The 217500-nt window shown below is 44.7% G+C and overlaps 8 protein-coding genes and 7 non-coding genes across 24 annotated transcripts in view; 13 read left to right on the forward strand and 2 right to left on the reverse strand.

Annotated features, from left to right (window-relative positions):
• Nucleotides 1-1019, reverse strand: part of LOC135914051 (beta-mannosidase-like) — a 48073-nt gene extending 47054 nt beyond the window's left edge. The window contains exon 1 of one of the 2 annotated variants that reach the window (XM_065446791.2): nt 821-1019. In XM_065446791.2, coding sequence (XP_065302863.1) covers nt 821-929 — 109 coding nt within the window. In that variant the 5' untranslated portion in view covers nt 930-1019. The remainder of the gene's footprint in view (nt 1-820) is intronic. The other variant, XM_065446790.2, reaches the window with a different exon arrangement.
• A 5744-nt stretch (nt 1020-6763) lies between these two features.
• Nucleotides 6764-42774, forward strand: LOC135914050 (signal peptide peptidase-like 2B). Of its 2 annotated transcripts, XM_065446788.1 has the most exons (15): nt 6764-7185; nt 7284-7513; nt 7711-7824; nt 7946-8128; nt 8232-8318; nt 10248-10396; nt 12135-12328; nt 17790-17886; nt 20046-20241; nt 27522-27596; nt 29016-29072; nt 30681-30834; nt 31991-32068; nt 34488-34642; nt 39689-42774. In XM_065446788.1, exons 2-15 carry the CDS (start codon nt 7424-7426, stop codon nt 40130-40132), a joined length of 2073 nt encoding a protein of 690 aa, XP_065302860.1. In that variant the 5' UTR covers nt 6764-7185; nt 7284-7423; the 3' UTR covers nt 40133-42774. The 2 variants fall into 2 exon arrangements, with proteins under 2 accessions (XP_065302860.1, XP_065302861.1); XM_065446789.2 differs by lacking the exon at nt 29016-29072 and having other exon boundaries at nt 6765-7185.
• Nucleotides 42775-50487: 7713 nt separating this feature from the next.
• On the forward strand, nt 50488-58891 carry LOC135914049 (prenylated Rab acceptor protein 1-like). 2 transcript variants are annotated; one of them, XM_065446785.1, is made up of 7 exons: nt 50488-50627; nt 51010-51155; nt 52731-52943; nt 54268-54365; nt 55260-55361; nt 57518-57628; nt 58643-58891. In XM_065446785.1, the coding sequence occupies exons 2-6, from the start codon at nt 51070-51072 to the stop codon at nt 57613-57615; spliced, it is 597 nt and encodes a 198-aa protein (XP_065302857.1). In that variant the 5' UTR covers nt 50488-50627; nt 51010-51069; the 3' UTR covers nt 57616-57628; nt 58643-58891. The 2 variants fall into 2 exon arrangements, with proteins under 2 accessions (XP_065302857.1, XP_065302859.1); XM_065446787.2 differs by lacking the exon at nt 50488-50627 and adding an exon at nt 50714-50738.
• A 6912-nt stretch (nt 58892-65803) lies between these two features.
• On the reverse strand, nt 65804-98581 carry LOC135914048 (solute carrier family 22 member 15-like). Of its 2 annotated transcripts, none has more exons than XM_065446783.2 (8): nt 98215-98581; nt 97683-97930; nt 95725-96152; nt 88694-88912; nt 86827-87041; nt 84054-84168; nt 76809-76881; nt 65804-66536 (listed from the first exon to the last, which is right to left on the reverse strand). In XM_065446783.2, exons 1-8 carry the CDS (start codon nt 98219-98221, stop codon nt 66261-66263), a joined length of 1581 nt encoding a protein of 526 aa, XP_065302855.1. In that variant the 5' UTR covers nt 98222-98581; the 3' UTR covers nt 65804-66260. The 2 variants fall into 2 exon arrangements, with proteins under 2 accessions (XP_065302855.1, XP_065302856.1); XM_065446784.2 differs by having other exon boundaries at nt 66259-66531.
• A 3964-nt stretch (nt 98582-102545) lies between these two features.
• On the forward strand, nt 102546-133897 carry LOC135914027 (Na(+)/citrate cotransporter-like). Of its 2 annotated transcripts, none has more exons than XM_065446734.1 (13): nt 102546-102598; nt 105902-106186; nt 107540-107689; nt 108994-109291; nt 112427-112478; nt 113173-113292; nt 114284-114403; nt 120038-120109; nt 122059-122163; nt 124091-124265; nt 127483-127644; nt 132006-132143; nt 133530-133897. In XM_065446734.1, exons 2-13 carry the CDS (start codon nt 105974-105976, stop codon nt 133683-133685), a joined length of 1761 nt encoding a protein of 586 aa, XP_065302806.1. In that variant the 5' UTR covers nt 102546-102598; nt 105902-105973; the 3' UTR covers nt 133686-133897. The 2 variants fall into 2 exon arrangements, with proteins under 2 accessions (XP_065302806.1, XP_065302807.1); XM_065446735.1 differs by having other exon boundaries at nt 132006-132186; nt 133530-133667.
• Nucleotides 124853-124925, forward strand: TRNAA-AGC (transfer RNA alanine (anticodon AGC)). Its single transcript has one exon. It is a non-coding gene; the product is annotated as a tRNA-Ala (tRNA).
• Nucleotides 125111-125183, forward strand: TRNAA-AGC (transfer RNA alanine (anticodon AGC)). The gene has a single exon. It is a non-coding gene; the product is annotated as a tRNA-Ala (tRNA).
• Nucleotides 125368-125440, forward strand: TRNAA-AGC (transfer RNA alanine (anticodon AGC)). The gene has a single exon. It is a non-coding gene; the product is annotated as a tRNA-Ala (tRNA).
• Nucleotides 125625-125697, forward strand: TRNAA-AGC (transfer RNA alanine (anticodon AGC)). The gene has a single exon. It is a non-coding gene; the product is annotated as a tRNA-Ala (tRNA).
• Nucleotides 125882-125954, forward strand: TRNAA-AGC (transfer RNA alanine (anticodon AGC)). Its single transcript has one exon. It is a non-coding gene; the product is annotated as a tRNA-Ala (tRNA).
• TRNAA-AGC (transfer RNA alanine (anticodon AGC)) lies at nt 126139-126211 on the forward strand. The gene has a single exon. It is a non-coding gene; the product is annotated as a tRNA-Ala (tRNA).
• On the forward strand, nt 126652-126724 carry TRNAA-AGC (transfer RNA alanine (anticodon AGC)). The gene has a single exon. It is a non-coding gene; the product is annotated as a tRNA-Ala (tRNA).
• Nucleotides 133898-154685: 20788 nt separating the features above from the next.
• On the forward strand, nt 154686-168603 carry LOC135914026 (uncharacterized). Of its 2 annotated transcripts, XM_065446733.1 has the most exons (6): nt 154788-154915; nt 156824-156915; nt 157738-157910; nt 164909-164967; nt 166088-166153; nt 168457-168603. In XM_065446733.1, exons 2-6 carry the CDS (start codon nt 156826-156828, stop codon nt 168579-168581), a joined length of 513 nt encoding a protein of 170 aa, XP_065302805.1. In that variant the 5' UTR covers nt 154788-154915; nt 156824-156825; the 3' UTR covers nt 168582-168603. The 2 variants fall into 2 exon arrangements, with proteins under 2 accessions (XP_065302804.1, XP_065302805.1); XM_065446732.2 differs by lacking the exon at nt 156824-156915 and having other exon boundaries at nt 154686-154915.
• Nucleotides 168604-176292: 7689 nt separating this feature from the next.
• Nucleotides 176293-207892, forward strand: LOC135914025 (calphotin-like). Its single transcript, XM_070537978.1, has 5 exons — nt 176293-176309; nt 176880-177888; nt 198140-199114; nt 205588-205679; nt 207647-207892. The coding sequence occupies exons 1-5, from the start codon at nt 176307-176309 to the stop codon at nt 207890-207892; spliced, it is 2325 nt and encodes a 774-aa protein (XP_070394079.1). The 5' UTR covers nt 176293-176306.
• Nucleotides 207893-209212: 1320 nt separating this feature from the next.
• Nucleotides 209213-217500, forward strand: part of LOC135914024 (uncharacterized) — a 19082-nt gene continuing 10794 nt past the window's right edge. For 2 of the 4 annotated variants that reach the window (XM_065446728.1, XM_065446729.1), the window contains exon 1: nt 214966-215156. The gene's annotated coding sequence lies outside the window, so the exon portion shown is untranslated. Of the gene's footprint in view, nt 209243-210352; nt 210408-214965; nt 215157-217500 lie in introns of those variants that run through there. The other 2 variants (XM_065446730.1, XM_070538119.1) reach the window with 2 other exon arrangements.

Genomic DNA, 217500 nt, shown 5'->3' on the forward strand with positions numbered 1-217500 from the left:
ATGTTAAACAGCGCCACTAAGAGCCATGGTGGGCGGATGTTGCGCTTCCGTCCACAAAACTCAGTTAAACTCAGTTACACGGGACTGGTGTAACGCTCTTACACTGGAAAGAAGCAAGTGGACAGAGACACCAGCGTCTTTCTGTCCACTTGCTTCCTTTTCCAGTGTTCCTTTTTTATTTTCGCTGGAAATTCTTCTAATATAATTTGTTTCTTTGTTTATGTGAACGATTTTTGCCCTTCCTGTAATTTTAAGTTCCTTTTTATGCCTTCATTGTTGCTATCTTTCTAACCTCCCCCTTACCCAATGCTTGTTTGGGACCTGTATGGCAAAATGAATGGATGAATGAATGAATGAATGGCGATTACCAGTTCTACCACAGAGCGCTATTTTTGCCTCAAACAGTAAAGCTGTTGTCCTTTCTTCTCGAGGATGTCTCCACAAGCAACTAAGAAAGGCAACTCCACCCACCATGGTGGTTCAGTGACCTTGGCGATGCGATGCTAAATCCGAGGGCGTGGGATTGAACCTCTGCCACGGCGGCCGCATTTCGAGCAGGAAGAAGTGCAGAAACGCCCGTGCGCCGTTCTATGGGTGCACGTTAAGGAAACCCAGGTGGTCGAAATTAATCCAGGGTCCCCCACTATATACGGCGGCTTTAGCACGGAAATCCCAGAATTTAATAAGAACGGCAACTCTGCCTTCTTTACATGGGCAATTGAGGTTCGGCAACAGGAACGACGGACCGGTAGGGTGGTCTGTCACATTCACACGCAAGTGTAGCTAGATTCGAACACATAAAAAAGATTGACACACTTACATCCATTGCTGCTGCTGACGGTCCACCGCCCATTCAGCGAAAAGCGTTCGAATCCCAGCGCGTTATTAGCAGTGATAAGGAGGCAGGCAATTTTAACAAGGCACGCCATTCTTCTTCTTTGTCGTCTTCGCTCGTGTTCTAATTAACTGCTTTCATTGTTCTCTTTTAATCAGGTTTACGCTTGTTTTATACTTTGCTGATCAGAAAAATTTGCGCAAGAAAAAGAAGAAAAAAGGAAAAGCCACCGCACATTGTAAGAAAAAAACAAAGACAAGCGCTACTCACAACTTTCTAATAGCTGGAAAGGGTCCGCATACATATGACCTTGTCGCGCATGCGCGCACTAAAAATACAGAAATATCGCAGGAAGAACAGCCGTAGATCAAAGGTGGTTGCGCAAGAAGTCAAACTCGGAGTTAACAAGTGCGATGGACGGCTCACTCAAACAACGATCTCCATTCTTTTCGATAAAGAAGGCTTCCAATGCAAGTCTAGAAGAAGCGTTGCCGTTCCTGTCCAGAATGGTAGCCTCTGAGAAACAAGCCTCACAACCATACGCAATTACGTGCAACACCATATGAACGCCCTTGTTCTCTCCCTTGCTTACTTTTTGGGCATGCATGTGCAATTCTGGGCAGGTGGTAACGCCTGCAAATTGCAAGCTTTTTTTTTTTATGCGAAGCATATTGCAATCACTCAGTTCAGCCCTTGGGCGCGGCCGCGCAGCCACCATTGAGGGTATGAGCCATTGTTCATTGCTGCGCGTCTCATATGTGGGTCTATTCTCTTTTAAGCTTGCTATGTTTGTTATTAAGTTGCTTCTATTTTGTTGTTTCTTCGTATATATATATACTAAACAGTGGTTCAACAACTAAAATAAAGGCTAGTATGCTTCGCATCCTGGGCTTAACCTTAGCTAAGCCACAGCCATTTTTTTTACTTCTTTTACCTTCTTTTACCTACACGTGTTCTTCCTGCGACGATTCTGTATTTTTATTTGTGCGCATGCGTGACAAAGGTGATATATATGTGAAACCATTCCCGCTATTGTTGTTCTTTCCTATCTAGTATATGCGACTCCTGCCCCGCTATTAAACAGTTGTTAAGCAGTCTTTTCGTCATCTGTGCGTTGTCGTTTTGTTACGCTAATTTCCTCATTAGCAATGCAAGACCAACTAGCCCTAGAATTAATTGTTTTAGAGGGTTTTATACTTCTCCTACGAAACCCTCTGATGCACTATAGACATCATGCAGATGTCACGCACTGTGGAAACCGATGTTATGCGAACCATTTTGCAGGTATCTCGATGTCCGCCATCGTCTGTGGTCTTAAAGAGCGCGTTACCGGACGGTTTATTATGTGTCTGTGGGGTAAGCTATTATGTGTCTGAGGCCAGCGTATGCATGTCAAGAGCAAAACGACAACAGTGACGGTGGCTAACAAAATTTAGAAGAAATTAGAAGTGCGAAAACACTCGTGTACTTAGATTAAGTGCACGTTAAAGAACTCCAGGTGGTCGAAATTTTTTGAGTCCCCTACTACGGCGTGCCTCATAATCAGAAAGTGATTTTGAACTTGAAATTTATTTGTATCTATACAACGTACAGATAGCAGGAGCACAGACAAAAAGCCATAAAATCGGCTTGACTAAGCACGTAAAACCCCCTAATTTAATTTAATTTAATTAAAAAAAGCTTCGCATAACTTCCATTACCACAGCACGTGGCGTCTGCATAATCTTTCCCTTCGCTTCCTTTCTTCTTGCTACGCAGCGCATTTTCGGTGACAGCGTTGCGCTTTCCGCATCTATACAGACAACGAGTACACATTGTATGGGAATGTCGAATATGTAACAAAGTGGTGGAAATTCACCAAGGATTGAAGTAAGGATGTTCTCTGTCTCCATTGTTGTTCACGCTTTATGTTAAGGGTGTAGAAAGACTTTTGGAAAACAATTAATAAGGGTTTTATTTATCCTGCATGCATAATGGACAAATGGTGCAACAGAAGGTCGATGGACTGTTGTATGCGGACGCCACAGTGCTGCTAGCGGATAACGCAAAAGATTGACAGGCACTTGGGTATATCTGGGGCAACGTACCGACAAAGCTATGCCTTAAATTTAGCACACAGAGATCGGGAATTATTATTTGTAACGTTATTACGTGGCGTCACTTGAGCAATAAGACACATCCATAGCCAAGCAATACAAATACTTCGATGTGTACATAAATGAAGAAAGACTTACTCAAGCACCCACCAAGATAATTTGAAAATAAAGGGGAAGCGGAATGCAGCAATAATGAAATATAGAGTACTTTGAGGCCGCAATAAGTATGAGGTGGTGCATGGAATCTGGGAAGGAGTAATATATGGTGCCAGCGCGAACGTTCACAAATGCCGCGCTGCGCTTCAAATCGGGTATCTTGTCGGGGTTGGAAGTTGAACAAAGATCGGTAAGCCAGTTGGCTTTGAGAGTCCACAGTAAAACCGCAAATGAAGCAGTGTAGGGTGACATATGGGTTGGGCCTCTTTTGAAGAAGCCTCTTTTGAGAGAAGCGCAGAGCAAAATTAGTTTTGAAGAAAGACTCAGGAACATGGATCAAAATATTGGGCGGCTAAAGTGCACAAGTATCTAAGAGAGAGAGAAATTTATTTACAGAAAGGCAGAGAGGTCGGCCTGAGCTATTGCTCTGGCCTGCTACTCTACAATGGGAAAAGGGGATGGGGAGGCAAAGGGTGATGACAAGTATCTGTATACCTGAAAAGCGTGGCCACAGAATGGAGGAAGAGGTCAAGAAAGTTGGCGACCAAGTACATGGTAATTGAAAGTGCAAATACCCAGCCAAGAGTCATCATAAAAAGAGAGAAACACAAACAGTGGATTGTATGCAAAGAATGGAAACAAAAACGATTATGAAGATTTACAAGAATAGGAAGAAAGATATTAGAAGGAAAAATAAGTACTACGATAACACTATTTGAGGCTCCAGCTGGTTGCCTAAGGACAAAAACATACTGAGGCAAATATTCGCAACAATATGAGGCATCTGTATGGTGTAGCAAAAATCCGGAGATTGCTCGGCATATCATAATGGAATGCGAATGGATTCACCCAGTGAGACCCGTAGGTAACGTACACTTTCCACAACCGCTTATATTTAAAGTGGACAGAAACATTAACCGGTCAGCAGTCGAGTTAAAGAAGAGACGTTTAGAGTATTGACCGAAAAAAATATAAGGAAATAGATGAGTACCACCAGATATGTTGCAGATATAGGCAGCGTGGTACAAGGTTGTTTTTGTTGTTGAGTCAAAACATGGCGAGCTAGATAGAGAAGTTTTGAGGAAGAAAAAAAAAAGATTAAGGAGATGTTTACAAAAATGCGATAGGTGCAATAGGTGCGATGGGTGCAAGTAAAACGCATGATCTCCGAACGGTGTTGCAATTAATGACGCTGCAGTAGCTGCGCGAAGTTTTCCGTGCTGTAGTTCCGTTTGTGGAACGTTCGGGCGGCGTGAGTGCTTGAGTAATAGAGGTGAATCATGCTGTTTCCGATATTTTTTGTTTCGGTCTCGGCCTGGCCCCTTGAATCGTCATTTGTGCCTGCCGAACGGATTCGACACGCATCTGGCTGTGCAGCAGTTGAAACCGTAACGTTCCGTCGATATTTCTTAGCCCACGGCTACCATTACGTTAACGTCACGTGCCAGCTTTGCACGTGGTATCTAAGCCGTCACGTAGCGCTACGCAAGCGTGGCACGGCATCGCATGCACGCGCAGAGCTGTCAAGGAGCCAAAGCAGTAGTTGCTGAAATGCTGAAATGCTGAAATGCTGAAATTCGCGCTGTCCCTGATGCATTGTGCCACGCTTCCCTGCAGGGCTCCTTCCTTATACTGTTCGCGTTTACGAACTGTGCAGCCTGCTGATACGTAGCGCGTAGCATATTTCTTTTTTTTTTCCTGAATTGCGCCCAACTGACTGATACATACCTCATTTTATGTATCTCTCAACTTGTCAGTTTGCACTAAAGTACCGATATGTAGTCATTGATCTATGCGTAACAACACACGTGTAGTTTTGCGGTAGGTCGGCGGAAAAACTGCAGGAGCTTACGAGGGAGAAGCTGGATTACAATCAAAGTATGGGGTTTTACGTGCCAAAACCACTTTCTGATTATGAGGCACGCCGTAGTGGAGGCCTCCGGAAATTTCGATCACCTGGGGATCTTTAGCATGCACCTAAATCTAAGTAATCTCCTTCTCTCTCTGGTGTTTTCGCATTTCGCCTCCATCGAAATGCGGCCCCGCGACCCGGATTCGATCTCGCGACCTCGTGCTCAGTAGCCCAACACCAAAGCCACTGAGCAACCACGGCGGGTGGGAAGCTGGATCTGTCGATAGTTTTGTTTTCCGCCTACGAAATGTACACTCTAAAACAAAATTACACCATTTGAGTCGTATCTTGCCACACAACAATAATCATCATCTGTCTTGTCCGCATTTACTTTCTTTAACGATGCGAGCCGGGTACTTCCCAGTAGCGAACGGCATGCGCCTTATCAGCATGACATAGCATTTCCGACAGAAAAGTAGCGGGTGCGGGGTTTTCAAGAAAGGAAACGCAAGCAAGGCAGATAACGATTATTGTTGCGTGGCAAATATACACCCCAAAGGGTGTACCTTCGTCTACACTCCTACACTCTTAAAAGGTTTGCACCCTTTGGGGTGTATATTTGTCCCACAGCAATAATCATCTGCACTCTTAAAACGGTTGCACCCTTTGGGGTGTATATTTGTCCCACAACAGTAATCGTCATCTGCCTTGCTTGCGTTTCCTTTCTTGAAAACTCGGCGCTCCCTACTTTCCTGTCGCGAATGCTGCGTCACACTGATAACGCGCATGCCGTTCGTGACTGGGAAGTACCGCGCTCGCAGCGTTAAAGAAAGGAAACGCGGGCAGCATGGATGACGATTATTGTTGTGGGACAAGATACGCCCCAAAGGGTGCAAATTTTTCTAAGGGTGCACTCTAAAAATGGTTGCACCCTTTGGGGTGTTTATTTGTCCCACAACAATAATCGTCATCTGCCTTGCTTGCGTTTCCTTTCCTGAAAACTCGGCGCCCGCTACTTTCCTGTCGAGAATGCTGCGTCACACTGATAAGGCGCATGCCGTTCGTGACTGGAAAGTACCGGGCTCGCCGAGTTAAAGAAAGGAAACGCGGGCAGCACGGATGACGATTATTTTTGTGGGACAAGATACACCCCAAAGGGTGTAAATAGTTCTAAGAGTGTGTATACTCTCAAAAATGTGTACACCCTTTGGGGTGTACATATGCCACACAACGATAATCGTCATCTGCCTTGCTTGCGTTTCCTTTCTTGAAAACGCCGCGCCCGCTGCTTTCCTGTCGGCAATGCTATGCCATGCTGATAACGCGCATGCCGTTCGTTACTGCGAAGTACCGGGCAAGGAAATGGGACAAGACAGACGACGTATATTGTTGTGTGGCAAGAGACGACTCAAAGGGTGCAAACTCAAAGAGTGTGTGCCTCGCCGCGCATAATGCCCGTGTGGCCTGAGCCCGGGCTGGCAACCTCGCAGGTCCTTTTCTCCTTAAAGATTCTTTTTTTCCGTCCGTCCGTCCGTCCTGTCTGCTTAGAGTATTGCTCAAAAGAACCGCCATGGAGTCACGTGACTGGCAACAGCAGTGGTATTGCTGGCCTCCGAGATTGCAAGCACATGTAATCTCGGAAGCTATGCACAAACCAAATTAATTTTGGTATTAGCCGCGTGAAATAACCATGCGGGCTTTCAGTTTCACACAAAAATTTATGCCCTCTCTTTCTCTCGCGTTAATCTCGTGCGTATGCAGTGAGCTAGTTTAACGCAAGCTGGCGGCGGACTTTGGAATAAATAACAAGACAGAGCTCATGCTTCCGCATAGACAGTGCGCACTTTGTTTTCTCGAGTTTCCACGATGAAAATCTACCTATATTAATGTAACGTATAGAGTGATCTCTAACTCGATTTTTAATTAAATGGAGATAAGACAACGCGCCTAGTAACGCCATGTTTCCCAGCTGACTAGACGGAGCGACGATCGCCAGCTGAGCTACAGTGTAGCTGAGCCACTGAGGCTCTGTTTGGCTGAACTATGGTGATCTGACGTTTGTTGCTCACCTCACAATCTCATTTCCCCTTCGTTTATGTGATGATTCGGAGCGCATTTAGTAAAATTGCTGTTCGAGCAACGGTGCAAGAAGAGCTACAAGCGTATGTGCCAGCGGCGGTCCTACCACAGACCCACAGGACAGGTCCGATGAGATCAGAGTCCACCGATTCGTCTTGAAACCAACGGTGTGCAAATCGTGTGTTTTTTTGTTCCGACTCTCTAGCTATCGTGGAAATCTGACGTGCCGCCCTCATCGGCTTCTTGCCCCTGCGTCTCCTTACAGAGTTGTATGAGCGAAGCCGGACCTTTCAGAAGGTCCCACCGATAGGAGTTCGCCGCAGTATGTTCTCCCGGAACCACTGTCATCGCCGTCCTCCAGTCTTTGAATACTCCTAGCAGTTGTTCGAGTGGGCTTACACGACCATGACGTTGCTTTGTGTGCGCCGTTTGCGTGGAACTTCATTTGTCTCTGTGATGAGGCTGATCGTAGTCCTGGCACTGACCATTTCACAGGTAGCGTGACCATACACGCGCAGTCATTCTACATTTCTGTATTTGTTGCCTTATAGGCACGCTGGCGAAGGCATGCGTATTTCTTTGAACTGAATAATGACTCGTGGTCGGACGCAATCGTAAATCTTGCATGTGTATTTTCCATCAATAACGAGTGTGGTTATCCTGGTCGTTGAAAGATGTTTTGCCATTCACAGGTCTCAGCCGGGGAGTACTCGGTGATAATGGCAGAAGCAGACAATGCCGTGCATCAGTTTTGTATGGTATATTTCTCAGAATTCAAAGAATTACCTGAGAGTCCAGAACGAATGGTGAGTTTTTCATGCATATGCCATATTGTGGTCCCTTCGTTTTGCACAGAGTTCAGATACCAATGTTTTGAAAGAGCAGTAAAGTACCGCCCTTTGTATTGTCTCACTTTTCACAATACAGCCATTCATCCAGATGGTCAACTTAACATCTCAGGACGGCTGCAAGAAGCTGCAGTCTATTAACCTGCATGGCAAAGTTGCTCTCATAAAAGACAGCGGGAACTGCACACTGGACAAGGTTGTTCTTCACTACAAAGCTGCGCAGGCATACGGCATTGTTATTTCGACGCAGAAGAGCAGAGTGGTAAGTGGATGCACAAAGGGATGGGCACCTGGCAATCACAGAACTACAAGCCTTGTTGTACCAAAGTAATGATTAACTGCCTTCTGATTTGCCTGCATTCTAGGACAACATCATCATCAACAGAAATGACACCCGTCACTTGGATCTTGTTGTTGGATTTGTCACAGACGTCACTGGCAACAGCTTGCTGGTGGGTTTCTCTCTTCTTTTGTAGGGGTTTGCTTCATTCACTTATTGTGTTCGAAATAGGACAGTTTGTGTCTGCCCAGGCCACTGAGAGCCTGAAAGGTGTATCTGAATGGCAGGAATTCAAACAAGTTGTATCTAGTCACCCCGCAGCATCCTCTCATAGCTGGTGTGCTAAAGAACTGTGCTGTTAAGCAACTGTATTTTAATTGGGCTGCAGCACTATTTATGAATAGAAAAAAATGGACTATTGACAAAAATGGAGTCTACACTTAAGCTTTGGAAAATATTTCAAATAGAGGAACAAAACAACATTGCATCAAGTGACTTGGTAAACAGACATCTATTTATAAATTTTCATAATGTAAATCATGGTTCCAAGGAAAAGAAGGAGACCTGATGCATATCTGCATACTAATTCTTTGAGCAACCACCCATGCCTATATGTTCCAGCCTTCTTTACTAATACATTTCGAGCATATTAGTAATCATTTCTTCCAGCCTGGATAACAGTGGGAATGACCTAAGACATATGCAACATGTTTTAGGCATGATATTATCCGCTTCAAGTTTTGGTACATGTCTTTTAGCACTTATGTCTGCTTGAACATTTTATTTGTCTTATGCGAAAAATCAAGGGCTTCTTAGTGTATTTACCTTGTTGCCACATGGCGAAGATGATTACCATATATTTTCATACATGTCCATAGTTGTATAATTGTATGCGTAGTAACATACTTTTACATAGTTCTACCCCTTTTGCACACTGTCGAACATGCTGAATATGTACCGGCCATTCTCAGCCATAAATTTATCGGCTTTCTTCAAGTCACTTGCAACATTTGTGCCACTTACATAGTTCTACCCCTTTTGCACACTGTCGAACATGCTGAATATGTACCGGCCATTCTCAGCCATAAATTTATCGGCTTTCTTCAAGTCACTTGCAACATTTGTGCCACTCATTCGGTTGGCTTGACAAGGCAGATCAGTGGCCTGTGCCTCGGGTTTGTCATAACTTAAACTTTGTAGGTTGTTTATCGTTGTCTCAAAGTGTCATGGGCTCGGGCTCGGCACGAGACACACCATAAATAGAAGTTCAGCAGCCAGACCCAAAATAAACGCCCCATCAGAAGAGTGGCATGGATCACCTAAAGTTTGCGGCAAACTTCAGGCAGACATTGCTTTGCTTACACAGCTTTTCAAATTTTGTCAGCTTTTAAATGTGCAAAAAATAAAATTGTAAGAAATAATGCATCACATATGAGTGAACCTTGTGTTCACAAATAAGCTCTGAAACTTAGCATTCATATATTTGTTATAAATCTAACAATTAAAAAGAGATTTAATGAATTGCTACAGGCTGCATATTCGGGGATAACTCAAAATCTTATGGATTTTTCTTCAGGTGGCTGCCAATAGCATGTTTGTGTCATCCACATATCTTTATAAAACTTGGTGCATGATAACTGGGATACCCTGCATAGTTGCATATGCATCATGATGTCACAGCTCTAACGGTGTTGTCAGTTTGGGTGGGCAGGAAATGCAGTTAAAGGCTTACTGGGAGTGAAATTATATTTTATTGCTTCTTCCACGTACAACAATTTTGCATTAATAAGAACATCAACTAGGTCAAAACATATTGACATTGGAAATATGGCACCGATTACCAGACAGTACGTTAAAGTTGTGTGTTGATATAAATGTAATTTTTCGTGCAACTGAAGTTCATCTCAAAAAGTACGGATGGGAAACTGTAAATCAAAGCTACGAAAAAAAAAAATGTTATGATTTCAATGGCAAATTAAAAAGGTGCATAATATATATATATATATATATATATATATATATATATATATATATATATATATATATATATATATATATATATATGGGTGCAGCCAATGAAATGTCTGGCTGCTGTTTGCAGAGCCTGATGAAGCCGAAGGAACCCTTGCTGACTAAGCTGTTCACGAAGAGAAGCTTGGCATTCGACTACAGCTTGATCATCATCTGGCTGGTGGCTGTGTTCACTCTTGGCGTAGGCTCCTACTGGTCAGGCCTGGTCAAACACGAGATGTGAGCACCTTGTTCTACTTTTATCATCCATCATAGCAGTCATTGCATTCATAATATGTGTAATCATTCCCTGAGGTTCCACAAGGTAGAGATCCTGGAGAACTTGAAGCTTGTTTTGTATTGATGCAATATCGAGTTCATTTTTCAGTCATTTTTTATTTGACACAAAACCTATTAGGGGTCATCTAAAGCAGCGTTTGTTACTAAGTGAAAGCAGGGGGTGGGACACATCTCCAGACTGCCGGCACTATAATCCTCTTGTAAAAGGCTGCATACTCTGTTCCATAGATAGCAGGCAATGCACAAGAACGAGAGACTTTTCTCACACCTTAAATTCGCAATGAAAAAACAGCGCATCACATATAAAAGAAAGATATTAGTATGTGTCATGTAATTCAATGTAACATTGCCTGGTACATTTATGTCTCAAAATATGACATGTTATTACATTGCAAGCTTGACAGATCGGAACCATTTACCACAGATGAGTGAAGTGCGACATTTCTCCAACAAGTGGCCACAGACCACCGCTTGCACTTGCAGCCAGGACATAGTGGTTCACACGCTGGAAGCACAATCGTGCACAAATAATACATCATTTGATATAACCACAACTTTTTGTTGTAGTGCTATATGGCATGGTTATACCATAGAAAGCACTGCACTTTTGAAACAAGCACACTGCGAAACAAGTAAAGTGAGACTTCTATGACTGCACTATTTGTCTAGTTTCCACAATGTTGCCTGCTATGTATGTTACAGAGTATTGTAGCCTGTTACATGGATATAGCCTGTGGAAGCTATACAGAGTATTGTAGCCTGATACATAGGTATAGCATGTGGAAGCTATCAAGACTTGGCATTCTTGGTGGTCTCCCTTTCAAGGACTGGCCAAGGCCAATGCTCTTTAGCTTCAGCTGCCTGATCAGAACTGGCACACTTTGCATGGTATTACTGATTGCCCTGACTCGTCTTTTTGACATGGGCGATTAATATTGAAGAGCAGCAGTGAGACCTTCCACGGTAATTTTCTACATAAGAAAGTGACATATTGGCACACAGAACATGATGACAGTCTTGCAGAAAAGATTTATCAATCTAACTCAACTTAATATTTTCCATTAGTGGTCTTTTTAAGTGTGCACACTATTCTAAGGCAGTATAGAGTAGCTGACAGATTACACCGACTTGGCAGGGATTGCCCGAAGTACTGAATAATCTGAAGCCTCCGGAATAATTGGTACGGGTTATATGCGAATTTCGCCTTGAGGTGCGACTTCACAGCAGCTCGAGTTTAGTCAACAGGGGGTGACTTCGAGACTAACAATATTCGAATAAATATCCGAATATTGAATAAATATGGTGGTAGCACATAATGGGCAAGTTCTCCGGTCTTCTCTGGAACAGCTGGCTCTCATTGCTGATTGGCTGACAGGAGTCCAAGCCTTCACTGCACTGAGTGAAGTTTGCGAGCCGGTGTATAGATTTAGATGCATGTTAAAAAACCCTAGGCGGTTCAAATTAATCCAGAGGCCTCTACTGTGGTGACATTCATCTTCATAGACTGTGCATTGCTTCGGGATGCTAAGCCCTATAACTTGGTTTGGTTTGGTTTCATTTGGAGGTTGTTAAATGTGGGGTGTTTTATAGCGTAGCCCGTGCATTGATGTATAGCTGCGGCAAGAGCTAGAAAAAAAACTTGTAACAGCTACAATCTTAAAGAACACTGCCTTTTCAGCTACCAGCACGAAATTGGGAAGTGCTCACATGCCAGCCACGCTGGGGCGGAAGGGGAGGAGAGTTCATTACCGAAGTCCGAGAATGTCCTCGAGGAAGAGAGCTCACTGGATGTCTCACCCGTGCTGGTCACCCTGTTTGTCATTTGCATGGGTGTCATGCTCCTTCTGCTTTACTTCTTCTTCCAGTACCTGGGTGAGCATGCCTCTTCTTGGCAGTATATTGTTACACTGTGCTTGTGTGTTGAACGGGAGAATGGTGCCCCAGTGCAAAGAAGACGAGGTGGTAGATAAACGCTGCATGAATTGATGGTCAGCTTGGCTGCTTTATACAATTGTATATATTGTACAAATACACTCCTACTTTTCTTTTATGTATACGTAATCCGCGTATCATTATGTTGGCTCCATTGACTTGCCCATTATAATGAGCAAAAGACACTAGATGTTTTAAGGTGTTTTAGTGGTGACTCTAAAAACACGCCAAGGGAGCAATATTAAGCTATATGTCTATTGCAGAAGCAGAATCTACCAATATGTAAATTATGATCTTGCAATAGCAAAATGGCTGCTCTTACCATATGAGGATGTTTGGTGTATTAAGAAAGGCAGAAAAATTAAAGAATGGTTGCGATGCCATTCTGAAGTTCTCCACTAGTTCTTCATGACATCATGGATGTTCACAGTTTCTTCTCAGGTCCTCATTGCTACAGTCAAATTACACTACTACAAAAGTCAAACATTGTTACAAAAAAGTTGCACCCAATACGAAAATACCTTTGCTATATCCAATATTTGTTATACGCATAGTGTTAGGGTGTCTGTGGATATGGGCGTACAATATTTCCGACTTACTTTGCTATACCCAATAATTTGTTATATCGAGATTCAACTATTGAACTAAGGATAGGCGTCGACAAAGCGCTCTAGCCTACAATGACTTCATTGAATTTGGTGAATTTGATAGTGTTCACAAGGTCATTGAACTTAGTGGTATTGGCCTGAGTGCTTTCTTTTGGGACTCATTGGCTATGGCATTGTGGTGAGAACAAGGCTGCAGGCTTATACCATAGTAAGTGTAATGTAGGCGTTAATTCTATGTAATGTATGTAAGCGTAATTTTTGCTATATATACTCATTGCAACTATACCGTGTTCAGAATTTGTTCAATATATAGAATAATTCGATGTAAATTGGTACGGTATAGTCGGGTTTGACTGTACCTCCATTTCTGCTGAATGCTTTGAAGTACTTTTTGCAGCAAACTATTAATGAAATAGTTTTTTTCACATCAAATTCTTTTCTCCTCTTCTATAGAGAGTACTTCAGGGCTCCTTTAAAAGGGCCTAGGCTTATGTGAATACAGTAAAACCTCGTTAAACCATACCCGCTTAGCAAGCAGTAGTTTCGTTTTAGAAGTGGTAAAGTCAAATCCCCGACTCAGCAGCCATTGAACATAATGCGTTTTGTATCCCCATAAAGCGTAGCAGGTTATTGCGTACGTATCGGTTAACACATTGTGTTTCCACTTTTCGTCACACAATCATGGAGGTGTGTCGTACCCATTGGGCAGCCCGTCAGAACAACAAGCTCAGAGACCAGAACAACGGTCTCCAAGCGCCCTGTGAGATTGCGCATGAAGCCACATCTACGTCAACATCATTTTGGCGTTGTGCAAGCAACGCCCATGAGGTTGTGGCAAGGACTCGTGTCACGCTGGAGCTCGGATAAAAAAACACCGGGTGCTCAGCATAGAAGAAAAATTGGACATCGTCCGTGCTATCGAACATGGCACAAAAAAACTTGATGCTGGCATACGACAGGGATGTACCTTTGACTACGTTGTGTGGCATTTAGAATGCGAAGAAGTTGCTCGGTAGCACTGCTGCGATCGCAAAAAAATGTCAGCTACGAAGTTCGACTTTTCACCATTGTTGCCGAACTGTCGCCTAACGACAGTGATGAGGACGACACGGAACACGAAAACATGGGCGATTCAGGCCCAACAGTGGCAGAAGCTGCGAGTTACGTCAGCCTCATAAATGCAATTGTCGCAATGAGAACGGCACCCCGTAATGAAAAAGGCGCCCCACGACTTCTGCAGTGTTACTGCACCCGTGCACGGAGAATACGCAACACCAACGAGGAATCTGCCATGCGAGTGTTTACTGAGAAGAGGGGGCTGGCTGAAAAGCTGGCTCGCAGCTTCAGTAAGTTTGAGGCCGCTTTCGTCGCTGCTAGGCCGCCACAGCATCAAGTGAAAATAACAGACTTTTGTCGCATGAAGTGAATAAATACTGAATGTTTTTACCCTTTCATCGCACTCTCTCTAAGTTTTGTTTTTGACAGGTAAGTGGACAATCTCGTGCTATTTCGGTTAAGCAGTATGTACTACAATTACTTCATACTTTTTCCAAGCTCCGGCCAACTACAGTTTGACGAGGTTTCACTGTATTTAGTATCTTTAAACATATGATCGAATATTACGCTATTCAGTATTCGCTGTGGCTTGAATTTCAGAAGTCTTCAAATTTTTTGAAACAAGCATATATATATTTTAAGACTTGTATAATTGATGGTTTTGATTAGCAAATTTCACTGTAGTAACATGATTCATAGCCAAGACAAGCTTAAGACGGGAATGCATTTACACACTCCAACTGACTTTTGCATCTGCTCGATTATTTGAATATCACTCTCCAGCGCCACTACACTCTCCCATTAACCAATGTATGATGGTAACCAAACTTCTGAATGATGAAAGGTGCCTTGGCTAGGTTTCTCGGACATGACTTTCGTGCACGATGTCATTAAAACTGGCTGCCGTAAAGAAAGTTTGCTTCATGCAGTTCGTCCTCTTCACTTTCGCTGGCGAGACGGTTCCTCAGCTTCCTGAGAGCTGTACAGCCATTGTGAATAGATTTGATAGACTCTGCTTGAAACCATAACCTTGGTCACGTACAAGGCTGACACCTGGCGAAACAGCGCTGATTAGGCCTAACAGCCTGGACAAGCCTGGCAGTCGGTTGCAAAGCATTGCCAAATCCCCTGAATTTGTTTGGGGGGTGGGTGGGGGAGGGGCTGCAACAGTCAAAGGAAGTGTAGCAATCTTCAGCGCAGCTCCAGGCCCGATCTTCAGGAGGCCATCCTGGAGTGGGCTGAGAGGATAAAGGAGGCCTACTTCAAGTAGTTCCTCCCCCCATCCTCTATTCCATTGCCCCCTTCCCTTTAAAGAGGGATAAATAAAGTTTTTCATCATCATCATCATCAGCGATCGGGCCTGAAATCGAGTGCACGGGCTAGGCTGAGAAGCAGTGAGCATGCCTGGCAAGTTCGTCTGGGCACTTGATGGAGTGAAGGGTTATAATCTCGCATGTAGATGGAAAGCACTGAGCTCGAAGTGTTTTGAACATGTGTGGTGCCAAGTCACGCAACATCTCCGGATAGCAATGGTATCTCCAAAAGTGTTTGCTTGAAAATACTGCCTCTCAGTTTGCACAATGCAGACCAAATCAACGTTTTTTCATTACTGTGAGTTTCAGGTCTATGGCTTGTGGAATGTTTCCTTCCCATTTCCTGCCGTGCGGTGGGGCTCATCACACTGTTAACCTGAGGAGACAATCGCTGCACTACGAGCCACGTGGGCTCACTCTGAATGCTTATGCTCCGCCAAGCCATGAACGTCAACTTCAGTACTATGACCTTCAAACTGATATTTTACAATCAAACAAACTCGCAGTAAGAATGTGTCATTTATCACTGGTCTGCGGGCCGCTAAAGTGGCATCTGTATGCATCTACGGCATCTATGCTGCGCATCTAAAGTCCGCTCCTCTTGGCCAGAACCCTCCACGTCGGGCATGGTCATAGAGCATAGGAAAAAAAGGACTTGTACTGCTGAAGTCAAAGGGAAAAAATTAGATATAGGTTTAAGCAGAAGCACATCATCATAGCTAGGTAATGCCTAGCTAGGTGGAGCAGCCCATGTGGCAAATACTACAATACCAATACAATTATCTAAATAACTATACACATTCTGCTTGCCTGACCAACATGGCTCATCACATGCATCATTGCTGCCTGGTCAAAGCAGTGAGAGTGGTTTTGCATGTGTGTTTGTTTGTGTGCTCGTACAAGAGCGTCAAGCAAAAAGACGTTGAATTTTACAAATATTGTTAATCAAAGCAATTTCAGTTTTTTTGAAAGGAGGTTAATGCTTTCAGGGATATTCCTTAGGAGGTGAATTGAAAAACGTAGCTTAGCTTGGATGTGCAGAGCACATGGCCAGTTTAGGTGCCAACTTCTGAATTTTGTCATAGTTACATGCATGCACTTCGCGGGAGGCGTGAACCACCAGCTAAAAAGAGAAAAAGTTGTCATCGCAAGTAAGAAAGCACGTCTTCTGTAGCCATTTCTTCTTTGTTCCCGACCAAGTGTGACTGCATTAAATTTTTGATTGAGTGAACCAAAATAAGCATTCTCGAAGTGAACATGCAAAGTGATCTCATCTGTGCCATCTTCCATGCATCGATAACCAAGCGGGAAATTTTATGACTTTGGTCTCAAAACATAGCACACTGTTCTTTCTAACCTTTCTTTAATGTTCCATGCATTCTTCACAAGCAGTATCAATGAGGCGGTGCCAGAAAACACAACAATATTCACAATAAACTTTGTAGATGCGACGCATTAAATAAAGCACGAAGCAAATAATACATAACAGTTTTTCGTGATCTTGCTTCACCGTGCTCTTTGTCTCACCCATACTATTGATGCCAAACTTTTCTTTAACCCTGAGACTGGAGTTCATATCTGACAGCTCAAGAAAAGTTAGCAGATTTTAATTCTGCATGTTCATTCCCAGTGCAATAGCGGATGATATCAGGCAGAAGTGGCTACCGAGTGCGTGCCCTCTGGGCTGAGAGCGATGCCATCACCACATCGTGAGTTGAAGTGGATAGGGGGCCGCCTTCTCGTGCACAGCTCACGGGGAGCCTGCAAACTGAGATCTAAAATTGGTCGGCCAAACTGCCAGGATTGCGCAGTCAAAGTTGCTCTTCACGTCATCGCTTGCACCACTACAGATGAATGCGAAATGCTCCCACAGCCTCGACTATCGCAAAACTTCAAATAGACTGAATGACAACAGTAAGCAAAAGCCTGTAGATGACTTTTTGTGCTGTTGGGTTGTAAAAAAGTGCTGAACTTGCATTTTGCATGAAAGTATCGGAATACCAGTACTTTGAAACTACACTGATTCCAGAGATTAAACTGTTTGATTCTTTGCGAGAACCACTTTTTCTTTTTTAGATCAGTCAACATGGGGCTGTTTCAAGGTTTCATACAAATCGCACCATTCATACTATTTGCTTCGAAATTATTTCACAGTTATTACTATTTTGTCAACATGTAGCTGTTTCAGGGGTTTGTGCAAATCGCACTGTTTGCTTTGAAATAAAGTCATAGTTATTACTACATTCACACAAGCTTATAATAAGGACATTTATGTCCTTGCTGGTTTGTAGCTGTTGCTTGAAATGTTGCTGGGCCTCTGTCACTGAGTTACTGTGAAATCCTGAGCAATTAGCTAAGAAACATTTTGTACTTTTTGTTGCACCTTGCGTAATGTTTACATTTCTTTTTTCCCCTCTCCACCAGTGTTTTTCATCATCGGCATGTTTGCCTTGGCATCTGTGGTGTCTGTCATCGGTGTGCTTGAGCCTCTAATCTACAAAATCCCAATAGGGACAACACGGTGGGTACACAAGCTTGCCTTGGTGAAGTCTTTTTAGCTACAACATTGTTGTATTAATTGGTGCCGCTGTTGGGCTATATGTCCCACCATGCTACTGCCAGCACTGCACAGCTAAGGTTGCATGTGGCGTTTGCATTTTGTAACACATGATGCACTTGAGTCTGCACAAAGGGTAAATGCAAAGCACCCTCATAAGCTCAACTATCATGAAATTTCACGTATAGATGTATAATACTATAACTGAAGCAGTGATACTGACCAAACCAAAAGTCTGTACGTGAGCGTACCATAGTGCTGGTTGTAGAAAGAGCAGTATGAACGTTTCTTGTTCAAGCTTTTTCTTTTTCTTTTTCTTGGGCCACATTTTTGGGCTGCTCGATAATTCAGATCATAGTTCCTTCTATGTTTAAAAAATGTGTCGGTTATGGTTATGATTGCTGTAGCACCTGCTCTGCTGTTTCCTGATGTGTGCCACATGTTGTAGGTGCAAGTCCTCTATTTTTTTTAAATGCCACAGTTAAGACTTTAGGAATTTCTATACCATATTTACCCAATTCTAAAGCACCCCTAAATCTAACGCACAACTAATTTTTGCGGGTTTAAAGTACTAAAATAAAAGTGCACCTAGATCACAGAGCAAGAAACCTTCAGGAGAGGAAACTCCGCTCTTTGCGGCAACCAGAAAAGGTCACAAGCCTGCAGAGCCACTATCATGCTGGCGGCCAAAAAAGAAATTACCACCATTTCGGTTGCCAAGGCAACCGGTCGCGCATGTTGCTCACGTTTGGCTGTGTGCCTGGCACAAGTTCTACTGGGGGCACTCGTGCACGCTTCTTTAACATTAGTAGCCTGGACAGTGATCGGTGCTACGCTTCAACCATTTGAGCAGAGTAAAAGAATAAAAAGCATTCCTTTCGATGATCGCTGTAATAAGGCGATCTGTAACTTCCTGTTGTACGCGGCCCTATTGTTTGACGCCCACGCAATGAGTGATTGTATAGGTGTAAGCGCTGCTGGCATTCGACGAAGGCAAACATGCCTTCAATTTCTTCGAATACATGACCAAGCTGATTTTCCTCAAGCTCATGGGCCTTACACACTGTGTGAACATTGCTTTCGTTCACTGTTGTTCTTTATCTTTTAACGGTAGCATGACTTATATTTGATGATGCTTCCCGGGGACTGCGCTTCTTTTTTTTGGAGATGTCAAAGATGCTATAGATGGAAGAGAGATGCAGGGAACATCCTCTGGATGCAGTCCAGGTTTTATCGGGTGGTCCAGGATTACCTCGCCTCTTAGCTCACCACAGTATTTATCCCGTCTAAACATGTTGCTCGTGAAGTGCTTCTCGCAGACGTAATCTCTCAATGTGAGCTGCGGGGCATTCCCAGGAATTGCCACAGCCCATGCTTGCAGACGTTCAAGATAATTCGGAGCCTTGAACATGCTCACCTTTTTCCTGCAATGCTTGAACCTGCTTTTGTAGTATTTCAACGAAACACCTGTGTCCCATCTTAGGCTAGCAAATTTCAAACAAGAACTGTTGCTGTTTGACTTAAGGGTGCACAAATACAATGTTGAGGCGTGCCCGCTGAAGGAAACGTTGGTGTCATCTGCTTGTCATCTGCTTTGAGCAGAAGACATGGGTGCCGGCGAAGAGAGTGCGCCCGAGCTTGCCCGCCTGGGCACCAGCACTTTTTTTTTTTTTTTTGCTGAGTTTTGCATGACACGCTGCAGGGCGCCACCACTGCATGCATCTCCGTCGGTACATATTTTTGTGGCATTATTTGGTCGCCTGCACTGACAGGAGTTTCAGCTTTTAAGTATTCTTCCTCTGTGACCTGGATGTAGCATGCCGCTGATTTCTGAAATTTGAAAAATGGTAGGCGACCCTAATCTTTGACTTGGGTGTCTCTTAGTGGCATAAGGGCTTACTGTTGCTTTAAAAACATAATGCCTTTCCGTGAAAAAAGGTGTTGCAGCAGGACTAACGAGAGACAAACAAACACAGGTGCTGAGAAGCAACATTCTGAGGAAAACAGTGTAGCCACCAGACCAACAAAAGACATTTGTCCTCTTGAGCACTGTTTTTCTCGAAATGTTGCTCGACCAACAAACCCAACTTCACACTCTTGTACTGTGCCTCTGGCTTGCACAGGATCCCACGCAATGTGTGCCCGTGCTTCCACGGCCCCTTGGAGGTGCGTCAGCTGGCGCTGATTGTGTTTGCCATCTCGGTGTCGGTGACCTGGGTTGTACTGCGCCACCACCCACAGTCGTGGATCCTGCAGGACCTGCTGGGTGTCGCCTTCAGCATCAACATGCTCAAGACTCTGCGCCTGCCCAACCTCATGGTGCGCTGTCGTCACATGGGGACATGGCAATTAGAATTATTTTCGTTATTTATGGAACTAATTTGATTAAATTTGATGTGTCGGTCTAACTTATTATGCTGATATTAGATCTGAAATCAGTTCCAAGCTATCTGTTATAGCTTTTGATTTACAATATTTGGCTTCCTCAAGTTGTCATCCCCCAACCAATTAAAGTAAAATCAGAAATTGCTCTTGATTTTCCTGTCGTAATGGTCACTAAGTCCTATTATGTGTTATATAAAGCTATTGGTTCATATTTTACGGCAGAGTAAGCATAAGAAATTTAAATTTTATTGTGTATATTGCTTTACAAATGACATTTACAAAAAATCAGTTATACAAATATTTATGGCTTGCCAACAAAAATAGACAGCTTTGTAGCACTAACATATAGGCTTTGTAGCACTTACATATAGGCTTCAGGCCCTATATGTAAGAGCAGGATGATTCTAACGTCATTATTTTCTAAATAGCGAAGGGGTGATAAGTGACAGCAACTGCCTAGAAACTAGAAGCTGAGAAAATGTTGCCCAAAGTTTTGTTTGTCAGAATCATTGCAAGAATGCCTTAAAGTACCAACCTAAAGCCTGTCAGGGCAGCAGTCTTTTACCAGTGAGGTTATGTTTTCTTTACATTTCAATGCAATCCTCGGCATTCTTTTAGCAATATCATGCAGCTTGTCAGCCATTTTTCAACTCCTTGCAATCTTATCAGCAGCCAGCAATCACATGCAAGCGTGGCCCTCTAACAGGAACTTATCTATGCTTGTGCCCATCAGATTGCACAAGGATACAAAACTGCTTCGTCGCTGCAAAGAAAACAGATCTTCTTGTGCAAATTATCTCCCGATCATCATAGGGCAGCAGCTAAGATTAAGCAACTAAAAAAACATGCGATGCCAGGCAGAGCTTGAAATTTCAGTCTTAGAAACACTCGAAATGCATGCAAAACAAGCGTGCCACTGATTCAAATCTGGGTCAGCCAATAGGAGCGCTCCGTGTGCACCACATGACTGCATGAACAAATTGCAATGCAACGAATGACAGAACGAAATGAGCCGGCATGTAGTGAAATGCTGTGCAGGCTTCTATTATAGCTTTTTAATGTCATGCATGCTGTTGGTCACACATGCGTTTTTGAATGCTTAAACAATGATTTTAACCCTACACTGAAGGCGATTTTTTTTTTGTTTCTTAACAAAAGTGCCTCCGTGGCAAGCTTGACCAGTGGATACACAGTGTGTGCCGCATGAGGTGCACTGTTGTTGACATCGCAGCACTTTAGTGCGCGCACTGCTGATATTACATGATCAGAACTTGCCCTAATATGCAAAAATCTGCATCTCATTTATTCACATTTCTCTAACTGTGCTTCCGCATCTGGGCTCTCACCGTAACAACCAATTCCTCGCTTGACCTTCTTTTGCCTTCACGCGCATCATTTACATTTCTGGTGCTTGCCATTTCTGCCTCATTTTAACTGCTTGGGTGTCACCCCAATATGCTTGCCTGGGGAAACTTAAGAAAAAAATTGCATTGTGATGTGTGCAAGAGCACCACCACATTACTTTCCATTCTAGGGCAGGGGTCCTCCTACTGGATTCTTTGGAATTTTGGGGTTCCGCATGTGGTCAGAATGTATCTAACCTCATTTGCCTTCTCCCATCTGTTTTCACAATTTCTCTATCTACATTAGACTTGCATGGTGGTAGTGCGCAAGGCTCATTCCTGTCAGATTTGTGGGTCCACGGCGCCCGCGCTGAGCATGTTTCATTCATGTTCAAGGAGGCAGTCTGTAGCTAGTGAGCAGGAATGGACTTGGAAGTTCTGCAAGCTGATGGCCACTTCGGTATCTGCCGATTTCTGCCTGCTCAACTCTCGTCGTCAGCGGATGACCATCAGATTTTTAAATGGCATATTGTAACATACATGCGAGGCACATTGATGTGTGATTCGAGGTACAGGCATGTCATTGTCAAAAAAGTGTCACTTCTCTGTGTAGTATTGCGAGTTGAACAGTAATGGCCTAACACTCTGAACCTTAAATGTTGGAGGCCACTTGCTTGCAAAACTAGTATGTTTTTGCATACCTGCCAGCTCTTCCAAATTTTCCGTAACACGTACGAATTTAAAGCAGCCTTGTGATTTTATGAATCTTGCTTGAAATTTTACAGAAAGCATTTTATTTGTGAAAAAAAAAAAGTGAAAATGTAGTAAAACTACACCCTGGTACCTTGCGCCACCACGAGAGGGCAATACCATAAAAACCGGACTATAGGTCGGACCGGAATATAGGTCGATCCCCCAACTAACGAATTCTAAAAATGAAAAAAATCTTTTTCAGTGGCAAAAGTACCGAAAGACATGACACCCTTACCTAGAAACAAATGCGACTCAGCGGGTTGCACACTGGTGACAGTATTTATTTAAATGCTGCTCGCATGTGCACCTGGCCAAGTATTTAGCGGTATCGCGCGACCATCGACCCGCGTGCTTGTCAACACCGTATTAACGGCGAAACAAACGAGATACGCGCATTCGCTATTTCGCCGCTCTGTGCCGTGATAAGGTGCTGACAAACACGCGGGTCGACGGTCGCGCGATACTGTTAAAAATTCGTAGGTTGTACAGCACACAGAAGGGCACGAAGTCCGCAAGCGCTACTCCGAATCAGAGCAACACCTTTGATCAGAGTTGGATGACGAGTGCTTCTCGCTGCCCAGTCCATAGGCGCGTGCGATCTCTACCGCTTTCAAACGAATGCATTCGACAACAGGCAGCGATCTTACATGCAGCTCTCGGACGGACTTCGCAACCTTGCCTTACAGTTCTGCAGTCCGCTGCGATCCGGCCACGAAATGACGTTTTCTTTTGGTTGCTGCAAGTTGTAATACGTTGCTTTTGCCTCCGCCACTACCGAATGCTCTTTTCGGATACTCCAAGTTCGCGCTGTGCCGCCAGGTTGCCGTGGGCTTCCGCATACTCAATCGCCTTTTTCTTGAAGGCGTCGGTGAATTGACGTCGGCTTCCGCTCATTTTGAAAGAAAATGAAAATGCAGCCTTTAATTAATATAACTTTGCGACAGTGGAAACGCAAAGTGCCGGTGCCACAATGTCGCCACGCCGCGCTGCTGCTGATGGCGATGGCGGCTGTTTACTTCATTCGCCCAATGTTGCAAGACTTCCGTAGTTTTTCCGCCAATGTCCGGTATATAAGTCGAGGGTCGACTTTTCGCGATGGTTTTTTTAAAAAGAGTTCGACCTACATTCCGGTTTTTACGGTATGTATCGTGGTATCATCATCAGCAGCTGCGAGGTTGTAGTGACTTCTGTCATCTACTAGGGGGAGTCGTGAAGTCATATCTAAAGCTCGATAATGCCGGTAGCGCCTCTAGTGCTTCCGCAAACCTGTTGCCATGCTGTTGCCTTTGTGCGTGCGGACGCGCGGGTTTGAACTTCAGTCAGCTTCAGTCACTGCAGTGTAGGCCTCACATTTTGTGTGACTAGCTGCCGTGTCAGACGCAGTGCGACTCCGGCCTGTAGCGGCTTCACAGTGCAGTGGCGGGCTTGAGCCCCGAAAGTACTTCCAAGTGTTTTGAAATCGTACACGGCAGAATTTCCGTGCTTCATGCTGTCGAAGAAAGGGGACAAGTTCGGATTCTGCACCACGCGTGCCTGTGATGTGAACATCTCGCATGGCGGCAAGTCTGACATCAAGGTCCACACCACTTTGAAAAAGCATCAGGGATACGTGCGAGCCACGGACAGCCAGCCAAGCCTTGCAAGTTTTGTACGCAGCGACAACGAGCTCAGTGTGATTCGTGCAGAAGGCCTCTTCACAGCGTTTTTAGTTGAACAGCGTTTTAGTTTCGCTGAGTGTCAGCTATCATGTCGGACCGCTTTTCCAGAAGATGTTCCCCAAGTGCGAAGAAGCGAAATGCTACGCCTGTGGACGAACAAAGACGACGTCAGTTGTTCGAGAAATGGCCACCAGCGCAAAGACTCCTTTTCTGGATGCCCTAAAACAGCAAGTATTTTTGATCGCTGTGGATGGCAGTAACAACAGGGATACGCAGCTTTACCCTATTGTTGCAACATATTTTATTAAAGAAACGAGTAGAGTCGAAAGCTGCTTTCTTTGCGTCGGGACAATCCAAGGGGAAGCGACGGGTCACAAGGTTGGAAATCTGGTTCTGGACGAGATGAAGTCTAGGAATTGGCCTGTTGGAAACCTGTTGGCTATGTGTTCGGACAATGCCAATGTCATGATCGGCAAGAAAAACATTGTTTCTACTGTATTGAGAGAGGCTCAACCAGGTTTGATAGGGGTTGGTTGCCTGTGCCATCTCATCAACTTGGCCGCCCAAAAAGGAGCTTCATGGCTTCCTGTAAAGGTTGATGAGGCTTTGGCTGACATCTTTTTTTTTTTACCTAGAGAAAGCTCGAAATGGAAAGATCGACTTGAAGAGTTCCAAAATATGCATGACGCCAAGGTCAGAAAGGTGTTGAAGCATTTGCCGACACATTGGCTGTCATTGGGAAAGTGTCTGGAGAGGCTGCTCAACCAGTGGAAACCACTACTCACCTTTATTTTTTATCTGAAACAAAGCAGTGCAACAAGCAGAGCCTGTTTTTGGAGTCATACCAAATTCCGAAGACTTCCTCACAAACCCCCAAGAACTCTGCACTGACCCGAAAGTCTGCTACACATTTTCACAAGACTGCTGCAGGCCTCGGGGAAAAAAAGCACCAACGGCGATGAACTGTCACTAAAGAGAAACGAAACTCATTCTGGACCTCAAGCAAAAAAGCTGAAACTTCATACCAAGGATTCTGGGGAAGCCAGCCATGTGACCTGTGAGGAGCGCCTGTTTTATTTTTTGTCATCGGCGCTTGTCCTTGTCTGTCTTCCTTGTGTCCGTGGTTTTATTTACGCTAAGCTACTACTTCAAATATAATCAGGGCATGCTGTCTTTTTCCCCAAAATGTTATACCGCTTTTTGACAAGGCAAACTGCCTTCTTCAGGCACAAGCTCCTCAAAGTGATGTACTGAGGGGCCTCTTGAACCGCCTTTTCAAGGATCTCCTGACTAGATTTGTGCACCCAGGTGTCGTCAAGACATGTCATTCATTGCTGGAAGTTGACCATGGAGCTGCAGAGAACCAGAAAGGTGATGAAGACAGTCATTGGCAAAACAACCTACTCTGTGGTTGAGACACTGAGCTGCATTGAGAGAGCAGTTCTTCTCTGCTCTACGTCTGTACTTAACGGTAGCATGCGATTACATTCGCCACAAATTCCCGCTAGACGACATAAATCTCAAGATGGCTGAAGTTGCTCAACTACAAGCTCTGGAAACTGCCTCATTCAACAGCATACATCATTTTATTATGGCGTTCCCTGCTATCCTACCCCAGTAGAGTGGCGAATCAAAGAAGAAGCAATCGATCCACTTGAAGTCGAGTTTACCAACTTGCAAGTCTATCAGGTTCCAGATGACATATTGAATGAGCCAAGGTGCGACGTAGGAAGCGTTTGAAGTGTCGACGGATCACTCAGGTTCCACAAATTTCAATGGTTATGCTCGGTATCCTCTCCATTCCCCACAGCAATGCTGAATGTGAGAGAATATTCAGCTCTGTGAACAAAACTCGAATGGAGTTTCGCTCATCTGTGTGTGAGACAACACTCAAAAGTCTGCTGATGGTGAAGGGGCACCAGAGTGGTACTTGCTTTGAGAAAACCTACACGGAGAAGTTTTTGAAGGAGGCAAAGTCTGTAACAGCAAAATCATTGCAAAAATAAACTGTGCCCCGGTCGAGCTTTCGCTCTTTACTCTCCAAGACATGGATTTCACTTGCGGTTGTGAAAACGTGAGTAAGCTTGTCGCAAAAGGCAAATCCCTTAAAAAAACAAAAGTGCTGCTGCGCCTCCCCCCCCCAACTCCCGCCGCGATAGTTTTATGAATTTCCAAATCTTCAGGTTGCCAGGTATGGTTTTTATAACTCATGCTTGAATTTCTGGTGATATTTTACATAAACATTTCTTGGCTAAACATGTTAGCCAACAAAATGGTCATGAGGGTATGTATACCCTTATGTCACAAGTTTTTTGCGGCACTGTAGAAGCTGCAACACTCCTTAGTTAATGGGAAAGCCAGATGCCCTCAAGATGGGTTCATCTGTTCTGCATCGTGTGCATAGCTGCTTCTGAATTTGGGGTACATGACACACATGCGGAACTGTCCTAGCTAGTTATGTATCGCTGTAAGGGATTGTGCATCAAGCAAATACAGAACTTTCTGTCCCCGCCATTAATCGGACAGTTACTCCCGGAACTGTATTGAGCTGAGCAAGGATATTGCCTTTGTACGCATCATACTTTTTGCCAATGCTGCAAACATATTGCGAGATAGAGTATAGAATAGCCTACTTTCATTTTAAAACACGCAAACCTCGATTTGACAAAAAGTCCACTTAAATTGCCACTTAGAAGTCCACAATAATGTGTACGGCATTTGGGTTGATTCATTACAACATTCATTGGAAGTCCATGGATGAGCATATCGGTGCTAAGAAGGAGAGAGATGGGGGTTCTGCAGCACTCTGGGAAAGCTGATGGGGTTCCTCAAGGTCACAAAGTGAATATTTATTTGGTACATGTGCAGTTTTAGGAAATTTGAAAACCCTTGCTCTAGGTAAATGTAAGAACATTTGTGTGTTGCTGTAGCTGTGAAGTGGCTCTCAAGCTTTCTGACCTCAGGGAGACGGTGCTGTCTTTCTAAAGTGCAGACAAGTACCCATGTGTATGAATGGTTGGATAGACAACGGTGTTCATGTTGTCCACTTCTCTTATGTCCATGTGTGCACAGCTTACATTATGGATAGACATATGGATAGACAATATGAGCATCCTCTTTGAGACAGGGAGGTGACATGTGCCACCAACAATGGTACGTTTGTATATTCTGTGTCCCATCTCTGTCATTGCACACTAGAAAGTCTCTTTCCTTAGCTGGAAACCACAAGTAGCCTCTAGGGGTTTCCAATTAAATTGAGGATACCTTCGAACAAAGTTTCAACTGCTGGCTTTGTATGTGCGAGCCGTGTTGCAATTTCGAGAACCATTTAAACACGGAATCAGCAGACTAAATACAATTCAGGTGTGTGTGTGTGATAGAATAATGCATATGAATGACTAATTGTGGCATAATTTTGAGGTGCTCCGATTGGTGAAGTTGTCTGTTTTCGTTTTTGCAGATTTGCAGTGTGCTCCTGGTGTTGCTTTTCTTCTACGACATCTTCTTCGTTTTCGTCACTCCATTCTTGACTATGGTACGTAACTGTAATTTACTGTATAGCTGTTGTTGGAAATTAGTCGACCAAATATCATGTTTACTATGCCGACCGAGCATCATATTATTCCTGCATTTTATTACATTTTATTTGCGTTAGACAGCCAACCTGCAGTCTGCCTGCAAGTTAAAACGAAATCGCACCCGATACGAGAACACATTTATCAGCGTATATTCTTTACACACTGATATAGAACATAAGAGCAGCACATGAAGCTGTATCTATGTGTCTGAACATGTGGCTGTGGTTACACACTGGCACATACCACAAGCCACATGCTTCGATGCTCACGTTTCATTCCAACGGGATAGTGCGGTAGAACCCCACTGATACATTTCTTGGGAACCAACGAAAAACAGAAGAAGAAGAAGCTGCAGAAGAAGAAGAAGCTGCAACAGAAGAAGCTGCAGAATTTTCCAAATTCTGCTGCTTCTTCGGAATAATTGGAAAAGGCATGTTTGAATGAGAAGAAAATTCATTTTGTGGAGTTGGAGAGTTTGCAACAAAAACTACACTTTCATGCCATGTCAGTGATATTTTTATATCGGTGGTAGAGCGCATGTAGCACAATAAGTCTAAAAAGAGCGTGTGGGTTGTTATGCACTCAGTTGTGCTGAGAGCCATGCACGACGGTGCTAGAAAAGGAGACTTGCGTCAACGTGCCCCCCCCCCTCTGCCTCCCCCTCATGTGCGCTTGATCGTGTTACTGCAAGCTCGCTCCCCTTTCCCTTTGCTCATGCGGAAAGAAGGCACCCAGAAAGCCAACATCCTTCTCAGCTTGCCCTCCCATGCTTTTACTCACACTGAAAACATAAGGCACGCTGGGCACAAAAGGATCTGCAAGAACGCCCGTGTCCCGTACATTGGGGGCACGTTAAAAATCCCCTGGTGGATGAAATTAATCCGAAGTCCCCCACTACAGCGTGCCTCATAAAGAGGTCATCTTTCTGGCATGTAAAACTCCAGAATTCATTCATTTGCGATAGGATTTTATCGTACTTCAAATTTATGCAGAACATAACGCTGCTCTGCTTCAGCAGTGTTTCTCCATCGGTGCTCACTTTGAAAGGTGTGTTCACAAGCAGCACTTATAATTCAACCATTTGTCCGTCTGTGGCTGCGGAAGTTTCCATTTACTGTTTTGGTATTGCTTCATGGCGGCACTTAAATTTCGTTATATTGAAATCATGTATGAGCACACTTCGTTATATTGAGGTTCAGAATACATGGTGTTCCATGGACAGCAAGTTATAAAAGTTGAATACTTGGTTATATCAAGGATTCCCATATATTGAAGTTTGTTATATCGAGGTTTAGTTGTATATGAATTCAGGAGGTTCATTCTTACCCAGACATGTGGCACTGAACTTGATTGTTGGTACCATTGCACACTTACAGAAGGGCGAGAGCATCATGGTGGATTTGGCCACAAGAGGCTCGGAGCAGCTGCCAATGGTGCTGAAGGTGCCCTTCCCCCCACTTCGACAATGAGTTGTCGAATTCAAATTTTGCCCCAAGTGGCATTGTGACTGCTGTCCCAGACTTCAACTAAATGTTGATGAGAAAACCAGGCATGAATTGCTTCTGTGAATGTTCAAACAGATGCTGCCCCTACCTCTGTGAATGTACAATTGTATGCTAAGAGTTTCCCGCAAAATCATGCCAAGCAGTCTCTCTCTCTCTCTCTCTCACATTCTTTCTTTTTGCTTGCTAGCAGCATTCCGGTGAAGTCACAGCACATTTGTTTATATGGAGTGAGAAAGTCCGCTTTTTAGAAAAGCTTGCTGTTGGTGTATTTGTTTGCTAAAGGACATATTTACCACTAGACAAGCAGAAAACCAAGAATTTGGGTCGATGACATGGGTGGTGGGGTGACTGCCCTTGTTGGAATTCAAGTTTGTTGCTTTTGCATTTGCCTGTGTAGCAGTAAATACAGTTGTTGACCGATTTTCTTGAATGCCTGATGTTTCGGATGCTTGGTTTTTCATGCTTACTCAATTGTTTGTGCTTTATTATGAACACTGCCAGCTTTTACATAAAATCAATTTATATTGGTGACCAAAATCACAGGTTCTATAGTGCCTCGCTCGATTTTTCAACATGATCCACGCGTGAATTGCTACCGAAAATGGTAGCCATGGACTAAGTCATACCATGCACGTTTATCCTTCATACCCTTGCTTTTGTTGATGAAGCAACTTTTTAAGCTTTTCGTTGCCATAGAGCCCCTGCAAATAGATCTGCACTGACTGGGCACCAAACCATAACTTTGGTCGCTGGCACCTGATGACTCAGTACTAGTTAAGCCAAACAATCTGGGCAGTGTGGCCACGAAGAAAATTTGCTGCTGGTAACGTGGTAATGGGCAGCAAGCTGTTGCAGGAAGCTTGCTGCTGATTTCTTTGTTACAGTGCTCTTCGTCGGCAAGTGAGCCTAATGTTATCAACACGGGCTAGCCGATGGCCATAAAAGTGGCATTTGGCTCTGCAGGTAACCATTCTGCAACTATTGCGAGTGTACGTGCCAAGTTCCTCTGTTAGCTTACTGGGGAGAATGAGTTCCCCCATACGCAGAAAAATCTAAACTGAATTTGCACAGCACAACACCTAGCGTCATGCAATCGAGGTTACATAAAGCATCTGCTGCATTTCACCGCATCTCAATTGCGCAAAGAACACTTGGCTGCATAGAGGGCAAATGCAAAGAATCCCTACTGCCTCGGTCATCACGAAATTTCTAGTAGGGATATTATGTCACTGAAGCAGAAGGCTTAACAAAACTACATAAACAGATTTGTTCTTATGTTGGCACTGAAAAAAAAAAAAGTAAATTTTCTCTAAAATTTGTTTAGGTGCCTGGTTATTCTAACATTCTTTGTGGCCACCTGCACATCCCAAAAATCTGTCAGCAACTGTAGTCACAAGCTACCCCTGCGTTGTCGCTCATGTTTCTTGCTTTTGTGTTCGTCTGCTCTAGTGGCACGTATGTCCTTGAGAAGCATACTCTTGCAGACCGAGCGTGGCGCTCACTCTACTTGTTGCTGCTACTGTTGTGCGCTTGCAGAAGGGCGAGAGCATCATGGTAGAAGTGGCCAAAGGAGGCAATACTCAGGAGCAGCTGCCCATGGTGCTGAGGGTGCCCCACTTCAACAACGAGTCGCTGTCCGTTTGCTTCGGCCAGTTCTCCTTGCTGGGCTTTGGTGACATTCTCGTTCCAGGTACGCTCCCCTGCACCTAGACTGTCCACTTGTCCATGTTACCCGCCGTGGTAGCCCGGCGGCTATGGCTTTGTGTGGCTGAGCTTGAGGTAACGGGTTCAATTTCGGTTGCGCCGGTCGCATTTTGATGGGGGCGAAAGGCAAAAATTTATGCAGATCCCATGTACTGAGGTAATCGGTGTATGCTAAACTTTTGTGAACAAGCAAAGCAAAAATGGTGCATTACGACAAGAAACACGCTGCAAATTTCAGTGATGAACACATCCCTCAGCCACCGTAGTGGACCTTGCAGAGCAAGTGGAAGTTTTACATAATGTTAAAACATGTTTAGTCACAAGATGCAGTGTGCCCGACCTTGGCAGAAACGTGTCACAGTATGATGAGTGATGTGCTGTGAATTTCGACGACAAACACTTGCTGTAACCTCTATCTTCATCAGCCAATTCAAGTATCTCAAAGCGTTGGCTTGTAGAGGGAAATTCGTAAGGATGATTTATTCCGCCCTTTTAGGCATCCATCTATGGCTTAATGTTTGGAGCAATAGGCTTCTGGGCTGGGGAAACCGAATTCGAAAGTAGTCATTGGAAAGGTAACTTGTTTTTTATGCTTCCATTGCTTCCATTGAGTGTCAACATGCACATCTGGAGTGTGTTCACAAGTTGATAGTGATTAGAAACAGACACCAAAGAGGAGGCAGAAAGAAAAAGCTAAGAAAGCTTTGCTTTAAAAACACTTGCGTACTCAAATTTAGGTGCACGTTAAAGAACTCCAGGTGATCAAAATTAATCCGAGTTATCAAACTTTAGTATCAAATAAAATGTCATACAAACGTTTCTCAAACTTCATACTTTATTGAACTCCCATTGTTTTACATGTGAGAAGCGTGTGGTCAAGTTTACGTAACTTCCATAATATGTTTTGATACTCCTTTAATGAGCTAGTTGTGTCCCTGACAACTACCCCCACGTGCACAGTGCACATTGACGCAATAAGAAATCTTTCGAATGGGTCACGAATGGGTCGCTCTAGGTGGGTGACAGGAGTTGCCAAGGAAAGGGCTCGTGAACTGCATTAATTTCATTTGTTGCTTGCTTGTTTATTGCACGTCATATGGTGCATGTCATAAGCTAGCATTTGCATTTGTGCTTATTTTCAGGCCTTCTAGTTGCCTACTGCCATGGTTTTGACCTGCTGACAACGAGAAGCCGTCTGTATTTCTTCGCTGGGACACTGTGTATGTCTCTTTTTGTACACTTTCTTTCTCCTTTGCAGTTAGACGTACCTGTCACAATTCCTTTTCTCTACCGCTTCTTTTACAGCTTCTGTTATTGCCACGTACCTTAGCCACATGACAGATCGATGTATGCAATTTTTTGGCGCGAAATACCTCGTTTCTAGCCAGCAAATGGCATTAGTAGGGGTGTGCGTATGCCGAATAGTAGATTTTGAATCAAACATTGAATCGAACCAAGAAAAAGAAAGCCGAATATCAAATCGAATATGAGAAAGTTTTTCACAAAATGTAATGCTCACAAATTTTGTGCAAGAAAACACGGTGCTGCAAATGCTCGGGAGTCTCCCAGAATTGTATAGCAAGAATGTAGCTAGCTATTAGTAACTTGGGTACATAAAATTCAAGATATGATACAGTGCTGTCTACTCTAACTTGCAACCAATGCCAGCATTGGTTGCAAGTTAGTTCTGGTACATGAAGGTCTGTAAATTTCTTTTTGATCAATAGGACTTCTGTTGAATAGAATGAATTGCTTTTTTTTTCCTCTGTAACTAATGAACTAGTGACGTCTTGTTGTAGTGAATACCAATGAGGTTCTCAGTTTAATAATAGACCTCTGCTCTGCGGCAGTCTTTTATTTATTGGATAGAAACTACTACTTTCCAGTATCTCAAAAAACTACAGAAAGGCTATCCCAGCTACATGGCTGATAGGTTATCATAAGGGCAGTCTGCACGACAGACGAAAGGGCCGCACATCACATCACTTGATCACCGCTCCGTATGTAGCCAGCGGTGATGGCAAAGGCCAGGCACCGTCTTTGCCATTTTATCATCTGCTTCTGCGCAATTTGCCACCTGCTAAAGATTCTGAAATCTGGAGGCTCACGGCAAGTTTCCATGATGTTTCTCTTCTTTAGTCATTGACTCTCAGCAAGAACGAACTGGTGTCATGTGAGGGCAGCCTCCCCATTTTGCCTCCTCAGGTTTAATACCATTGTAGAGTTGAACCCACTTATAATGATACCGGTTTTAACAATATATCAGTTATAACAATGAGAAGCTGCTGTACTGTCAACTTTTGTATGTTTTCCATGCTCAAATAACCCGCTTACTACAATGCACCTATGCCGCATTATCGCATATAGGGTGAAGTCTGGCTGCTGGGTGTCTGTGCCGAAAGGTAGTGAAATGCAAAATTCTTGAAAATAAAAAAAGAAAACTAGAAATTCGAGCCGCTACACAATGGCCTGCTGCTCCAACGGCCACCACGCGCTCATTTTCCAGCCTTCTCCACACGTTGCTCTCCCATTGCCCTTCTTCCATCCCTCCGAACACGAATGGGCTGCACCCATAGCTCTATGCTGCGCCACCCTCCGAAACATGAATGGACTATGCCAACTGCACTGCTCCAAGATTGCTTGCTGGCTCCTCATTTAGCGCAGTTGTGTGAACAGCTTAATCACTCGTGTTCTTCGTTGATTGCTTCAAAATCGCTCCTGGCCACGTAGTTTCTCAGCCTCATTTGACTCACCGCCGCAACAGAAGATGGCTGATTCGCCTGCTGATCATCGGCAGTACACGACGTTGCCAGTGAAGAGAAAACACGCTGCTATAGATTTGGAAACTAAGTACTTCTAACCAATGAGACGATCGTCGCAAACATGCTTGCGTCAGATAGCGACAGTGATGACGGCAGCAACGACGCGGTAGGGCAGGCTGCCTCATCGTTGCCCTCACAGGAGGCCTGACAGATGACTCAGTCCCTCCAGGGCTTCGTTTTCGCGAGGAACGTTCTGCTGCACTACATGGAGCACCTGGATGCCTAGGAGAAGGATGTTGGCAAGCTTCGTGTGAAGGGTGCAAAGCTGACAGACATAAGGTTTTCTCCTGCAACCCTGTGAGAAGTACATGGCAAGATGCTTGTGGCCATCTCGCTTCAGCATTTCTTCTGGATTTCTCAAGTTGTAAGGCTGCCGCGGCAACCTTCTCGCATTCTTTAAAAGGTACCTTTGGGACCACCAAAGGATGCCTCGGCAGAGCTCACATATCGCTTGCCGCCCGTGACCCCTCTTTGCAGTTGTGATAGCAGTGCCAATCTATAATGCTGACAACCGCAGCTTGTTACACGCGATCGGGGCACTCAAGAAACAGTTAAATGAGAGACGACAAGCCAAATGGAGGAAGGTGGTGGGGAGGGGCACTGGCTTCCCCGCCATTATAGTTCTCTCACATCAGCTCTGCCATCCCCCTATTTTGATTTTTTTCATGCAACCTTGTTATAACGATGGAATTTTCGTGCCACTGAATATTGTGATAAGTGAGTTTGACTGTACTCATCTTTCCGTCTCTCTCTTTCTTTTGTTTGAGCCCTTAAATCGCTTATCTTTACCGTGTATCATGCCATGTCTCTCCTGCAGTTTATGGCGTGGGGCTTGTGCTCACATTCATCGCACTATACCTGATGCGAACTCCCCAGCCTGCCTTGCTGTACCTTGTGCCAGCCACGCTCTTGCCAACTATCTGCATAGCATGGTGTAGAGGGCAGTTGGCTGACATATGGCATGGCGTCAAGGTGAGATGTCCTTTTAGTCTTCCTTTTACTTTGTTAAGGTGTTAATGTATTTTAATCTTTATACTATATGCATTTGCTGTACTGTCCCCCTTACAGAACCCCACGAGGGCTCTGTAAGGTAACTATAAATGAGGAGTTTTTTTTTTCGAAATGAGCCAAATCCACAAACTGAAACTAGGTCAGATAAAACGGTAATGACAAGAAAAACTAGGCAACTTTCTCATAGAAAACTCGTTGCAGCGAAATGGGTCAAATAACGCCAGGCGAACGTGTTCGCAGATCGTATTTCGTATCGTAATTGAGCCATATCCAGCTGTTGCACGGATCAAAATGAGCCAAATCCATTTGCCCAATAGGAGAGCGCTTTTGGCGTGACGTCATGTAGCCATGGCAGCCTCCTTGTCAGTTCCCGCCAAGGAGTTGGTTCCCGCCTGACAGCTCAGAGTGTTTCGTTCGTGTTTTCGCGAGTTCTTTGCTTTTCTGATATCGTTGTTCATGGATTCGGATGGCAATGAAGAGATCGGCGAAAATCTATCCCTAGACGTCGATGACGAAGTGAAAAGAAGCCGCATCACCACCGTAAAAGCAAGAATGGGCCGTTGCTAAAATGCAAAATGCAGTGCCCTGCTGCCAATGTTGTTATAGCTTTTCTGTAAAGATTACATGATGCCATTCTCGAAAGCCAATTTTAATAAAGTTTTTATAGCAATACTGCCTAAAATCCAGCGTTTCAATTCAATACGAGCCAGATCCAAAGTTCTCACCCTAATATTGGGCATATTTGCCGCATAATTTTTCATTACTTGTGGTCGTAAACTTGTCCTAGCTGACATGTAAAGGATATCATATAATAGCTTTGATAGCGTTGCATTTAGGTCCGGTAACAAATTTTTGCTTTTTTCTCAACTTCTGTTTACGTGGATTTGACCTATTTCGAAAAAAAACTCCTCAAATAGTCTTCCAAGAGTGCTGCACAACTCGCTCCAATTGTCAGCCATGGCTGCTAGGTGCTCTTCCCCGATTAAAATGAATGTGCTGTGTTGAACACACAGTTGATATCAGCCATAGGCTGAAAAGAGAGAAAAAAGATATACTGTGGACTCTTTTTAAATGGAACCTCAAGAGACAAGGGAAATTGGTTCTGTTTATAGGGAGTTCCATTTACCAAGAGAAAAGGCTGAATACAATTGTGTGAACACAAAACCAACCAAACATAAGGACAGTATTTTGTTTAAGAGGCAGTTCCGTTTAAGCAATTCCTATTTCTAGAGATTCCACTGTATATGCAGTTTAACTCACTTATAACACTAGCAGTTGTAACAGTACCGTATTTACCCGCATAATGATCGCACTCGCGTAATGATCGCACCCCTGAATTTTGTCGTCAAAATTTGATTTTTTTTATTTCCCGTGTAATGATCGCACCCTGAACTTGCCGCAGCGATATGTCGTGTGCCAAGTCTAGCTAATAATGATTGCGCTTACCATCTGTCGAATGCTACGCGAACGACTCGTCTGCACGCACCAAACATGCTTAAGTAGATGCCTCATTTCATTACTTCCTTCACTTTCCGCACTTCCATGGCAAAAAGAGGTACAACCAAACTTGCCTTTATTATGGGTAGGCTTTATAATGGCTGTAGTCAACAAAAACAAAAAAAGCGCCTTTGGATTCTTTTCATCTGCACTTGTGAGCACGCAACAAATCGCGCGCGGCAATGATAGTAGCCACGTTTACACCGATTCGTTAAAAGTGTACCCTATTCATACGCCAACGCTTGTAACACAGCTAAGATATTTGTCCACCCTTAGCGGAAACGTGCAGTGTTAGGATAGTAGTGAAAACAGATGCCGCAGTTTCCGCAGGACGCCGGCCATGGGTTTCTGTCACTGGCAGCTAAGCGCGCCCATCTGTCTCTGTCCCCTCTAAGTGGACATGGCTACGTTATTGCCGCAAACTTGCCGATATTAACGATATTATTATATCACTGACACGGAAGAAACTGTTTCAATGCATGTAATGTACTCACGAGAAGAAAAAAAAAAATAAGATCGCGTTCGGCGCGTTCGGCTTGCTCCGCCGGCCACCATTTTTGTTTTGATGTCCCGCATCCGCATCCCGCAGCAAACGCGGGACGAAAAAAAATTTTTTTTTTCGCGGGAAATTTAACCCGCGTAATGATCGCACCCCTGAATTTGCATCAATTCTTTCTGACAAAAAAGTGCGATCATTATGCGAGTAAATATGGTATATCAGGTATACCGTATTTGCATGATTCTAACGTGCCCCCAAATCTATAATGCACCCAATTTTTGCGGGCTTAAAGTGGCCTTGATCTTCTTTTAATCGAAGTGGAGAAAGGCATTTGAAGTGAAAATAGGCAATTTAAGAAATACTTTGCTGCAAAAAGTACTTCAAAGCATTCAGCAGAAGCAAAGTTATTGGCAGTCAAACATGGCCTCTGCTGTGCTCCCATTGCTTCTTCAATGCCTTGCACTGCGAAGGCTACGGCGCAGTGGGGTGTGCCCACAACGCTCTGCCTTCTATATGTCACCGTGGTGCGCAGTTCAAATTTCATTTTGGATGTAAACATAGATGCCACAACTTCCGCCTTTGGCACCTACGAAGCACTAAATATGAGCCAAATGCAGTTGTCCTCTGCGAGCCGCAGTGTAAAATAAAGCGTCCAGAAGAGAGTGAGGACGGCCTTCTGTTGAAAAGAGAGCGTTTGAGAGAAAGGTGACTTTGTGACTGCTTGCGAGCTCCATGCATCGCGTACGACAACAAAACTTGGCTGAGGTGTGCATATGCTACCCACGGACAATGTTATTTCACAAAGCCCGAGGGGCGGTTCAGGGCCCCTTTAAAGTAAGAAAATAAATGTGCAGATGAATGTAACATGCGCCTGATTCATAAAAGAACAATATAGCACATCCCCATGTTCACAATCAGAAAAAACAAGAGGCGCACAATTTACCTTTCACTGTAGGAAAACTTTTTTTTAATGAGCTTTCACAATGAAAGCAGCGCATCGTCGTAGCCATTTGCATTTCATTGGCCACAGATACAAAAAGCACCCAAGGCGGTATTCTCAAGCGATCACTTTTAGAGATACTGTCACTTTCAAGAGATATTACGTGACTGAATCGGACTTGTCAAAATATATGACTGAGAGCGTTCCTTGCACGCTGTGCAGATAGCAAGCTTGGCATAGCGCCAGAAACACTGGGTACATATATGCCAACAGATCCAGTGCAGATTCATCTGAAATCTCACAAAAGTGGTACCTTCGAAAGTGGTCATAGTCAAGCACAAAATAGACCTACTGCCACCTTCTAAACATTGTTCTCTGCCGCTATCACGTGAAGGCACTGTTTTAGTTTTGTATGCGATTGTAACACGCAGGCAACTTTTGGATCCCCCCCCCCCCTTTTTTTTAAAGGTACGCATTAAATTCGTGTAGATACGGTAACAGGGAGAAGCTGTGGCACCGTGAACCTTTCTATGGCAAAATGAACGGATTACTGCAATTTTCTTATTGTGTTATCGGTTGTAACAATTAAATCTCGATACTGGGTGTCTGTGCCGAAAGGAAAAGGAACGCGAAATCCTGGAAAAGAAAAAAAGAAAAGAAAGCAAGCCGCCGCACCCACGCGCATGCCATGCACATCGCGCATTTTTGCCGCATCACCAGCCTCTTTGCCTGCCTCCCTTCTACACTTCTGAAACACGAGTCAACTGCACCGAGTGTACTGATGGCCATTCAGCGAAAGGAGAAACCAGTTTGTGCCTTTGACTTTCCCTGCATGTGTTCGACTGTTTTCACTGCGTCGCGTCCATGTGGTCCCAGCAGCAGATAAGCGCGAGTCTCCTTTTCTAGTGCGGCCACGGCTGCGCATGGCTGAACATATGCGCAGCCCACACACCTTGTTTTAGAGGTAACCTGCCCTGTGTGCCAAGAGTAGGCGTGCTGAGATAGCGTGGCATCATGTGCGCTGTCTTCCCGTGCAATAAGTACTGGAGGTTGAGTAATCCTGAGTTTCGAAGACGCATTGAAGCGGGAGGCAGACGAAGCTTGTCATGATAGTGACATCCCATTGCGGGCGACACTATCAACCGGGAGAGGGGGGGGGGTTGAACTGGATGCGAAAGCATGGCTGGCTTCGCTTAATTTGTGCTACTTATATAAAGATAGAGTGGAGACTGCACGAAACTGCATCTTTCATTGCCAACTCTCAAACTCGGCAAAGTGAATTTTTCTCATTCACATTTGCTTTTTTCGATTGCTCGATAATTCAGAAAACTTTGCGGTGCCTTCTGTGTCAGAAAAATCAATTGGCAACTGTATTTATTTGCATAAAAGGTCAAATTTTTATTTAATGAAACAAATTGCCACTTTTACCCACTTCGTTATATTGAGGTCCATTGTGATGATTTGCCACATGACATTACTGTATTGCAGCAATTACTGTATGACATTACTGTATTGCAGCAAAGCTGACTATAGAAAACCAACCATTATGCAAGTCATTTACAACAATGATTGATTAAAGCAATGAAACTTTTTTTTTTGCACTTGAATATTGCTATAAGTAGGCCCAACTGTATGCTTCAGACTTTGTCCTTAGTACTGCAGTGGCCCCTACAGTACACTCTGGCCTCATTATAATAGAGCTGCATCTGATGCGTAAATGCCTTCATTATATCCATGTTATATTCTTGTGGCATGTTATGCCTTCATTATTGTTCTTTTGACTGTCGTAATGCTCAGCTTTTATCAAAAGTGAAGCCAGTAAAAGAATGAGCAATGCTCAGCTGTGTCATGTTGCACTCATGATGCTCCAGAGCTTGAAAACTGTCTGAATGCAACAGGAGCCTATCTACAGGCCTTGGACCTTGGATGCAGTCATGCGTGCAAATGGCTTCAATATTTTGACCAAGGCCACACATTGCCAACATTGCAAGTTAATGTGCAATGCAAGTGTGCCTCTATTGCTGCATACTTATTAATATATCATTTGTGGTGGGCCTGAATTTACTTGCAGCCTGTGCCGCTAACACTGGCAGGGCAAGCCGCTCCTCAAGCCACGGTCGTGCCACCGCGGGCAGTCGGCAGTGCAAATGCCTCGCAAGCCCCATCATCTCCCACTAGTTTCCATGGGCCGATCAACTTGAGTCGACCAGGTACACCGCCTCCACTTGCGAGTCCGCAGCATCCTCCAGGCAGCGCCATGTTGCAGCTGGGAGCTTCTCAGTATAGTATTCAGCCAAGGATGTCTCCACCCCCAAGTCCAGGTTCTGGGGGCAGAAACTCTCCAGGCCATATGGCGAATAGCTACTCGAATGCTCGTGTCCCTGGCATCCCGCAGGCGAACACTCCCCTGCTGAGTGCAGCTCAGTATCCTCACCCAGGAACACAAAGCCAGTACTGGGTGGGCGCGCAAGACCACTTTGTCAATGCTCTCCCTGCAGAAACAGCACAGAGGTAGTAGCCACTCATGATCTCTGTTCAGTAAGAGAGCTGTACCTGGAAGTCCCGTGAAGTGTGTCTTATTTTGGCTTTCCTTTTCGTGTTTTCTTCTTTCTTTTTTTCTGTGGCCACACTGTTCCCATCTGATCAGTAGGTGGGTTGGAATTCCATCAGTAGGCAGAAAAGTTGGACAAAGCTTAGCAAAACTTGCACCCTTATTTTGCATGCTGCATGTGTACTCATCGGGCAATTCTTGCATAGTGCAGTCCGTGACATGATACCACAAGTTGCAGTGACAAGAAGCCATGCATGCATGTGCTGGTCCAGCTGTCGCAGTGTGTAGTTGGGAATATGTGTATGTACAACAGGAAATTCCTTCAGGTTACGAGAAGAACAAAGTTGTATACTTTTCAGTTTGATTATCATCTGTGTCAAACCACAGAGCAACTAGCAGAATCGTGATTCGACACAGGTGTTTGTTCAGCCCGCTGGCTCAGACAGCTGAATAAGAGCAGTGCAAAACGGTGGAGACAGTAGCGTAAGCTGACAGGACACGTGCCAACTACCAACTGAAATCTGTGGTTTGGTGCAAGGTCTAAACAGAACAAACAACCATGGTCCTTGCTCTCCTAATGCGCTGAGAATTGATGTGTGCATGTTATGAGCAGGAAACAAAACAATAAAAACATACAAGGTGCACAGGTGGAGTTATCAACTGTCAAGGTACACAACCTTTTTTTTCTGTAGGATGCTCATGTATATGCTTCACTGACACAAACTGTCAGTTTTTGTTGTTTTGTATCCTGCTCACAGCATGGATGCGCAATTTATTTCACAGCTGCTCACGTCATCTTTAAATGTTCCTTGTGCTTTGCACTGTCTAGGTTCTTGATAAGCTTGCACTAATTTGCCCAAATTTCAATTCTACAGTTGTCTTAGTTGGCATGTGTCCTGTTAGATGCCACTACTGTCCTCATCATTTCCTGTTGCTGCTTATCTTTCGGCAAGACTTCTGTTGGGAAGCACAGCTTTTGCATGAGGAAAGTGGACTTCTGCACAACTTGAAATGTTTGCTTAAGTTAACCTTGAGGCTTCATGTGGCAAACATGGGGGTCCTGATGAGTTGCAAAAATGCCTCTTGTCGGGTGCTCGATGCAGTGTTCTACCCCATCCCCCTATTTCTTATATTTTTTTTTTGGCCAGGGTCGCTTTGGTGCCGAAGGTGCCTTTGGTGTGCTCTCCGTCCTCACACTTTCCTCAGGAGCTGAGAGAGAACAGAGTAGCTTATTTTTTTAATTATTATTTTTTTTCATCTTTTTTTTTTTTCTTGACAAATTGTGAGCTGTTTCTGCCTAGTTCATGCAGCCACTTTGTATTGCGTAGCAGTGCTTGCAATCGAATGCCTGTGATGGTAACAGTATATGTTCCTGAGCTGAATTTTTCCCCTGTGTTTTGTTTAGAAGTCTGCCAATCAATCTTGAAACAGCGAGCAAAGATGAAAGCAGCCATGATGTTTTGAAACCTTAATCCTTGAAAATGCTGCATGCCACAAAGTTTTACATTGCAGAATTTTGAGAAAGTTCCATGTCACCATTGTCATAGCTTGGCATTATGCTAGTTAAAGTACCTACTGACTGAGCTAAAGCTTTGCACGCTTTAAAAGTGCCACATAAAATGAATAAAGGAGGATCTCATTATGATAACTTCTGCATGTGGATGAAGATGTTTTGTGTCATGGTTGAATGGTGACAGTTCTTAAAGGAGAATGAATTAAAGAACATAGCCACAGAATCGCATTGTGTTGACCACGCTTTTTGTGACCCAATTCAGTACGGGTCTTTTCAGAAAGCAATACGCCATCTGCCACGAGAGCCACTCCCCTATTAAGAAACAGAAGAATGGAAAATTGTTGAGGATTGACCTGTAGGATTTCCTCGAGTTTCGTTTTCTCAGCCCAGTAGCAAAGTTTCTCAGATTTGTGTAGCAGGGCAGTCACACTTTTTTGTGATGATGTGTTTGTTATACTGCATGCCATAAAACCCATTGTTAGAGTGTATATTAATTTTGAGCAAATATGACTCCGTGTTGATATATGTAAGTGTCGCAAAGGGAGAGTAATGGCCCCATAGCGAGAATGTGTGGCTATTGATACTGTATGTAGGCACTGGTAAGCAGCTCTTCAGTAACCGCTTTGAATTACTTTGTGAAATCACTTCCCGTTTGAAGAATTCAGTTTCCTAAGAATGACAGCAAATGGGCCTGCACGAATAAAACATATACTTCAGAGTTGGTGAATTCTATTGTAATTATGCTGCAATTTGCAAGGAACAACCTGTATTAGATGTGTTTGTACATGTAGCACTGACATTTTATTTGTGATGAGTTCCTCACATGTTTGCTTGCTGTGACTGCTTATTAAGCGGATTGTGCGACAAGGTTACATATTGAGGTAAAGTATGAACACATTTTGTGCTTATTTGTGCCAAGTGTTCCTATTTTCTGAAGTTGACCTGGTAATGATGACTATCGTAGATATACAAATACACATTTTAACATGTAAGTATAATATGTATACATGCGGGTCCGAATTTTTATATGTGAAAATGCGCCATTAAAGCAAAGCTTTGGTTAAAGTGACAATAAACTGATTCAAAGCTTTTCTCTCTAGTCTTATCAATCGTCACATATTCAAGAAGTTTTCTGATGTTCACTCATTTGTCAGCAGAAAGCCTGCTGATGTTCACAACCCTGCATCTCTTACTTTTCACTAAAGCTAAACCTTGGAGCAGTTTGTCAAAGGGGCCCTGAAACACATTTTAGTATGCATTTGAAGTAGATAACTTCAGATACTTTACAGAAAAAAATGCTTCTAACGCATTCAGAAGAAATGGAGTTATTGGCAATCAAAAAATTACCTTTGATCTCCTTTGTGGTGCTCCCGCTCCTTCTTCAATGCCTTGCATTGTGAAGGTTATGGGGGACAACAGTTCCCTTGCTGAACGTCGCTGTATGGTGTGCAATTCAAATGAGATTTTCGATGGTCACATAGACGCCACTATTTCTAATTTGGCCGCCTATCACGCTCTCCTTGTGGAACGCAGGAAGTTTTCAAAACAACCGGTTGCACAACCTAGACTCCTCTCTACACCTTTGCATTCCAGCTGGACTCTGCTGTCACGAAGCTACCCTGCTTTGTCGAATATGGCTAGGGGTGGCCTTCAATAAATCTTTTGCATTCCGAATCGGATGGGCCGACAACACCTCGTGTGAGGACTGTGGTAGCAGGGAGACTCTTCAACACCTTCTCTGTGACTGTCCTCGCTAAAACTTACAGAGACGATCGCTCGCAATCGCGACAGCGCTCTTTGACCAAAGACCTCTAACAGAGGAACTTATTTTAGAATGCCGACATCACAAGCCATCGCAGCGGAGGGCGACGAGGGCACTGTTGCAGTTTTTAGGGGCAACAGAATTGGACAAGCGGCTGTAGCCTGAACAGATGTTTATAGCGCTGCTAGTGCGACAGTGCTGTGCGGTTACAGTATGTCTATGCTCCTTTCTTTCTTTATCTCTACTATGCTATCACTTTACGTCCCCCTCCCCTCTCTCCCCAGCATAGGGTAGCAAACTGCACCTTCCCATCTGGTTAACCTCCCTGTCTTTCCCCTTTCTTCTGTCTCTCTACAACGTGCCAAACGCAGTTGTCCTCAACAAGCCGCAGTGCACTCAGCGAGCAGGCTCATTCGGGCAACCACAGTACCTAAGATATTTAGCAGGCTGCAGCTATGTGCAACTGTAGTTTGTATGCTGATTGTCTGCTTTGTGTTCGACAGGGCTGAAGTGTGTGCTCGGGCTTGTGTGCTTCAGTCTGGCCATGCTACGTGGTGCGGACCGACCGGCTTTGTCTTGCACTAGGTTGACTGAGGGATAGTAGCCACATCTAATTTATGCATTTTGAAGCGCTGCCAATAGCTCAATACGAAGTGATGTCTGCTAAGGTGTCTAGCCAGGAGCGGCCAGGAGTAAACGTGCGCTGGCAAGCATACATGTGGTCTTGCCTTTAAGGGGTCCCGAACCACCCCTCAAGCTTGTTGAAAAAACATAGTTTGTGGATAGCATACGCTGCTGTGAACATGTCAGCCAAGTTTTATGGTCGTAAGCGGTGCATGGAGCTCGCAAGCGGAGCACAGAGTAACCTTTCTCTCAAACGCTCTCTTTTCAACAGAAGCCTGCTCCTCATTCTCTCCTGGACGCTTTATTTCATAGCAAAGTGAATTCCCAAACACGGCTGCTATTGGCCAATAGGTGACGTCAATCAAGTAGAGTGTTCGTATCAGTGCGCTTCTTCCTACTGTTACTGTGTATATTTATTGACGAAGTTCAATAAATGAACTGAAGTAAGGGAAAATGTGCTTTCAAATTTTGATAATGATTCTGCACTTTCGAAAGAAACCAGCTAACATGTGCTCACGGACGCTCAGCTGTGGCCACCCGCATAGGAATTAGACTTTGGCCACTCTGCTTATTGGTGTCACAGCCGGCAATTCTTGCTAATTTTGACTAGTTCTGAGCGCTCAACAAGCCTCGAACCAAGCGAAACTTAAGGTTAGGCCACACGCACGGAGCATACGCTCACTTCTGGCTGCTCCTGGTTAGATGCCTTGGCACACTAAATGGTAGCGCTTCAAAAATGCACAAGTTTCATGTGGCTAGTACCCATCAGACAAGCTGGCGAAGGACAAAGCCGATCCACACCACATGGCATGGTCAGACTGTAGCATATACATGCAAGCACGCACTCGAGCCCTGCCATGCACAAAGCAAACACAGCACGTACACACTACAGTTGCACGTAGCTGCAGTCTCCTACGTAGCGTAGATACCATGTCCGCTGCGGTGTAGTACTGTGGCTCACTGAGAACAGCCTCGCTTGGCTTATGTTTGTTGCATCATAGGTGCCAGAATCAGTAGTAACATCTACATTAGCATCCAAAAGCAAATTTGAACTGCACACCATGGTGATTTTAGAAGCCGAAGCGTTGTGGGCATGGCCCGCTCCACCGTAGCCTTCGCAGTGCAAGGCATTGAAGAAAAAACGGGTCCACAGGGAAGAGGGTGTTTGATTGCCAATTACTCCACTTCTGCTGAACGCATTGAAGTACTTTTTGTGGCAACATATTTCTGAAATGGGCTATTTCAACTTCAAATGCATTTCTCCTCTTTGATTAAAACAGGTTCAGGACCCCTTTAATTTTTGCGTGGTGCAAGGCTAGTTGAGTGTTCAAAACTAGTTGAAATTAGCGAGACCCAACGGCTACGACAACAATTACCAGGGTGGCCAAAAGTTGATTCCTGCATGGGTGGCTGCGGCCTAGCGTGAGCAGACGGTAGTCTCCCCTTTCCAGAAGTACATAATTCTTATCAAAATTCAAAAGCAGGTTCTCGCACTTTTCAGCCTGTTTATTAAACTGCATCAATTAATATATACGGTTACAGAGGAACAAGCATACTGATCCAAAAACCTTTCTTGATTGATGCCAGCTATCAGCCAATAAGCAGCCGTCTTGGGAATGCACATGACGTATGCAAGCTGCAGGCAGCTTCGAAGCAACTGAACAGAAGGCCTCATATGAAAAGACAGTGTTTGAGAAATATGTGACCTTGTGCTCTGCTTGTGTGCTCCATGCTCTGTGCAGGACTGCAAAATTTGGCTGAGATGGATACTATCTGCTGACTGCATTTTTTCACCAAACCTGAGGGTTGGCTCAGGGCGAAGAGTGAAGGCAGTGCTTGCGAATCTGTCTGCTGCAATGGGTTAATTACAGTTTTATTTGTTTGTTTATACATGTACCTGCAGCTCCACAAAGGCATTATTGCAGTGGGGGACATTTGTAGCGAAAAGAAAAACATAGGCAAAAATTGAGCTGATTCAGAAAAGCAGACAGCAAGGTCAGTATGGCTAAATACCAGCAATGTACTTATTCTAGCTGCATTGGCCAGCTGAGTACCTGGCTAAGTATCGAGCTTTATGCACAGCCTCTTAATTACTGTTTGGTATATGCAAAGGAGACATATTTCTTCCCCAAAGTGAGGATAGGTACTGGAATATAAGTTGGGCTGCTGCTAGTGGTTAGTGTTGGCTAAGTACAGTTTACATGTTTTATTGTGTCTGGCCTCCTCGGCTTCTGAAGTTACATATTACCCAATACAGAATGTACTTATTGTCATTAAGGTAAAGCACGAGTTTCTTGGTTTTGGATATAAGATTAAGCATCAGATGCATTCAGTCATTGGAAAGTCATATCAAGGCCGTGTTTTGTAAAGATCCATTTCTTATCTATCATGGCAAGGGACCAATCTTGGCTATTACAGTGGTGCGGTGGTGTCCAAACTAATGACGAAGGGTGAAAAAAATGGAAAATGAAATGATCATTCAAAAATGTGATCGCTGGTCATCCCCAACCTTACTTTGAATGTAGGGGAAAGCCTTGAAAGCTGCAACTCATGCTTTTAAAAAACTAGATGTGTGTAAATGCAAGCATATGTGAGCTTGACAAGTGCCAATGCCCAAATGGCTCATCCTCATTTGTGTAGTGTTTCTAAACTCTGCCCTTACATCGGCTTCTTAAATGCAAGGTCGTACTTTTGAATACCAGATAACGTTGCAGCCATATTGTGATTGCATTTTTCAAAAATTGCTGAATACTTAATTTGCAGCTTGTCTCGTTTGTCTTGCAGCAAAATTTCAGTCGTTCTCTAAAAACTCATCATCTAGAATTTTGTTGTTACTAAAATTTGGCAGAGTGCTGACTGGGGCTAGCTGCTATGTACTTGGGCAAAGAAACTTATTTTGAACAAGACAAGAGGAGGTTGTGCCCTCTCGATGTTTAAAAGTGCTGTTTCTACATCATAAAAGCTGTTTACATAAATTTTGCAAGACTACATTGGTTACAAGACGGGGCTCATACTGTGGCCTGTATTGTGGTCACCGAGAGGGCTGTCGTGAAGAAGAGCACTTGGATTGTCTGGAACAGCAGACGTAGGTCAGCCAGCCTAAAATGACAATTAAGCGCTGATCCATTGGCCATCAATGGCTGGGATGTGTTTCATGTCCTCCAAGGCTAGAGATGGGGCATTGGATAGTAGTCTTGGATAGCATGCATATTTCTTTTTCGCAGTCATTGCAGATGTCAGAAATACACAGAGAAATTAAAAGATAGTTATGGTTTGATGCAACTGCTCCTGGTGGCAGTACAGTGCAACATGTGAATGAACTTTTGCAATTGAATACGGCATTGCAAAGCATTGCCACCACACTTGCATAATAGCTTCCATAGAAAATTAGGCTTTCAGAACTGGATTGTTTTTGTGTAGGCAGTTGATGTTTCTAATGCTTGGTCTGTGAGTCATTCTGCCGAGTTCCGTAGTGTATTGCCATCTTGTTGTAAGGCTGCCATATAGGTAACTTTCAGCCAAACAGATGTGATGGAGACAGACAGTCAAGATAATAAAGCATGTTTGTGTGCCTGGACACCTTGTCTTGGATAAAATAGCCTTAACACTTCTGTTGCTTCAGCTAAAGCCAGCGCAGAATTCCTTTCTAAGGTTACTAGAGCAAAATCTGATGGCTGTAGTCTGTGCACGGTACCGGCATGGACACTTAGCGGACATTGAAAATATTGGCAGTACATAAATATGCCTAAACTGTCTATCTGGCTTCAAACATTTCCATGTGACTTCTTTTTATATTAACCATCTTGAATCTAATATGTTTGTTGATAATAGCAAAGAACTAGCTCACGCAAAAGAAAGATTAACCAAGTGCGGCGATCGAGTGTGCGTGGCACTGGAGTTCATCATCTTGCGGGAATAAACAGCAGCGTAAGAAGCACTGCTCTCGGCTTGTCTGGTGTATTGTCCTTCATTATACTTGTAGCCTGGTCTACCAGACAATGAGGTCCTCAGACTTTACAATGTCATCATCACTATAACTAGCATTACTTAACCTTTGATTGTCAGCATTGGGCAATTTTCACATCGCAGAAAAGCAGTTAGTAAGAATAACAAACATTATTTACCAATTAATTTATTTGCTGAGAACTGTATAACAGAGCGAATAGTCTGTGAATGTATGATACTTTTATCATCCTAAGAAACGTTTCAGGCAAGCACACAGTGCAATTAAGCATAAAAAAATGACAAAGGAATTTAGAGCTTGATTTCTAAATGAATTCAAGCCAATTTGTGAAAAATTTATGTACTACCCATGGTTCCTACAGCGTTTGACTGGCTAGCATCAGATTTTGCTCTGGTATGGTGAATTCCTCTTCCAGAAGAACTATTACCACGTGCTCTGGCCACGCTCATATTTTACACCTATATCTGCCAGAGGAAAAGACAATTGTTTTGTTCTGCATAACAGTGCAAGTTATCACATGTGGCCAGCAGAAGTGAATGTAGCTCTAATAGAAGTTGTGGTCCAATTCATTCCTCGTGCAAGAGAGTGTGATCAGCCATGGAGCACACTTGTTTGAAATGACCAGTTAAATTCGTTGCTCTGGAGCAAAAGACTTGCTTCCTGTCATCCAGTGAAATTTACCATTAGTACATGTATGTAATAAATACTTGTGGCCTGGGGACTGTACTCGTGATTATCCGAATTGAAAGGAGATCTCCATACTGCAACACGAGTATGGTGTTACCTTTATTTGAACAACTCGAGCAGCACGTACAGTCTACACAAGTTGGTTTTGTTACATCTCTACACTGCATGCTTCAGTTCATACTGCCAAATCAGGTCTGTGTTTGGCAGGTATGCTCAGGAAAACATTTAATTCTTTTGCACTGGTTGATGTGCACTGGATGAACTAAGTGAAACGTTTAAATTACATTCTAACCTCTCACAAGATGTATATAGTTGGTATATTTTGATTTTTACTTGTGCCCATTGATCACAATTATCTTGTTGGACTTTTGATGGCTACAAGGCAGAGGTATTCTCCTTCTCTCTTATTTTGTTCACGATCTGTTTTATGATAATTTCTGCAGCACCATCACAAAATGCCATGTTGTTGTGAAATAAAGCAATGTGACTTTACCATGCTGTGCTTGTGTGCCCACTCACTCGTGCTGCAACACTGACTGTCTGCACAGTGCTCACAGGCAGCGTTCAGTGAAATTTGCTGGTGTAGTTGATGCTTAGTCTTCTATATAAAAAAAAAAGGTGATTTAATTGTAGTTAAACCCGGCACATAATCGTGCATATAACAACGTATCAGTTATAGCGACTAGTTTTTTGGTTTTGTTATGATATTGATATACTAGGTTCGAATAGGTTCGCCTTATTCTTCAAGAAAGAAAGAAAAATATATAAAACATCTGGAGTAGGAAGAGTTTCCACCGAAACATCAGAATAACCACTAAAGCTTGGATTAGCAGGTGTGGGACTATCGTCTCGTCCAAAAATAGGCACACTTGCATGAATAAATGCTTCATTAAGTGTACTAAAATATTCTAGTACACTCCACAGGCTACTCTTTAGGCTTCATGCATGTATAGGTGCTGTCACAGGAGCACATTCGTTCGTTCATTTTCTTGATTCACGTTGACTGTTAAGAGAAAGCTTTAGCTTGGGCCGAACTCCGACGTGGCCTATTCAAATACATGTAACACGCAAAAATGATTTGTCTGAAATAACCCCTGGACTGATTTTTATGAAATTTGTTGCATTTGAGAGAAAAAGTTAGATTCTAGTGACTGTTGGAAGCGGAATTTCGATGTAGGGCCTGAATTTTGTTTAAAATGTTTTAAAGAATTCGCAAGTTAGAAAAAATAGACGCACAAAGTTTATGAATTAATAGCTCTGCATCAAGAACAGATATCGCGGTTCTGTAAACGGCATCCATTAGACCATTCAAAGCGGACAAATTCGATATGTCAATATATATGTGGTGTGAATTTGTTACGTTGTGTACAAGGGTTCTGCAAAAGCTGTATTTCTGTATTCATGAGTAACATGTCAATTTTGTCCGCTTTAGATGTACTGTTAAATTCAATTCACAGAATTGTCATTTCATTTCGCACAGCTGTGTTACAGAGTTGTAAACTTCATAGTTTCGTTTTCTAAAAATTTTCGATTTTTGCCAATTTTTAATAAAAAATTGATGACCTAAATCAAATATTTGAAACTGACAGTAACTATATTTTAAGTTTTTTCTTAAAATACAACGAACCTTGTCAAATTTGGTGCAGTGGTTGCCGAGAAAAACGAATGCAGTAAATTATTTCGTACATATATGTCGCTACCTTAATACGTTATTACTCTTAGAGCCCTCTCTAAATATGAACACTGAGCAGAAACCACAAACCTTGAAAGCAGTGCAGAGGATGTGGTTTACGCGATCAGTAAACACATGTAAACAGCCAACTAATCGCCATTGACATCTCAAATAACACTTTTTGTTTTTCTTGCGTTGCGTACGTCTGTTGCGATGCGTAGGATTCAGGACGTTCAGGTGCGCGAACGATAGCTACAATAGCTGTGATTTAAAATTTTACTCCTAAAGAGTGTTGCGTTTTCCCTTTTATTTTTTTTAATCGGTGCAACAGTAAGCCACAAGCTCCAGGTTTGCGTTGAGCGGTTTTGTTCTTCGTTGAGGAATGCTATTCAATTCTTTCGCTGTTAAAGCAAATGTTATGTCGCAATACCATCCTTTGTTAGCACCTAAAATAACAGCTGTGACTGCTGCGACGTGTCCTCTTTCTGAGAAATAATTTTCTATTTTGTACTATGCGCAGAGAGTAATGACAAACAAAAATGACTGTGCGCGCGAAGCGAAACTGACACATCATGCCGATTTCGTCGTCGCGAACTCAAATCGACTGCTTTATTTTCAGGCGCAGCCCTCAGAAGAAAACTGACGGTGTTTTTAACGAATTCGCGAAAGTGTCGACAGTATGGATGCCAAGGGAGACACTGTGAGCCTGGATTTAAGCCAACTTACTGGCGAGATTGTTGCTGTAGTAGATGAGGACCAGAAGAGGTTAGTATATTCGCACAAACTTTCTAGGTTCTGCATTCCAAATGACATTTCTCGGTTCAGTTTAATGAGCAGATTTCGAGGATGACTAGTGTCGTATATGGAATCACACGGAACGATGCAATCGATGCATGTACATCATCTTCCGTTTAACCCCATTCAAGCGAGCTTGCGCGCAACAGCGACAAGCGACGCGATGTAGATGGCCGTCGCTCGTCGCCGTCGCGCACAGAATCGCTCTCATAAGGTTTAGCGTTTATTGTCCCCCCACGCGACTTAATTCCTTCTTCTATATGCGACATTTCCTCGGCTGATGAAAAAAAAAAAAAAGACTGCTTTCTACATTCACTGCTGTGCGCTTGCGCTGTTATCTCTTGCCGTGACGTAGATGGACAGTCAGCAGGCTGCTCATCCATTTTAAAAATCATTTAGATATCATATGAACATTGTTTAGATAGACAGATAATCAATGCAGGTTTTTATTACAAATTCAAAAATAGGTGGGAATAAACAGAAAACAACAAACACAATGTATATTCCTCTGTCAATCGAGATGAGTTATGCAATGAAAGTAGGGCAACTCACATTGGGGAACGAGACGTAGACCCCATCTCTTGAAAGATCAGAAAATAATAACGAAACTGTCACCGAGCAAATTATACAGCAGGACTGTAATGCAAGAACAGACTATCATTGGAGGAGATGCTACCAGCCTGTTGGATGTTTCAATTACCATTGAACCAAATGCTGAATGCTTTAATCTTTAATACCTGCACTCATCATAAAACATCGCATCTAGATCTGGATCAAATATATGTTTTCATCGCGCATGCCTCCGAAAGCAACCCCAAAATCCTTGTCCATTACCTGATGAAGTTGTGCTACATACATGAGTATAGCAAAAACATCTCAGCAAAGAATATTTCCCACTAATATGCTAATTTTGTTACCAGAAGGTTATGCGATCTTGCTTAAAGTTTTGTCGCTGCAAGCCTTTCTGATTTAGGAAGCTCCAAAATATAGAATGTGCATTTGATGACATGCATCAGGTCTTGCTCCCATAAAGGCCCGCATACATTATAAAGCATGCCATTGTTAGTATTTCAAAGAATAAAGCACAGCTCATGAAACTTTGACAACGCACTTGCTGTGTAAAAAGATCGCCTGGTATCAAAAATTAACAAAATTTAACTTGTAGATTTTTCTTGGGTCTTACTGGGGCTAAATAAACAAAGGCTTGTCTAACATAAAAAAAAAGTTCATGCAGTAAAGGTATTCTCTCTGCAGCTTAGTAAAGGTGTACACAACTAGGTGACACAAAAAAGCTGAAGATTATACACAAACAGAGTATTAAAATCATTGAAAAACACAGTGTGGTATTATATAGTGCATTATAATTTTGTCGCATAACTGAGGTAGCTACACATTTCATAACCATAAAACCAAATGAAATTTTAGACTAAAACTCCGGAAGGCGATAATATGGTAGTCTCGTGAAGTTTATTCTGCTCACAGTCATGTTTCCTTGCGAGTTGTCTTGTTCGCACTTGTTTAAATAATTCTTTTTTTTTCCCACAGCAAGCCCGGCCTACTGCCAACCAGTCCTGCTGCGGCAAAGGAATGGCTCTCGCAGAAGAAACAGACCATTCGTCCATGGAAGCAGTTCGTCAACTTTAACCGATTTAACATGCCCAAAAACATTGGCGTTGCATCCACCAGAGTCGTCCAGAATGTTGAACACTTCCAGAGCAACTACCTCTTTGTCTTCATTGGCCTCATCTTGTACTGTATGTAAGTGAACTGCATGGCCACATTGCATGTCATGTGAAAATGTACCATGGTGTTGTTTCCAAAAGTAACAGCAGGTTGATTGTGTTCAGTGAAATGAACATGTCAATAGTTTGAAACTCGCACATACAAAAGATCTGCCTCTAGGGAAGCCGTTGACACTGTGCAATAGTATCGGTGCTTTTAATTAGAATGACAACATATAAAACAATGTTGGTGTTGGCTTATTGGCTTGTATAGTTTGTTGGCGTCTTTGTGTATCAGCAGGCAGTCATTCTTGTGGTCTTTGGGAAGTCCGCATAAGGTTATGTGTCGGTACAGAGATTCCTGCATTGGTGACGGGAATAATGAAAAGAAAAATTGAGAAACGCCGACCAAAAATGAAATGGTTTAAAGAACTTCAAGATGTTCTACGGAAGCTGAAACATATTGAAGTTCTTTAAACCATTTCATTTTTGGTCGGCATTTCTCTGTTTTTCTTTTTATTATGCCTCCTCCCGACCAGATGAATTATCGTCGAACCATCGATTTGATGACAGAAATGTTATAGCTTAGTCTAACTACAATTTAACGTCAATTCACAATGCTTCAGCCATTACATGGCTGTGGACTGTGTTGATGCCATTATGCAGTTATGGGAGTCCTCTTTCTCAGAAATATTAGCCAAGGAATACTGTGTTAGTGTTGAATACCTATGCACTAATGACATTGTCAACGAGGCCCTAGAAATCGCACTTGTGGCAAAGTACGTAGAATGCTGACTGATGCTGCTATTCGTGGACATCCACTCTTTATTTGGTTTGGTGTAACAGCTAAAGAGATTACTTTCAATTGGGATTCCTGCTCCAACAACAACCTTCTTTACAGCCCTGATTTTGCTTGTTTCTTGGAATTATGTGTTCGTAACTTGTGAAGATACTTTGAAGTGAAAAAGGTCTGATATGTGATCATATTGAGAAGCGTGTTGAAGAGTGGTAGACCCTTAGCGCAGAGGGCAGGTGAAACACTTGTGATTTCCTGTTTTTCTTTTTTTTTGTAGAATATATGAAGTGCACTGAAAAATTGGAGATGTACCAAGAGCCATTTGTGTCCACGGTGATAAATATGTGCTTAGTTCCTGAAGCATGCTCGTAGGATTTATAATGTTATAATGGATTATAAAGTCTGAGAGAGGCTAGAAAACTAGAAAGGAACTGGAACATTGAAGTTATCGCACCTGGACTTGATGTGTAACCTGACGGCAGTGCCATCGACAAAAATTTGCTTGGAGTGTCCATATAATTTTTATCTCTTTAAAAAAAAAACACCATGCCTTTTCTGCTTTCAGACTGACCTCTCCTCTCTTGCTGATTGCAATAGTGGCTGGTATGGGAGGTGCATACATCATTCGCCTGAAGAGTGCTGAAGGCAAAATCAAACTGTTCAGTGAGTTTTTCTTTTTTTAATTAATTGCATCCATTTCATCTTGTCACTGTGCTTGACAATTAACTAGGTGTATTTCCTGGAATGCTGTTTGGGTATGAAAAGAAGCTTGTATTCGAGTTACACTGTTTGAAAGATGTATGGATCTGTTGTTTGGAATGGGTCTGAGTAGCTGTGGTAATGTGTGAGCACAAAGAAAATGAATGCTGCATTGTATACATCTAAAGCCATAGGCTAGGCTAAAAGCAGACATGCCATATGCATCTACCCAAAGCTGATGTCATTTGTGCATTCAAATCAAATACCCCTGCATGTGCCAATTCAGCTTTTGCCTACTCTGAATAGTTCTTCCATTAGAGGCAGAACAAGCCATAAAAAGTAATCCCCGCAACTTAGATGCATCGACACCTAGCACCAGCATCGCTTTAGTTTTCTAATGTTTTTGATATTGTGGCAAAACATTCGCTTGTTGCAGTTAGTTTTTTTTAACATGGAATTGAAGGCATCAGCACGCTTGTACAGCAGCATGACTATAATTTAGCTTTCTTACATATACAACAAATTTAATTTGAATCTGTTCAGAAGTCGCCTAATGCAAGCGTTCCTGTGTTTCATGCTCATTTGAATACGGAGGAGTAACAGCTGAAGAAGCGCTGTATGCATACTATCTCTTTACTACAGTTCAGTAGGGGCACCTGTAGTGTTTGATCTTCAGGGCAGCTGTACAAACACAATTGCATTTGTGGCCAACTAGTTTTATAATATGCAGGTCATCTTGCTACGACTATTAGTACATTTAAACACCTGCTACGCTATATTTTGTATCTATATATGCATAGTGCCTTCATCCTTGTACTTGAATGTCATGCTTTTGTTCTTGACTTTTCCTTTATGCAGATAAAGAGCTCACTGTGATCCAGCAGTACTGTATACTGGGCATGCTGTGTTTTCCAATATTCTATGTGGCTGGAGCTGGATCAGCTGTCTTCTGGGTTATTGGTGAGAAAGTGCAGAAGACAAACTGTAATGTGGCTATTCGTCCCTTGAATTGAGCTTTTTGTGTGTCTAGTCAGGTGTGCAATTGCACCCACCAAGACAGTGCGTAAAATGCAAAAGCACTGATGAAATAACAAGTGATATTTAAAGTGGGTTATATACATCATGAAGCAATTTAAATGAATCTGTGCTGCCTGTTTGAATAACAGGTGTAAAGTGTTTCAGCGAAAGCCATTAAAAGGTGGATGGCTGGGTGTTTGCTCTCAGTGTGTGTCATGTTGTGGGCTCACTTCTCTTATTGTTTTGAATCCAGCATATATTTCAAGTGGCTGGGTAGGTGCTTCTCAAGTATGCTTGACATGAAATACATGTTTTCATACTTGACGCTTCTGTAGAGTTCTCACGTGGAGTCCAGGTTCTGGAAACTTGGCAAAACTCGCTGAAGAATTGGAAATTCATAGTCTGCTCTGCAGCTGTATGCTTTTCAAGGTTTCGAAGTTAGAAGAAATTTGGCCAAACAAATTTTCAATAGGCTGAATTGGTGCACTGAAGGGAATATATTTTTCCCTAACCATGGAAGAAGCCAGTAATAGACAGAATTTGGTGTTTTGCTTCTAAGCACCCTGAACATGCGATGCATAATTGGTTGTGAATCATAATTCAGAATGCAGGAGCTTGGGATGGCTTAATAATGGCATTTCTTTGATAATGGTACTGTACTGTACTGTGGTTGTGGGCAGATTTTGTCGAATGCCGTTTTAGATTTTGCATTTATTTTTTATTATCGTTGTTGCCACTGAAAAAGCAGGCAGTCTTCATTCAGTTCTTTCAACAAATAGGCAAGTCATTGCAACTAGCTGCGTTTTCTTTACTTTTTATGCACTTTCTACGGTAGGCAAGTATATACAACAAACTCGTGATATAACGACTGTTCTTGGTAGAATTATGCTATATTATGGGTTTTCTTGTGCCAAAACCATAATCTGATTATGAGGCACGCTGTAGAGAGGGACTATGGTATAATTTGGACAACCTGAGGTTCTTTAATGTGCACCTAAATCTAAGTACACGGATGTTTTCGTATTTCAGCACCATTGAAATCCGGCTGCCGTGGCTGGGATTCGATCCTGCGACCTCATGCTTAGCAGCCCAGTACCATAGCCACGAAGTAGAATTATGCTTTATTCATTACAAGTGATTTCAACCGCAGTAGTAGCTGTAAATCCGGAGTTTTATATTGTAGTAGCCATCATGTCTGTAACATAACATTTCAGTAAAACAGGTAAAAGTTTTACTAACATTATGTTTGGCCAGAGTCGATGCAATACATCTGTTGCTCATGAATGCAGTCAGGCACGGATATAATGAAATATTGGACGTAGCGATGTGAACCTAAAATGTTTATCACCGGTATTGACATGCAACAAATAACATGTTTATGATGAATATCATTTCTGTGCTGGATGCAACTTCGTCAGTATAACGAGGTTCGACTGCTCGAAGGTATGTGTGTGATGCTGTGTTCATCGCACGTGTAATGTGAAGACGTGGGATCGTTGCCCACCTGCGGCAAGTTGTTTTTCCATCCACTTTCATTGCCATTAATTTATCATTTCTTTAATTCAATTAGTACGTAAAAATAATCTCCCCTATATTTTCCTTGGCGTCTTTGTTTGTTGGCTTCTCACGAGATGAGGTTTGATTGTTGTAATTCATTGTTCGTTTAGTTCAACTAGACGTTTCAGTAGAATAGTATCCAGTGCTTGTAAATTGTCTTAATTTTCCTTTACATTTAAAGGCATGCACTATGGCTCACGACGTTTTACATGGGGTGTGTGCTGACTCAAGCGCTTGGTTTCCAATAAATATGGTATTCATGAAAAGCGACCGATTGAAATTTGCTTTGGGCATTAGTGTAAGCATTTAACTGTCTAGCTCTGTCATGTGCCTATTTTTTCCTCCTGGAGCCTCATTAGTGTTCATCTGCTCACATCAGCCTACATTCCGAGCGCAGATGTGTAGAACAATCTGTCATTATTATGTATCTGTACTTAGTGCTAGTCAGTTTTGTCATTAACAGCACGAGATAACTGCCGCAATGTGCCAAGCGACTTGAGTTGTAGCACTTAAGTCCAACATTATCTTTCTTGCCTCTCCAGGTGCGTCCTTCTTCACGATCATGCTGCACGCAACCATGTATGCCATCGAAGCATCAACTCCAGAGGAAAGCTTTGAATTGCAGTTGCAGACAGTGTAAAAATGATGCCGAGGTGAGAAAGAAAGAAAAGGCAGGCGAAGTATATTCCTTAGGGCTTTCAATGAGCAATGTGGGCGATATCTCGTGATAGTGAGGTCCAATGAGAAATAGAGAACTAGATGTCGCGATATGTTAAATTGCTTGGTTGGTCTGCTCAGGTTGGACAAATGGCAGAACTTGGCAGTGGTAGCTTACAACATTTTCAGGTTTTTTCTGTATAAACAGATTATTCACCAAAGAACTATTGCATCAACTTTTTTCTGTCTATTGCAAGAAATGCCCAGAAGCATTAAAATTTAAGATCACTGGCAAGTTTTCTGATAACCATTTTCTCGCTGAAGTAAATTACAGAGACAATGTGCGACCAGGCAGAACAGCTGTCACCATATTCACCATCAACCACAACGAACTAAGAAGTGCGATTGACGCGTTTGCTTTTATGGCTCCCAGCAAAGTGTATCTTTGGCCATGGCAAGCTGTTTTTTCCCCCAGCTGCGCTGGTTCAGCCTATATTGTGGCAAGTAGCCAATGGGTTGAGGACATTAAAGGCAGACTTACACATATTTTCAAAGTTCCAGAAGCTCTACTACACTTCACGCATCTAAAAGGATTACACTTTATGCAGCTTAGAAAACTGTTATTACATTATTTTCTCATATTTAAGCTGTTGTGGTAAAGGTCCTTAAAACACTTGCCGAGATTCATTTTTCTGCTCTTTAGAATACAGTGCAGACTATCTTTACTGGCAATAAATTAACTAGGCCAGAGGCGGCAGTGAAAATTCATGATGTCGGGGGGAGCTTCCGCGCAAGCTTTTGAGGCGACATCGCCACCAGTCTTTCTTCTAGCTTACTATGCCTCCTCTCATAATAAGAGTGGCTTTCTTTGGTATTGTAAAAGCACAATTAAATTATACAGCCCAACCTAATTTTTCCCTTTTGTGTTCCTTTTAGCAGAGCTGTTTTGCTGGGGCCAGAATCTTTAATCCCGGCTTGAACCCCTTATTGTGTTCCATCACTGTTGACAGGTTCGAAACGCATGTTTGGTTTGGCTGCATTAACCAATACAGTGGACCATGGCTGGAGAGTGCAAGGAGCTTCACGCTTGTCCCAGACCTGAATGTTCAGGGAAGACTTTCCACAACATTTTTTGTTCCTTTCAGTAGTTGTAAAATTTGGTATCTCCTTCATTGTATGAAGGGCTGTGGAGACAAAACTTCAAGCTCTGCATACTTGCTTGGTGTTGCCAAAATTAAATCTGGTCAGGGGCTGTGCAACTCGTTGCGATTTGTTACTTTCGTTTTATGCTAGTTGTTACCGCCTGTCTATAACGGGTGAGAGATTGATTCAATAAAACATTTTTTGCTGTAAAAATAAATCGTGACATTTATTGTTTTTATTTGGAACATCAGGATGCCTTTGTACATCTGAAGATTGCGAGACTATTAGAGGTCTATCACTGCCGTCTACATTTGGCTTAGGTATAAAAAATATATATATATAGGTACTCAAAAAGAAAAATGACAGTTTCACAACATTTGTGCAATACACACATAATTCGCAGTCAAACACTTGTCAAACACATATACAGATATGCAATATACAACACAACCCCTACATCAATTGCATGAAACCTTTTCAGTAAATGAACAGTTGTAACCAGGAACGACTTTGCACTCTTGTATTGCACGGTACTAACAGAACTGTCCTAAACGCGACTAAAAATGCCGCAATAAAACAAACGTGCCACATGACCTCCCATAACCTATAATCCCTCAGTATCATTCTTTATAGAAAAATAGACCCATGTGATTGTGTCATATATAATTGGGCCACATAGTTTGTAATGCAAAGTTCACTCTAGTCAGTGAACAAAGAAATGGAATGTTGGCATATATTGCACCACATACTTTCAAGGCAGAAGATTAAGTTTTATTGAGCAGTGCAGTAAAACAGTTTTCCTGTAGCACATTGATGCTAATAGCAAACATCAGCAAATGTGTGATAATCACAAATTAATGCATCAATTTCTATTTAGGGCACATGATGTGCTCGCAGCACAGAAGCAAGTCAGTGTTAAAGACCTGTCCATATTAGTCAGCAATGCATTTTATTGTATGTGTGGGGATCCATATATCAAAAACTGGTGTTGGTCCCGGCATCTACTAGTGGTGATGACGAGGGTGCCGAGTGGCTTCAATTTCACATGGTTAAAGTGTATTAATTGATGTTAGTATGTCCTACTAATGAGTGTATCACACATTTAGTGATGTTTGCTGCCACTATGATGTGTTGTATTAAACAAGCATTACTTCCATTGCGCCGTCTTCAAGAAAATTTACTCATTCGTTGAAGAAGCTTGTATACAGCTACACTAGCACTGACGACAAATAGAAGAGCTATAAGAAAAGTTTTCATAAAGGTAAATGCCTCGAGCACACAAAACTGCGTTGCGTTTAGGCTTGGCATCTTCACGCGCTGCTTAAAATGAGCTGCACATCGCCCTATCAGCCACTCAAACAGCACAGCAGTCTCGATGAAACCTACACAACACTTAGGTTTTCAGTGTATCTCAGAAAAAAAGAAAAGATCGCATAAAAGAATGAAACTTGATACAGTGACAGGCCAGTCAAGAAAGTGAAGGTTACATGCATATTTTCCCTGTATTCACAAATAGGCTTTGGCTTGAATCCCACCAACCACACCCCTCAAATCATTCACAGCTTCAGTAATGCCCCTTGCCAATTCCCGAGCTAAGGCTTCACAAAGCATAGACTGCTTCCACCAAAAAGCACAAGGATTTGTTTCTTGAGCACCTTCTCACTGGAGGGATTGCAGAAGATTATTGATGTGCAGTGCTTACGTCAGTCGAATGACAGCACTGGAGACATTTAAGCCAAGGCCTGTTTGTTTATATGAGGTATAAATTCAAAAGTGTGCATGCTTAAATCGAAATCTGCAGAAAATGTACCATTCCAAGAAGACCCCAGTGCTTGAACTTCAAAGCTACTTTGAGCCAAGAAAGCACAATTTCCTGTTATGCTGACAATGTACTACTGATCTGTTAAAAAACAGCAAAGTAACATAATCATGTCACTGCAAAACAGTAATATGAAAGAAGTGTATTTGACGCAAGCACCTAGTACACAATATTGCACATACCGTGAACAAAGAAAAAAAGGAACAGCTAAGCCTTCACGGAAGAGAGTCGACAATGTTACTGTGCCATTTTGATGGAGGCGAGACATTTTAGCTTAACGGCCACCATAGGTACTAAACGAATATGTAACATTTCATGGTCGTTTGCAGTGTCATACACTTTGAGAACATGTCAAAACCTTTCGGGGCTTATCTTGATTCCCAACAATAACCATCTGTCACCCGGCACCTTCGGGTCATGAATGGCATGCGCATATCAGCAAGACTTGACAGATAAGTTGACACAGTTTGTTAAAGAACTATCCTGCTCCTAGGGGACAAGATAGGCCTCAAAGGTGTAAATTACATTGAGTCTCGAGTCTATAAGTGTTACTTGTGTCATGACACTGGCAAGAAGACTATGCCACCAGCATTACTTGAAAGTAGCTAGTCGTAGAACTGTTGCTGCAGGCATTAAAACATTATACAACGTGGCGCACCTTGTGACAAAGCTTGCAAACTAAATTTTGCCGATTCTTACGGGCTGCATCCAAGGACAGGTATCTGTCACTTTTAACCTTACAGACAAGTGACCAGAAAAAAAAAAATGTGCGGAGTCATTGGCTCCTAATGCCTTGCATACACTTGTGTCCAAAACGTATGTGTACGTATATTCTACATATTTAAAAATAGGTTGCCTGGGTTTTTGCCTGTGTTGAGAGTTCAGTATTTTCTACGTATAGAGCACATTGCAGCCAAGCTATCTTGAAAATATAAACACGGAATGTGAAAGGCTGTTACTTTAAGATCTCTCATTAGTATTCAAGCCCATCTGACTAATCCATTATTGGATATTTACGCAACTGTATCTATGTAACCTTGTATTAGATATTTACAAAACCTTGTAAAATAAATGTTGAAGTGATGTCAGCCTGATCACTATACGGGGGCAGTTTTTTCCTACTACTGAAACTTACTAATACAAGGTTGCCTCTGACACTAATACCTTTGTTATGTACAATATTTATGATAAGCATACATTTGTTACACACCGATGTTGGCACGAAATATTTTACTTAATTTGCTATATTCAGTAATACACCATATCCATGTTCGTTATGTCGATGTTCCGCTGTATTAATGGACGACCTTGTGCAACAATAGAATTACACATCAAAATGAGTCGTGGCATCTCTAGAAGTCCTTGATAGATGTGCTGATATGATTTGTGCAGTAAACAGCAACAGAACAAAAGAAGATGAGATATTGGTTAAGCTGTGAGGCAATATTGCAGCAAAGTTGTCAATTTTCCATGTTGAATAACACAGAACACCATAGAATGTTCAGCAAACACATGGCCTACTACTAAAATACTACTTACATCTTACGAACCATGCTAAAAGATGCCTTTACAAAAAGCACGAACAGGTCCTGTTGGCTTCATCCAGTGCTCCGAACCTATTTTCCCTTCTCTCAAATTCTGTGTCAAGATCAAGGTCCGTAGGAAAAAACAGACACGTTTCTTGAGGTCATGCAGCGATGTGCAAAATATTCAAAGAGGCAGAAACGAGCTATGTCAAATGTATGCGGCTGAACTAGCATGCTGACGACTACCAACTTGTTTGCAATGACGACGGCATGAAAAAGTAAACTGAAGTAGTGGTATACAGCTTGCTGCAGCTATCACCTTAGCCGCATGCAGACTGCGAACACCAACAATGGAAGAATGCACAAACTCTTAAAGGGACCCTGAAACGATTTTGGCGATTTTCTACAAACGTACTGAGTCGTTAGAGTAGGTTCTTCTGATCATTAATTGATGCATCTAAGTGCTCTGCGTAAAGCGTGTAATTTATTATAAGGTTTTAAAAATACCCATCGCTGCCGATCGCAGCGCACTGCTCGGCGGAATTTTAAGCCGCCCCTACCCATATGATGCAAATAACCCATATTACGTCACATGGGCGAGCTATCTGATTGGCTGACCAGGGCGCGTGGTTGATAATTTTTCCAACTTTATGGTGAACAAATGATGTTCGTAATAGTTGGAATGTTAGTTACTTTGTTTTTGTAAAAAGAAAATAACTTAAAGAGAATACACAAGAATAGTTTTTTAGTACACTTCAGCACTTCCGGCACACAGCAAGTGTCGTCTGCTTGTGTTACAACGTACTCCATTTTGACGAGAGCTCCGCGGTCAGAGTCGGTCTCAGTCTTTTCGCGAGCACTATGATTCGACTTTGTTGCTTTGTGGACTGCAAACATAACGACCTGCAAACCGCGAGTCCAGTATTAGGGCAAACGCAAGCGCAAGGGGACAGGGTCTGGCCGCTTGGCTGTGCCGGGATGAGCCACGAGATGAGCAGAAGGGCAAATGTGAACGGTCTGCATGGTGCAGCCACCTGGTGGCACAGAGCTCAACCATACACAATAGCAGCAACGAAGTGTATTCTTTGCTGCTGGTGTGTATTTTTCGCAGGAGTGTAATCATCAACACGTTGATTTATAAATGTTTAAAATGCTTTACACTTGGTTAGAGCAATATTAGCACTTTGTTTGACTGGTTAAGCGCTGCGCCAGCAAGTGTCTGGACCGTGCAGACCGATCAGGCTGCTCACGTACGTCTACGCTAAAGTTCCTTCATCAGCTTGAGTTTATGCCTCCAGTCATTTGCCAAAATGACCAGCTTGCCTGTTTTTAGCGGAGTACCGGACACGTTTGGCGCTACGACAGAATGCTCGCAACGCACGCTGCTTCGATAGCTCTCGGTCGACGGCCAAGCGGCTAGCGGAGAGGTCTCGCGCGGGAGGGGGCGTGCTCCTAAACAACCGGAAGTGAGCGATGTGACGTCGCATCGTGACGCTGAACCAGTGAAGGCGGAGCTTAGCGCCGCTCGCTCGGCGAGCGAGTTGAGGAGGAAAAGCATAGCTAGGGAGGAGGGTAACTTCTAATCGCTTGCAGCTCCATTAATACGTAACGCTTCACTTAAATTATGGTGCGAATGTTCTACTTAAGCTGTACCCTACGCGCCTACAAAATTTGTCCGAACTGGTTCAGGGGCCCTTTAAGTTACTGGTTCCAAGAAGCAAATTGCAAAGCATAAAATTAGAAACCGAGTTATTTGGCAAATGTTAAGAGACTCACAAAATGGCACAGCATGCTTTTGAAGCCAGGCAAGCCTTCAGCATGCGTTTCCGTGCAAAATGATGCAGAAAGTTTGCAAATCGACATCTTAACTGTCAGCAGCCCCTCATTATTATAAATGCTGCACGTAGCATGTTTACTTACGGGGCACAGCCATTGCCCACTGTCCTGTTAAATGCAGTGCCTTCCACCCCCCCTACCCCCAAAAGAAATTTCTGGCTATGCCATTGCCTACTTTTTTTTTTTTTAAGGCCTGTGCGCTATCAAAAGCAGTAAAGACAAGGCACTCTGCTAATGTCAAGTGGCCTCACTGTACCCTTCCATCATGGTTTGTGGTTTCAGTATTGCCCTTAGTGATACTGAACTCGTACAGCCTTGACAATGTAACATGCCTTTTATGTTCAGGTAAAGATTCTGTGAAGAAATTGAAAGTCAGTGCATGCATTCCCAGAGCTGTCCTCAGGTTGTGTACTTCTGGCATTCAACATTCTCTCGTGGTCAAAAGAAGCAGCACCTCTCACTATAGTGTAGCCTTGGGGCTCCAGGGGTGCTACTGAAGCCTTGGCACAGGCCCTCATGGGCAGGTCTTGCTAAACTCGTGCACTAGTTCCAAAACTTGTGACGAAGGCTGCACTTATACACCGACGAAACAATCAAACTGCAAGATAAATCTGCACGCGTGAACAGCAGCTCTGGTATCTACGACAGTATGAAGCACTGATTAACGTGGCTGATAAGAGTGAAACATAAAAACGTTTCCACCTTGCCAGGCAATGTAAAATTGGTTCCTTTGGATCACAGCAGACTTGCTAGGCAAGCACAGCCATGAAAAATGCAGCACCAAGCACTAGTCAGCAGCACCCACTGTAGTTTTCGAAGTCTCCGGAACGAACGTTGCATCACCACATTAGTTGGAAAGAAATTAAATATCCAAACATCAGCACTGCCTAAACTAACAGTCGCACAGTTTTTGCACTGCAGTGATTGTTCAACTAATTATAGGCAGCAGCATGTTGATTTGGTTTTGCACACATCTGATCACTAGTTCACTGGTCCACGCTACACAACATGCACCAAATATCGGCTAATGAACAAAGTTACAGAAAAGAGAGCAAGCAGAACATGAATTGAGGACATCACCTCAGCACTTCTTAGTTGGAACTTGTCCTTGCTTACAAACAACAGCTAAAGCAAATGGACCTTAAACCTGAAGTACCCACAGTTGTATTCAAAGCCTTCAAAATTACACAGGGTCCTTTCCTGCTCATTCTTCAATTTTGTTCCAGCATTTTGGCAGGCAGGCCGGCTCGAGTGACAGCAATTGCATCGGAAGAATCAGCGAGCACCTCTGTTCAGTCTTGCACAAATATTAGGGAATAACCTTGCGAGCATTGCATGTGGATTTTTCTTTTTTGTGCTCCTATGATTTACTGTTTAACTGTACTGCACTGCTGACTGTCCACTACAATCAAGTTTTTCAATGAGGTATTCCTGTCTGAAGCCTTTATTTAAGCTAGGCACAAGTTCAAACTAAAAAAAAAAAAAAAAGAAATACAGGATAGGGGATAGGTACAATATACGTCTAAGGTATCCCTGTGGAGTGCTAAGTCTTCCTTTGTGACAGTAAGTGCAGCAAATATAGAAAGGTCATCATTAAAAACACCTGTCCATTCACGCTTTTCATTAAAAAAACGAAAAGAAAGGAAAGAGAAACACAGCTGCCCAGTGGCAGAGCATCTATTACATAAGTTCGCATTGACAATTTTTCTGCATCCATACACACAACCTCGGGACAACACAGTTGGGAACATGTCTCCAAAACACATATCAGGGAAAACTTATAAAAAAATTCCCCTCCCCCCCCGCTCCCCAAAAGCGGAAGAGCAAAATTGAAATCGTGCATAATGCACATATTCAGTTTCGACAACACCTTTGTCTGCAGTTCCATCATGTACAACGTAAGTGGTATATCATAACTAAAGCTCTCTAGGTGACCAGACTCAGTCAGGTGCTGCTGGAAGCATCACCTATGGAAAAAGAAATAGTGGTGGTGGTGGTGGAATGTGCAAACCCCACAGTATCTTGATCCATTGTTTTCTGCACACAACACTTGTGGCTTCCCAAAAAACACTGAATGCCTACAGGTGACCAGTGTAAAACTACACCCAGTCAGCAGCTTATGGTCGTAACCACCTTTCAGGCATTGAAGAATCTCAATGGTGGCATGTGAATCACCAACACAGCCTTTGCATATGGCCGGTTTTTCACTTGGTGCATGCAAGGGGTTCTCAGCATGCCAATGCTGAAACCAAGACCTCCGATGCTGTGAGGCAAAGTTCATATGACTGCTTCTGCTATTTCCTACTACGATCCGTAAGCAACGGGTGGCCGCTGGTGTACAGAGTACAACTCGTCTTCAGAACTGCTAGATAATTCCACAATCCCTTCATCCACGGACTCTCGGGTGAAGACACCTGATGCTGTCGGCGGCAGAAGTGGGCGTTTATCTTCATCCTCGATTTCCTCTATGGTCTCGGGCAAGTGGTGGCCCCCTGTCTCTGGCAGTGCGAGAGCAGATAGGCCTGAGACAAGCATCATGGCGCCAAGAACGGTGAACTGCAGACCAGGAATCAAACTGTCCTGCAAAGAGGGGCCACGTGAAGACAAGTCCATGTTATGTAACCATCTGTGAAGTCTAACAAGAACAAGGCATCTGAAGCCATGTGCATGGCTTCACAGAAAACTTGGGAAAGTTGGTAACGTAGCACAGGAGACTATGCACGAAAAATTTTCTGGGCTACAATTTCTGATAAGATGGCGAGATGGAATCCTGCAACCTAGATCTTTTTGTTAATGGAGTATGCAACACCTTCGAATAAAATTAGGTAATACTGGCACATTCATTCACAGTCCATCATAATCTGCGACTTAAAGCAACAAACATGAGGAAGACATGGGGAAGGCAGGAGATGGAAATTCAAGACGATGAGCAATACGACAACAAGGTGAAAGCGGGAGCCAACGTTTCGACGAGTGGACTTCTTTTTCAAGGCGACATATGCTTTTCTCGGCATAGTATATATAGGCAGGGTTCTTCTAAAGGGGAAAGGGGGCGAGGCGGGTGGGTGCAGCGACGAGCGAAGGTGTAGAATTGAGAATAAAGGAGCGCTGTGCACAAGGCGAGTGACTCGGCCGTCTGTCAGCCACGTGTCAACTGCCTCGTGTCAGCTGGCATGTCAACGGCGTGCACAGTACCCCTCTACTACCTGCTTCGCTGCTGACCGTGGTTTATCCCGTCTCTGAAAGAAATAATAGAAGGAGCGGCAGAAACTGGTGCTCATATATAAACACTGAAATGGAATAAATAGTTAAATAAAAGGAAAAAAAGGAGAAACAAATTTTTATGGCGTCAAGGTAAGTGCTAACATCAAGTACAGGCTCAGGAACTCTTTAGTGCTGCCACTGCTTGGCAATGTTAGCAAGCAGAAAAACACAAGTCGCATCTGCTCGCATACCGGTGAGAGGCCGTATGGCTGTAAAGTGTGCAGCAAGCGTTTCGTACATGTTGGGACGTCGTACCACCATCGCCGTACTCACATTGGTGAGAACTGGTAGAAGTGTTCATATTTAAAACTCCTTTCACGAAATCCGGTCACCAGCCATATCACACGCTCAGCATAATCAACGCAACCAACAACACCAGTAAAGCTTGCATCCCAGTTTGCTTCAACACAAACACACGCCCGAAATCTTTAACACCAGCTCGCACGCATGTTCCACCAAAGCTAGAATCCATGAAGCATCTACACAGACGGTAGATGCGGAACCAACACCACCTGAACAACACCCGCTCATACAGAAGCCCACAACCAGCTGCGGAGCCTTCACGCAAACAGCTACATACACTAATAAGCAGACAGATAAACAGACAGACATCGGTGCAGGCTTCGACAAGAAATTGAAGTGTAAAAAGACACCACCTGAAGATGTTTCGCCCCAGAGGTCTGCCCAAACCAAACAGAAATGACTACCACGCACTACGGATAGCGCACGCAACAACAAATCTCACCCTTTCCTCCAATCCCGCAAACTCGCCGCCAAATAAACATATTACAGATTTCACCTAAAACTTACACTAGCTGCATTAAACAGAGGAAAATCCCCCAAAGTCTCAGAAGGCTAGATGTGACTTTGGCTCTTTACCCTCCAGGCTATTATTGAAGTGGAATGCTGTCCTAGAAAATGCATCGCTCTCTTTAATTGATATGCTCGAAGAACACTGCAAGGAACAACTTACAATAATTGCTAATCAACTCGACAGCATAAATTTATCTGAACCAAAAGAAAATTAAATTATGGCATTTTAGGTGCCAAAACCACTTTCTGATTATGAGGCACGCTGTAGTGGAGGACTCCGGAAATTTCGACCACCTGGGGTTCTTTAAGGTGCACCTAAATCTAAGCACATGGGTGTTTTCGCATTTTGCCCCCATCGAAATGCGGCCGCCGTGGCCGGGATTTGATCCCGCGACCTCGTGCTCAGCAGACCAACACCATAGCCACTGAGCAACCTTGGTGGGTATTTATCTGAACCAGAAAAAGAACTTGAACAATTCGTCTGAACTAGGGAGGAAAAATTACTAGATAAATACTAGCACAAATGTATCTGAGCTGCAGATCCACCGAAGAAAACTAATGTAACCCCTACAGCACATAGCTCCAATGATAGTGCTACAGGCAAGCATCCAGAGTAGTGCAGCAATGTAGTACATAGACATATCCCAAAGTCTAAGGTACTATTACGTTGATCTCATGAAACGTGGTCTAATGTTTTGTCCCACGAACAATGCAGTAAATGAATACGAACTCCACAAAGATATGACAGAGCTTTGAAGACACATGCACATCAAGGAGTTCTTTTTTGATAGGCCAGACGTATGAAAACAATATAGACACTCTTTTAGACCACCGAGCATGTGGACACCGGAAGCCGAACAGTGCCCAGAACTGGATTTATACATAAAGCTAATCTCAACGGAAATTCTAGAGTCAACGCGGCACTGTCGGAAGCGAAAAAATTTGTCCCCCCCCTCAGCACCAAATCCTTAAGGAACTCGCAGAAAGGAATGATATTGTAATAAAACCAGCAGACAAAGGCGGCAGTATCGTAATCTGGCTTATAGAAAAGTACAAGAATGAGGCCTCCAAACAACTGAGCAACTACACCCATTACAGAAAACTTGACTCTAACCCAACTCCTGTGTAAAGCACAACAGCCGCGCTCCTGTCCAGGGAACTAATCATGCAATCTGAATATCGCTTCATGATGCCAAAGAACAAAGATGCAGGCCGTTTTTATCTTCTTCCTAAAATACATAAAGTTCTAATTGAAGAAATGTTGACAGCAGAAATACCAGGTCGGCCTATTATGTCTAATAACACACCTACCGAGTCATTATCTAAATTCTTAAATCACCACCTGTCAATCATCCCTGCCACCCTCCCATCTTTTGTTCAAGACACACTGCACTTCCTTCGAATTATCGACGGCATCAACGTTAACCAAATCCTTTCCGACCACGCCATTCTAGCCACTTTGGATGTTTCTGCCCTTTACACTAACATACCCATGAGTAAAGGAATTGAAGAATAGAAATCCCTCACAATCAATCTCCAAGCCCACGCTCCTGAAGTTTACCTGTCGTTCCTGAGGTTAGTACTCACACTCAACTATTTCGCATTCGATTCTATTCACTACCTGCAAACTTTAGGCACTGGCATTGGAGCACCATTCGCTCCCACGTATGCGAACATTTTCATAGGACAGCTTGAAGCAGGTGTGTTGAAATCCTACCCTTTAAAACCCCACACCTATTTTCGTTACATTGACGACATATTTATAATATCGGAACACGGCAGAAGTGCGTTAACTGACTTAATTAGCCATTTCAATCGCTTTCACTCCAGTACTGCTCACCACTCTCCTAGTCAAATCAACTTCATTAACATGATGGTCTACATAGAAAACGGAAAACTGAGACCGACACTTTATCGAAGCCTACGGATAGCCAGCAACATTTAAACTACAACAGTCATCACCCACAACACTGCAAACAAGGAATTTTTGTCGGACAAGTGAAACAAATAAGAAGAATTTGCAGCGAAAACAACTCTTAGATCCACCACCTAAATGACCTTAAACCAACGCTAGCAGAAAGAAACTATCCACAAGTTACTCTCGATAGAGTTTACAATGTCGTGTTAAGATTGGAGAGACAGTTGGAATTAGCTAAGAAAAAGCCTACACCAGAATCTGACTGACCGCCAGCCTTTATAACAAAATATTCTAATGCACTCACAACATAAACAATATTCTACGAAAATACCACCAAATATTATCAAGTAATGAGTGTCTGAGAAAAGAGTTCCCAGATGTACCAAGGGTCACCTATCGCCACAACAGAAACCTTTAATGAAGACATGTTAGTGCACACAAAAGTCAGCCAACATCATTCCCCAGTAATAAAAGCATGTTGTTGCCCTAGATGCGAAACCTGCAGGCATCTACCTTCAAAGTTACATTAAAATTAAAAGCACCGCAAATATTTATACACACGAAGTCAAAACTACCTTTACTTGTACAATTTCGGATGCAATTTATATGCTTGAATGTTCCTTCTGTAAGAAACAATATATCAGTGAAATGGGACAATCAATGAACGTCCGATTAAACAGACATCGCACGGACACAGCAATAAGACTTCCCAAAGCCATCACTTAGCATTTCAACCAACCAGGTCCTAATTTTGATGAACTTAAGCTCTACATCTTAGTCAAATTTTCATTCTGAACGAGAAAGAAAATCCAGAGAATCATACCTTATCCATAAGTTCAAGACATTGCAACCAATAGGCATAAACATTTCATTGGGAGCGTTACAATCTATTCGCTATGCTCAATTTCAAGCTATAGGCATCAACACTTAGTGGTTGCTTAGCGTATTTTTTTCCTTTCTTTCCTTTTATTTATCTATTTATTCCATTTCACTATATGTGTATGTGTGTGTGTATGTGTGTGTGTATATATATATATATATATATATATATATATATATAATGAGAAGCCAACAAACACTGACACCAAGTACAACATAGGGGAAATTGCATGTGCTTAATAAATGAAATAAAGTAATGATAAATTAATGGAAATTAAAGTGGATGAAAAAACAACTTGCCGCAGGTGGGAACCGAACCCACAACCTTCGCATGTCGCGTGCGATGCTCTACCAATTGAGCTACCGCGGCGGCGTTTCCCCATCCACTTTCTTGGGTATTAACGCGATAGCGTTAAGGAGCTCGTGTCGCAGAAAAGCCGGTGTCGTCGGCGTCGGGTGTCGGCGTCGGCGGCGTTGACCGTGAGCGATAAATCACGGCAGGCTCTTCATAAATAAAAAGCAACTTCCAAGATTGGCCCGGTGGGAATCGAACCCAGGTCTCCGGAGTGTGAGACAGAGACGCTACCACTCAGCCACGAGTTCGATGCTTCCAAGCGGTGCAAACGCGCCTCTAGTGAATGCGGTGTTGCCTTCGAAACCAGCCGTGGAAAGTTATACTGCGGTGTATATCGGTAATTATGAACATGTAACGTACAGAAGTCACAATTACACGAGTTGCGAAGTGCGTTTCCGCTGCATTTCTTTTGCGCTTTCCGCACACGCAGAGCCATCTTGCGGCAAACACAGAAGACCCCCTCCTCTCAATGTACGGCGCTGCCCCGACAGGAGGCGCGCCGCGCGCGCATTGGGACCGCTGCCAGGCGCGTCGCGGGACTCCCTCTCCCCTGACGACGCTTCGCCGTGCTTCCGGTTTAGATTACTATCTCTCTGCCCGTGCCGATCACGACGTTTGGCGTGATCGTTCGCGTAGATCGTTTTCCCTCCGAGACACCGAGTTCTTTGGTTCGTTTCGTTCGCTCAGGCGCACGTTTCGTTGTCGCGCCGAACGCTGCGTTGCTCGACGTTCACCGCGTGATAGGTGGGCGCTAAGTCCGATGCGGGGCGCATCGTAAGTGATTGCTGTGCGTAGCGCATTGTCTTATACCCCTTGGCGGGTCGACGGGAACGCTGTCGCGTCCCACTCTTGAAGGCGAAGCTTAAGCGTCCTCCAATTTTTTATGTGTACTAGTAGAACCCAGGGAGTGTTAGCCAGCGCCCCCACTCACAGACCTTGGCGGCGGACGTGGAATGTCTTTTTTGCCGCAGGCGTCACGAGAACGTGATCTTTTCGGGTGAAGGCAACTGGTCAATAAACCCACATATGCTACCTGAAGGCATCAATGTTGCCGGATTCGAGACCCTCGTTAAGTAATAAACGAGAAGAAAGGGGGTTAACGGAGGGACCCGATAATTATTAGTCATATAATGAGAAGCCCTTGGCGGCGGACGTTCCATGTCCGCCGCCAAGGTCTGTGAGTGGGGGCGCTGGCTAACACTCCCAGGGTTCTACTAGTACACATAAATACCCAAGAAAGTGGATGGGGAAACGCCGCCGCGGTAGCTCAATTGGTAGAGCATCGCACGCGACATGCGAAGGTTGTGGGTTCGGTTCCCACCTGCGGCAAGTTGTTTTTTCATCCACTTTAATTTCCATTAATTTATCATTACTTTATTTCATTTATTAAGCACATGCAATTTCCCCTATGTTGTACTTGGTGTCAGTGTTTGTTGGCTTCTCATTATATGACTAATAATTATCGGGTCCCTCGGTTAACCCCCTTTCTTCTCGTTTATTTATTTATATATATATATATATATATATATATATATATATATATATATATATATATATATATATATATATATATATATATATATATATTATATATATATATATGTCTTTTTTTTTTCACGAGCACCGGTTTTCGCCGCTCCTTTTATTACCTCTTTCAGAGACACGATAGCCCACGACCACAAGCGACGCAGGTAACAGAGGGGTGCTGTGCTTGCCACTGACATGCCAGCTGACACGGTGCATTTGACACATGGCTGACAGATGGCTGGGACAATGGCCTTGTGCACAGCACTCCTTTATTTTCAATTCTACACTCTGGCCACTAGCACACCTTTGCTCATTGCTGCACCTACCCACCTTACCCCCTTTCCCCTTTAGAAAACCCCTGCCTATATATACTGTGCCAAGGAAAGCATATGCCACCTTGAAAAAGACAAGTCCACTTGTCGAAACGTTGGCTCCCGCTTTCACCTTGTTCTCGTTTTGCTCATCAAATATGAGGAAGGATATTTCAAAAGCCCAGAAAATAAAAGGTAATAGTGCAATTATAAAAGAGAGAGGAAACTAAATGTGTGTAATGTGAGCATAGTCGCACCCTTGAAGGGTACTGAAAGCAAGCCAGACTAAAGTGGTAAATTACTACTTTAAAACCTCCAAAGTATCATTTTTCATGAGAATATACATTTTTGGTTCTTTAGCATGAACAAGTACATGCGGGACAGTATTGGCACCACGATCGCTCTATAAATACAGCACCCACTCCCAATGATCTCGTAAGAAGCTTTAGCTTGGGAGGTCTTATCTAAATATACATGGGACCAGAGAAGTTGTTTTGCTTAGCAACCAATGCATCAATTTTCATGAGGTTCCTTGCATTTCAAATGAAAAATCAGAACGGTAGAACCTTATTCATGCGTTTCTTTAAAAAATGCAAGGAGGAAAGATGAACTAAATGAGAAAATATACAAGCCGAACTCACTAAAATATTTCAGATTCAACTGCAGTTAATATCTAAGTAAGGCAAAGAGTTGCATGAATTGTTGCAGCACGAGACGCCAACGCGTGCCAAGCTAGTTAGGCCAGAACGGCCAGAGACGCACATTGTCGTTTTTGTGGCTTTGTGGTAAGATCACTTTTTGCACTCCTAGAATTTAGCCTGGCTCAGCACCTTCTTCGAGCGGGGAACTTTGGCGGAAAGTTTTGACATGCCCACTCGGCTTGAATCGTTGCGGCATCAGACGTTGGGGCGCACCGAGCTGGTGGGGCCGAAGCGACCCGAGACGTACAATGTCGTTTTCATACTATGCAGTGTTTTAAGACACCCGCCAGAATATGATGCCTATGATGCCACCAGAGCGAAACATGATGCTCACTTCGCACAGCCTACAGCAGGGAACAGCAGCACAAAAGCGTGTAGTGCGCTTCCAATAGCACTATGCCCCCACGTCGTGTGAAACATATAAGTGAGGATGCTTATTGCAAATAGGGTCGGTGGTGATAGTTGTTAATGCAATGTGCGATGACCTGAAAAGAGATTTGCTGGTACAGAAATAGGTACAGAAAGGAATCTCTCATGCAAGACAGGTAGGCGAGCGAGTCTTGCCTGCCTGCGGGGAAGCTGCTACAGCAGTACTGAAGTACTGCGGGGAAGTACTGAAGTAATGCGGGGAAGTACTGAAGTAATGCGGGGAAGCTGCTACAGCAGGTGGCTACTGTTTTCTGGTTGCGTGCCCCGCCCCATGCATCTTTCCTTGTTTACATGGGATCTAATGGCTGGGAAACGTATCATACGATCGCAGTTTGGCGATGTACTGAATGTCGGTGCCGAGAGATAATGTTTTTCGGAAACGTAATAACGAGTAAAAAAAGAACCTTAACTGTATTGGGTTGTTTTTAGCATCATTCTCGATAGTGAATGCTGGCACGGTGAAGTCAAACGTAACGAGATCGTACCAACGACATTCTGCTGTATATCTATAGCGACTATAGGAAAAATTTTTTATTTAGGCTGTCAGTTTTTTAACAAAAATTGTTGAAAACTGCCACATTTTAAGAAGATCAAATATCAAGTTTACAATTCTGTAGCTCGGGCATAAAGAATTATATCACAGTTGTAAAGTGCATTTAATAAATACATTGAATACAGACAAAATGGACGTCCTACAGACCATTTATAAATATACTGCTAATATGGGAGTAGAACTTTCATAAAACCACCGTAGACACTGTAACAATTTCATACAGTTGTGAATTCATATATGCAATCAAACCTTGTTATAACAAAGTCGCATCAGACGTGAAATACCTTCGTTATATCTGATATTCATTATAAGCATACATAAAGACATTTGCAAGAAAAAGAAAATACAATTGGGTACATGTGAAAACAAGCTTACAGTTTACAGCACAGTGCGATAGTATCTGCTTTTGGTGCAGAGTTATGGATTCGAAAACTTCATGCTTGTTTTTCTTTTAGACCTAGCGACTTATGGCAATTTTCGCAAGAAATTCAAGTTGCTAGATCAAAGTTGAATGAATGTGTGATGTTTAATGGCACAAGGGGCAGGTATGGCCAAAGAGCGCCATGCCAGTGTTAATGAGTTCGCAGTGGACTGATGAGTTCTGTGAAGTTGACGTGACTTGGCTGTAAAGGGTCCTTAACTAGTTGCTGTAAATTGCACGAAATCTATGTGTAATAAGACTATGGCAATGACTAATGATGTGTACTAGTATGAGCATTAAAATGTGTTGCAAGAGAATGATGCAATACACGAAACAGGTCAGATGCTACTACTGCCTCACAAAAGGCCTTGAAACACAAGAGCCTAGAGGCATGTGCTATACAAAACAACTTTCACAGCGGCATCCTCTGGAAAGAGGATGTTCTATTATTTCAATGGGTTTATAACATGTAGGACATCACTCAAGAAAGCAAGGACTACTTCGGTCTTACAAAGCAGTTCTTTACCAAAAAACATAGCCAGATGAAGAGGGTCACAATAGCGGTATGCAAGAGGAAATGTTCCTTCCGGTCTCTTTCGGCTTGCCGATACTTCAGGAAGACGTGGAGGACAGTCAGCCTGTCACCACATCTACCACAGGTTGCAGGCTTGTTACCAGTCAAAAGAAAATTATGAGTGCCAAAATCTGTGTCCTATTCTGAGTCTAGTGAATAGGACATCTGTTCCTTGTGTTTTCCTTGAGTTTTGTGTGTTTTCTAACTTCCGCTTAGTCACATAAAGCTTATTGCTCGTTTCAGCATCCCACAAGCATTGCCAGTGGCTTTGCAGTTCGTTTCGTAGGAAACGCTTCACGTCTGTGGCGGGAACAGCAGCAGAATGAATAATACCATGCGATGCTATTGATTTGGCGATTTCGTTGGCAAGCACATTACCTTCGATTCCTCTATAGCCAGGAACCGAGCATATTATTACATGTCTACGAGATAAATAAATGTTGCACAAGATTGAGTAAAGTTCAATAAAAACAGGATTTGTATGCTTTTGTAAAGACATTAATGCTTTTCAAGACTTAACGAGCCTGAATATTATTGCTCTGTCAAGTTTTAATTTCTTTACATGTTTTACTGCAGACAGTACTGCATAGGCTTCTGGAGTGAAGATATTTGTTAGGGGGTTCAATACATCAGATTTAGAAAAAGAGGGACCAACAGCAGCGTATGCTAGATCAAAGTTCTGCTTCCTAGAGTTACTAGAATTTAACTTTCTCTTTCAGTTGCAACAAATTTCATTCAAAATGCCCCAGTGGATCTTTTACAAAAGCATTTCTGCATTTTATATGGATCTGAATAGAGAAATTGAAGTTGCGTACGATAAAGATTCCTCTCAAGCCCTGCTTATTGGTAAACAGCAGTTGAGTACTGATAATAAAAGTACCGCATTGAACATGTGCCCTGAAAGCATTCATGTTTAGAAGCCCTAACGGGAGACACGAGACTGAGACTGTGAGGTTACATAAACATTATTATGTGTAATAGGGTGCATTGCAAGTAGCACTGCTTTAGGGAAGGAAACAATGTCTAACAAAAGTTTACTGCTCCCTTTCAAAGACCACGAGTGAAAGAAATGTCTCGCATGCAGTAACCATCTTTGCTATTACTTACCAGCAAGCTGACAAATGGAGAGATTATGCCGCCAATTCTTGCTGCGACGGAAACAATGCCCATTCCAACATTCCTAGAGAGGAAAAGGAATCGAGTAAGCAGACGCCACCTTTCTGAACGTACTCGAAAGAACCTTGTGAAGAGCTCGTGATCACCGCTAACAGAGCTGCGCACTAGGTACTCGGATAGTATACACACGAACAAAAGAACCTCTAAATCATTCCCATCAGCAATGAATGCCCGAACTGCGGTTTAAGATGCCACTCAGGTAAGTGTGACATTATGAAATTTATGCATTCTTTTTTCCCATTTGCATTTTTTTTTATGAAGAAATTAAAGATCCACAATAGCTGCGATGTCAAGCCTTCCTTCACTATAGCACAAATTGTAATAATTTTCTTACCGGTAAAAAAACTAAATAGCACAGAACAGAGGCTCAGAACCATTCAATACGATCACAGGGCCAATAAGCACTGCACCCAAAAGGTGTCCATTAAATCATCAACTGCATATACTAAGTTGAAGCATTTAAGCGTGACCACTACTGTCTGCAAAGCACAAGCTGGTCTGGGAAGCTAGCAGACAGCAACATATAGCTGCATAATTTCACAATTTACACAGATAGAAAATACTATGGCATATGAAATTTTTCAACACAGCACACCCTTGGGCAAGATTCTGTAATTTTTTTGGTCAATATATTCTTTTTCGCCTTTTATTACTGGCTCATGTGCACTGTCACCTGTTGTTTATGCTGAAAGTAGTCACTCAGCAGAACAGAAAGACAAACAAATGTAATTAAACGAAGAGAATCACTACAGCACATATAATACACAGCCTCTGATTTGTTTTGCATACCACATGAACTGTTGAAGTTATAATTGTCCTAGAGAATACAGGGGCCAAGAAAACATGTGAAAAAAACCAATGCATGAGGGTCACTACATCTCTAACCGAAGTTCTCCACACATCAAATTATACACTCAGGATGGCCGAAAGCATCCAATGGGTCTTGCAAATATATGAAAGAACACAATACAGGAAATAAATCTGGAGTGTGTTATTAACTTGAAACAAAATGCAATGCATTTAGTTACACAGAAACAAGCACACAAGAATACAGTTGACTCAGGGTAAATATAACTCGCTTAAAAGAAAATGCGGGATAAACGGAACGATGGTATTAGCTTTAGTTGACTGTCTATAGGCACAATAATAAACTTAAGTTAAACAGAACCAATTTCTTGTGAACTACTGTTAAATGGAACTTTAATCGAAACTACCATCTACTTCATCAATGTATGGAACAGGCCAAGTGTTGGGAACATGTGAAATGATGCTATGTAGAGTGATGAAAATACAATTCATCAGGCAGTTGCAGGACAGTTAACGCAAATTAACAATGTTGAGGTTACAACAGTGTTTCCATCATGGCGACTTCACTAGGCAAACAATGATCCCTGATGAGGAAACGAGCACGAAGTCTGTAGGACCTTGCATTTAGGCTGCCACTACTGCTTCGATTACAATGCCAGGAATAAGAGACCTCAGATGATGCGCTCACTACCTGCTCTGAAGAGACAGTTGAATAATTCATATTGGTGGAGTTGGTGGTGAACTCCAACAGTTTGGTAATAATGAGGACATAAATATTAATGCTCCAGTGCACGTTGCTGTTTCAATGTTTCAAACCAGACAGCAAGAGGTGAAGTTGAAAGTCTGAAGTCGATTTTTATGTCCTTTGGTTAAATGAAACATTGGAAAAACGGAACACTTTTTTTCTGTCCCTTCTAGTTCCATTTAAGTAGAGCATACTGTAAGTGGAAATTTAATTGGGCTATTCATCATCATCATAAGCAGCAGCCTATTTTATGCCCACTGCAGGGTGAAGGCCTCTCTCTGCTATCTCCACTTACCCCTGCCCTGTGCTAAAAGATTCCAACTAGCGCCCGCAAATTCCCTAATTTCATCACTCCGCGTAGTCTTCTGCCATCCTCGACTGCATTTCCCTTCTCTTCGTACTCATTCTGTAACCCTAATCGTCCAACGATTATCTAACCTGTGCATTACATTACCTGCCCAGCTCCATCTTTTTCTTTTAATGCCAATCAGAATGGCTATACCTGTTTGCTCTCTGATCTAAATCGCTCTTTCTGTCTCTTAATGTTATACCTAGCGTTCTTCATTCCATCGCTCTTTGCGCGGCGCTGAACTTGCTCTCAAGCTCTTTGTCAACCTGCAAGTCTCTACCCCATACGTCAGCACTGGTAAAATGTGTGGGGATGCACGACTGACGCGTCCCCTGATATGTTGTTTTCTCGCATAGCTCCTGTCTCCTGTAATCCGGCTTCACTGCGTGGCTTTACTCGGCGATCGGTATGCTTGCAGGGTAGTACGAGAGATGGCGCGAGTGTTGCTCTGCTAACGCTACCTAACGGCGGGGTTACTTGGGTGCAAAAAGGAGAAGGCTCTTCCTCTTTGGCTCGGGGTCGGCAAGTGGCGGGGACGTTCTGCGCGTGCGCCGATCCATGCTTCAGCGAGACCGTCTCGTGAAGCCTACCCCGGAATGAACAAACACGATTGTTCGCATGCGCCACCGTTTGCGTGACCATACACACGAACGACCAGGCACTGATGTCCAGTATGAAGCGAACATATTCGCTCGTTATCCGGTCGCGGCGAGTCGGACTACCGCGATTTGTCGCGCACCCATCAGCATGTTTTGTAGATAGCAACTCGGCTAGCAGGCAATGGTCTATGAAAGGTGCAATAAATGCCCTTGTGATTGTTTGCAGTACTGCATTGTCGTTCCTTTGTCCCAAGAGCACGGGTCAGAACCCAACATCTGGCACCCAACAGGGGCTCTTGGGGCATCAGACGATAGTTTTAACAGTTTTGCTTCGTTCGAGACCTTTGCTAGAACCGAAGCGTAGGGCTAGCGTCGATTTTGATCGCTAGCGTTGGTGGCATGCTTTCTTGAGCAAGGCGACAGTGGCTGCAGTGTGTGAACTTTTCAACATGCTAGGCCTCTTTGCAAATGATATATATTTTAAATGACATTCGTTGGTATGAGAGCCATGTGGTGTACACCCTGGGAGAGCAAGGCTTAGCGCCCGCGGAGCATTGGCAAGCCTGAAGCGAGTGAGTACGGAAGGCGGCGGAATACCATATATCTGGAATACCTGTGTGGGTATTCCCGTATGGGTTTCCTTTGTAGCAATCGCTACGAACGGGTGGATGTCTGATTTTCCTTTTATTCACCATATATCCCGCCCACAAGTGAAGCTCTAAGCCGTATTCTGCGTTCATACAATGTTCAAGTGACACACATTCCAAACCAGAAACTACAACAATCACTCGTCAATGTTAAGGACAAATTACCAAAAGATAAATTCCCAGATGTTGTGTACGTTGTCCCATGCGCGAATTGTGACTACGTGTATATTGGTGAAACTGGTGACCTTGAAAGGCGTCTTAAACAGTACAATTATGACGTCAGAAAAGAAAATGTGAAATCCAGTGCTTTGGCTGAGCATGCTGCTTCAAGCGGCCATGCAATTGATTGGGGGAAGGCACGTGTCCTCGCCAGAACAAAAGGGCTATTTTGATGCCTTTACCTTGAGTCGCTCATGATTCAGACTACGCCACACACTCTAAACAAGAGCGATGACAATCTGCCGTCAGTGTATGCGCGCTGCCTGCGTCATGCGTTCAAGACAATTTAAACGAGCTGTTCGAACACCTTTGTTTATTTTACCTGTGAACAGCGCTCCCGTGTGGGAGCCGAAATGTCTTTTCTTTTAAACTTTACTTTGGTCGGCATAGTGCCCCGGGTTTTGTCTACCTTTTCACCATGTTTCATTCCGATCAAATGGGCTTCCAACAAACACTGAACTTCACCTTCCTTTTCAATGATAATGGTAAGCTTCCAGACTCTAGAGGCTGACTGGCAATCCTAAACGCTTCTTCCCTTGCCCGGCTATTCATGATTATCTGTGTCTTTTGCATATTAACCTTCAACCCCACTCTAAGACTCCCTCTGTTAAGGTCCTTAATCATTTGTTGTAACTTGTCTCCAGTGTTGCTGAACAGAACAATGTCAACAGCAAACCGAAGGTTGCCAAGATATTCTATATCGATCCTTACTCCTAAGCCTTCCTAGTTTAATGGCTTGAATACTTCTTCCAAGCACGCAGTGAATAGCATTGGAGAGATTGTGTCTCCCCGTCTGACTCCATTTTTATAGGTATCTTCCTACTTTCTCGAGTAGAATTAAGGTAGCTGTGCAAGCTTTGTAGATATTTTCCAAGGTATTTACTTAAGCGATCTGTACTCCTTGATTTCGTTATGCCGCTATGACTGCTGATATATCTACTGAATCAAATGTATGTTCGTAATCTATGAAAGCCATATAGAGATGCTTATTGCACTCTGCCGATTTCTCGATTACCTGATTAATGACATGGATGTGATCCATTGTAGAGTATCCCTTCCTGAAGCCAGCCTGTTCCTTTGGTTGGCTAAAGTCCAGTGTTGCCCTTATTCTAGTGGAGACTATTTTGGTGGATATTTTCTATAATACTGGGAGTAGGCTAATGGGCCTATAATTTTCAATTCTTTAACATCTCCCTTTTTGTGGATTAGTATACCGTAAAAACCCGCGTATAATACGAACCCGCATTTAGTACGAGGTGAAAGTTTTGGGACAAGAGATGAAAAAAAAATAATAATAATAAAGTTTTACCCGCATATAATGCGACCTAGGAAAACTCAAGGAAAACATTTATTTAATTTGCACTCTGCACTTCAATCACTGTCTTCTTCAGCTGTGCTCTCTTCGGATAATTCCTTGTCGGGCATATCTTCCCACAGGTACTCATCCTCTGTGCCATCGAGTGCATTCGAGATGCCGCACTTCTTGAATTTGCAACGCACAAGGTCCTCTGGTATGCTGGCCCATGCGTCCACAATGCGTCCAGCCTTTCCCATGGCATCTCACGACCACACTTTCTGGCAGTTCCTCACCTTTAGGCACTGTCTTGCGCTTGAAGACGACGTAGGGCAAGAGCTTGTGTCCATCTGCCGTACACGACAACATGACGGTAACTTGCGTTTTCTTGTTGCCAGTGGACTGGACATAAACTTGTTTAGAGCCCTTTCTGTGCACAGTGAGGGGCGATGGCATGTCCAGATAAAACGGCGTTTGGTCAGCATTGCCGATTTGCCCTGGCTGGAAGTTCTTGGACTTGCGCAGCGAAATAATGTGGTGCTAGAAAGCCGCAAGCAGTTCTTCGAACGATTCGGGCAGCTTTTGTGAATTCAAAGTTCGGCGGCGTAAGGAAAGTCCAGCACGGCACGTGTAGTGATAAATCCAGTGCTTGCTCGCTTTGAAAGCGGAGCTTGATAGCCCTTTTTCTCTTGCAAGCTCCTTAGCTTTTGCCCGCATAAGCTCCACGCTCACAGCTAGATGCGCGGCTCGTTGTTGGCGTACGAACTCCATCAGGGCGAGTTCGATTTCCGGGAATGTGCCACTCTTCAGGCCGCGAAAGCTTCTTTGCATTCGACTGCACACGAGAAGGGCTTCCTTCTGTTCACGCCACCCGTGAATGCTTACCTCGTTGATGCCAAACTGCCTCCCGGCCGCACTGTTGCAGATGTCCTATGCGGCTAAAATAATCTTTCTCTTGAAAGCAGCCAAGTACTGTTTTCGTGGTTCGAACATTTTGGTCCTTCAATGCAGAATAAAAAAGATGCACTTAACGAAGCGTGGTTTGCACATGTGCTGCCAAGGTGTGCACTCGACAATAAAGAAACGATGCTGTAGTTACGCAGCAATAAGGAAATCATGCCGTAGCCAAGCAGCAATTACGAAGTCAAGCCATGGCCACGCAGCAATAACGAAACCAAAACTTCTAGCCCAAATTTCTGGCTGAAATTTTTGTTCGGATCCGCATATAGTACCAGGCGAAAATTTGGGACGCTAGTAATAAGAAAAAAGCCTCGTATTATATGCGGGTTTTTACGGTAATGTTTGCATTCTTTCAGTTTTCTGGGACCCTTGCAGTCGATAGACACTTCATATATATTTATATAGTCTATATCAATATAAACAGCCACTTTGTGAGTGACAAAATCTGTTACCAGGACCTGTTGCAGGGATCCTGTAAAAACCATGGTAATCCAAAGCTCAACACAGTGATGAGCTAGGTTCAGCTCAATTAAAGCTCTGCAGGGATATCACGGCCTAGCCCAACGAGGGGTGCAAATACGGATGCGCGAATGTTCGAAACTTTCGAACAATGAATTGAAGATTATACTATTCAATTTGGTCTTTGAATCCTATGGACAATATTTGTAAATACAAATACTGTTTACATAACGTACTTTCAAGTATTCCAAATCAGCAACGGTGCATGATAATGCATGAAAGCGGACCAAAGGTGTCATAACTTTCAACCTGGTGGCCACAGCAGACATAAAACACAAGAGGTTACGTAATGCAGCACACTATGTCAATCAGGGAGCCAGACTTTCTCGGCTAAACCATTATTATTCGCACTTGCCAATGATTCATTAATAGGCAAATAAGCTCATTATTTGCTCCCAATGCTCCATTTATGTTCTTAGAAAACAACGCTTTATAACATGCAATGTGAGGATAAAAACTTGCTAATGTGAATACACTAGGGTATGAAGATCATTTTATATTAATGATAAAAATGACCGTTTCATTATCAAAAACTTTTCTAAACATAGTATTCAATATTTGATCCGATTCATATTTACTTATAGCATCATTCAATATGTACTTAATCCAGTCTAAAAAGTTACTATTTGCGCACCTCTAGGTGCAAACACATGCAATGGGATCAAAAGTTCTGGCAGAGACTGTCCATGCTAACATGCCTAAGTAGGTAAGCATTGCTGCAAAAAAAAAAAAAAAGAGAATGTAGGAGAACTCATACGGATGCATTGAAACATAAAAACTAATTTGAACCAGAGCCATCCGTGCAAAGCATAAAACAGACAAATAGGTTACGGAGACTTACAGAAGAAATTCGTGGACAAAAAAAGGCTGCTTGTCTTTAATGATGGCTACAACATGAATATGCTGCAATACACCTTTAAAACCCAGCATGAAAGTGACACTTGACTGTGTGCTTGCAGTCTGTTCATTTTTAACAACTCTTCAATTCAGAAATAAGCTATAGCTTGTAGCAAGAAGTAGGGCCGCTTTGTCCTTACCTCACAATAGTAGGCATGAGCTCAGCTGAGTAGACATAGATCATGGCAAAGGACATCGCAATGCACATCTTGGCGCTGAGTGAGACAATGTCACGCACTGCAGTGCTGTAGTTTACTGCACAGAACAAAATCAGTGCACAGGTGCATGTAATTCAACGCCTTCCATGTAAACCTTGAAAAGATGGCATAATCCACATATCAAAGTCCATATAGAATGAATTAACTGTTGCAAAAAAAAAAAAAACTATATAGAGCCATGCTTCCAACGTTTCAAAAATGAGCCATTATTGTCACCATAATCATCACTACATTTTCACGATAAAGTGAATAAAATAACAGACTCATTCCACCTAACCAGTTCATTAACGAATGTTAGCACATTAATCTCCTCGTTACGTCACTAGCAGGAAGGCAGGTGGCGGTGTAGTGCACCTGCGACAGAAGCAGCTGCTTTCTCGCGTGCCAAGAAGTATATGGTTGGCTTCGCACGCGACGACACGGCGACTCTTGCCGTGTCCGAATTGGTGTGCGAGCTGACCCCGATACGGGTTCCACGCGACGTCATGGATGCCGTATATAGAGCCCCACTCGCACCCGTGTTTTTTCTATAGATAAGAGCAATACATAAGATGATAAGATTAAGGTGGCGTTGTTTTGCCGTGCTCTTGAACTACCCTGCCGTGAGGACAGCATGGCCTTGAGGACATCAGACAGAACCCCCGACAGACAATATAGACACTAGTCATGCTGAACTAGTGAAACAAATAGCAAAGTGTGGCAGCTCATGAATTAGTTCAGGAAGTGCAGGTAAAGCGAATGGACCTCACAGCTTGTCCACTCTTCCATCCCATCATCACATAAGAACGTTCACTCGGGCCCGCACACGTCTCAACACCAGCCTGCTTTTTGCTTTTATAGAATAATGATCATACCTGATGAAACAGGTGCTTGGCTAGGCTGAGACCTTGGAGCTAGTACGCCTGGAATATGGCGACGGCATGAAAGAGCTGTCTTGGCTCTGGTTTCGACATCGGTTGTAAGCATAAAGCACTACCGCTGGCTTACCACTGTTATATCACCTCGGCCACTTCTCATATGGCATCGCTGACCGACTTCAATATTGATAATATCACATTGTGCTGATGGCGGAACTTGTTCCCAAAGATAAGCAACACTCAAATCACAACGAACGCAATGAACATTGTCGTCGGTCGCCAAATCGAATGAAGGTCACTTGAGCCTGGTCACTTATGTATAGATGTGCCATAGGATCTTCCACATATACTCGCACTGATGATGTCAATTCTAAAATGTGCCAGAATTATCTACTACCGGACCTACAAACTAATACACGGTGGGCTCGTCTTTCAGGAAAGTACTACGGTTCTGCTGCATTCAAGAACCATGCCTTACTTGATAGCACGAGTGTACTGATTCGCGACAGCAGAAACGTGGGCCAAGCAAACACAAATGAAACTTGCATAGCACTACAGAATGGCGACAACATCAGGAAACTTAGAGTCCTGTAAGCATGTTTTGTGCCAAGCGACAATGGGGAAAACAGACACTTGCAAAAAGTAAAGCAACAGCGTGTTGCCCAAGGACTTCGAACACTGACGGTTAGAAAAACTGGAGAGCTAAAAGGACCTTCTTCTGCATCATGAGGCCACTGTCTTGTTGGCTACCAAGAGTGCCCATTAAGCGGGCACAGAAGTGGCGGTGTAACGCGTCTTCATATAGAAAAGCACGTCTCGCAGCAGAGCCAACTCAGCTGGGGCAGAGACATCAAGAGAGAGGAGCAGCCATTACAAGCAGACACCAAGCGCACTGTGCCACGGCCATTCATTCTAAAGGGAACAACAAAGCAAATGACCTCGTGGCCGTTTCACTGCCAGTAGATTATGCGTTCGGTTTTAGAATGACTGACAGAAGTGCGACGTGCGCATTCTGTAGTCCTGTCCCGCCGCAATGGTTGCCACTGACAAAAGCGTGGGTCCGACGAATCACAAGAGGGCAACCGAACAATTGTAAAAGCGAGCAGCTTGCATGATTGTGCCCTAGGAAGATAGTTTCCTTTTGGATCAAGCTGGTTTGAAGAGGATGTGTCCCAGTAGCTTAGCAACTTGCAATTATGTATGCACAGCCAAGGTTGGTAGGTACGAGGACAGACAGGACTGTTCGCAGAGTCAAAACATACACACTACTACAGACGATTACTTTTGAAAAGGGACTAAGAGGAATTACGCTGACTTTGCATCTAATGCCCTTCCCACCTATGTAAATTTCCTCACCCCCAGCATGAACAGTATGTGGTCGAGCACTAAAGCCGAGAACATATACCATGGCAGACGAGTTAATACCTCCATAGCATGAGGATTGTCTGAATTGCTACGACTGTCATTTTATTTTAGAAAGTTCAACTCGGCACATAACACTCGAAGGCAACAGCCCTGCACAAAGCACTTCCTTGGGAACACACCTATAGAGCATCACAAACATCAGAGACACAAAGAACCTGCCAAGCAAATGCAATGCTGCACAGCATGCAATGCAGGCAACAGCAGGTATTAAATGTGTTGTCACATGGTCAGAAAAAAAAACACATTTCAACATTTCTCTGAGCATCATCATTCCTGTCCTGGTCCCAGTCTAAAGCACTGCCCATTTTCAGGGGTCATCCCAAATCAAAGCAAAACAATAATGAATGAATGTGTGTGGTTTAGTGGCACAAGGGCCAGGTATGGCCAAAGAGCAAAAGCAAAACAATACTCACGCTGATCTGAAAACTGCATTGCAATGCTTGCCCCGCTGCCAATCAGCATCACAGCACACAGCGAGCGCCGCCTGCCAACATAACTGAGCAGGAATGCTGACAACAGGTAACCCGGTAGCTCGATCAGGCCCGACAGGGCCGTGCTCATGTAAAGGTCGCCACCTAGGCTGCTGGCAGCCATTGTCAGTGCGTAGTAGGTGATGCCATTTACTAACCTGAATAATTAAAAGAAAAGCAAGGCAGTGTCATTTATTTATTGCCCTTCTTGAGACATAGAACAGCTGAACCTTGGCATACGAATATAACAAAATAATAAAGATACCGAAGTAAATAAAGAATTCTTTTTCTTGGTGTTAGCATGTAACAAATGTATCCTAGTAATCAATATCAGATATAACAAAAGTACATCTGTGTTGCACGCAATTTCGTTATAGCAAGGTTTGACAGAACTACAATTTGACAAGATGTGTTGAGCAGGAACACTAAAGTGGTGGTAGGTTCATCCACATCCACACAAATTAAAAACAAGGCCACAACGAAAACCCGAAAAGCCACTACACGTTTCTTAGAAAGAAACCTCACCAGCAGAAAAATTCATATTGGTCCAAATACTGAGCCTAGGGCAGCCACTTCTTTGGGAGTAATCCCTGCAGCAAGTGAGCTAACCCCCAAGAGGCTAGCAGTCTGCAGCCTGAAGACAACTTGTTCGACAACCAAAAGCACTAAAACACTGATTATCCAAACTAATTATATCTTGATTAGTGAGGCCTTCCCTAGCTTAACAACTAAGAGATGTAAAGAAAATTGTTTTTTAGACATAAAATTACTTTAGCCTCTATAAATGTTTTGTTAGAGTCTTCGAAGTCTTCACGGGCCCTTGCCATTTTTTTTAACAAGAACAACTAACAATTTTATTAGGGACTTCTTTCCAGTTAAGAAGCTTGTTCAGAGCTATGTTTACACCAATGTACCATGAGCAGAACTGATTAGCTAGGCCAGTTCATTGATTTAGAAAATATACAAGGAGGCCAGATAACAGACCAAGAAGGTGTGCAGGGCAGCTCAAGGATTCCTGAAGATAAATATTACCTAACAAATATAAGGTAAACCAACCGACAAACAAACAAATACAAAGAGAGAAACTAAAACAAACATCTTAAAACCTTTTGTGCGCGAACAAACAGGGATGAAGAATAGGGGCAACACAAGGACGAGCGCTCGTCCTTGTGTTGCCCCTATTCTTCGTCCCTGTTTGTTAGCGCACAAAAAGTTTTAAGATGAATCTGTTCCAACTAGGCCGACTCGCAGTTATGTTTAAAACAAACATACGTGGTCAAACATTCAAATGGTAATTATGAAAGCTTCAACACTCAGCATAGTCAATTGTTACCAAACAGTTTAATGCACCTGATACACACCAGAGCTTCAAAGTCGATTTCAACGAACCTACGCTTGTGCTTAGCATGATTTGAACAGCGAGTTGCAGCCTGGGAACATAACTTTAAGAATATAAAAAGTGATGAAAGCCACTTTTCTACAAGTGACATCATTCCATGTATCATTAAATTAGGAAATAAATCTCAACATACTATACGACTGTGATGCAATGTGTCGGTGCTTATCACTATAGTCGAGTTAACCTGTCTCAACGAGTCTTTTACTATCCTGTATCTTGGCTTATGAAAATACATAAACTGTGCAGTTATTACCAGCTTTTTTTTATCCTATGCTTGTCCGCGTCCCACAGCCCAACACACATAGGTCCAATAAGCGCAACTGGGTAACAGGGGCATTCACGTTTCTGAAGTTTCCCGAGCTTTAACACTAACATTAAGCTTAGTGTGTGATCATCAACAGAAAAGCATACCAAAGGAAGATTTGGATGAGAGTTCGAGCACGCAGGGTCTGACTAGTGAACAGCAGCATCGGGTTGGAGCCTTTGTGGTGCACCTTGGGTTCCTGCAAGTCCCAGGTACGCGGCAGGCAATGCACCTTGCCGTTGCGCACTGCTATGTCCACAAGGACCTGTCGTGCCTTCGCTCGCTGACCGTGCAGAAGCAGCCAACGCGGGCTTTCTGGCAGGAGCCTGCACAATGGAACAGAACACAACAGGCAGCTTTACGTCGGGGCCAACTGCGATTTCCTTTAATGCAATTATCATTCTTCGGGTACTTCAGGACAACTGTCCGCCTATTTCTCCAACAATTTTCCTGCCAACGTGGGTCACGGGAAGTCTGTGGTCAATGGGTAGTGCATCAGACTGCTGTGCTGAAGGAACAGAGTTTGAAACCAACTGTCAGAGCAACTTGGGTCACTGAGTATGTGGGCACACCTATATGCTGCTCTTCAACACCTCTTTGATGCCGACATGGGTCACTGGAAATGTTTTGACCGGATATGTGGCACTGGGTATGTATCAGTTGGTCTGTGCTGCTTTTCAATGAACCTCTTTGACACCAACTTGGGTAACTGGGTACAAAACTGGTTCTTCTAAGTTTCTATAATACTCCGTGGCACTGAATATGCACCACACACTATCTTTACGGTGGCACCGCTAGATGGCACAGTACGAGCAGTAGGAAGTGCGACAGATGAGCCCGGCAACGCACATGTTTCAGCGTTGGCAATGCGGTGGGTCGCCACATTGCTTCAATGCCAATCACATTAACATTGACATTCACCTTAAAATGGGTTCTGTCGGAATTGATTTAAATGCACATAAAATGCAGCAATGCTCTCATTAAGCGACTCATGAGCCGATCAGAATGCAATTTGTTGCTTTTAATAGAAAAACATCGATTCCACTGAATGTAGGGAACAGAATCTTAATTTAGGGCCTCAAATATTTTATTACAGATATACATGAAAGATAAGGATCTCAAGCGGACAAATGTGGTGTACGAATTTGCACTTGATGTGGAGTTATTGCAATGTTTATAAGGGTTTTTAAAAGTCTCACTACTATATACTATATTACAGAGTGGTGTGTAACCTCCTCAGACCCAACAAAATGCCAGTTGCACAACGTGTTTTAAAGCCAGTTCTTATTGTCGACTGGGGGGTTACACATGCTTCCATCAGCACTTCCACCTATGTGGACAAAGAGTTAATTCAGATAAAAATGTGGAGCACACTTAAGCTTCGCCTTTAAGAGAGGAGCGCGATAGCAATCAAAGATTCCTGACTGCTTGTCATGCCTCCCGGCAACAGCAGCTTTCTTGCAGATACATGGGATGGTGCTGTTGCAAGGAACTGAGCAGGCCATGCTGCTCTACAAATGGTAGAAACACTGGAAAAGGGGTTTGTGTTCGAGTTTCTGCGTAACAGAATTGTTTTCTGGTATATTCTAATTACAATTATACCCTATCCTGTCAGTAGGTGGTGTTTAAGTCGTACTTTAAAATTTTTTAGATGCATCCTACTTTGAGGAATTCAATTAGTTCAGTAACGCCTCTGCATTATGCAGAGGTCCTACGTAGTTGTGGTTCAGAATGATTTTAAAGCGGAAGCTTTATTAACCGCGTCGACCTGAGTTTTGCTGTCGCCAGCAATTTGACCTTCAAACTTTCGAGTGCAGAGGAATAATTGTTCAACTACCGTCATGACCATGTTTTATGTGTCACAATGGAGTTTCCTCTTGTACCTTTTACATGTATGCAAGAACTTGCTTAATCAACTTTATTGGGTGATAAACTCAAGAGATAAAATAGTATTTCCTGGAGCTGTCAAAACTGATCAACAAGGCGAAAGCAAGGGATACTCGAAATTATAATGCGAGAAAGACTGAAGAAGCCGTACAAAATGGACATAGCCTGAAATCAGTGAGAAGGAAACTTGTCAAAGGAAAACCAAGATGTATGCACTGAAAGATAAGCAGAGTAATATTGTTAGCAATCTCGAAGGTATAGTAAAAGCAGCAAAAGAATTCTATACTGACCTGTCCAGTACCCACAGGAGTCAGGATACCTCCATTCGAAGCAGTAATGAACAGGATACAGAAACTGCTCCTATAACTAGCAATGAGGTCAGAAGGGCCTTGCAAGACATGAAATGGGGAAAAGCGGCAGGCGAAGATGGAATAACAGTTAATTTAATCAAAGATGGAGGAGTCCATGTTTGGAAAACTGGCAGCTATCTATACAAAGTGGCATCAACTTCAAGGGTCCCAGAAAACTGGAAGAATGCAAACATTATACTAACCCACAAAAAGGGGAGACGTTAAAGAATTGAAAAATTATAGGCCCATTAGCTTACTCCCAGTATCATAAAATATTCACCAAGGTAATTTGCAATAGAATAAGGGCAACACTGGACTTTAGCCAACCAAGGGAACACACTGGCTTCAGAAAGGGGTACTCTACAATGGATAACATCCATGTCATTAAATCAGGTAATTGAGAAATCCGCAGAGTACAATCAGCCTCTCTATATGGCTTTCATAGATTATGAAAAGGTATTTGATTCAGTAGGAATACCAGCAGTCATAGAGGCATTACATAATCAAGGAGTCCAGACTGCTTAGGTAAATATCTTGGAAAATATCTACAGCGATTCCACAGCTACCTTAATTCTACACAAGAAAAGCAGGAAGATATCAATAAAGAAAGGGATCAGACAGGGGGACACAATCTCTCCAATGCTATTCACTGTGCACTTAGAAGAAGTATTCAAGCTATTAAACTGGGAAGGCTTAGGAGTAAGGATCGACAGCGAATATCCCAGCAACCTTCAGTTTGCGGATGACGTTCTATTCGGCAACACTGCAAAACGAGTTACAGCAAATGATTGAAGACCTTAACAGAAGAATTCCACCCCTATAGTGGGGTTGAAGATTAATATGCAGAAGACAAAGATAGTGATCAATAGCTGGGCAAGGGAACAAGATTTCAGGATTGCCGTCAGTCTCTAGAATCTGAGGAGTATGTCTGCCTAGGTCAATTAATCACAGGGAACCCTGATCATGAGAACAAATTCATAGAAGAACAAAAACGGGTTGGATCGCAAATGGCAGACACTGTCAGCTCCTCACTGGAAGCTTACCATTATGACTGAAAAGGAAGGTGTACAATCAGTGCATTTTACCAGTGCTGACATATGGGGCAGAGACTTGGAGATTGACAAAGAAGCTTGAGACCACGCAAAGAGCTATGGAACGAAGATTGCTAGGCATAATGTTAAAAGACAGAAAGAGAGCGGTTTGGATCAGAGAGCAAACGGGTATAACTGATATTCGTATTGACATTATGAGCAAAAAATGGAGTTGGGCAGGTCATGTAATGCGCAGGTGAAATAACTGTTGGACCATTAGCGTTACAGAATGGGTACCAAGAGAAGGGAAGCGCAGTCGAGGATGGCAGAAGACTAGGTGGGGTCATGAAATTAGGAAATTTGCGGGCGCTAGTTGGAATTGGTTGGAGCAGGACAAGGGTAATTGGCGATCGCAGGGAGAAGCCTTCGTCCTGCAGTGGAGATAACATAGGCTGATGATAATGATGATGAGTATTTTGGATGGACCTGTAAACGTCTGGTCAACTCTACTTCACACATTATCTGAGGCCACATTCATATTAATACCCTTAAGCAAGTGACAATGAGTCCTTGTAGCAGTTTTCAAGGCTTCATAACAAGACTGCTACTTTGTATCACCCTTCCATGTGGAATAGAGATAAAAAGGACATTTATCATGACACAGTAAGTTAGGCCTTCAAAGGCTAATTCCCCTAATCCACCATGAATGAGTCTGGTGTGCTTATATGGAATGAATAGCCAGCAGCACGTGGACTTCTATGCAGCGGTTATTTGGAGTGCCCACAAGCTGTAAGCTTGCCACATTCTGCAGGGCCCTATTCTAATGAAAAGTTCACGGAAGGATGGCCAGAAAAATGTGTTGCGCAAGAAGGAAGACAGCTTGGCAAACTATTATGCTCCTGCTTGACTACTACAGGATACCAGTTTTTCTCAGAAAACATTTTGTCACATTTAACTTGGACAAACAATTATTGACAGGCACATCAGCTTATTCAACTTGATTTGGCCTTTTGCCCTAAAAGCTACCCTTGTCATCTGAAGTGCCACCCCTGCTTCAGTAACTAGGAGTTCATTCCAAATACAGTAGGCTTCCACTAATTCGACTCTCGTTCATTAAAATGTTCGGTTAATTTGAACATCCAAAGGTACCAGCCAGCACTCATGATCTGAAAAGTGGCCTTTGCCGGATAATTCAAACCTTACTAATCAGCTTTGCTGAAGTATGGTGAAGCATGCACAATTTATTCCAGTGAAGCATCCCAAGAATGGAAACGGCCTACTGTCACGGGACATAGTATGCATTCCTTAATAACTGAGCACCAAGATGTCCAACAAGTATACTGGCAGCTATTCAGAGGTATTTGTAACATTACTGTGGTGATTTGAGCCTTTGTCGCCCACCATGCGTGTCTCGTATACGAGACTTAACGAGGTCTACCATGCATTCTTTACTTATACGCGTGCGCACGTGCCGTGCATTAAGAAATGCAGAATATTCATCTGTGTTGTGGGAAAGCTAGCAAAAAGAAAGGTGATAAGATGAAAAAAAAATAATGGTTAGACATCTAAACCCAACAAAAGAGCGAGGCTCTATCTAAAACTCTGAAGGTATGCCAGTGAACTTATTAGGTGTCTCGGTGCTTGTACTGTGACTGGAGACGGCGAATGCGAGTGTGTTAATTTGAGAACACATGCTATGCCTATAACAATGGCACCTTTTCCCCTCCACTTGGTATGCTTCACTGCATAGCACTGTATTGCAGCGAAGCTAACTTGAAAGGCAAATACTGCCAAGTGAATCAACTTGGTTTTGGTCCTTTTTTCTGCCTTTTTTTTAAGTTTCGTTGGTCCCGTCAGGATTGAACTAACGGATGTCAACTGCACAAATCAATGAAATTAGAACCATCTGCACACGTTGTTACAGTCAGATTTATGTGTTCCTGAGTGAGCATATAATGACTGTTGAGTGTGCATTGTCGTCCAAACTATGCTCCATTAACGCAATTACGCAGAGGGCTTCATAATGCACTTACTGCACTTCCAGAAAATCATATCACATGCCAAATTCAGTATTTGGGCATCAAAGTTTTCAGAGCATTGGTGGGGTTTTTGCATCCCAAAACAGCACCATATCATGCTCATCAACGGAATGTGACAGCCACTGAGCCTGCTTCTATTTCTTGTTGTCCATACAATCAACGATGCATAAAAATTTTTACAAGAGTTAACAGAGGAACTCTGTTGCTACGATCATTAAGCTACCGCGGGAGTAATAGGTAGTAAAAGGACTCGTATGGTCATTGTGCTGCTGCCTTATGATGTTCTTGTGAAGTTGTTTATTGTGCTTTATCATTTTAAATTTCCAAGAAATAATATTTTTCTAAACACACAAACACCATAAGTTTCTGTGCACATGCATAATTGTCGCGAATCTCTAAATTTAAAAGGCTGTGTTTTGAAGAGAATGATAAATATGCAGTGACAAAACTGTTTGAAGCCGGAAGGGTGAAGTCTGAACAGATTCATGTCCTGCCAATCATTCTTATGCTGGGTGAACCACCGTACTTGCAATCTGCCATAGACACTAGCACCGTAGTTTGCTCTAAGCAATGAGAAGTAGTTGAACAAGGAATGTCGCTGAAGTCAACGTTTCGACAACTGGAGTTTTCTTTGTCAGGGCAGCAAATGCGGTGAAGACAAGCCCTTTTGCCGAAATGGCTTCAGCGGAATTCCTTGTTTGACTACTGCTCATCACTTCAAGTCTCCATTTTCCTGTAAACTTCTGCGTTGTATAGATTGCTCAAGTAAGTTTTGTAGGATATACTCTGTAGCACGAAGACAAAAATATTGTCAGCACGATAGGAAATAGCATTTAAGTCCCAAAACTAATTTCTCCACATCCTCCAACTAGCCAATGTAGGACAAGGTAAAAAAACATGTTATTTTTAACAATTTTCTTAGCAACTCAGTGTTAGCAAAATGGGCTTCAGGAGAAAGCACCTTGCCCTAATTGCTACTTGCTGAAGCAATTATAACTTAAGTGCTACATAATGTTATGATAATAAATAGAAGCAAAGTATAAGTGATATGCTGCTTCTTCTATATCAATATGGTACAAGATTCTTTGTCTGCTGGATGTACTAGCAGTTGTGATTGGTCCTCCATGCATGCGTGCCTAGCTACTTATTAACGGGTCAATACCTTAAAAAAATTCGTTGGAAGTGTCGCTTGTGTCCTTGACAATGTTTCTACTTCTATTTGTTTCTGTTTAGAAGCAACATATGTATTTCAGAAAACCCTTTCAGTGTCAGGCTTTTTTTTTTTTTTTGAGGTGACACACCCACACCAATGTTCTTTTGTTCTCAGATATTATGAAATGAACACATGGTTTGTATTTGGTTGTGCAGAAATGAAAAAAATGACATGGATAATGGCAAATCTGCCTAGCCATGGTCCTCATATTCCAACCTGACAAAAGGAGCATGACAGGACAGAAACCCAGAATCATGCCTGCAAATTAGTGATGCTGAAAGGGCTAATGGAAATAAGGGCTACTTGGTAGCAAAGAAAAGCTTGTTAATGGCAATATCCCTACAGACAATGCAATTGTTCATTACATAGGTTATCAGTGGACTTGTCCTACTGACTTCTCCGCCCTTCAAAGTTGCCATCCTTATGCTATATTAGCCACAACTTCATCAGAAAGGTACAGACACCTTATTCCAAAAGAGTTTTGCTTTGACACAATTCTTAAGCTGAATACGGCTTGCAGCACCGGATCAGTGTCATCCTCTTTCTGTCAATGTTGTGCTTGATAAACAAGCCGAAGCATACACTTTGACAGATACCTACAAGAAAATAAAAACTCACAGTGCAAGGGGTACGAAGAGAGCACTCAGGAGTGCTGTGGCGATGGAGTAGTGGCGCCAGTCGGGAATGAAATAGGCGAGTGCAGCATGCAGTCCAATGCCCAAAGCAAAGACACATGGGAATAGTGTGCCCAGCAGTGCCCGCTTGGATGGCCCAACAAGTTCTGTCATGAGCACGAATGTAACGAGCGCTACAGCAGCCGTGGTCATGCCAGCAAAGAAGCGGCAGATGGCATGTAGTGCCAGGCTTGGGGCAAATGCCCCAAAGAATGTCATGACTGACATGGCGATGGCAGCGAATGGTAGTGTACGACGTCGTCCATACTGGTCAGAGATGAAGCCAAACACATAGGCACCAGACATAACGCCGGACATGAAGACTGCTTGCACCATCTTCACGAAGTATGCATCATGGCAGATGAGATTCCACTGGAAGAAGAAAAATGTAGCTCGTTAATAAATGCACTGCTGGTGTCCATGTTATCGAAGCTGTCAAGTCCCGCTTCTTAAACTAACAAGTTGAATGGTATTTGCATCTGAATAAAAAGTGGAAGATCACACTGCACATCATCTTTTGATGCAATGACACCAATGCACATAGGCTGAGCTGCAATAAAATGGCGCACTTATGTATGAGAAAAGAAAATATACATCAAAGAATTACAAATCATTATTGTATTCCTTTATAAATGAACTTAAATTTATAAGAGTTTGCTCGAGATGTGCAGTTGCAATAAAGTTTCAGTTGTACGAAGGTTGGTTTAATGAATATTTAATGAAAACTGCCGGGGCTTTTAGAAAAGCCCCGGCAGTTTATTTATGTATTCTACACAAAAATCGTTCAGTTAAACAAATTTCTGAATAGCAAATATTTCAGTTGAACGAACTTGACAGTGGACCTGGGCTCATTTATAAAATCAGTCTAACATTGTTTTGCGCCCTGCAGTGCTGGCTAGGCCGATGCCCACCGCCCCCGAATTGCCCCTACAGCGGCATAACAGTAACAATGGCTACAGTTAGAAACTGCTGGCATAAATCCTGCCATTCCCCCCTGTGTGGTGAAAGCAAGCAAGAGAAACAGTATAGTGAGATGATTGGCTACGGGATGTGGACAGAGGTCTGCCACCAGCAGACCTCTGGATGTTGACAGCAACAATTCGTTTGAAGACTGTGTGCAGTGTGACAGTCAGCTCGTTACCTGTGCTGAACTAACAGATATAGAAATTGTTTCCAGTGTCCATTCCAAAGAATAGTGCGATGAGGAAGATGCAATGGCAGAGGCAGATTCAAATCCTGTAACTCTGGCTGTGGCTGTAGGATGCCTTGGAAAGGTGCGAGACTTCCGTGTTTCAGCTACAAGCTGTGCCAGAGGAAGTGCACAAAAACATAGACTCTCTGCATGGCTTTGTCACTTCTTATACTTTAGAAGAACCAGTGCAAATGAAAATTAGATTTTTTTCCTTCTTTTTTTCATAATGCGATAGGCAGCAACATAACTGCTACGCCCTTTGTATATATTGATGTACACAACTCCGTATATTGAATTTCACACTTCTGAGTCGATGTCTGCTGCGCCCTATGCTGTTCCATATTCTACTGAATATTCAGTTAAGTGAACTTTCAGATAAGCGAATTTTTCTTTGGGTTCCTTGAAGCTCATTCAAGTGAGAGTTCATTGTGCTGACATACTGCAGGTTATCAACGGAAACTAGTCAACAGAAACAAAGTTTTGTTTTCAAAAACTGCGGACGGTGTTAAAGGATGGCATGAACAGTTGAGAAAGATAAATCATATAAATTCGGTAGCTCAAAAATGAACACACGACTGACACAACTCGTACCGTCAGTAAACGGAAATAAATTGAGTCGTTCTACACTCTGACATACCTCAGACGTAAAGAAGTTCTTATGCGGCACTGACAATTACAATGAAACTACGCGTCGCTCCAAGCCAGCTTACCTCGGTGGCTATTGACGTAAACCTCGACGTGTAGTGCGGATGCTCGCATCGGTCGTTCACGCAGCCCGACGATGAAGGTGTTGAGCCATTCCAGCACTGAAACTCCGGCGCCGCGCCGGTGAACACAATTTGCAGCATCTCCCCGCTGACAAACAACCCGCCGAGGATAGCAGTGTAGATAAAGTAGAGGATCTGCTGTGCCCCGACTTCGCCAACAATGTGAAACACTTGGTCGACATCCATTCTGCCTGCACAAAGCGATATGTTCGCAGCAACAACGCTTCAATGTAACCAGTGAAACCTGACAAAACAGACTATAGAGTCGTCGCTGCTACGCGGTTCCTCTGTGCTACCACACCACACTTCGGTTGCTTCGGTGTCGTGTCAAGGCGCAGCGACGCAACCGTAATGTGAGTGACAGTCAACACAAGAAACCGACTCGCCGCCGCATAGGCATGTTTTCCAGGTGCGAGCGTCGGGCGCATGTGAGCACACGAGAGGGAAACTTAGCTGCGATGATACAGCGACGCACTTGCCATGCTTGCTTCAAAACGTGTGGTGAAACTGTATCGGCAAGAAAACAACGCTAATTAGAAGCGCACGTCGTATCAGTCAGGTAGCGCGTCTCAAGCGTTAACACGTCCACATAGAATAAAGAACCAACTACGTCCAGCTGCAGAGTCGCACGTCGGCTGCCTCCGATTCCTCACCACGGGGTCGGTGGTTGGCTGGGTTAACACGGTCAGATGCGAACCTAGCGCACGCTCTAGACGCTCTAGTGGCTCTAGGTGTCGGCGTCACAACGCGCTTCCGCTCTCGCTTGGAAGAGCGCTCGTGCCGCCAGCGATATACGACTGATAACTGCCGCTTTCTCCGTCCACGGTTGCGCGTAACGGTCTGACGACGCTCGCAATGTTATCTGGACAAGGAGGTTTGCTTAAGATTATATGTGGCCTCGCAGAACTTGTCGGCTGTCTTTCAACTTATTTGTTCTGTTTTTCTGCGCGGAAAACACGGATTATCGCTTCCAGGCCAAATGTGCACGTGTTGAAAGAGTTGCAAAAACGTTTAACGTTTTTTCCTCATGACGTCCAAAAGCATGAGATTTATAACAATACAAAGCAGATACAGACAGGATACACCGTTTTGGACAAAAGGCGTGTAAAAGTTAACGTCCTAAAAAAAAAGAAAGAAAATTTGAACTGTTTGAATGTTGTTCACGAATTTACATGGTCCTGTAAGCAACTGAAGTTCACGGTCTGGAAAAAGAAATATATATATATTATGGAAAACAGGTGACAGAGAAGTAGTCAGGGCGAGCGCATTGCTTTGACTTTTTGTATGTATTATTATTGTTTTCAATCATGGGTCCCGGTTCTAGACTGATCCCCCATAGTGGGTATGTGCCATGTATTTGAGGAAAGAACATACAACCGAACGCAGCCCCACAGATTAATCATTCCATTCCTTTAAATGCCAGTCACTATTTTTGCAGCCAACTACAACACACGCCTTCCCTCTACTGCTCCGCATTTTACAGCTTGAATGTAGCACAGTGTGTTAGTTGCATTTTCGGCAGCTGATTGCACAAAATCATGACAGAAGCCGTAGTGGTTTCATGTTCGACTGCATTTCGTGGTGTGAGCTATACACTCTAAGAAAATTTTACATCCTTTGAGTCGTATCTTGACAGACAACAATAAACGCAATCTGTCTTTTCCGCATTTCCTTTCTTTAACGCTGCTAGCCCGGTACTTTTCAGTAACGAGCGGCATGCGCGTTATCAGCATGACATAGCATTGCCGACAAGAAAGTAACGGGCGCGGCGTTTTCAATTAAGAAAGGAAACGCAAGCAAGGCATGTGACGATTATTGTTGTGTGGCAGATATACATCCCAAAGGGTGTAAGCTTTTTTTTTAGAGCGTACACTCTTGAAAGAAACTACACCCTTTGTGGCCCCTATTTTGTCCCACACTCTAAGAACAGTTTACACCCTTTGGCTTGCCCCTTCTGCCACACAAAAATAATCGTCATCTGCCTTGATGCGTTTCCTTTCTTTATCGCTGCAAGCCCGGAACTTTCCAGCGACGAACGGCACACGCGTTATCAGAAGGGGCACTCCAAAGGGTGTAAACTGTTCTATGCTGATAACGCGCGTGCCGTTCGTTACTGGAAAGTGCTGGGCTCGCAGCGATAAAGAAAGGAAACGCATCAAGGCAGATGACGATTATTTTTGTGTGGCAGAAGGGGCAAGCCAAAGGGTGTAAACTGTTCTTAGAGTGCACAACAACACATGTAGTGTATCGTTGTGGGATAAATATACACCTCAAAGGGTGCAACCGTTTGAAGAGTGTATAGTTGGCTGTGGGCACATAAGAACACCCTCAAATGTGTAATTTTTAAAAAAATTTTCAGTGTGCAAATGGTTGTTTAATTTTCTTCGTTTCTTCTTTAATTTTTTAAAAAAATTTCGGCACATTTCTAGCTTGCCAGTTTTGACCTACAGCAAGTGGCTCTCCATGAGCGAACAAGCCTCTTTCATCAGAATGTAAGATCAAATTTGAGTACGTGGGATAAAAACCGGGAGAGAGAGAGAGAGAGACCACAGCAGCACAGGGCCTTCTAACTGGTCTACTGAAGTTTAGGGAATCGTATTCACCCAATACTTATGCTTTAATTGTCAAAGGATCTGTCCGCGATTTTGTGGCATAATTCTCCCAAAGAAAACAATTGAGTTGGCCGTGGCCCATTTCTCGTTTTTGTTCAAAACCTGTCCGCGAAGTTCGCCTTCCTCGTTTGTCTCAACGCACAGGTGTAACATCTCTACCGCCGAGCCGCTAAGGGGCCCCTCGATGACCGAGGGAGCGGAGAGCGCATGCTAAAATATGGGGAGATCACTCAGCATTATAGATTGGCTCGTAGACTGGTAGCCCCGCCAGACCCAAAATTAAACAACAGACAAGCAGTCGCGTGGAGACGACTACAAACTTATACGTATTCGCATCCGGTTATGGCGAACCACATGTTCCCCGAGGCCAGGAGCGATAGATGTAATCTTTGCGGGGCGAGAGGGACCCTCGACCACATAATATGGGAATGTCCGTACTCTCCCGGGGGAGCGCACAAAATAGGTAGTAGAGACACCTGGGAGACCCTGCTGCGCAGCTCGGACTCTGAGCTCCAGCTCCTGCTCGTCCAACTGGCTGAAGAGGCCGCTGCGACCCAAAACCTCCCAGCCTGCATCTGAGGCGGCGGCACTCGCCCCTTGACCTGCGTGTTGGGGGGGTGGGTAGATCACCTTATCCGTTGGACAATAAAGTTTATTCTATCTATCTATCTATCTATCTATCTATCTATCTATCTATCTATCTATCTATCTATCTATCTATCTATCTATCTATCTATCTATCTATCTATCTATCTATCTATCTATCTATCTATCTATCTATCTATCTATCTATCTATCTATCTATCTATCTATCTATCTATCTATCTATCTATCTATCTATCTATCTATCTATCTATCTATCTATCTATCTATCTATCTATCTATCTATCACAGAAGTGGACGACACCCTCGCAACCTGGTCGCTACTATACCGTCGAAGCGGTTGTTCTTTTCCTAGCGCACACAAAAGCGGATAGGTTTCACAAATGCCCCCGTTTAGAAAACCTATACATATATAGATAGCAGCGCGTTCTCCAAAATTCTAACCTTGTGCCTCCGTTGTCACGGGCGATTAGGTCTTTGTTCTTTGTCCCGCAGCAGTCAAGCTACTCTAGTATACGCTTTTCCTTTCGCGCTCTTAGTCAACATTTATCCGCACTCGGCTTCGTTTTTCCTCTTTATCTCATTCGCACTAGCGCAGAATCTGAAATGCCTCAAAGACAATGGGCTATTCTTTCATTGACGGCCAACAGTTTTTCACCGTCCACTGTTCGCCGCATATGGAAGTTGTCGCCCATCAGAGATGACTATTGTTTTGTCTGAATCTGCGATGCTTTGTTGGGGCCATCCTGTAGTTTGTTTTATTTGTGAATCGTACAGGATTAAAGCTGCCCCCCCGCTCCCTCTTCCCATACAAATTCTTCAAGTAAACATCCTCATTTTCTTCCTTAAAAAATGTAAAAGAAAGCTTTGTTTCGGTTTAAGTTCACATTTGGTGGTTGTGTGTAATGAACGAAGAAATAGGCGATTTACTTTCCAGGATGGTTCACTAGTCTAAGTGGGGAAGGAGATGGCAGACGTAAAAATATATAGACGAGTAAAATATACAGAGGCGTTCGCATAGCGATATTTTCGAATGGAATCTGAATATATATGTATATATATACATATATATATATATATATCAATTGGCTTCGAATACTGACTTGAATACTGAATACTGAATTAGAGAACGCACACTTTCATTGCGGACAAAGTGAACTTCACAATAGGATATTTTGCCTAAATCGATTAAATAAATCTGCAGGAAGTCAGGAAGAAAGATACATTAATGATGACGTAAATAATTGCAAGATATCATGAAAGAAAGAAAGAAGTAAAGAAAGCGATTCTCTACGCACCACATTAGAAAGTTGTGCCTCTCAGTAGTGGCACACTATTTCCACGGGATATGCATTAACAACACGCATTTGAGGCGGCCTTAGCGCTTTTATTTCAACCGTTAGAAACAATTAAGCCACCATTCTTATGGCGTACTGTTTGGCCAAAGACACACAAATATGCAAAACTTTCGTATATAAAATCCTTTAATGAAACTCGTCTCGAATAACGAAGACTAATTAATTCGCGTTCGAAATTGTGAATATTTGGACACCTCTAGAAGAAAGGCAAGAGGAAGGACAACGAAGAAGGAGAAAAGGTTGCGAGAGAAGAAGAAGCTACATCGTCTTCGCAGTTGGAACGCAGGTATTCAGAATACTAGTGTTCTTTATTCAGTAATTACGTCCTGTAGAAAAGAAATAATCTTTGCCGGGGGTCTTTAACTCCCATCATGCTTCTTGGGGTTATGATACTGATTCGGGAGGTAAACGTTTGGGGAATCGGGCTGCTAACAGTAATTTACCATTCGTTAACGAAAGGACAGCCACATTTGCTTGTTGTCGATCTCTTTCAGCGATAGATCTTACTTTCACGAGCTTTAATTTGCGTATCTACACATGGTCTGCTATAAACTGGGGCACGAGCAGTGACCATCTTCCTACATTTTTTGAGCTTGTATTAACTTAAATTACTGCGCATTCATATACTTTCATTAATAACAGCACATTTGAAAAGGTCTTACGCATGGCTTTATCTAATCAGCTATGGGATAATGAAGAAAATACCGCAATTTATTTTCTGTTTTAAAAGATTCTGTACGGAAGTCTTGGTTCACTGTGCACACCACTAAAAGTGGGTCTTCTAACCCTTGGTGGAACACGGAGTGCTCACGGGATTACAGGATAAGAGAAGCAATGTTACAATAACTACTTCATAACCAGTGTCCTAGCAATTGGAGAGACAATAAGTTTCCGGCAGCAACATCTGAAAGAGCAGTTGCAAATGCGAAAGGCAGCTTTGCTTGTAAGCACTTCGACTATCTTTCAAAGGCCACCAACAGTAAAATACTTTTTCGATTTATGAGAATTAAAAAGGTCATTCCGGCAACAAATAAACATCGACTTTGTGCCTCCAACACCCTGAAAATTGGCCAAATTACTGGAAGATATATGCTAAAGGTCTAGAAGTCGCTTTAAGTCTATTTTGCCCTAGCACGCTACGTCGCCTACCCATGGTGAAGGCTTTGAAGAAGTTTCGGAACTGACAAATGTAGTAAGCCATCTGCCCGATTGAGCGCCAGGTACCGACGGCCTCACTATGCCAGTGATAAAACATTCTCTAATATATCGCGTCACGCATTGCTTGCTATGGTAATACATTTTATTAAGGATTCGAGGATTTCTCCGGAACGGAGATTTGCAAAAGTATAACCATTAATAAAAAAACCAAGGTGCCAGTTATCTACTAGATAACATTAGGCCAATATCCGTTACATTTAACCTAGTAAAACTCATCGAAAGAATCTTAGACGACCGCAAATATAATTGGCTAATAGATAACATGATTTTGAGCCCATGCCGGTTAAATTGGCTTCAGACGTGGGTGCTCGATTTGGTGTAAACGATTTGGTGTGCCCATGTCAACCTAGAAAGCCTTATTCAACTACCTTGATGTGAGAAAGAATATGCAGCCTTAACTACTTTGGATATCACTGAGGCGTATGACAGTGTAGAGCGTGTGAGCCTAATAACCGCGCTTCAGAATGCAAGTCTGCGAAATGATTTTGCCGCGTGGGTGTATGCATTTTCAAACAGCAGGAAATTTTACTGCTCTCAATGTGGATTGTCTTCCTTAACATATAAAGTGTCAAGAGTTCTACACCAAAGATCAGTCCTATCGCCATTGCTGTTTAATGTTTTCTTAAGTACTGTTACTTTGCAATGGAATGTGAACGTGAACGTATACGCCGATGACATCGCATTTTTTTGCTGCATCGGTAGATGTGCATACTTACTTTGTTTAGCGCAAAACAACGGACACAAGAAAGAAGACAGCTAAAGCCTACCTATACGTCGGCTAAAGCCGATCTATAGGTACATAACCTTCTCAATATCTCCAATTACGTATAATCCACCGCCACATCTCCTTCTGGCTTCCATCTGAGCTATTCAGAGAATGATAATTGGTGGCCCTCAACACACTTTGAAGTTTCTCTTAGAAAACTACGCTGTCGTATTCCACCGTTAAAGTTTCATTTACACTGGTCTGGTCTGGCTTTGTCCCTTTTTTGTTATCGTTATAATGTATCTGCATCGATTGAACCTAGCTTGTCATGTCCTACCACCAGTTTTCAAAGCAACGAAACATTTAAAAGTTCCGTTTCGCCGATTTGGGCTATCATTAACTTCGCGAGCCGTTCTATCCCTTGGAACATCTTTACTGGGATTCAGCCACAGGAACGACTGTATTACAACTGATAGCTTTGTCAGGGGCACAAAAAGATTACCTTATTAAATTTACAAAATTATGTGTTATTCTTTTTCGTTTTATTTCTTACCATTAAAATCTCCGCTTATCTTCTTCTTATCTCCACATTTTTGTTCTTCTCTCACACTTATGATATTGCCTGATTCTTGGCCAATCCCTGGTACTGTATTTGAGCCCTTGTTTGGAAATAATAACAATATCCTTTCTTGCTCAGCCACAAGTGCATGTTCTTCTAGATCAGTTTTCCAGTTTATGACCCTTTTACAGATATTTCTTGGCTGGAAACTTGTTTCTGTGCTTGAAGAGGGCTAGCGGAAATCGGCCGCCGTTTGAGTTGGGTGAAGTGGCCTAGGCGGTATCTGCTTTGAAACGCGGTGGTTTTATGGCTAACCGCCACAAATGCCTGCAGTTCCGCCAGATAACTAAAGATTTGACCTCCACGCCGATAACGAATCTGCCATCGTAGTGTACTGATGGCATGTTGGGATAGTTTCAATAACTGCGGTTTGGTTGTCTAGTACGGTCCATCCACAGTGCCTAGAAAGAAAAAAAAGCGTTTAGAAATAAAAACATGCCGTTTGACTTGTATGAACTGTTGGGTGCTTAGTTTTATCCATGACAACTATTCACGAAATTATTATTGAATATCTGTGCCCGTGAGAACTGTTTACAAAATTAAGAATGAAAGTATTGGTTGGGTTGTAGGAACTGCTGAATGCTTATTTTGATGTTCACTTAACATTACTTTCGAGTGCATTGACAAGGCTCCCGTCGCTACAGGGAAGCTTCTTGCTGAACATAAAATAACGCGGCATAAACAAAAGTCTATTGGGAAACGATGGATTGCAAGTACAGTCTCGAAACAAAGCATGTGGAAATATGTTCTGCTCTGTGAAAGACCTCGCTGGCCTGCCGATGACCAACTTTGGGTCTTCGAAATTTAGGAACTCCATAACGCAAAATTTTTTTCGCCTTTGAAATTGCAGTTGAACGCCTTCGTATAACGAATAGCTTGGGGCTTCCGAAATCATTCGTTATACAGGTAACTTCGTTGTAAAGGTCGCGCGCAGCTCGCAGTCGAACTCTGACAAAATTATTCCTTCGTTATATAAGTTATTTCATTGTAGAGGCGTTACTTGTAGAGGCGTTCGGTCTTAAATCATAACGCAATATGTCGCGCAGGATCCGAGAGTATAAACCGAGCACCTGTCCGCGTCTCCCCACTTGGGAACTGCGCCGGTGATTCCTCCTCCGATGGATGCTTCGGCGTTCAGCAAAGGTGTTGACAGAGAAGGCGACGTCGTCAGCGAGAGAGGAAGGGTGGGCAGGGCAACCTCGCTGCCGGAGCACGCCAGGTCCCCAAAGAACAAGCGCTCCATTCTGCACAGCCGCTTCCACATCAAGCTAATCGCCACCTACCTGACGCCCATACTGCTGCTGCCGCTCTTCGTCTTCCACAATACCCCGGTGAGCTGCGCCCTATAGGCGGCTTCGCGCGTATACGCAGTAGCGGCGAATGCGCTGAGGTGAAGTTCACCGTACGAGCAGTAATTGCAGCGATACGCGGGGTACGAGCGAGACTTGCTCCCTAAGATCCCACGCAGGCAGGCACCCTGCACAGAACAGAGCAAAAATCAGTTTGGGCTGGTAAAGTGTTACTCCAACGTTCCATTTGTATTAATTTTTGTGGGAAGAAAGTCTTTATTAATAAAGAAGAGAAGACCGCAAAGCTTTTAGCGCCAAGCCTCGGCGCCGGTACGTGAGTGTCATGTCACAGATTTAAGAGAGAGAGAGAGAGAGAGAGAGAGAGTGAGAAAAGCTCTTAAGTGAGAATTATTCGTTAGAGAAAATTCGTGCCACTTTTCATGCTGGACATATTACTTAGCTAAGGCGGCCGGCCAATGGCAAGGAGCACTTATGGACGAAAATATTTGTGAATTCGGGCCCTCGAAACCGACTATGCCGATTCTTTTGTTCCTTCATAATACATTGTTCTTCATAGCCCGTTCGTTACCGATGGATGGTTAAACTAGCAAAGTCATAGTAGACGCTGTCAAAATACATGACGAGAGAGTGACAGTTTTGCTATTGTATAAGCGCGATTAACTAATGAGGCTCACAGCAGTTGAATATTTATTCAATTTTAATATGCATACATAACTAGATGTATATAATTTGCAGAAAGAGGTTTAATAGTAAAACACTGTAGGGGGACCAGTTATAGTATGTTACAAATAATAAAAATACCACTAAACAGCAAAAAACAAAAAAACAAGGAAAATGTAACTAATGAAATACTTAGTATAAGAGTAATACTGTAGAGTAATAATTAATCTATAGTTATTAGTGTAACTATGCTATATTGCTACGTGTCACTCGAAGAAGATGCAGATGCAGATCCTTGGGATTTAGTTTGATGTGCCCATATCAGCCACTACATGAACTGAAGGCGACGACGTGCCTTGCTTTATCTGGGCTGGCTTTCATCTTGCCCGGTGCTTACCACGGCACACTTGTAAATGTACCATGTAAATAGTTTCCCGCCTACTTGGTTTCAACGTAACAACATTATATTAACTATAAGTAACCGCAAATAACTATAATATTAAACTATATAGTACGAACTGTATATAGTGTCCAGAAAAAGGCCACATTTAGTTTACATTTCTGATAGCGTCCTTCTCTTTCTTTTTAATCAGAGACTACGCGAAGCAGAGCTGCTGCTGAAACGTATTGTATCACATTCTCCTCCCCCTCTTGACTGTTGTCATCAGGAGAGTGTTGCAGGTTATCAACAGTTAACGTGCACTGTTGATGCAGAAGACGCGCTGCGCCTACGTGATGGTGTTGGTGTTCATCAACTGGGTGACGAGGACCCTGCCGCTAGGCGTCACGGCTCTCATGCCCCTGCTCTACCTTCCCGCGCTGCGCATAATCAGCTACGACCAAGTCGTCGGCATGTACATGAACGTGAGTGGGCATCAAGCATCTGCATCTATAAGAACTGCCGCTGTTGGCCTTATATTTTTTTCTCTTGCGAGCATCTCGCTACATCGACACTAGAAATCCCCTGGAACCCTCCGTGCGTGTTTGCTAACTCGCCAAGAGAAATTTTGAAAGGTAACTAAAGTCAGCAATAGCGAAACGAGCGTTATTATGTGGTGCAATGTATTAGCTAAATTACGATTACGATTCTGCAAACACTATAGGAAGGAACGTATAAGACACGTGACTTTATGACGTCATATTTAATTACGCCGACAGTCGAGTGCGATTGGTTGAACGGGATCACGGGCACCGCAACGTCAGTACCATCGAAGGCAGACACGCCAGTTAAGTGTTGCTATATTTCTCTTGCAAATGTTCCAATAAATCTCGTTAAAGATTCACTGCAATCAATGTGTGAATGCGTAATATTTAAAGGAACATTTTATTCAAATGAATGAAGGAATGAATTAATGACATTTTTATTGAAAAGGCTGGCGCTTTAGTCTACGAAGGGCGTTCTAAGGATTTCAGCTATGGTAACGTGTGGAAAGATTGGGGTAAACTGATGACGCTGGTCACCCTCTATAAAATACCACATTTTCTAAACGAGCCATTTTACCGCAGAACTAGCTCAAAATCCGCTAATATGGAGAACTTCAGGAACGTGTGCTATATTGTAGAATTTGACTTTAGGCTTTCCTCACTATAGATGAGAGAAATAACGTCGTATTAATATGTAAATTGTTGAAGTCGGGTACATATCCATTTTAGGGTAACCACTCTGAGTTCCTGTGCGAGCTTTCTCCCTGTATACCGTGTCTTACCAGTACGCACCTACGGGGCAGAAACCTGGAGGCTTACGAAAAGGGTTCTACTGAAATTGAGGACGACGCAACGAGCTATGGAAAGAAGAATGATAGGTGTAACGTTAAGGGATAAGAAAAGAGCAGATTGGGTGAGGGAACAAACGCGAGTTAATGACATCTTAGTTGAAATCAAGAAAAAGAAATGGGCATGGGCAGGACATGTAATGAGGAGGGAAGATAACCGATGGTCATTAAGGGTTACGGACTGGATTCCAAGGGAAGGGAAGCGTAGCAGGGGACGGCAGAAAGTTAGGTGGGCAGATGAGATTAAGAAGTTTGCAGGGACGGCATGGCCACAATTAGTACATGACCGGGGTTGTTGGAGAAATATGGGAGAGGCCTCTGCTCTGCCCTGCAGTGGGCGTAACCAGGCTGATGATGATGATGATGATGATGATGATGATACCGTTAAACTCGCAGAACACAGTTCTCCTGACGTTGGCGGCCATCATGATGTCGATCGCGATCGAGACGACCAACCTACACACGCGCATCGCGCTCTGGGTGCTGCTGCGGTGCGGCCAGTCGTTGCGCAATATCATGGCCGGCTACACCGTGGCCACGTTCCTCATCACGCTGCTACTCAAAAACAGCGCCACGCTGGACATCATGGTGCCCGTCGTGGACGCCACGGTGCACGAGATACACTACATCTACATGAAGGACATGTACACGCAGCGCGTCGGAAAAGACGCCAAGAGGAGGCCGTCCATCCCCTGTGAGTCGTGGGGAATCTTTTTAGAAGACAAGGTAGTCTTTGTTGACTTCATGCGGGTTTGGCGTACCTGAGATCTGGTTATCTATATTATAACCTCTTAACAAAAGGGGGCAATTTCGTTACTTCGGAGCGCCGTGCGAACATGAAAGAAGAATTGGAATGTAAGCCTCAGTTAACCAATGGAGAAGCGAAATTTAGTCGCTGACTAGGAAAAATTAACGCTACGGGCGTTTTTTAGCACCGACGTTGGAGAAAACTAACCACATTGCACCATAGACTGAACTCCTTCTGGGATCAGCCCACTTAGCCTTTTGGTCGAAAGAAAAAAGGGGCTATGTCAACCAAAGTCGAGGCGAAAGAAGACAACGTCGACGTACATGCGCGTTAGCGAAAGCGAATGAAAAAGCCGACTTGAATAAAAGAAATAGAGGGTTTGAAAGAAAGTAAGGTTTCACAGTGCAGCGAAGAAACAGATGCAAATAATGAAAAAGTATCTTGGAATTATGAAAAATTGCATAATTTTTAAGGCCCCAGTTTCACTACGTACACCACACATGTTGACCCTGTTTTCATTCGAGTCGACTATGGATAACTTGCCTTCTTCTTTTAGAGTCCAGCTCTTAGGCGCCCGTTCCTGCGGCGAGTGTCGGCGTTGTCCCTCGGTGTAACCGCGCGAACGAGCACAGCGAAAGGTGAAAGCGAACGTGGTGCGCAGCGTGAGGAGGGAAGCGTAGTGTCGCTCAAGACTTGCGACGACCGCTACGAGACGGCGCCAGAGGAGCGCGTCGTCGTCTGTTCGCCAATGGCATCCGGCGAGCGCGTCACACGGCACCAAATAACGCGTTGCATGAGCGGATGTCTGTCTGCGGCGGCTGCTGTGAATCGCTCCCACGAGTCACCCACGCGCTGCCCGTCGTGATCTTCCGATTAGCGGGGCACTCACTTCACACTTCGTTCTGTTTGAACCGTGCCGCACGAGACAGATGGTCCGCGCCAGTCAGTATATCGCGAAATGAAAACGCGTGTAGAGGCGCGCTCAAATTTTGTATGAGGGAGTATATATCGTAATCGTCGGCGAATTTTTTTTCTTTTGTTATGGCAAGTGTTGTGTGTAAATGGGGATCAAAGAAGCTTAGCAACTAAAATTTCATTGCGTCCTTGAGCAGCTGCTCAGAACTAACCTCAGCAAAGAACCTACGAAGTCACGGTAATTAATTTATTAGGAATTTTTTTTGTTCATTTACACAGTGACTTAGGGTTTGGGTACTGAAGCTGGAGAAACAATTGCGATAGACTGATTACACTGAGAGGCTCACTTCGCTGTAATTATGCCGCGGATGATGACAGTGGTAGTCCAAAACGTGCTGAATGGGACTTAGGACGGCTGGCACGTTGTTTCATGCCAATTTCCTGAGTGGTGGTTCATAACATGTTGAATAGGAGGACGGCTGGAGCGTTGATGCTTGTCTTTTTCCTGACGCTTTTGTTCCCACGACAACAGGCTGTAACTACTGCATTTAAGAGGAGGGAGGTGAGAAAACGGAGATTAGGAGAGAATATGATTATGTAACATAGAGAGGTTGAGGAAGATCCATCTCTACTTAAACATGGGGACGAAAATAGCTACTTTAAAAGAACAAAACATGCAGCTGTCCACAACAGTATGCTCAGGCTTGCCTGAGCTCAAGTACAGCGGGAATAACAGCGAGCATTCTATAGATACAACGGCGCTGGCAATGTAGGCGTGCTTGCACTTCACAGCCTGGTCAGACCTATTGACAGGAGCTCGAATTTTGACTGATGTCATCTCGCAAGTGACGTCACCTGAGCTTCGCAGGCACTCCTCGCATACGCTTTTTTTACTCTGACGCAATTAACTATGCTCTCAAGTTTCATATTGAAGCAGCATGACGACGTAAGTTTGCCGCTTCGATGTCTTGTGCTGTTACGTCTCAACACTGCCATGGGCATTAATTAGACGTTTGCTTCGTAGCAACCCCACTGTGTTATCCAGAAGTCAACACAGCGCTGACACCAACTGTTGGCGGGTCCACAAAAGACCCCTCTACCTGCACCTGTGAACTTGAGCCAATGATGAAAAGGGCCAACGTACGTCGAATGCTACCGTGGGAACGGCTTAGACTTAGAATTTCCAGGTTGCTACGCGCCTGCTAAATATGCGGGGGCGAAGGTACCACATCGGAGGTGGAGTTCGGCGGAACGGTGCGATATCATATAGGCAGGATATGGTGACCGATTAGGTGAATGTGATTGGCCGTGATGCAATAATCAGATTCCCTGGCCCAGGGATTACGATGGTATTAAAAGCGGAGACCTTTCGTGCAGTGAAGGTGGATTGACGTGTCCTAACGGAAACTCAGACGTTTAAAATCTGGAGCCAGTGTAGAAAATGCAAAATAAACCCTTTTATGCGAAGCATACTAGCCGCACAACCACGCTCTTCCTTGCTGCGCCGCGCGCGGCCGCGTAGCTACCATATGACGTCACAACAGCTGCAAAAGCGGAGGCTCAACTCATGCGCTCGCTTGCGGCCGCGTAGCTACATAGCCGGGTCTCAGCTCGTGCGCTCGCCTGCATGAATTGTTTCTTCGTCTAGCCGAACCAAATATAGCCAAGCAACAGCAGTTCACCAGGCTAAACAGTGGTTCAACAACTAAAATAAAGGCTAGCATGCTTCGCATCCTGGGCTTAACCTTAGCTAAGCCACAGCCATTTTTTTCCTTCATTCCTACTACCGTACGTACTCGTCAATGGGCTTGCTGGATTCCTTGCCCGAACGCCACCTCGAGCCGCAACAGTGCCGTACTCGTACCGTATACCTTGGTGCTCCCGAAGTATGCAGGCAACTTTCCTTTGATGACAGCTTTCTTTTCACTCAACATGGACAAAAGTGTATTACCCATGCTTACAGGCACATATTGACTTTGTTTTCTTTTTTTGTTTTGTTTTTACGTTAAAGCTTATATATGGTGTCAACATTCGTGTGACTCTATGAAGGTATTTTAGTTGTGTTAGTAATTCAACTAGGTGACTTAACGCTTTAGTTCTATTTCAGACCTTGTGCGCAATTTCACGCCCGTGGTTTCAAAGTCTCTTTCCTCTCACGTGGCGCAGACATTGCCAGTGCTCTCAACTTGGACGATATTCAGATGCGGCGTATAACAACGTGAGTATATCTCCACCGCTGATAGATTTAAAATTTCAGCTCAGTATCGTCCGTAAGAAAGGAATAAGCGACATGGATATAGAAAAATAGGTAACAGAAGAGTGAAATGCTGATAACGCAAACAACGTAGCTGCAGTGTATTGTAGGCGGCCCTCATACCTTGAAACAAAACTTAAGGCCACCAGCTGTGTTGGCTCAGTGTTCATGCTACGAGCACGATGTCACGCGCAGGTTCGATTATCCGCTGTGGCAGCCGCACTGCGATGCCACAGAGTTGGATATACTCGCGCGCTTATGTACTCGCCGAAGAAACCCATGCTGGCCCAAAAAGTTTCGGTGCTAGTCTCTATGGCGACTGTCACAGGGCTGGTGTTGGTTCGCGATGTTAATCAACACTTACGACAGCGCTAGTCTGGATACCCGTTTCGTAGCCTTTGTTAACTGTGTCTCTAGAATTTTCCCAAGTGAGCCTTTTAACATATTGATATAAAAGTTGGGTCCTCTTTGAGCGACGTTCGTATGATATTTTTTTGATGGATTAAGGGGTGGCGGTGACAATGCCATACCAAATCGGATATTTGCGAAACAGCTAGGGGCACGAAAATGATTCGCAATCGATGTTCTACAAACAGCGCATACATTGCGAGGCGCAGCGGCACAGACGAAACATTGGCTGTTGATTTCGTGTGCACAGGAGGTTCATAAAAATCCGCAAGGTGCTCCTGATCACGGTCGCTTACACGGCTAGCCTCGGCTCCGTGGGCACTCTCAGCGGCACCATCACAAACTACGTCACCAAAATGATCGTCACGTCGTGAGTGTTGTGCCTACACGGTTACTTTCTACGGCATTTGAGTCAATCCTCATAGAGCTCTATGCAGATCTGGGGCTTTCGCATGGCAGTTTTGAATCGCGCTTGATTACGGCCCTGCTCGACTCGATCCTTCAAGCTTTGAACGAAATCGTCGAACGTGATCGAACACCACTGTCGGTACGCTCGAGCTGAGTTAGTTGATAAATGTAAAGCAAGAACAGAAGTTAACGAGAGTTAAGCTTTCAAACAGATTAAATAATAACGTAGTGCTACGCGTTAAGGTTTTTGCGCGGATGCACATGAATTTGCAAGTCAGTGTTTGCATTGTGTAGCACTGATCGGATTATTGAAATTGGGGCTGCTAAGCACGAGGTCGCAGTTCAAATCGCGGCTACGGCGGCCGCATTTCGATGGGGGCGAAATGCGAAAACACCCTTGTACTTAGATTTAGGTGCACGTTAAATAACCCTAGGTGGTTCCGCAGTCCCTCACTATGGCGGGCCTCATAATCAGATCGTGGTTTTGGCACGTAAAGCCTCATAATTTATTTTACTTAATGAAATCTAACCATGTGTTTTACCTAGCAATAAAAAGAAAACAGCGGCATCATTGGAAATGTTTTGTTGCATTGTTTTGTTATCAGAGACATATTTGTCAACTACAGCATACGAGAACATTCGCACATGTTGAGCTAATGACGTCTGGTTCCCGCAAAAGGTTTGAGGTTGCCATGAAGCAGAACACCATTTCGCGTTCACGTTAGAAAACATTCGATGCAAGGTTAATGAAGTTTAATGAGTTTAATGAACATCGACGCTTTTGGAAAAACAACGGATCTTAAGGCATGGGCCTGTCGTCGTGTCACAAAAACGCTCTTATGGACAGCCCGGCACTTTCGGAATGGTAGAGTCACGAATCGAAATCAAAACGACCCTGCCCTGGGGAAACCACGGAAGGCTTCAGCTAATTTGTGTCTTGTGTTTCCTCGCAGGCGATTCCCCAAGGTAGACTCGGTCACGTTCCTGTCCTGGATGACCGCTTTCCTCCCGGTTGCCTTCTTCGAAGTTTTCATGGCGTTCATCGTGTTGTACTTCATGCACATGCGACGACTGTGAGTGCTTTTTCTTTTCTTTTCTGGTTGTGCCTTTCAGTTATCTCTTTTCTAGTTATCTACTTTCTAGCTATTTATTTTCTTCAGTTCTACGCGATCAAGCTGACGCCATCCCTGCTTAGACTACATAACACGAAGTGGTCCGCAATTTACAACTCGAAAAATTTACCGTGATTAAAAAATGAAAGATTCTCTCGCAGTACAGAAGACAATCCCGTGATGGGTTCTTGCAAACATATTTCGACCCTCCGTCTTATTAGGTCACGAGGACTCTCGTTCCGTAAGTGCGTCAGTGGTGCTTGAAAGCCACTGGTGATCGAGATTGTAAATGTATACCTGCGTTAGTGCACTGTATTGCAGAGCCCGTTTTGGCATCACCGCGGGGCAGCTTATTGCGAGCGAGGCTTTAAGAATAGACCCGGGGTGTCGAACTAGATGTTTTCATTTGGGGCAGAACTATATAGTTCACCATTCTGTCCGCTGGTGCAGCTCCATGGCGCTCAAGGATCGGTCACGAGCGATTCACGGGCTTTCGACAGTCGCCGGATGCCAGCTGCCGATGCTGACGCTTAAATAAGCATGATTAAATTGATTCACTTAATTAAAAGGTTTTACGTGCAGAAACCACGATATGATTTGTTTGGCTTTTGGGACGTTGCATTTAAACCTTTATTGCTTTCTTTCAAGGAAAATGCCGTTGGAACCCCAACTTCGAAGACTGTACTAGCGTGCTTCGTGTAGCGCTATTATAACTTAACGTTCCATTTTACTGTTTTTAGTTCGTTCTTGCTTCGAGCCACTGCTATGTTAGACTTCAGTTTGCCGTTCCTGACGGCTGTCGTCAGCGTAGAAAAAAAGGACAGAGAAATGAACGCAGCTTTGCTGAAGCTGAGTCAACATATCGCAACGAGAACTGCATGTGACTCAGGAATTCCACAAATGAGTCGATCAGACTACGCATTGCTCGAACAAGGGAAAGAACGCAGATGTTCAGGTGCACTGTTCTCGCCCTGTGTTCTGGCGTTAAACACTTTATTGCACTAAAGACTGGCCAACGTGAGATATAGCAAAATAAAAGACAAAAATGCTTTATGCATGATTTGCATTTTTTCGGACGGTTATTTACACATGCATTTTTGTATCCTGTTGTGAAAGTGCTCACAAACTTCTGTATAATGTGGCGCAATTTTCGTGGTACCTGCGCGCTTTTTCTCTTCGTTTACTCATGACAGCCATGTCACATAGACTAGGTACTCACGGGTCATGACTGCCCTGTCACGCATATAGGTCACAAGACTTAGGCGGACTGGAATTTACTTGCGTAGATTTATTTGTGCCGAACTAAATGTTCAATTCCTAACCATTACGCAGGCACAAAACGGCAAAATATTACCGCAAATACACTTTTAAGTACTACCATCTTTAATATATAGCCTTCTATTTGTACACGCTGTCGGGCACATTGTCGATGAAATCGCTCAGTGGTAAAATAAATGATAACTAAATATCCTTATTGCAACAAGTACACGTCTCGAAGAGCGCAATTACTTTAATAAATTGAACCTTTTTTACTTTTCTGTACCTAACCTAATCCTAACCATTAGGTAGGCGAATTTATATCACCACTTCGAACATTTGCATGATGATAGCGTGATGTATGTACGCCCGACTAATTTTCGGTGAGGCCCGACATGAAACAATTTCGTGTTATGAGGTTGGAATTCAGAGCTCGTGTGCGTGCTTATATTCAATTTGTACTCGCTGGGGAGGCTGCAAGCACGAGGGCGCTGGTGCGATCACCTGCCTCCACAGCCACATTTCGATGGAAATAATAATAATAATAATAATAATAATAATAATAATAATAATAATAATAATAATAATAATAATAATAATAATAATAATAATAATAATAATAATAATAATAATAATAATAATAATAATAATAATAATAATAATAATAATAATAACAACAATAATAATAATAATAATAATAATAATAATAATAATAATAATAATAATAATAATAATAATAATAATAATAATAATAATAATAATAATAATAATAATAATAATAATAGCATACGCTCGCATACCCGCCGCGGTTGCTTCGTGGCTATGGGGTTGAAGTGCCAAGCACGAGGTCGCGGGATCGAATCCCGGCCACGGCGGCAACATTTCGATGGGGGCGATAACACCCGTGTACTTAAAATTCAGGTGCACGTTAAGAAAACCCATAGGTGGCCCAAATTTCCGGAGTCCTCCACCACGGCGTGCCTCATAATCAGACCGTGATTTTGGCACGTAAAACACTATAATTAAATTTTGTAACATGCTCTCGTTTATCGTGCTTCGGAGGCACGTTAAAGAATATGGTCTGGTCAAAATCAATCCCGAGACAGCCCCCGCCCATAACAGTGTCCTTCGCAGTGCCAGCTTCGGGGCGTTAAACCCCACAGTTCAAGTAATATAAAATAAAAAAAGAAATTGTACGCGTTTTCGAATATTATTCAACACCGACAACTCTGAACTTTAGTTCTAGAGCGGCTCAATGTAGAGCGCGCGCTCTATACGGGAAGCAAGTGGGGCCCGCGCGGATATGTTACGAGGCTGTACCGCCTGGAAAATACCCATGCTGTCTGAATGGTTTCGCGATTGCGGACGGCTGTGGCCACGGCTTGGGGGTGTCATTTGCACATGGCACGTGTACGACAGATAGCCGTCCGTTCTGACATCTCGAGGACGACTCGCTGGCACGTGTGTCCGCGCTCTCGCTTTGCGGTGACCCTCGTGCGTATTTGCGAAACGAGTAGTTTCTGCAACTGCGGGATGCAGCGCATGGCGTCGCTGTAGTGATTTCGCCAACTGTAATACACTGCTGGCAATAAACGTGAAACGCCGGTGCAGATTATTATTATTTTTTTAGCGATTGTAAACAGATTGTAAAAAGTCGAGAGCAGAAAAAAAAGGATAATAAAATATTGGTTTTTACGTGCCAAATCCAGAATCGGAATATGAGGCCCGCAATAGTGGGGCACTTCAGAGTACACCTGGGGTTAACGCGCACGTAAGTCTGAGTACACGGGTGTTTTCGCATTTCGCCCCCATCAAAATGCGCCCACCGTGGCTGGAATTCGATCCCGCGACCTCCGTGCTTAGCAGCCCAACACCATAGCCGCTAAGCCGCCACGGCGGGTTCGATGTCAGAAGCAGTCGTAGGCGTTTAGACAGTCATAATATCTCCGATAAACAGTCAAAAGCTCACAATCTGCTCGTGGTCAGTGTGAGGAAACACTGAATTCCTTTTTAGGCAACGCTTAATCGGGAAGCATTTATTCACACATTTGACACAAGAATATGTACTACAACGTGCACTCTCGTAGGGGGCTCACATTATTTGAATGCCGAATGTAGGCATTTTTTGTTGTCGTGTTTCTCTCGGGAATACACGCTCTACTAAAGTGTTGTCTGCTACAGTAACATAAAGGCATCGCAAACAAGCGGAGCAAGGGAACGCGGACTAATATGCATGTAATTAAACCGCTGTAGTTAGTACCGCCTAATCAAGCGTAGGTAATAATCACTTGTAAGTCCTTGCTCTGTCCCAGTGCATCCGTAGCTGAATGTTTTGCGGTCACTTCTCCTCGCGGGAATGCTGCGTACGTATGATACCCAGTAAGCGCGTATAGAAGTACATTTGAAACAAAGGAATGCCTTGAAAGAGCGTAGGTTTGGGCATGTTGGTATTCCATAACATTTAGGTTTTTAGTGCACAAAAAGGGACGAGAGACAGAGGTACGACGCGGACACAGCGGACATAGCGCTGTGCCCGCGTCGTACCTCTGTGTCTCGTCCCTTTTTCGTGCGCCAAAAACCTAGAAGGAATGCCCTTTATTGTAGACAGCCGATTTACTAAGGTGAATAAATTACGTTGAATTTAGGAGGGAGAAAAGCTAAAAATTAGGTGAATATTTGTGGCAGAATGCTGATTTAGGTGCTCAAATATGTAAAAGAAATGCCGCCAATTAAAAAAAAAAGTCACACTTTCGCCCGAAAGGCGAAGCGTCGACTGCGATAGCAAATTAGCGGAGAGCTATACGAAAGCAAGGATAGTAGTTTTATCGGCCGTATAAGTTTGTTCCTGAAAGCTCCTGAAACTTTGCAGAAAAAAAAAACAAACAGCTATTCGAAATCAGCCAACTGTGTAGCGTGCAAAGCATGGTGGGCACCTTATGCGTAATTCTTGAACTTGGTGATATTTTGACCTTTTCACTACTCACTTAGCCGAGAAAAGTTATCAAAGCACCACATTTTAACATCTAGACTTCGCCCACTTCAGTTGGGAAATGGGAAGTGGGCATACGTGTAGAATGAAGTGCATGGTACAGTATGATGTGCACGTTACCTAATTTCGACAGGGGAAGGCACCCTCTGTTCGCTTAAGCAAATGTGGATGATGGACCGTATGGAAACAACTTCAAGACGATGTCGTTATGAGACTGCTGGCTATGCGATATAAACCTTCAAACAATGCTTGTATATCAAGGCCTGGCGTTGCTCCAGGATTATCAGCAACGCGATGCGGGTTCCTATAGTGAGATTTGTGCTTATTTTATCTCGAAATATATCAAAAGTAACGGGGTAGCGCTGCGCGTCGGAGAAATAGGAACATTTGATTTGTTGACGACGTACGGCGGGGTATTCGAGATTTGATTCCGCTACTCCGAGAAAACCGAGAAAGACACAGAAGCGCCACCTCTAGAGATCAGGAGCTGGCATTAATGGCTCAGCGCATCCAGTTCAGCTTCGCGATGCACTCATAAATTAGCGGTGATTTGCTATATACCGCGGAAGGTACTGGCCAAATGATGCGCAAAGTCTGTCATGCAGTCTTGACACATTCCTTCTATATGCGCCACTATTTGACTCAGCGTATATGACGTCCTGCTGAGTAACACCTTCTCGCAGCCTCGGTATAGCTGCATTCTGACACTATCAACTACAATATATACATATATATATATATATATATATATATATATATATATATCTATACATTTCTACGGAGGAATGTATGTTTAAAATGTGTTTGCAGCTCTCGGGCTTTTGACCTCGCTGCCCACTAAAGTCTGTAAACTTTGTGTGGACAACTCGTTTAAAAGTCTACGGACAGCAACGAAACCCCAAATGAAGTAGACTTGACGAGGTCGAAGCAAGACGTCATAACAAGGCAAGGCAGTCTATTTGGAACCTTTAGACCGTGTACGGGCTATCTATATTCATTCTTATTATAGTTGGGTGGTATCCAAGAGCGCTTGTATTGCTCTGCAGGCGCGTCACAAAGCTCAAACGGTCAACATTAATCCAGAGCTGTCTCATACTGAAGAAATAGGTGCAGTTGTCGTGACGAAAAATTATTCATTAAAATTTGGTTGTTTTTTTGAGCACCTAATCTATCCTTGATATCATGATTTTTGTAAAACGCCGGCTGCATTGGCTCAAGCCGTGTCCACTGTGCGCCGTATTCGCGTTTCAAGCATCCGAGGCAATTAACATTGAATAAACTAGCAGTTTTAGCGCTGAAGGCAGGACACGAACTTGTCCTAAATTTACCGTTTGATTTTTTTACCACAGCGCGACAGACTTCCGCAAGGGAGCGATTCATGACGCCTTCCTGGTAAAGTACAGGAGCCTTGGCAATGTCACGTAAGTCGATGAAGTTTGCGAGCTACACGGGCTTTATGACCGAGAAAATAGCATCTTTGTCTGCGACGGGGCTCAAGCACGTTCGTTTGAAACTTCAGTGGCCCGCAGGCTAATTTCCTCAGCGGTTGGATTCAGGAGCTTGGTGCGCGGGCACTGGATTTTAGGGATGTTTCTCGGTGTCTCCTGTTTACGAGCAGATAGCTTTCATCTATTACAAGACACTCACCTTCAATCAATCAATCAATCAATCAATCAATCAATCAATCAATCAATCAATCAATCAATCAATCAATCAATCAATCAATCAATCAATCAATCAATCAATCAATCAATCAATCAATCAATCAATCAATGATATACAGCAACCGCAGTATACAGGCGCCTACTTGACTTCGAGAAAGTTCCGGCAACGTGTGTAACACATTCACTATCAGCTCAGCTGCGAATTCACTGTAAAAAGCTGCTCTGAGCGCCTAACCACTTGCTAAACAGCGGGGCTGTAAGCTGAAGCACTACTGTAGCTTTCTAGGTGAGTATGCATGGATGGGACCATCATTCGGAGAAAAAGTTTTGTACACCACGGCAGCCTCGAAAAAATCCGCTATCACTTCGTGGTGCTCCAGTTATTGGCTTAGCACGGTAATTGAGAAAAACCAAAACTGCTGTCGATTTGCCCAAACCACCGCAGTTAACGCAGCCCAGGGTTGACGTCTGCTCGCTTTTCGTTCCACCGAGAGTCTTGGCATTTCATTTCTGGACACGAAACAAGCGCTCATCACACGTGTGACGCGTGACGTCTAGACGCCCGCGCGTTTTTCACGACTGTTTCCCACGACGTTTCCCCACACATCCCAGTAGATTCTCGTGAGGACCGGTGGCGGCCAGTTTGAATCGGTTTTCCTTGGTCTGTCGAGACTGCGCGCACTGACACTGAATAGAGAGAGCGTGAGTCGTCGGCGACGGGGATCTCACTCAGTCCCCACTTCCGTGTGCGCCGTTTCTTCCCACGCTTCTGGCGAGTCGCACACGTTATTCGAGCACACGCCGCTGTGCCGACGTTTCGCATTACCGCGCGCGCATGTCGTTCTTTCGCAACAGTTGTGCTTCTCTGTCACACGTTGAGAGCGTGATAAAGCGTCAGAGAAAACGGCCTAGAGTTTTCGCTTTCGTCTGGCGTGACACGTTAGCGTTCGGTGCTAGAGTACGGCTGATAGAAACACGAGGCAAAAGAATAACACTTCCACTTCCCTCGAGCCTCTGGTAACAGCTGGGAAACGGCGACATAGTCGTGCCTGTATTGCGAGAAAGCCGGCGGACAATCCTAGTATCATAGCTTTCTTTTTTCTTGCGTGGCGATGGCTGGCGTGTGGCGGGAGATTGTTTTTCCGATATATTACAATGTGTTAAAGGGAGGCTGAAGCTATTCATCCGATAAACAACTTAATCCCGATTGGAGTCTTGTTCGATTAGCGGAAAAAATAATTGATCGGTTGCCAAGGCTTGTTTGCGTGAACGTGATGCACTAGAAGTTGATACGGTGTGCGCTGTCGCTTTCGTAAATAAAAGAAATTTTCACTCTGCAAAGAACAAATAAATAGAAAATAAAACGAGCAGTACTAAAAAAGAAGAACATCGGCAAGAAAGGCGATGACATGGACAAGCTCAAGAAACCTTCTTGCTGTGAAGTTTCATCATACTGCTCGGTAGTCAATGCCTCCGTGTTATGACCTCTATATTTTGTGTACGAGTATTTTATATCACACAACTAGTGCTGTGTGCCTATTGTGTTCGCCGTGTGCAATTTATGTATTATTATCCACGTACTTTATGTAGCGTATTGCTCTGTAAGGGTCTCTGTGGGCCCGTCAAGCTGTTTCTACGGAGCTCAAGAAACCATCCAAGATGCTTTGCGGTGAATAAAGAATTGAGTTGTCCTCGGTCGTTTTCAGCGCCGCGGAGAAGGTCGTCATGGTCGTGCTGGCCGTGGTGTTCTTCCTCTGGTCGACCAGGAAGGCCGTCTTCTTCAAGGGCTGGGAGAAATGGTCGCATATGAGGTGAGCTTCCTTTTCGGCTGCGCGAAGTTGGGGCTGTAGTACGCTTTGCGTCTGACGTGTCAACCAACGCTGACAGCGAAACGAGAGAGACGAACGTCACACCAGTGCTGACGGTCAACTGTGAACTGTATGCCGAATCGTGCGAGGTTCATATACGTAGCGTGAAAAGAACGCGGCGTGCTACAAGAAAACGACATGCTGATTGAAAAGAAAAAAACAACACAATTTACGCAGACACGTTATTTCAGTTTCTTTGCCGGTCGGCTATGGAAACCATTTTTGCTTAGAGGACGACACATTATCCGGGCTAGCAGACATCAGGAATTCAGCATCGATTGCTTACTTTTTTGATAGCTAGATATCGTTAATTATCTTTAAGTAATCAATTTAGGGCACAAGTCACAATTGCAGAACCGAAGCCAGTCTGTGCTCAAAGCTTGCAATAACATTTCGGCGCAAGAGGAGGACGGCGACAATGACAAGAAGGGGCATGGTCGAGCGTGTGCTCACTCGGCAGATTCTTTGTCCACTTGCTAGAAATCTGGAGATTAGCACCAGTTTTGATTCACTGCTCCCCCAAAGGTGCCGATAAATGCATCGATGGTTCATGTATAGTTTTCCTACAATGCCTTGCTTGTACACTGCCACACAGAAATTCGTAGAACAGAAAGAATGTCGTCACAGGCACCACGGTTTTTCTCGAAGAATTCGAGAATACTCTTAAGTCTCGGCCTTCCTCGCGGGTATAGACATGTGCCTTGAATACTGACGGCTGCGCTAAGGACAAAATATTTAGGAGATTAATTAGTGCATAATGACTTTGTTAAGCGCAAAACAGCGAACACAATAAAGACGACAGGACAAGGCGCTGCAATTAGTGCAGTTTAGGCAGTTAGGTAAACAGCGTTTCTCGCGCACTTACCTATATAGCAGCTTGTAATAAGGTATAAGGGTGTGAAGATGGGCTAGTTTGTTGACCAACGCTCCGACAAGAACAGCGCTGTAACAGAAACAATGAAAAGAAAAAAGAAACAACAAAGGCTATATTATATTTTCATTGGTCCTGTTGCTGCGCTGTTTTTCTCGGAGTGTAGTAAGGCATTACAAAAACGTTATCTCCAAAGCACAGCCTTCGAGGAAATTGCGCACTCGTTTTAATAACCTGGGGCCCTATAAAGTAAAACTGTTCCAATATGATTTTATTCCAATCTCCTGATGTTAAATTTGCGTAACCACCGACGCAAGCATCAGGCGGTGACTCGCAGGGTTGTCTGAACACACCAATCAAACGCTCTCCTTGTTTATAGGAGGTCACTTTTGTTTGTTCTAAAAACTAATAACATTGCCTGTACTGAGCGCCTTGTTTTAGCTAATTGGCTGACAAGAGGTGAGGAGCACGCTCAAGTGGAGAGGGATCCGATCGGGCCGAGCCAGTGCACTGAAAACAGATAACCGGATGAAGAGGGTGGCGCCGGCGTCTGCTATAGTTCTCTAAAACGTTACACGGCCACGCAAAAAGTTTTATTGTACGCAAACAAACCCATGCTCTTCGGGAGGTGCGAGTATCCAGTGCCTGAGCGATCGGCGGCAGTCATCTTTTATTCCTTTCGGGACGGGGCAGCCTGGGGCTATTCAGAAAAAAATTCAGTTCTGTTCGGCATATTAATGCACCTTGAAAGCGTACACGTCACTTTGATGCGGTGAGTTTTCGCGGTTTTGTGACGTCGCGTGAAAGGCAGGTGAAGTGAGGGTGGTCCAAAAAAGTTTTTGACTAGTCGCGGAGGGCTGATTGCAGAATTGGAATAGAAAAGTTTGGAATAGCTTTACGTTATAGCGCCCCTGGCTTCTGGTTCCACCTTCACGTGATCCGGTGTCATGAGTTCATAACCTGATTACCGCAGGGTTCTTGTGTTTGTGCGGTACGCAGCGCGGTGGACGACACGTCGGTGGCATTCATGGCGGTGGCGGTGCTGTTCGCGGTGCCCATGTCCTGCGACAACCTGGAGAAGCGCATCCTCTCGTGGAGCGTGGTTAAGCACAAGATGGCCTGGGGCATGCTGCTCACCTTCGGCGGCGGGCTCGCCCTCGGTGTAGCCAGCGAGGTGGGTGCTTGGCCACGGAAGGCCGTGTATCCGAAACCCTCTGCCGCCGCTTACCCGCCGGTAAAAATAGGCACACGCGTCCCTAACCAGCCAAAGCGGCTGAGTGACTATAGCGTCGTGCTTCTGAAAACAAAATTACGCATTCTATTTCCTGCTACGTACGGTGGTTGCTTTTTGACGGTTCCAGGCAGACGATTCTTCAAAACGTCTTCGTCACATTGAAATCGCTCCGGTGCAGCCTCCACCGTTCGCCATTTGAAACTTCCGCTGTTCGGTCTTTGAAACTCGGCAGTTATTTTTTTCTTTTCATTTGGTGACTGAAGAAGGAGCATTCTGTCGGTGGTGTAGCTCAGATGGTAGAGCGCTCGCTTAGCATGCGAGAGGTACTGGTATCGATACCCAGCACCTCCACTTTCTTTTTTTTTCTTTTTACATTTCGTGGCACAAGATTGAACAAACGCCGTGCGCGAGGGAAGGTAGCTGCTACAGGGGAACCGGTATTCTGTTCCTGTAGCGGCGCTCACTTTCCGGCAGGATCCGTGTGTGATTACTCTTTGGAAAGTGTGTCTACGCTTGGCACCTCCGTCGGGGGTGTAGCTCAGATGGTAGAGCGCTCGCTTAGCATGCGAGAGGTACTGGGATCGCTACCCAGCACCTCCGCTTTCTTTTTTCGTTTTTTTTTTCTTTTTACATTTCGTGGCACAAGATTGAACAAACGCCGTACGCGAGGGAAGGTAGCTGCAACAGGGGAACCGGTATTCTGTTCCTGTAGCGGCGCTCACTTTCCGGCAGGATCCGTGTGTGATTACTCTTTGGAAAGTGTGTCTACGCTTGGCACCTCCGTCGGGGGTGTAGCTCAGATGGTAGAGCGCTCGCTTAGCATGCGAGAGGTACTGGGATCGATACCCAGCACCTCCACTTTCTTTTTTCGTTTTTTTTTCTTTTTACATTTCGTGGCACAAGATTGAACAAACGCCGTACGCGGGGGAAGGTAGCTGCAACAGGGGAACCGGTATTCTGTTCCTGTAGCGGCACTCGCTTTCCGGCAGGATCCGCGTGTGATTACTCTTTGGAAGGTGTGTCTACGCTTGGCACCTCCGTCGGGGGTGTAGCTCAGATGGTAGAGCGCTCGCTTAGCATGCGAGAGGTACTGGGATCGATACCCAGCACCTCCACTTTCTTTTTTCGTTTTTTTTTCTTTTTACATTTCGTGGCACAAGATTGAACAAACGCCGTACGCGGGGGAAGGTAGCTGCAACAGGGGAACCGGTATTCTGTTCCTGTAGCGGCACTCGCTTTCCGGCAGGATCCGCGTGTGATTACTCTTTGGAAGGTGTGTCTACGCTTGGCACCTCCGTCGGGGGTGTAGCTCAGATGGTAGAGCGCTCGCTTAGCATGCGAGAGGTACTGGGATCGATACCCAGCACCTCCACTTTCTTTTATCGTTTTTTTTTCTTTTTACATTTCGTGGCACAAGATTGAACAAACGCCGTACGCGGGGGAAGGTAGCTGCAACAGGGGAACCGGTATTCTGTTCCTGTAGCGGCACTCGCTTTCCGGCAGGATCCGCGTGTGATTACTCTTTGGAAGGTGTGTCTACGCTTGGCACCTCCGTCGGGGGTGTAGCTCAGATGGTAGAGCGCTAGCTTAGCATGCGAGAGGTACTGGGATCGATACCCAGCACCTCCACTTTCTTTTTTCGTTTTTTTTTCTTTTTACATTTCGTGGCACAAGATTGAACAAACGCCGTACGCGGGGGAAGGTAGCTGCAACAGGGGAACCGGTATTCTGTTCCTGTAGCGGCACTCGCTTTCCGGCAGGATCCGCGTGTGATTACTCTTTGGAAGGTGTGTCTACGCTTGGCACCTCCGTCGGGGGTGTAGCTCAGATGGTAGAGCGCTCGCTTAGCATGCGAGAGGTACTGGGATCGATACCCAGCACCTCCACTTTCTTTTTTCGTTTTTTTTCTTTTTACATTTCGTGGCACAAGATTGAACAAACGCCGTACGCGGGGGAAGGTAGCTGCAACAGGGGAACCGGTATTCTGTTCCTGTAGCGGCACTCGCTTTCCGGCAGGATCCGCGTGTGATTACTCTTTAGAAGGTGTGTCTACGCTTGGCACCTCCGTCGGGGGTGTAGCTCAGATGGTAGAGCGCTCGCTTAGCATGCGAGAGGTACCGGGATCGATACCCAGCATTTCCACTTTCTTTTTTCGTTTTTTTTTCTTTTTACATTTCGTGGCACAAGATTGAACAAACGCCGTACGCGGGGGAAGGTAGCTGCAACAGGGGAACCGGTATTCTGTTCCTGTAGCGGCACTCGCTTTCCGGCAGGATCCGCGTGTGATTACTCTTTGGAAGGTGTGTCTACGCTTGGCACCTCCGTCGGGGGTGTAGCTCAGATGGTAGAGCGCTCGCTTAGCATGCGAGAGGTACTGGGATCGATACCCAGCACCTCCACTTTCTTTTTTCGTTTTTTTTTCTTTTTACATTTCGTGGCACAAGATTGAACAAACGCCGTACGCGGGGGAAGGTAGCTGCAACAGGGGAACCGGTATTCTGTTCCTGTAGCGGCACTCGCTTTCCGGCAGCATAAGTTTAACTTTAGTTAGAACGTACGCTGAGTTTTTATTAACTTGTTGGCATCCTCGTGACCTGTAGTATCAAGTGCTGTTCTTATATACATATGCGCCCTTAATGGGACAAGGGCGCCGCTTGCCCCGACATTCTTTCGTCGTCCTATGTGAATTCGAAGTCTCTAGCCCTGATAAAATGCGCCATGATTGGACGATTTAAGGTTTTGTCAGCAGATGTGAAAACGGAACTGCTGTAAAGGCTGGCGGCTGACTCACTACCGCCAATATTTTCTTGTGTGGCGTTGTTCCTCACTTAAAGGCGGGTTTTATACCATTGTGAATGGTTGCCGATTGTTAAATACTACTGCCAATCTCTCTAGTGTTACCACACTACTTGCTGATACGTGTTTAGCAATAGCGTAAATATTGTACGAGGTAAGTTTATATCTGCGCGTTATATCGCGTGCGTTTGTAAGCGTTAAATATTGTACCGTTTGTAGCACGTATACCTGGTGCCGTCTATGAAACACGAGGCTTTCGTAAAGCTGTTTTGACAGGTTTCGGTTAATGTTCAGTCTGTTTTGCAGGGAAAATGATGAAGTTTCTTTGAATTGCGTTCGTGCGTCGGGCTCCTTCGCGCAGGTCACGCAGCTCTCTTCCGAGTTCGTGGTTCTGATCGAGAGTCTGAACATCCGGACACCGCTACAAATGCAGGTTCTCATCTCCCTTAGCGCCGCCTTGCTCACCGAGTTCACACCCAACGACGCAGCCGCGACCATGCTGCTGCCCGTCGTCATTTCCTTGGTACGTAATACGAAAGATGCCGACGGAACACGGGAAGCAAATGTATACGAAGGCGGGCCAAGTTGTTCCCCGTCCAACATTGTAACGATTGCGCTTCTTTGTAATAATGGAGGGATCCGCTATATCCCGTGATCACAAGTGCTCCTCGAGACCAGGGTCATTGGCCCTGACGTGCTGAATATGGCTGTTCTCGTCAGGTCACCGAATCTAAGCCTTGGTCAGACCTTGGTCTCTTGGTCAGACCTTGGGTGGAAGACCTGGAAACGCCGAATGCTAATACGTCCTATTCTGCACCGCATCAGTTCAGTGTGTCTGACTAGAGAGAGAGGGTGTAGCGGTGTCCACCGACTGGTCTATTTATGGTAGCGGAAGTAATCTAAGCGCGAAATGATGCGGCGAAGTTTTTACGAAAATGTACCAAATGTCAGCGCACTTTGACAATCACGTGTGTGTTTGTTTATTTTCGTTTCCACGTTTTGTTCCAGTAGTCTGAAGTTAAGGGGTGTGTGCGTGGGTCATTGCGTTCTGTGCCTGATGCTGTTAGCCCACGCAACGTTAATAAGCCGCACTTCGGTACTCGGCCCAGAATGCTTCTATAATGCGAAGGATCGAGGAACGCACACATATGACGCTTAAAGGTGAATGCAAAAGGCCAGCCTTAAGGCAAAGAAAATGAACGTTACACGAACCGAGAACCAATTTTAAAACGCGAAATTTTATTAGCGTGATGGAAAGCCTACTATCGAAAGGGTCTACAGCCGCAAGAGTTCATTCCGGAAATGTCCGAAAAGCTTTAAGGCACAATTTTTCGATCTGCAAAACGTCCTTTATATTTACTCTGTCTAGACGCCAAAACAATGGTAACTGATGTACACGGCGACAGAAACTTAGCCCTTTGAAACATGTGCACATCAAGCGGCAAAATAGCTGTTTTATTAAACTTGCGATTGTGACCTATAAACAGCCACAACAATATTTTATTAATGTAGGGATGTCACGGACATTTTTATCGTTTGCAAACTTTTCTGCCGGTGACAGATTAAGCGGTGTAAAACAGCAGATTTGACGTCTTTTTGGGTCAGCAATTACATCCGGTACATGCAAATATAGCAAAAGCATAGAATTTCACATATGCGTCTGGTGCTCAGAGACAACCGCCGCAGCGGCGTGTATTCGAACACCACCTATACGTGTCCGACCAGAGGATGACCGCGAAGCTTCGTGACGTCATCGAAGAGATGAGCATCGCCGCCCACGACGAATCAAACATCCGTTGTAACTTACAACCTGTTTCTCATAAAACATTATTGCAGCTTAGGTTTAAGTGAGATGTTAAGCGGATATTTTGCGACAACCGACGACCACTCAACCATTTTAACACGAACACTAGCTGCCGATACGAGACGTGATCAACTCCGAATCAGCGCCTGGCCGCCACGGTGCACTGTGCATGAGACGGCTCGCCATCTATAACGTCGCGGATGTGCACATATCGTCCTTTCTTCTGTAAAATGATGAAAAAGCCACAGTTAAGGGATCTCAAACTCATGCGTTCTATGGCCCCCAGTGGTTGTTTTTGAAGCGCTGCCCATGAAAGAGGGATATACGGGTGCCGTCAGCACTGGACAGCCAGCTATATGCTGAGCACACCACCGTCACCGGAAAAAGAAACATCGCCTAGAACTTGTCTTGCACGCAAAATATCGACGACTAGAATAAAGCGCTGCATACATTGGGTGTTTCGCGTAGTCCGACGACTACTCTCAAACCTCTCGCACGAAGGGAGAACTACGATACGAGACAAATTATGTTTAACTCGGAATCGGTGTTTCTCCACTGGTTTACTGAGAACATGGCTTTGGTACTCGTGTGCCACGAATATTAGCCTATATGTAATATTTATGTGAAATTACGAGCAATGTTAACCAAAGTGTAATAGGTTAAGCGCCCCCATAGCATTTTGTGGTCGGTAGCGGTTGTTGACGCGCCGTCCGCTACGGCTTCGAGTTGACCAAGTCGACTGAGGCGGAGGGCGGTGCTGGTTGCACCATGCACTAGTGTGGCCATACGGAAAACTCGCTGTCAGCTGGGTTGCAGACTCCTGTGTGGCGTTACGGTAAAATCGGTGCACTGCAGTGGCTGGTTTTGAAGTAGCGTGAAGCTTGCCAGGGGAACTGCTTGTGAGACGGCGGCGCTCCGTCAATGCATGGCTCTGCTTCCTCGAGCGCACGCAGCGCCACTTTTCGATACACTTATTTGCGGGTTAGAATTACACAGATAAATAGACATAATTTGCAATATTAGGAAAATAAACGTTTTTACGACCTTTTAGATTTAGCATTTAAAAAGAACAAGATGCCTGCACATTTATTTGGAATTGGACATGATTTTCAAGGGCGTAACAACATGTTTCACCGCGAAGTGTCGCACCACGTCATTTTGAGACATGTTTTGGAGCCAGTTTAAAAATATAAACTCCATATTTAAGGGATAAAGTTATGCTCATTCCTGCCATTGTGAGTCACATTCTTTCCGTCGGCACGATAATGTCAAGGCACGCTCCGAACAGTTGTCGGTACCTTTAACCAAGGTTTGTGGGCAGGTTGTGATGAGCAAGCGCGCGGGCCGATAACGGTGTATTTTTTAGAGGTGCGGCACGCATTTCGAATTTGGCGGTTGTTTCAGGGCGCTTTACGCGTCAGTGTACGACCTGCACCACGCATGTGCCTGGACATTAGGTACCGCAAAAAAATATGTCCGTAGTGTGATCGCTTCTGTAGCAGCAGTTCTGCTTATCAAGCTGTTCGGGCAGCTCGAGCAACATGTGAGCACGTGTTTTAGTCGCACATTGCAATAGTGCTAATTTGAAAAAAAAAAAACAATGCGACTTCTAATAACGAACTGATCTTGAAATCAGGAGTGTCGGTGTTCTATCCTAACTACGTATCAGTTGTTTATTTTTCCACTTTGTGGCACACTCGCTGACCATCAAGACTTCGATAAAGAGCACGATTAGATGAAAGAAAGAACCAACCACACTGAGTCACGTGCGTAGAATCAAAGTACTCATGTATATAATCGCAAACCGCAGCAAGATTCCTCCCGATGCGTTTATGTTGCGACATTGATCGATCAGTCCTACAAACTTCAGTGGCAATCGCCACCAGCGTGATGCGCGCTATGTGCTCATATCAGTCAAGTTGCCAAGCGTGAGCCGAACATGCATACTATTAAAAAAATTACGCAGAATTTTTCTGTGGGAGTTGTCGAAGTATGCGCAAGCATTGTGCACTTGTTCATCTCCACACAGCCCGGTGTCGTTATCAGTGTTATAAAACTTGATCCAACCATTAATAAACCATTATCGACCATTGTTGTTATCAACCTTATACAACTAGAACCGACCCTTGTCAGCCCTTATAAACCCTTATCTAACCTTATTGACATTATTATACATAATCCGACCCTTATCAACTCTTATAGGTTCTTGTAAACTTTATCGGACCTTATACGACCCTTACCGGTACTTATTAATATTATCAGAAAATTTCCGATCATTATAAGCTCTTATCGCCCTTTAGCACTTTATCCAACCGCGTCGAACCCTTGCCAACCGTGGTGGGACCCACATAACCCCTCACCGCTCCTTATCAGCTCATTGACTGCCTATCTGTCTGTGTTGCGCGACGTGAAGCGCCTAAGCCTTCAGAGATAGGTGACGTCTCGGACGGTGAAGGCATGTATAGTTTCATGCAATTACTGTACGAAACTCTATGGTGAAGGAACGCCCCAACGGAAAACGCATCCCGCAACCACCGAAACACATCGGAGATGTGGCGTGTTTGGCATTAAGTTTTTGCAAAATCGGAATTTACCTTATGTCTACAATGCTTAAAGTCGGCTCTACATGTGGTCCTACATGTTTGGTGATGGTGGCCTTTATTCCACCGTCAACAAATGTTTCAACAAAGCCTTCATAAAAACTGTTCTCCTTTGAGAATTCTTTTGGACCGCCGGTGCAACACATTCATATGGTTCAAATATATTCCCCCTTTGCAAGTGTGCTCGTTTAGCGCAGTGAGTAAGACAGCCGGCTTCTGAGAACGAAGGCGTAGGGTTCGGAACTCACCGCTGCCAACGAATCGCCTTTCGAGTTTATCTTGTATTACACATTAATTTCTTTAAAGCAATTCGTTTTACGTGACAGACGGACAGACAGGTTTCCTCTTTGGGTGGGTAGGCACAGAAATGCTTACGCATTTAGAACACCTAATCAAGAGAGTATGGAGTGATCGCCGGAGTAGCGCCTTTTCCTGTCTGATATCTATTAATTCATCAAGTCATTCTATATGGATTCGCAGGCCTGCAAACTCAAGTTGAACCCGTTGTACCTGGTGTTCCCGGTGTGCCTGTCGGTGACGCAGGCGTGCATCTTTCCGGCTTCCTCCTCGGTCATCGCCATCATCTGCGACGAGGGACACGTGAACACTAAGGACTTGGTGCGCGCTGCACCGTGCTGGGCATTTTGAGCAGTGTCGTCATGTGCGTAGGGCGGGCGCATATACATTTCGCTGGGAAATGCTGGTTCAGCGCGTTGTTGCATGACGTAATGGAATCGTCGGCCTACATAAGTGGCGTCTCAGTAATATATTTTTTTTTAATTTGTGAGACATCGTACCACTAGTGGGCACTGTTTATACCAAATAGTCCTGAAGTTGCACTGCGGAGAGAGATGGTGGTGTAGTTTGAAATAGTTGCTATTGTACTAGGTTTAAAATTTATAGAATCTGAATGATTGTGGATGCCTAACCAAAGTTGTACAAGATAGAATGAGAACTATAGCTAGCGTACCTCCACAGGTCCGTGGTATCGCTGGAGGAAATCACCTATTTCACATGAGAACGACGGAATACCGCTACTTATAAGGCTTAGGGAGGGCAGATGTGAAGTTAAGCGTTCCGAGTCAGGTTAATTTCGTTGTTCACTTTTGCAGCGCATTAAACTTTTGCGGCGCATAAATCATAACAAGTTCCACTATATGTTCGTCAAAACATCTAAATGGCGTGTGCGATTAATTATTGGCGTTCCAAGCGATTCCTTCCGCATGTAATGTTCTTGAAATAATCGTACGATGAAAATTAGACTAATTAAGTCTGATGATCGCCACAAACGAAATTTTCGGAATAACTTACCTTTACGGAGAGTGCTGGTGTGGTCTTGTTAGTTTGAGAATTTCGTAGGTTTATTAGACACAAAAGAAGTCCTCAGATCGAGACTATCCGCTGTATGGGTTGCGCACGCACGCTCCCCCTGCCTCTAATGCTCTAAGAATGAGAATTGTTTTCACCGTGCCAGCTGTACAACGTCACAGCGACCATCATGGTGCCAGTTAATAACATAGTTTTCTACTAATATTACTAGAGGGAACTCTGATGCTGCAATCCTTCAGTCTACCATGTGAATGATGGTCAGTGCACGGACTTGTCTGATCTTCGTGCTTCTGGCTTCAGACGTTCTTGTGTCCTTATCTACTACGCTTCATGTGCCTTTCCTACCCTAAATATTGAAACAATGACTTTATTGCAACCCGGAAAGAGGTAAGACTGTGCTAATGTATAGTTCCTGCGAGTTGTCCCATATATGACACGATAGTTTTCAAACTGACCAGTTAGCAAAGTCGCAACGCCGTTCGAAACAAAAAGGACGCACTTAAGGAAAGCCCACGTACTAAGCATCATTTAAAAGGTCACGGAACCGCCATGATTGGATTCCCCGTAGACATTAGCGCCAGAGTTCCCTCTATCAATTTTCGTAGGGAAATGGTGAGTACTTTTCTCCCCGAACCCCATTCATGCTGCTCACGGTTCTGCCCGTTGCACTCGCAGCTGATACCGGGCATCATCGTCAAGTTCTGCTGCCAGATCGTGAACCTTGCCTTGATCAACACGCTGGGCGAATACATCTTCAACCTGAACTCGTTTCCTGCGTGGGCGTACGCCTGCTTCAGCAGTGCGCCCGCCATCGACGCCACCCCTTACTGATGGGCGCACAAGTGCTAAACCGTTCAGTGGCAAGAAACAATCGGTGCATCACTTGTGCAGTCTTTCGTCAGGTTGTCTGCGACATCTTCCTCGCAGCCGTCGCTGAAACTTTGCTTTTTGTTTTCTCGCTCTGCACGAGACGACGTCTCGCAGTTTGCTAACGCGAAACGGGCTCCTATGACGCACAAAATCTCCAATAAATTGAACGCGCGTATAAATCCTTTTAATATTTACACACACACACAGGCACACTTAAACACGCACACGCACGCGCACACAGGCACACACACCAGGTACGCGTCCACACACGCGCACACAACCGTCCTTCATCCGCGACAATTGCCCGCCAAATTTAAAGGTCAACTAGGAGAATATTGTTAACAATAACCTATAAAATATACGGCCCTCCTGGTGGCGCCACGTTTGCTACGCAATTAAAATGATTTAAGTGCTACGTAAGTGATAATCCGCCTTCACTAATACGATCCCCAACATCACGAGTGGCTTGCATATGCTCTTTTGAATGGTTCTAGCGCAAGAAATGCTTTGTGAATACGGGCCATGACCCGTAGTTGACTACAGGACTGAATATTTTTGTTACAAACTTTTTGTTTTCAAACGAGACTCATGGTCGCCCGTTCTTTGGCACCAACGCGTGACCATAAGTCTCGTGGGTTCAGAAGTACACTGCTGCCACAGTGTGAAGGCGTGTTTTGACGTGTTCGCTGGCAGAAGCCGGCTCACTTCGCTTCGACGTATCTACGCTGTCGTGCTATAACCTGGTGTGGAATAAAATGACTGAACGAAGAGTATACGGCAAGACCACTCGGCGTAGGCTGCAACGTGCGGCGAATGATTATGGGGCTTACTACAACACGCTTCAACTATGTTCGACAGCAATAGTATTGTACGCCCCGAGAAGCGGGGGCTTCAAGGACGTTTTTGTCGTTTCTATGATGTAGACCGGTATGAAAGTCCGGTTAACGACCAGCCGCTGCGAGCAGGATGCGGGCCCAAAACGAGACCGCGCAAGCTTACCGATTAAAAAGTTAACTGAACGGCTGCAGCAAGGTTTTCTTTCTTGCGCTTTCTAGATACTGACGCGTCATTGGGCGTTGCGGTCATTTTACTACGACGCTGGCCATTGCGTTACATTTTATGACGAACCAGGAGCCAATTTCACAAAGCTTTTTGTTTGTGTTTGGCCGCTTGCACTAATATTATGTCCAGCATCAGGATTGACTGTAATTCGCCCTTTCGAAAAATTCTAATGTAACAACTTTATTTTTGTGCATGCGAGCCCAGCATATTATGCCCCTGCCATTCATTACTGCGCATAGCTTAAAAGTAGGTCTACCACCTTAGGATTTTTGCGCGTGAGGGTTATTTTTCTTGCAGGCAAAGTGTCGAGGTAAATAGTACCGTATTTATTTCTCCGCTTGCTCATTGAGTAAGTGGAATGACGTCCTCCGAGAAGCGAGATACGAGAGATGACGCCGAACCATGGGCAACTTGAGCCCCGAGTGCTATCAGGGATGTCAAGGGAGCAAGAGATTTTGTCACGTCTGTCTTGGTCCATCATCACTGATATGCCGGCTTGTGGTTTAACCTGTGGTCGCTGCTTGTTCTTTTTTCTTGCACTATTTTTCTGAGCCAAAATATTTTGCCCTTGATTATGGCTGCTATAGTGTGATTTCAGAGAAGGTATTCTGTGAGAGTGAACCTAGTGGACATGTTCATTTCATCTGCTTCTGAAATGCTGATTGGCTGTGGCGCATGGTTGCTGGCGATGCGCCCACCAGCTCCCAGCCATTGTGAACTTCTTTTGTGAACTTCTTTTATTTCGTCTGCTGTGAACAGCAGACGAAATAGACATGTCCACTAGGTGGACTCTTACAGAATACTCCCCTGCTTACGGATTTCTGTGACGAAATGCTTCTGTACTAAACATTTTACCACTTTTAGAGAAAATTGTTTCGACATTGCTTTATTGAGCAGACAGACGCGCCTGTTTCATTTGATTTGATTTAATTGCATTTATTGTATAGTCTTAAAGGCCCGAAGGCATTACATAAGACGGGGGCAAATAAATATGTTTGTATTATAAATATGTACTCAAATAAACTACGTTCGTAAAGGAAGTGCTCATTATACTCAGACAATGCCAGCAAACTTGAAAAAAGGGAAAAGTCGAGAGGTAAACACGAACATAGCGACAGGAAGGTGGCTGAATCTTTATTATGGAAAACAACTTCCCCCAAGTCCGCAATGAACATGCGCAAGGCACAAACATGCATTAACGGCAATCACCTTACCTTGCAACACTGTTCAACATATTGAAGTTCTTTCTTGATTAGGATCCCCGATGGCGCGCTTACACACTTTTCGGAGCCAAGTTAAGAGATGTGATTGGCTTCAACCATCTCTTTCCTGCTGCGTCTTGGCCTGATGAAAAGTACACACGATGAAAAATATACAGGGCTACTGACAGCAATCGTACGATAGTAAGTATGTAATTGAAGCATATATTACTGTGTTTGTAAAGAAAAGTACACAGAACGAAGAATAATAGTAGTCAACAGTAATTATACAATAGTAAGTATATAATTCAAGCATGTAACAATGTGAAATTGATATTTAATAAATGTGAATTTGCTAACGCAAGGGTTTATTAGAAAAAGAAGAAAAAGTCGCAGTTTGGCCCGAAAGGCGAAGCATCGATTGCGATAGCAAATTAGTGCACAGCTGTGCAAAGTAAGGACAGTAGGTTTATGGGCCGTATGAACTTACAAACATTCGCTTACTAGCTAAATTAACAAGCATGATGCCAGGCGCGCACAAGAAAACACGATCACGTCTCACTCGATGACCGCGCGCACTCGACGTGGAAACGCTGGAGTGAGAAAGTGCGGCAGCAGCAGCGAGCGAATTGGCCTTCGTACTGCCTCTCGCTTCAACGCGAACTGAGCGGCGAGTACACAGCGCGCACGAAGCTATCAGCACACGGCGCACCCACTGTGTGCCCATCGCAGATCGCTTTCCACGTCGGGCCCACGTCGCCGGGCGTGGCCGCGCCGTACGCAGCCGCCGTCGGATTGGATTGCAAGGTATCGTGCGCAAATTCATCGAGCTGGGATTCACAGGATAGGCGCTTACAAAATCCGTGATGGTGCTTGTAAAGGAAGCTAATGGATCCTGAATGACCTATTAGCTGGGAATATATAACGTGCTGGAGTAGTAACTAACGCTCGTCAATGATATTGGGCAATAATAGTTAGTTACTGGAAGGGTTGCCTCATTTTTGAATTGGGATGATTTTTGCCTTTTTCCAGTCATGGGGTATGTCACCGGTGTTCAATGATTGCGTAAGCAGAAGACGCAGTGTTTGGCTTGAAACTGGATTCATTTTTTTAACACTTAACCGGCGTCCAGCCCAGAAGCTGAATATACTCCTGGAGACAAAAAACGATGTAGCCAGTTAAACCAACAATTTGTTTTGCACTTGCACCGAACATAGCAGGATTCTAAGACAAGAAGGTCGTACAGTACGCTCTTAATCTCGTTCCATGCAAGTTTCCTTAAGGGAGGATAAGGCCTAAAATCTTAATTTTTTACTGAAAAACGCATTTTCTAATTTCGTTTATTTTGTATTCCTAGACGTACAGTCACGGACAGAATATTACGGACCATGAAATCTAAGAAAAAGCTGAATATCTCCGCAACCTCACAACGCAATCTGGTATTTTCATTTTGGACCTCGACTAGAATATGCTAACAACGTTGTCGTGGGCAGTTTTACTGGTTACTGCAACAGGCTGCTCGGGTATCGAACGTTTTCGGAGAGCCCGTGGTCCATTTGATTCTGTCCGCGACTGTACATAGATGCTGATCACCAAGTTTGGTTGCAATCTATTGCAACTATGCGCTATTTAATACGCGGCTGCAGAGCCGGCAAAAAGCCGAACACAAATTGAATGCCCCCGTTAGAAAGTTTTTCTCGCGTTTTAATCATGGGAGACATTCCATCTAGAGTACAGCAAGGCGCAAAGTAACAACGGAACAAGAAAAGCATAATTCTGGATGCGACGCAGACAAGGGAGCTGGACTGCTCTAAAGCTGAAAAAAAAAAGGGAAGACGTCTCGGAAACAATTGCCGTAGGGCAGCTTCGAATTGAAGAGAAGGGTCCAACCTATGGAGCAGCACACTTTGATTAGCTATTTATGGTCTTAACATCCAACAGTAGGCAGTGGGAGGTGTGGCTAGCCAGCACGGTGCGGGAGGACCAATTGGCCCTTCTCGACCAAGCCCGGAGTGCCGCGATCGCCAGTGGGGCCCTGGACTGAGGGACCCACCCACTGGACCTGAATGTGATATTTTGTAAATAAAAGTTGATACTACAACTACTATGGTCTTAACATAAAATAAGGTGTTTTGAAATTACTCTGCACATTTTTCTCAGTTGGCACTTTTGGGCCGAGAAAACCTTGAGGAAAACTAACATTTGGAAACTACTGTGCCGAAACCTGCTTTCAATGTAGCTTCTGGGCTGTAATTCTGCCAGGAACAAGATGAACTAGTTAGACTTCGAATTTTTTATTAAAAAAACGAAATATTACATATCAGACATATATTGACAACGAAAAAATGTGAACTTAGCCTCAACGTGATTACATTGTTACAAAAATGTGATAAAAACACGCGACTGGCCTTATCAGTGTTTCTTCATTATTTACGAAATGATAGTTTAACGCGACATGCCTAATTTGTCCGTATGGCAGCCATAACTTCTTTTGTATTCGATCTTTAATATTTGAATTTATAATATGTGCTTAAAGCAGGAACATACATAAAGCTATAAATTGTCATAAATATAGGCACACGAGTTCAAAAGTTAATTTTCAGCCCCGCATCCCTCTTAGTTAAGTGGAACACATAAATGGAGCGTTCGGAATGTAATATATGTATTAACTTCTTACATTGGTTCCGCATAGGTGTCACTTAGAAGCGGCACATTTATATGTTTGACTTACCTAAGGAAACTTATATGGAACGAAATTAAGAGTGCGTTGCACGGCTTCGACGACGTCAATCACAAGTTTGAATGTGCACGAAATTCTGAGCATTAAAAAGCCGAAGCTTTGATGGCGTGTTTTTTTTTTTCTGAAGAAAGGAAGATAAGTTGGATCGCTATAAAGTTAACATGAGCTAGCGCTGTCGTCAGAAACCGTTCTGCAATCACCGTAAAACCTGAAAGAGGCAGCGCGCGTCTTGACAACTGTGGGCTCCGGAAGTTGTTCATTGCTTGCGCACGGACCTGGTACTGGAGCTGGCTAGCTGCCGTGCTCTTTGCCGATGAAAGAATGGTTCCCTTTATTATGCTGGACTTGAATTATATTTACAACATTTTGTCGACTGCAGGAGACAAGAGAAGGCAAGACGTGGCGAGTGTCAACTGTCACAAAGGACGAGGGCATGATGCTTTCGAGCTCGCCTTTTATACGCCTGTCTCGTCACGGTATTTTGCGCTGTCCTTCAAGTCGATATTCTTGCCAGCAGCTCTGCGATTTTCCGCTTGTGTACTCACGTATACGCGGCTTCATGGCGCGTCTGTATACTTTTTAGCCAAAATTAAATACTGTCGACCATTACGACTAGCGTCTGTATTCACGAAGACGTCAGTTATGATTGTAGGCGTGTCAATAGTACATTTTTACGTCGATGCATAATCGCGGAAGTGCTGATTACCACAGCACTTCCGCGATTATACAAGCCGAGTTGTGCAGTTTTTCTATACCTTGATTAGTGCAGGCAGGGGTTCACGCATGCCTGCCGAAGGACGCTGAGAGAACAAAGGACGAATTTTACAAAGCTTTCTGTTCGCAAACCTCTCTTACAATTGATTGGTCGCTTTCGCTAATATGTCCAACATCTGGATTCGCCGGAATATGCTGTTGCGATGAATTCCAGAATAAAGGCGCTTTTGTGGATATGTGCCCATCTAGGACCTGTATTCACAAACCTCTAGCACTACGCTTGCACTATTGGAAGGAGCAGTGTACAGCCAATCCTGATGCTGGTCATGTTATTAATGAAGGCGACCAATGGCAGAACGCACTTGCCAATGAAAAGCTTTGCGAATTCGGCCCCAGACGTGCCATTCGCGAAAACTCTAGGGAGCTTCTTAGCAACAACGCACGAAGCTCAACTGGCTCTCGCGCATCAGAATCAGAATTTGAACATTATTATGCTAATGTGCTATAGTATCAGTTACGAAACTGTATTATACGCGTACAAAGGAACGTTTCTTATTTCTATACCGAATTAAGAACTCCTGAACATAATAAAAATAATTATTAGGGAACAAAAACAGCAAGAATAACACTTAGTACTTAGTGGCATCGAAAAGATTGCGTATACAAACAACGATACAAAATTCAAAGTGCAATGACGCAGGAGTCGAATTCACGAAGGTTTCGTCGCGAAACGTCCTTCCAAAAGGCTCAAAGGATCGCTTGCTGAAACCGATGGTAACTAAAGCGTGTTATCCTCCTGAGACCCGGCTATGGAGATTTGTCCAATATATTGGACATTCATGAATGAGCCAGTACTCCTGTGGCAAGGCTTTCATCGTCATAAAACCGCGCTGTCCTACTTATTGGACACCTGCTTGCGCCATCTATGCAGCTTTGATGAAAATACATCGTTCAAATTCCCGCCGAAACAATTTCACAATGGTGGCATTCAGCGGTGCGGCGTTTATCGGCAGCTGCCGGAGAAGTAAACACTGTTTCTCGTATTTCTACCTGCTTTCAGGGCATATCTTTGATTTTATATTAAAGTTAATACAACAGCGTACGCGCAGAATACGGAATTTAAACTGTTCGCACGCTCACTTTTTTTACGCTTCCTTTGATTTCGCGTGTCCATTACGTTGGACGCTAGGACTCAACCCGGTTTTTTTGACCGCGCTTTTGTGATGGCCTTGTTATGAACAGCAGGCGACTACAGTTGGCATTTAGCGACTTGTGGACGAAATCACGTCTTTTTTTTCTTTAAGGGACCGGCCACGCGTGTCTGATGAATTAAGCCGATAACTTATCTTTTTTCAATCCATGGCTAGGACCCGCAAGACACCTACCGCAGGCGGTCTCGTAAGGGAAAAAAACATCGATATCCCTCTACCAGATATTGTGCGCATGTACGTCAACATGGGTGGTGTTGACAACGCAGACCGAATGATAAGTTACTACAGGATAAAAGCACGTGTCAACAAGTGGACAATCAGAGCCATCTTTCACCTCTTCGACATTGCCCTCAGCAATTCCAAGGTGCAGTACACGTGGTACATACGCTCCCTAAAGAAACAGCGCAAAGAAATACTGAAATATATGCAATTCCGCCAATCTGTTGCTGAGACTCTCGTGGCTCAAGGAAAGCAGCAGGATGAAACTGAGAGTGAGAACGAAACCGAGTGGCATTCGCCATCAAAGCAGGCTTGACTGTCGCTTCGGGAACCCCAAGAAAAGAGCGCTACCCACTGCTCAATACTGGCAGACACTGCAAACGCTGCCCGTTGCAGTTTACAAAGGCTGCGACATGAAAACAAAGTTCTTTAGCACTAAATCGCGCCATCTATGCAGCTTTGATGAAAATACATCGTTAAAATTCCCGCCGAAAAAGTTCCACAATGGCGGCATTCAGTGGTGCGGCGTTTTACGGCAGCTGCCGGAGAAGTAAGCACTGTTTCTTGTATTTCTACCTGCTTTCAGGGCATATCTTTGATTTTATATTAAGGTAATACAACAGCGTACGCGCAGCTCTTCGGCTCTTCTTCTGCATCACCAAGGACAAAAAGGCGTTTTGAAGTTTCCCACAGGAAGTGAACACAAGAGCAAATTTTTTTTTAACAGATGAATTATCTTTTTATGTACTTTATTCACTACTTTGCCTTTCGAGTTATTAAAATATTTTTGCACACGAGTTTGAGCGCAATATCTGCGGTACGTCAGTACGTGTGCGCTGGCTCAGAAAAGACCGGGCAGAATCCCGGTGTCCAATATATTGGACATCGCGCTGAGCTGTAACTATCAGGGCTATTGGAAAAATATTTAACACTTTTCACCTTCATAACCCTACTGACTGATTCTGAAAGTATGGGAAAAATCTGTGCACCCAAGTGCATCCCGGGTCTCAGGAGGTTATAGCATTATCACTTATATATTTGCAACCGTACTACCCATGCGCCTTACTTTAATATCGTTGTGTAGACAGAAAGAGCCCTTCCTCGACAGTACATGTGTCGAACGCGCAGATGACGCTGTTGTCGCGCCACGAATGACGCAATCGGAGTTAAATTCAGCCTCCCGCGCGCCATTCAGACATGCACAGCTCGGCGGTACCTTTGACCATCCGAGCAGGAATGTTTATTTCGCACTTGCATGTTGGCAATAATTCATTTCTAAAAGACTAAAATGTTACCAGCTACGCGTTAAACAAGTAAATTCGTTAAGGACGTAAATTTGTGAAACTGATAAATTTCTCTAAAGAGGCAAGTTCGTTGTACAATTCTTCGTCATACTGGCTCTCGCAATACATACATGTGTAAATATAGGAAGCTGGCCAGGAGTCATTTTTGTGACAGTCCTTTTCCTCCGATTCCAATAATTTCTTATCACCCGTTGTAGCAAGTGGCTTACACCGGCGATGACGAAGGCGTGCTGTCGCGATAACCAATGACGAAGGAAGGGCCAAAAGAATGAAAAGCGAAAATATTCACGTAATACGGCCACAGGGTGTACACATTGTTCCTTTCGTTGTGCGGGTGATTTCGTAGTAAAGGCGTCTATTGTAACGACGTTCGACTGTATCAAGTTAAAAGCCTACAGATTCGAAGACGAACTTGAGGGCAAAGCTCCACGGGAGCAACATCGCATCTTCGGACAGCAGAGGCCACCGCGCGTCCTCGGCCGCCCTGACCGCACTGTCACGACGTCAAAATCCGGCTGCGCTTTTCCTTTCTTGTCATCATTAAAAAAAAAAAAAACAGGTTGTTCCCGCTCGCCGACGCCCCGACGAGGGCTTATCTGCTGCACCCGCCGCCACTGGAATTGCGCCAGCCTCCCCCTCTTGGTCGCCAGCCTCCCCCAGAAAGGTCTTTCGGCCAGTCCACCGAAAGACCTCTCTGACAGCGCATTCATTATCACAAAGAATCGAAAAGGAAAGCTATGCCTTATGCAGCGATATGCCGGGCACGTACGCGCTATAACCAGTCGCCTTCTGGTTATGGTAATTTCGCCTGTCATGCTTTCTTTTTTTTTTTTATTGCGATGAAGGCTTGCCCTTAAGGCATAATTGTTGGAGTGTATATGTGTATTATATGTGTGCTGTGAGGCCTGTGTGGTGTATGAATTGAAGCAGTGTTTTGTGAAATCTGTTATCATGTATCCAGCGGTCATAGCTGGTTGTCACACTGTAGCGGAGGCCGGCTTGCAGTAGGTGACGCGAGCGTTCCGAACTTAAACCCGTACACGTCCATATTAGGTGGTATGCATCTGATTCCACCACAGGAACAGAGCAGTATGGACACGTAGCACCCAGTGGTAAATGCGACCAGTTCCACCTTGAGACAACAGCCGGTGTAAGGGCCACCCCGGCCCGAAGCCTCCTAAGCACAACTTCCTCCGCCCTAGTAAGGTGAAGGGGGAGGGAGCAGACACACGGTGGGATAAGAGCGCGTGTGTCCTGCCGGAGAACATTTTTACGGGCTCGCAGCGAGTTACGGGGTTGGGGTGGGAGGGGAATAGGTGGAGGATCAGGATTAGGAGGGCAGTGTGCCTGCTGGTCAGCAGCAATGTTGTGAGGGTTCGCTGAATGGCCTTGAATCCAGTGTACCTTGACGCAAGTAGCTGTCTTACTATTCATAGTGTGTATTCTCTCGCAGATTTCCATCGCCTTATCGACCTTCTTGAGTTCCTGCATAGCCGCTAAAGAATCCGTGAAGATGTCTAGTTGCTTGATGGTAGGCAGCTTAGATGTCGCATCTTGCATAGCGTCGTGGATGGCTTGAAGTTCCATTACTAGAGCGCTGGCTTCCGTAGATAAATAGCGCTGGTGGCCGCTGATGAAATTATGCGTTGTACTCAGGAATGATGTCCTTCCGCCGTCTGGGAGAATGGCAGCATCCGTATAGACTTTGCAGGTGTTAACGCATGATGCAGCGACGATGTTGTGTTCGTCAATAGTACCTGTTGTATCGCTGCGTCGTAACTTCGTTGGCTTATTAGTTGTGACGCTGGTGAATTCCCAGGGAGGCATTGGACAGGGCTGATTGTCAATCCGAGAGCCGCGGTGAAAATGAGCATGCAGCGCAGCGACAGCCGGAATAAGTTGCTTTTTTATTTCACGTGCTTTTTCACGTTGCAAAATTAGCTCTGCAATTGTGTTGAGCTGGGCATGTTCCTGTAGGGCTGGTATCGGAGTGATGCGGGGCAGTGCTGTGATTGTGCGCATAGCATCGCGATTAATCGTCTCCAACTGTGCTAGCTGTGCCAACGTCAGCCGTTGAAATTGTGCTTGATATAAAATTCGTGGCTGCAAGACTGCACGCACCAACCGTCGAGCTACGTCAGTACGAGCTCCAGCTGCTTTTGCTGCAATGCGACGAATAAGGTGAAGTGTTTTTGTCGAACTCTGTCTGGTTTTACGGAGCCAGTGTGCACCACTGCCGGATTGGTGAATATCGAGACCCAGTATGCGGACCTCAGAAGCCTCAGGGATTGTTACTGCGCCGAGTCTAAATGTAAAGGGGTGCTGCGTGATTCTTGTGCGTCCTTTCTTGTTGGCCACCACAACATAGCTTGATTTTTGGGCGGAAATGTCCAATCCTGCTTTCCGAGCGTAGTTGTTCAGCACATCAAGGGCTTCTTGAAGCTGTTGAGTTTGTCTAGATATATCTTTATGCACGGACCACAAAGTGACATCATCTGCATAGATTAAGAACCTCACATCTGGAATCCGATGTAGTTGCCAGGCTAGAGGTATTAGAGCAACGTTGAAGAGAAGAGGAGCCAGAACCGAACCTTGTGGGACTCCTCTGTTCGATGTGAAGTATCCTTCTTGCCTTCCATCTACTCTAATCGCAAATGTGCGATTCTGAAGGAATGAGTAGATGAATCTTATCACCCGCGGTGGAAGCCCCAGGTCGATGAGGTTGGATATAATGATTTCATGGTCTATATTGTCATAAGCTTTCGTTATGTCTGTTGCTACTACCGTGCGCACTGCGTGACTGTGTGGAGAAACCTGTAAAACATCGTCTGATAAGATAGAAAGTCCGTCTTCAGTTCCCAAGTAAGAACGGAATCCAATTTGAGCAGGATGATATTTATCGTGGCGTTCAAGCCACCAGGAAACTCGTGTGGCCAGCATCTTTTCAGCGAGTTTGCAGACAGTTGAGGTTAGTGAAATTGGGCGTAAAGATTGCAGGCTATTTGGAGACTTTCCTGGTTTCGGAATCGCGACAACAATTGAGTGCTTCCAATCAGGTGGAACGTTTCCAGTCTCCCATACTTTATTAATAGCCTGAAGAAGTGCGTCGAGAGCTGCTCCTTCCATGTTCTTGAAAACCTCATAAGGAATACCATCGGGACCAGGTGTTGTTCGTATCTTCGAAGTTTCAATCGCCGCTATTAGTTCGGCCATGGTGAAAGGGCTGGATATATCGGATATGGAAGCTGTGTCACACTCATCAATTTCGGGGCAGTTTATAGGTGACGCTTGATCGTATTTCGGGAAAAACGCTCTAGCAGCGTGTTCTGCAAATTGATGCGGCGAACTCTGCATCGCTAACCTAACGCTCGCTGCAGGGTCAGGTTGCTTATGACCGCGTTCCATTGACCGGAACGTGCGCCAAAGTGCTCTGTTTCCAATGCCCGATCCAAGATTCTAGCACCACTCATACCATCGTCGTCGAGAAAGTTGCTTTTCGTGCTGACGCGCCTTCGCCGCTATATGGTTAGCACGTGCACGGCTACCTGGTGCATCGGGATTTCTCGACGCATACAATTCCGCCTGACGTCGCTTTGCCCAAAGTTGCAAAAGGGTGAGGTCCGGTTGAGGTTGTTCCTCGTCAACTGTGGTTACAGTGGTGTTCCTCCGTAGCAGTTCTTTCAAAGCGGGAAGAATTTCTGAGGGCTCTGAGGGTACTTTATCAGTCGATGATTCCCGAAACTTATCCCAATGTGTGACTGTTACTCGTCGTCGAATTTTCTTTATGCACGTTCTGTGCAAACCAATTATTATTGGCATATGATCACTGCCCCATGTATCTGGTTCCACCCGCCACTGCGGCATTCCAGGACCCAACCACCACGTGAGGTCTGGGGCGTTTGTTCTAGATACTGCGGGTACAGTACAGGTAGCCACAGCATGATGGTTCAGCAGTGTAAAAGTGGCATCGCTCATGATGTTTTTAACTTGGCATCCTCTTCGTGAGTTGTACTTGTACCCCCATTCTGTATGTGGGGCATTGAAGTCTCCACCCACGAGAATAGGAATTCCCGGGTACGTAGACCGGAGATGGGCTATCCACCCCAAGTTCAAACGTGTGCGCTGCGGTCTGGCGTAGAATGACACTAGAATGACAGGAGTCTTCACTGGTCGTGTCAGGACCCCGACAACTTCTTGATTACCACTACACCATGGCTCCAGGTCAATCACTGTGTGAGCAATTTGCGATGATATATAAACTGCAGCTTTCCCCGGAGCTGAAGCCATTGTAGTAGCACGTCTATCTCTAATAGATGGGTTATGGTACCCATTAAAATTGGTTAGGGAGCATAGCTTATTATGCTCTTGAATAAGCAGTGCCCACACATGTAGCTTATTGTATTGAAGCTTGGTTTTAATTTCTCCTAACTTGGAGTTTAGGCCCCGACAATTCCACTGAAGAATTCCATCCTGTGACAGCTGCTGCAGAGAATTAGCCATGATGCAGGCAATTCTGAATGAGCAACGTTAGCTGAGCAAGTTGATCTAAAACTGCTGTCCAAACAGCTTGGTTGACCTGTGGTGCCGGACGGGATCCAGGCGTAACGGTGGCATTAGCAGTGGTTGAAGCGTCACGTGTCGGTCCTATTTTCTGACGACGCAGAATTACCAATTCTTTATGTTTGCGTAGTCGCTCAATCTCTCTGGCCAGTGCGTCTATCCGAGCGTCAATGCCATCATGGTCATCATCTGACTGATGCAGAGGTTCCGGTAATTTCTGTTTCTTTGTCTGCGACTGCTTGCCACGTTTAAGAACAGAAGAATACAGTTGTGTTTCTGGGGCTTTTTCTTCTTCTGCCAGGAGCATCTCTGGCTCTTCTGCAAGAACCTCATAACGATTGTGTGTTGTTACTATAGTCGTTTTTGGTATAGCCTTTCGTATCCGGATTGTGGCCTTCTGTTTAGTCGGACAATTTGTGCTTGTCAAATCGTGCTCATCAGATTTACATAAGCCACATCGATATCGTGGTTGGCCTTCTGGTGTGAGCTTTTCTGGATCAATAGTACGCTGTGGGCAAAATGCCTGCATGTGTCCACGTTGAAAGCAGCGGTAGCAGAATATTGCTCGAGGGAGGTATGGTTTAGGTCGCAATATGCAACCATAGTAATAAAACCGTTCTGGGATACATTGAGGGCCCTGTACCGTCACTAAGCATGTACGGCTTTTGCCCATGAATCTAGCTGCGAGCACCCTGTGTGTCGTGGAGGTCAATTCACGACATATTATCTCAGGGGTGTCTTCTGGGTCAATGCCATAGACAACACACCTCTGTATATTAGGGCCCGATGCAAAGTAGCACTGCACAGGCAGGTGTTGATCTTCTGACAGCGGGATAGATGTTAAAGTGCACATTTTCTGCACATCACTGAGAGATGCCAAGTGCACAGTGATCGAGTTGGTAGATTTATATGCTGCGAACCCTTTGTATCCGGTGGTTTCAAGAGATTGGTCGATGACCCTTTGGACATATTTTGTGGCTACTGAAGTTATGTCGTAGCATGAAAGGGGCCGTATGTGAACTCGATATGATTGAGAAGGGGTGGGCGTTGGGTAAGACTGAGAGGGAGCGGGCGTAGGGGAGACCGTGGAGGAATAGTCTGGGGTGGCCCTTACCTTTTTTGCCGGTTGCTCCGATGCGATGGCGTCTTGTTGAAGCACGTTGATAGGGGGACCTCGCTTGGCTGCATTCGTCGAACCGCCAGAGGGCTGCACGTCCATAGGGTCACCAGTGTCCGTCGGCACGACTGCGGATAGGTTCACATTCACATCACGAAGAGGACTGTCCTTCGGTGTTTCATCTTGGGTATTCGAGCTATCGGATGCACACTTCGGCTGCATGGTTGGCATGGATGTTGTCACGCGCAGCAGTCCGGTGGAAGGTACAGATGAGGAGCTCACATCTGGCACAAACACTTCTTCTTCGTCGGGCGAGCGCGGCGGCTCGGCCGCACTAAGCCTAAGCGCCAACCGTGGTTGTTTTGAGTCTATCAGACGAGCAGGATCAGTAGGACAAGGCAAAGAAGAGTCCTCACCAGAGTCCACAGGTCCCCATAGGCTTCCGATGAGCTTCGTATCCGGATAAGGGCGAGATTTTCTTTGCTGTCGAGCAATTTCCAAGGAACACAAGGAAACCACGTCTGCGTAGAAACGTCGTCGTCTTCCTCTGTCATGCTTTCGGACGAGTGCTTTTGGAATACCGTTTTTGCCGGGTTGCAACGCGCGATTTTCATTTCTAAGTCTGTAGGCGAGAACATCAGTTGCGGTAAATGGTACATGTATGTATGTATGTATGTATGTATGTATGTATGTATGTATGTATGTATGTATGTATGTATGTATGTATGTATGTATGTATGTATGTATGTATGTATGTATGTATGTATGTATGTATGTATGTATGTATGTATGTATGTATGTATGTATGTATGTATGTATGTATGTATGTATGTATGTATGTATGTATGTATGTATGTATGTATGTATGTATGTATGTATGTATGTATGTATGTATGTATGTATGTATGTATGTATGTATGTATGTATGTATGTATGTATGTATGTATGTATGTATGTATGTATGTATGCATGCATGCATGTATGTATGTATGTATGTATGTATGTATGTATGTATGTATGTATGTATGTATGTATGTATGTATGTATGTATGTATGTATGTATGTATGTATGTATGTATGTATGTATGTATGTATGTATGTATGTATGTATGTATGTATGTATGTATGTATGTATGTATGTATGTATGTGTTCTGCGCGCCTCCTAGGGTTCTGCTCCCGTGTTCAAGTTGTGACGTTTAACTGGCTTAACGCCCCAAAGCAACATACGGGCTATGATATAGGCTGTATCTTTCGGGGCTCTGGATTAATTTAAACCATCTTGCTTTAACGTGAAGATTGATCTAAACATGCGATCGAGTTTGGATTCTGAGATCCCTACGATCTGCGGCGGACGTTGACGGGAATCAAACCCGGGACCTCGTGCACAGCAGCCTGACGGCAGTGCCACTGATCAGCCACGGCTTCTACGCTAGAACAGGTTGTAAGAGCGCGTACGAGCTGGTCGCCATGTTACACGTATACATGTTACAAGCGAAGGAGGCTGTCCAGCGGTAAACAGCACTTGCTAACGAAAAGCTGCGAATTATGCCGCTGCTTCTTAGATAGACGTGCGCCTAGACCACTGTAGCGCTTCGAAATGCACGATAAGAACACGAGGAAAGAGCATATATGTTAGGATCATGTTACAACTAGGCTTTAGAATTTCTGTGGTGGAAGTCGAATGAGGACGCATACTGGAGTAGAATCGGCGTCCATATCCACAGGTAACCGGCGGATACTTTCATAAAAGAGCCTTCTTATAACCAGCCTCTCTTTAACACGCACACAAAGTCGAAAAGAAGTTTCTTAATTTCTTTTATTCGGGGGCTTTGCCGAAAGAGATCTTTTTCATTCGTTTGGGTTGACACTTGCCATTACTTTGAGATGAAATTAAATGTAAGCATAAAGGACCAGTTTTATGCAGACAAAACAAAGGCGGCTTTTAGAACGTGTTGTCCGCGATCCATTTTACTTAGCCTTCAGGTTGGTCGATTCTCAACTTCACACCTCTAAGTACCCTTTCGCCGGCTGCCTTTGTCCCACATCTACTGTGGATTTGCCGAAAGAGATACGTAGTGAAAAAAAAAGAAAAAAAAAGAACAGCAAATTAAAAGAAAAAGAGTTCCGTTCAACGCTGCTCTCTGTTTGCTTCGTGAGGAAGTGAGCCATATCTTTAATTTTGGACAGAACATCTAACCTTCGGGGTTTTGGCACGTAAAACCCCATAATTTTTTTTTAACATCTAACCTTATGCTGAAAAGTTGGTTATAGGATAGCTTCCCATCTGAACTAACTTTGTCACTGTTCACGTCAATATAAACTGCCGATTTTAGTAGCCTTAGGTGGGGAGATTATTTCAAGTGCCACAGAAGAAAGACCTAACTCGCACATCTTTAAATCAGTACAAAATAGTCCACAATAAATGTCTAGCCCAAAAGTTAGTCGTTTATAGCAACGGAATGGAGCCAACTGGTCTGGAGAGCGATGATGTGGAATTAACAATATATCAGCTTGCCGTTGCTTCACAATGGTGAGAATGTGTTGCATGCACAGAAGTCGTGAGAAAGAAGGATCACAACAGGGAGTGGCGTTCTCTACAGATTTCCAACGACCAATGCGGCGCCGGCGAGGACGTTCTCATGCTTTCCCTGTGTTCTATATTCTTACGCTCAAACTGCGCGCTAGATGATAATATAAAATACGGTTGGGCTTGCGATTCACTTGTCTCTCTTTAGCGTTTAATGATATCAATTTACCGCTAAGGTTTAATCATAATGCGCCGATTTCGCAGTGTCGTGGTTATGAAATATTCGTCACAGCCGTTCGCGAAGCAACGGGGGCATCACTGGTGAGAGGGAATGACGCAAGGGATTTCAGTCGTTCGAGCGCAATAGTCGGAACATTCTTTTGTGGATCCCTGACCGACAGCATAGCTCGACAAAGCCAGGCCTTTCCAGACGTCACGAACTGGCGAAATCCTTTGTAAGGCAGCGAATGCCAAAATGAATGCGCATTTATTACTGATGAGTGTGACTGGAAATCCTGTACGTGGCCATTGCTGGTAGAATGCCAAGGTGCGCAACAGAACTCGGGGGAAAAAATGCTCCCAGTTTATTATACTTATTTTTTTTAACCGTTGTGGGATCGAATTACAGGTGTCAGCGTTCTTGCAATGGAATTAAACGAGAGGTTTACTAGATTTATGGAGTCGAGGTGGAACTTATTCCAGGCATAATCTACTCACGTAGCGCCATAGCGTTCGACATGTGCCGTGATGTATTCGCCTTCGTGGTGTCGACAGTTCAATAATGCTGAGATTATACTCATGAAAGGCAACTGGCGCAGTTACACTGATACATCCCTAAGTATTCCGAGGTGACCGGAGCAGTGCTATATATGTGGATACCGCGAAGCCTATGAAGTCACAGTAGAATTTCATTGCGGAGTTCTGAGATTAAGTTGTTCTGTTGAGCAAAAGTATTGGATCATTCACGACGATATTGATTTTCATTTTTGCATCAGCTAGCAAAAGATGCCATCGTCACTATTTGTGGATGTGCTGAGCGACAAACGGTAACAGTTCACTCCAGTGATGGCGAATTGCGGTTTGCAAAATGTTGGGAGGTCCGTTACTTCTGCCCGCAGCATTAACTTCGAGATTGCGTGATTTCACCAAAGTCGGATACACGGCCGGGACTGCTGGAGGTTCTTTCTCATTGTTGTTTTCATTTTTTTCCCTATGTGAGTGTGAATTGGAGGCTTTTAGCTTCACGCTGTGTGGCAAGCACACTCCTCTTCGACCTTTTACTCCGCTAACTCCTTCCCCATTACACTCGCGTACAGGGTGGTAAGCCTGGTATTTATGGCATACACTCGGTCGGTTCCTACCGCAGTCAAACTCTGTTTGCAGCGATGCGGATATTGAAGCTGGAGAAACGCTGCCCCGTCTGCTACCAGAGCAATCGGTGTGACCACGTGATCGAGACTGTCGGATCTCGGTCACGCTTCCATGTTGAAAGTGAGAGCGCCTCCGACCACTCCGGGCAGCAGCGCGGCGCCCTGAAAGGACCAGCCGAATGTGTTCCGAGCACACGATTTAGACCAGCCTAATTGTTAATGCGCGCAGTCAGCGCGCCGTGGAGCACCCGACAACGGCCAGTCGAGTGTACACCATTTGTCCTGCTGACCTCCCCGCTTTTTTTTTTCAAATTTACTGCGACAGCAGCTGAGTGCTCGAAACTGGATTTGACTTGTCCGTCTTTCCATTCCGTTACGCTGACGACGCCCGAAGGGTTGAACGTTACTCTGTTGTCGTCAGGCCACCGCCTCTTCCTCCGCTTTACCATCGCCGTAAGGCGGAGAAAAAGAAAACCTAGTCCACAGCCGATACCAGTGGAATTCGAACCCATGTCACTGCAGAAATGGGCATTTGTTTAGTCGGGCGCGCTCCCTACAGCGCTATCGCGTAACTTCTTTTTTTTTCTATTTGTCATGGTATTTATTACAAAGAGCAGAAATGGTGCACGTTACAAGAACTATTTACAGTATTGCAAGCACAAGATATTCGTGCCAGATAACCACACCAGATAATCATAATCAATGAAAGAATAGCGAGCAGTATATACAAATAAAATTAACATAATACAACGCAACCCCTCCCCCCCCCCACACACACACACACCACCACCTAGCATTAAAAACTAGAAAGGAGAAGCTAAACACTTAATCGAAAGTCGATACCAATACGGCTGACGATCATCTTGATCATACATAAACTTCCTTGAAATGCCTAATCATCTGACGGAAATGTATTTTTGATTAACGCAGTGCTTCTGCATTTCGGCCTTGCACACGAGTTTTCCACAAGCTATGCCGTCCCCTCAGGCAAAACAGATCAAATGGCCCGTCGTCACGGAGTACAAATCCCCTACAGTATTGCTCACTTTGGCCTCCGAAATACACGTACAGACGCCACCGGTCTCAGAGTCCGGGTGCAGCGCGAGATCCCCCGATATTTTGCATAATAGCGCAAGATATCGGACCCGATGAGAATTTAGATTCTCACAGTATCGATATCTTGTGTTTTCGTGCGACATAAGTACCGGACAATTACTTCAAGGTCTGAGTACATGCAACCGCTTGCTTAGCAGACCATAAATATTTATGATCGCTCTGCGCAAACAAAGAGGGACGGAAAGGGACAAGGGGAGCGCCCTTGTTTGCGCTAAGCGATCATAAAAATTTATGGTCTACTGCGCAATATCCACCGACTAGCCCAGAAACATCCACTTCTGGATTAGAAACCGCTAGCTTCTTCGTCATTCTCACGTAGTGGGCGAGCATAATTATTCGAGGAAAACTGCAGGCAAGTGAAAACAATATGGCGGTTTTCAAGGTAGTAGAATGCGGCTGTCGCAGTAACTGTCTTCAGAGTCGAAAGGAATCGCTAAAATCTGCCACCTTTTTGCTTTCTGCCTCTCTGTGACACAACTGTAGCTGGCGTTCCTGCAAGGATAAATAATTCAGGAAAACGAGACCGAGTGGTTAATTTACGAATGCGTGAGCCGTCGTAATTGGAAAATTTATGTTTTAACAGCTGGTTGCCTCCGCTGGTTTCGTCCTCCTGAATTATTTATCCTTGCATCGACGCCAACTGTCGGTTGTGTCATCGACAGTTGGCAGACAAAAAAAAATATAGCAGAACTGCAGATTTACGGACTTCTATCGTTTACGTGAGCGCGCATTCGGGAATAGAGTTGCGCGGAGCGGGGACCGCGCGCACGGCTGAGCAGTTTGTTCTATGGATTCTGGGGCCAAATTCACAAAGCTTTTCGTTCGTAAGTTCACTTCGTCATTGAAGGGCTACCTTCACTAATGATATGTTCAGCGTCAGGATTAGCTGAAGTTTTTTCTCAGGAATAATTATAGCGTAGGAGCTCTTTGCGAATACGAGCCCTTGTCAGCATGCTTGGGCCTCAAGAAAATTTCGCACTTCAACAAAGAAAGTTATACCCGTAGCTGTTGCTTGGCGTGAACAACGAGGATGGCAGGAAATGCGGTTATAATGTTATACTAGAACATTTGCTGTCACGCCGAAGTTTATTTTAAAGATGCTTCCCTTCGTCAGCGCTGCTGAGCGTTTAAAAAGCTGGGCACTCACTTACAAAAAAAAAATCTTATGCTAAAACTGTTTGTAATAGATGCCAGCCAGCGGCGATGTCAGATACACTAGCCACCGCAGCTGGCCGATGGCAAAATGCACATATGAACAAAAACTTTTGTGAATTTCATAAAGCTGTTCCGCCACAATTTACAAAATGTACTTACCTTAGTTGTGAGTCTGAAGAAAGAATACGGCCCAATATTGACAGCGAACATATCATTTTCGAAGTCAGCGCACCAGTCAAGAAAGGTTCTGACAAACGGAAGGCTTCGAAAATCGGGCCCTTCAATCGTAACCGTGCTTTTTTTATCCGCCGGCCACCTTCACTAATGACGTATTCAGTACTATATTCGCTGAATTTGTTCTTACAAACAATTCTAGCTTAACTTCCCTGCGAACGCGGGTTGTGATGAGCTTGAACAGCCAATCGTGAACGTTGATGCCAGCCATTTGTTTACTGGAAGCGCAGTGCCCGAGTAGATGCGGTATAACCTCCACTCTCGTTCTAACTGACCCTCATAGAGTTCTTACAGAGGCGATAAACAAATGCAAACAGCGGGGAGGAAGGAGGACCGGCCCTCTTTGTGTAGTGCCCGAAGCAAGTCGTCAGCGAATGAAATCTCTCTCGCGCACAAGAAGGTGCGGCCTTGGTCCGGTGTTGGCGGGGCTGCTTCTCGGAAAAGATACGCACCCAGCCTCGGCTGCGTCTCTTCTCCATCGAAAAATGTGCAAGTGCGTGTTGTATGCATTTGCGAGGAACGCCCAACCGTCAGGTGGGAACAAGAAAAACGAAACGGACACCTCGGTGATAAGCGTCGGCGGCTGGAGAATGCCACTCGCCAGACCGAAACCGAGGCGCACGCTGCAAGGACGCCTGTTTGAGCACCAACACATCGTCCAGGTGAGTCCATCCTTTGCTTATTGCAGGGTGAAGGTGGCCGTGTAATACCCGCAACGGCAAGTGAAGGCGTCGACATAAACTGTGTGAAATGCTGCAAATCTGTGCGACGAAAAGCACGTCAGAGTTACTTTCAGAACAAGTGGGGTTACATAGTTTAATGCACGAGTACATGTTGGTTAGTCCGAGCAGCGAAATTATGACCGTGAGGACGGAACGCAGACACGAAAAGAGAGACAGGCATAAAAACTCTTCCCTGTGCCGTGAGCTTGCGATGCACGCTAGAGGGCAGCATGTGGCCTGTCATGACTCGGGCCGAGGCTCTTGCTTATGCGGATGCGGCGTTAGAGCATAAAACACTGGGTCTTCCATTCCGTCAAGATTACGTGGAGTTCTTGATCAAGGCATGGTGGCGTCTAGAATACACTGGGTTTTCTGTAAACCTAACAAAGTCGATACCAAAAAAAATATAATAAAGGGAGCTGAGGTCTGAAGACAGTTAGACGCAGTGAGCAGACTCATGAATTTTCAACTAGCGGGTGGGAGTGGTTTTTCCAGGGCGTGGGTAAATAGAGGGGACTGGTTACCTTTGTCTTGCCTTTGTGATCGGGGGCTGGCGGAGCTAGTCAAGCTGCTCAAGCGTAGTTTTTCTCCGTTATCGTCACTTCTAAGGTGAATTTGTTGTGTACTTGATGCTGTGAAACGAACCATATCAAAATCAAATTCGGAGAGCCAATTGTCTTGCAGGGCTACCATATGGGGCGCTAATATGGCGCTGAATAAATATTCTTGATTGTAGGCATTGTTATTATCAGACCATGTTGGTCTAACATATTTTGCTGAAATGCAGCATGTGACTGGACAGCGGCGTAGATGACTGCTGAGGAGGGAAAGTGCGCCATGGCTGGACATGCTTCATCGCCTCACAGTTCCATGCATACCCTCCAGGATTTATGGCGTTTAGTGAGATTCAAACTACCCGTTGTTGCTCGAACAACTTGGACCAAGTTTACGTCAGAATTTTGAAATGCCATATCACCGTGCATATGCCAGGTACCAGAAGGCATTCTGGCTTGCAAGATGCAGCGAAACTCTTTGCCATTCTGACCTCTATTAGAATAGTGTGGAGCACCCAGGGCATGCATATGTCTCCCATTCGAAGAAAGGTAACGGGTTATTTTATCTTACAAGCAAAGGAGAGAAATGTTAATCCTTGCATTCGGCGGGCGTACCATTTCGTGATAATTTAAGAGTTCAGTACATAGGCGCAAAGTGTTGACAATCTTTAGTGCACGTTGAAGTGCGGGTACGAATATCTTAAGAAAGACTGTGTAGCAAAGAAGAAAAAACAAACAAATCAAAGCAAGTAAAGCAAACTGTTTTGTTACTTTCACATTCGGACATATTGATTAAATCTTTGAACACGGCTGTGGAACAGCCTTAGGCAGTCACTTTTCCTTTAATTTTCCCTTTGTGTTCGATTCACCGCCGATGAATCAAGCTTGTGTCATTTAAGCTACTGTCGGGAACTTGATGGGAAACCACGGCGAAACTCGACTGTGCGTTAAACGCAGAAAATGCACACAATTTAACGAACCGGGTCGTCCGCATGTCACGTTCCTTACTCCCTCCGTCGAGAATTTTGTATTTTGATTACTGACACGCACCCATCACCAACGAACCCGACCTGTCTCACGGGCTGGGTGCCGCTCGCAGTTTCTTCAGATGCGAAAATGTTGAATGGGGGAACGAGGTGGCGTCCTCATTTCGTGTTACACAAGTTGAACGTAAGAAAGCGGTCAAGGCGACTAAAATTAAGGCCGTTACTTTCCCAAATGACTCGGTGTGGCAACAGTAGAAATAAGTGTTGCGTTTCTGTCGGTTCTTTTCTTTTTCGGGCCTCCTTTGCAGTCATGACTGCGACGAAATCATCATTCTGTGCCCTGCTTGTCCTCCTGGCATCGAGCGGTGTGTTCTGCTCGCCCTTGAAGGACTTCTTTGAGGTACGCTACCAGACAGCTACACGAACGACCCACATTCGTATCAGGCAAGCTTTTGGCTGATCAATTGGCGTAACTTGACGAGCGGAAGTCCAAAAGACGTGACTGGCTGAGTAAATATCGCTCCCCTACCGCCAGACCTAGTGCGTTTTCATCGGACGGCAGCGATCATCGCATCGAATGCGTACGCAAATGACGCAACGTCCTCTGCTTTAAAAGGTACCGAGGTATTTTCGTACCCCTTCTGTGTGTTAGAATTGAAACGAAATTCTGGCGTTTTACGTGCCATATCCACAATTTCATTATGAGGCACGCCGTAGTGGAGGACGCTGGATTAATTTTGTCCATCCTGGGATTTTTACGCGCACCTAAATAGAAGTGGTACACCATCAGTTTTGCATTCCCCCCTTCTCCCCCACTACTACCTGCCAATTCTCTTTTGAGGGCAAGTCATTTAGTGCATGTAATTGAAAAATAGCTATTCGCAATGAACTACTAAATTGAATGGCACCAAAAAAAAAAGTTACTGGCGGCTACTCTACTCGACTGTGAACAATATGAATTTGGCTATTTTCGCGTATAATGGCCCGTCACTCTTTAAGTTTTTAGACGTGATGTAGGACGGCTGGGACATCCTGCATGGTTTCACATGGCTACCTAGTTGGAAAACCGTAGGGTTACAAGGGGAGGAACCAATCAACAGTTAAATTAGCAATCAGTCCAATCAAAAACTAGGTTGTGTTGGAGTGTCATATGTGATGCCACGTCTTGTTGTATGCCATCGGGTTTTCTTTTTTACCCAAGTTCCTGCTCTAACTTGCGCAGAGTATACGCAAGGATCTACTGACCACGTACCAGTGCTATCGCAACGGCAGCAGCCTGGAGGACCCGTCGGCCGTCAAGCTGAGCGTCTCGTGGAGCGGTCGGGGCCTTTCCGACCCCAACAAGGTCGATTGCATCGTCTCCTTCAGCTTGCCCGGCAGCGAAGGCAAAACGACGTGAGTACCCACCTCTCGTGTCTGATGAGTTTTCAAGGGGCGGGCGCGGTTACATCGCACAAAGAACGCTGTAATAGACTCGCCCGCTGAAGCTGTTTCTGCGAGGCGCGCTGTTCCCGTAATTTAGAAGTAAGGGGCTTCGGTCAGTTCCCAACGATTCCGAATGAAATGAAGCGCATCTTTGTGCGCTATACCACGGCCGGAATGAAACGCGGGACACAAGGAAAACGAAACAGAAGGGGAAATTTGCTTTCGACATTCGCTGTTTCGTACGACGCTTAAGTAAATTCATTCACAGCTGCCTAATCCATGCAGGCCCGAGCGCTCTTAGCGACCCGCTGCAGTGAACGATCACACACTACACTTTCAAGCAGTTATTAAATAATGAAGCGAAAGAAGTGCTTTTTTTAAATCTGTATTTGTCCTTGTCTGCGTCTCATTCCGGTGCGATAGTACGTATCTGGACGGGCTTGCAGTGTTATTAGATAACTATGGATAGCTTCGCCAGTAAGAGGAAAGTAACCACTGGGAGCGCAATCTAACGGATGCGCAAGCATGCATCTGCTGCGGTAGAGTTGGTGCCCACATGCGCGCACCACTGGAACTGTAAAAGGTCAAGAGTAATCAAGGCCTCAGACAAGTACCACCGAAGTATAATTCAGGCCTCACACTTGTACCTCGCAGACTTTTTACCTGTGCTGAAAATGTATCGACATGCAAGAATTACAGAAAAAGGAAGAAAAAGAAAGCGCTACCGGTGTCTGAGAGACTAAGCATCAAAATTTAGTTTCTAGATCATCGATAATGCAATTTTGCCATGCTCACCGCCGTTGTCTTTTCTTTTACGTCATGTAGGCCCGTTTCCTTCAATTGTACTCACCATCAGGAAATTATTATCGCACTGTCCGCTTCTTTCTTTGCTTCGGCTGAATGCATAATTGCTTGCCATTTTACACTTTCATTGCTCTCTTTCTTCATCGTGGAGAGACTTGCCCCCTATATTCCAGAATGTTCCTCCATTTAAACAGCTGAACAACCAACCAATATCGGAAGAAGGAATTCTACACCATCGACAGGACCTAACGTCACAGAAGGTTGTGCAAGCACTACTGCGCTTCTTGCGACCTGCCGGCCTCTGTGAACGTCTCTAACTTGAATGCCCTTCGTGTGTGTGTCTCTGTGTGTGCATTTCTTTTTACGATTTCCTCTCTGTCCTCTTTCTAACCCCTATCTCCCAACCCCAGTGTAGGGCAGCAAACCGGAGACTAACATCTGGTTAACCTCCCTGACTTTCCTTTTCATCTCCCTCTCAATTCGATGCTGTTCCTCGACACAATAAATGTACGGATGGATAGGTGAGTATCCACTTTGAAACGGGATAGTGGCAGAAACCAGCAAGTTCATTATTTTTACTTGTATTTGGTGCCTGTTGTCGGTTCTTAAGGCCCATAGTTCGTGCTAACAGACCATCTAACCTGATTTAAACATATTACCCTTTAAGAACATAATTTCTTTTCATTCTGCCTGTGTGTTACTTGGTCTGACGCCACCAATACTCCAGCCGCATTTCCCTATTATCCTGCCATCGCAGATTGGTTTTAACTTTCCTGTCTTATTATCTTGAAGCCCAAAAACTCCGGCAGGGCAACTTCACCCGCATGTACCTCTGGATGGACACTGATACATCGTAACAAAATATATTCTCTAGGCTTTCCGTGCTCTTTTCACACGCCAGATGCGTATAGTCGTCATCGGCACATTTTACAGCGAAGCTGTCAGCCTCTCGGTGGTGGGCATTTTTAGTGTCCATTCGTGAACAAAAACTATCATCATCAGCAATGGCTCATAACCCCCTAAGCAACCAAAAGTGCAGTGGTACATACCCCTCGTAATGGAGAGGCGACAAGCACACAGCAGAGTGAAGCGAACAGTGCATACATTCATTAGCGTCACGCATACAACGTACAGAACAGCGTAAGTTTCAATAAAGAGCAAGCTCAAAACAAGCATGCGAACCATCAGCAGCTGTAGTGGTGGCTTTGCAACAGCTTCGCTGGACATCCGCTTTCGCAGGGCTGTGATGGTGAGTCAATTGAAATGTTTTATCTCCAATAACACCTTTTTCTCAAGTACCCCTATCTGGCTTTTAACAGAAGTGAACTCCCTTAAAATTATCTTTACTGATTTCCAATTAGATTCGTTTGTTTTTGGCACATTTCCACCACTGGTTTTCTGTCAGTTGCACCTATCCCGGATGCGGTTTCTGCTTCTGCAACTTTAAGTTTAATATTTTATTCCTTGTCATTGTTGACACCGTTAACACAATATTTACTAGCAAGTTTCTTTTTCTGCGCCGTGAGTCGACGTTTTTACTATATAGGTACGCACAGAAAATGCGTGGCGCACAATTGGTTGATGGCAGTAGATATATTGAGTGACGTTTGGTCACAACGCTTCGCTTCGTAGAAAATTATTCAAGGAGAGACCAATTTCACGAAGCGTTTTGTTCGTAAGAGCTGCCGGTTTTTGGCTGGTCGCCAGTCGTAAATATATGCTCGCTATTGCGATTGGTCGGCTTCCGTTCTTACGAATCGCTCTATGGTGCAAGGACTGACAGTTACAAAGACTTTATTAGAGCGTCCTGAGAAACTCAATTGGGGGAACCGAAGGCTCCCCGATCAAGTTGGTGGCTCCGCCCACGACGGGGCAGGGAGATGGTGACTCTCCGCCACGTCGCGGGCCCTCTGGACGGCCTGTAGTTGGTTTGTGAAATCCGAGCTCTTCAGCAAGGCGTCCCACTTGGACTTGTTATGAAAGTCGGAGCCCACGTTGTACGGGCACAGCCAGAGCATGTGGTCGAAGGAGCAGCACGCGTGACCGCATTTGGAGCAGGATTGCGGGAAGTTCGGGTCTATTCAACTAAGCGCTCTCGGGGTGAGGTAGGATCTCGTCTGTAAAAGCCCGAAAGTAACAGCCTGAGCCCTGTTCACTTTCGGGCTGGGGGGGGAGGGAATTTCCTCCTGCTGTGTCTGTAATGCGACATTATTTCGTGCAAGGTGGTAAGAAAATCTTTGAAGGGACAATACTGTGGGAGAGCCGGACCGTTAGCTCGGGCGCGGTGCGTGAATTCACGCGCCAGGCAGTTGGCCCGCTCATTAGGCTTGCAACCCGCTTGGTTAGTTACATCATTCACGTGCGCCGGGAACCACGCTATGGTATGACCTCCAGTGTCTTCTCGCGTAGTAATACGAAAGGATCTGTTGACGATGTCGGCTGCGTGTTTTCAAACTAGAGCGGACGAAAAAGCCCTGACCGCCGTGCGCGAGTCGGAGAAAATGGTCGCCGGGCCTTTTGCGGCTTGAAGAGCCAAGGCTATCGCAGTTTCCTCCGCCTCGTTCGCGTGTTTAGTGTAGATTGATGCGGCGCTGATAAGTGTTCCGCGCGCGTCAACGACCGTGATTGCAAACCTGTCTTCGCTGCCATATTTGGCGACGTCGACGAAGAATGCGTCTGCCCCGTAAGGATCGATTCGTCGAAGGATGGTTCTAGCCCGCGCTCTTCTGCGACCTTCGTTATATATTGGGTGGATGTTCCTCGGTACGGTCTAAACCTTTATACCTTCACGGGCTAATTTAAACAGGGGGTGTCTGTCGAGCGGTGCCTGTATAGGGAGTTCACCAGCTTCATCAAGAATTTTGATTCCCGGCTTAGCTGACGAAAGCCTGGAGATCTGTGCAAGAAACTGCTTCAATTAATTCGTCTGTGGTATAGTGAATTCCGAGTTCAAGTAGTTTTAATGTGCTAGCGGATTGTGGAATACCGAGTATTCTTTTGACGCCGGACCTGATGAACGTGTCGGGTTTGTTCTTTTCAATTTTGCTCCATTTGAGGTATGGTGCCGTGTAAGTAATGTGACTGATGAAGAAAGCTTGGAAGACCCTGAGTAGGTTGTCCTCCTTGAGTCCCCCCCCCCCCCCCCTTTTGCTTGCGATTCTAGTTATGAGGCTTAGTATATTTTTCGCCTGCGCACCCAGCTTGTTTAGAGCTTCTGCATTACAGCCTTTGGCGTTGATTAAAAGTCCAAAAATTTTGATGGAGTTAACCCTCGGAATGGGGTACCCTTCTCGTGTTGTAATTTCGACTGCCAGCGTTTCCAGAGGCTCGAAGTTCCTAACGCCCTGCCTCGACTGTCTGTAGAGGAGGAGTTCGGATTTGCTCGGTGACAGCTTGAGAGCCGTGCATGTAAGAAATTCTTCCGTTACATCTATGGCTGCCCTGGAGAGATTGCTCTAGATCGGCCAGAGATCCCCCCGGGGACCAGATTGTGATATCATCTGCATAGATTGCGTGGCCTATTTTTGGGAGTGTGGCCAGCCTCTCGGACAGTTTATGCATGGCGATATTAAATAGCAGCAGGGATAGGACCGAGCCTTGAGGGGTTCTGCAGTTGCCCAGTTCGTAAGGACCGCCCGAGATTGTGCCCAGTCGAAGGAACGCTTTCCTTTTCGATAGGAACGAGAGAGTGAAATTAAAGAATTTCCGCCCTAGGTTGAGATGGGAAATTTCGTTCAAGATGTGTTCGTGAGCCACCTTATCAAAGGCATTAGCGAGGTCGAGTGCAATGATACCTCGTACGTCCCGCGTCTCGTTATCGAATAGATATCTTTTCAGGAGGAGCATTGCGTCCTGTGTGGAGAATTCCTTTCTAAAACGTATTAGATTATGCCTAAATAGTTCGTGGTTTTCTACGTGTTCGACGATTTGATTGTGTGCTGCATGTTCTACCACTTTGCAAATGCACGATGTTAGAGAGATGGGACGCAGTTTATTTATTTGCGGAGGATTCCCCGTTTGGGGGTGAGTACCACCTTGGCGGTGCGCCATTCTGACTGGACCTGCCCCTAGCTCCACACCTCGTTTATCTCTGCCGTTAGGATTTCGATGGCCTTGTCGTCCAGGTTCCGGAGGAGCTTGTTGGTGACCCCGTCTGGCCCCAGGGCCGATCTTCCATTTAGGTTGAAGAGTACGTCTCTGATTTCTGAAATCGTGAAACGTTCGTCTAATTCCGGCCTGTCTAGCCCCGTGTAAACCGCCCTAGCACTTATGCCTTGCGAATCTCCTTCCTTGACGGGTAGGTAAGTTCGCGCCAGGTCGTTGACAATTACATCGTTTGTGAGGCCCGAGGTGACCGGCTTATGTATGAGCCTATCGACAGCGAGATTTAGCGCATTCTGGGACTGTTTGTCGCTTAGGGGCCTTTTGAGCAGATTCCACTTACTACCTCTTCTCATGTGACGGTCCGTTTCGATGCATGTTTCGTCCCACATTGCAGGGCCAGTTGCTTGAAATAGCACTCTATTTCCTTGTTTAGTGACGTTAGTTTCACTCGTCCTCGGCGACTTAATTTCTGTATTTTCCACCTCTCCCCAAGAGCATGTTTAGCCTCCAGGAGATGCGCTAACCGCGAGTCCATTTTTGGGACTTCAAGTTCTGTGCTAATTTCTTTGCTCGTGTTTTTGACGGCCTGTTTAAGATTGGTAATTAGTTCTTTGAAGGATTCGCTTGAGGGGGCCATTTCGGCTCGAATTTTCCGGAAAAGATCCCAATCAACGTATTCGCATTTGACCGGAGGTTTGGGTTTGACCTGCGCCGCGATATCAAGAACGTAGTGGTCACTACCCAAGTCCTCCTGCAGATTATCCCACGTGCCCTCGATATTTCGGAAGAATGTGAGGTCTGGCGTTGTGTCTGGAATGACCGAATTACCCGTTCTAGCGGGAAACTTAGGATCTGTAACAAGCGTGAGGTTAAAATCGGCTGTACATCCGGCTAAGTTTGTGCGCTTGTTGCTGTTAAAGCCGTATCCCCATTCCGTGTTCGCAAGAACTTTTTGCGAATACCACCCCAATTGATTCCCGGCGTCGCATCATTGGTGTGAAATTGTGTTTGTTCAAGCAACTAATCGACGTAGGAGTCACAGATGATCAAGACTGCAGCTTCTCAAGTCGAGAGTCGACTCGGTGGAGTCGACGAAAAGATTAAACGCGCGGTGTGTTTGTGAATACGGCGGCTAGCAAAGTGACGTCTTTGTCGGTTGATCTCTGAATCGAAAAGTCATGAGTTCGACTCTAGACATGGATCATTGCAGCATTTTCTTGCATTTGCTTTTTCGAAACGCGGACCATATATACAAAAAAAGTTCTCACGCTAGAACTGTTTATAAGCACATATGCCAGCAAATTGTGATGTCCAACTTATTAGCGAAGGCCCGGAATGCCATCGAAAAAAAAGGAATAGAAAAGAAAGAGGGTTACGAATGAAAACATTTGTTGAATTAGGCGCCGGGTTTTAAAAGAAACGTATGATGGAACTCCAAAACCTATTGGCACGATGCAGAAGTAGCCACTAAGGCATCGGTTATGAAGTCGCCTATCCGGACAACTATACGGGCGGCAATCCTGTAAGAATATCTCTCCCCACGTGTGTGATACTCGTTCCTATTATTTGAGCGCCCTTTTAGCGCGCCTGCAGGCAGCTCGTTAATTGGCTTCGGTGTGCCTCGACGCTTCATGGGGGACGGCGTTTTGCCTACGGTCTTTTCTTTTGCATTCTAACGTCATGAGCACGAGCGACGCGGGTGGCTGCACAAGCGAAGTAATTAAACTCGGGATATTACGAACAATATTTTGAGGGAAGTTGCTCGTTGCAAAAGCCTCATGTGCCATGGGTTGGCTATAGCATATTCATTTTGAAGAATTTATAAGCTCGGGAATGTGCCGTTACATCGGCAATGGAAAATTGTTGAACGTATTGTCTTTTTTAAACTACGTCAGCATAAAAAACATAGAATGAAAAAAAAACGCAATCGAACATAATATCTCGTTTTTAGTGCGAAGTGGTATGCGGGAACCGTGTTGCCAAAACGTTATAAACCTTTTTTTTTTTAGAGTGAAGTATTTCACATCAAAACTGTACGCCATTTATTTTCATTTCCGCAGGTTTCACGCATCTGCGGAGTACGTGCCACAAAAAGACTACGCCATACTAGCCGCAGGTGGTAAGTCGGTTTTGTGCGCACACGCTATCGCTCTGCGAATGTTTCTGGGAATTTTTCGCCGTATCTATAATCCTGGTGACCCTGCTTTCAGCGCTGGCAGAGAAGCGCGTTATTTTAACAACGTTCTTTTCTTGGCAAGGCGTGAGGCAATTACTATTACGTTTAATGCTACCGCCCAATGTCTCACGATGCAAAGCAATAACGGTCCGTAGACTGTTACCCATACTCGCCTTCACTAAGCCATATTGCCATTTCATTGGATCAGTTAACTAAATGCTTGCGCCATGTGAATATCTGAGGCGGCTATCAAGCCGCTTCTCAGCCGCGGTTTCCCCTTGGGCGCACAACGTATTATTCCGAATCGTCTGGAGGATAAAACGTTTATAAAAGGTAAAGTCTTAAGAGCTTAGAGTCCTCGCCTCAATGGTACAGCAGGCCGCCTGAGCACTATACCATACACATTACACTGATGTGTGTGACCTCAGCGATAAGCTAAATGCCTCGACATTAACTGCCCCACACAGCGTGGCCTCCCGATATATTCAGCATGGGGGGTGCCTTGAATCCTTTTAGGCACTTTGTGTTAAACATCAGATTATGTTTACATGTTTGTTTTTGTTCACGAGAACTCTATCGCTTAAAAATGTTTAGGGTGTCTCAGCTAACGTCAGCCGAACTGCTAAAAAAAATTCTGGTTCAGGATATAAGACCTGGGGAATCGTTGCACCGTCTGCACTTTGTTGGTGCACCGTACACCGTATGTGTCATATGTTTGCACCTTGAACCTCGTTTAAATGTGTTATATATATATATATATATATATATATATATATATATATATATATATATATATATATATATATATATATCCGTTGGTGTGTGTGTTTTGAGAGGTGGTACAAGCGGTTTAAATTGGGGATCCGGGTGCTCGAAGAGGTGCGAAGTAATGCTAACACAGTTCTCTCGCATTTACTTCTAAATCATGATAATGTTTTTTATTCTTCACTTTTTTTAACAACTTGGCTAACGTTTGCTTGGTTACCTAGTAAACTGACAGTGTATCGTATAAGCAGTACTCTGGTGCGCATTACTAAGCTTTTGTTTTTGTTGTCGCTTACAGGAAAGAATGTGAATGTGTACCTCATCGGGGCGCCGCACAACGGAAAGGCCTATTTTTTCAAGCATGGTAAGCGGCTTGAAGCGTGGATAATGTCCCAGTTATCTTATGAGTTACGAGTGCAAACTTGCGCCTTTTGTCTGAACGGGCTGGCTTAAATTCGCTTTAATTTATACACTAATAAATACAACGCACTTGTTCGTGAGCAGAAATGGCAACCAGCTGACGTTTCGAGGGGATCATAGGCTAATACGTTACGAATTGCGCTTATCTTTTTCCATTAAGCCAGTGCCTTCGATGAAACCTGAGATGATAACTGAATCATAAATCTATCCCTTCTACTACAGATCGAAATAAAGCCAGAGCGACCGTGAATGACCGCGTTTGAATAGTTGCAATCTAACCACGTACCAATATTGGCAATAGTTATGCCTTCAATTTACAGTGGTGACAAGTGAAGCTTCCGAAGTTTTACAGCCAAGCTGTATACCCCCTCCCCCCACCCCCCAAATATGTTTGTCGTGTCCGTGGGCGAACATAAACTCAACCAATCACAGCGGGAAGCGAGCACTACGTGTGCCACTGGGTTCCTTGCAACACCACCAGATGGCGCTCGCCTTCACGCATCCGCGGATGCGAGCAGGATATTCTGGAAGGCGAAGGCATAGACAACGCCCCTATAGAGGCTTTGAGGTAGATTACGCGAGAAAATGTAGCTTTCGCTGAATTGGAAGGGATCAGGAGGGAGAAGAAAGGTGATATCACCGAGGGACTAAGACATGGATGCCCCCTATCCCCGCTGTTGTTTATTATTTGCATGGTTAGGATGGAAAGGGCACTCGAGGGAAGGAATATCCGGTTTAATGTCTCATACAAACAGGCCGGTACCATAGTAGGGCAGCCGCTTCGAGGTTTGTTTTATGCTGACGACACTGTGTTGCTTGCTAACAAGCAACTTGATATGCAACGTCTGGCTGATATCTGTGGAAAAGAAAGTGAGAATTTAAGATTAAAATTTAGCGTTAAAAATCATGTTTTGTGGTATTCGATGAAAACAGTTCACTGTGGAGAAGTGCCATTGATTTCGCATTTTCTTAAGTGCGCTTCTCAGACGCCGAGAGTACTGTTACGGCATTGCACCGCTGCACCACGATTGCGACTGTGTGGTCCCGTAGCGCTCGTCACCCGTTTCGTGACAGAGCGTTGGTAGCGAAGACTCCGAGCCATGCGTCGATGAGAATAACGAAAGGGATTTTATACATTATATACAGGTCATTGTACAGGACAAGATCGGATCGGCACTGGGGCCGAGAGCTCACACAAACGCGACTGTTCCCGCACGGCGACGTCCGGCGAAAACGCGTGACACATTTCACCCCAGTCGGGAGTGACACTGTCTCCCGGTGGGTCGGCGGATCCTGGTTTTCAGGCGGCGTGTCGCGTCTATTATAATCCCCGAGGAACCATAGTCACTCAAACGGCCCAATTCAAAGTCAGCACTCGGCGGTCGTCCGAGAGGTCCAACCAGCGACCGCGCTGGCCACCCGGTTCAAAGTTCACGCGCGCGGTGACCTCCAGGCAAAAGGAGGTGCGGCGCCGGGCTGTCTGGCACTTGTGTTCATGTCTGAACACGCTGCTCGCCGAGGCTTCTCCGCAGAGCACCGCTGCCTGACGGCTCAGCATCTTGACTTGTAAAGGGAGAATTAGGGCGCTCGCAGGATAGATTCTGCATCTTGCAGATTCGGAATCCGGGCTTGTGGTAATGGCACAACAGTACGCAGCCAATGGCTGCAAAGGCTCGCTTGGCTCGAATCACACAGGACGACAGAAAAACGGAATCATGATGCTACCAATAATTGGAGGTTTATTGCACGTGACTGAAATATATGCAAGAGAAAATTTATTGACTGAAGTATACATTATCGGACAACATGAAAACAGCACAACCCAGAGAAAGTACGTGCGGACGAAGAAATCGGATATCTTTCTTTTTTGACAATGAGGCAGACGAACAGCTAACGCAATCATCAACTCTGCTGTTAATCGCTTCGCCTTCTAGTATAATCTCGTTTATCAGCTTATGCTTTGCGAGTGCTTGCGTGCCACAGAACAAATGAGTGTGTTGGGTGCTATACGTAATCCGCGCGCGAATACACAAATTGGTGCCCAAACCCCCCGAAGCCGCTGATTAGCGAGCTCCATGTTTCGCCCATCCACCTGACTTTAGAAGAGGGGACATACGTGTTTTCTATTAAATGCATATCCCAGTGCTTGCGCCGTTTAGAGAACATAGCACGCCGAGAATAAGATTACGCTTTTGGTTATATTCAAGCTTTGCTTACCTAGTCGCCATCTGCCTTGTCCGCTCGCAGTTGACACCTCGACCGGAGATGAAAGCTTCAAGATCTACGACACCAGCGCGACGTGCGAGAACGCACATGCCTTGCGGAAAATCGTCTGCCCCGAACCGTGCAGTCTGCAAAATACTGCGCAATAAAGCTTTTCCATGCACTGACGGTGTACGATTGGAGCATATGGGATATCCTGCGTCAAGACCGACTTCAACCTTATAAAAATGTTCGCCCATGGCTGATCCTTTCAGGTCTTCGTTTAAAGGTAATATGGGATGTTAGTACCTCGTAAGGAGCTGGCAGATGTCTGATCTTTGCTTTCTGAATGTAAGGTAGTTGGTAAAACTAACGTCTCTTTGCGTAATTCGACTGCACATTTTACGTTCATTGTAGCTTGGCTCAATAACTTCAGTATATAGTTCGATTTTTTTACTCCTTTATAAGAGGTAATGACTCGGGGATGGGAAGTAGTGTGAAAACATTTTGTAGTTGAGGATAATTCTACTAGTTTATTCTTTATGAGCTTCAGGCTTTTATTATCCCGCTTAAAGCCAATAAAGCAAAAAAGAAAAATGCCTTTCGCTCACAGCGTGTTTCGTGACGACTTTACGTTGACTGAGAGATTTTAGTGACGCAATGTTCTCGTGATAACATAGTTAAAAGGCAACTTAAGTGTGAGTGACTGAGTAAGGAAGTGCTAGCGAGCGAGCGAGCCAGAGATGGCGAGAGTCGTTTGCTTATAGACCGGTTCAGGATTGTAGGATGAAGCCGGCATTTTGTCACGAGAAACTTATGTAATGTGCCATAAGATATAATAAAACCCATTTTTCGTAACGACAAAAAAGTAGTATTCACAATCTCGCTTTCAAGAGAAACTTGGGGAGTGAACACGACACCTTTTTACTCATAGCTGTTGGTTAGCGGAAAAAACTGACACAACCGAAACTCCTATTCCAAAAAAACCCGCCGTGGTTGCTCAGTGGCTATGGTGTTATGCTGCTGAGCACGAGGTCGCGGGATCGAATCCCGGCCACGGTGGCCGCATTTCAGTGGGGGCGAAAACACCCGTGTTCTTACATTTAGGTGCACGTTAAAGAACCCCAGGTGGTCGAAATTTCCGAAGTCCTCCACTACGGCGTGCCTCATAATCAGAAAGTGGTTTCGGCACGTAAAACCCCATAATTTTTTTTATTCCAAAATCTTTGCTATTGAACGCTTCGCTGAAGGGACCCTCCACAGTACATTATTGGGGCACTGGTTTGGCCACATTCGTAGCAGATTGGCCAGTGCCTTCTTCTAAGTGACTGTATTGACACAGAGCAGTCCAGCGCCAGCCTGTTATATATTTAAAGGCGAGTCAAGACTGAGTTTCTGCTAAGCATGAAAGTAATGTTTGAGACGGGGCTAGTTGATAATTCATGATGTGCACAATGCGTGAGAAGACAAAGGACTCAGCGCTTGTCTCCACTGCGCTTACTTTTCCGGCCTTTGTCTGCTGTCGCGCTATGCACATCATGAAACTGTAGTGTCTGAATTGGAATGTGAAAGCGTTCGTAAGTTTCACGACTCAGGTTCCGCTTTCTTCAAGCAGCGTTTCTGCAAAGCGCACACATGTTTCCCGAGACACATTTTCAGTGCATACACAAGAAACCTAGCTTAACTGTGGACAAAGCCGTCTATGGCATAGAAAGGTATTTTCGCCCATGGTGTGGCCGTCCATATTCGCACTTGCACATATACTTTTGCGATAATCTATAAGTGAATTCACCAGCTTGATTCCAACTCATCGGTTATGTAGCATTTTTTTTTTGCACGCAATACTTGCGAATTCAGGGGTTTGAATTGCGGATGACGGAAATCGGTGTGCGCTGCATGTTGTCAAAGAAGCATAATCGGGCAAAAGGCTCCAATTTTCGGCTTATGTTACTGTCAAGCGTGTCAAGGCCAGGATAGATGCATTTATTAACAAATGCGGTACGTCCTTGTTCTATGAAACCTTGTAGGCGAAGTGCCTGTAAACGGGTTAAAAATTTAGCGACGCAGACATACATCTGTTTCTACGTAAAAAGAATATTTTTGCGGAGTCTTCTTGCAATTTGTGTAAATAAGTAATACGCAAGAAATACCTGCAAACATTTTCGGGCGTACAGGTGGCACGCCAGGAACTGTGGAATGTGGAATGTCAGACAATGTGGAATATTGGTCGTGTTTCCTTCTATGCGGTACTTGATTGTGCATTTATTGAATACGACTCACGCCGGACTACAAACCGACAAACAATAGAGAATTTAAAGAAAGTACTTCGTGACAAGACGGCTTCAGTTTTCAAAGTGTCGATCCTAGTTTAATCTACAGCTATAGTCGGTGTCCCAGAGAGATGGAGAGGCTTAGTGAGCTGTGTGAAATTGACTGCTATTAGGCTCGGAGGGAAGCAGTCTACTTTCACTAGGGTGCTCGGGAAGTGAACTTTCAGCATTCTCAACTATATAATTGGTAAAAAAGAACAATAACGCTGATTTGCGTCGGTTGGTGCCCTCTCCCATGGTTGTCACCTCGTAGCACTCAGAACTAATAAACACCAGACAGCAGAAGCTGGAGACGGCCAGCGACGCTATGACCACCACCTTTTTTTTGGACGACGCCTAAAACAAGGGGTACAGATATAGACAACTTCCCTTTTTTTTTCTCCACAAAGCGGGCTAGTAACAGCATCCACTAAGTGCCGTATGGAATGATTACAACTATAACAATACAGTCATGCTGCGAAATAAGCAAAAGTGGAATCTTTTTTAAGAATGTTTTAGACGCTTGTGGTGTCTAGGCGTTCCGTGTCCGTTTGTTCGAACTCCTTTGCGATGATTGTTTGAAATTACACAGCAGGTCACCATACGCATGTGTTTAGCACAAATACAGAATGTTGCGTACTGCGTCTGTCGAGCCGACTGTCGGCAGTTATATATAAAATATGAAAGCAGCACAGTACCGATACATTTGCATCAACAAAGCATGATGCGCCAAAACAATGAACCTTTGTGCCCATTATTAACAGTGGACAACAAGTTGGCTGCTAGTAGCCGCAGCTGATCGAGGAACTTGTCGCTGAGATCCAGGTCACTGTGGACGACCAACGAATGCTTGACAAATGTATTTTAAGCGTAGCCGTAGGGCAACGCACTGTTCTACCAAACAACATGTTTAACAACACGATCGACGTTATCCCACGTATCGAGATGTGGCTTTCCCCTACCATTGCTATCATAGTTGTTTATGTAGTAGTAGTTTTCAGGAGATAACGTGAAAATCTATAGAGGAAAATTGCAAATGCACCATTAACATAGCTCGCAACCATGAACTAGGAATACGCGCCGAGTGTAGCGCATTCCAGCAGGTATTTGCCATCATCAGCGTGAAGATCATCACAAAACAGGCGTCGCAAACTGTAACAAAGTTTTAGAAAGTGATGCAAGCAACCAGAAATATATATGCTATTGGGTCATTAAAGTCCCCTACTCCCACCCCGCATTCAGTCATCACAAGAAAAGCAACATAGAGAAAACAAAGAAAGAAAAGAACAAAAAGCAAACAAATACAATAAACAAAATAAATAAATAAATAAATAACCCACTAACACATCATAGCGTGCACTGGAAGGTGTGCAACGTAAAGAAAGTACATGTCGATGGAACCCATTGAGAGAGAGTCCCGAGTTAGGTTTGTCGGCTGTTGAGCGTTACAGGGGAACCGCGCAAAAATCTGACGAAGACGGAAAGAGGCACAAAAGCATGCACAGCGCTGCGTGTGCCTTCGTTGTGCCCCCCTTTGTCTTCGTCAGACTGCTGCGCCGTTGCCGCGTAGTGAGAGCACATAGACGCACGTGTTGGCCACGCTGTTGCTTGTTCTGGGAACACGCTGGGAACAATTGCTGCATTAGTTGTAGTACTCTTGCACGGGATGGCAGGATGTTTAGTAGTGCAAATACTGAAAAAAAAACCATTTGGCTGTTTGGTAGCATGGTGACCGGCTGTTTAACATGTCACCCTGAGCACAAGGCAAGACTAGCCGCAAGATCCATAGGCTCTGTTCCAATACTCTCTGTAGAGGCATAGTGGAGGGCTAAGCAGACAGCAGTAATCTTAAGCCTGGTTACGATTCTCACAAATACGCCAAAGAAGACAGCTTCGCGCGCAGACGAAGTAAAAAAAAAATCAAGTGCACTTAGGTATCCCTACGCGGATGAATGCGAATACGTGGATGCGTGGATATACGAATGCGTGGATGAATACGCCTCGGCCTCGTTCACGCACTTGCGTGGACGCCCAAAGAAGCCGGGCGCAGCTACTGACTGAGAAAAAACTCGAAGGTTCACTCATGGGAACGCACGACAGAACCGAGTGGCAGCGCCGCGACGCGCGGCGCTTATATATAGACAGGCCACACAGTTGCCGCTTCCCGGCAACTTCAGCTTATGCAACCGTAATAGTTACCGGGAAATGCTTGCGGCGAACTTTATGCGCGAAGCGAACTTTCGGTTCTCTTTTCTAAATGCGTAAGCATTTACATGCTTACTTAACAGGAAAAGCTATCCGTCTGTCCGTCCGTCCTTCCGTCTCGTAAGACGATCGCTTTCATGACAGCTCCCACAGGAGCGAGCGAATTCACCTTCGTGCTGCCTATCGCTCCAACGCGAGCTATGCGGTGAGAACACAGAGCACACGAAGCTGTCAGCGCTCACCGCACTGATCATACATTGCAGATCGCTTTCGAGACTGGAGCCCGCGCGCCTCACTTCAACGCTAACTCAGCGGCGAGCCCAGAGAACACACGAGGCTGTCATCGCCGGCGCTCTTTGTCGCCTTCGCAGATCACTTTCAAGATACGGCCCTCGTGGTCACGCCAGATCCAACCACCACCGGAGTGCGTTCGATCATGCTTCATAAAGGTTCGACGGAGACGGATAAGGCGCTAGAGGGCGATAACGGCTTATAATGATCTGAAAGTCATCAGCGCACCTGGCGCCACCACCTGCTGTACTTTGCTTGTGACACGAACTGCTGCCGACGGCAGCAGTTCGTGTCGCCGCAGTGCTGTTGCTTGTACTGGTCGGATCAAGTTTCATAACATTGATAATGACACCAGGCTACGTGAAGATGAGCAAGTGGCCCAATGTTTACACAGACTTAACTTCCAGAGGAGTATCTGCTCAAATTTTTTCTTTCTCCCGCTGCTGCTGGATGGATGGATGAATGTTAGAGCGTCCCCTTTGGATCGGGGTGGTGGGTTGCGCCACCAAGCTCTTGTTATTTCATTACCTAATGTCCTGCCTATGTTAAAGAAGAAAAAAAAAGAAAAGAAAAAAACCGAAGATGACAAACAAGATGGCGGCTTAGCAGGACGCTTGGAAACTGGACCGTCTGCGCACACGAAAATGCAAACATGCTTTCCTATGCGCTTAATGTAAGTCAACACGTTTGCAGACGGTTCGCAGACGCAAGGTTTGCAGACGCAAATAGCTTAGATATAGAAATAATGTGTGCTTTTCTACACTTTTACTCGTCGTCCCGAGGTGGCGTCACGTAGCAGAAGCGTCTTCCATAGGCATTCTAAACAGTTCAAAATGTGTTTCGTTACTTGGGTTCAAAGCTGTCTTAGCTGTCTACGTAACCTGTCTCCGGTGCTGGCCAGAATTGGAACGCACCCTTTGAATACACCATTGTGTTAACGACCAGCACTATCGCACCAATATATCATCATACGCCATCCCTATTTCGCGTCCTTTCCCCAGCGCCACAGTAGCAGGTTAGAGCGCACAAACTCAGACCGATCTTTCTAACTTTTTAAATCGAATGGATTTTGAATTGGGTTGTCTCTCCTAGTCGCGCTCGTGCCGCCATTACGCGCAAACAAAGACGCTTAAATTTTTGGTGTGATGCTGGACCGCGTTTGCAGGAGCCCGTCAAGCTATATCTGATGTGTGCCGCGCACTTCGCCTTTCCATTGACAGCGTGAAATGCCTCCTGTGGTAGCGTACGTCCGCCCGCGAACGAAATAAGGCACGCCGTTGCCTGGCCACCTTCGTTAATCAGTCGGGATTTACGGCGCGCCCAGCGATCACCGGCGGTGCAAAAGTTTGCGGCCGCCATGCACTCCGAGTATCGAATTTCAGTCGCTGAACATTGTGCATACACTGATCTGAGCTGAACGGACAGCAAACTGTTAACGCCAGACTAAATCTATCTAGTCCTTTCATTCGGCGCTGATTGAGGTGTGACGCTTGTAACATCGCTGCTGTGCTTCTAATCGCGCCAGCATTGTGACAAGCTGGGCATTTTACACAGCGCGAACAGCTCGAGTGCACTGCTAGACGTTCCTGTCGATTCCAACGAACACTGAACTACCGAGCGCGCGCGCACGCACGCACGCACGCACGCACGCACGCACGCACGCACGCACGCACGCACGCACGCACGCACGCGCACACACACACACGCGCACGCACATGCACACACACACACACACACACACACGCACACACACGCACGCACGCACACACACACGCGCGCGCGCACATGCACACACACGCACGCACACGCACGAAAGATGCTTCTGTAAAATGAAGAAAATTAGAAGCTTAGTTGAACATCTTGTTGAATTTGAAGTTCTCCAAGCATTTAATAACTCCGAATTTCTTCATATCATTGGATATTTAGGTAGTAGAGCCGGTATTTGGCTGCTAATGAGGCAAAAAGAAGTTGCAGCAACTTCAGTTAAAATCAATGAAGTGGAGGCATTGATTTTGAACGACAGCTCGGCTCCGCCACATTGTCTTTTCCTCCTTTGGACGTTGCAAGGACATTTTCCAACCTTCCTCAAAACGACACCACAAGCCCCTCCATCGAATGCAATGGGACCAATACTGCGGCGACCTTCATTTGAAATGCAGAAGTAGTTCATTTTGAAATCAGAAAGGTTTTTTTTTTTTTAGCGCAGTGCCCACTGACGAACAATCTAGGTCGCGATCTGGACGTGCCATACGGTGACTGGTAGCGCACTGACCGAAAAGTACCGAAGGCAAGAAAAAATAAAAATTACACAGTCAATGCTCTTTGTGCAGGAAGAGTAGTACCTGGTGCGACTGGGGTCACCCTTGCATTTCAACTACATTTGTGTCGCTAATGCCTGCGAAGATTCTACGTCTCACAAATGGCAGCGCTTTTGTGAATAACATTACGCGCAGCTTAGCGCCAACGCGACGAAACGTGACTGCTTTCTCGTATAGGTTTCCCTGAAATGCGAAATACCTCTTGTATAATATGCGCTCAAGAAGCCCAACAGGAATAAGAAAATTTCAACAAAATAAAGGTAGGAGACGCGCATCATATACGAGGCCGTTTGATCTACATTCCGTCAGCGGGTGCATCTGAAAACCTGTTTTGTGCGCGCTTCAGTAAATCTTTAGTTGTCGCCAGCCCGGCTTCTCACATCGGCTTCTTTTGTATTCCGCTGGTTCCGAGCGCAGTTATATTCTCAGCACAAATGATTGTACGTGTAGAGGCCAGCGATAGACCGTGCGGATACAGGGTGTCAAGGTCGGGCTGTAGCACTGCCTCTCTATTATGGTTGCGTGGCTCGTCCCTTCTTTTTGCTTCACCTTAAGTGAGGAGGACAGAACGCCTGGGAAGGAGCGGAATGCGTTTCTAGCCGCTTTGGTAAAACATGCATAAATTGCAATATATCGTCTTCCTTTTTGTTCTTTTGTATCTACGCACTTTGTTCGGCCACCGCTAGAGAGCCGCCGGTGAGCATTTCGATATAAAAAGGAGACCGAACGGTGGTAAAGTCAGCAGTTGGACCGTCAGCAGCTGAGAAAGACCATGGTAAGAAGCACCAGCATGTCTCTAATAAGAATCTTGCTTGGATCCATAAGAGAGCTTTAAAGGGAGTTGGGCTTACAGGGAAGCTGAAGTCAAACGTTTGATGAACATGCAAGACAGTTGTTCAGATTTAGTCGTACGCTCGTTAGGATGCTTACGTTCATCTTTACCATATCTAGCTTCTTCCTGATCAACACTTCCTTATAAAGCCGCGGTCCGAAATCAGTTTTGGGTACCAGAAGCTGGACGCATAGCCAAACTGCTGCCACTCGCTTTGACACAAAATAAGCTTGGGGCGAATACTTAAACACATCATGCGAAACTAGAATTCAAAGCAATTAGGCAAACCTTGATCATTTATAATTGTATAGGGCGATTAAAAAGTCTTATTGCAGCCGGAGATATTTGTACTCCAGTAATTTCACCATTCATCAACGTTTACACTAATATAGGACACAAATAGAACCTTAGATATCTACTATCCAATATTCAGGAAAAGCTGTACACATTAAGGCAGCACCTTGTTGTTTAGACGAATGATGTTTAGGCCACCACATCGTATTCTTTGCCCAGATCCGTGCCTGCATTGTCCTGGCTCTGGCCACCAGCGCCTTCGCTGGCATCACCGGCGGCTACGGTCTCGGCCTTTCCAACTACGGCCTTGCTCATGGCATCGGCTACTCTGGTCTTGGCCTCGGCTACAGCTACGCCCCAGCTGCCAGCTACGCCGTCGCCGCCCCAGCTGTTACCCGCACCGTGTCCACCTACCACGCTGCCCCAGCCGTGACCGCCGTTCACGCTGCTCCAGTCGCCACCTACGCTGCTGCTCCAGCTGTGACCACTGTTGCCCACGCCGCTCCAGTCGCCACCTACGCTGCCGCTCCAGTCGCCACCTACGCTGCTGCCCCAGCTGTTACCCGCACCGTGTCCACCTACCACGCTGCCCCAGCCGTGACCGCCGTTCACGCTGCTCCAGTCGCCACCTACGCTGCTGCTCCAGCTGTGACCACTGTTGCCCACGCCGCTCCAGTCGCCACCTACGCTGCCGCTCCAGTCGCCACCTACGCTGCTGCCCCAGCTGTTACCCGCACCGTGTCCACCTACCACGCTGCCCCAGCCGTGACCGCCGTTCACGCTGCTCCAGTCGCCACCTACGCTGCTGCTCCAGCTGTCGCTACTGTTGCCCACGCCGCTCCAGTCGCTACCTACGCTGCCGCTCCAGTCGCCACCTATGCTGCTGCCCCAGCTGTGACCACTGTCGCTCACGCCGCCCCAGTCGCCACCTACGCCGCTGCCCCAGTTGCCACCTACGCCGCTGCTCCAGCTGTCGCCACCGTTGCCCACGTTGCTCCAGCTGTGGCCACCACCACCGTCCACCACGCTGCCCCAGTCGCCACCGCTGTTGCCACCCCAGCTTTCGCTTCCTACCACGCCGCCCCAGTCTACGGCTACGGTGTTGGCTCCCTCGGCTACGGCGCTGGCCACTACGGTTTCGGTCACGGTCTCCTCGGCTATGGCCTGAACTACGGCTATGGTCTCGGCAGCGCCTACGACTACACCGCTCTCCTCCGCAGGAAGAAGTGTAAGTACTTCACGTACATTGAAATGCGTTGCTTGAAACAGCCTGACGTTCAAATAAAAGAACGATACTTGAGCTCAAACAAACAAACAAAAAATAACAATCACCGGCTGATATTGCTACTATGCTTTAGATAAGTCCGTCTTGTTTGCGCCAATCACAGTTCTTTTCTGTCTTTATTTAATGTTTGAGGTGTTGTACACAATGGAATTAAGAAGTTATATTGGAAAGGCCACATGCCGAACTTCCTACCAGTGGCTACAGTATGCTGCGCTTGCAACAACGGTCAAAAAGAATTTGTTATTCATTATTTGAATTTTACAGCATTAAGTGTATTAGGAGAACATTATACTAATCAATATTATTTTGCCTATTTTCAGAAATCTCCTTCGTGGGAAGCAACACAGTCATCGTCGAAAGTTAGTAGATTTAACAAATTTAGGGTCCGTCTTCTTTTGTCCCCTTTCATCAAGGCACAAGGGAAAGGCGAGAATAAACTTAACCAATTTTCAACTTGCCCTACTGTCTACAATATTTCTTTCATTAATGTAACCATTGTTCACTGTTTCATTGTTTCAGCGTTGCTACATTCATTGTTCAAAACACCAATCCCACGTTTATATTCTCATTCAATTAAAGCTTAAGGAAGGATGGAGTTACGGCCCTCTTACGAGAGTACTATCGGTGTCAAATGAAACGGGAACAACGGAGCGCGGGGCCCAAGCATAAGTAAAGGATGACTGGACGGCGCGCACTATATATATATATATATATATATATATATATATATATATATATATATATATATATATAGTGCGCCGTCTAGTGATTAATATAGTGCGCGCCATCCAGTCATCACCATTGACAAGCGCGCACATCCGATTTGGTCGCGCGGTGCTCGTTTGGGAGTGAAGCAAACGGCCAAACGCGGTCGGCATGCCCACGCCAGCCCCCGTCGCGGCTGCGCCAGTTTGCCAATTGAAGGAATGAATGTGGTGCACAAGCGGCAAACCACATGAGCGAATCTATATAAAGGGGGTGCAAACTACACTACGCGCACCGCTGTTGGCGTTGTTACCACTTATGGTTTAGGCGAACTGCGCTACAATATTCGCCGCCAACTACAATGGTTTAGCTTCTCTTTCCTTTTTATATTCTCAATTTCAAATGTAAGAACCAGAACAGAAGCGAAAACATCGCGCGGTGCGGCCAACGCGGATGTGCGTGCCTGTCAATGGTTGATGACGTCACGGCGCGCACTATACACCTTCACTTATGCTTTGGCCCCGCACTCCGCTGTTCACGTTTCATTTGACCCTCATAGCACATCAATACGAAGCCCTAGAGTAAAATTGCCATCACAGTACTAGTACAACACCGTTTTTCAGAGGCTATGGCAACGCGTGGCTAAGCACCAGGGAAGCACGTTCGGTTCCCAGGGGGATATCAATGATGTGAAGTAGTTAAGTGAGTTGCTACTGAGATCTAGCCAGTGGCCTTGCTGATCGTAATCAGTTCAGAACTTCGCAAAGTTAAACTAACATCTCTCTGAATACTAAACCAGAGACACATCAAGTTTCATCCAGATGCAACAATAAGTAGCAAGCTGTCTGGCGCACCATGCGGTTGCAATATCAGCCTATACTCCCTGTCGGCCGGGAGGCGTATTATCGCTGGGCACCACAAATTCTCAGAACGTTTACGTAAATGAATTACAATCAGCTTGAAACACTCGGATCAACGCTGATAAGTCCCTTGTACCATAATAAATATAAATACACGAGCTCACTATGTCCGTTGTGACACGGTTTTTGCGGTGACCACATCAGTGTTTTGCCTCTAGGGCCAGATATACCACAGATAGTTTCCCGTGAAACGTTAAGCTTCGTCACTTATAAAACGTCACTTCTAGCGAAAAGAAGTCACTTCTTCAGAAAAAGAATTCTGACAATTCTGACAACGTTTTCGGCGAGCTGCGCCATAAGTGCCACCGAGTGCGCGGCAAGCGATGGAACAATCCTCATGCGGGAGACACATGGTGCGATTTTCCGTGCGATCTGTCGTACGGCGCGTCGTGTGCGACTTGCCGCATGCGGCGATTCGGGACACATGGTACGAATGAGCGAGCGGCGGATAGCTCCGCCCAGAACCGGCGCCGCTGCGTGGAAGTTCGGAATGCTGCATAACTTCGAACAGAACGTGAAAGCAAATCTATTTGCACAGCTCTCTTGTTTGAAACAAACGATGACAATATAAACACGCCTATGGAAGCACTGCAGACGTGTTTCCACAAGGCCGCGTTAGCAGTAACGGCTTCGTTGACAGCCGCCGATGGATAGGAGCCGGCAGGCATAGCTCGCTCGGCCATCGAATCAGACACCGGTGGCGCTTGCGACACGATCGCTTGCAGCTCGTATAACGAAGCGCCACAACATGTACACAGTTATCTCACGCTTAAATTGCAGCACATATGATTTCATTGGCCGACGGAAGCGAACGAGCTGCCAGGCGAGCTTGCGATCGCTGGGAGACTGTGTAGGCCTAGCTAGCGGGCCGCCTATCCGAGGCTGAGGGCCCATGCCGATGCGTCCACAGCTCGTAATAAAGCCCTAAATTGATCAGCACAATCAATGCCTGAGCAGTTATGTTTATCTTAAGTCAAAATACGGTTAGTTTTCTCGGTGCCGTTAGTAGCGATGAGTAAACACGCCAGTCAGGCGAGCCGCTTCGTATAGACGATTGATGGCGCGTCTGCGCTGACCGCGTCCGATTAGAAATCACGCTAACGATTTACTATATCGCACAACGTTTATTAACATGCACTCTTTCGAGGCCACTTAATTCTATAAGTTACTTCGTGTCAGAAACAAATTGCAGCTTATTTATGTGCCGCCGTCAGCGGCGAAAGAGGCCCTCGTTTCGACCAGGGAGAAAAAAAAACAGACGTGATCGGAGCGGCGAGGCGCTCGCTCGCCGGCTCCGCCCCGTCGGGTCTATGACGTGGCGGTGACGTTCGCGCTACCTGCGCTGTCATTGGCTGCGGTCGCCTGACCGATGCGGCAGTCGCACGAGAATATTCAGCAAGTTGGTCGCACGCGCGGCGGATTTGGTTGAGAACCTGTTGAGTGCGGCTGCCGATGCGAATGGTCGTACGACCGATCGCACCCAAAATCGCACCATGTGTCTCCCGCTTCAGTGTTCGGAGGCACCGGCGCGCCGCGCGCGCCGCGCTTCTTGTCTCGGAGGCGACGAACGGACTTCTCGGACGTGCCACTAGATGGCGTAGCATGTCCAGAAAGAAGCGCAATAGAGGAGCGCGGCTGCCGCAGGACGCGTTTCTCAGTGTTCGCACGCAGGTGCACGAAGCGTGTTACCCAAAAAGCCATGTATTTTGGAGGCCCCGCGCAGGCTTCGAAGCGGCGGTGCTAGGTGGCGCCGAGTGTTTTTAGGGAAGCGCGAAAGAGGAGTCCCGCTGCATACACGCCTCATACATTACTCATTTCGACGGTAGCAATACGTTGCCCTACGGTATATTGAGCCGATGCTAACGCGTTACTTCACTGTCAACAGTCGTCGTTCTGCTACAATATTTTGAGGTAGAGATCTACAGATCATTCAGATACATATTTAATATTCAGGCAAATGATTGGTTGTAGAATTTAGGCCCAACAAACTAAATAAAGACGAGACGAACTACTTACTTTCAAATATAAGACTACGACAACTGCCGAAAATGCACGCTTAATATTTCGTAATGATTTCATTCAAAAGGTAACAACTACTCGATTTCCAGGAATCAAAGTTCACGAGAACTTATTGTAGGCACAGCATACTGATATTCATAAATCTGGCATCTTTCTGTTTGCAATGAGAACAAGTAGAGACACATTGTCCCACTTGCAGGAAACGCTCACTATATGCATTGCGCTATATATTCTCGCTTCATACACTGGTTCCTAGTATGGTCCACTACAACGCAGACAAACCTACAGGCTCTTAGGAAACGTTGCAGAATCGTGCGCTCCGGGCAATAGCGAATGTAGGATGCAGAGATTGCATTGTGTCATTTCATAACAAATACAAAACACTAAACATAACGAAAACTTGTAGATACAAGCTAGTGTTGGAAGCATTACGAGGACATTAAACGCAAATGTCATTATTTTAATCCCATTATGTAAATAACGAAAGTACGTACAATTTAAGAAGAAATATGATATCTAAGCCACGATAGAGAAAACGATTTGAGGAACAAAAGCTTGCCTTTAAAACTGCCGAAATTTTAAATGATTAGCCGATGTTTCTAGAGTTGTCAAACACCAGAAGAACAAACACCAAACGCCAAACACCAAAAAAACACCAAACGTCAGAAGAAAATGATGGAACTGCTAATAGAGTACTAAAATATTTGAAAATTTCTTTCTTCGTGTCTGCATTGTGCTAGCCAATATGATCTTGCGATAAATTGTTCTGAAATGTTTAAAATGTGCATGTGGCCAAAACGTTCTATGTGTGCAAATGTTCTCAACCGAACTGTTAAGGAATACTCTCGTTATTATGCATTATTAGCATACGTTTTCAAAATTTTTGTGAATTTTGCTGCAGCTGCAAAGGTATCACTTCCCAGCCACGTAACTGCTTGCCTTTAGCCATGCCCCCTCGCCGATTTTGTGAGAGCTTCTTGTATAAACAATCAAAGAAAGAAAGAAACAACACCATGTTAAGCTAAACAAGCTACATTGAAATATTACGAACTAGTTCAATAGATCTTACTGCGACATAAAACAAAAGGTTGAGACCCTATTTGCTGTGTCTATCCGTCCATCCTGTCCGTTGCACCGCCAATGCCGGCCTTTGTCCTCAAAAGTCAAGGTAATTATTCTGCCGTCGTTGTTGTCAGGGCATTTCAGTGTTCTCAGGTTGACCCTCGTCTAAAGTCAACGAAAAAGAAGATTAGTCCTTGAGCCACTGACGAAAGGCACAAAAGAATGCAAGAAATTGGCGGATCCCATGTGCATTTGAGAAGCGAAATCTTTTTTGATGTCAAATGACATTTATTGCAGCTCAACGCTCGTCCTTAAATGCACGCACTCGTTTCATTTTTTGCTCCCTAAACTACTTTCTTCACACTCGTCTACTTCTGATGGCGACTCCTTCATTTCTCTTAGTCGACTTCTTCACTTCTTCCTTTCTGTTCTACTTACTTTTCGGGCACCTACTCAGGGCAAATACCCATTCCGATGAGATTGGCTAATAATGTTCACATGCCTAATGCCACATGCCCTGTCGCACATACCCAGTGGCCCAACTTTACTGTTCGGAGAGAGATTAATTGTGCATACCCACTCACACAGGTTGTCTAAGCAGGCAAGCACTTTGTGGAACAGACTCAGTGCCTCAAGCTTTTGGGTAATCTTCAAGGCAGCCAGCAGCCAGCATATTATTATTATTATTATTATTATTATTATTATTATTATTATTATTATTATTATTATTATTATTATTATTATTATTATTATTATTATTATTATTATTATTATTATTATTATTATTATTATTATTATTTATTTTGAACACATATACACAAATAATAGGAAAGGGAAAGCGAGGAGCAGGCTGGCCACACCCCCCGGAACGGGCACAACGCCTGCCTACTCTTCTACTCTTCAGAAGGGAGGTGACAGCATCACAGAAATGGAAGATACGAAGGAGGGAAGGAAAGTGGAAAGGAAGCGCAACAGGAGAAATGTAAAGACTAAAGTAGAACACGATACAGATCACACACAGTAGGGGCGGTCACTGAAGGTCACACTACTACAGAAAGTTGAATAGAATAGTGTCGACGCTACAAACGTGATCCTAAGTTAGGGCCCTATAACGTAAAACTACTCCAATATGTTTCTATTCCAATCTCTTGACGTCAAATTTACGTAACCAGCAACGCAAGCACCGGGCGGTAACCCGCAAGGTAGTCTGAACAGACCAATCAAATGCTCTCCTCGTTCATAGGAGGTCACTTTTGTTTGCTTGAAAAACAAATAACATTGCCTACACTGAGCGGCTTGTCGTATCGAATTGGCTGAGAAGAGGCGAGGAGAACGCTCAAGTGGAGAGGGAGTCGATGGGGCTGAGCCACTGCACTGAAAGTCGATAACCGGATGAAGAGGGTGGTGCCGGCGTCTACGATTGGTCGGCTTTCCTTTACTTAGCTTGAGGTGGCTGGTCGAAAATCGCGGCGGCATGCAACGGAAGCTCAAGAATGACGCTAAAACGGACCATTAAGTAAGAAGAGTTGGCAGAATGAGGGGGTAAACGTGCGGAAAGTGCTCGAAAACGTTACACGGCCACGCAAGAAGCTTTATTATACGCAAATACACCCATGCTCTCCGGCAGGTGCGAGTAGCCAGCGTCTGAGCGATCGGCGGCAGCCATCTTCTATTCCTTTCGGAACGGGGCAGCCTGCGGCTATTCCGAAAAAAATTCAGTTTTGTTCGGCATAATAACGCATCTTTATCGCGTACACGTCACTTTGACGCTGTGAGTTCTTGCGGTTTTGTGACGTCGCGTGACAGGCAGGGGAGTGGGTGCAGCCCGAAAACTTTTTACCAATAGCCGAGGGCTAATGGCGAAAATTGGTCGAATCAGCAATAACTGTTTTTCTTTTTTCTGTCAAATCATGCTTAATCAGTGTGTACACATCATATCAGCAGGGAAGGCATCGCGGTTTTCGTGACGTCGCGTGATAGACAGGTGAAGTGGGGGTGGTCGAAAAAAGTTTTTGACCAATCGTGGAGGGCTGATAGCAGAATTGGAATAGAAAAGATTGGAATAGTTTTACGTTATAGCGCCCTTAGTTAACTCTAGAAAAGTAAGTAGGGCGCGATGATCCTGATAATGTTTAGACGCACAACCATTGGGGTATAAACATTCCTCGAGTGTCGTACACCGCAGGCCAAGGAGATGATAGTTTCTCACTAGCGACATGCGCTGCGCACTGAAAGCGGGACACTCAATTATAAGGTGCCGAAGTGTCTCCCAGCAGCCACAAGGCGTACACAATGGACTTGCCACACGTCCTTGTCTGTGTAAACGTTCGTGCACGTTCACGCAGCCAACCCTCAGCTTGAGTAGTTGTGCTCTAGCGCGACGAGGCAAGCCTAAACCGCGAACACAGGGCGGGAACGTTCAATCTGCTACGCGCTGGTCTGGATGCTGCTTGAGTAGGTGGCGACGAATCAGCAGACGAGCGTCATCAAGCTTGCACAAAATTTCTGGGCAGTCAAAATTGTTATTAGCGCAACTTGAAGCGAGCCGATCAGCCTCTTCATTTCCGGCGATTCCTACGTGTGAAGGTATCCATTGAGCAACGAGAGATGGCTCACGTGATGAAATTTCGCTCGCAGAGTCAGTAATACTGCGCACAAGTGGACAATCAATCTCGGTGCGTTGTATATGTAACCTGCTAAGGGCAGCACGGGAGTCGGTAAAGATGGCAACCTTCGATGTAGTGAACTCCCCTTGCACGTATTTCAGCGCAACATTAATTGCTGCTAGCTCCGCAGTTGTTGACGAAGTTGGATGAGGTATTTGGAAGATACGCCGTAGTTGAGTTGAAGGGCAGAAAAAAGCGGCAGAGGCGCTTTTACCGTCGCTGGGTACAGGTGTAGCTGCGAATACTTGAAGATAATCTGAAAAATGTTCTAATATGTGAGACTGAGTCAATTCGAATATTGCCGAAGCTGGCATATCAGACTTTTGTGCATGTCAGGGATTGTGAGGTAAATGGGGAATACGTGTTTCGTGATATCTTTTGGAGGCGGAGGTGTATCTGAAGGAGCATATTCAGAAATGTCAGTAATATTCAATAATAATGCCGCCATTTTTCCCATGCGAGATAAAGGGCGGTGAATGAGACGATCAAGGAGCGATTGACCATTCCATGCGCGGTGCAGACGCTCAATATGATAGAGCTTTCTGGTCTGCTTGCAGCCTCAGGGGTAACTGATGCGCTTCAGTGAGCAATACAATAAATTGCGCCTCACGAGGTAATCCAAGCATTAGTCGAAGCGCAACGCGATGATCTCGCTCCAGTTGGGCCGTCAAACTAGGTGGTATGTTCACGACTGGTAATGCGCACATCTTGCCCGAGAGTGCAGATCACTGGTACACCTGGTGAGCCGTTGTTTGGTCGCAGCCAGCACCTCAAGCAATCAAGGCGGCCACACACTTAAGGAGGGAGTGCGATTTGCATTGTACAAATTTAACGGCAGGACGCCAAGAGATGCGATCATCCACAATTGACCCCAAATAACGGTATTGTCGCCGCCAGTTTATAGGCGTTTCGTCTATAAACTATAGACTATAGTGGGCTGATTGTTCGACGAGCGCATTGTTTAGGGTGATATGCTATCAGACGGCTTAGCAAGTGATATGAGCAGGCCAACTTCTCCCAAGTACTCCGAAGTAGCGTTTAGAGCTCTTTGCAAGCTTGCAAGAAGCCGCGGACCAAGGTGCGAAGGGTCGCTTATCCACAAAGCACTGTCATCTGCGTAGACAGCTATGCTCACAGGGAAGTCACTGTCCCGAGGCAAACGACTTGGAAGCGTGGCGAGTACGGTGTTAAACAGAAGCGGCGGTTATACGCTGCCCTGTGGGACACCGCAGTTCACATATCAGTATTCACTAGTTATTTCTCCAACACGCACTTTCATCCGGCACTCCGATAGAAAATTATGCCTCGCATTGGGCGCCCGCGCGAAGACTACACACGAAGCTGTGCAGGGTGATGTGGGCTGGACTAGTTTTGAAGTGAGGGAAGCTCGCAGTAAAATTGAGCATGAAGAACGGCTGAGGATTACGGAAGAAAGTAAATGGGCTGGGAGAGTGTTCAGGTATCTGTACAGGAAAAACTTTGATTCACAGTGGAGGAAAAGAACTAGGAAGCTTACCAGCAAGTATGCGGCCTGTAGGGTGGGCAATACAGCAACAAACAAGGTCAAGCGGAAAGTCAGGGCTGAAATAATCTCATGGGTGGCGGCAATGGAAAAGAAACCGGTCATGAGTAACTACTTAAGAAGAAAAAAATGCCCAGGCTTAGCTTGGTTAAGCCAAGAATGCGTTGCATATTGCGCGAGTTGGGGCCCAGCTTTTCCTCCGGCTGTCGTGACGTCACGTCACGTGGTTGCGCTAAAGGTCAATGGTGGCTGCCCGGCCGCGCCCAAGGGCTGAACTGAGTGATTGCAATATGCAATGCATAAAAACGAATTTAGGAAAGAAATAATTTATGATAACTCAAAGGGAAGCTCATAACTTTTCGAAGCGAGATCGGGAAGCCTTAGAACACGCGCCTATAAAGCGAGATATAAGAAGGAAGAAGAAGCATGTGCTTGCTGTGGTAAAGCTAGGGAAACTATGGAGGAGGAGGAGGAGGAGGAGGAGGAGGAGGAGGAGGAGGAGGAGGAATAAACTTTATTAGTAGAAATGAGCCGACGGTAAAATCGCCCGAGGTGGGCGGCTTCCCTAGTCCAGGATGCCGTGGGCCTGAGCTGATAACCTGGCCCTGCTCACCAGGCGATGCTGGTCTTCAGGGCTCGAGCTTGTCAGCTGGGCCTCCCACTGCTCGACGGTTGGTCCGGTGATGGGCGGTGTCGATGCGTTTTGTTGACATTTCCATACCATGTGGTAGAGGGTATTGGGCGTAGAGCAGAAAGCGCGTTTGTGGGTATAGCTCATAGGGTACATGGCGTGTAGCAGGGTGCCATGCGGGAATGTGCCGGTCTGTAGTACATGTTTTATTAGAATGTGAAGACCGCAGTGGTCCATTTAGGCACCACTGGCCTCCTTGAAGCCCTTGGGTTCAGCGGGAGAGGTGGAAAAATAAACATGTCCGGGGGGCAATAGACATTAGTAAGACGTGATTGGAGGATTGGTGGAAGAAGAGTAGGGAAACGGCAAAAAACGGAGACGTACAAAAGCACAGTACGCTATAGGCGATCAAAAAATTTGGGTGTGGTAGTTCATAGTGTTTTTTCCCCTTTTTATTGTTTAACCTAGGTTGGAAATTGGGCAGTATAATAGCCAGAGCTTGGTAGCTCAACCCACCGCCCCATTCCAAAGGGGCGCTCATGACATCCATCCATTCATCCATCCATCCATCGATGCACAAAGTGGAGCAGACGACCCGCAATTCCCACGGTTGCAAGAGCGGAAATAATCGCCTTATGCGGAACTCAATCGAAAGCTTGCTGTATGTCTAAAAAGAGTATGTAGGCCGAATGTTTGTTTCTTTTAGCAAATTCGAGGGTCGACAAGGTCTGATATGCTGTCCAGAGCTGAATGGCTGCGACGAAATCCACTCATGACATCAGGGAAAAAATTTAGCTCTTCTATATATAGCCTGACATCTAAGCGAAACAAGACCATTCGCTCCATCAACTTGAGGACATTTGAAGTTGGGGATATTGGCCGGTAGGGCTTGAGGTGCCTTGCATGACGCCCGGGCTTTAAAATTGATATTACCACGGACGATTTCAATTCAGCAGGGATTACACCGACTCTCCATACTTCATTATACTCGTCCATTATACGGTCATGAAAACTCTTGTCAACGTATCGCAATGCTTGATACGTCACACCATCTTCGCCCGGAGCAGTGCAGCGTTTGGAGAGGCTCAGCGCGTGTCGCAGCTCCTCAAGACTGACATCTGCCTCGTCCATCTGGCAGGCTGGACCGTAGGAAGCGGTTATGGTGCTGTGACTTGTCAAAGAAAGGAAGTCGCTATTTGTGGTGTCACTGAATACAGGAGAGACGAAAATGTCTGCAAATGCCTCCGCTATTACTTTTGGTGAGTGGCCACTCGCTATGCTCAATGCAGCCGTAGAATTCTTGCAGATTTCAGGAGTGCGGAGAGCCTTCAGTATGCGCCATACACTTCCAAAACCACTTGCAGTATACAACGAACTGCACAAAGCTTCCCAGCTCTTGCGACGAAGTTTTTTTGTATGCCGCCGTATGGCTGCATGAATGCGATTATATACAGTCCAGTCGATGCATCGTTTAGAGCACTGTGCTCGTCTATAAGCGCGCCGTCGACATGCGTGGAGCCGCAAATGCTTTAGATCGGGGTTTGGTTTGCCGATACTCCGTCATCGTTGTACTGTAGCTTCTTGTAAGCACTCACTCATAAGTTTAAACAGGCTGTTTTGAGATGGTGCCTCTGAGATCAGCTGTCGGAACTTGTCCCAGTTAGTCACAGTATAAACGACATCCTGGCGGCCGGCAGCATGTGTTGGTGTTAACCAAATAGGTCGGTGATCTGAGCCCCACGGGTCAGGTTCACATGACCAGGCTAGGCACACATCTCTCGTTGATATCGCAAGGTCTATAGTGGAATGCTCCTTTCCTCTACCAATAAATGTAGGTGAACCGTCATTCAGTATTTGCAGATCGTTCTCGATAATGATCTCGTTAATCTCTGCCCCACGATTGTCTTGGGAATGGCTACACCATCGTGGATGGTGGGCATTAAAATCTCCGCATAACACAAACGACACACCACACCGAGACACTAATCAATCAAGTAGTAAGGTATCGCAAGAACGTGTAGGCCTGTTGTATATGCTCGCTTGCTGTTGTATATGCTTGAGGGAACAAATTCGAGTTAATGACATCTGAGTTGTAATCAAGAAAAAGAAATGAGCATGGGCAGGACATGTTATGAGGAGGGAAGATAACCGACGGCTATTAAGTGTTACGGACTGAATTCCAAGGGACGGGAAGCGTAGCAGGGGGTGGCAGAAGGTTAGGTGGGCGGATGAGTTTAAGAAGTTTGCAGGGACGACATGGCCCCAATTAGTACATGATCGGGGTAGTTGGAGAAGTATGGGAGAGGCCTTTGCCCTGCAGTGGGCGTAACCAAGCTGCTGCTGCTGCTGCTGCTGCTGCTGCTGCTGCTGCTGCTGCTGCTGCTGCTGCTGATGATGATGATGATATGCTTGCCACCGTCGTAGACACACCGCTGAGGCTTACCGCAACAGCTGCACAATCAAACTCATCGTCACAGATGCCATCTGTGTCAATAACCGCGAAGTCCAAGTGAGCACTCACGTACACTGACGCTTTTCAAGCATTGCGGTCTGCGCCGCGTCCACGCACTGGAAAGAGCCACAAGCTGGTTCTGCGCATCGAGTGTTACTGTGGACACCCACGAAGCCTGGCAGTCGATATTCGTATCGTATTTCCTTACGTTAGTTTCGTGAAGCGCTATGGATGTCAGCAGCCGGCGCTCACTGTCGCCTTCGCAGATCACTTTTAAGATGCGGCCCTCGCGGTAGCGCCAGACGCAGTCACTACCGGAGTGCGTTCGATCACGGTTTATAATAGTTCGACGCGTACGGATAAGGTGTTAAAGGGCGATAACAGCTAACAATGATCTGAAAGTCATCAGCGCACCTGGAAGCGGCCACCTGCCGTAGTTAGCTTGTGTCATCAATTCACCTTGCGCCGCCGTCGGCAGCAGTCAGTGTCGCCGCAGTTCTGTCGTTTGTACAGGTCGGAACAAGTTTCATAACATTGATAACGACACCAGGCTGCCTAGAGATGAGCAAATGGCACAATGTTTACACCGACTCAGCTTCCAGAGGAATTCTCGCGTAATTTTTTTCTTTCTCCCGCTGCTGCTGGATGGATAGATGGATGTTATGAGCGTCCCCTTTGGAACGGGGTGGTGGGTTGCGCCACCAAGCTGTTGTTATTTCATTGCATAATGTCCCACCTATGTTAAAACAAAAAAAAGGAAGAAAACAAACAAACGATGACTTGGATGGATGGATGGATGGATGGATGGATGTTATGAGCGTCCCCTTTGGAACTGGGCGGTGGCTTGCGCCACCAAGCTCTTGCTACTATGCTGCCTAATATCCTACCTAGGTTAACCAATGAGAAAAAAAAAACACACTATGAACTACCACGTCCAAATTTTCTGATACCCTATTGCGAACTGTGCTTTTGTACGTCTCCGTCCTTTGTCGTTTCCCTACTTTTCTTCCACCAATCCTCCAATCGCCTCTTACTGATGTCTATTGCGGACCTGTTTGCTTTACCACTGCTCCCGCTGAACCCAAGGGCTTCAAGGAGGCCAGTGGTGCCTAAATCGACCGCTGGATAGATGTCTTCACATTCTAATAAAATGTGCTCCGTCGTTTCCCTAGCTTTACCGCAGCAAGCACATGCTTCTTCTTCCTTCTTATATCTCGCTTTATACGTGCGTGTTCTAAGGCATCCCGATCTCGCTTCGAAAAGTAATGAGCTTCCCTTTGAGTGATCATAAATGGTTTCTTTCCTAATTTCGTTTTTTCCCCTTAAGTAGTTACTCATGGCAGGTTTCTTTTCCATTGCCGCCACCCATGAGATTAATTATTATGCGTGAATTATTATTATGCGTGATTAATTATGCGTGAACGTGAGCGCCATCTGGTGGTGCTTGGAACCCAGCACCCACGTGCCTCTCATTTATCGGCTGTGGCTACGGGACTTCTTGTACCATGTACGGGGAAGCCGCCAGATTTTTCGTTTCATGAGCCAATAAAGCTTGCGAATTAAAACGATGGAGGCTACTTTCCTGTTCAAAGATGATGGCGGCTAAGCCGGACGCTTGTAAACTCGATGGGAAAGTAGTCGGCGCACACGAAAACTCAAACACGCTTTCCTATGCGCTCAATGTAAGTCAAAACGTCCGCAGACGGTTCGCAAACGCAAATAGTTTAAATACCGAAATAATGTGTGCTTTTCTCCCCTTGTCGTCACGAGGTGGCGTCATGTCGCAGAAGCGTCTTCCATATGCCTTATAAACGGTTCGAAATGTGTACCGTTGCTTGGGTTCAAAGCTGCCAGAATTGGAATACACCCGTTAAATACACTGCTGTGTTAACGACCAGCATTATCGCACCAATATATTGTCATACGCCATCCCCATTTCGTTTTCTTTCCCCAGTGCAGAGTAGCAGGTTAGGGCGTGCCAACTCAGACCGATCTCTCTGACTTTTTAAAGCGAATATATTTTATGCGAAGCATATTACGAGGGCTCAACCCAGCTCCTCAGGCGCGGCGGTGACCATGAAATCACGTGACACCGTGACGTCACGACAGAGGAGAAGTGGCTTTGGCTCAACTCTTGCAAGACGGGCTGGGTGGGAATCGAACCAGGGTCTCCGGAGTGTGGGACGGAGACGCTACCACTGAGCCACGAGTACAACGCTTCAAAGCGGTACAAAAGCGCCTCTAGTGAATGCGGTGTTGCCTTAGAAACGCGCTGTTTCTAAGGCGTGCGTCTCTTGCTCAGGCGCACATTTCGTTGCCGCGCCGAACGCTGCTTTGCTCGACGCTCACCGCGTCCAATGCGGGGCGCGTAGTCGCTGCCCTGTAGCCCATTGTCTTACACCCCTTGGCGGGTCGACGGGAACGCTGTCGCGTTCCACTCTTGAAGGCGAAGAAGTAATGCATGAGTTGTTTCTTCGTCTAGCCGAACCAAATATAGCCAAGCAACAGCAGTTCACCAGGCTAAACAGTGGTTCAACAACTAAAATAAAGGCTAGTATGCTTCGCATCCTGGGCTTAACCTTACCTAAGCCACAGCCATTTTTTTAATTGGGTTGTTTCTCCTAGTCGCGCTCGTGCCACCCGTTCGTGCAAACGAAGATGCTCGAATATTTGCTGCAACGCTGGACCGCGTTTGCAGGAGCCCGTCAAACTGTGTCTGATGTGTGTCGCGCACTTAGCCTTTCCATTGACAGCGTGAAATGCCTCCTCTGGTAGCGTACGTCCGCCCGCGAACGAAATAAGGCACGCCGTTGCCTGGCCACCTTCGTTAATGATTTACGGCGTGCACAGCGATCACCGGCGGTGCAAAATTTTCCGGTCGCCATACACTCCGAGTTTCGAATTTCCATCACTGAACATTGTGCATACACTGATCTGAGCAGAACGGACAGCAGACTGTTAACGCCAGACTAAATTTATCTATTCCTTTCATTCTGTGCTGACCGAGGTGTGACGCTTGTAACGTCACTGCTGGTGTTTCTAATTGTGCCAGCGTTGTGACAAGCCGGGCATCTGCCATGTTGTGGTTTGCGATGGGCAGCAGCAGTTCTCATGTCGTATCATTTACACCCCGCGAAGAGCTCGAGTGCACGGCTAGGCGTTCCTGCTAGACGTGCCGCGCGTGCGCGCTCGCACGCACGCACGCACGCACGCACGCACGCACGCACGCACGCACGCACGCACGCACGCACGCACGTGCGCGCACACACAGACACACACACACACACACACACACACACACACACACACACACACACACACACACACACACACACACACGCACACGCACACACGCACACGCACAGACACACACACACGTACGCACAGACACACACACGCGCACACACACACACACACACACACACACGCGCGCGCGCGCACACACACGCACGCACACACACACACGCACACACGCACACGCACAGACACACACACACGTACGCACAGACACACACACGCGCACACACACACACACACGCGCGCGCGCACACACACGCACACACACGCACACACACACACACACACACACACACACACACACACGCACGAACGCACGCACGAACGAAAGAGACCTCTGTAATATGAAGAAAATTAGAAACTTAGTTGTGCATCTTGCTGTATTAAAAGTTCTGCAAACTTTCAATAACTCCGAATTTCTTCCTATTTATTTAGTAATTTACTTATTTATTTCTTTAATTATTTTCAATACTGCCAGTCCCATCAGGGACCATAGGTGGTAAGAATACATAAAAACAAACAAATGTAGATATAACATATTTAGGAGACATGCGCTGCAATACCGAGAACACATCATTAAAAAGACAGCAAACTGGAACAAAAATAACAGTAAACACCTTCATGATAATCAGCATGGCTTACAAGAGTTGCAAAGCATATTATGCGACTAAGACTGCGTTACTGATTGCTTGACATGGATTCTAACCGTGATGTGAACTGAGATAATGAGCTTGCAGAAATGACTGAAGGATCGAGGCGATCCTTCAGTCATGACGAGGGGGAAGTAAGAGTACATGAATGTGTCATTAAGACATGTATATTCTGTTAATGCGTGCACATGTTTTTGTCTTGATGATCGTGACTGCGAAAAACATGTATTTTGTCAAGCCTATATTATAATAGTTGTGAATCAAGTTAAATAAAAATTTGGGCCATGCTTGCTTCGCTCTAGATGATAGCGTCGCTAAACATAATATAGCCGCAAGGTTAGTGGGTGAATCTGTGCGCTAATACTTGTCAATAAACGGCAGCGCTTTTCGCTGTACTTTTTCCAGTTTCGTTATATTAGTTAATGAGTGGGGAAACCAAACTGGGTTAGCGTACGCCTAAACCAGCCCAACAAGAGTAGTATACGCGAGAAGCTTAGTCGACGTGGGTGCGAGGCGGAGACATCTTCGGAGATAAAATAGCTTGCGTAATGCCTTCGAGGTCACATTGACAATGTGCGCGTCCCATCTCAGGTGAGAAGGTAGTGTGATGTCTAAGTATTTATGCTGGTGAGCTTTTGTTAGCATTGTGCCGATAATAAAGTACGGAAAGTCGTAAGGTTGTTGTTTTCTTGTTACCGTCATGCAAACTGATTTAGTTGTGTTCATCGTCATTTGCCATTTTTTGCACTATTCATTTAGTTAGTCTAGTGAATTGCTAAGCGAAACATGATCTTCGTAGGTGTTGTTTGGTAGATGATGCAGTCATCAGCAAACAGTTTGATGTTACAGTCAATATTTCTGGTTATGTCGTTAATGAAAATTAAAAATAACAGTGGCCCCAACACGGATCCTTAGGGGACGCCTGATGTGACAGGCACTGTCGCAGATTCCACATGCTGAAATAGTCGTAATTGTGTCCGGTTTGTCAAGAAATATGCTACACAGTCTAAAATTTCCCCATGCCAATGAAATCTCGCAATTTTGTTAATAATTTACTGCGGCATACGCGATCAAATGCTTTCGAAAGGTCTAATAATATTATATCAGTCTGGCTACAGTTGTTGATATTAATGCGAGGTCCTGCACAACTTCCGTTAGATGCGTGACGGTTGACAATCCATGGCGGAATCCGTGCTGCTGTGGCGTTAAAAAGTTGTTAGTGTCAAGAAAGTTTGTTAGGTGTTTAAGGATGATATGCTCGAGCATCTTGCAAGCGGTGCTAGTGAGAGATATTGGTCGATAATTAGAGGACAATGACGTAGCTCCTGTTTTCTGTATTGGGATGATTTTCGCATTTTTCCAGTCATCGGGTAAGGATGATTGCAATAGGGATTTTCGAAATATCAGGCCCAAGTATCGGCTGCATCACTCTGCGTATCTCTTTAGAAAGCAGTTTGGAATGTCACCTGGTCCGCATGATATTTTAGAGTCAAGGGTTAGCAACATGTTAAAAATAACTACGCCAAATATGATTAAGGATCGATGCGCGATGTTGAACTGCTACTCAATTCTGAAAGGTTACCGTCATCTTTTGTGAAGTTCGAGTTCAAATAGTTATTGTACGCATTAGCGTTGTTAGTTTTTTCCTCAGGAGACAAGTCCGATAACATGTCTTTAGTTGGGCGGAAATGGTTCCAGAATCGCTGAGGGCTGTTTGTCAGAAAGTTAGACAGCGTTACATGAAAATAATGTTCCTTAGCTCCTTTGGCTGTCTCTTGAAAATGTGCCATGGCGCATGCTAGTTTGTTGGTTTCGGATGGGCATGATTCATAATTTTTAATAGAGTTACGTATCCTTTTTACATGACGCTTTGCGTGGATTATTTCCAGAGTTATCCATGGGCTTGTTTTTTGTGGTCGCCTGTTTTTTAACGGAACATAGTTACGCAGTAGGAAACCATATTCTTAAAATGAAGTCAGGCTGTGTTCACATCGATTGGCGAGTCAGAGCTTATTTCAGAAGAGTCTTTAAATTCGTGCGCAAGGTGGGTTAGTACGCTGTCATCATCCACCTTCTCGAAGTTGCATACTATAGATGTACTACAACGCGTTCTTATTGAGCAATCCAGAGGCAACAAGCATAGCGGTATGTTGTGATCTGAAATGCATTCAATAAATTCTGTCTGTGCTTGGTACCCTGAAAAATGAACAATGATTAGTATAAGCTCAAGGAAATTGTTTACTGAACCTTGCTTACGTGTCGGTTCTAGGATAATTTGGTGAAGGTTAAATGATAAGATTAGGTCAAACAGAATTTCTGAAGAAGATTATGTGTGATCCATAGTTTCCCTGTCCACGTCCGGAATGTTAAATTCTCCCATAAGGATAATTCCAGAGGTGTTAGCATATCGGTGTAGAAACTCATGAATGGCAGAAATGATCTCATCAGCCGAAGAGGAGCTTCTACAAAAGCAACCCACGCAAATAGTAGTATTGTTACAAAGAAGCCTGCATAACACGATTTCAGCACCTGACATCTATATCACAAATATCGTTGGATATTTAGGGAGTAAAGCCGGGATTTGATTGCTAATGAGGCAAAAAGAATTGTGCTGCAACTACAGTTAAAATCAGTGAAATGGAGGCATTGATTTTGAACGATAGTTAGGCTCCGCCACATTGTCTTTTTCTCCTTTGGACGTTGGAAGGACATTCTCCAACCTTCCTCAAAACGACATCACAAGCGCCTCCATCGAATGCAATAAGACAAATACTGCGGCGACCTTCATTTGAAATGCAGCAATAGTCTACTTGAAATCAGAAGTTTTTTTTAAGCGCAGTGCGCACTGAGGAACAATCTAGGTCGCGATCTGGAAGTGCCATACAGTGACTGGTAGCGCTCTGACCAAAAAATACCCAAAGGCAAGAAAGGTGTAAAATTACAGAGTCAATGCTCTTTGCGCAGGGAGAGTTGTACCTGGTGCCACTGAGGTTACTCTTGCATTTCAACTACATTTGTCCCGCTAATGCCTGCAAGGATTCTACGTCTCACAAATGGCAGAGCTTTTGTGAATAACTTTACGCGCAGCTTAGCGCCAACGCGGCGAAACGTGACTGCTTTCTCGTATAGATTTCCCTGCAATACGACATCACTCTTGTGTAACATGAGCTCAAGCAGCTCAACAGGAAAAAGAAGGTTATAAAATAAAGGTAGGAGACGCGCATCGTATACGACGCCCTATGATCTACATTCCGTCAGTGGGTGCACCTGAAAACCTGATTTGTGCGCGCTTCAGTAAACCTTCAGTTGTCGCCAGCCCAGCTTCTCACTCTGGCTTCTTTTGTATTCCGCTGCTTCCGAGCGCAGTTATATTCTCAGCACAAATGATTATACGTGTAGAGGACAGCGATAGACGGTGCCGATACAGGGTGTCAAGGTCGGGCTGTAGCACTGCTTCTCTATTATGGTTGCGTGGCTCGTCCCTTCTTTTTGCTTCACCTTAAGTGAGGAGGATAGAACGCCTGGGAAGGTGCGGAATGCGTTTCTAGCCGCTTTGGTAAAACATGCATAAATTGCAATATATCGTCTTCCTTTTTGTTCTTTTGTATCTACGCACTTTGTTCGGCCACCGCTAGAGAGCCGCCGGTGAGCATTTCGATATAAAAAGGAGACCGAACGTAGGTAAAGTCAGCAGTTGGACCGTTAGCAGCTGAGAAAGACCATGGTAAGAAGCACCAGCATGTCTCTAATAAGAATCTTGCTTGGATCCATAAGAGAGCTTTAAAGGGAGTTGGGCTTACAGGGAAGCTGAAGTCAAACGTTTGATGAACGTGCAAGACAGTTGTTCAGATTTAGTCGTACGCTCGTTAGGATGCTTACGCCCATCTTTACCATACCTAGATTCTTCCTGATCAACACTTCCTTATAAAGCCGCGGTCTGAAATCAGTTTTGGGTACCAAAAGCTGGACGCATAGGCAAACTGCTGCCACTCGCTTTGACATAAAATAAGCTTGTGGCGAATACTTAAACACATCATGCGAAACTAGAATTCAAAGCAATTAGGCAAACCTTGATCATTTAGGATTGTATAGGGCGATTATAAAGTCTTATGGCAGCCGGAGATATTTGCGCTCCAATAATTTCACCATTCATCAACGTTTACACAAATATAGGACGCAAATGGAACCTTAGATATCTACTATCAAATATTAAGGAAAAGCTGTACACATTAAGGCAGCACCTTGTTGTTTAGACGAATGTGATGTTTAGCCCACCACATCGTATTCTTTGCCCAGATCCGTGCCTGCATTGTCCTGGCTCTGGCCACCAGCGCCTTCGCTGGCTTGACCGGCGGCTACGGCCTCGGCCTTTCCCACTACGGCCTTGCTCATGGCATCGGCTACTCTGGTCTCGGCCTCGGCTACAGCTACGCCCCAGCTGCCAGCTACGCTGTCGCCGCCCCAGCTGTTACCCGCACCGTGTCCACCTACCACGCTGCTCCAGCCGTGACCGCCGTTCACGCTGCTCCAGTCGCCACCTACGCTGCTGCTCCAGCTGTGACCACTGTTGCCCACGCCGCTCCAGTCGCCACCTACGCTGCCGCTCCAGTTGCCACTTATGCTGCTGCCCCAGCTGTGACCACTGTTTCCCACGCCGCTCCAGTCGCCACCTACGCTGCTGCTCCAGCTGTGACCACTGTTGCCCACGCGGCTCCAGTCGCCACCTACGCTGCCGCTCCAGTCGCCACCTACGCTGCTGCCCCAGCTGTTACCCGCACCGTGTCCACCTACCACGCTGCTCCAGCCGTGACCGCCGTTCACGCTGCTCCAGTCGCCACCTACGCTGCTGCTCCAGCTGTCACTACTGTGGCCCACGCCGCTCCAGTCGCCACCTATGCTGCTGCCCCAGCTGTGACCACTGTCGCTCACGCCGCCCCAGTCGCCACCTACGCCGCTGCCCCAGTTGCCACCTACGCCGCTGCTCCAGCTGTCGCCACCGTTGCCCACGTTGCTCCAGCTGTGGCCACCACCACCGTCCACCACGCTGCCCCAGTCGCCACCGCTGTTGCCACCCCAGCTTTCGCTTCCTACCACGCCGCCCCAGTCTACGGCTATGGTGTTGGCTCCCTCGGCTACGGCGCTGGCCACTACGGTTTCGGTCACGGTCTCCTCGGCTATGGCCTGAACTACGGCTATGGTCTCGGCAGCGCCTACGACTACACCGCTCTCCTCCGCAGGAAGAAGTGTAAGTACTTCACGTACATTGAAATGCGTTGCTTGAAACAGCCTCACGTTCAATTAAAGGAACGATACTTGAGCTCAAACAAAAAAAAAAAGAACAATCACCGGCTGATATTGCTACTATGCTTTAGATAAGTCCGTCTTGCTTGCGCCAATCACATTTCTTTTCTGTCTTTATTTAATGTTTGAGGTGTTGTACACAATGGAATTAAGAAGTTATATTGGAAAGGCCACATGCCGAACTTCATACCAGTGGCTACAGTATGCTGCGCATGTAACAATGGTCAAAAAGAGTTTGTTATTGATTATTTGAATTGTACAGCATTAAGTGGTGTATTAGGAGAACATTATACTAATCAATATTATTTTGCTTATTTTCAGAAATCTCCTTTGTGGGAAGCAGCACAGTCATCGTCGAAAGTTAGTAGATTTAACAAATTTAGGGTCCGTCTTCTTTTGTCCCGTTTCATCATGGCACAAGAGAAAGGCGAGAATAAACTTAACCAATTTTCAACTTGCACTACTGTCTACAATATTTCTTTCATTATTGTAACCATTGTTCACTGTCTCATTGTTTCAGCGTTGCCACAAAACACCAATCACGCGTTTATATTCTCATTCACTTAAAGCTTAGGCAAGGATTGAGTTACGGTCCTCTTACGCGAGTACTATCGGGGTCAAATGAAACGGGAACAGGGGAGCGCGTGGCCGAAGCATATGTGAAGGATAACTGGACGGCGCGCACTATATATATATAGTGCGCCGTCGAGTAATCAATATAGGGCGCGCCGTCCAGTCATCACCATTGACAAGCGCGCACATACGATTTGGTCGCGCGGCGCTCGTTTGGGAGTCAAGCAAACGGCCAAACGTGGTCGGCACGCCCACGCCGGCCCCCGTCGCGGCTGCGCAAGTTTGCCAATTGAAGGAATGAATGTGGTGCACAAGCGGCAAACCACATGAGCGAATCTGTATCATGACGGTGCAAACTGCACTACGTGCACCGCTGTTCGCTTCGATACCACTTATGGTTTAGGCGAACTGCGCGACAAATTTTGCCGCAAACTACGATGTTTATCTTCTGTTTCCTTTTCATATTCTCCATTTCAAACGTAAGAACCAGAACAGAAGCGAAAACATCCCGCGGTGCGGCCAGACCGGATGTGCGTGCCTGTCAATGGTTGATGACTGGACGGCGCGCACTATATATATATAGTGCGCGCCGTCCAGTCTTTCACTAATGCTTGGGCCACGCGCTCCACTGTTCACGTTTCATTTGACGCTGATAGTGCATCAATACGAAGCATTAGAGTAAAATTGCCATCACAGCACTGGTACAACACCGTGTTTCAGGGCTATGGCAACGCGTGGATAAGCACCAGGTAGCAGGTTCGGTTCCCAGGCGGATATCAATGATGTGAAGTAGTTAAGTGAGTTGCTACTGAGATCTAGTCAGCGACCTTGCTGATCGTAATCAATTCAGAGTTCTGTAACAGGCGCAGCTGTAGAAAGTTAAACCAACCTCTCTCTGAATACTAAATCAGAGACACGTCAAGTTTCATCCAGATGCAAGGATAAGTAGGGAGCTGTCAGGCGCACCATGCGGTTGCAGTATCAGCCTATACTCCCTGTTGGCAGGGAGGCGTATTATCGCTGGGCACCACAAATTCTCAAAACGTTTACGTAAATGAATTACAATCAGCTGGAAAAACTCGGATCAACGCTGATAAGTCCCTTGTACCTGAATAAATATAAATACACGAGCTCACTATGTCCGTTGTGACACGGTTTTTGCGGTGACCCCATCAGTGTTTCGCCACTAGGGCCAAATATACCACAGATAGTTTCCCGTGAAACGTTAAGCTCCGTCACTTATAAGACATCACTTCTAGCGAAAAGAAGTCACTCCTTCAGAAAAAGAATTCTGACAATTCTGACAGCGTTTTCGGCGAGCTGCGCCGTAAGTGCCACCGAGTGCGCGGCAAGCGATGGAACAATCCTCAGTGTTCGGAGGCACCGGCGCGCCGCGCTTCTTGACTCGGAGGCGACGAACGGACTTCTCGGCCGTGCCACTAGATGACGCAGCATGTCCAGAAAGAAACACAATAGAGGAGCCCGGTTCCCGCATGACGCGTTTCTCAGTGTTCGCCCGCACCGCGCCCGTGCATGCGAACACTGAGAAACGGTGCACAAAGCGTGGCCTCCAATAAGCCATGCATCTCAGAGGCCCTTCAAAGGCTTCGAAGTGGCGGTGCTAGATGGCGCTGACTGCTTTTAGGGAAGCACGAAAGAGAAGTTATGCCGCATACACGCCTCATACATTACTCATTTCGACGGTAGCAATACGTTGCGTACGGTATATTGAGCCAATGCTAACACGTTACTTTACTGTCAGCAGCTATCGTTCTGCTGCAATATATTCAAGTACAGATCCACAGATCCTTCAGATGCACATTTAATAATCAGGCAAATGATTGGTTGTAGGATTTAGGCCCAACAAACTAAATACAGACGAGACGAACTACTTACTTGCAAATATAAGACTACGACAACCGCCGAAAATGCACGCTTAATATTTCGTAATGATTTCATTCAAAAGGTAACAACTACTCGATTTCTAAGAATCAAAGTCCACGAGAACTTATTGTAGGCACAGCATACTGATATTCATAAATCTGGCATCTTGCTGTTGGCAATGAGAACAAGTACAGACACATTGTCCCACCTGCAGGAAACGCTCACTATTTGCTTTGCACTATATACTTTCGCTTTATATGCTGTTTTCTGGTATGGTCCACTACAACACAGACAAACCTAGGCTCGTAGGAAACGTTACAGAATCGTGCGCTCCGGGCAATAGCGAATGTAGGATGCAGAGATAGTATTCTGTCATTCCATAGCACATACAAAACACTAAACATAACGAAAACTTGTAGATACAATCTAGCGTTGGAAGCATTACGACAATATTAAATGAAAACGTCATTATTTTTATTCCAATATCCATATGACGAAAGTACGCACACTTAAGAAGAAATGTGACATCTAAGCCATGATAGAGAAGAAGATTTGAGGAACCAAAGCTTGCCTTTAAAACTGCCGAAATTTCCAATGATTACCTGACGTTTCTAGAGTTGTCAAACACCGGTGTATCTACACAGAAATGTCGGAAGAAAATGATGGAATTGCTACTAGATTACTAAAATATTTGAAAATTTCTTTCTTCGTGTCTTCATTGTGTTAGCCAATATTATCTTGCTATAAATTGTTCTTAAATGTTTAAAATGTGCAGATGTCCAAAATGTTCTGTGTCCAAATGTTCTCAACACGACTGTTAAGGAATACACACGTTATTATGCATTATTAGCATACGTCTTCAAAATTTTTGAATTTTGCTGCAGCTGCAAAGGTGTCACTTTCCAGCCACGCAACTTCTCGTCTTTAGCCATGACCCCACGCCGATATTGTAAGAGCTTCTTGAATAAACAATCAAAGAAAGAAATAAAGAACTCCAGGTTGAGCTAAACAGGCTACATTGAAATATTACTAGATAGTTCAATAGATCTTACTGCGACAGAAAACATAAGCTTGGGACCCAGTTTGCTGTGTCTGTCCTTCCATCCAACCCGTTGCACGGCGGCCTTCGTCCTCAAAAGTCATGGTAATTTTTCTGTCGTTGTCGTCAGGGCATCTCAGTGTTCTCAGGTTCGCCCTCGTCTAAAGGCAACAAAAATGAAAATTAGCCACTGGGCCACTGACCAAAGGCACAAAAGAATGCAAGAAACATGCGGATCGCACGGGCATTTGAGGAGCGAGATTTTCTTTGATGTCAAATGAGATTTCTTCAATTCACCTTTTTTTTTTAATTTCCCTGCAGCTCAACGCTCCTCGTTAAATGCACGCACTCGTTCCATTTTTGCTCGTCAACCTACTGACTTCACACTCGTCTACTTCTGATGGCCACTCCTTCATTTCTCTTAGTTCACTTCTTCACTTCTTCCTTCACTGGCTAATTCTTCTGTCTTCCTTCACTCGCTTCTTCACTGGCTAACAATGTTCATATGCCCAATGCCGCATGCCCGGTCGCACATACCCGGTGGCCCAACTTTCCTGTTAGGAAACAGATTCATTGTGCATATCCAGTCACACAGCTTGACTATACAGGCACGCACCTAGTGAAGCAGACTCAGTGCCTCAAGCTTTTGCCTAATCGGCAAGGCAGCCAGCAGGCAGCATAGGTAACGTGTGGGAAAGACGCAAAGTGAGCTCCGCCTTAAAACGAAAAATAATCGCTATAGAACACGTCCGTAGACTCCCATTACTTTATCAACCGATCATGCTTGGGCCTCAAGTAATCGGCATGAAGGACAAAGAACAATGCTGATAAGCTTGCTTTCAGTGAACACAAAATACAATAGCATGCGCCCGATATATATTCTGTGACATTTCAGCGTGTCAGCAATAGAGCGAACTGTGTTATCGTTCGCTCATGTGCATTCCCTAAGGTTTGGTGGATACGAGCTTCATATCTAACAACTTTCCCTCTGCCAAAAGGGTCCCATCCCGCAAGCTGCAACATGACAGGTAAGTGTGATTTGTAGATTGGTCTGCAGTTTGGGATATACCCAGTGAATCTGGAAGGCGTTTTGATTTATGTGCTCATAATGAGTTTGTTGGCAACAGGAACACCATGTCGCCGGCTTCTTCGCAACATTGAATTGTTAAATGAACAAAGGAGGATGATAGGTGAAGGATTAGCATTTCAGAACCAAACTCGGAGTACTCTTTTGCAGTGCAAAAGACGGACATATAAAAATATATCATATTTCTCATAGTCGGCTCTATTCTAGTGTTCACAAATATTTCGCATACACTTCACAGGTAGTCACTCTAAGCAAGATGATGTGAAAAAAGAGATTTCGCTCAGTTTTGCGAAACCATACGAAAAACGAGACATCAAGACAACTACACACATACACAAACACAAAATGCCACTTGAGTAATCTATTATGCTATTTTAATATGAGCGTTTAGGACATTTATTCTTAAAAAGCTGTCTCGGTTTTACTTTAGCTGAAAGAAAAATACTTCTGGGGAATCCTTTTCGTAATCTGGACCAGAACAATAATCTTTCAGTAGTCCTTTTGTTTCGCGCTCTTGTTCTCAGTTTCAGGCCCAGCAAGATTTGTGATGCAATATCAGATTTTCTGAGCAAGGCGAGAGATGGATGTTAAATTTCTCCTTTCTTTAGTTTCTCGCTTTTCACTAAATTATTTATTCACTAATTTATTTTATATGTACCTTATGGCTTCCAACACGAGACCATTGTGTGAAAGAAGAGTTACATTTTTATATTTACAAGGAGTAGTCAAAAGTGTATGGCGCAGAGATGAAAGAAACGCAAGAAACTTTTGCTTTGTCAGGAAATGCATAAAATGTACATAGGAGATGGAACATCATACAATTTTAGGGAAGAATCAGCGGTATAATCTACATAAACAGCGATACTTAACCAATAATACATTTCTATACATACTGTAAACATGGCGTACCCAGCAAATGACAAAAAAGTACACCTTGAATGTTCACTACATTTGCAGCAAGGTCATTACATAATACTCTGTGTGGCACGGGGCAATACAGTTGTGCTAAATACACTGGTGTGACCACAGAGACAATGATGACCAAGAATATTGTACAAATGCCGGGGAGTTCGATGTTATATAAGGTACGTGTCAATGAAAAATGATATTTGCTGCAGGTGAGTTTGTGCAGCCGACGAAGTGAAAGGTTCCTGCGAGAACCCAAAGGAGTAACGATGACTCCCAATTTATCATATTTTCAGCTATTTTTATTTTGTTTCCACCGCTTGTTTCTCAAGATTTATTTTCTATTCTTGACCCCTGTTACCGCTCAATTGTCGGCCGATCCCCAAGAGTGGATCGTGCCATTTCTCTTATGAGTCAAAGAACCAACCAATCGGCGAACGCAAGAACCACCCCATCAAGGTGCACCGCTCATTATGCAAATTGTGGTTGTAGAAAGCGTAAAATTGTGTAACTTAAACAAACTGACGTATTTTGAGGGACCACCTCGCTCTAATTCAGCAGTTTCAACGTGTCACCAACTCAGTTTCTTCGCCAGTAATTGTGGTCTTTCCACCAAAATATTTATATTGAGTTTTGATGGAAACGCGCTATATCAGACAAAAGCGATATAAGAGCATCCGCTCAATATTGCTTCATGATTAATAAATAAAGAAGGGCATAAGGATGCAGACGGACGAATTGTAGGCAAACTTGCGTTTCGTCCGTCTGCATGCTTGTTCCCCTTTCTTTTTTTTAGTTATATATATTTTTTTCATTGTAAAGCTTAGCGCATCGTAATCACGACTGTGCACCAAGTAGTCCCTTTTATTGCTTTACTCCCTATTTCTTGTTAGTGCATTGTTAACTGCTTTCCCAACTCTTCTCGTAGCGCAGTTTCGGTGGGTACGCTGCCGCGATGGCACCATCTCGATCAATGCGGTCACTGATGGCGTAAGCAGAGGAGACGAGCCGCCGTACTCGGTACACGTTCCACGTCCGGCTGTTCTCGAGGCGATCCACGTGCACTACGTGCCCACAAGGAATACGAAGTAAGCATGGCTTTCGTTGACTTTATCTTACATCTGGGTTGCCTAGAGCACGTGTCCTTTAGCCACCGCATCTGAGTTTGGACGTACACGTCGAAAAAGAAAAGATTAACTCTGTTAGGTCCAAATGCAGTTCAACATCGAGAATAACCAGAAAGGCGTGTTCACGTTTATTTGTGGCCTAAGAGTAATTCGTACAGAAAAGAAGCAAAAAAACATATTATTTGAGTAATAACTTAGCATGATAAACAATTATTTAATGGTTTGATGAGCTCATCGAGTGTAAAATTAAAAGCAGTAGTACAGACTGTGCGTTTTCTGCGTCTAAACCAGAATTTTTAGGTACCAAACTCAGCGTAGCAAAAACATTATGTTGGTCATTACAGGATTAAGGTAACGTAGAAAGATAGATGGTGATTTGATTGGATAATGCAATATGCGTAACGGCACAATGGTCTGGGTAGAACCGACACTGCAATGACTTTATGCGCTAGGACCAATTTTTCTGACGCTGAAGGTACTGCACAGTGCTTTGTTCATATAAAAAGTATCACGCGAGGGTTAATAATGTAAACACTTGAACGAGAAATGCGATAGCTTATCGAGGCCTAACCTCATGCGATGCTCATTAAGTTCTTAGTTTTTTATCAAAGTGGTGCTACTTGCGTCAACACGGCAGTGACGTCGTGAGGAAATCGCGTTTCTGGTTCCATTGATAGAGACACCGAAGTCTAATCACTTTGATATTTCTGTGTCATGGCAGTTCAGAAGACGTTGATGCCTGCTGGATGCGCCGGCTGCTCTTCTTCCCCTAAGCTTAAAAATGCTCCATTGAACACGTACAAAAAAGCCGAAAATGTAATGTTGCTAAAGTTCAATCCTAACTTCACAAATGTCTCTTTTTTGTAAGTTAAGAAATGACATGATTTATGACTGAATGCCTGAAAGCGTTGGTTAGACAACGAAACTCAAATATGTATTCTTTTACTTAAGGCTTCCTCCAGATGCCATTAGTACAAGTTGCACAGAGGTCATTATGGAATTCGTAAGATAGTGAGAAAAAAAAAAAGGAATGCGAATGGGACAGGGATACAAAAAAAAAAGGAGGATAACCCGAGCTCTTACTTACAACGGTTCTTTTACTGAAATAAACACAGAACAATTACAGTCGTGGCGGGCAAAGAAAAAAAGACACAATAAAGCCTAACAATGACCAGAACTTGTTAAAAATGAAAGAAATTTACGGGTTTTACGTGCCGGAACGATGTTCTTATAATGAAGCAAGCCACATTAGGGGACTCAGGATCAATTTCGACAACTTGCGGTTTCTAAATTGCTCCTAAATTCAAGTACATAAGCGTTTTCACTCCCCACAGAAATGTCATCACCGCGGCCGGAGTTGAACCTACGACATCGAGCTCAGCTGGATAACGCCACAACCACTGGGCTAAGGGGGCTGATAGAAATTATTCTGGGAACATTACAAGCGGTTGTCAAGGAAGAAAACCTTTTATCACATAGTAGAAGTGTGGCTAGTTAACACGTGTTGCTCCTTTCCTTTTGATGGGAAATGCTTCGGTTATTTCGCGCGATGTATGATTACGGCGCCTAGCCACAATGGCTACGTTACGAGAATCATGGTGGCGTAATGAACGTCCCTGTCCTGCTTTAACTCTCTCTCTCTTTTCTCGCTATGGTGCCTTAATAAATCGCCCAGTTCACCATCTTTCTCCTGCGCACGAAACGTTGTAGAGTAACACTGGGAAAAGTTGCGGGCTCACCTCCAGCTCTTTAAGGTTTAAGGCTCTTTAAGCTCTACATAGGTCAACAATACGGCATTCGTGACACCATCGGACTACTATGCGCAGATAAAATATTGACATCGTGCCACTGTTTTGACAGGTTGTCGTCTCTGATGGCGCGCTGCTCAGCAGGGTCTGTTGTTCTGAAGGCGTCGTGACGAATAACGCAGTCCAGGGCGGCTACACTTTCTCCGGCGAGGCACTCTACATCGGCCGCGTCGTCTACCAGGGCACGGTTTGCGGCAGGGTTCAACCTTCCCTGAAGTCTTCGTTCGTTTCTCACGCAATTGGAGAGTACAAATCCATGGACTGCGAAGTCCTCTTCAGTGGTACAAGTTCTCACTGAACAGAGGAATCAACACGTGACACCAACTAGGTTGCGAGCCTGCGAGCTCGTGGATTGCTGCACCCTCGCAATCGCCACAGTCCGCATTTATGTATGCAGTGTGCTGTTCAGCTCCACGTGCACAAGCGGCGTTTATTAGGTTGGTCTTGCTTGCTTCCTTCTCTCTTACCCACCTCATTTATTATAGACGAGACAACATTGGCTAGGCGGCGCCACTGCATCCTTTGAGAAGCACCCCACAGTGTTAAAAGTGTCCTCTTGAGGTCGCGTCACTGTGTGTTTCTACGGAATCGCGCATGCTTTTCTGTAGTACTTCGCAGCGTCGCAGCGCTGACGCTTCGTTTGCTCCTATCTGGTACGCGACGCTCAGTCACGCTGCACGTGCTCTCTCTCTCTATCTCTATTCCTTAGTAGGTGAACGGTACATACAAAATGTTGATACATTATCCTTGTTTCGGTGACGGCTACCAGCAATTATTAGCGCCTTGACTTGCAAACGTTTGCTAAGAATAAACTAAGGTCTTTATGACAAACAGTGCGCAATTGCCAATTGTGCAAGCTACTAACGTTCTCTACCTGTCAAGTGGCCACCTCATAGGCTCGCAGACCGTGGGTAGAATTTCAGGAAAATACCCATAAAATTCGCACTTTAAATTCCTGCTAAACGTGATATTGTTTCTTACTGCATTTCCGCATTGCCCACTTGACCACGACAGTGTTCCTCATCAGCTGGTCCTTTAGTGCGCCTCTTGTTGAAGGGGCAAGTTTGTATGAAGCTTACTAAACTTTATTGCTGTGTACGTAAGGGGAGGGGGCTCTCGACTAATCGCAAGACAAAGGAAAGCACGAGAGTAGAAAAATGCGCGATTTGACTCTGTGTACAGCGCGGCACACACACTCACACACTCTCACACACGCGCGCGCGCACACACACATGCACACGCGCACACACGCGCGCACACGTACAGGCGCGCGCGCGCGCGCACACACACACACACACACACACACGCACACACACACACACACACACACACACACACACACACACACACACACACACACACACATATATATATATATATATATATATATATATATATATATATATATATATATATATATATATATATATATATATATATATATATATATATATATATATATATATATATATATATATATTGTAATATTTCTTTATTTTTGCTGTACAGGCATTTGTCATTGCAACACAACACAAGTTGCACAGGTGTTGCCACATGGCCGCATTAGTTTGCCAAGCTTTATAAGGAAGCAAGCCAAGCCTTACATTGCACACTGCAAGTCAAGCCTCACAGTGCATACTCCCAGAAGGTAAGTTACTCTGTCACTCATGACAGCGGTCGATATTACCATTGTGCGCACCTTTTCTCTCAATTAAGTCGTTGTATTTCTTTATAATTCTACCATGTCGCTGGTAGCGATTGCTCAGACGAATATTTTTTTGGGTATGTCTGAGTGGGTTTGATTATTTATGCTGAGGGAAATTGATGAAACGTCTTCCTCTTGTTATCATTACAGTAATTACAATGAAGGTGTTATGCAATACTCAACTAGCCCTCTGCATGTTTTAACTCAACATAATTAAGGAACAGCAAACGCTGATGTGAACTGCGACATGAAGAAATACTGGGCAAGGTTGTTTGTAAGCTTGCTTGCTGAAAAACAGTGGAGAAACAACAAGGCAAGCGGCGTTCGTCTTGTTGCCTTCTCTTTTTTCTAACTCATGGTTAAGGGCTCTTACTTTTCAGTTGAACTCAGTTGAGAGGGCCAGATATTTTCTTAATTACATCCCTCAGCATGCACGATGCAGGGCAATATTATTGCCGTACACGAAAGACAAGTACGAGCATTTGGTGTGATGTCGTTGCTTTAGGTTGAAAGACGTCACAAGCCCGAAGAACGCAAGATAAATTTTGAAGTGTTTATGCCTGACTTCCTACGTACTGCAACGTAATTGCGGGTTGAAAGATTTCCTACAGTGCTTGCTTTGACTTCTAGTATAAGTGTGATAGTTGGAATGTGGTCTGGTTTGGTAAAAAGAGCAGTTCATCCCAACCAGTGTACTTGTACGTAACGAATTGCCTGTCATTCATTACTCGTAATCAACTACATTTGTTCGTAGTTTTGTAATTGATTAATTACTTTCCTTACTTGCTAATGCTCACTGTGATTGAATTAATTCTTCATAACCAATTACGTGTAATCGGTTAGTTCATTGACGAGACAAGCTGCAAGAGGCGAAGTAGCTTTGAGCATTTGAATTTGGCGTAACTACATTTGACTTTGGCACGGTACAGAAAAAAAAAGTGACCGATTGCAATTACAGTTACTTCGTTCAAAATACAATTGATTAGAGTAGGTAATTACTGCCCCACGAAAGTAATCGAGCAATCACTAAAGTGTAATCAACTGCTTTTCAGTTACTTGCCTACCACCACGAATTCTGCAAATAAAACAAGCTGGCCAGGCTCTTTCGGTGCGTCCTCCGCAACCTTTTACAACTTTATTATCTTGACAAGCAAATGCTTCTCAGAATTATTGTCGGTCATCCTCCGTCGGTTTCCTTGTGGAGAAAGCACGCAATGAGACAGAAAACTTGCTTGATGAGCGCGTTAGAGGGAAGGGCGGTGTTTCAATGAATACGAACAGCTTGCGCAAAAGAGGGTGGTTACTCAATGCCGCGATGATCGCGTCTGGGTCCTCTATGAAGCGCTGAGCTCCATTGTTGCTGGAGCTCAGAGAAGGCGCTCCCGGTAGGGCTAATGAAAAGCTTAAAAAGCAATTGTGTCTCGGGCATCGGGGACACGTTAAAGATCCCCTGGTGGTCCAAATTAATCCGGAGTCCCCCGCTACGGTGTGCCTCATAATCAAATCGTGGTTTTGGCTCGTAGCACCCCAGAATTAAATTTAAAAAATTGCAATTGATTTCCTGGAACCAAAGTCGGAAATGACCATCGCCAGTGAGCCATGACATCACTGGTTCAAATCAACATCAGGCCGAGCGTTAAGATGAAGAACCAAATACTGAGGGCCCGGGTTCGCATGCCTGAACATGCGCGTCCTCGAGGCTGATATTTGGCCTGACCGAAGGCGTTCTACTCTATACAGCTCCCACCAAATTTAAGTGCTTAAAGCTACGTCGCCTGTTGTACAGCTTGTCTCGTCAGTTAGTTTTACTGGCTACATGTAAGTGGTTGCTGAAAAATGTAACAGAATTACTGCAGCCGTTACCGAGTAAAATAGTAATTGTGGAATACTAGAACTACTAATAAATGTAATTGATTACAAGTAATTATTTACATGCCATTCGTTATGTGCAAGTCTATGCGCAGTAGAACGCTCGCGGTTGTAACCAACAACAGCCTTGCGCATGCGAATTTTTAGAGTCAGCACCTGGGCTCTCGGTATTTGTTTCATGGACCAGATATTGACTGAATATTCGAACCGGCGCTGCTATATGGCTCGCTTTCAATGGTTGGTGCCAGGAAATCACCTGCGGGCAATTTTGTTACGTAGATTTTCATTGGCTCTACTGCGAGAGCTTATTCCGAGTCCCAGCGACAATAACGAAGCACGGCATTTCATACAGGACCCAGACGCGGGATTCGCGACACTGAGTAATCGCATTTTGCGCAACGTGTTCGTACGTTACGAGACCCTCCTTCACTCAGGTGCGCTCATCCAGCGAATTTTCGTTGTCACTGCCAGTCTATGCTTACATCTTGGCAAAAAGAAGGAAAAGAAACAAAAAAAAGACGAAATATTACCGATGATAACCCTGGAAAGTTATTGTTAGTGAAAATACACGTGTGAAGGCCTGCAGGGGATGCTCAGAAACAACCAAACCAGGTCGTTCCGTTTGCTGCATTTGATCAATGTGAATAAATGTTGGCAGAAAGGTAACGTAACAGGGATCAATTACCTTTTAGTAATTGCTCCCATTTTTTTTCCTAGGCCACTAACAGGTAGCTGTAGTCAATTACATATTTGAGTACTGCAATTGTAATCGTTTCTCTTTTCCTGCAACGTGTACAAGTATGCCACGCATGCATGCTGCTACCTCCAATGGTTTCCCGATCCGCACAGTGGGGGTGCGCAAACCACTAAAAATTCAAAAAGAGGGGGTAGGGAACAACACTTATAAGTCTAATAAGTTTTGTGTTTCATCGCTTCAATATCCCTAGTGTGAGACTAATTACCTTCTACGTGCCTGGCGAAAGCGTGGATATGCGACATTTTGTAGAGTTGACACAAGTGAAATATTTTTCTTCTGCTTGTTCTTTGAAAATACAGGGCCGAGTAAAAGCTTTTGAACCATTTAAGAACAATTCAGTTTGATAACTCAATATATGTGCCTCAAAGCACGAACAAGATCTATGAATCACCAAACGGCCACCAACCTTCCGCGCATTGCTTCGACTGAAGACGCCGACAGACAAGCGATAGCTTACCGTGTAATTGACTGCAACAGAGCATGAGTAGCACGTTTATCCGACGGAAGTTATAGCTTTGACTTTGAAGACACAACTTCGGGGATCTTGGGAACTTCTCGGAGGGGGAGGGGGTGCTTTAATGACACTACAACAATAAGATTATTTCATTTTCTCGCTCTAGTGTAGACGAGATTGAAGTCTGCCCCTGTATGGAAACGACAGACATGCACACGTTACGGGATGAAAGGTAACCGATAACAATTATAATTACTTCATTCAAAAATGCATTTGAATACGTGGACCAATTACGGATCTACGAAAGTAATTGAACAATTACTAAAATGTAATGGTTAATTTCTATGTTTCCTTATTTTCTATTTTTGTTAATATCGTTCAAATAAAGTAAATAGGATCAGCTGACCTGGCTCTTTCAGTGCACCTCCTGCAGCCCTTCACACGTTGTGTGCCTTCAGTAATAATAACTCTTCAAAGTTACCGTCGGTCATCTTCCTTCTTTCATTTTTAATTATTATACTTGCGAAAGCATCAGCAGTGACTAGCGGCGACAATGAAAAATATCGTTGCTGGGCACTCTATGTACGATCTGGTGCTCTGTGTGTGCGCTATAGGAAAGTGCGGTGTTGTAACCTACGAACAACTTGCGCAAAAGAATGCGGTTGCACAATGCGTTATGCTCGCGTATGGGTTCTCTTCGAAGCCCAGCACCACGTCATTGTTGCTGGGTTTTGGAAAAGGCACTCTCCGGTGGCCTAGAGCAAATGAAAAGCACGAAACAAAAAAAGATGTCGTCCGTACATATATAGGTGATTCCCTGGCATCAACTTCCGAAATGGGCACCAATATCTGGTGGTGTCTAATATCTGGTGCAGGAAAGAAATACTGAGTGCCCTGCCTGTCTGAAAAATAAGATGTCAAAGATGCTGCTACGTGGCAGAACCGCGGGCATTGACCATATGGTTACCGCTGAATTCAAGTGCTCAGCACTGCGTTGCCTGTTACAGCTTGTCTCTTTGATAAATTGAGTAGTTACAGGTAAGTCGTCACTGAAAAAAAAGTAATGAGCGTTACCGAATAAAGAGAGTAATCAATAAAAAAGACAACTAAAAGTGGAATTGAATACAAGTAATGAATTACATGTATCTCGTTAGGTACTAGTGTGGGAGGCAGCGATGAAGACAAAGTTAAGCCTACAACTGAATGGAGTTCCCTGGCTGAAACTATGTTTTCTCGTGAAACTGCTCCCAAACACAAAACTCAATTTAGTCTTCGATTTAGTCTTCGGGAAGAGTCACTCGAGCTAGCATGCATATGTTTTTTTTTTCTTTTTACGAGCAGCAGATGTGTGTAGAATTGATCTGTTCTGGAGGCAGAAAGAAAGCAAAAATAAGCGAAAAGTGTGCTTAAGTGTCAAGAGAACAACGTTGAGAAAATGGGGTCATTGTCAATGACTCTAATTACAGATCGCACAAGTCACAGCCTTGGTTGACGTGCAAAACATCACGGTAACATTAGCGCAAAATAAGAGCAAACGAAATCTTGATTTATGTTTTCTTTTCATATAGCCCTAATGAGAAAACCGTGGCATAAGTAAATGCCACGGGAGAGGGAAGAATCCGCAGTGAGACGCACTTAAATTTGCCTTGACGCTAGGTTCGACGAGTAATACTTAGCAGAAATATTGTAGTGCATATATGCATGCCGATTATGTTCGCTAGTAGAGTTAGCCATTGCTGCCTCAACTTCTTTATATATATAGCCGTGGCGGTATTAGCTTGAGGGGGACGTTCTGAGAAAAGCTATAGGGATGCCCGCAAGTGAGCCGTCAGTCGCCGATCACCCTGCATCACTCTGTTGGTCCTCACCTCGCGACTGTCGTGCACGTGTAGGTTCACCCATGCAATCATGCAACAGTCACACGAGTGCAGTCTCGTTTGACACGAAAACATGTTTTCACAAAAAAGTGATTTGGGCGAACTGTTCCGAGTTCATGGCATGATTTCTGCAGCGTGAAGCACTGGCGTGCGGATACAAAATAAAGAAAAAAAACAAGGGTTAGCGAAAAGACAGACACGTGCGCTTTGTCGTTCTTTTTCTTTTTATTTCCTCCCTTCAGTGCTTCGCGCTGCATAAATCACGCCACGTTTTGACAGGCCGGCAGCTCTAGAGAGCCCAACAGATGGCTTTACCAAAATGATCACCACGTTCTACCATAATTATCGGCAAAAAAATGCCTTATATATATATATATATATATATATATATATATATATATATGTGTGTGTGTGTGTGTGTGTGTGTGTGTGTGTGTGTGTGTGTGTGTGTGCAGCACTCGCGAGAACAAAAAAATTTACTTCCCGTCACTAGTCAGACAATAAATCTTGCGGAAGGCTGTGGTGAAAACGTGCCTCACAAGCCCTTCCTTAATTATGGAAACAACTGCATCCTCCGCGTTGGTTCTAACGTGGCGTGTTCTATGTCGGCGTCATTTGAGCGCGGTGCCCGCGTTTCCTTTAAATGTGATTTGCATCAACTCTCTGAGGGCACTCCGACTGTAGCACGAACGTCCCAGCTGTTTCCTGAGGACATAAAGTTGTCCACATCGAGGTCAGCAACCATCTCCATGGAACGCGGATCGTTTTTTTTAGCAGCCTGAACAGACCGCATAGCTGAACATGTGCACGTAGAGCGTTATTGACAGCGCAGGCGTCTCACTTGCAATATAGGCGATAGCGACGTTGCTAGGCTGAACTGAACTGCAACTCCAACCCCTGGTGAGTATACACTATGGCCCTCGCTGGTGAAGCGCTGAAATGCTTTTGTTTGGCGACCGCTGTACTAATTTAAATAACAGTTGCTTATTTTTGGATGAATATTTTATTTACTGTGGCTGAATGGTACAAAGAATTGATTAAGGCCTCTGGGAACTGATAGATATTACAGAGCAATAGTAAAATTTAAAACTAAGCATGAATATGGCAAATTCGCAACATTATCGCTGACATTAAAACGGTACGTTTACGTTAAGGCAAAAGAAAACCGAACTCTATGTTACATTTGATATGTTCTTGTTAGCTCGTCTGATGGAGGTTTTGTGGATGTTACTATCCCGAAATGCATGTTTTGATAAGACAAAATGTTATGCATACAAACTATTAGCGCTACTGTGAGGTGCTGGTTACGGAATTTAGACACACATTTTCTCCACAAGTTTTGCGAAATCAGGAATTCGACGTTTGTATGCCTTTTTGTTTGATGTTTTGCAATTGTAGTCAAATTTTGTAAAATTAAGATTGGTTGAATGTCATTCAGTGGAATATGACCCGCTCTTCGAACGTAATGATTGAAATGGACTGGTTGTATTCGCATTCGAATAAAACACATAAAACACAATCGTTCACATGGGTCAGGGCTCTATTGTTCGAGAAAACGTAGCAAACATTTGGCACTAGCATATGGAAATTGTACTCGCCGGTCTCTTCAAGGTTTCCGCTCAGACGAATGTGACTCTTTGGGAAATGAGGTGGCTATAGTTACGGCGAAATAGCCCAGGGAATAGGTAGTTCCGTCAGCTGGGTCTAGGGTATAACAGCCTAGTAACGCGGGAACTGTCCCAATCGTACATTCTCATCACCTATAGTGGAAGTTCACCACCTGTGACTGTCCAGAGAGAGAGAGAAAAAACTTTATTTTCATGTTGGTTGGTATGGTGGAAAGGCCCTCAGTCCAGAGCCTCGCTTGCGGCATTCTTCAGTGCAGCACTGATAAACGCCGCAAGGTACCGTTGGTCGTCGGCGCTGGCTGCTTCTGTCAGCCACCCGGCATGGGGTTTAGGGGAAAGATTTGTGGGGGCAGGAAGGGGAGGTGGGGGTGGTCCACAGGACCAGAGGATATGGGATGTGTTCGGGTGTTCTCCACAATATCGGCAGGGTGGGGGATCTTCAGGTAAGAGACCACGGAGGAGGTGCATTCGTGCTGGTGTAGGGAGTGTTTCTGTCTGAGCCTGACGAATCAGTACACCCTGTTCACGGGTGAGCACTTTGCTGAGCTTGGGGAACTTGCGTCTTGCCTCTTGATATGGCCGCAGAAGCAGGGGAGCCCACCTTTTCGTCTGGGCTGGTCGCGGAATGCAGGGTGCCTGGTTCAAAGTCTCGCAGGCGAGCTGATTAGCTCTTTCATTTCCCGGCAGTCCGTCATGACCAGGTATCCAGATGATTTCCAGAGGACCCTGAAGGTGCTCTTGAATAAATGTCGAAATGTGGGCCGGGAGATCGTTGTGCAACAATTTCCTGCAAGCCGCCATGGAGTCGGTAAATATGATTCTTGGGTAGGCTGAGTTACTAAGGGGCATGTGTTTGATCGCGGTTGCGATGGCTGTCAGTTCCGCTAAGGTCGGATCTGTCTCTGGGAGTAACTCAGTATGTACAGTTTGCAGGTCGTTATTCACGACTGCTATAGCGGAGCCCCGTGCACCAACGCTAGCATCAGTGTAGAAGTATATGCCGTCAGGGTGTCTTGCCGTGTACCTCTTAAAGTAGGCAACTCGCTGTCGTCGCCTCTCCTTGCCTCGTTCTGGATTCATATGGCGTGGCAGTGGAGCTATGGTTAGGAGTTCGCGTTGTTTCGGTGGTAGTGGGCGCGTGTTCACAAGGGGCGCAGCTTCTGGATGATGACCGATACTATGGAGGATGTGCGTGCCTTGACACGTGCGCTGCAAACGCAGTTCTTGGCGACGACGATGAATGCTGATTAGTTCCGCCACCGTGTTATGGCAACCGATGTCAATGAGGAGCTTAGTGCTGGCACTAAACGGGATGCCGATGGCCAGCTTTGTCGCCTTGCGGATGAGCGCATCAAGGCGATTGATATCTTGCTGACGGAGATTGGTATAGGGCAGGTGATAGCGCAGGCGCGACATAATTAGTGCGTTTCTTAGTTGAAGCATATCTGCCTCTTTAACTCCATTTGCTCGGTTGGAGACCCTACGCATCATGTGCAGCACCTGTTCTCCTTGCCTGAGCAGGTGATGCACCGTCGCAGCGGGACCTCCATCTTTCTGGATATGGAGACCGAGAATCTTAATACATTTTGGTTGGGAAATCGGCACGCCTTCGTTTA

This window comes from Dermacentor albipictus, chromosome 4 (assembly GCF_038994185.2).
Source record: "Dermacentor albipictus isolate Rhodes 1998 colony chromosome 4, USDA_Dalb.pri_finalv2, whole genome shotgun sequence".
Taxonomy (NCBI): domain Eukaryota; kingdom Metazoa; phylum Arthropoda; class Arachnida; order Ixodida; family Ixodidae; genus Dermacentor; species Dermacentor albipictus.

What these genes read in the sequence shown, in the direction of transcription:
- LOC135914050 (XM_065446788.1), top strand. Translation starts at nt 7,424, where the DNA reads ATGACGTTGCTTTGTGTGCGCCGTTTGCGTGGAACTTCATTTGTCTCT. An exon ending in TCACTGGCAACAGCTTGCTG is followed by an intron (nt 8,319 to 10,247) that starts GTGGGTTTCTCT and finishes TGCTGTTTGCAG; the next exon opens with AGCCTGATGAAGCCGAAGGA. An exon ending in TTTCTTCGCTGGGACACTGT is followed by an intron (nt 32,069 to 34,487) that starts GTATGTCTCTTT and finishes TCTCTCCTGCAG; the next exon opens with TTTATGGCGTGGGGCTTGTG.
- LOC135914049 (XM_065446785.1), top strand. Translation starts at nt 51,070, where the DNA reads ATGGATGCCAAGGGAGACACTGTGAGCCTGGATTTAAGCCAACTTACT. An exon ending in GGCCTCATCTTGTACTGTAT is followed by an intron (nt 52,944 to 54,267) that starts GTAAGTGAACTG and finishes TTCTGCTTTCAG; the next exon opens with ACTGACCTCTCCTCTCTTGC. An exon ending in AGCTGTCTTCTGGGTTATTG is followed by an intron (nt 55,362 to 57,517) that starts GTGAGAAAGTGC and finishes TTGCCTCTCCAG; the next exon opens with GTGCGTCCTTCTTCACGATC.
- LOC135914048 (XM_065446783.2), bottom strand. An exon ending in TTACGTCAATAGCCACCGAG is followed by an intron (nt 96,153 to 97,682) that starts GTAAGCTGGCTT and finishes TTCTTCTTCCAG; the next exon opens with TGGAATCTCATCTGCCATGA. An exon ending in AATGCAGTTTTCAGATCAGC is followed by an intron (nt 84,169 to 86,826) that starts GTGAGTATTGTT and finishes TGTTCTGTGCAG; the next exon opens with TAAACTACAGCACTGCAGTG.
- LOC135914027 (XM_065446734.1), top strand. Translation starts at nt 105,974, where the DNA reads ATGGATGCTTCGGCGTTCAGCAAAGGTGTTGACAGAGAAGGCGACGTC. An exon ending in GAGGAGGCCGTCCATCCCCT is followed by an intron (nt 109,292 to 112,426) that starts GTGAGTCGTGGG and finishes CACGTGGCGCAG; the next exon opens with ACATTGCCAGTGCTCTCAAC. An exon ending in ACGTGAACACTAAGGACTTG is followed by an intron (nt 132,144 to 133,529) that starts GTGCGCGCTGCA and finishes TTGCACTCGCAG; the next exon opens with CTGATACCGGGCATCATCGT.
- LOC135914026 (XM_065446732.2), top strand. Translation starts at nt 154,739, where the DNA reads ATGTGCAAGTGCGTGTTGTATGCATTTGCGAGGAACGCCCAACCGTCA. An exon ending in GGCAGCGAAGGCAAAACGAC is followed by an intron (nt 157,911 to 164,908) that starts GTGAGTACCCAC and finishes TCATTTCCGCAG; the next exon opens with GTTTCACGCATCTGCGGAGT. An exon ending in GGCCTATTTTTTCAAGCATG is followed by an intron (nt 166,154 to 168,456) that starts GTAAGCGGCTTG and finishes GTCCGCTCGCAG; the next exon opens with TTGACACCTCGACCGGAGAT.
- LOC135914025 (XM_070537978.1), top strand. An exon ending in TCTCCTCCGCAGGAAGAAGT is followed by an intron (nt 177,889 to 198,139) that starts GTAAGTACTTCA and finishes TGTGATGTTTAG; the next exon opens with CCCACCACATCGTATTCTTT. An exon ending in GAGACGAGCCGCCGTACTCG is followed by an intron (nt 205,680 to 207,646) that starts GTACACGTTCCA and finishes CTGTTTTGACAG; the next exon opens with GTTGTCGTCTCTGATGGCGC.